We start from the raw sequence: 288,358 nt of genomic DNA on the forward strand, positions 1-288,358 counted from the left end.
GTGGGGTGGATAGGGTGAGGTTTGTCAACCAAGTTCTCATAGCAGAGCCCTTGCTACCTCCCAAGAACAAGACTGTTCATTGCCAGGATTGAAATTTATCCCTCAGCTCAAGCTTCTTGGACCTTTTTTCACCAGTGACTTTTCAATTGTCTCAAAACATCTTCCTAATAGGCCCCCACCATCATTTTCTGTCCTTCAATAAAATCTATCAAGATTATTCCACTGTAATCCCCAGGGGCAACCACCATGACCTTCTTGGCTGGCCTTTCTTCCTTGAATTTAACTGACCCAACAGATCCCCCTCAGAAGCTATTGTTTTGATTACATGGTTTTTTAAGGGACCCTAGCAGGACTAAGACAAAGTGTACTATTGAGAGAGCTTGTCTGCAGACATCCGCTGGTGGAAGAGTCGTTTGACAAACCCATTGTTTGGAAGAAAGCCATGCATGTATGAATGGAAACCTAGAAGCGATACTTTCTCAACTCATCCTCATAACACTGATAATTGAATGTGCATCAGCTTTTAGAATAATAAACTTGAGGAAAACTCAAAAAAATACGATTTCGTTGATTCCACATTTTTCCAATGCTTACGTGGCTATGGGGCCATGACTATTTATTTACATTAAGCAAACTTGTCTAGGCATGTGTGACTTTGCAGATTAGATATGTTGAATATTTTATGGAATAATCATTCTAAGCCTTTTTGGATTTTGCAAAAAAAAAAGCTATTGTTCAATGACCTGTTTGCAAAGAAGCAAAAAACAAAACCCAGCACATCAGTGTCCTTATGGAGAGAGAAGACTGTCTTCACTTTCACCTTAAAATGCTATTTATAGACTAATCATGTAAATTTCAAATTTCTCTCTATGAGTGTCCAAATTGCTCACAATTATTTAAAACATTGCCCTGCCATGCTTTAGTACTTACCACTTGTTTCAAGTATGTCAAGTGTATTATTGTCCATGGAAATCTCATTAAAGACAGATATTAGGCATCCATCAGTGTATTTTGTTCTGAGGCAGGATGGAAGGATTTGGGGTAAATCAAGTCTGGGAAGTGTTTTAAAAGACCATTATCATGATTTCTTTTAGCCCTATGAGATTTTAATATCTTAATTTATAGATATTTCCCAGTGTTTGTTGAACATTTTTACTTTCTAGTCAGTTAATCTCCTAATCTGACTGGCTTGAGTTACAATGGTCACTGCCGGATGGGGGACTCCTTGCCTTTAACTGATTGGATGCATTTTGAAATAAATAATAAAATACAGCCTTAACTACTTTTGAGAAAACATCCTATGTAAACTACTCAATATTTTCTTATCATATTAAAAAAGTATGAATTACAGTATAATGGGAAACTAGTATCTGTAGTTATTCCAAATGTGGCAAGTCGTCACCAGTGCATAACATTTCTCAGTGACTGTGAAAAAAATCGGAGCAGTTTGAGCCTTGAAGCTTTTCCCCAACAACCAAAAAAGGCCCCAAACAAGCAAGCACAGCTAAGCATTTCATCCCGGCAGCAGCTTATTGAATTAATAAGACAAGTCAATTAATGTAATGCTCTGTTGCTTTGGGATAACACATGAACATGGAACCTGTGGAACAGATTACCATATTGGAATCAAGCGACCAAGAAGACTGAACAAAGCAGCCTTCCTTCTTTCAATCTGAAAGAAGGAACCGCTGGGGGCGCTGGTGGTCTCCCATATAGTGCCCTTGAACTGAGGCGTGGTGGAGACTGGCTGCATACTCATCAATCATACCTCTTCTCCTTCTTGGGAACACACCTGCTCTGCCCTAGCCCACCTCACAGCTGTTAGTTGTCATGGAGTAGGCTCTGATGCATGACGACTCCATGCATGTACCCCAGGAAACATTGCCTATCTTCACCATGGCAGCTAAGTATGAGGCCATTGCAGCCATCCGTGTGTATTCTGAGCAACTTTCATGCTGATTTGGCAGTATGATACCAGCCTGTAAAATAATTGAGCAAATAATCTGAGAAGCTGGATAAGAGGAAGAATTCAGTATTCAGAAGGGAAGAAGTCATATTACCAACCTGCGATATGCAGATGGAGCAATCTTGCTTGTTGAACGTGAGGAGAACTTGAAGCACTTGCGGATGGAGACCAAAGATTGCAGCCTTCAGTGCGGATGGCAACTCAGTGAAAAAAGGTCTTCCTCTTTTGTGCTGCTTCAGCAAGACAGATTGACACAGTGGCTCCAACAATGGGCTCAACCATAAGGACAATTGTGAGTATGGCACAAAGCCAGGTGGTGTTACATTCTGTTGTGCATAAGGTCGCTTTGGGTCAAAACCAATGATATGGCACATAACAACCACAACAACCATAACATATCAGCCAATGTTCTCCTTGCCATGTTCCTGAAGGTTTCCTGTGGTTTATTTTCAGAAGTAGATGATTGGTCCTTTCTTTTAGTCTCTGAGTCTGAAGAAACCTGTCCACCATGGGAGGCCCTGATGATATTTGAAATACCAGTGACCCAGTTTCTAGTATCACAGTAGCACACCCACCACTACAGTCTGACAAACTGACAGGCGGGTGATGGCCTCTTCTGTTAGGGGACCATTAGCTGAAGTTCCGCTTAACAAAGTATGGGCGGTTGTATTTTATGCCACTTTCAGGTCCACCCTCAACACTTGCAGAAGGGTCCTCTACCACTGTCTGCTGGCTAAAGGAGAAGGTTCCGACGGAGGAGCCCCTGGCTCAGAAGAGGCAGAGCCTCTTAGACATTCTAGCCTAGAGGCCATGGACTTCTTGGCTGATGGATCTAAGCTCCATGTGACTAGGAGTTGGGTTCTAAAGGACATGTTTGTTTTCATAACATTCTAACTTAAATTTAGCATTTGCTTCATTTATGAATGCTGCAAACCACCACAGTGATATTAGCACTACTGCGACTTTGTCACCCAGAGAAATCATATCACAGTGGTTCCAGATACTTCAAAATATTTTTATACTCTGCATTCTTCTAAAATGATGGTAGTGATTAAACCTGCAGCTAGAGCTTGTTATTTAATGCTTTAATAAAGAAGCAAATATGATATTTATCTCTATTTGTTTTAATATTTTGAAGGCTGAATTTCAGTATAATTTCCTGTAAGTGTTTCATATTTTATTTTGTGCATTTTAAAGCTATTATCCTGAAAAAAGGGTGGGCAGATTTGAGCTGACTGCATGAAGGGCCCTAGACACAACAAAGTTACGGGCTTTAGTGTCCAGTGGAAGGAGCCTACATCAATGGGACAAGAGGGAGAAAATACTTTTGATGGACTGAACTACAGAGATTTAAAATTTGTTTGTATTATTTTTCAGTGATTTGAAATAAAAAAGTATGCACTCTTTAAGAGAGGGGCTGGTGACATTTTTTAAAAGGGCCAGCAACATTTTTTCCTGGAAGGGGCTCACTGCCATCCGGTCTGCTCCTCCTCATAGTGAGTAGGACTGCGTAGAAGTGCCCCCTGTGGGTTTCTGAGACTGTAACTCATTATGGAAAGCCTCATCTTTCTCCCCCAGCATTTGTTGATGGTCAGTCTCTGTCCTTTCGTAGCAGCCCCAGGCCTGACCCACTGTGCCAGCGAGCTTCCTCTTAGAGGGCCAGAGAGCAAACATTTTGAGCTTTCCATGTCCCAGATTCCTGTTGGGTCTACTTAACTCCATCATGCTAGCTCGAAATCAGCCACAGACAATATGTAAAGGAGTGGACAGCCATTTATCTATAGACACTTACATTTGAATGTCATGCAATTTTCACAACATAAAATTTTTTCTTCAACATTATTTGATCTACTTAAAATCTATTTTTTAAAAAAATGACTTTTAGTTCATGGGTTGCACAAACCTGGGAGGGAATCATAGTTTGCTCACTGTTGACAGAAGGACATCATGCATCAAGAGGTACTTGGGGAAGGAATAGGAGATGTAACCACCTTGAAAGAGGGCAATAACGGTTCAGTGTTTTATTTCTTATCTTCATGTAGGGCAGCTGAGTTCAACCCCTGGCCAATACACCTCATGGGCGTTCCCACCCAGCTGTCAGCAGCAGCTTGAATGGTACTGGAATCTGAGCAAGTTTCAGGAACCTTCTAGACTAGGAGGAAAGCCATCCTCGTCTACTTTTTTCTCCTTTGTTTCCCAGACTCTGCGCCCATGTGTGTGTGTGTGTGTGTGTGTGTGTGTGTGTGTGTGTGTGTGTGTGTGTGTGTGTGTGAGAGAGAGAGAGAGAGAGAGAGAGAGAGAGAGAGAGAGAGAGAGAGAAAGAGAGAGAGAGAAAGAGAACTGGGGGAAAGTTAAGGAGATTATGAGTTGTTCATTCAGCAACTCATATATAGGCCATTACATTGATCCCACTTCCTCACATTGTCTCCATGAGGTTTCACCTCCTCCTTCTTTCCCAACTCTTCTGAATTCTGTCCTTGGGCAGAAGCTGCCATTTGGCTCTCAAATGCTAGATTGTTCTAAGGTGTTTATATGTCACCAAGGTTATTGTCCCTTTATACATCTGCCGATTGCCAGGCTGAAAATAGGGCCGTGGGGTGAGTCCATCTGGTCTGAAGAGTGACTATCAGTCATTGTCCTGGGGCTTCCACCAGGCCTTATCTGAGCAGTATACCTGAAGTTTTAAAATGATTTTCAGGCCCTCCCCCCAACCCCCACCCCACATTTTCTCCAACTCTGTCTGGGCCTTCTAATGCAATCCCGGTCAGAACCCTGGGCGGTGATGGCCAGGCGCCATATGGTTTGGGGTCACATGGTGGTGGGGGCTGATGAGTGTGCGGTCCATTACTCCATTGAGCTCATGTTTCCATGTGTCTTCAGTTTTCTTTACTCAGTGACCTGCTTCTGAGAACCAACACGTGAACATCCTTTGGGTCACAATGGCCCCATTGCTTGTGTCTGGAGTCACCACGAGCCAGGGCTAAGTCCATGACACTTAGCCACAACGGCAGCAGCACAGCTGCGATCACTGTGCGGACGGCTGAACTTCAGGGACTGAATTCAGTTGAACTTTACGTACCTCAGTGAAGGCATTCCTGAGTGCCAATCTGAAGCAATCCTAGATTGTATATCCTTCCAAAATACAAATGTTAGTCTGATATCAAAATATATCCTCATTGTTTCAATGAGTGGGTCTCTGTTCTAGTGGCCCTTCACAGTATCATGGAGAATTTTATGAAAAAATATCCAAACTTTGGACTCACACAAGATGATCAAATCAATCACACCTTCTGGGGCTGGCAATGGAATAGTTGTTTGTGTGTGTGTGTTTTTATGCTGGAAAAAGGGTTTGTGCATTTTATTTATTTAAACTTATCTGTGTAATTATGTTATGAATTTGGGTGACAGTTTGCAGAGCAGATCGATTTGATGCTCGATGAATAATGCATGTTTTGGGGTTCTGTGGGAGCTGAGTGTTTCTGTAAAGCTCCCAGACACCAGCAAGCCGCGAGGAAGAGCCGCTGTGTGCCCCAGGGGAAGGATGGGCAGTGAAGGAACGCGAGATGTCTCTGTGCAGGGCCCTACTTTTAACTCCATTTCATTTCCATTTGTTAGAAAATAGGCATATCATTTCGGCTAAATAAACATCAAGCCCCTTCTCTCTTCTAACATCAAGCCAGAGTTCCTGCCAGAGCTCTGAAGGACTGGGATGGAGCCTCTTGCCCAGAGTTTGAAAGCTGATGTCTGAAGCAGTGGTGTAAGAAGACCTCATGTTTTTAAAAGACCTAGTGGTTTAAGAAGAACTTGGCTGCTAACCACAAAGTTGGCGGATCAAACCCACCAGGTGGCTCCACATTGAATGGAATCTCTGGATCAAATTTGTCCCTCCAAAATATGTGTGGGAATTTTAACCCTTCTATTGCAGAAGAGCCCCAGTGGGTGAGGCCTGGCCCTGTTCACCCAAAGGCTGGCAGTTTACGCCCCCCCCCCAGCTGCTCTGTGGGGGAGCGCTGAGGCTGTGTGCTCCCATAAACACGTCTCATCGTCAGAAGCGTAGGCAGTGTTGCCCTCAGTCAGGACGGACTCGGGCCGTGGTTTTCTATTTTGCCGGCTTCGAGTTTCAGTGTTTTGGATGTAATTGTGTATGGCTCTAGATTTGTTTACTCTGTTAATGGGGCCATGTCTGGATAGTCCTTATCATGTCTGAGTTATAGAAAGAGCAGAAACGAGCACCTACCACGTGCCACTTCCACACAATGACAACAATCTACAGCTGAGTGACAGCGTCCCTTTACACAGGGAGCGCATCTCTTCTCTGCTTAAATCCAAATGCACCTGGTCGAGTGGAGACGGAGTCACAGTGACTCCCTAGGGTGGATTGGAATGGTCCCACAGGGTTTCAGGGCTGCAACTCTTATTGATTTTATTTAAAATTAATCATTTTACTGGGGGCTCTTCCAACTCAAAACAATCAATATATCAATTGTATCAAGCACATCACTTTCAAAACATTTTCTTTCTACTTGAGCCCTTGGTATCAGCTCCTCTTTTTTCCCTCCCTCTCACACCTTCCCTCCATCATGAAACCCTAGATAAATTATTATTTTCATATCTTACACCATCCACTCTCTCCCTTCACCCACATTTCTGTTGTTCATTCCCCTGGGGGTGGGGTGGGGAATATGTGGATCATTGCAATCCATTTCCTCTTTCTCCCTCTTCCCTCACCCCCTTCCCCCTACCCTCTTGGTATGGCTACTTCCATTACTGTTCCTGTGGGCTTTCTATGTCCTGGATTCTGTGTGTCCAGAGCTCTTATCTGTACTAGTGCACATCCTCTGATTCAGGTGGATTTGTAAGGTAGAACTGAGGTCATGATAGTGGGGCGGGGATGAGGGGAGGAAACCTTAAAGAACTAGAGGAATGTTGTGTGTTTCGTCAGTGCTATACTCCACCCTGGCTGGTCATCCCTTCCTTGTGACCCTTCTGTGAGGGGATGTCCAATTATCTACAGATGGACTTTGGGTCTCCACTATGAACCCCTTCTTTGCATTTATATGATTGTTTTGGGTCTTCTGTTGCTGATACCTGATCCCATCAACACCATGTGATCATACATGCTGGTGTGCTTCTTTCATGTGGGGTTTGTTGCTTCCCTGCTAGATGGAAGTTTTTTTTAACTTCAAACTTTAAGACCCCAGACACTATATCTTGTAGTAGCTGGGAACCATCTGCTTTCTTCACATTTGCTTATGCACCCATTTTTATTTCCGTGATCCTGTTAGGAAGATGAGCATCACAGAATGCCATATTATTAGAACAAAATATTCTTGAGTTGAGGGAGGACTTGAATAGAGGCCCAATGTCTGCTCTACCTTAATACTTAACATACAAATATATGTACATAGACCTATATCCCTATAGTTATCTGTTAATATATTTGCATATATACATGACTATTTTGATCTCTATAAATGTCTTTTTCTTCCTAGTTATTTCCTCCATTTCCTTTTCCTTCACTCCTGTCCAACTATCTTGTTCGAACTTCATTCAGTTCTCAGCAATTTCTGCCGGCTGCATTGCTCTTGATCAAACCTGACCAAGCATTCTTCGTCCTCCTCACCATCGATTTTAGATCTCTTGTTGTTCCCTGATTTGGGGGGTTTTTGGATCCCCCTATCATTTCTCCCCATTTCCTCTCCCGTGCTCCCCCCCCCCAGAACTGTTGGTCTCATTATTTTCTCCTTAAAGTTGTAAACAATCCTGCCTATCATGTATAGAAAGACATGAAGAAGAAGAAGAAAAAGGAAGCAAGCAAGAAAAAAAAAAAAGCATCTATAAATAGTTCCAGGTCTGTCAGCTGACCCTTATGGATGCTTTCTGATTAGGTCTGATGAGGTGCCAAGCCCTGCCCCCTGATTCAGAAGTCTATGCTCATGATTCCTCAGGGTCTTCATTGCTTTGTCCCCTGGCTGCTCCTCTGCACTCCCTTTGTGGTTCGCCCTGTTGTAGGGGAGTCAGATGGAGCAAAATCCCTGCACCATGTCTCCAATATTGTCCCCAGTAGCGCTGTGGGTAGGTGAGGGGACACGGTGTGTGGGAGGTGCTGGCCCTCCTGTCCTCTCTGTCATTGGCTGCTCTGAGTAGAAATGTTGTCCTTGAGGTTTGGTGGGCCAGGATGCTTGTCCCTCTCTCTCTCTCTCCCTCTTAGTTTGCTCCCATGTGGTCTGGGCAGACCCGCCACTCTACCAGGCTGTATCTTCAATGCTGTCCTCTGTAGTGCAGTCCTCTGAGGAGAGGGCTCAACATAGCTCAGATTCGGGCTGACTCTGCTGTCCTCTGTTAGTTCACTGCCCTCAGGTTGGGTAAGCTGGTATCAGGTCTGGTCCCCCTCTCCCTCGCCTGTGCAGACATAAACAATACCCTCCCCAAGGGTGGGTTAGTGCCCTATTCCTGCACTGCCATTGTCTTTGTTTTCTCCTCCTTTTCAGTTGTCTGCCATATGCATCCCTGGGTTGGGTCTGACCCTGCCAGAACACCTAGACCTCACCCTGGGAATGTTTTCACTTAGAAGCTTTCCCCCATGCCCCCTTGTGCTTTGAAAATTACCTTAGTGGACCAATGCTGTACTTGTCCTTTTGTGCCTGGCTTTATTCACTTAGCATAATTTCCTCCAACTCTTCCCATAAGGCAATGTGCTCCATGTGGCCATCACTGCTTTTTGGTTTGGGATGCATAGTACTCCACTGTATGTATATACCACAGTTTTTTAATCCATTCACCCATTGAGGGAAATTTAGGTTGTTTCCAACACTGCGGTTTGTGAACTGCGCTGGGATGAACATTGGAGCACAGATGTTTGGTCTTGGTTTTTTCTTACTTCTTTTGGGTGTATGCCCAGTAGGGGGATTGCTGGGTCATAGGGTAGCTCAATTTCCATTTGTTTTAGGTATCACCAAATTGATTTCCATAACATACCCACAGGTCCCCCATCAGTGGATGAGAGTTCCTATCTCACCACACCCCCCACAACACTTGTTCCTTTCTGGGTTTTTGAATTGGGCTATGTTTGAGGGTGTTAGGTGGTATCTCATAGTTGTCTAAATTTGCATTTCCCTTATGGCTAATGATCTGGAACATTTTCTCATATGTTTATTGGCCATTTGGATAGCTGCCATTATGAAACTTCTATTCAGGCCTTTTGCCCACCTCCTCAGTGGGTTGTTCCCCCCCCCCCCCGCCCGCTTATTGTAGGCTAATAGATAAACATACATCCTTTTTTCATGCAGCTCAAAGTTTCTACCTTTTGAAATTTGAACTGTGACTTATACCTGAGCTACTTTAGAGAAAAATTTCTAAAACCTGTAACTTTTTTCTTCTTCTTAAAAACTGTTTGATACTAGTCCATGTACTAGAGGATTCCAGTCAGTTTCAATGATCCTCTCCCACCTTTTGTACATACTCACACCTGCATTGTCACAATGCAAATAAAACACTGCAGTATCATCTCTATCAGAGGTTTGTAGACTATATTAATATGGCCAAACCTAGCTTGCTGTTTGTTTTAATAAACATTAGAATACAGTCCTGCCCATTTGTTTACATATTGTCTCTGGCTGGTCTCAAGCCATGTGTTGTCTTGTAAGGCCTAAACTATTTACTATCTGGCCTTTTTACAGAAAAAAAAAGTGCTGACTCCTGATTTACATGATTTGGTATAAAACACATGCATGGAGAGACATTACTAAACTTGGCGGATTCCACTGTCAGCTCTTCGTTCGGAGATTCCATGCTGTTACCGCACCCGTCTACTTCCATGTGCCCACTAACAACCCAGAGCATTCGTCCCTGTTTATTAGGCGAATACAGCTTTCATCATGGTGAATGAACATGGAGAGCTGTTATCGGGAAATGTTATTCTTTGGCTGAATTACCTTTGCCTTTATGTTAATTTGAATTATAGTATTTTTCCCCCCAGTCAATAGTTTATTTCAAGAGTCATTAGGAGAATTTTTTTACATCACCTTATTATGTAAATGTTACTATCTTGCACAGAGAACAAATTCATTGCTTGGTTTTCCAGCAAATTCCCACTTGCTTCCAACCTCATTGAACCACACACTATGTAATAGGAACTGCGATGGAGTCAAACACCTAATGGCTGAAGAGCATTAGACCATTTTAAACACTACGATTGTGGTTAATCTACTTGAAACATGCATAAGATACTAAACTCAGTTCCTCTTTCCAGCCAACAGGAAAAAGACCCAGTTTATTGGGTTAGAGCAAGTGTTACCTAGCAGATGTTGGGCAGAGGCAAGATTTCCATTACAGGACTGATCTTTTCTCAGAAAAAGTTGTCTGCCCTGAAACAAGAACAACAAAACAAAGAAACAAACAAAATGTCTTCTGTTTCATTTCTACCATTGCCTGTCCCACTTGAACTAAATGGGGATTGTTCATGCTTTTTTAAAATAATGATTTATCTTTTTAGTGGAGCTCTTACATAGATCATAATATTCCATAGTTTAACCACATCAAGCATGTGCTAGTCTGGGTACTTTAGAGAAACAAATCCACAGAAACTCATGTAGAAGAGAGAGTTTTATATAAAGGTTAAGTGCACATCAAGAAAACATCCCAACCCATTGGTGCCCAAGCCCACAAGTCCAACACTAGCCCATTAACCCATATGACCAACACCAATCCACAAAGTCCTCCTCCATCTCACAAAACAGATGCAATGACGCCAACTGCAGGAGGACAACTGAGTCTGTGAATGTGTAAACACATCAGCACTGGCAGGGGTCTCCACACAAGTGCTCCAGCACCCAGGGCTGCATCGGAGTAGGTCTATGTGGCTCCTCCTCAGGGATGGCTTGCAAGAAGTGATCCTTGCCAGCTGAATCAGGAACTGGCTAAGGCACCTGCACGTGGGTACAATCAGAAAGCAAGAGACCCTGGAACTCAAAAGGTGAGGCTCACTGAGCCATTTATACCCTCTGCCCTTCAATTAGCCCCACATGTGTTTATCGGCCAGGTTGGCATAATAAACTAACTACCTCAAAGCCGGATTTTATATTTGATGTCACAATCAGTTTCAAAACACATTCTTTATTCTTAAACTCCTTGATAACAGCTCTCCTCTCTCCAGGGTCCCTTATTTTATTTTCCTATAATAGTTTTCCCCCATATCTTACACAGTCCAATATATCCATTAACAGACAATTCTGTTGTTCAATCCCAACAAGTGGGATTATACAGTCATCAGTGCTATTAGTTCCCTATCCATCCCCCACCCCCGAACTATATTCCTGTACCCTCAGGGAACCATTACCCCTGTTTCCATTTCTGAAGGGTTATCTATCTTGGTTTTCATGTATCCAACAGTTTTAAATATACAAATGAACATATGCAAGTCTAACATGATTAAATGAGGTAAAAGAAATAAAAACTATAATAGTAAGAGGAGGAAATATTAAAGAACTAGATGATGGTTATATGGTTCATCAGTGCTACACCACCCCTTGGATTTATCATCCCCTCTAGGTGGCACTTCTTGGAGGGTTTGTCCATTATGTTGTAGGTGGGTTTGGGCCCTTCACAGCACTTTTGTTGCTTGTTTTTGAACTTCTGATACCTCTTCCCACTTGTTTAACTACAAACCTTTAAGACCCCAGATGCTACATCTTTTAATAGTTGGGCACCATCAGCTTCCTTTACCACATTTGCTTATGCACACATTTTGTCTTCAGCGATCACGTCAGGGAGGTGAGTATCACACAGTACCCCATTACTAGAACAAACTGTTCTTGCACTAAAATAAGATTTAAGTAGAAGCCCAAAGTCCATCTGCTTCCTTGTTTCATTTGCATACATGTACATGTATAAACAAGTACACATATTTACATATTCACATATATATTTTCCTTCTTTCCACTTGCTCTTTTTCCTCCTGCCCCACCATCGTGTTTACTCATGGTTTACAACTCCTTAATTCCTCTCCTATTCAATTTGCTTGATCAAACATGACCAGAAAATCGCCACCCTCCTCACCATCAATTTTAGAATACTTGTTATTTCTCTGTATCTGTCGTCATTGGCTCACCGCTCACCTCCTCCCACCTCCTTCTCTCCTGTGTCCCCCAGGAATTATTGATCCAGTTGCTATCTCAGTAAGGTTGCCTATCCTGCCTATCTTGTATAGATAAACACAAAAAAGAAAGAAAGAAAGAAAAAGGAAGATACAGACAGTCACAAGTCTAACAGGGACCCTGGCATTGAGCAGATGTGTATCTCTCTGTCATACATAGAGACAGACATGCTATACACCATCAGCCCCGTCCCCATTTCTTTCAGTGTTCCATATCCCAGGTCCCACTTATCTAACAACCTATCCCCCCTTTAGTCTGAAAGGCATGCATCCTAAAAGTCCGCGATGCTATTCCTGCAGTCAGGGATGGAGCAGTCTAGTTCCCGTCCCCCATTAATGAGGGTTGTTAAGATTTGTGCTGTCTCTATTGCAGCTGCTCAGTTGTTCTCCTTCTTGGTGAATAAGGATGACCATCATTGGCTGTAGTTCTAATTAAGGAAAGTTATAAACCATTTGTTCCCTAAGTGGTACAAATGATTAAAGTTCTTGGCTGGGAAATGAAAGTGTTGAAGTTCAAGACTACTCAGTGGTGCTTGGAAAAACAGGACTAGCAATGTACTTTTGAAAAAGCAGCCATTGAAAACACTGTGGGGCACAGCCTCCAACATACATGAGATCTCCTTGTGTTGGAATCAACTTGATGACAATTGGCGGTAAGACACTATGGAGGCCCATTTTGAGAAATGGTTCCATGTGGGTGTTGTTCAGTTCTGATTCTCCCCACCCAAGGCCGTGAGAGTAAGAACAATAAGAAGAATATCTTTAATGTTTTTAAGATACATTATTACAAGCCTGGAAGCCAGAAGACTTGGTGTCTCCCCACAACTCTACGATCAAGAAGCTTGTTGACATTAGGGGGTCACATAGCTTATCTGGGCTCTGTGTCCTCTCCCGTACACTGTGGACACTACATTTTGGAGCTGACCTTCAAAGTCATTATGGCATTCTGATGACATGAAAGAGTGACATCCCTTTGAAAAGGTCCTACAAAGGAAAGGAATTAAGATTTCCTAGGAGACCCTTGACAATTTCACTGCTGTCCTTTTCCTGGTTTGTTTGAACAGGTCCTGGCAAGACCTCAATGAGCTTTAATTGCCCAAAGTAGGACAATTTGCATATTAATAAGGACAATACACCCCGAGGATTGAAACATGCCAAATATGTTTACTTCCAAAAAGTGAAACATATACTACAAAACCAATTGACTTCTTTGGAACACCTGGATATTTGGAGAACCAATGATGAGAACCAAACATTCATCATCATCCCTTTCCTATCACATCTGTACCTCTGGATAGCCAGCAGTTGATGAGGGAAACGTGCTCCTTAGAAACTTATTCCAGTTGTTAATATAAAAAAGGAATGATCAAGGACAACTTCCATTTCTGGTTGGGCTCTGGATGGAGTATTAATTTTGAAAAGCCAGAGAGGTCAGATTGCCTTTAGTCTCTCTTCATAGAGACAGGGCTCCTGGACATTGCCATGGCCATGAACAAATGGAACTGTGGGACAATGAACAGTGGGAATAGAAGGAACAACATTACAAGTTATCCAGGAGAAGCGGTCCGCACAGTGGTCAAGGGATCCATTGGGCCTGCAATGAAGCTCAGAGGTACATGGGTGGATCTTCAGCGCTTCCTTACCTGGTGCAATAGAATAAGGATTCAAATGGGGATTTCTGGCCTTCATGATAGCTGCAAGAGATATATGTTAACTTGAGTCCCACAATAAAGGTAGCAGCTGGTCCCTAGAAATAGCTTAGTTTTTCTTCAAAAATCTCTTTTGGAAATAAAACTTATAATGTACTTCTTTATGTAGGTTTCCATTAAGTAATGCTAGTAAGATGGAATAAAATTAGAAAATATAAAAAATAGAAGAGGTGATAGAATTAATGGTGTCATCATTTGTAACTGCTTAGAAATTAATGGATTTTTACAGTGATCAACTGATAACATCATAGGAAGGGACATACAGGCATGATAGGCCTGATGTGAGAATGCACTCCTATCTAAGAAGTCATGCCCCAAAAGAATATATATATATATATATCCTTATTCTGATCAAGTCACTAGATCTGACTACTAATTTGTAGAAAATGCAAAAGACAGCGGAGCATTTTAAGTATTCCCTTGGAGATGCAATTCACAGCATACAGACTTTGGGAAAACTCTACAGGACAGAAAACCACTTGCTCAACAAAAAAATTCAAAGAAAGGAAAAAGAGAAATTGGAAGGACACCTATTAAATGGAAAGAGTCTTCAGCAGATGGGGAGGTATGGGACTTATTTGGACTCTGGCTCTCACATTGTTTACTGAAAAGTGAGTTGGTCATAATATCTCGAGTATCATTGACTTGATATTTGATGCTACTAGGACCTTAACTGTCAATGGCTTATTAGGTTGGTTAATAGTACTTTGGTTATGTTTAAAAAACAAAAAATAGTGAGCCTTTATTTTTTTTACAAATAATTTCTAATATAATTATAATATATATGGTTGTTTTTGAAATAATTTAGGGTAGGAGAGTGGGTGAGGTTATAGATTATAGGTTCTCAGACTTATTTGATTTATTGCCTATTTTTCAGGGAAAAAAATTATTGCTGACACCCTTCTTCCCCATAATGAAGGACTTTTGTGCTATAGCCTAAGTTCTGGGGCAAAGTGTTGTTAGATGCCATGGAGTCTGTTGTGACCCACAGCAACCTTAGCGCAACCCAACAAAGCACCGCACAGGCCTGTGGCATCCTCACAATTATTCCTGTTCCCGAGCTTATTGGCACAGCCACTGTGTCCATCCATCTGCTTGAGGGCCCTTTTCCTTTTTGCTGCATTCCACTTTACCAAATATGATGTCCTTCTTGACGGGCTGATCTTTTCTGACACTTCCAAAATTTGTAAGACAGAGTCTTGTCATCCTTGCATCTAAGGAGCACTGAGACATTATTCTTTCCAACGTAGATCCATTTATCATTTAGCAGTCCATGTATTTTTAAAATTCTTTGCCAGGACCACAATTCAAATGCATCAATTCTTCCAGGGTTTTCCCTATTCGATGTCCAAGTTTCACATGCACATAAAGCATGGAGACTTTGGCATGAGGACACCTTTGTTCTCAAAGTAACATACTTGCCCTTCAATACTCCAGAGGTCTTCTGCAGCAGATTTACCTAATGCCATACATCTTTTGATGTCCTGACTGCTGCTTCCTTGAACATTGATTGTGGATCCAAGAAAGACAAAATCCTCGACAACTTTAACCTTTTCTCCATACATCATGATGTTACCTATTGATCCAGTTTTGAGGATTTTTGTTTTCCTGAGTGGTAATTCATATGGAAAGGCTACAAGTTTTTTTCTTCATCAGCAAGTCCTTCAAGTCTGCCTCACTTTCAGCAAGCAAGGTTGTGTCATCTGCAATTCTCATGTCATTTAACCAGCTTTCCTCCAATCAGCATGCCACAATCTTCTTCATAATCCAGCAGGTCTGAGAATGTGCTCAGCAAAAGTAGGGTGAAAGTATACAACCCCGAGAGCCAGCTTTTAAATTTTTAAACCATGAACTATTCCCTGATTCTGTTCTCACAACTGCCTCTTGATCCATGTACACGTTCTGACGGAGCGCAACGAAATGTTCTGGAATTCTCATTCTTCTTGAGGTTATCCACAGTTTATTACGGTCCACATAGCTGAATGCTTTTGCTTAGTCAATGAAACACAAGTAAACATCGGTCAGGCTTTCTCTGCATTGAGCCAAGATCCATCTGACATCAGAAATGACACCCCTTGCTCCACGTCCTCTTCTGCATTCAGCCTGAGTTTCTGGCATGTCCCTGTAAATGTACTGCTGCAACCAGTTTTGGATGATCATTAGCAAAATTTAACTTGTGTGTGGTATCAATGATAACATTCTATAGTTTGAGCATTCTGTTGGGTCATCTATCCAGGACCTTCCTATGCAATCTGCTTTCTGAGGCAATGGTAGTGATAGTCAGACACTCTCTAGTTCTGGTGCCTTCAGGTCATGGAGACTGATGTTCACGTGATCCATTAGTCCATTAGATAATTTTTTCCATGTCTTTTTGATTTTCCACATTATTCCTTTATCTGGTCAGGGACAGACCAGTAGTTGCACCACTGATGGCTACTCATAAAATTTTAAAACCCCATTCACCACCCACCAAAGCAGGATTTAGAAAATCACCTTTGTAGATTATCATATACCAATTGACCTTGGTGTTACCCCAAACCACGATTGTGAACCTCCTATAATCTTGTCCAAATGTGAAATGTGACTGATAAATTTAAAAATAAGATCTAACTTGTTCAAACAAAATAATTAATGGTATATTCTGATTAAAATTAGTTGATAAAAAGAGTTTTTATTTTAAATGTGTTCATGCTTATTATATTGGGAGACAAAAATGGAATTATAGAATAATACAAGTCATGTCTTTCATCCTACATAAAATACACTGAGATTTAGAAAGAGGATACTATTTAAAGATACATTACCTGAATTTTCCTCTCCTTGGAACTGTAAGTCAGTGCTTAAATGGAATAATCATTTCTCCAAACCCCACCCTTCAAAAGGAAATAATTCACACTCCCAGTAATGCTGGCCTATGACACGCATGCTGGGATACCACCTTTGGAAATTCTGTGTATCCTTACCCCATATTCCTAGTTAATCTGGGAGGCATATTTTGTTTTGAAAAAGACAAAACAAAACACAAATGCAGATATTGTGTCGTGAGAGCTTCAGACTGTCCTTGAAACCCCTGGAGTTGTCCCTATGTGCGCTGAGATGCTTGGGGCATTGGCTGCTGATGTTGAATCGTCAGCACTTGAAGGCAGGCAGTCCGTTCATGAAAAGCAACATTGAAAAGATTCTTTGGGTCACAAGGAAGAGACAAGCCAGTCAGAGTGCAGAATAGAACCAATGAAACATACAACTTTCCTCTAGTTCTTTAATGCTTCTCCCCCTTCCCCATCATGACCTCAATTCTATCTTACAAATCTAACTAGACCAGGACATGTTCACTGCAACAGATAAGATCCTGAAACACAGGGAATCCAGGACAGATAAATCCCTCAGGACCAATAATGAGAATAGATATACTGGGAGGGGAAGGAAAAGTGGGGGAGAAAAGGAGAATCGATCACAACGATTGATATATAACCCCCTCCCAGGGGGAAGAACAACAGAAAAATGAAGGGACACAGCAGACAATGTAAGATATGAAAATAATAATTTAAAATTTATGAAGGGTTCATAAGGGAGCGAGGGAAAAATGAGGAGCTGATATCAAGTGCTCAAGTAGAAAGAAACTGCTTTGAAAATAATGATGGCAACATATGTACAAATGTGCTTGACACAATGGATGAATGTATGGATTGTGATAAGAGCTACAAGAGCCCCCAATAAAAGTATTTAATTAAAAAAATTAATTTAAAAGAAGAATTTGTTTTTGGTTTCTCTGTTACCAAACTTTCTACTGACTCATCCTTGAAGTTCTAGTTATATCTGACTGAATGCTCTTGAATTACTCTTTAGAATTTAGAAATTTATAGAATCTAATATTAAAATCATATCTCGAATTCCATTTTAATTACACCAATGAGAAAACCAGCTCAGAATATTGTAAGTTCTAAGAAGTATAAGGTTCTTTAGGCATGAATTATTCTATCGTACCCATTCTAAGAGTTCTTCTGGCCTATATGTGAACAACATTAACAATAGAATACTTGCTAGATCCTGAAAAAATATGATGAAATTAGTTTTTATACCAAACTGAAATATTATCCAGGTATAAATTTCATGCACAGTTGAGAAACTAATTTTATTCTTCTTCTAAATGACATCTATCCCAGTGTTGAATGCAGCTCTCAGCCTTGACCCTGATTATTTTTCCCCACTTAGCTAAATGACCTTGCGACCTCTAACTGATTCTAATCATCATGTCTTCTCCCCTGACTGTTGATTTGCTTGAACTTGATTCAACCAGGAAAAGTAGTCAATGACGACTTGGATTTTAAATCATCTACAAAACTGGTCTGCATGCAAGTCAACGCACACTTTCACATGTGTGATAAGACATCATTGTGTAGAATGTTATTAGAATTCAGGATTCTGCTACTAGAAATTTTTCTCCAGGATACTATGACTTTACACATTAGAAACATTAAAATATGTACATTCAATGTGGTTATGATACCACATCCATCTTCTCCATAATAGATCGGGGGTTGGAAAACTCTCTTTCTAAAGGGACAGTTGGTAAACGTTTTAGACTCTTTAAACCATATGGTTTAAGATAAGTTTTAACTACTCAACTACTGCTCTAGTATAAAAGCAGCCACAGCCAATACGTGAACAAGTGGCTGCGTTAAAACAAAATTTCATTTACCCAAACCAGAAGCAAGCTCGATGTGCCAAGAGGACCTTAGTTTGACAATCGCTGGTCTAAACTTATACTTTATTAATTTAGAAATAAATTGTGCTCATCACTTAAAACATCTTCCAGAGTCATTGAAGAAAACAGTAAGACCAAATGTAAACGGTCTCTGGCAGGACTTTTTCTCAGGCAACTAAAATTGCCTCCTGGTAATCACCTGGTAATTAGTTCTCTAATTATTCACACAAAAGAATCCCTAAATGAGCACATTTTCCAGGATCCAATAATTACTTTAATACTTGGCAAATAAAAATATTAGGAATATGAGCTGAATTTACAAACTTTTGGTTAGTAAATTAAGCTAGAACTTTATTTACAGATCATCAGGTTATATGTCTTCAGGAACAGACAGAATCAGAAAGAACTAAAGCTTTCTAGCTACACACCTTTAAGAGATACCGGACAGGTGTGTGCATAGCCTTGGTGCTGGGGGCCCTCCGCTGAACAGCAATCAGCTAGTGTGGGTGAGAACTGAATCTGAGCTACCATGCAATGCTCTGTCCTCTGGCTCTGACAAGGCAAGTACCCACAAAGCTTACTAAGTACATCAGGATGAAAACCTGCTTACTATTTCCTTCAGTTTCATGTATATGCCCTTACATTCCCTTCTCTTATCTTGGAAACTGGGTGGCCATCTTAAAACATTACCTGAGGTTGGTTTTAGTTATAGGAAGACCATAGCACAATGATTTCACTAAAACTAGTTAATTTGACAGGTTAACCAAGCCGACCCCCCCCACACTAAAAAGGAAGTAGGGATATAATTCAGGTAATGGAAAGAAACCAATAAAAGCTACAAAATTGTTGGGCAACTGAGGCTCAGATTTACTTGGGATCTCTCTGGAAAGCTAACTAGAATTTTACTGTGCTATATGGTTTCCACAAGTCTCGTGTGTCTCTCCTAAATTTGATATAGTTCAAATTAAACAAAAGTAAATACCTAAATTATATATATTAATCTAAGAACATATATCAAAAATTTGTCAGGTGTTCAGCTGCCCCATGGGTACTAGCTGTTGTCATACTGGGTAGCTCAGATATGGAACATTTTCTCGCTGTAGAACATTCTGCTAGAAAACGTTGGTATAAAACAGGGCTCAGCATTCTCCAACATGAGAGCAAGGAAGATGGATAATTAACAAACCAAGTCCTAACTGACAATGGTTGTTGGTTGCTCCCTTAGTTTGTTAGCACATCTGGTCTGCCCTGTACATAGATGGGAACAGTGGAAAGGTCAGGATGAATGACTACCGTTTCTGCCATAAGCCTATGCCAGATAGTCATTATTTAATTGAGAAACTTTTTGATGCCTTCCTCCTGCAATACAGAGAGATTCCTAACTTTTTGCAATAATCCACAGACTCTATGATTTGGCTTTAAGGTTAGGTCCCAAATCTCATGCCACTTTGCTTCCAATTTCTCTGCTTGGCCATCATATTGAAAACAATTAACTTTCAATTTTGTGAACATATCATTTTCTTCCTTGGCCAAGGCCTTGCACATACTAATATGTCCACTTACAACACCCTCTTCGTCAATTCATTTCCATCCTCCCCTGGCTCTCTGCCTGACTGTTTCTTTTATACCTCATTCTCAGCCCAAACACTCCCTCCTTTAAAGGGTCTTCTGTGACTAGCCTATCCAAAGTCAGTGTTTTCTAAGAAGCCAAACTATGCATAAAAGTATAAACATAGGTGTGCACATAAGTAAATATATTAATTCATAAAAATAGAGGTATTGGCCTATGTTCATATATTTATATGGCAATACACTGAGGAAGTGGGTGGACTTTGGGCCTCTGCTCAAGCCCTCCCTCAATGCAAGAAAAGTTTTTTCTAAAAACCCGGCATTCTGTGATGCTCACCCTCCCGGCAAGATCGCTGAAGACAAAATGGGTGCACAAGCAAATGTGGTGAAGAAAGTTTATAGTGCCTGACTATAAAAAGATATAGTATCTGGGGGTCTTAAAAGCTTCAAGTTAAACAAGCATCCATGTAGCAGAGAAGCAACAGCCCGTATGGAAGAAGCACACCAACCTGTGCAATCATGAGGAGTTGATGGGATCAGGTAACAGGCATCAGAACACCCCAAACAATAAAACAAACAGTAAAACATATTGTTGAGAATGAGGTGGAGCAGAGACCCCAAACCCATCTGTAGACAATGTAACAATCCCTCACAGAAGGGTCACAAAGAAGGGATGAGTCAATCAGGGTGAAGTATAGCACTGATGAAACACACTATTCCTCTTGTTCCTTGAGGCTTCCTCAGCCCCACTATCATGACCCCAGTACTGTCTTTCACTCCGGGCTAGGCTGGAGCATGTGCACAGGTACAGATAGGCACTCAGGCCACCTGGAATCTAGGTCAGATAAACCCCGCCAGGCCATAAATGGGAGTAGTGATACCAGGAGGGTAGGGGGCTGGTAGGGAGAGGAGGGCAGAAGAACCCGTGGGGGAATGGAGACAGAGGTCAATGTAAGATGCTAAAATAATAACAATATATAATTTATCAAGGGATGGGAGGGGGGGGATGGAAGGTAAAAAGAGGAGCTGATACCGAGGGCTCAAATAGAATGTAAATATTTATAAAATAATGATGACAAGATATGTACAGATATGCTTGATACAACTGATGCATGGGTTGTTATAAGAGCTGTGAGAGCCCCCAATAAAACGATCTTAAAAATAAATAAATGAATAAAGTCAGTGATTCCTTATGTACTTATTATTTACTTTCTTGGCTTTTTTTGAGTTTCTTTCAGCACATCTATCATGATCTATAATTCTAAGTTTGCTTTGGTTTTTGTCCACTTCCCCAAGAAGGAAGGTCTGAAGTGCCCAGCAAATGAGAAAAGGCTGCTTCTACTCTGTCTGTGTGAGTGAAGTGGGTATGATAGAGGGCATAAAAAAATCACACCTCTGCAGAATCAGGTTAGGTGTGAATTTGCTTGAACTATTAACCTGAATGACAAGAGAGTGGAGTGTGGGCAGTGGCCTCACCATAATGTTGATAACCATCTTGAACTCCAGGTGGCTCTGGCCCTTAGCAATTCAAGGCTTGGATGAACATTCTGGACACCAGCAGGGTGCCTTCTCACATATGCGGCAATTTGCTTGTGTGAATGGCATTCCTCAGAGATGGGTTATGCTTTCATTTAGTGGGCCTAGAAGTTGGGGAAACCTCTGAAGCTGAGCAAAGATGTCTAGGCTCCTCGCTCACTAGAACAGGGGTGTAATGTCATATTTTGACTTGTTTTGCAAGGTTTTTGATGTTATTTATTTCAGCCTGCTGGGGAATCTAGCAGGAGCTCTGGTGGTGTCACGGATTTGGGCTGCTAATTGCAAGGCCAGCAGTTCAAACCTCTTAGCTGCTCCATGTGGAAAAATCGAGGCTTTCTGTTCCTGCGAAGATTTGCAACTTTGGAAAGCCAAAGGGGCAGTTCTGTTTTGTCCTAAGGTTGCTATGCACTGGAATCCACTTGAAGGGAATACGTATGGTTTTTTTGGTTTGGGGAGCTAACACTGTCAGAGGGTGATTTGACAGCATATGCTGTTGTACATCAGGTAACCAGGAGCCAGCCCTGAATCACTTTTAATTAAAAATAGATGAAACACAATAACAGTAATCTGAGAATCATAATAGTTCACCTACGTACCATATATACTCGTGTTTAAGCCGAGTTTTTCAGCGCATTTCTAATGTAGTTTGTGGTAAAATTAGGTGCCTCGGTTGATATTCGGGTCAGCTTATACTTGAGTATATACGGTATTTACATTTGTAAAACATTTATATTATCCCTAGTTTTCTCAGGACCTTTAAAGTTTGTGTAACAGTCTCCACTAAACAAACATATTTTCTAATAGAGAAGTCTCAAGTTTTCCCTAGGTTGCAGGGGCATAGCAAATAGCTGGTCCTTTGGGGGCTCTTTGCAATGCATACAGTGACTTTAGTCCTGAGTTGTCGAGGGGCAGAGACAAGAGGAAGTGCTGTGGTTGGAACTGAAGTGAGAAGTAGGAGTGCGAAAAGGAAGAGGATGAGATCCTTATCCTGACAGTATCTCTAGATGGTCACCATGACGAGGATCCAGAGGGACAGCAAACCCACGCACGTGGATGTGCACTGAGTTACATGGATTATGGATGTATATGGTGGCCGTTTGTTCCAGGGAGAGTCACAACACAATGCCGTGTGTGAATTGTGGCAGCAGAGGTGCAAGGACATTTTTACTGAGCAACCAGTGTCTGGGATGAGCTTTCCAGACTTTTAGCACCAGCTGGTAAGACCCACCACCCTTAGACTGCATCTCTTCAGTCCTAAGTTATGCTCCTATGGTAGAGTGGCCACGCCCAAACTGAACGCCATAGACACTTAATCTATTTATTCTATAGAAGTACAGTGGTTGGCCCCTTTGTGTCCTTGACATGGGTTCAGTAGAGGGAAAATTATGTCCACTGCAGTGCCCACAGCCTCCTCAGCGGCACACAGAAGATTGGTTGTGTGTAATTTATGTGGAGGGCATGTGCCATTGCCTGAAAATGAACTCTGCCTCCATCACATTTTATTCCTCCAGAGGAAGTGCATCAAAATGCAAATATGTAAGAATCATGTCATTTTCAGCTAGATTTACAAAGTGGGGCCATACAGGCAGAAGAGAGTTTTCAGGCATGATTTTAACCAAGTTTTAGGGGATTGCAAACCCACTAATTATTAGAGAATGTATAAAAGCATTTGCTTTTCTGGATTCTTCTAAATCAGACAACCTGGTTACCTGGCCCACTATGGCCACAATAGAGGGAATCCTCATCATGTACTTGGGCATTAACAAGAGATCTTCTTGGACTTGTATTGCTTGGCTAGCCCCTGATATGCCTTTATGTCCTGTTGGAGAACTACACTTGAATCAATTATAAGGCCTTAAGAAACTCAAGTGCAGACACTATTAAGTGTAAGGAGCCACTTCCATCCTAGCCCACAGTGTAAATCGCACGGCCAGACTTATGGCCTAATGGTTGAGAAGATTTTCTGCTTTGGTTTTTTTTGTTTGTTTGAACTTCTAATTATATCTCAAGTTCTTTCCAAGAGAACACTCTCAGGCTAAGTGTGTCCCTGAACTTGGTCCACTGTTGCGGGGGTCCTGGAGAACCTCATCACATGCTGATTTCTGGGAGTGCCATGGGGAAACCACTGGGATTTCTCTTTCGGATATGAGAGGGGTCTGCTGACTACACTGTCCACTGTCTCCTCCCCTCTAGTTTCTGAAGACCAAGAAGTGGAATCTCTTTGAAGACATTTGATGACCATTCAGAACACAGAGATACAAACCTCCATGAATGTGCTTTCAGATATTGGGTCTAGTTAAGCTCCCAGATAGCTGAATGATGCCTTCACCATGATATGCAGGCCACCCTATCTCCTACTTTATTTTTGGTAGTGTGATGGGCCACAAAGAGATGGAAAGGGTACAAGAACTGAGAGACAACCTAGAAATGCTTCCCTGGGAAAGCAATGTCACGAATGAGATTTCCTAAGGAAATGACACCAAACGTCCCCAGGTGCTCCTCAATCAACAAGGTGGTCTTGTTCTTGATCTTAGCTTGCCCATTTTCCAGGCTGAGTTGCTGGGCAGACTTCGGGTTTGGAAATCCCCAGGTCATAGAAGGTTCCCCCATGGGTAGTATTTTTAGGGTCAAAAGACACCCCTGAATATCTTAAGCCTCATGACAATGGTCTTCTTCACCAGAGAACTCACCCCGCCTACCCTTTGGATGCATACAGCACACGCCAAGGAACCTTCACTGGGCCTTTCCAAGACATGAGGTTCTACTTCTGACTGTTTGATGCAAACTCTGCCACGTTGCTGTAGCTGTGAACCAGCCAGGAATTACTTGAGTTGCTTAACCCGGAGCCTTTTCTCTTTCCTCAGTTGCTTCTTTCCCCAAAATAGCTGCTTTGCCTGGGTGCCTTCAAGAGCCTGATTAGCCTTCCCTTTCCCCCCCAGGACATTTGCTGGAGCCAACGGGGGTTTTTTCCGTGGCTTTTCCTCAAACATCTTTCCTGTAGAGGCTGAGAACGTCTGTATGATGGGTAGTCTGGCCTGAGTTTTCCCTCACGACACACCTGCGTATCTACTCTTGAGTTATAGCCAGCATGCGGAGATGGGGTTGGGGCTGGGAAAACATTGCTTAGACAAATAGGATCCATTACAGCTAGTGATCTATTCACTAGCTACGAAAACAAACATATTAAAAAAAAAACGACGAATGTAATGAACTACCTTAATAGATAAAAAACAAACCAAAAAAAACCAAAAACAAAACCCAAACAAAGAACCACTCATTGATCAAAGATGAGAAGGTGTTTTGACAGCCAGGTAATATGTTTTGCCAAGGGAGCCCTGATGGTGTGTAGTGGTTATGTGTTTGGCTGTGATCCGCATGGCTGGCAGTTCGAAACCACCAGCAGCTCAGTGGAACAAAGACTGGGTGTCCTATTCCAGGAAACAGTTATAGTCTCCGAAGCCCACAGAGGGTCACTGGGAGTGAGCGTTGCATTTGGTTTGGTTTGTGGCTCGTCCTGAGCTGCCGCATGCTGCGCCGAACTGGTTACACCACAAGGTTCCTTTCATCCTCTTTTCTTACCTGTATAAACAAGCTTCAGGGGGATTTGCACCCCAGAAATTGCCACCACTAAGACTTTCATCTAGGAGGTGACAATTCTTGAAAAGATACAATGACATTTCATCCAGAAAACTCATTTGGAATGGAACTGCCAAGCTTAATTAAAGAGAAACTCACATTGTGACATGATACCTAACCTCCCATGAACGAATGCAGAACCTAGGCAGGGAAGAATTGTGGTGGATCTCCTCAAATAAACAATGTTTATGTCCCCGATAACTTATGATACCAGTGACAATGGCAGGCTGACATAATATACTGCAGTATAAAATCGCTATATTGCTTTGTGAGAGGTACATTGGATTTGATCAAAAAAGACGTTACATTGTGGTGAAAATATTCTTCATCACTCTGTAATGGAAAAAAAGCCAAGTAGTAAACTTTTCAATGTGCTTGCCAAATCCATTCATCGATAAATCTAATTGCACCAAAATGTCAACACACAGACACACTCTCATGCTGATAAGCATTTTCTGACGAAATATGCCATAATTCTACCATTACTATGAGGTCACCAAATGCAATCTTTTGCATTTGCTCTAAGAATCACACAATTCACTATACTTTTGCACAAGCTTAAAATCAACAGTAATCATACCACAGTGGGCTCTTTGTTACCAAAAATATGTAATACAGTTGTTATACCATAAATGTTCCGAATCAATAGGCAGATGGTAGCTACTGAATTCCAAACATTGGCACACTTTGAAGTTCACACAATTTGGATAAATGTGAATTGAGTTTGATGACATTTACAAATATTTTCAATGTCCTATTAGATCATTACCTGATTCTAACGTGCATTTTCTTCCTTGTTACATTCTCCAGGTCTTATAAAGAGCAGCTATTGAACCCACTGACTAAAAAGAAACTAGCACTCTCTTATTGACTGATGCACTCAGATACTCAGCCCCTTCTAGTCTTTCTCCTTGAAAATGCCCAGTGCCTTCTGGTGTATCAGAATCTCTGGAAAATTCCCTCACAAAAGATTTTGGCTGGTTTTTAAAAAATTTAATATTTCCTACTAAATATATTTGAGCATACAATTCTCCTTCCACATTTTATGGTAACGTATTTTCGATGTTTCTTTGGGTTTATGATTTCAGTTTTACTCCAAAGTTTATGGATAATGGAACTGGATGATGAACTCCAGAAATGGGGATTTGCTATTATATATTTCATAATTTTATACTACCATCTGGCAAATGTTCCTGAATGTGTTCAGGAAGCCTCACCCGGAAATCTGTGATGATGAGGGCTCTGTTTCCATCTCTGGATGCTTTTATAGGCTTCGCAGTGTAGAGCCAATCAACTGGATAGACTGCCTTTATGTTCAATGAGATTTCAGGCTGTCTTGGTATATATAAAGAACACCTGGATTTTATCTGAACGTTAACATTAAGGAGTTGAGATAGGAGAATCTGCTGTGTTGTCAAGTAATAATGTGCCCTAATGATTGATATTCCAGAGAAAAGGTTTTGAGGAAAAATAGAAATATTTGAGATATGTGAGGAAAGGTGATAGGAATATAGAGTAAACGTACTCTATTCCCAGGAAAAGTAGAATCTAAGCAGATGTTTCATAAGTAGAACTATCCGCGAACTCATTCTGAAAAAGGGAAGATGAGCCATCTGTGTTTTGAGGAATGCTGTCCTGTCCATAGTATCCAAGAAATCACTATGGAAACTCAGCATTGGGACTTGGAATTTCCTCTTGGAGCCTGAGGGTTAAGCAGTTAGAGAAAGGATTATGGTTTTCAAAACACTGGGTTTGGAAACAGGGTCTGTGAAGGAGCCCTTGTGGAAGGAATGCTGGCAGACTAGAAGTTTCCAAGTTATATCTTCTGGATTTAGTTAAAGTTGAGCTGGGGGAAATGCATGATAAAAAAACGAGGACAGACAGGTTGAAAAAGGAGTTAGTTACCACTTTAATAGGGCTGTCCAACATTTGGTCACACAGATCATTCTGAAAGTCCATCGCTTTCACAGCCTTCCCCTCTCACCAGAAGAGATTGGAACACTCTCAGCAAAAAGTAAAGCAAACACAGAAAGGGATGTCATGGTCAGACTTGTTGCTACAGCACTATGCAGTTAACGATAACTGGAGAGAACCCGAGGATGTTTCTGCAGCAAAGGACAGCTATACAAAGCCTTAAGACATTGTATTTACAGGGCTTATTATTAATTAATAGAGGGACCCAGATTCTGCCAAAACTCTGCCAGTCTTAATAGCATGGTTGAGCAGCTCTCTCAAGAATCCTCACGTTCCTATCTGTGGAAAAGCTAGTAGTTCTAAAATTATTTTCCTGGAAGAGGTTAGACCGGCTATTATATATCAATTGAATACAAAGAATGGTTAATGTAAGCCAAGCTTGCATGCTAGTATTGCACAAGGTAGAAAGCAATAAAACAGGTTGATACGCTTCCTTGGAGCATCCGGTAGAAACAGAAGGAAGCTCTTGATTTAGTAATGCCATGATGCCTCAGATTCCAGGAGTCCACGGGTGGTTGGTCTTCCGGGGTAAGCGCCATGTGGAATTCTCCAAAGAGCACATCTCTTCCTTGCTTATAGTAAAACAAATGATCAAAAAACCAAAAAACCCCACAAAACCAAAATTCAGAGAGGTACACCAGCCGCTCAACCTGTGGTACTGTTCATTTCTTGAAGAGAATATATAATATTGCAAAATATTATATATACATATATTTAAAGTGGTACAAAGTAATTATAGATCCAAATTAGGAGATCGTTGATCGTTCTTCATAATCCCAAGTAATTCCACTGCGAAGCCCCCTGCCCCCTTTTTGAACCCACTTTCCATGGTGTTGCCAAGAATTCCAAGTCCTCTCATCCAGGATATTTTGTTACGCCCAGTCAAAGCTCTGTAATTATCTGGTAACCAGTCAAAGTGCAAATAAGAAATCCATTTGGCTTGTAAATGTGTAAGATGTTTTGAATTCTTAAAATGTAGTATTTTCTGCAGGGTTTATTTCCTTCACTACAACAAATGTTTCCATTAGGTTCTTGGGTGAATCTGAAAACAAAGAGAGAAAGAATTTTCAGGGTGCAAGCTACAAAATGAAGACATACGCACACACACACACACACACACACACACAGACATGATGAGACAGAAGATGAGGGCATCTTGACGTTTTAGACTGTTGCTTCTTTCGAATGATCTGAAGGAAAAAACAAAACAAAACAAAACCCACCAAAACTTTCGCCCAGTGCTTCTCAAATGAAGAGCAAAGGTTATTGACAGACTAGCATATTTTTATTGGCATATTCTTCATATATCATATAATTCAATAGCTTAATCATATTAGGAAGAGTTGTGCAATTATCTCTATAATCAATTTTTAGAACATTTTCTTTTTTCTTGTAGATATTGTTGTTAGCTCTCCATTTCCAACAGGCCACCATATTTTAACCAATGTATTAATTTTCACAACTGAAGATATTGATTCTTGGAGTAGTGTCTCTGCAGGTTTGCCTCTGTGGAGATAGGATTTGTTCAATTGCACAAGACTCTGATTTTTGAAAAGCTTTATACTTAGGTTAATGAGACGCATCATCATATTCATATTCTTGATAATTCTGGAATAGGGGCCTTGCATTTTCCTTTTGCCCTGGTCCCTGTAAATTATATAGCCAGTCCTTACTCTCTCTGATGAAAATTTGAACTGATTAGGTCATTCTAAGTGGAGTATAGTTTGTTGTAAGAGGTAAGAGACATGGCATCAGATGAAGCAGTGCCAAGATTAGACCACATAACTTTCAGAAGAAGGGAGGCCTTTTTGGGTGAGGAAGTGGTCTACTCGAGGAAGGACAAGTATTCAAGAGTGATGAAGAGCAGAGTGCTATAATTGTAGGTGTGATTTTCTCCATTTCAACATGGCCCTCCAATGCCAGCAATCAAAAGGACACTGCAAAGAGGTGCCCTGACTGAGAACACAAACCATGGGTCTGCCCGGCTCGAGGGCTCTAGAGTTGTGGGAAACACAGCCTTTTCCTTCATCATCTCCTAATCCTTCCATAGATCACAGAAATAGTGTTTTAGTCCAGGGTCTGGGAGTCTGTTTTAAGCATCTAGGGTGATGCAGGGCAATGATAAAAAGTTTACATTCAAAATGTGTTTGGACTAGGCTCAGAGGGTAAAAGAAATCTCTACACGTGCCATTTTCTTTTCCTCTACTTGCAACTAACTGATCCTTCCAATGGATTCCTACATCCTAATGGTTTTAATCACCGTCTGTTTTCACTGTCCTCCCTTTTTACCCAAAGGAGGGAGAATATGACATTTATAAAACGCAACCTGATGGTCTTTCTCTTAGCGATACCCTTCTAACTAGGCTTTGTTCCAGGGAAGACGGCCTGTGTCATGCCTACTGTGATGGGGCCAAGACCTTCGCATACTATCTTTACGTAGCAGTGACACATATATGTCTGCTCGGACCCAGGAGCCATTAGGATAATATAAGTGGGTTTATCCCTATTTCTTTTCATTTCCAAGCCTCTCTTCTTTAAAACAGCAGAATTAGAGGTCAGAACTGTAAAGAGCCTACTCCCACCACCTGTCAGACGTGGTGGGATTTTGAGAGACAGAATAACTGGAAGACGTGAGTTTGGACACTTACCATTTCAGTAATAACACAAAATCTTCTGGGCGATTAGAATGAGTGGCTATATGTAAATTAAGAGTGGCCAAAGGGGAAGGGGTTCCAGTCACAAAAACGTCCATTCTATATCATGACCATGCAGTAGGCAAGCTGAGGTCCCACTAGCTCTCATCATTTCATAGAATATCTTGATTTTCTTAACATTGTATGAAACTATTGATTTTCCAGTTAGTCTGGTAGACATTTGTATATGTAGTTAGATGGAATTCTAGTTATTCGATTCTTCCCAAGCTGTTATACTAGCTTATGGTTTCCTAATTTTCTGCTGTTTATTTCTTTTCAAGTGCCCATTCCCCCACCCCCAGTTTCATCCACATTCTTTTCTTTTCCTTAAACAACTCTTGTTCTGTTTTTAGCTATGAATTATTACAACATTGTCAAATGATTCATTTCCTCTATGGAAAATTCTGTCATTCTAAATTAAGTTATTGTTCCTCACTGCACAGGTATAGATTTGTTCCCGAGTATATGAGAATTGCCTTATAACCTTATGCTCTTGATATATATGCATAAAGAAAATAAATCAATTAACAGGTCTCAAAAGCAGACGAAAAGATTTTCTGGGGAAACCTCTGCCTAGTTACCCTTATATTTTCATTCCCGCTACTGTGAGCTATGTCTATTGTCACCCAGATCCAATCTCCCCAAAGTTCTTATTTTGATTGAGATTTTATACCCAGGCTATATCAAATTCTAGGAATATTTGGTCATTTAGAAGAAACACTGAATTCCTACCTTATATCATCTTTTAAAAATGAACATTATAAAAATGTTTAAATTAGGTCACATTTCAAAGCCCTCTTTGTTTAACTATATTTCTTTATTAGATTAAAAAAACTTTAAAAATTATTTAAGCAAATATTTACCTTTCAAAGACTGAGAATTAAAGCTTATGATTTCTCTTTTAGGAAGGTTCTTTTGGGGGGGACTTTTTTTAATCACAAAGAAGAAAAAAAAACGAAGCCCCAAGATTCTTGTAAATATCTTTAGAGTGGAGTCACTTTCCCCAACAGTCTGGGTGCCTTCAGTTCTGTCAAGTTCAATGAACATGTTTTTTTCTGTGAGGGCCATGTATCAACCAACCTTCCTTGCAGGACGAAAGAAGTACTTTTCTTTCTTCTCCGTTCTACTTCAGTAATTAAACATCCAATGCGTCCTCAAGTAGGAGCGTTGGTGGTCTAGGGGTTTTATGTCGGGCTGTTAACTGTGAGGTGGGCAGGGAGAAAGCACCAGCCCCCCTCTGAAGAAAGCTTCCCTGAAGCGCTCTAAACCCATAAAGAGTCAGCGTCTCTGAAGCCTAGAGGGCAGTTCTACCCTGTGCTGTCCTGTCGCTGTGTGTTAGCATCGACTTGATGGCACTGAGTTTGCCTTTTTAACCCTCACAAGGAGCTCTCTTAGATGAGAACAGAACAACGAAGTCAAGAGACTCACAGTTAAACTACCTCTGAGTGGCTCAAGCCCCCAGCTGCTCCTGGGGAGAAAGCTTAGGCTGTCTCTGCTTCTCGGAGTTACAGTCCCAGGAACCCGGAGCGGTTCTATGCTGTCCGACCGGCTGTCTTGGAGCCCCACTGGCTGGATGGCCGTGGTTTAGTTTAGTTGTGTGTGTTGTGTTTTTTATTTCTCCAAATTAAACTAAGCATTTTAAGAGGTTAATGATTAGAGTAAATATTTGAAAGATACAGGTAGATGTGTGCTTTGATGGTGAAAATGCAGAAGGCATCTAATTAAAATGCATATGCAGCCTATTTTCAGTGCATATGCGATACGGGACAGTGTTGACAGGACACTGAGACAGCTCCTGTATCTGTCATCGGGCTATAATTGGTACTTTGCATGCTTCAGGTGCTTATTTCATTGGGAATTTCCTGGAAGACTGGTAGGAGAGAGAACATGTGCTACAGGAAGTGTTTGAATTCTTTCTAGGCATAAAAAGTAGCTTTCTACAGTGTTTTTTTCCTTCGCGGAAGATAGACTTGGGGATTGTCGGGTGAGTAATGTTCAGCTCACATGACTGAAGAGCAGGCTCTTTTCCCCTGCTTGAAATTAATGTGCACATCAGAACAGGCCCTGCCTGTGCTTTCCATCCCCTCTCTCCCCCCAGGAATAGCTCTTCATTTCCCCTCTACAATTGGTTGTCTGGATGGAACTCAGCCTGCCCAAGGAGGTAGCAACCGCAGTGTGCACTGGCCTCTAATACCATGATCAGATTCATGGCCCGGTACGCTAGACAATGTCTACAGTGCATTTACAATATGCCCAATGGGTTTCACTCTACTGAGGCCAAATAAAAGAGAAATATATAGTTCACCAAAAAGGAGGCAGCAATAACAATTTCTTACTTCTGTGACCTTATATTTTATCTTTCCAAGAGTTTTCCAGTTGATATTCTTGGAATTACATATCTTTAAACCATGACATAATTTGACTTGTGTTCTTTTTCTTCGCTGAGATTCAGTTGCTTTAGACACCACATGAGCAAGGCCCACTGCCCGTCAACAATGTTCAATTAGGGATAGGCAATGGAGATTTGATACAAAATGTACCACCCAAGTGTTTAGACCAAAGGTGGTTTTATTGCAATTTTCCTGACCATAATTTAGAGTAGCGTAAACTAACTTGTGAGGGCATCTTCAAATTATTTAACAAACTTGTTTTTAAGTAAAACATCATTAAAGGGAAAAGTGACTTCTATACTCCACCAACTAATTCAAATGCTTCCTGTGGGCAAGTGGCACAGACACGACTCATTTTTGGATATTCTTTTTTGTAAGCCTTTCCTCAAAGTGAAATATAATCATCCACACTGAGGTTCGTGGGAGCATGCAGCTGCGTGTTAACTAGCCAGGCTGGCTCAGAAAGCAGCCCTGGCTGCAGCCGAAAGGTCCAGGCACTTACTGGGCATTGTGGCTAATGCTGGCAATCAAGTTTGACACATAATCTCTCTTCTCCTACATTTTACACAGAAAAGTGTCTTAGACGCTATTATGAAGCTTACTTTTGAGTTCTGTATCACAAAGCAGAAAACATCTTTGTATAACAAAAAATATTTGTAAGAACAAGTATTTTCTGGGAAGATAAGGTTGAGAAACAGGATCGAATGAACGTTCATCATCTAAAAGCCACATCAGAGACGACCCTTGATATTTGCGCCACCCTTTTGGTCGCCAAAATCTTTCACGGACTAGGATTTATAACAGGTGGAGATGTTTTTTTAAAAAAATACATAGTAATATATTAAAATACATGTGTATGTATATATATATATATATATATATATATATATATATATATATATATATATATATATATATACCAGCTGATCTATCTATCATCTGTCATCTGTCTATCTGCCATAGTTGTGGTAATAGTGGTGATTTATATTAGGGGGTAAATAGTTACCCTTTTAAGTAAAGCAAGACAACACCCCTAATTAGAACATTTTCAGACCATCACCACTTCCTGTGATCCAGCGTATATAGGGTAAATAGTGCTCTAATCAAGCCAAGCTACCTGCTCTAGGATCATGACATCATGAGACCAAATCTAATGAGTTGGGTAGTTTCACCATAAAATTGTTATGTGTGAACATACATACTTACATATACACACACACACACGCACACACACACGGGGGATTCAAAACTATGTGGAAAGATTGCATTATCATCTAGTTTCTTACATGAACTTTTTGAAGTTCTCTGTGATTGTATATGGAGAAAGACGAGGCTTGCCACCCCCATAAAGAGTTACAGTCTCAGAAACTCACACGGGCTTACAGGGTCACTATGAGTCAGAATCAGCTTAATAGCAGTGAGTGAGGGTGAGTGTGTGTATATTTCCCCTGACACAGAACTCATTTTTAAAACTGTAGTAAATACAGATGTAAAACACATTTGCAGTTTCAATAATCCTCACACATACAATTCGACGACATTGAATATGTTCCTCATATCTGGAGATATCATCCTAGTTCATTCTTAACTCTGTTCATCATCCTTAACTAAAAACCTCAATGGTTGCTAAGCATTATGTCCCCGTTTCCTCTTTTGTCTTACCTGCCCTGGAACTAATGCATTTTGGTCCCTATGCACTGCCTGCGAGAGACTTGCTTGTGTACTGGCTGCTAAACAAAAAGCAGGTGGTTTGAATTCACCCACTTCTCTCCAGGAGACAATTTTGGCAGTCTGCTACAGTAAAGATTTTCAGACTTGGAAGCTCCCTTGGGGTAGTTCTCCTGTATCCTACACAAAAGGGTTGCTATGATTTGGTATTGACTTGGTCATAATGGGTACATACTGAACTAAGGCTACTAACTGAAAGGTTGGTGGTTCAAACCCACTCAGCAACTCCATAGGGTAAACGATGTGACAATCCAGTCATTCCTATAAAGATTTCAGCCTACAAAACGTCGAGAGTGGAAGTTAGACTCTGTCACATGGGGTAACTATGCTTTGAAAACCTACTGGATGATACCCAACAACCACCACACACCTAGTGTAGGTGTTTTATGTAACAGATATGTAGATATGTAGTATTTATCTTTTACTGACGTACTTATTTTACTTAACCTATATTTTCAAAGTTCGTCCATATTTTAGCATGTGGAAGAACTTCCTTTCCTCTTATGCAAGACTCCACTAGCTTGTGTTACATTTTATTTACCCAGTCATCTGCTGATGGACATTTAGGCTGCTTCTTCCTTTTGTTCATGGCACATAGTGTTGCTATGAACATTGAATTTTATATTTCTGTTTGAAGTCTTTGCGGTATACATACATTAGGATAGCAATTATTGGATCACATAGTAATTATCTTTCCAACTTTCAGATAGGTAAATATTTACAACAATCTCAAATATTTTGAAGATCATTCCTGATATAATCCAAGAACATAAGGAATTATTATTCACTATATTAAAAACTTTTTCATTCCCCCCAAAGCACACCAAACTATTTCCTTAAAGAACCGTTTGAAAATGGCTCTTCTTAGATGCCAATCTTTTCAGCTAGCCATTGGAATGAATTAAGCTCCTTATTTTATTTTCTATTCTGAGCATATTAGAATTTCTCCGAATAAATAAGTTGGTTGAATTATCGAAATAATTATCTCACTGCTTTTCTTCCTTTGGGCTCTTGTGGCCTAACTTTACTTATAAGCCAGTAACAGAAACACTAAACTGCTCAATATGGGAAAGCCAAGTTCAATTTCCATTTTTTCCTTGATGGATAAACACTAATCTGCATAGTTAAGAATGTCTGCTGTCAGAACAATGGCTTCCTGCTCAGGGCTCCCTGCACAGAGTTCACACCACGCAAAGGTAAATAGTAGCATTTGTAACATGCATTAGACATTTGAAATAGATGAACTTACCCTTGTGGTCTTAATTTTATTGCCTGTAGCGCACATCCATCCAGAATTATCAGGTAGAGTCTTACATTCTTCGCCTTCTAGGCAAGGCTCCATTTCACACCACCATTTCCCAATCACTATGGATGCTGTGCACACACAAAAAACAAGAAACAACTGTGTTTGTGATTCATACAAAGTGGATCCTGGCCTTTTCCCCTCTGAAAACATGAATACTTGTCAAGTATACAAAAACCTATTAAAACTTCCATGTCCGGGGAAACATTGGATTAGGAACTCATAGTCTATGAGGATGCATCCCCTCCAAACCAGATGTGATGTGAAGGGACATTTGGAGTTCATTTCACCAGGTCAGACTGTTAACCAAGCTTTCTATTTAGAGGTTCTGAAAAGATTGCACAACAGTGTGCAACAAAAAAGGCCTGATTTGTGGCAGATGGGGGTGGAGGGGACTGGTTTTGCCACCACGACAATGCACCTGCTCACACAGCCATCTCAGTGCCCCAGTTTGGGGCAAAATCAGCATGCCTCTCTTGCCCCACGTACTTTACTCACCTGACCTCACTGTGTGAGTTCTTTTTTGTTTCCGTGAATGAAGAGGGACATGAAAGGATTTGAAGTAGATGAAGGATTTGATGAAGTAGAAAAGGTGAAGGAAAAAAACGAGGGAGGTGCTGTCAGCCATCCAAACAGATGAGTTTGAAAAATGTTTTCAAGAACGGAATCGCAGATTGGACAAATGTATTAAGTGTCATGGAGAGTACTTTGAAGGTGACAAGGTTGAGGTTATTTGTGTCAGTCAAATGTACATTGTATATGGGCTGTGGTCTCCTTTTAGGGCGACCAAGTAGTGCAGCAGGGGTTACAAATAGGGCTACTATCTGAAAGGTCAGCAGTTCAAAACCACCAGCTGCTCCTCAGGAGAATGATGAGGCTTTTTACTTCTGTGGAAACTTACAGTGTCAGAAATCCACAAAGGTAGTTCTACCCTGTCCTATAGCATCATGATGAGCCGGAATCTGGTCCTTGGCAGTGAGCTTGAGTGGGGCTGTGGTTTGGCACTGGGCCTAACCCAATTAGAATGTAACTGCAAGGTTCGTGGTTAAAACTTAACAAAGACCAGGCTGTCTGCTTCCATGAAGAATCACCGTCTGGGAAACCCCGGGAGGATGGCTTGGACGTGGCATGGGCTCAATGGCAGGGGGTTTGATGTCGGTTGGTTTGGGTGCTCTCCTTTCAATGTGATGCAGATGGAACTTCCAAAACTCGAGTCTCTGACACAATCACCTTTTTGGAGTGGTATTACGGATTAACATAATGGGAAGCTGGCAGTGAATGTAGTATTTATATTTATAGTTTAGTGTTTTTTGAAATGGCATTTTCTAAAACCATTCAGTAGACTCCCTCCTTAAAAACCACAAAGCCCCATATCTCCCTCAATGTGCTGCTCAAAAAGTGAATTTTGCAAAAGGTTCAACAATTCCTGGGGCTCCCCAAGGCGATGGTGCGTCATAAGCCTACCTGGCCTTTCCCATTAACACACCTCACCATATCTGCTACTGCTTCCTTTGTGATATTATTCCAGCTGACCACATCTCCAGAGCAGGACTGGAGGTCTCTATTCAGCTGCCACCACACCCTGCAAATCCGTCTCAGCCCTGATGTGCATTTCTCCCCACAACAAAGAAGCCAAATGACATCTGTTAATGTCACAGAGGATTAATATTAAAATGACATGTAGTAAACCCTGCAGCAAAGTAGAAGCCCATTGAAATTCCCGATCTACCCAGAGTTCTCGAGAGGGATTAGATTGCTAGTTTAAAAGCAAAATGGTTCAAACATTCATACATCTGTATTTAGTTATCCATCTACTCTTTCCTGCCTCCAGTGTTTCTCTTCTCTGAGGTTCTGGGAGCCTCAAACAAATTGTTATGCAGGATAATATATGCAAATGAATGTGTGCTCTACTGTATTGTACTGTCAACTCATGGGATTTTTTTTTCAGAGGCTAATTTTCCTGTTCTGGTGTTTAGATTTTGCTTTATATGAGTACCTGGACCAGGCTCAGCTATGTAAATGGCAACCTCATTGCATTTGTTCAGTAGTATAGGAAGTAAGATTTTTAAACTCGATTCTACATGCGAGACAACGTAGTATCTATGTGAAACACAGAGTGCTGACAGAAGATAGAAATCCTCCACTCAGTAGAAAATAATTATGAGGGCTTTTCCTAGAAACAAGTTCTTTTATTTTTCAAAAATTTAACAGTTTTAGTAACATACAATTCACATATCATGCAATTCAATAGTTTAGACATTAAAAAGTTGTACAATAATTACCACAATCAATTTTAGAATAGTTTCTTCTTCTCATTATTATTAAATTTGTACTTCCTCCCAACCTCTCCTGCCATAACCCCAAGAAACTATTAATCCAGTTACTGTCTTTATAGATTTACTTATCCTGGATTCACATAAGGAAAAATATGTAGACAAAAACAAAAAGCAAAGCAACAACAACAAGAAAAACTCCAACAACAATACTGACTGACTCCCTGACATTGAGTCAGTTCTCACTCACAGCAACTCGCCAGGACCAGGACCAGGACCAGGACCAGGACCAGGTAGAACCGCCCCTGGGTAGTTGCTGGAAACCAGAACAAATTTACAACAGGTCAAAGGGAAAACAAATAAAACTGTGTTAAGTTTTTACCGAATTACTTCTGTTTTCTGTCTATTCATGTCCATGGTCAGCGGGAAGTCACTAGAAGTGGTGACCCTGAAAAAGGATTTTGGGCTGCCGCTGCCCCAAATCTGTGAAGTGGGTGCTCACCCCACCTGCCCTTTAGAATAGCAGGGAGTGGAGAAAAGTTCGTTTTTGGTCAGCTGCCCTCTAGTAAAGGCTGCCACACGTACAATGACCTGAGGGTCACCCTCAGGAGAGCCAGTATGTTCACATCCAGCTCCCGCATGTGGAAGACAGGACACTTGACATGAATGGATTTACATCATGGGGTTTTATGCATGGCAGGGGGATGGTATCACGTGTCAAGAACACGTGTGTTGGCAGCGAGAACAACAAACGGTGTTGGAAGAGAAGGGAAAAGGACAAGAACAAAGCAAAACTCAGAGTAGCAGAAGATAAAATTCCCCGTGGCTGGCCCTCCGTGAGAAACAGGCCAGTCTCCTTTTGTGCTTCATTCTCCAGGGAGACTTAGCAGGGGGGGTACTGTTCCATCCTGTTTCACAAGGGATGAAACAGATCCCAAAGCGCAGACTACCTTTCCCAAGCTCACATAGTCACGACATCTAGGATGCAGACTCCTTAAGAGTAATTTCATGTTTTTCACTGTGACAGTACTAACCCATTCTAGTCCTACCCTCAGTATTCACATAATTCTAAAAAAATTTATTAACTGCTGAGGTAGGAATGAATTCTCTCTGTTGTATTACTATTCAAAGGAAATTTCAGGGCAACCACGAATATTTATAGACAAAAAGAGACGTTTAATTTCCCATGAAATTTCAGTTGCCATTTGCTTGGTTCCAACCCGTGGTGAGCCCAGAGGACACAGTAGAATGGCCCCCGGGTGCCCAGGGAGAGAATATGTGCAGAAGTAGACTGCTGCTCCTTTCTCCCACAGGGTAGCTGGTGGGTTTGAACTGCCAACCCTTCTGTTAGCAGCGAGTGCTTAACCACCAGGCCACCACATGTCCTCTCTTGAGAAATTAGCTTAAAAAAACAAGTGAGAGACCTGTCAGTTTATCACACACCTCTCTTCCTTGTCTGAGTTATACATTCTTGATGTTCACTATTTATAGCATTTTAGCAGAAATGCCACAACGGATCATTTTTGGCAGTTTTGAGGTAGAATAGAAGAGGACATGACTGTCCCAGTGATTTCTCAGTTCATTAACAATCATCTGTAAAAGCCAACCTTCACTCAACAGGGATGATTATGAAAGATCTTTAAAGGCCCTTTCGACTCGGGGTTCTGGGATTTTGGTCCATGAGTGCGCTACGTTCAGGAAAATACCCAGTTTTTCCAGAGAGTGCATTTCCCTTGATTCTTACAACCACCAGAGCCGCGGTAGCCGGGAGGGTTCACGTTTCCTTACAGCAGGCCACACTGCTGAAGAACCGAGGAAAACTCAAAGGACAAGCAACCCATCTTGCAATGATAAAGCCTACACAGAGTGGAAATGTCTTTTTCTCCTGTCATGGTTTGGTGAGGAGACATGTTCCTAGGGAAATAGATAAGAACACTACTAAGCAATGGGTTCAGTAATTATGGTAAATGAATACTTCTGCATCTAAGAACTGAAGTTCCTTTTCATTATTTCAATAATGTTTGACTATTGATACAGCCAATGTTTCCTGGAAAATTACGGTAGCCAAAGCATTTCCTGATTTATGTAGACAGGTAAACCAGTGAACATGTGATAGACAATCCCTGCTTGCAAGGAGCTTACAATTCAGTTCAGGTTTGCTCAGGGTGGGAAGTATTTGGGGCAGAGCGGTTTTATGCGCATGGGGAATGGCATGCATCGCAGTAATTGGTTATAAATTAGCGGTGTGCTCCTTCCCCCAGTGAGTGCATGGTTGTGTTAACAGGTTCACATTGGGCAGTAGAAACAGAACATCTTAGTAAGACCAGGGAAGGCCTGGAGGGCAAGGAGATGAGTTTTTCCTGAGATAGTAATGGGAAACCATTGACGATTCTGGATCTAGAAGCTATGAACAAAGAGAAGACACGAGCAAAGAGATAGTTGCCCAAGGTTAGTAAGATAGTGGTGTGCAAAGGACTTGCAGGAGGAAGAGGCAAACTTCAGACATTTCACTTAAGCACGATCTCATGAAACCTGACAAGGGAACCATCTTGATTCTGAATATCTATAGTAGCATTGTGAGGAAGATCAGAGATGAAAGCAATGTTAGCAAGAACTGATAAAATACACTAGCTAGCCACTCCACCACATTAATGGCGATCCTTCCCACACCCACGCAAACAGCTCCCTGTCATGGAGTCCCTTCTGACTCACAGAGACCCTACAGGACAAGGTAGACCTGCCCTGTGGATTTCCAGACTGTCCTCATTTCCAGGGGTGGAGAATCTCATTTTCCCTCTAGGGACAAAGTCGAACTGCTGACTTGGTGGTTAGCAGCCCCATGTAGAAACACCCTATTTATTAGCTCACGTGCGTGCCTGCCCATTATACAGCAAGCTCCTTGAGGACAGGATGATATGCTCATCCATCTCGGAAGGGCATGGAGCAGCTCAAGACAGATTTGCAAGTTATGAATGAACAAAAAAATGAAACAATGAGAGAGAGAGAAAACTATGCCTACCTCAAAAAGCTGTCAGGAGCACATGAGCTACTGCACTGAAAGCATTTAGCTGAGTGTCTGACATTTAGTTAATGTTCGAGAAATATCATCTGTCAGCATCCTCTTATTTTTTATTCTTCTAAGTAATAAAATTAGTCCAACTAGAAGAGGCAACACTTCACAAATTAGGCAGTAAACCACTGTTCTTCAGTTTTATATCAAACTCAGTTTGCTTCTCTGACTTATGAAAGTTTGAGCAAAAATCCACTGGTGTAGCATAGGACTGTACTGATGTTTCCAGAAGTAGGTTCTAAGCCCATCAGTCAATACACATTTCCAGGCTTCTTTTTGGGCAACCTGTCAAACAACGTAACGCAAAGGCGGAGCTTCTTTAAGGAAATGGGACTACTCTCCATTTGGGGGATTATATAGGTTGTAAATCAGCTATGCTTCTGTCCTGCTATGACTCCCCGAGTATTCATTCTCAAAGCAGAGAAAAATGAAAAGTATCAAATACCCTTTCACAGGCTTTCAAAGTGCCCTCAAGCTTCCCTTAACCTACGAGCATACATCGAAAGATAGAATGCAAAGTCTCCAATCACTCTTGGCCAAGTTTGTCCACTATGGTGGCCTGTATGTTGCTGGGATGCTGGAAGTTAGCTACTGGGAGGTGTCCCAGAATACACGGGTTTCAGCAGAGCTTCCAGACTAAGATAGACTAGCAGAACAGGATCTAGCTCACTTGTTTTGGGATGGTCTCAGGAGCTGGCCAAATACTGAAGTAGAACATTGTGTTTGATGAAGGAGAGGATCAGTGAAACCGTTGGTGAGATCAACATGTAGCTACAGCAATGGATTCAAACATGCAAACAATTATGAGGATGACACTGGAGCAGGTGCAGTTTTGTTCTCTTGTACAGAAAGTCACCGTGAGTTGAAATCGGTCACCTACGCTTCTCCAAAAAAGCAAATTCAATGCCATTGAGTCCATGCTGACTACAAGCAATCCTATGGGACAGGGTAGAACTAGCCCTGTGAGCTTCTGAGACTTTATTTTTTAATCATTTTATTGGGGGCTCATACAACTCTTATCACAATCCATACATACATCAATTGTGTAAAGCACATTTGTACATTCATTGCCCTCATCGTTTCCAAAACATTTTCTTTCCACTTAAGCCCCTGGCATCAGGTCCTCATTTCCCCCCTCCCTCCCCACTCCCCCTCCCTCTTGAACCCTTGATAATTTATAAATTATTGTTTTGTCAGATATTACACTGTCCAACATCTCCCTTCATCCGCTTTTCTGTTGTCCGTCCCCCAGGGAGGGGGTTATGTGTAGATAGATCCTTGTAATTGGTTCCGTGTTTCTACCCCACCCTCTCTCCACACTCTCAGTATCGCCACTCTCAGCACTAGTCCTGAAGGGATTATCTGCCCTGGATTCCCTGTGTTTCCAGTTGCTATCTGTACCAATGTACATCCTCTGTTCTAGCCAGATTTGTAAGGTAGAATTGGGATCATGATAGGGAGTGGGGAGGGGAGAAGCATTTAGGAACTAGAGGAAAGTTGTGTGCTTCATTGTTGCTACACTGCACCCTGACTGGCTCCTCTTCTCCCCGCGACTCTTCTGTAAGGGGATGTCCAGTTGCCTACAGATGGGCTTTGGGTCTCCACTCCGCACTCCCCCTCATTCACAATTATATGATTTTTTTGTTCTGATGATGCCTGATCGCACAGGCTGGTGTGCTTCTTCCTTGTGGGCTTTGTTGCTTCTTAGCTAGATGGCTGCTTGTTTACCTTCAAGCCTTTGAGACCCCAGACGCTATATCTTTTGATAGCCAGGCACCATCAGTTTTCTTCACCATATTTTCTTATGCACCCATTTGTCCTCAGTGATTGTAATGGGGAGGTGAGCACACAATGATATGATTTTTTGTTCTTTGATGCCTGATAATTGATCCCTTCAGTACCTTGTGATCACGCAGGCTTGTGTGTTTCTTTCATATGGGCTTTGTTGCTTTTGAACTAGATGGCCGCTTGTTTACCTTCAAGCCTTTAAAACCCCGGATGCTATATCTTTTGATAGCCGGGCACCATCAGCTTTCTTCACCACGTTTACTTATGCAGCCACTTTGTCTTTAGTGATTGTGTTGGGAAGGTGAGCATCATGGTATGCCAGTTTAATAGAACAAAGTATTCTTGCATTGAGGGAGTACTTGAGTGGACGCCCAATGTTCATCTACTACCTTAATACTGAACCTCTAAATATATGGACATAGATCTATTTCCACATCCTCATATATAAATATATTTACATATGTACATGTCTTTATTTAGATCTCTATAAATGCCCTTTGCCTCCTAGCTATTTCCTCTATTTCCTTTTACTTTCTTCTTGTCCCACTATCCTGTTCAGCCTTCATTTGTGTTTCAGTAATTCCTCTTGGTTATATTACTCTTGATCATGCCCTACCAGGACTCCTACACCCTCCTCACCACCAATTTGTATCAGTTGTTGTTCCCTTGTCCCTGGGTTTGTTAACATCACTTCCTCCCCCCCCACCTCCTCCTCTCCCATATCCCCCCAGAATTGTTGGTGCCGCTGTTTTCTCCCCCATATTGTTCATCCAGATTATCATATTTAGAGAGACCTGCGGAGATAATAACACGCACAAAAACAAGACAGAACAAAACCAAGCAACAAAACAAAACAACAACAACAAGCCAATGACAAAAACCAAAGTACAACAACAAGAAAGACAAGCTTGTAGTTAGTTCAAAGACTGTTTGTTGGCCTTTAGGAGTGTTTTCCAGTTGAGTATGATGGGGCACCAAACCCTGACCCCAAAGTCTATTTTTGGTATTCCCCGGGGACTTCATCGCTCTGTTCCCCTTGCTGTTCTATTGCATGCCCTTAGTGTTTTGCCTCAGTGTGGTGGGATAAGATTGGGTGGAATTCCCACACTGTGAGGCTTTAAATTTTTACTGGAGTAGAAATCCCCATATTTCTCTTGCAGAGCAGCTGGTGGTTTTGAACTTTGGGCTTTGTGGTTAGCAGCCAAAATTGTAACCACTACAATACCAGAGTTCCTCTTCACTGTCTAGCTATGTCTATAATAACCAAGAATACCGTCTTGTGGATGTATGCCAGAGGGACCTTGTACTTGGATATGAACTCTACCACTTACTACTGGTATAGTTTGAGAAGTCATTTTGTTCAAGTCTCATGTTCATTAATTATAAGAGAATTAATAAAAGCCACAGCAAAAAATTATAAGATCATGCGATTAAGGCACATAATATAATACTGAGTGAACTTTATAGTTAAGCACATGGGCATTATTATTTAAGTATCTGTCATCTATGTAACTGTGTGCATGAAACCAATGAGCTTCATGATAATTAAGATCTTGTGTTTAATGGAATTGTACACTCATTCTGGGATGTATATATTCAGTTTTTTACTAGTTTAAATTGAATTCATTCCCAGGCTATAAAATACATTTCAAAAGCATATGTGGAATTAATGGTTAATGATAGACCTGATTAGCATTTTAATCCTTCTATAAATTCTATTCTAGTCCTATTTTCAAGCCATTGTGGTGTTTTGTCTTATTGAGGGTAGAGGTGAGGGTGTGGCTTGTAGAATGACTGGGTTTATAGTCACACTGTAACTGTGGTCCAATTTATTTTTCAAGTGACACTTTTCCTTGAAGATATTTGTGTACAAAGTTATCTTTGATTCATTCAAACATTGTATATTGAATGCTGTGTTCAGCATAAAGCAAAGAGTATCAGTTCTTACCCCAAAGTAGCACACAGTCTAATTTGGAAGCTACACCCTAAGCATAAACACAAGATTAAATATATCAATCAATCAATCAATAGTATGTGACTCTAATGTAAATTACCAAAGTGGTGTGGTAAGAAAAGTTTTACTTGATGAAGTTTAACAATGATGTAATTAAAATCATGTATTTATAGTAAAATAAGTGTGTATGTATCATGAAGTAAAAGGGTAGAATGGACCCTGAAATCTATGATAATATAAAAAATATTAAGAAACATTTTATTTGTCATGGGCTCCTCCAAACTGCCACTGAAGTAGGGACTGTGTTCCTACTTCTCCAAAAATAAAAAAGGCTGTCTGTACTGCTAAGGGGCAATTTTCAGAGACTTATTTTGCCAACTCTTTTTTTTTTTTTTTTTTAAGAATAATACCCTCTTTCTTGGGCTGGACATGAAGTTACTTCCAGACTCAGTCTGCATTTTCATTGTATGATCATGATATGATACCTGAGCTGACTTATAAACTAAACACTGGGTTTTGCTATTGTCTACACTACAGAAATGGCTTTATCTTAGAATTAAACTTAGCCATGCGTTTTGCGTATTTGAGTAAATACATGCTTTGGGGTACGTGGTTAAGAAAGAACACACAGGACTGCAATTATGAAATATTTCTTACTATACATGTCTTGGTTTTGGAAACTTAACATCTCGGTTTTTAATATTGCAGTGGCCTTGATGTCCACAGGAAGGCCCCGAGTTGCAGAAATAGAGTGTGGTTTGCTGCTCACTGAAAGGTTGATGGTTCACCCCATCCTGCTGTGCTACACAAGAGAAGCCTGGCAACTTGCCTCCATGGAGATGACAACCCAGAAATCCCTTGAAGCAGGTCCAGTCTGTGACACACGTGAGTTGGAGTCTGTTCATTGGTTTGAAAATCCATAGCAGCTTGTAGTTTTACAGACGTTTCAGTGTTTTGTTGTATCAACTATCAGCTCCTCATGTTCCCCCTTCTGAATTATAAAAGCCATTCATAAACTTTGGTATAAATCAAAGCACCTAGAGAATGATTACAAAGACAGCATACAGCACTCACAATCCCCTCCTCCACGAGGTTGAAGCATGCTGTTGCTTACCTAGGCTGTCAGTTTGTTGTATTAAGGTGACTTGTGAGTTGTCTTAAGTAATAGTCTCTGGGTTCTAATATCCATTGCAATGGCTACGCAGACGCAGAGTCAAAATTCATGATTAAAGGGTTTACTCAGGAAATTAACAAATTGTAATGCCAGTGAGTAAAGCTCAGGAGTCTGGCAAGACTGCTAATATATGCCAAGGGGCATACCTCTCAAGCAGTAAACCTCCACCCTAAAGCATTCTGTTTAAGCTCCTTGGGTTAGCAAATCCAGCTCCTTGAATCAAGTGCCCAGAGGCACCTCACTCCAGTCAGTCTCAGCTCAAAGGAAGGGCTCCACTTTTGTGGGTTAGCAATCCATTTTTCCCAATTAAGTGCCGAGAGGCATCCTACTCTGCAAGGCAGCCTCCTGCACAAAAGTACTCAGACTCGACTTGCTCTGTGGGTTGGGAAATCCATCACTTCGTTAGGTGCGCTGGATCTGGATCCCGCTCCAGTTCCTGTTCCTCTGATGTAGCTGTCATCCGATCCCAGAGGTTTTCTGCATGGGAATCTTGGGTTTAGGGGATACACTTCACGTATGGCTCAGACACCGCTATCAGTGTATGGAATCATGTTTCGAGCTCTAACCAAAACCTTATGGTTGGAATTCCTTCTTCACCAGTGGTTTCAAGAGGATGTGGTCAAAGTAGCAACTCTTTTCCTAGGAATTTAAGCTATACTTTTGTAGTCAAAGGTAAAAAAATGCTTATTGCTACCTTTATCTTTATTTTTATCTATAGTATTGCTCTTGGCTGCCATCAAGTAGACCTCAATTCATGCCAACCTTATAAAAACGGAACAAAACACTATCTGGTGCTGTATTGTCCCTATGAGAAGGGGCAGATTGGACTGTTCTATAGGATTTTTGATGGTTGATTTTTGGAAGTAATTGGATCTTTCTTCCTAATCTCTATTATTGTGGAAATTCTGGTGCTTAGGCCTATAGCAATATAAACAGCTGTGGTGATATCTCTACCAAAAGGCATCATGCAAAAAAAAAGATATAAGTGTGTGTATGTATGTGTATATATGTGTATCTGTATATATGTATGTATATATATGTATATATATATCATATTAAATGAAGGGGGAAGTGCAGAGTGGAGACCCAAGGCCCAAGTGTCGACCAATGGAGATCCCCTCATAGAGGGGTTTAGGAGAGGAGATGGGTTAATTAGGGTGTGAGGTAGTATCGATGAAGAACACAGCTTTCCCCCAGATCCTGGATGCTTCCTCCCCCCAACTACCATGATCCGAATTCTACCTTGCAGGGCTGGATAGGACAGAGGCTGTACACTGGTGCATATGAGGGTTGGAGGTACAGGGAATCCAGGGTGGATGATACCTTCAGGACCAAGGGTGTGAGGGACGATGCTGTGAGAGTGGAGGGTGAGTGGGTTGCAAAGGGGGAACTGATTACAAGGATCCACATGTGACCTCTTCCTGGGAGAGGGACAGCAGAGAAGGGGGGAAGGGAGACTCCGGATAGGGCAAGATATGACAAAATAACGATGTATAAATTACTAAGGGCACATGAGGGAGGGGGGAATGGGGAGGGAGGGGAAAAAAAAGAGGACCTGATGCAAGGGGCTTAAGTGGAGAGCAAATGCCTTGAGAATGATTGGGGCAGGGAATGTATGAATGTGCTTTATACAATTGATGTATGTATATGTATGGATTGTGGTAAGAGTTGTATGAGTCCCTAATAAAATGTAAAAGAAGAAAAGAGAAAAAAATGATTAGGGCAAAGACTGTACAGATGTGCTTTATACAATTGATGTATGTATATGTATGAACTGTGAAAAGAACTGTATGAGCCCCAATAAATTGTTAAAATAAATTTTAAAAAAACAACAACAACAAAAAAAAAACCTAAGGATCAGTTCCCCTTGGCTCAGTCCTGGCCAATGAAATGAAACTCGAACAAATGCAAATTTGTGAAATGTGGGTATACTGGAATGATAGAAATGGAATATCCCACTTGGAAAGCAAGGGCAAAATGTGTGTTTTGTAGCAACCAAGTCTCTTTATCCACATAGTCATAAACAATGGCAGACATGCTCGGAGATTTGAATGGACCACAATGCTTTGGATGTACATCACGTTCCACCGACTTAGGGATAATGGAGTCTGATCTCCGGTATGGGATTCCTGAAAGTATTTACTATCTCATCTATTTCTAGTCTCCTATTCAAGGACTTTGACCTGTAATTTTCTCATTAGGGTTATTGTTTTACTTTGCCTGTGTTTTAAAACTCAGGTCCATTCTGATTTTGCTGTGTGGCCTTGACAGCAGATTTGAACTTGTCTAAAGTCCTGATCTATAGCTATATATTTTATTTTGACATCTGCACCTATACTGCTTCTGTGGATATCTATAAATAGTTCTACAGAAAGAAGACTGTGTAAGATATGGCAAAATAATAATTTATAAATTAGCAATGGTTCATGAGGGAGGGGGGAGCAGGGAGGGAGGGGGAAAATGAGGAGCTGATGCCAAGGGCTTAAGTGGAGAGCAAATGTTTTGAGAATGACGAGGGCAACAAATGCACAAATGTGCTTTACACAATTGATGTATGCATGGATTGTGATAAGAGTTGTATGAGCCCCTAATAAAATGAAAAAAAAGAAAGAAAAGAAGACACAAACTGCCGTTTTCCATCAATGGACCCATTTCTCTAGACACCTTCACTAGCTCTGGTTAGCAGATCTTATCGGCTGTAGGGGGGCCTGGGTTTTGTCTTCTGGGGTGCAGAGACATGTTCCATAGCTAGCTAGTGCACCTAGCCAACTGTCAGCGTGCATGTTTCATTTCGACTATGCACAGAGTAGATCTGATAAAGCAATAAAACTTCAATGTCTCTGAATCATTCCTACTCTCAGAAAGCCACGGAGGGGTTTGTGGCAGAATGAAGATAGCGCAGCGAAGACATTCTTGTAGATGTGATAGCCTGATGCCCACAGAGACCGGTGCTATGGAATGCAGAGCCGATTCCTCAGTGTACCTTGGTGTTTCTTGGAGGTCTCTGATGAGCAATGATTGTTAGGTTGAGCTCACCAAGGTAGAAAACCTTGTTATTACAATGTAGAAAATACACTTATAAGAGCAGGCTTCCCAAAAGGCGGTGGAAAAGCTGAGTCAAAAGATGATGAGATTTTTTCCACCACTTTTTCAATGACCAACTGTTTTTCATTCTGAAGTCCCACGTCCCTGTGAATCCCACTTCTATTGGATCCGTTTGCAACCATGGCAATAAAGTAGGAGGGTGGATTGTGCCCAGATGGGGATGTAGAAAAAAATTTAAAAATGGCTCTAAATTTTATACCAAAGGGGAAATTAAAATGATTAAAAATGATGCTTACAAGCAGGTTTTAAGTGTATTTATATATTCTTTGAGTGACAGATCTCTGTGTTCTTGTAACCTTAGGAATGGCTCCTGCGAGGAATATATTTGTATACAAGTGTTCCCAATTAAAAAAAATAAGTACTTAACAAGGTAGTTATTAGATTCTATAATGTGAGTATTGCTGGGATTGCTACAAATTTACCATAATTAAATAATGCTGGTTAAATACTTTTTCTTCCTATCATATGTAAAATAATCACTTTTATTGGTATTGATATTTTGAAGTATTACTTTTAGTTGATTCCACTTTGCAACTGATCCCAAATATTAAATTATGTCCAGAAAATTCTTGGTTGGTACTGAGTTGGTTTGTGAAACTAGTGTTCACAATTTTGGCAGTAATGGGAAAGTTGTACCCCGATTATAAGGTCTTTCATTTTAATCTCACGCCCACTAGAGAAGATTGATATAAATAAAATTTAAATAGAGAACGCATTTCAGATGCCAGGAGTGAAAAGGACTTTGTCAGCCTAATGAAAAGATATCAATTTTCTCTACATTATTCAATAAATTGTGAGTCATTTTCTAAATGGATTAGATTAAAGGAAAGTTCAGACTCCCAGTGAGATGCTCTTGGCACCGATGGAGACTTTAGACAGGGGAGCAAGAACCAGGCATGGAAAACCTCACAGGCTACTTTAGATCAATAAAAACGGATGCCAACCAGGAGAAAAGCATCATCTCTAACCCCAAACTCATGTATTGTCTCAGAAGCTAAATCTGGTGAAATTGAATGAGTCACATTGTCTCTCTTAGTTTATTAGGATGTCATGGGTGGCTGAGTGAATTACAATGGGGAATGGGGAAGTGTTGGCAGGGGATAGCCTGGATGAAGTCTGTGGTTACATTAATGTACTTAAGTGCTACCCAAAGATTGGTGGTTCAAATCCACACAGATGCTCCTCAAAAGGTCTGGAAATCTACTTCAAAACAGATAAACAAAAAATGAAATAAAATCAAACGAGCACAGTAACCCTAGCAATTAGAAACCCCAAGGAGCATAGTTCTGTAGTTCTACTCTGGTACACACTGGGTCACTGTGTTCGTCTGGGTAGACTAGAGAAACAAGTTTATAGACACTCATAGGTGTATAAGAATGAGCTTTACATAGGGAAGCAATTGAATTTTGAGAAAACATCCCAGCCCAGTCCACATCAAGTCCATAAGTCTGATATTAGCTCATATGTCTGATACCAATCTATAAAGTCTCACAAAACACATGCAATGATGCTGAATGCAGGACATCCACAGGCCAGTGGGTGGGAAGTCTTGTGGATCCAGTGGTGGTGGAAGCATCTCGCTGCTGGCAGGGGTCTCCATGTGGCTCCTCCGGCTCCAGAGCTCTGGCTGCATCAGCATAGCTCTATCAGGCTTGTCGTCAATATTGTCTCCAGAGAGCTATTGATCTCCTTAGCCCCTCTAAATGAGGTCATCAAGCTGTGACCTGATTGATAGGCTAAACTCCACCCCTTCACTCTTACGTCTCAAATTAACAACAGATTATGTAACTACCATAATCACCATGGATTGAACTGACTTAATGACAACCATTGTTTTCCTCTTCAGTGCTTGAGATACTTAAGTTTATTGTGCTAACCTGGCCTATAAACACATATGGGGTTACTTGAAGGGTGGAGAGATAAATGGTTCGGTGGGCCTCGCCTTTCTAGTTCTCGGGTCTCTTGCTTTCTGATGATTGGACCAGGGTGCAAGTGCCTTAGCCAGTTCCCTCCTTCAGCTTGCAAGGCTCACTTCCTGTAAGATATCCCTGAGGAGAAGCCATGTGGACCTACCCAGGTGCAGCCCTGAGTGCTGGAGCAGCCGTGTGGAGAGCCCTGCCAGCACTGAGATGCTGACATGCTCATTGATTCGGCTCTCCTCCTGCAGTCGGTGTCATTGTGTGTGTTTTGTGAGATTGAGGGGGACTTTGTAGATTGGTGTTGGACATATGGGCTAATGTTGGACGTATGGGCTTGGGCAGCACTGGGTTGGGATGCTTTTTTAATGTACACTTACCCTTTATATAACTCTCTTATACATATGTTTCTGTGGATTTGTTTCTCTAATGTACCCAGCCATACACAGTGCTTGTATGCTTTTCTGACAGACACTGGGTATGTGTTCAGCAGGTGTTTGATAGGATAAGAGAGCAACGGACTGTGGTGCTGTTTCACTGATGCCATCTCCAGGGGCACTTCGATGGCATCAGGTTTATTGTAAGTAATTTAACTTCAGAAAACACATCTTGACTTTCATATGAAATGTGCACACCTTGATCACAGAGCACTCTTGGATCTAATTTCATGTGTGCGCGCTATGTGTGTTTGAAATGGCAAAACATTTTTATAATTTCAAATGTTCAATTTGGCAAGAAAGCCTCGGCATGTGTTGGGCATCTATCTTTACCAGTCCTTCGAGAAGAAAATATTAAGCAAATACTTGAGCTCTCCAAACCTAAAGCCACAAAATTAACATGATTACATTTTGTGGAATTGACTGATTTGGTAGCATTTAGCATAATATATAAGAAAATATTTATAGACAATTTTCTTTATGCTCCAAACAAGCAAACTCACTCATTCACTCACTCACTCACTCACTCACTCACTCACTCACTCACTCACTCACTCACTGACATGGAGTCAATTCCAATCCATAGTGACCTTAAGACAGAGTCTGTCCCTGTAGGTTTTAAAGACAGACGACACATCTTTCTTAATGGGAGTAGTTACCCTCATCTTTCTCCTCTGTAGCAGCTGGTCGATTCAACTGCCAACCTTGCAGTTGGCAGCCCGACATGTAACACCCTGTGCCACCAAGGCACCTATGATCTCTGAGTAGTATTACATATTACAGGCAGCCTGAGCTAGATACACTACACCAGAGTTTTTACTTATGTATCTTAAAGTAGAAGAAGAAATCAGAGATGCTATAAAGTCCTCATTTTAATATTTAATTATAATTACACCAAACACCTTAGCTAAAGACCAGGGTAAATCTTCAGAAAGTACCAATACATGTGGGCAAAGAAAAATCACAATTTTGGCAACCTGCAATTTATTTTGTTGATATCAGTGATGGCGTTTGAGAAGCTAGAAAGTCAAAAGGAGACCACAACAGGTGCCATACTGTTGCAGATGGGTCTCAGCAAGAAGTGCAGACTCAGAGCCCTACTACTTTGACACATAGGTCTCTATCTTTTACCTGCAGATTGTCAGGGCTGAAAGCTCAGCTAAATTGGAAATAGGATGCAGTGCATTCCCATGTTAAACAGCAAGATTAAGACCTAACACTGGAACTACATAAAGGAGAAAGGGAGAGTTGAGGTTGTCATGTTAATTTTGAAAATGCTTATTCTAGTATCCATAGTGATTTCATTCACTATCCATCTGTCTATTTTTCATATTGTGGAGGCTTGTGTCTTGCTATGATGCTTGAAGTTTTGCCACTAGTCTTTTAAATATCAGCAATTAACACAGACTAGGAAGAAATCCCTGTTGATCTCCCTCCGAAAGTTCCATGGATCACATAATATCACCCAAGAATTGGACTCTCTCACCTTGGCTGTGTCATCAGCAGGAACCGTTCACTAGAGAACACGGTCATGTTGGTAAGGAAGAGGAGCAGAGAAGGTGAGGGGCATCCCCCATGAGTGGGATTGGCTTGATGGCTACGACAGTGAACTCAAGCTTGCCACGATCCTGATGATGGCACAGGACCAGGTCTGGCTTTGATCTTTGATTCTTGGGGTCACTTGAGTGGGGTCCATCTGAGTGGCAACAAAGGATTTAGTGATGCTGGTTGATTTTTATTGATACTCCTTTTTCTTTTTATGATTACGGAAACATTTATAAATCCTTCCCGTATTTGTATCACAACCCTTGGCAGTGTGATTTCATTTCTTTCTCTACCAAGAGGTGGTTTACTTCACTACTCTTTTTAGCTGGCTTTAGCCGTAGGGTTGTGTGGGCCAGTCAAACTTTAGCTAACATGATGACAAGTTCTAGTCCTGGGCATTTTCCTCTCTTGCTGCTCTTTAGTACCCTGGATCTTCCAGCTTGAAGGATTGTGAGGAGCAGAAAGAAGCTATCCAAGCAGAGAATCTCTTAAGATTAATAAACTTGCAAACTCCAAATCTGTGAGGGAAGCCTCCTGGGCTCCCATTCCACCTAATGTAGCCTGCACCATACACCTGCCAGTCAACAGAGTCTGAGAAAGGATAGCGTGTCTGATGCTTACAGCCATTAAATGTAAGCTTTGTGACGTAGTAAGAGATAGTTGACACAGCAGTGAAAAATTAATATCTTTCAGTAAATTCAGAGACAAATACCAAGCACATAGTGTACAGATAGAACAAACAATATGGAAATGGTCTGAAAATGATAGGGAGATATTGATAGAGAGAGATTGGTTGTACTTCACCAGAGTGCAAAACAATGGGTTCTAATCTATGTACATGTTTTCTCTGTTTACATAGTAGGAACTCAGAATTGTATCAGAGTAAGGGAACTGTGCATGGAGAGCCTAAGCCTTTAAATAGGAAAATAAAACCCAAAGCAAACATTCCTAGCTACAGTGGACTTAAATAGCAAAAAACAAAAACAAAAACCAAAAACGAAGACAAAGAAACTGGATGAGAATAAACTCATATACAGGGTCACGGATGATGCTATTTTGATAACATTTCAATAAAATTTAGCAATTATGTTTTTAAATGTTGACTTATACAAGCACACTTTGGACTTGATCTGGTTTTCAATACTTTGTGTGTGTGTGTGTGTTTTCATTTTGAGTTTATCTCTGATGTATTTTGACATTGTAGGTAGCTCTCTTGAAATGTTGTTATATGATTTTCAGTTTTTCAGACTAGTAAACCAGGGATTGATTAACCTATAGAGACAAGAAGTCAAATAAGGGTTCCTGGGGGACATAAAGGGGAAGGGGAGTAAAGGAGTTCACAAAGGAAGAAAATGTTTCGAAACTGCTTGCAGTAGCAATTGTATAATATTGCTTGATGTGATTGAATTATAGAATGGCATGGTATCTGTAAGAGCTCCCAATAAAATGGTTTTGGAAAAAACAAAAACAACAAACAAGAAGTAAGGAATTAATGGATGGGCACTGTCTCGTCTTGTCTTCATCACTGGGTACTGTTAGCAGGTGAAAGATGCCTGCTTCTCAGTTCGATTGTAAGCGAGTCTCACAAGTTAAAAAAAAAAATCCTGTCTTCATTTAACTCAACAGCCAGGAATAGATCTTTAATCATTAGAGCTAATTGTAAAGCCTTAAAAACCAGATTTTACATTAATATTCAGATTTATGCTTCACCAGAAAAATTGAAGGAAACGTTCCCATTGGACGTTCATGTCCACAATAATCCCTAAGCAGTGATTTGGATGTAGCTCATGCTTGGGTTCCCCATGGTTTCTGCTTCTCCCTACTGTTCCTGGTACCTACCCATCCTGCAAACACACATATACTTTTTATAAGTGTGTTTGATTTGCCTGCATCCTGACTGAGGAGCTGTCTCTGAAGTACGATTCCAATTGACTAAAGAAAGAGCTGGCAGCCTTTCATTTTCTGCTCCAACAAATCAGAATGGCTTCTTATTTCCTTAGCGCTTCTCTGTCCTTCCTCTGCTCTCTGACATTTGTCACTTTCTGAGCTCAGATCTCCTTCCTTCCATCTGCCCATCTAAAATAAATTCTTACTTTTGGAAAACCCTAACCCAAAGTTTGTAGTAAGGGAAATGATTGAGACCTAAATTTCCAAATTAGATGGAAGGACATTGGCAAACATAAGACAAAGTTGGCATTCCATGCAAATTCTATTATGACCAACTTCTCAAGGTTTTCTGGAAAATATATAAATAACTTAGACATCTTTGACACTACTAGTTGACTTCTTCAAAGACAGAAATCTCAGGCTCACCTTTCTGTTTTTTGGCTGTTGTGGATTAAAGGTTGAATTCGACACTTTACCCCAGCTGAAAATGGTCTTAAATTCTAACATGTGGTACTTCTGAATGTGACCTTGCTTGGAAGTTGGGTCTTGGTAGATGTAATCAAGTTAACACATGGTCATATAGGAGTAGACAATGACTGCCTTGGAGTCAATTCTTATTCATAGCAGCCCTATAGAGCTGCCTGTTTGGGTTTTCAAGACTTAACTATTGAGAGAGTAGAAAGATTTATCCTTCTCCTGGAACAGAGTGGGTTTCTAAATCTAATATGACTGGTGTTCTTATAAGAAAAGGAGAGACACAGATGTCGGGGGAAGATGACCGTGGCAGTTACATTATCTACAGTCAACTTGAGGAAGGGGTGGAGTCTAGACTGTCAATTAGGACATAGCCAATGAGGCCTCTGTGTGGGCATGGCCTTCTCCTGAGTATTCTGTGAACTCTTGTCTTCCTCTCTGGAGGCAGGACACACACTCTCTCTGTTTTGTCCTCCTCCTGAGAAGACACATGGAGCTATGCTGATGGAGTCAGAGATCTGGAGGTGGAGGGGCCACGTGGAGACCCACACCAACACTTCCAACACCACCAGATCCACAAGATTTTCCAACTACTGGCTTGTGATCTTCCTGCATTTGGCATCATTGCATGTGTTGCATGAGTCTGAAGAGGAATTTATAGACTGGTATCAGGCATAAGGGCTAATATTGGACTTGATCTGGACAAGGCGGGGATGTTTTCTTAATATAAAATTACTCTTTATATAAAGCTCTTTTAAAAATTGTTTTTATATATATTTTAAAAGTTCTTTTAAAAATAATTTTATTAGGGGTTCATACAACTCTTACACAATCCATACATACATCAATTGTGTAAAACACATTTGTACATTCGTTGCCCTCAGCCTTCTCAGAACATTTGCTCTCCACTTAATTCCCTGGCATCAACTTCTCATTTTTCTCCTCCCTCCTTGCTTCCCAAAGCTCTTTCTTATACACACGAGTATTTATGAATTTGTCCCTCTAGTCAACTCAAACTAACACAATGACCATGTGAGGACTTGGTCAGAGATTAGAGAAAGTCTACCACAAGCCCAGGAGCCTCTTCCTCTAGAGCAGTGATTGGCAACCTTCCTAATGTCGCAACCCTTTAATACAGTGCCTCATGATGTGGTGACCCCCAACCATCAAATTAGTTTAATTGCTACTTCATAACTGTAATTTTGCTACTGTTATGGATCAGGTGACCCCTGGGAAAGGGTCATTTGATCCCAAAAGGGGTCACGACCCACAGGTTGAGAACCGCTGCTCTAGAGGCTTCAGAAGGAGAATTTTTCAGCCTACATGGGAATTTAGTAATTGGAATTAATTTAATCAATGGAATCTATTCAGATTACAGGCTTATCTGTGAAAAATGGAGAACAATAATTTTGCACCCAGTATTCATATCAGATTGATTTCAAAAGAATAAAGCTCAGTTATTTGAAGCTCCCCAAGTGTGTGGTAATTTATTATGAAATGAATAACCAAACCAGTTGCCACCAAGGCATCTCTGACTCCTGATGACTCCTGTTGATGTCAGAGTAGAACCATGCTTCATAGGGATTCAACTCCTGGGCCATCGATTGCTCAGGTTTCTTCTGAGTTGTCTTTCGGTGGGCGTGAACCTCCAAGATTACTGTGAGAAGCCGAGTGCTTGAATAACTGGTCCCATCCATGGACTCCCAGGAAACTAAGATGCCCCTCAAAGTGAGCAAACACATCTCACTATTCCAAAACTGTATGCACGTTCTTCTCTCTTATGATGCCTATTTGTGTCTTCTTTTCATTGGCTCAGTTTACCATGGACACAAAAACAACTTGCAAAGCAAACAACTGAACAATACATGCCAAACAGCTACATGTCTCCGAGTCCTTAGACCCTGTGTGGAATCTTTCTTGGTGACTTCTAACCTCTACCAATCGTAAGTCTTTCTTCATTCAGGCTCCTGGTATATTATGTTCTTGCTTCTTCATAGATTTTAAGTATTTGTTTGTCTGTCTTCTTCTAAGTTGTGTACTTTCTAAGGACTGGATTGCATGTTTCCAGTTGTGTATGTGAAGCACCAAGTAGGCTCTCTGACATATCTAATACAGCATTGTGGGTTGGCTACCAACGCTGTGGGTTGGCCCCAGAACAGTCAATCCCAAGGCCCTATCCTCTTGCTGCTCCCTTGAGGCTCAGCATTCAAGTATTGCTTTATTTGGTTTTTCTTGTAGCTGGAGTTGGGCATAGGATCCACTATTGGTCTGGGAAATGTAACCAAAGGTCTCCTGAGGAGCGTGTTCTGGAAAGGCATCTGATTTCCCGATAGAGTCACTACTGGCTTGGCACTCCACCTTCCCGGTTCCAGTCTTCAGCACTTCCTTGACACCTGCAGCTGCAGGAGCCACCTTGAAGGAAAAGTCAACAAAACTGCTGCGTTGTTGGTGCTTCAGCCATTGACAATTTTAATAACCAATACTTCTTAACTCTGCCTTGCTTGAGAATGCTCCGTTACATGCCACTGAAAACAATCCTTAGGAACACAGAAAGGGCTCGATACACTTTTGCGGAATAACTGAATGAATTAATAAATACAGATGTTTCACCACTTACTGCGAGGCCCGACAACTGCCATTTCCCCTCTGCTTAGTATCAAATCTTCACAATACTAGGAAATGGTTGTGCTTTGTAGTTATTTTTATTATTTTTTGCATTCAAATTCAGAAATTCACTTGACCTATGGACACTTCTGAACATGGCTTTCTGTGCTCATTACACGTCTCTCTGCTTTGCACACTCCCTCACAGGGGCCTTTCAACCCATCAGATGCAGAGGACAGAGAACAGCCCTCGCTGCATGCAAATCAGGCATTTCCCCCAGCCCTTCCGTGTCCACAGTAATGTTGAGTGTTCTTAATTACATACAGATATGCTCACATTGGAGTAATACTAACTGTTATGATCCACAGGAGCTAAATTCAATTTTACTACACTATTAAGATTCATTTGCATGTCCCCAGTCTGATTTGGGGGGAAGAGGAGGAGAGCTCAGAGGAATCGCTCTCATGGTGAAGTACTGTCTGAGGCTTGCTGGAGCACAAGGATGAAACTGGAAAAGGACTGAGAGTCAGTCATCAAAAGATAAAAAAAGCCGTGAAGGGAAAGGCTTCTAATATTTATTTTCCATTTAAAATCACACTCCCCCCCCCCCCCCGCACATGCCTCAGCTAGCTGAAATCTCTCTCTACCTATTTCTGAGCCACAGGGAAAGTCTGAAGATCTTCTGAATTGATATGATTTGGCAAGAAGGGAAATGTAGAGAATTTTTTTTTCCCTCCCTGTGCTCTGAGTTTTCAAGTTGGCTCTAGCCCAACTGCCAAGGTAAAAACCATTTTCATTTCATGTTCTGAGATGACAACTTTTCTCAAAGTGGGAGGGGGCGTGGGGCGGGGGTGGGAAACACAACAGACAAAAATCACCTGTGGAACAGGGCTTTATAGGAAAATTCTGAATGAAGGTGAACTGAATTATATGAGGGGGTTTTAAAAAGTGTGTGGGAAAATTCCATTATCTAGTAATTATATTTCCCAACAAATGTTTTAAAACCCCTTCATATATTGAGACTCTTTCAGATCCCTAAGCCTCCTCGCTCTAAGGGGGAATACACTAAAATGACTTTCTCACACTTACAAAGCTTATGCAGTAGTCCTTTGTGAGTTATGTCCCCTCCATTCATATGTGAAATAATATATAATATGTAAATCCACATTACACACACGTGCTGACTTCAATTCCTTTCTGAAACGCAACATGCCAGGCATTGCCAAAAAATAAAACAACCTCACTTCCATCGAGTTGAAGTCAATTCATAGTGATCCTATAGGACAGGGTCTTAAAGCTGACCCCGTGGGTTTCCGAGATTGTAACCCTTTATTGGAGCAGAAAGCCCAATCTTTATCCTTTGGAGTGACTGGTAGTTTTGAACTGCTGACTTTGAGGTTAGCAGTTTAAATCCTAACCACTACGCCACCTAGGCTAGGCACTAGATGATAAAAATATGCGTCAGTCCTCAGAAATCTTCCTAATTAGCCCCTTCCTAGGTTGTATTTTTCTAGGGGAGGGCAGAATTGATGGTACAAAGTCTTGACTTACATGCTAGAACCCTGGGAAAATTTCTAACAAATGTATGTCATAGCATTCTGTCAGTGGAAGTATGCAAAGTTGCTTCTCTAGTGCTCTGTGGGAGAAAGATGAGGCTGTTTGCTCCTAGAAAGATTTATAGCCTCAGAAGCTCTGTGTAGGGTTGCTATAAGGCAGAATTGATTTCATGGCAGTGAATATATAATATCTATATAAATATATAGACATATAGGTATATAGATATACTGAACATTTTTAGCTGAGCTAAGGTGGACCATGGCGGAAGGCCTGGTAATCTACTTCCAAAAATTAGCTAATGGAAATTTCATGGACGCCAATGACTTGCACGGTGTCATGGTTAGAGCACAGGTATGGGCAGTGCTTTGCTCTTGTGTATGAGTACATGCTCCCTTGCCATGAGTCAGGCCAATTCAATGGCAGCCAATAGCAACCCCAGACAACCACACATTGTAACTCATAGACACGTATGTGAACTCATATTATGGGTATGTATACTTCACTTAACGTCCATTCGGGGAACACCTGACTGCACGCATGCCTGCCTTCCATAGGGAGTTCTAAGGGAGAGCAGCAGCTCTTGCTCTTCCTTTTAATTCTTTCCCTCCTATGGTTTTAGTGATTCCAAACCTCCAGAGCTGGGCTCCAAGGCGCATCCTACCCACACAGCGCCTCCTCCTGGGCATCCTGCCTTTCCCCCTGGCTTCCTTCACTGGCTCAGCAGCTGTGTAGCATTTAATGTGGTGCAGGATCACAAGGTCACAGGGTCACAGCTCCTCTGCTCTTGCTGTGGACACCTGTAGCACAGGCTGGGCCTGGGGCACTGACAGGCTCCTGGCTCTGGGGACAGCAGCTTGGTGTGTCCATGATCAGGGCAACCGGGGCCTCTGCTGCTAGCTTCTCACTCCTCTGCCCTGTGTCCCTTGGGATTCAAACCTGCACAAAAATGAGACCATCTACCTTTTAAAAGTTGTACAGTCTTAAAAACCCTATATCGGATCTCCATAAGAAGTGAGAAGAAACTTCATGGTAGTGGGTTTGGCGTTTTGAATTTGTATCATGTTTATTAGCTGAGAACATTTTTGCCATGCAAAGATCCTAGAGGCAGACTTTATAGAAAAGTAAACTCAATCAGTAATTAGTGTTGTTCTTATCTGTATTTTTTGCCTCCCCATGAATGCTTCTACCCCACCCTGCATCAGTAGTGGTACTTAGGGAGATACTCCCTTTGGGAAACAGTTTGCCCTGTTTTAATTCCATGTGGTTCGGGCCCGTCTTCCTGACTTTTCATATTTCTTCAGTGATTGGTTCAGAAGCAAGCCCATCAACCAAGCCAACCAATGGGTCAATTCTGTGATGTTGGCTTGCTCTTGTGGAGCAAAGAGGCTCTCTTGCTCTTGAGGTTACTCCACTGGTTAATGATAAGCCGGAAGCTTACATACAATGGTCCTGCTTGAATAAAGCCCAGACAAAAGATGGTATTTATGAGAGTAAGTCTGGAATTCTGCTTGTTCACCTTATTTTAGGTGTGTCTGATCCTGTCGGATCAGGTAGGTACGCTTTTCTGTAGGAAGCCACTGCGTTTCCTATTTTGCTAACTCAGTGTGACCGGTGTCTCTAACCTACAAAGGAGATAATATAGCTGGAAGAGTATATAATTAGCACATGGCTTTGATGCAACTATTGGTATCATTATGAGCTGTCTGAAAAAGCTGATCAGTGATAAATAGACAATGATCCTGTTAGATATACCCATACCAATCTATTATGTGGATTTCTCAAGTAGCACATCAGTAAGGTTTGGCTGTTTTGGGGGTTGGGTTATCTGGCTTCTAATCTTGTCTTGGTTGTGTTTTTGAGGAATGGATCTTCTTTCTGACTCAGTTTTCTTATCTCTAAGATGGGGGTAATAATTCCTGGTGGCACAAAGGATAAGCATTTGGTTGCTAGTTGACCAAAAGGCTGGTGGCCCGGACCCACCCGATGGCCTTGTGGGAGGAAGTCCTGGTGACCATCTTCTCTAGAGATTCCAGCCTAGAAAACCCTCTGAGGCATTGAAATTGGTTCTACAACCCCAGGGAGTAATAGTAGAACCGCCCTGAAAGGGTTGCAAAATTGAAAGGGTTCATGCTCATATGACCTCATATCAATAAGTACTAAATGAAATTATCTTTTGCTATGATTATTATACCAGTAATCATCAGCTGACCCCATTCAATGCAAGTCAATGTAGTTCAAGCCAACAGAAACACCTGGCACAATGCCTCAGCTGAGGGCATCTTGAATGAATTTCAGTTCACGTCTTTAAGGAACTGCCAGTATAATAGAAGGTATTACATCTTAATTATAATCACAGGGGCCAGTGTAATGACAAAATAAATCATAACAATTTAAAATCATACCATTTATGGAGCACTTATTGTAGGCTGCCAAAGGAATAAACAAATCAGTTTTGGAAGAAATACAACCAGAAGATGCCCGAGAAATGAGTGTAGGGAGTCATTGGCCTGCTTACTGTGGAACTCTGGGCATACCAGCGGGAAAGGTCAAAATCAAAAAGACAAACTCACTAGCCATCAACTCAATGCCATCTCATAGCAACCCTGATGGGCGGGTAGAAGTGCCCTTGTGAGTTTTCTAGTCTGTACCTTTACAGGAGTAGAAAGCCTTAGCTTTCTCCCTCAGAGTAGCTGGTGAGTTCTGTTAACCTTTTGGCTAGCAGCCTGGTACCATTACTCTACCAGGGCTCCTTCCAATCACTATAAAAAGATACAGTTCTGTTAAAGTAGGCGGTCAGTGGACAAAGTGGAGCCCTCAATCCGATGGATTGACAAGATAGCCTCAATGTTGTTTATTAGGTGTTGTCTGGTACGGTCTGACTCATAGTGACACGCCGTGCAACAGCACAAAACACAGCCTGGTCCTGCACCATCTTCACAATCATTGTTAAGTTTGAGACCATTGCTGCAGGCACTGTGTCAATCCATCTCATTGGGGGGGTTTCTTCTTTTTCACTTACCCCCTACTTTACCAAGCATGGCATCCTTTTCTCGGGACAGGTCGCTCTTGTTAAGATGGACAAAGTCTTGCTAACCATACTTCAAAGGAACATTTTAGCTGTAGTTCTTCCAAGACAGATTTTTGGTTTACCTGGCCATGCGTGGTATATTTACTATTCTTTGCTAACACTGTGATTCAAAGTCACAATAATGAAACTCTGGTACACCAATGATCATGAAGACAGTGCAGGATGGTGCAGAATTCCATTCTGTTATAGATAAGATGATTGTGAGTTGAAACCAGCTCATCACAACTAACATTAATATTGTGGCCAGCCCAGGCCCTGTGCTAAGTGAAGTACATTGATTATATCACTTACTCCTCATGACTATTCTGTGATATGGACATTACTATTAACTTATTTTTAGAGAGGTAGAAACTAGAGGCAAGAAGAGGACACCACTTACTCAGGGCCGTGCAGTCAGCTAGGTGCAATGTCAGGCATTCAAGAAGCCAGTGTGTTCCAGAGCTAAACAGAGGCTCGGCACTGCGTGCCTGCGATACATGTTGACAAACAGATGGACAGGGATTCACTAAGTAAGACAAGCAGAGTCATCTCTTGGGCGGGGGTGGAGGATGTGGTAAACATGTGTGCCATCCACAGGTATGAAATCCAATACTGCTGGATTCCAGGAACTGCTGGGAGCTCAGCATTTCTGTAGCAAAGGTGTGTATGCTTGTGTGTGAGTGGGACACTTGAGGCTGAATATATTTTGGGTCTTGGAGAATTGACCAGTCTTCTTAATTAAGGAGACTTTACCCGACTGCAATTGCTGTGGAAAATCTCAGGTGCCACGAGGATGATGGAGATGTTCACTTTTGATCCTGAGCAGGCTCGTTCTCAGCTCAGGCAATAACGTTTCTCCAGCAGATAAATTTCCCCACCTGGGCCCCAGCTCTGAATTTGGAAAGTGCAATTTAGCAGATGGTACTGGGGATGAAGAAATTCATTTGACAGGAGCAAGCCGTCTGTCCTCACAAAATATTTCCTTCCGAGCAGCTCTCCACCAGAAGAAGCCTGGTGGGTGCTTGCTCAGCCCTTATCTCGCCCCCCTGGTAATGGGACCACTTGACCATCGGCTCTGCACACAGTCCGGCAGAACAAAACGGACCTTACTGGGTTCTAAATGAGAGAGTGACGGCAGGGGAAACTGCCTGGTCCACCGGAGTTTTGAAGTAAGGTGTCATCTTTAGGAATGGCTTCTTTGACTTAAAAGAATACACATGTAAGGGAAACCTTTATTTCTTATTATATGTGGAAAATCGTTATTATTTATAGCAAAGATAAGATACACATAAAAACAAATACAGTAAAAGAAACCCCATAATAACAAAACCACTGATTCTAGCTAGCCACTGGTGTCCTCATAAGCGGAAGAGCCTGAGTTTGCTAGCCTCGTGGAATTGGCATTGGACACATGGCAATTTCATGCCCAACGAAGCTAAATGCTACCTGGTCATGCACCTGTCCTCCCAGCTCAGACCATGGTGATCCATCGGGTTGGCAGCAACTGGATTTTTGAAGCAGATCACCAGGACTTTGTAGTCCATTTGTGCTTGGAAGCTCCGCTGAAACCTGTCCAGGATCATAGCCACACAAACCTCCACTGGCAGACGGCTGGGGGCTGTGAAACAGTGCACTGACCGAGACTGAAATGCGGTCTTTGTCGTGGGTGGCGATAATGCTATCAGGAACCCACTCAAGTGCTCTGAAACATGCCCCAAACCAAACTCACTGCCATCGAGGCAATTCTGACCATAGTGACCCTATGGGACTGGTGGAACTGCCTCGCATGGGCTTTTGAGACTGTAACTCCTAATGGGAGTAGAACGCTTCATCTTTCTCCTGCTTTTAAACATTAGGATCAACAAATTTTACCTTGGTTTCAAAAACATGATAGTACCAAACTGAGATTTTCTCCTTAAAGTTACCATTCATTGTTACTTAGTACCGTATCTGTTATGGCCTTGCTCATTTACTACCAATCCTGAGCCCATGAACTGAACACAAGGAAGCAATCTCTCTCTCTCTCTCTCTCTCATGCTGACTTGTTCTCATTTCTCACTGCTACTAGTTTTGTCGTCAGATGTCACACGGGATTCTGACTGCTTTAAATCTCAAGATCACGGTAGTTTGGATCACGTCCTAGAAATATGCATATATCCATTGCAGGGACAAATATAATTTAGAATACGGGAAAGATACAATGTAAGCAGCTCTGCCGCTGTCATTGGCATCACAGATGTAGCATCCAAGGCTAACATTTCCCAGGGAGAGCCCAGCTGCAGGCATGTGTCCATGATGAAAAGCACTAGACTGAGAAGCTATCAGTCTGGTGTTTTAAGACACCTTTAACTGCTGCATTTTGAAGACAGCTTCCAGTACCTGAATGTCCTGGGAAAAATATTAAGCAATCAAGTTTTGTCAGTGATGACCAATAAAAGAGAAAAGCTAAATTCAGCCCCGAGTCTCATCATTGAGAGAGGTGGAATGACCTCCAATATTTCCTAAAAACCAATGGCCTTGACCGGTTTGGGATTCTCAGAAAGATGAATGTTGAAGATTAAATAGAAAATAGCATGTCTCTGCAAAATGCATTGAGATACTCTTTAATGTGACGAGGGGTCACGCTATACCAGTTTTAACTGGTCCAAGTGAAGGGTGTGAATTACATTTGGGAACGAAGTCGTGATCATGCAGTGTGCAAGCAATGCTGATTTTCCTCTCATTCCAAACTACTTTGACTCCTGTATCCAGGCCAGCTCAGCTGGGGTACTATTTTAAGAGTAGATGAGAAGTCTACAGCTTAAGATGTGGCAGCAGGCAGGAAACAGAGTGGACAGTTTGTTGAGCAAGTCCTAACTGCTATATACACATTTAATCTTTCATTTAACTGCTTCATTTAATCCTGGTGGCAACTCTTGGGAGATTATTATTATTAACCTTTTATAGACAAGGAAGCTCAGGTTCAAATTTTTGGTAATTTTCCCAAGCTAGTGAATTGCCAGTTATAGGTTCAAACTAAAGCCCCTATGCATCTCATATTGGAATTCTTCTTCTTTCTTTTTTATTCCATGATATCTGTTGGGATCACAGGGTTTGCTGCTGCCAACATCAATTTGGAATGAAGCGGTTGATTCTATACAGCTAAGACTGTTCCCTCATCTTTTGGTAACCACACCTTAAATAATTCACTTTGGGGAACGACAACTTTTGTAACATTATTCAGGTGCTTACGATACAGCTGATCTCACTCCCTGGATGTAGGCCTGATCACATGACCGGTCTTGTCCAATCACATCGCTCCATTCCTTTGGTACCCTAGAGATGGCTACAAATTCTTTGCTATCCCACCTATTGAGAGGTGAAGTGTAATTCTTACCTGTTGAATGAAGCTTGGTCCCAGTGACTTACTTGACTAATAGAATAGAGCATAACTGACAATATGGGATATCTAATCATAAATTTTCCCAGTGTCTCTTGGAATCCTGAACCATTGTATAGAAAACTCAATCATCCTGACACTACAAATCTGACAAGAGCACAGGTAGATGCCATAATCAATAATCCCAGCTGAACCTAGCCTTCTAGCCATTGTCCTCAAGCCAAAGAGAGTGAAATCCTCTTGGACGTCTCAGGATGAGCACAGATGAATGCTATGGACAAACCTCTGTAAAGACCTTGTGCAACAGAAGAATAACCCAAATGACCTTGTCCAAAATACTGAGACAAAAACCATGTGATGTAATAACATGGCTTTTGTTTTAAAGCACTGTTTGGGGGGTATTGTATAGCAATTTAAAGCTGGACGAATCTCTTTGGCCACCATGTTTGGTTTAAAGATAGGATTGTGACTTGAGCCAACCAATAAGATTCAAACCCAAGATTTTTGCTAGTGCTCTGGTGGTGTGGTGGTTATGTATTGGCCTGCGAAATGCAAGGCCTGTAGTTCCAAGCCCCCAGTTGCTCCACAAGAGAAAGACAAGGTTTTCTACACCCGTAGAGAGTTATTGTCTTGTAAATCCACAGAAGCAGTTCTACCCTCTCTTTTAGAGTCTCTCTGAATGGGGACCGATTCAATGGCAGTAAGTTTAGCTGTTTTGGGTTATTGGCTAAAAGATGATCTCTTTTCATTGATGGGTGGTGACCTGGTACAATATAGACCCAAGACTTTCGGTAATATCTTCGTTATTACATGGGCATAGCTTGTTTGGAATTGAAATCATATAGAAGAAAACAGAGCAGAGAGAGGTAGACACAAAGACAATTGGATACAGCCATAAATTTGGCCTTTTGAATTTTGATGTTTGCTATTGCAGGAATTCCAACCAAGAAAATTACAGAGGATGAGGTACACTACTGGGAGAAAGATGAAACTAGAGGTAAATGGATTTCAAACAATGGAATAAGACTCACTGTGTAAGTACATTTGTATATTTATTTCAAACAATGAAATGAAGGCTTGTAATATGCATATATTTGTACATATGTGTATATTTGAAATTAGGATCAAAAGCACCTCTTCTAAATTAGAGTTATACATTTTTTAAAAAGAAACAGAAGGACGTTTCTTTAAGTGTTTTCCTAGAATTGCATAGAATGACTCAGTTCAAAGTACCATTTCGATCTTTCAAATTGTGCGGCTAAACAGAAAAGAACTACTGACATGCAGTTTAATCAAAAGTTATGGGGGGAAAGTGGAAATAGCTCTGTAGTATAATCGTCAAAGTCATTCATCTCCGTCTCTGTGGACAAGTTACTTGGCTGACCCGAGTCATCTGACTTTGCTCATTTGTAACAATGAGAATACCACCTATCCATCTCTGTCGGAGGTTTTGTAAGTACCAAATTAGAGCTTCTCTAAAGGTAACTCAAAGTTTACCACCACGGAGTCAATTCTGACTCAGAGCGACCCTATTGGACAACAGAAAGCTGCCGCTGTGGGTTTCCGAGACCACAAATCTTTGCGGGAGTAGAACCCCCCTTCTTTCTCCATTAGAGCAGCGGGTGGCTTTGAATAGCTGACCTCATCATTAGAAGTCCAAAGCATAACCCATTGCACCAGACTGCATATCTTCCCTCTTCTTTTTATGTTTCCTGTGCTCTTCAGTATTTTTCCACGACATCCTTCAACTTTGCAACTTGAAAGTTTTTTCTTCAGTCCTTTCAGCTTGAGAAATGCCTGTATGTTCTTCCCTTTTGGTTTTCGAACTCCAGGTCTGGGTATGTGTCATTAGTACACTTTATTTTGCCTTCTATCAACTCATTTACTTTTTTAAAAAAAATTGGCTTTAGCTATTGTGTTCAAGAGCAAGTTTCAGAATCTTGTCTGATATTCATTTTGGTTGTTTTTTTTTTCTTTTCTGTCTTTTCAATGTGGAGCCCTGGTGGTGCCGTGATGACATACAAAGGAGGGGATCCCCACCTGGTAATGATGTCGTGAAAAACAAATGAGATGACACGGTCCTGGCCCAGTCGAGGCTGTCTGCTCATGTGGTGGTGACCCCCAACCACAACATTATTTTTGTTGCTACTTCATGACTGTAATTTTGCTACTGTTATGAATTGGGTGACCCCTGTGACCCCAAAGGGGTCACGACCTACAGGTTGAGAACCACTGCTACATGGGGTCACAATGTGCTCAAAAGTTCCCTATGGCAGTGGGCTTCAGGTGTCTTTGGCTAGTTATTTGGCAGATAAAATAGATTAAATATTCACTGGGCCTTAGCCCTTCTGCAGGCTTGGTAAAAATGCAAGATGGGATAGGGGCTGCAGTTTTGGTGATGGGCACTGGAAGTTTCAGAGAGCTGATTATGATCTTAGCATCTATTTAATTTTTAAATGCTTTTTATTAAGCTGACTGCTCCTTAGTCTTTTCTTTGATTAAACAGCAACTATTTTTAAGGCATTGAACAATGTTTTCTAAACACCAAGTTTCTTGGAAGCGTTTCAGTTCCATATTGTGGGACAGAAAATGAAGTCCACTCAGTGATAAGAGAACCAGAACGGACACAGGCGGGCTCAGCAATCTAGAGAAGAAAATGACTGGACCCACATTTCCAGGGAACACAGAAGGAAAGGAAGTGGGCATTAGCCAACTCGGGGACAAGGGAACAACAAGTGACCTGAGGGTGTAGGATGCCTGGTAGGGCGTGATCAAGGTCAATTCAACTGAGAGGAGTTACTACAACCCAAATGAAGGCTGAACATGATAGTGGGACAAGAGTACAGTAAAAGGAAATAGAAGAAAGAACTAGGAGGGCATTTATAGAGGTCTAAAAAACAGGCATGTACATATGTAAATCTATTTATATATAATGATAGGGAGATAGATCAATGCACCTATATGTATAGGTTTAGTATTAAGGTAGCAGATGGACATTGAGCCTCTACTCAAGCATTCCTTCAACACAAGAACACGTTGTTCTAACAACCTGGCATTCTGTGATGCTCAGTTTCCCTACACAATCGTTGAAGACAAAATGGGTGTATAAGCAAATGTGGTGAAGAAAGGTGATGGTGCCCAGCTATCAAAATATATAGCATCTGGGATCTTAAAGGCTTGAAGATAAACAAGCAGCCATCTAGCTAGGAAGCAACAAAGTCCACATGGAGGAAGCACACCAGCCTGGGTGATCATGAGGTGTTGATGGGATCAGGTATCAGGCATCAAAGACCCAGAACAAAAAATCACATCAATCTGAATGAGGAGGAGTATACATGGAGACCCAAAGCCCATTTGTAGACAATCTTACAGAAGGGTCATAAGGAAGAGACAAGCCAGTCAGGTACAGCATAGCACCATTGAAACATACAACTTTCCTCTAGTTCTTTAGTGCTTCCTCCCCCAAACTATCATGACTACAATTTTACCTTATAAATCCAGACAGACCAAAGTATGTACACTGGTACAGATAAAAGCTGGAAACACAGGGAACCCAGGACAGATAAACTGATATTGAGAGTAATGATACCAGGAGGATAAGGGGAAGGTGGGAGGAAGAAGGGGGAACCAATCACAATGATCTACAAAAAAATACCCTTCCCAGGGTGATAGACAACAGAAAAGTGGGTGAAGGGAGACATCGATCTGGATAAGACATGAAAAAATAATAATTTATAAATTATCAAGGGTTCATGAGGGAGGGACGATTGGAGGAGGGGGGGGGTAAATGAGGAGCTGATACCAAAGGCTCAAGTAGAAAAAATGTTTCAAAAATGATAATGGCAACAAATGTACTTGACACAATGGATGTATGTATGGATTGTGATAAGAGTTGGGCTCATACAACTCATACAAGAATTGGTCTGCAGCAGCAGGTGAAGTGATTAAGAATTTCAGTGCACCAAGGTTTATGTAACCTTGGACCAGTCATTCAATTTCTACAAATTTCAGTATCCCTTTTCAGCAAATAGAAGTAACAATAGGGTTCCTGTCTTGAAGGACTGCTGAGATGATTACATAGTAAATGAGTTCTTACAGGAAGCATTCAGAAGAGGGCATGTCAGAGAGACAAGTGAGCCATATATTGCTGCGGCTGCTGCTGAGCATGGTCATTTACCCCATTAGGAAAAAAAATCCCGGTCCAAAATAAGTGCTCAGTGAACTAAGAAGCATCATGTATAGTATTATCACCTGCTTTAATACTAAAATGCCCTGGTGGTGCAATGGCTAATGTGCTGGCCTGCTGCACAAAAGGTCAGCTGCTTGTGCAGACCCAGTAGCTGTGCAGGAGCGAAGCCCTGGTGATTCCCCCCTATAAAAATTACATCCTAGGAAACGCTCCATTTTAACCTTTCATCTACAGTCACTATGAGTTGGAATGGATTCTAGAGTGCACAAAAACAGTCACCATAAATCTAAAAGCAAAGATTTGTCTTTCCTTTGAAAAAAGAAAGTGATATTAAGAGTTGTAGTACGACAGACAGGAGACTTCAGTGAAGTTGGGTTCATGTATGTTACCACAGACTCCCAGAAAAACTTTGAAAGATCAGCACTCCAGCAAATCTTACTCTGTATTTAACTAAATAATACTTAAAAAAAAGGTGACCCTATTATTTTCAAATGACTTTTAATATTTCCTTAGTTATGTAAGCTCATCCTTTGAGTTGATGTACAACCCAGAACAGTCATATTTACCCATGTCATACCCCATTGTCTCTATTCAATTAAATGAAAGTTTTTATTGTATTGATATAAGAAGGATAGTTACCTTTCCAGTGTATTTCCAACCAAAGGCTACAATGAATAACTTATTTCAATTTGCCTGTCAGAAAAATATATGATCTGAAAAACCCATTGAAGCTATGGAGATAATTAAGTTAATAACATTTATGGCCACTGCATTGGCTAATAGTATTATTTTCACATTTGTTTTCAAAATCTTACTTCATGTTTAAATTTATCATAGCAAGAGGGTGAGCCTTATTTCCATATTTATTGCCAACCAGATATTTTTACTATATGTTTATTTAAAAATAGCAGTAGGTGCAATCTTGAATGTGCAAAGAAATGAAGTATGATTGCAAAAGGCCTAATGAGTTTTTTTGCCCTTTCAGGGGCAAGAGAAGAGCTCACATAGAGGAGAGCTGCATTCGCAATCGAGCTTTCTTAATATACAGACTGGGAAATCAGTGCAATACACAGCTGAACTTCCTCTTGTTCTTCTGAATTAGCAAGAAGAGACTGATATCAAAAGGCAAAAAACCTTGAGGATTGTAATAAGCTGGTTTACATCAAGGAGAAAATTTTAAACTCATATGTTACTTGGTGGCTGAAGAACTTGCCAGATTCTCCCTGTCATTCTTTTGAAGAGTTGGATATGCCTTTCACCTTCCGGCATTTTTATCTTTGTTTTATTCATTTTTTTTATTTCTATGCAAAAAATGATACCGTGGAGAGAACATTGTCCCTGGAATGAAAATCCCCCAATGCAAGTCTGCTGACTGTTGTTAATTAGTTGTGTTACCTTATTTGACTTACTCAACCTTTGGGAAATTTTAGTTTTTGTATCTTAAAAAGTATGAAAGCGATAAATTTTAGATGCTCTATTGTGGTAGTAACATAATCACATGTCAACATGAGGATATTATGAGTGAAGGGGTGGAGTCTAGTTTGTCAATCAGGTCATAGCCAACGATGCCTCTGTATGGGCATGGCCTTCTCATGAGGATTCTAGGAACTTCCCCTGATTTCGCCCTGTGGGGGGCGTTAGGGGGGGTACACATTCTCTCTTTGCTTCACATTCCTGTTGACAAGCCATACTGATGGCAGCCAGAGTCCTGGAGTTGCTCCCACTGCCATTGTATCCACAAGATTTCTCACCCACCAGCCTGTGAGCTTCCTGTACTTGGCATCTTTGTGAGTGGCTATATGAGTCTGAAAAGGAATTTATGAACTAGTATTGGACTTATGGGCTAATAGTAGACTTGTGGATTTGATTTGTACTGTGGTGGGATGTTTTCTTAATATACAATTATTCTTTGATATAAAACTCTCTCTTAGACACATATGAGTGTCTCTGAATTTGTTCCTCTAGTCAATCCGGCCTAACACAACTAAGTATACACTCGAATAAAGTCTTATGGAGAGTGTGGAGACTCAGCATGAGTGGCTGAGGCTCTTGACCTGAGACACATAACTGGGAAACATGATGCTGCATCCAGTCAAACACAGCTGGATCACTGGCTCAGCAGGGATGTAAGCCGCTCTTCAGGGAAAGCATGAGGTGGTGTGACTGGGCTGCATTTCGCACATCTGAATTCATCACTTCTTAGGTGGAATAAAAAATACCAAAGAGAGCTTTGTATATGTACATATGCCTCTGCATACATGTACATGTGTATATAACTGTTCATGTATGTATGTATATGAATGAGTGTGAACATATTCAATCATTTGTTCACTTGAAATCTACAAGTATTGGCAAACTGCTAGACATTGTGGTGATAAGTACGATCAAAGCAATATCCTTTCTCTCCAGTCAAGTTATTCACAGTCTGCAATGGATGGTAGGATTGAGGCTCCAGATTAGGTTTTGGGGAGACCAAGGAAGATTGGTTAGGTCGTTTTAATGCAAGTAGGGACATAAAGGAGTACTGTGGCCCGAGGGACCAGCCTTGAAAATGCCTAAATGAGAGAGCAAGCATGGAGCTAGGGGATGGAAATGGATCCTTAAGGATCTTCTAGGAAAACAAAACCCCTCACAGTGGAAACAATCAACAGGATCCTGATAACTGGTAAAAAGGTGAACATAATCAAGGATTTGACTTTACATGGATCCACAATCACGGAAACAGTTGTCAAGAAATAAAATAATGTGTTACATTGGGCAAAGCTCTTTTTCAGCTTATGCCTGTTCATCGTTGCTTCATGCATGCTACGGGGTTATGCACTGGAGTATCTTCATTGCCATTCTGCAGATGGAGAAATGGGTTCAGGGTGGTTAAGAGTTTCACATAAGTCACTCACTGAGCTGTGATAACAATACAGTGTCTGCCCCACAGATACCTTTACCATGCCACAATGCTTCTCCAGGACAAATCTACCTAACCTTACTGAAAATGTAATATAGTTCAAGTTTAAAATTCGAAAGCCCCATAATCACTTAGTAGGACAGTATCCATTTCTTATTACAGATATAGCTAAGTTGAATGGTAAAGAGTTAGAAGGTATGTCAATGAAGGGAAGAGCAATGGAATTGCAGTTATGAATTTTGATCAAACTTGATATATAAAATGAAAATAAACAAGAAATATAATAACTGGATATAGCACAGTTTTCTTTATAAAATTTCAAAGAAACATCTTCCTACTTTGTTTCAGCAGCACTTGTAGTAGGGCTCTCTTCCCCGTCCCACTGTTATCCATAAACCTATATTTGTGTTTGACTTTGAGGTCATCTCTTTGGCTTATTTTACCCAAAGGTGGCTCTCTGGTAACACTAGTGAGCTGGCTCTTTGGAGACAAAGGATGTTGGTGGTAGTTACATAATCTCAAGTCAATTTGGCAATATTAAGAGTGAAAGGCTGGGGTCCAGCCTCTCAATCAAGCCTGATGATGCCTCCTTGTGGGCATGGCCTTCTCATGAGGACCCTGGGGATTTCCTCTCTCTCTCTCTGCCTTTGTCTTCCTGGGAACAAGCCACGGGGAGACTTGCTGAGACCTGCGAGGAGTCTCTCTCTCTGCTTCACCTTCCTGTTGAGGAGCCATACTCAGTGAAAGGGGGAGCCACATCTAGACCCGTGCCAGCACTGAGATGCTTCCACTGCCACTGGACCCACAAGAATTTCCACCCACTGGCCTGTGATCTTCCTACATTTGCATCATTGTATGTGGCTACATGAGTCTGAAGGGGGACTTATGGACTTGATCGGGACTGAGCTGGGCTGTTTTCTCAATTTACATTTGCTCTTTGATATGAAGCTCTCTTACACACATACGAGTGTCTCTGGATTCACTGTGGTTTTAACTCCTGTCAGTATTAAAGGTCACCTGGGGTACAATGTTTAAGTTGAGACTGATTCAAGGGGAAAATGTTTTGCCATTGATTATTCGTGTCCCCAGTGAGTGAGACAGGCATCGTTATTATTGCCGGGTGCTGTCCAGCTGGTCCCCACTCACAGGAATAAGAGGGTGCCCAGTCCTGTGTCACCCTCACAGTTGTCATGTTTGGGCCCATTCTTCCAGCCACTGCTTCCAGCCATCCCTCCTGGGTGGGCCTCTTTTTACCTGACCTTCACTTTGCCAAGCATAAAATCATTTTCCATGGACTGGTCTCTTCTGAGAACTGGTCCAAAGTAAATGAGGCGACATCCTGCCATCTTTGCCTATAAGGAACATTCTGGCTATACTTCTTTCAAGGCAGATTTATTTTTCTTGTGGAAGTCCAGGGGACTTTCAATATTCCTCAGCAGCACAGAATTCAAATGCATGGTTCTTCTTCAGTCTTCCTTAGTCAATGTTCGTGTTTCACACGCTTATGAGACGATTGACGATACCCTGGCTCAGGTCAGGCACACTTTACTCTTCACAGTGACAGCTTGCTCTTCAACAACTTAAAACACCCACGTGCAGATTCACTCAATGCAACATGCCTTTTCTTCTCTTGAGCGCTGCTCCCATGAGCACAGGTTGTGGATCTCAGCCTGTCTGCATATGTGGAGAAAACGTCCAGCTCAAATATCAAGGAGCCTTCCTGGATTTACAGGGCTTGCATGAGATTGTAATAAAGATCACTCATGTTTGGTACTATAACGTGGAGGACTTGATTGCAATGTTTTTGATACATTTGCAATATGGCTGCTTTGAGAAATAATTCAACGGAAATGAATGTATCTCTTCTGTCGTTTTAAAAAGAAGGACCAAAGAAGGACCTTTTAAAAAAATATCAACATAAAATTTAGCAATTTTTTTGAAATGGTCACCCCAAAGCCCAAATGCACTGTCACCAAGTCAATTCTGATTCACAGTTACCCTATAGGACAGGGTAAAAGTGCACCCTGGGTTTTCCAAGACTGTAAATCTTTATGGAAGCAGGCAGTCTCCTCTTTATCCTGTGAGAACTGGTAGATTTGAACCACCCACCTTGCAGATAGCAGCCTACTATGCCTCCAGGGCTCCTTAAATGATCATTGTCTAGGGATTACATGAAAGCAATTTTAAATGTCAACTTTTATAAAAAAAAGATTAAAGATGTACAGCATTTTTTTCATGTAAAGTAGTTCTTACAATCTGAATTATTAGGTGTCAATGACTAGTGTTATTTGGACCAATTGGATCACAAATAAGTACAATGAAATTCAACATTGCCTTGATTAACTTACACAGTATTTATATTAGATTTCATATTATATCAATGAAGAATATTATAGATAGTCCTGGCTTACAACAGGGTTCTGTTTCTGTGACTCCATGGTAAGTCAATATGGGCAAAAATCAAATGCCTCGAATATAATTAGAACTATATATAGGATTAGTGTCTTTATCATCAGTATTTTTATAAATCTGATCTTTATCTTTGGTGGTTGGCATGAGAACAATAACATCAACAAATTCTGCACTGTAACACTGCATATAGTTCATATTACTAAGGATAAAAAACAACAATACAGGATAGTTGTTAGGTACAGTTTGTTGTAGATAGAATGCGCCATTAGTCGGGGATTACATGAATAGGAAGGACACACCCTAAGGTGATCACTAATGATCTACTCCGTTATGTAATCTTCTGCTTGAAGGTGGACAGTGTCTGTGGCTTGGTTCGAATCAATTGCATATGGCGCAGTTGATGGACAAGTCCCTCCATGATTATGTTTCATTTTATATAAGACTTTGTTTGAGCTAAAGGGGGAAAGAATCTCATGTTAGCTTTGGGGTAAAACAAACAAAAATGTTCCCTGTTGCATTTGTCTATGGATGGGACCATGCGGCAAAAAGCTCTAGGCTGCTTTTAGGACCTGAGAGCTACCTCTATCCAATAACCAAAAAGAAGGTAGGGTCCTTGGTCAACAGCTAAAAGGAAATAAATTGCTCAACAAGCTGTATGAGTTTGGAAATGGATTATTTTCTAGCCACATATCAAGATGAGCATGCACCCCAGCTGATACCTTGGTTGCAGCCTGGTAAGATATTAACAGAGGATGCAGTGAAGTGGTTCCTTCAGTGCAGTGAATTATTTATATAGTTAGTTTAGCCATATTTTCTGTGATGCTTACCAACCTTTTCCTGATGAGTCTAGCTAAGAGACAGTGGGGGGATAGACTGAGAGGATTCAGTCATAAATGCCATCCAGCTGGGCATAAAATGTTATCTCAAAACAGGAAAAGGGGATCTCACTACTAGCCAGAGAGAAAACCCAGGAGTGAAATGCATCCTTTTCACCCTGAGGTCCCTGTGCATCTAACCTCTTTGATCCAGAGACAGCTGTGAGAATAGAGCAGTGGCAGAGAAGCAGAAGTAGCAAAGCCTGGGGCCAGAACATGAACCAGAGTGATAGATTCTATAGCTCTTGGAGTAAATGCGGTTCAAGCAGGAGGCTGGCTTTTGGAGTGGGGGTGCTGCCACACACTTAATTAGAGGAACTGGGTTTACTGACCCAAAAGAGAGAGAGAGCTGAGCACCTTCAGACTGAGGCATATAGCAGATTGTTGTACCCCTTAGGTATTTATTGGCAAACCTTTTAAAAGCTTTGTAAAATTGTCTGAGCAGGGCAGAGACCAGGCCAAGGGACTGAGGGTCAGAGAGAGGATCTGCCTGTTGGCATAGCAGATGAGGTCGCCGAAAATGAACAACTGCATACTGGGCATTTCTTACCTGAATTGTAACCTTTTAACTTCACTAATAAGTCCTATAATCCTCCTGAGTCTTCATCTGTGAGGTCTATGTGGCCATTGCAATGCATTATGCAACCCAGTTGAGGAGTAGAAGCGTGCTGTGGGCAGGATGGTTAGTATCAGAATTGGTAAGAAAGACTAGAGGGTGGGGCATGTCTGTGTGCAACCTCATTGGCATCATTCTTGGGCAGCTGATGTGGATGATGGTGACAATTTCTTTCCTCCCCTTATCTAGCTATAGGAAGACAGATGTGGTACCTGTGTCATTTTTTTTCTGCAGTGTCCAAACTCCTGCCACACAGAAACTTAGAAAATAGATGTGTGCTGTGTTAAGCCACTCGATGTGTTTAATTTATTACCCAGCAACAGAAATCAAATACATTTCTGTCGGAAGGAATTTAGAGTGACTCTTGAACTGGAACTAATAGTGTGTCCTTCAAAAGAGGACTTCAAAACAGTGCCCACTGGTTCTGTCATGGCTAACCCAGAAGATAAACAAAGAGAACAGATTAGAGCTTATAAAATGTAGGTGTTTCAGTACAATAACCAGGTGGGGAAAATTATAGATCAAAGCCTGGGGTGGGACCTGTGGAAGAGGCACAGTGAAGCCTTCAGGAGCCTGACAGGGGTGACTGGATTATTGCCAGGACTATAGAGAACGACACGCACATTCCAAGAGGAGTAATTGCTATCATCTTTGAGCTGAACATCATTGTTTCTATATCAGCTGATCGAGTTTTTTTTTAAAATACAAGGTGCACAATGCCTTTGTGTTTTTAATAAGGAGATTAAGTTTCCAGCAGGGTTTCAAGCTATAATTTTTACCATTTTAGACAGCATTCCATGGTACCCACATTTTAAAAATTCATAGCCATTTCAGTTTTGCTTTGTAAGTCAAGCCTGAACTAGAAAGAGTGGATTCTCAGTGTTACTTTACAATGTCAGGAGTGTGCAAGAGGCTGTCAAAGGACAACAGCCAGAGTCTGGAAGAACACAGCTGGCTTCATCTATCACCACCACCAGGGCAGTGGCTCTGAAGTTGTCTTTGCTGAACACTTATAAATGCTAGAAATTATGGTTGATTATGGTTCAAGGGCTTAAACCTCTTCCACAGCTTTCTTGGACATCCTCTAACTGAAATCTTGCTACTATTTGAGTAGAACTTGCTTCCACTCTTCCTCCTTAACTTGGAAGATAGTTCTCCCAGGTTTCATTTACTTTACTTGCTGCTTTGCTGGCTGCTTAACAGAATGCCATATTTCCTACCTCGGTTATTATCATGTCACATGACCCATCAGTTTAGCAATCAGAGGAGCTTATCTTGAAGGATGTCTTTGGTAGGTAGCCTCTGTTTCCATTTCTCTATATATTGATCATGATTTGATTCCTTGGAGGGGATCATAGTATAATCCTGCTATGAGTTAATTCTCACTGATAACAACCCTGTACCAAGGGCGGAGCTGCCAAAAAGAGTTCCAAGGCTCTCATGATCTTTCTGGAAGCAAACTGCCATTCCTCCCTGGGAGCAGCTGATGTGTTTGAACTCCCGACCTTCCAGGGAGCACCGGGGCACGTCATCTTTCAGTGCGCCACCAGAGCTCTTTCCAAGAAAATGACAGTCTCAGAAATCCTATGGAGAGGTAAGTTCTATTCTCTCCTGTAGGGTTACTATGAATCAGCATCGACTGGCTCCCCATGGGGTTAGTCTGATGTGATGCTACTTGATCTAAGGTGACAGGACAGACACAGCGGCTGGTCCCTTCTGATCATGCTCTTGTGTGGGTCAGGTGAATCTGATCAAGTCTGCCCGAAGTCCCAGTGGCAGACACTGCAGGGACAATGTGTTTGTCACGCTTGGACCATGGTTACAAACCTCATTAAGATGTTCTGGGAATGCATGCTGGAGCCGGGGGAGGCCCCGCACAGCACCATGGCGGCCAGCAAAGACTGCTGCTTGCTGGGGAACAAGGTGTGCTCCCAGCAATTCAGGTGATGATGGCACCTCAGGAGCCCAGCTGCTTTTCAAAACAAAAGCTAAGCAAGTCGTTTCTCCCGGGCTCAACCTGGTGAGCTGTCAAGTGGAAACTTGGTTTCTACCTAGAAAAGATCGTTATGAGCACATGCTTTTGACTGAAGGAGAGAATACATGACCCCCATGGTTGGAAAGATCACATCTACATTCTGCTTTCTATGTGGTGGTGCTTAAATTGGATGAAAATGTGGCCATACATTTTTTCCCCTTGTTCATTCCCCATGAATTTATGGTTGAATATACAGAACCCTCCAAAGTAATCCATGAAGTCTGTTCTAAAATGCAGTTTAGTGAACATTGGATTAATTTTTCCTATGGTTATAAATTTATTAAAATTATGTGATGCTGATATTAATGATAGTACCATCATCATCGTGATTCTCAGCTTTAGGCTTATCCTCCTCCCAGCACTAGGGATTTCATTCAAGCACAAAAACAATCAGTGCATGTTATTTCACTGATGCCCTTTCCGGAATATGTTTATTCAGAAAGCGACACTTCGGGGTTTTTTCCAGAGTGGGCTCCACACCAAGAATGATTTTGGGAATAATTTATTTTTTTGGAGGAAACCTTGGCCTAACGTCCACCATTTCAGCTATTTTAAAGCCTACAATTAGGTGACAATTCTGTGCGATCAACACCACTGCCTAGTGCAACAGCAGCATCATCCTGAAACGACACCTTGTCCTCATTAGGCTCTCACATCACTCCCCTTTTCCTGCATCCCGACCCCTGGCAACCACAGTTTTGCTTTGTGTCCTGATGGCATTGCCTCGTCAGACTATTAAATAGCATCACGTGTCGTGTGCCCATTTGTGTCCGGCTTCTTTTAGACCACAGTAATTTCAGGGTTCATCCGTGTGATAGAACACACCGGCATGCCATTCCTTCTTATGGCCGAATACTGCTGTGTTGGTGTACATGCTGTGTTTTGGTTTAGACAGTCACCCACTGATGAACATTTGGGTTGTTTCCCTCGGGCTACTCTGAATGGTACTGGGTAAACATGTGTACAAGTTGTCTGAAGATCGGCTTTCCATTCTTGTAAGTCTCGAAAAGCTTTGCTGAAATCTGTCCGCCGTGGATGACCCTGCTAGAATTGGAAATCGGGGGACCCGTCCCCAGGAAAGGCCACCATGCTTCATAAAGTAGAGCAGTGCTTCTCAACTTTCCTAATGCTGCGGCCCTTTAATACAGCTCCTTATGTGGTGGTGACCCACACCCCGAACCATAGCATGTTCATTGCTACTTCATCGCTGTACTTTTGCTACTGTTATGAATCGGGCAACCCCTGTGAAAGGGTCATTCGACACCCAAAGGGGTCGTGACCCACAGGTTGAGAACTGCTTAAGTAGAGGGCCAGTGAAAAGTCTCTCAATGAGATGGACTGATCCAAGGAGATTGTTGGACTTGCAACAGTGAGCTCCACCCTGGCAACAATGGTGAGACTGGCGCAGGGCTGTCCAGTGTCTCACTGTGTCATACGTAGACTTGCTATGAGCCGAAACCTGACAACAATATCAACAGTCTCAAAATGACTTCTGAGGCTTGCCTTTGAATGTTGTACAAGGAAAATTAGGTGACAAAGATCAGTTTGATAGCTCCACAGCTTTTTGTGCCAGTGATATTTCTAAAGGCATCAAGAAGGAGCTGCCCCATTTGAGATGGGGGAAGGAGTGTAAACCTGAGGTCCGTCAGAGCGAGAGGAGAATGCTGGAAAGGAGCCTGGTTCTCTGTGAAGCAAGGACTGTTTTTCACGATCTGCTGGACCAACCTTGTTTGATTTACTTACCTATTATTATTTTTCGGACAGACTCCATGTAGCCATGTTCCAGGAATAGGTTCACTTTCTTTCTAGATAATCAGTGTCTAGAGTAACACATCCATCCCCCCAAACAACTAGGACTAACCATAGCAAATAAGGACAGTTAGCCATGCAAGTAAGTATTAACGAGTTTATGTTTAATGGTAGTTTTTGTTTCTTGAGACACTTTTTAAACTGTGGGCCGAGGTCCCATGTGGGGTCGCATAACGGAATGTGGGAGTTGCAGGAAATTTGGCAACAGTAAAAGGTTTCTGAACATACAACAACCAAACACTAATTAAAAATCAAGTGTGGAATGCACATGAGGTGTTTCTGGCAGCCATTTGCCCGTGTGGCAAATTTCTCGGGCAAAAAGGGTCACAAGTGGAAAAAGTTTCAGAAGCTCTGCCCACACTCAAATCTACTCTTCCTGGCAGACAATAGGAGTACTTACAATCCTCAGTCGAAACTGGAGTTACTAACAGGGTTCTGGAGAGGATTAAATAACCTGGTATAGTTAAAAGTGAAACAAACGATGACATCCACTAATTTCAAAACCTCCAATGCCTTTCCATTTTCATGAACGAGGAAAGAGAAGTGAGACATACTAGTGGCCTGCCTGAATGGGTCGGCCTCTAATGCCTCCGACGTTTTAGAACTCATCTCCCTTTTGCTCACTCTTGCTCCAACCATGCTGGCTGTGCTTTCTAGAGTAAGTCAAGCTTCTCCTGCCACAGGGACTTCGCACAGGTTTTTCCCTATGTGCTTGGAAGGCTTGTAGTCTGTTTCCCTGGACGGCTTGCTCTTGTTCTGACAGAATTTGCTTCAATGCCATTTTATCATAGGCTACCTATGGATTTTTTTTTTTTTTGCTGAAGCTTTGTGTAAAGCTGCCTTGACTTCTTTTAGCACAGTCAAGGCGCTAGTTATAATTTATCGTGATTTGATTTCATTTTCTGACTACAATTTTGTCTGTCCTTTTAAATTGCTTGAAAGGACCTACTCATGCTATTCACTCCTGTGGTTCTAGCATCCAGCATGGTGTTTGGGCATTCCAAGGAGACAGACAGTTCTTAAGTATATGCTAAGCAAATATTATCCCTGAATGGACTCAGCTTCTAATAAAGAAAATAGGGTTAAAATAGCGTGTTGAGATGTTATTCTTATAAGATATTTCGTACACTATAAAGTAATTTCTAAAGAATGCCTTCTATTTTAATCAATTTTCTGTGAGATAATTGATTGACAGGGGAAAACAGGTGTCCCTTTTTGTCTTAATTTTCTCAACCCTAGAAATAAGGGAGTTTCTCAAAAGCTTAGATCCACTAAAATTGAAAAAATATTGTTATGCTTGAATTGTTAAGTGTTTATGGTCTTTGTGCTTTAAATTCAGAATGTAGATTCAGGACTAGTAGTTTGTTTTCTATAAAAGAAGGGAGAAATTTTTTAACTCAAAATTTAAAATAAGAGACAAAACAAAAAGCAAAATATCCTCTTTCCTAATTCAAGATTCAGTCATATCACTGCTAGAATATATTATGATTCAAATGTTATCAATAAACAGTAGTTTTCAAAGGAAACATTAACATTTAAAGATTTTTACATGAAAAAAACACCTCAAGATCTATTATTCCTAGCAGTGTGACTCTGATAAATGAGTTGCTCAGGATGATAAGTGGAAATCTCACTTTGCTTGCACACAGATACGTTACCGCCCAGCCATTTTTAGAGAGCTGGGAGCAAACATACTTGCTGTTTTGTGAAGTTCCGTTTCAGTACCATGGAGAATACTACTTTGGCACCTACCAGGAAAACGGGGAAAGATGGTTGTGAATGAAGGAGGGAGAAAATTTACTTCTGGTCTCCAGCCAATACATGTCAAAACCCCCGTTTGTTTGGAGACAGCCTTTCCAGGCTCTCTTTCCCGAGAAGTGTTAAAATTTTCTTCTGTAATCATGAAAGGCCATGGAGAGCATTTCAAAGGCCATCACCCTGACAGCGGACCCTCCTTCCACCAGCACAACCTCCAATGTGTCCTTCTCTATGGTCCATGCTCTACAAACAAAACAAAACAAAACAAAAAGCCTCAAAACGTTTGCAGACATTTTGATGAATCCAAATAGGCTTTTTCTAACCCTCCCCTGGAATCAGCTCTAGAAAGAAAGCTTTCTTTGCAGGCTCCAGCTGTCTGCAGTGTCCAGGGAGAGAACGCTTCAGCTCTGTAAGGACCATATTTTCAGCTGGAGGTGGGCTGGGCAGGTTTTGGTTCTTAAAAAATAAGCTTCTTTGCTCTAAGCAGAAGCAGTCAATTGGACCCAGTTAGCCATACTATGCTTTTCTAATTCTGCCCAGACCCTACACAGCTGAAGCACTGTTCCGAATCCACAGTTCCCACTAATTTGGGATTTATAAAAGAACACGTGTAGATTATAAGCATCACTGACAGTAGAGATTGAAGGAATACCTCCTTGAATCCCCAGTGTCGGGCGCAATCAATCAATGTGCTGAGTGATTACCAAGTAATAATGTTTATTTAGGACACCCTGTGTCCCAGTTGCTCTTCCAAACACTTTCAATCACTCCAGCCCTAAGAAGTCGGCTTTATCCTCATTCCCATTTTATCACTAGGACATCAAAGCACCGAGATAGTCTCCTTAAGGTCTGGAACAAGGAGGCACCCTGGAGCCACTGTTGGGTAAGCATTGGATTATTAACGGTGGACAATCAAACACACGAGCTGCTCTCAGGGAAAACGATGAGGCTGTCTATTCCCATAGAGATTTACAGTCTCAGAAACCGTATACAGAGTTGCTATGAGTCACAATTGACTGGGTGGCTGTGTGTTTGGGGTAGGTTAGTTGCCAAGTGAGGATTCAAATGCTGACCAAATACCTATCAATTATATCATGCAACTGGAGACTAACCTCAAACCACTGCTACTATCAAGTAAAAGGTTATTAGTTACTTGCTGTATCCAGGAGTCTTATTGATACAGTGGTTAAGCATTGGCCTGTGCATTAAAGAGTGAGTGGCTCAAGATCACTTCGAGGAGAAAACTGTGGAGCTCTGCTTCTGTGAAGACTGCATACAGAATTGCCCTACAGATACTTCTACTTGGTCCTGTAGGGCAATTCCACAAGGGGGAATTGACGACAGCAATGAATTTGGGGTTTTTACTCTCCCCAAAGTAGTAAAATAGAATTGGTTAAATATCAATTCCAGATAGAAATGATAGAATTTTGGAGGAATAAAAATTAGTCAAATATCAATTCAGGATATTTATCCCAAAGCAAGTGATTCCTCTCCACCCTTGCTGTCACCTCCCAAGTCCAAGCTGTTATTCTCTCTCTCCTGTGACATGTTAGTTTCTTCTAATACAGAAGATTTTTCGCTGCACAGCAGTCAGAACCATTAACAACAACAAAGCCCATGAGAAAGGCTTCCATGTACGCCACATAGCTCGCAGAGGAAGCCCAAATCCTCCTGAGAGTGAAAAATCCTGTGTGAGTGCCCTGCATACCTTTCCGACCTCCTCCCAAGTCCTTTCCTTATGTGAAGCCACATTCTCATTTCCTGGAAGAAGCATGCTCTTCCCTAGCTCACAGCACATTTGTTCCGGCTGACTCTGTAGTCGGGCACGTTGCCATCCTATTCAGTCACATCGCCTTGACCTCCTGGCATAGTCTTATGCATTCTTCCTTCCAATCTCAGACCACATTAGATTCTTCTAATTCATACAGCCATAACCTTGCTGGTTCTTCTCATTGTGAGACTCTCATTACCCTTATGATTACTTACTGATTCAATATCTGCCTGTCTTCCTGGCCACGTCCCAGCATTGATCACAAGGTCTGCCATGTTGCAGATGCGCAGTAATTACTTGGTGGAACGAATGGACGCATGCTAAAGAATTAAAATGATGCTGTTGGAAAATGGCCTGGAGGCCACTTCTGACTTATTTTGGCTGCACCAGGGAAAAGGAGACCCCGACTCTTCCCCAGCCCAAGGCCTATTGACATGGACAGAGGCCAGTCGTGCCTCCACCCTCCATCCTTCTTGAGTCTATTCTGACACCAGCCGTTCCTCATCGACCACTCCTTCTCTACAGGGTTTGACCATCCTTTTTGGTGGCCACACAGAGCTCACAGACAGTGCTAACAATAAAGAGCGTTTATTAGGGAAGCCAGGGTCAGAAAACATTAAGGATATTGTCACTGGCCCAAGCCACACCTCTCTTCTCAGCCAGTAGCCAAGTCTCTCTCCAGTCCTGAGTCTCTCAGCCTTGAGGTTCCTTGTCTTTTGCCTCTGTGTTAGCCTGGGGCAAAACAAATCCATGGACACACATATGTGGATAAGAAAGAGATTTATATACAAGAGCAATTGAACATTGAGAAGACATCCTAACCCAGTCCAGATCAGGTCCATAAGTCTGATATTATCCCATATGTCCGATACCAATCTATAAAGTCTTCTTCAGACTCATGAAACACATGCAATGATACCAAATGCAGGAGAATCACAGGCCAGTGGGTAGAAAAAAGTGTTTGGAATCCAGTGTCATTGGAAACAGCTCGGCACTGGCAGCGCTCTCTGCATCAGGGTGGGTCCATGTGTCTCAGCTGTAATGTCTCTCAGGGTGTGTATAGAAAGTCTCCCACCGGAAATACGGGTTGGGGCCACTCTCAGTCCTTGAGGCTTGAGACTGCTTGAGAAAGATAACCCAAACCTAGAAGCACTTGCCTTTCCCCCCCACAACACCGAATGAAGAAGACATAGGGTACACAGAGATCAGCTTTTTAAAGCTACTCCCGTCCAGCTGGGCCTTCGTGTTAGGCAACATAGTATATTTAATTAAATGGAAAAAAAAAAAAAAGAAAGTCTCCCACCTCCAAGGAGGCAGTACTGGATTTCCCAGAATTCTCAGAAGGCCAGGCCCACACAGAGGCCTCATTGGCTATGATCTGATTGACAAGCTAGACTCCACCCCTATACTCTTCATCTTCAACTTGACAAACAATTATATATCTACCACAGCCCTTGTGGTCCAGGGAATCAGCGTGGCACTCTGTCTCAAAGAATCAGTCTGACTATGCTACCCTGTTTTATCTCCTGCTCTCTTTACCTCAGTCGCTGGTCTCAGAATGTAGCAGTCTCTCACATTTTGCTGGTCAAGCAAACAGTCAAGACAGTCCAAGTAAAGGAGAGATTATTGGTGCAGTCATGCAAGGGAGGAGTGGCATATATGAACACAGAAGGAAAGACGGGATGGTGGCCATCGGAGAGGCCAACTCCCACAACACTTGATCCTTGTCCCTAGTGGAGCATACTTGGGATCGATTCACAAGATTTGCAGGTGATTCAGTTTGCATTCCCCCTGGGGCTCTGGTGAAACTGTAGGTTCTAAGGCACTATATCTGGGGTGGTGAGGCAAATTCTCAGTGGGGAGTTGAAAGGGAACAAATCCACCCAAAGCCCTGGGAACAACCTCATGTATTATTTAGGCAAACTGTGCCCAAATCCCAGGGCCATCCAGCTGCTTCTGACTTTTAGTGACCCTGTTTCCAAGACCCTCCAGGAGCAGATCGCCTCATCGTTCTCCCATAGGGCTGTAGTGGATTTGAACTGCTGAGCATGAGGTTAGCAGTCCGAGTCTTCTCTGACAGTGCCACCAGGACAAGCCACAGATGCAATGATGTTTGATTTTACAGAGTCCATTGTTATTATTTGCGCCCGTCCACCTTTTTTTTGGCCTGGGGGAAAGATGGCTCACCATTTTGCTATTTCAAGAGAGCCAAGGGAAACTGCCACAGCACAGACAGACAGACAGTCTTGCATCAGTTTACACAGTTTACACAGCGGTCACTTGCCCTTTAAGCAGAGGAAGGAAGCTACCATAGTTTGGAATTGTCTAAGTTGCTTTGATGTAAACTCTGTCTTTGGTTTCCTTACTTTCTTAATCCGAATGTGAGCCTGGGGAAGAGGTGTCTCTGCACGCTCACAATCCAACCTGAGGCACTTTACGTATCTGTCCTTGGGCAGCTGGGTGTACTATGGGATGGGATCTAACACTTCACTGTGGGAGCTCATCAGGAATGAGAAGGGTAGTTGGTGAAGTAGTTGAAAAATGCCGTTAAAGCAAGAAATCAGATTGATATATACAGCCTCATATGTATTTCATTGTCATTAAGACAAACCTAAAATTATATGCCATTTTAAAAATAATATAAGCCTCCCCCAAATTGTCACTTGGAGACCAGAGATTAAGTCGTTAAGTTTTGCATTTATTATGTATCATTTTTATGATCACTTTTTAAAAATTAAAATAAGGAGACGGATTATTTTCAATTTTTTATAAAATAATTTTTCCTACAAAAGGGGTATATTATTTTAGCTAACTTTTCCAGAGAATTGAACTTTTTCTTTTCCAAATTGTATTTTGTCAGTTTATAGATCATTAAATTATATACAACTGCACATACACCAGGCAGGAGCCTTGTTTAGTGGCAATAGAAGTGCTAAGATAAATGACAAAGGAGCCTACTAGCCAACAGTCTACACTGTTCTGCATCAGGATTTTCATACTAGGAATGGAGATCACCAGTTAATCTGGCATCTGGCTAACTGCTTTCTGTCAAGACATTGTCTTCTCACGGGCAGCCTCTAGGACAGAGTAGAATTGCCCTTTACAGCTTCTAAGATTGCAATCCTTATAGGAGCAAGTCACCACATCTTTCCTTCTGATGAGTGAGGGGAGGGCTCGATTTGCCCACCTTTAGATTAACAGGTGAGCACTCAATCTCTGCACTACTTGAGGTCACTTAGTAAATTGCTGTGATATTCCCTTGTTATTTACCCTCTTGGCCACTCAATCTCATGGAAAATCACAACACCCACAGTCCACAGGAAAGCCAGGACTTTCACTATGATCCTTTAGTAAAGTCTGCTGGGATCTGAGTCCAATGTAAACATTTACTAAGCATATTCTAAGTGCTAATCCTGTGAAAACTGCTTTACATGCTTTCCCCAATTTTCCCTTAGTAAGAACTCTATTGGGTGCTCAATATTTTGAACAATGCAGCGAACATCAAAAAAAGATGGATGTGGTAAAGAAAGCTGTTGGTGCCTGGCTATCAAAAGATAGAGCATCTGGGGGTCTTAAAGGCTTTCAGGTAAACAAGCAGCCATCTAGCTTAGAAGCAAGAAAGCCCACATGGAAGAAGCACACCAGTCTATGTGACCATGAGGTGCAGAAGGCACCAAGTATCAGGCATCAAAGAACAAAAAATCATATCATTGTAAATTAGGGTAAGCACAGAGTGGAGACACAAATCCCATCTGTAGGCAACTGGACACCCCCTTACAGAAGGGTCACGGGGAGAAGAGCCAGTCAGGGTGCAGTGTAGCAATGATGAAACATACTACTTTCATCTAGTTCTTAAATACCACCCCCCTTACTATCATGATCCCAATTCTACCTTACAAATCTGGATGTACACTGGTACAGATAGGAACTGGAAACACAGGAAATCCAGGGCGGATGATCCCTTCAGGACCAGTGGTGAAAGTGGTGATACCAGCAGGGTGGAAGGAAGGTGAGGTAGAAAGGGGGAACCAATGACAAGGATCTACATATAACCTCCTCCCTCGGGAATGGAAAACAGAAAAGTGGGTGAAGGGAGACGTCGGACAGTGTAAGATATGACAAAATAATAATAATTTATAAATTATCAAGGGTTCATGAAGGAGGTGGTAATGGGGAGGGAGGGGCTGGTATCAAGGGCTCAAGTAGAAAGCAAATGTTTTGAGAATGATAATGGCAACAAATGTACAAATATGTTTGACACAATGGATATATGTATGGATTGTGATAAGAGTTGTACAAGCCCCCAATAAATTGATTTAAAAAATAAAATAAAGAAAAGAAGTTCATAATTGTTGAATTGGAAGATAAAAGAAGATGGAAGAGATACACAGAGTCACTGTACCAAAAGGAATTTGTTGGCCTTCATTATTCATAGCATATGATCATGAAGCTTTAGTGCCGAAGGAAGAAGTTAAGCTGCCCTAAAGGCATGTGTTAGTATGGGTAGACTAGAGAAACAAATTCATAGTCAAACTCATATGTGTATAAAAAAGAGCTTTATATACAAGAGCAATTGAATATTGAGAAAACATCCCAGCCCACTGCAGATCAAGTCCATAAGTTCGATATTAGTCCATATGTCTGACACCAATCTATAAAGTCCTTTTCAGACTCATGAAACACATGCAATGATGCCCAATGCAGGAAGATCACATTTCACTGGGTGTGAAGTCTTGTGGATCTAGGGGGGTGTAAGCATCTAAGTACTGGCAGGCTTCTCAATGTGGCTTCTCTAGCTTCCAGGGCTTCAGCTGCATCAGGGTAGGTCCTTGAGGCTTCTACTTCTGCTCAGGGATGTCTTGCAAGGAAGTGAGGAGAGAGGGGAGAGAGAGAGAGGGAGAGGGAAAGGGAGAGGGACAGGGAGAGAGAGAGAGAGAGAGAGAGAGAGAGAGAGAGAGAGAGAGAGAGAGAGAGAGAGAGAGAGAGAGAGAGAGACTCCCTTCTCCAAGGAGGAATACAGGAGTTTCTAGCATCCTCAGGCCCACACAGAGGCCTCATTAGCGATATCCTGATTGACAGGCTAGACGCCACCCCTATACTCTTAATCCTCAAATCAACACCAGATGATGTAACTACCACAAGGCATTTATGGAAAACAAGGCTACTATAATTGAAAGAATATCAACTGAACTGTTTCAACAAGCAGGGGCAATGATGGAAGTGCTCATTTGTCTATGCTAAGAAATTAGAAAGAGAGCTACCTGGCCAATTGACTGGAAGATATCCATATGTGTTCACATTCCAATGAAACGTAGCCTAATGAAATCTGGAAGCTATAGAATATCATTTATATCATGCACAAGTAAACTTTTGCTGAAAATAATTTTAAAACATTGACAGCAACTGCCAGAAATTCAAGCTGGATTCAGAAGACAACATGAAAAGAGGGCTATTAATGGAGTTAACAGATGGATCTGAGCTGAAAGCAGAGAGTACCAGAAAGATGCATACCTATGTTTTCTTGACTATCCAGACTTTGGACTGTGGAGATCATTACAAATGATAGAATATTATCATTATCATAGACATAATACAGACATTATTCAGAGTAGAATCAAGAATGCCTAATAGTGCTCTTAAGAAACCAGTCTATAAACAGAAAAGCCAGCAGAGTTGTATTTTTCCACCATACTTATTCAATCTTATGCTGAGAATCTGATTATATGAAGAACATTGCATTAAGATTGGAGGAAGACCCATTAAGCACTCCCCACATGCAGATGACAGAGCAAGAGCTTGCTGAAAGAGAAGAGCCATTGATGAACTTCCTGATGAAGACCAAAGACTTCCGCTTTCAGTGTGAATTACACTGTACTGTAAAGAAAACAAAAATTCTCACGGGACCAATAAACAACAACATGATCAACAGCAAAGGACTGAAGTTGTCAAAGAATTCATTTTATGTTTCCATAATTAATGCCCCTCCCCAACTCCAGAGACAGCTGTCATAAAATCAAATGACATACGAATTGATTGCACAAGTTCTCTTTTAAGTGTTAAAAAAAATTGAATATGTCACTTTGAGGACTAAGGTGTGCCTGACTCAAACTGTGGGATTTTCATTCCCCTCATGTAAGTGAAAGTTGAACAACGAATAAAGAAGATTGAAGAATAACTGATACATCTGAATTATGGTGTCAGCAGAGAGTGGTTAATATAGCATGGACAGCCAGAAGAACAAACAAATACAGAATACAGAAATACAGCCATAATAGAATGTTCTTCACAAGTGAGGAGAGGGAGATTTCCTGTTGTGTTCTTTGGACATATTACCAGAAAGGACAAGTCCCTGGCGAAGGACATCTATCACTTTGGGTAAAGTCGATGGTCAGCAAAAAGAAGACCTTCCGTGGATGGATTGACACAGTAGCTACAACAATGGCCTCAAATACAGCAAGGATTGTGAGGATGGTACTGGCCTGGTCGTGTTTCATTCTGTTATCCACAGGGTCACGGCGAGTTAGAGCTATCTCACTGCCACCTAATCACAGTGATGACAATGACCGCCACCCTTTAAGAATTATTGTCCATTAGGAGTTGCATTAAGCTGCGAGTGTAGGAATCACTGGTGCATAAAAAAGCTATTTGGTATATTTTCATAGTGTATAACTTCTATTTTCAAGTTCACTACATGGTCCAAGGTAACTATTTGCGTCTTCCTTTCATATATGTTTCTGGCAGTAATTTAAGGAAGATGTTTTCTAGAATTCAACTGCAAAGGCCATATGTGTTTGTGAAGGCTGCCGGGCTATATACTATTCAGCTGTGCACTGTGTTCCCAAGATCAAGAGCTGGGTTCTCTTAGAAGATGGAAAGAGGACACTGGATTTGGGACATTAACTGACAGGTTGAGAACCAGATAGATCTTATTTCTCCAGGAAGCTAAACTGAGGTTTCTCAAGGTGAAGATCTGGTCCCCTGAGATGGTAAGCAACATGTGTGGTATAATGAAGTTTTGATAGTATTGGCCTTAATTTCCCAAAAACTCAAGTTACAGGTGTTATATCCAAAATTACAGAGAAAATGAGCTCAGAGAATGGAACTGAGTCCTGGCTAGTCAGAATCCAAAGTAGGAACTTGGAACGAAAGCAGACCAACCCCATCTGCTGTTTGGGGGCAGGCCACACAGCATTCCAACGCTCTTTCCTGCCTCGGAGCATGACGCTTTCAAGGAATGTTGTTTAGTGCAGAAAATGGTCTTCCATTCAGAAAAGTAATAACTTTCAATAAATCAGTGGCCAGTATTTTCCTGGTCATAAAAATCACCTAGAGTACTTGTGAAAAATTCAAATTCCCACTCTTTGGGGAAAAATAGAGATTGTATTTAGTAGATCTGAGGGGAAGGTGCAGAAACCCGTGCTTTCAACTCACTGGTCCAGAGAATCCAGTCAGGTTGGAAATACGTGTGTGCTTTTTACACGGCTCCATCAAGGGCTTTCTCTTTGCTGCAGGGTTTCCAGAGCACTTGAAGGTGAGAATCTTCTCACAATATTTGGGGGTAGAAAAAAAGAGCTTTTTTTCTGCCCCAAAGAAAAAAAATGGTTATGCTTGATCTTCTCCTGTTTTCTTTACAAAATAAATATGGAAACATCACAAGCAAACTATCACTCAAACTCCAAAGGCACTTATGTTGAAACTTTCTGATTACAAATTCACCCATGAACAAAGTAAAAAATGAAAGACTACAGTAAATCAACAGAGAACTTTAGCCAGCACTTTCTGATTCATTCATTGCCTCTTCTTTCATTCTCTGAGAGATCAGATGGATTCAAAGAGAAACACGGCGAATGCAGAGTATCAGAGAAGCAGCTCACTCACCGATTCTCTCTGTAGTCTAGCTTCCCTGGGGTTTGCAGCCTTCACTCTTAAAAAGAAACTCATTGATACAGAAGCTTCCATTGAGTGTCTTGGAAAAAGCTTGACGTGAAAAGCAAACAAAACAAACCTAAAACACTTGTTGAAACAGAACAGAGCTACAAGGAGACAGTGCCTCTTAATTCATCAAGGCCCAATCACAGCCTTTATAGCCTTTAACCGGGTCACCCTTTGGATCAGTCTCTAGACAGGGGTACAAAATATAAAACAGACCCCAGGTGCTATATCTTTTGATAGCCGGGCACCATCAGCTTTCTTTACCACGTTTACTTATGCACACGCCTGTCTTCAGCGATCATGTCGGGAAGGTGGGTATCACAGAATAACCGTTTAGCTGAGCAAGGTGCTATTGTATTGAGGGAGTGTGCACGAGGAGGCCCAATGTCCACCTGCTATCCTACTACTGAACCTGTAAATATATGCACATAGGTCTATTTCCTCCATAGTCATAAATATAGTTACATATGTACATGTCTGTATTTAGGCTTCTATGTATGCCCTTTGCCTCCTACTCTTTCCCTCTATTTCCCTATGCTTTCTTTTTGTCCCACTACCATGTTCAGCCTTCATTCTGGTTTCAGTAATTCCTCTTGGTTACCTTGCCCTTGGTCACTCCCTACCAGTCCTCCCATCCCCTTCCACTGGTTTTGAACCACTCATTGTTCCCTTGTCCCTGGGTTGGCCAACACCTCCTCCTTCCCCTACCTCCCACATTCTCATGTCCCTCCAGGAACATCGGTCCTGTTATTTTCTTCTCACATTGTTTGTCCAGCCTATCTTATATAGGTGGACCAGCAGCTCTATTAATATGTGCATAAAAGTGCGGATGGCTTTGACAGCACCAAAGTGGCACATAAGAACATGGCATCAACGGCAGCAACACTGACACGCTAACAAACAAAAAAGTCACTGACATACAAAATTTGAAAGAAGAGAGAGAGAAAAAAAGACAGCAAAAAACAAACAAAACCTGTTAGTAGTTCGAGGTCTGTTTGTTGACCTTTAGGAGTGTTTTCCAGACCAGTCTGATGGGGTGCCTTGTCCTGGCCATCTAGCTCAGAAGCAACAAACCCACAGAAAAGAAGCACACAAGCCTAAGTGAACACGGGTTGTTGAAGGGATCTGGTAGCAGACACCAAAGAACAAAAACCATCATTGTGTGATCACCTTCCTCACATAAACACTGAAGACGAATGTGTGCATAAGTAAGTGTGGTGAAGTAGGCTGATGGTTCCCGGCTATCAAGAGATATAGCGTCTGGGGTATTAAAGGCTTGAAAGTAAACAAGCGGCCATCTAGCCCAGAAGCAACAAAGTCCACATGGAAGCAGCACACCAACATGTGTGATCATGAAGGGCCGAGGGGACCAGGTTTCAAGCAACAAAGTTGGGGGGGGGGGAGATCATATCATTGTGAATGAGGCGAATGCATGATGGGTCCCAATGCCCTTCTGTAGACAACTGGACATGCCTTGCAGAGGGGTAGTGGGGAGGAAATGAGTCAGTGAGGGATCAGTGTTAGCAACAATGAAACTCACATCCTTCCTATAGTTCTTAAATGCGTCCTCCCTCACAACTATCATGATCCCAATTCTACCTTGCAAACCTTGTTAGACCAGAGGATGCACAGCAGTACAGTTGAGATCTGAAAATACAGGGAATCTCAGACAGATGAATCCCTCAGGACCAACGGTGAGAGTAGCAATACTGGGAGGGAAGGGGGTGTAGAAAGGGGGAACCGATCTCAGGGATCTACATATAACCTCCTCTCTGGGGGATGGGCAACAGGAAAGTGGGTGAAGGGAGATGCCGGGCAGTGTAAGAGAAGATAAAATACTAATTTATAAATTATTAAGGATTCATGAGGGAGGGGGGAGGAGGGAGGGAGGGGGAGGGAACAAAGGAAAAGGAGCTGATTCCAGGAATCCAAGCGGAAGGTGAATTTTGAGAATGAGGGCAACGAATGTACAAGGATGCTTTACACAATTGATGTATGTATGGATTGTGATAAAAGGTGTATGAGCTCCAATAAAATGATTTAAAAATATAAAACAGGAATCATCTCCTCTAATTTTTGTGTACATGATTTAATTTTTTATGTGTTTCTCATGAGTAAAGAGGTGGTTCTATGTAAGCTAAATAAATAAATATAAAAATTGAGGGCAAGCTCTTGAATGTTCTTTGTTAATATGGTATGTGAATAGGGTCATTATGAAGTGGAATCCACACAAGTGCAGGGGATGGGTAACGAGGAAGGTGATTGCTATGAATTGAATTGGGTTTCTTACTAAAAGATATGTGGAAGTCATAAACCTCCATACCTGTGAACATGGCCTTATTTGGAAATATGAGATTTGAAGATGTTTTCAGTTAATATAAAGTCATACTCGAGAAGGGCAGGTACTAATCTAATCATCTAGTCAAGAGGAGAAGTACAGAAAGACAGACAAGGGGAGGATAACCTTGCGACTATCTATCTGTAAGTCAAGGAACATCCGGGGCTACTAGAAGTTGAAAGAAACACGACTTCTGCTGGATGATGAACTGGCTAAAAACTTTGATTTGGACTTCTATGCACCAGAATCATAAGAAAACAAGTTTCTGTTCACGTACACCACTCAGCTTGTATTCCTTTGTTGTAGTAACCCTAAGAAACTAATGCAGTGACCAAGAGTTTGATCTAGAGCAGTGGGCACCAGAGTCACCTGGAGGGATCAGAAAAGTACAGATATCTGGATCTAACATTCAGAGATTCTGATTTACTCCTCTTGAGTGCTTCCAATAGACTGCATTTTAAACCATTTCTCAGGTGGTCTGGAGACTGGCCATCCACAAACGACCATAAACAACACTTAGAATAGCACGATTCTAGTCATTTTAGTCTTAAGACCCCTTTCCAGGCATATACATTGTTATAAATTGTCTTAAAGAACTGTTGATGTTCATCTGGATATTATCTATTGATATCTAACTGATTTATAAATCTACAATGAGAATTTTAAAAATTAAAATTTGTAAAAATATAATAGTGAACCCCCCTCATTCATTATTATATTTTTATAAATGTTTAACCCAAATAAAATATCAGCAAAATTAAAAAGTTAGCAAGAAGAATATCATTGTTGCTTAGTTTGCCTTTACTTTCTGGCTATTAAGCATTTTACAAATGCTTTCACATTTGTAAAATATTGTTTCAACTGAAAGGAGGAAGGAAATTAGACTGCACATAGTTACATGGTAGGAAAATTCTGTAGAAAATAAATTATTTTGTTAGACTAAGGTAGTGTGGTAATTGCATAATTTCATGTCAACTTGAAGATAGGGGTGTAGGGGTGGTAGTCAACCTGTCATTCAGGTCAGTCTGAGGGTGTCTCCTTGTGGGTGTGGCCTTCTCATCAGGAGGGTCCAGAGAACCTCCCCGACTCTCTCTGCCTTTACCTTTCTGCTTGCTGGCCACCCTGAGAGCTGATGGAGGCCTGCCATATTTTCCACCAACCTCAGATTGACATGATTTTGCATACACTGGCCTGAGATCTTCCTGCTTTCTGCACCCTTGCATGTGGTTTTGTGAGTCCGAAGAGGGATTTGTGGTAGTATCAGACTTATGGACTTGAGTTGGACTGGGCTGGGATGTTTGCTTGATATATAATTACTTCCTGATGGAAAGCTACTTCTTACACATAGATGAGGGTCACTGGATTTGTTTCTCTAATCAACCTGCCTAACATAGATAGCATTATAATAACCTTTTTAGATAACCGTAGATTATTATTTTTTGATATTCAAAACTCAAAAGAGAGTGGTTATATAAAAGTTTCAGGGTTACTTTGAAACCATATTGATGAGCTTTTTTGTTGTACACTGATATGTAATCTTTTCAGAACCTCTCAACAGAAAGCTTGATTAACAGTCTGACCTGGTGGAACAAACTCTAAATGCAATACCGAGTTGACATTTTCATGTTTGGGAAGGTGACGGATATCGACATTTCACCTTTTTTGAAATGAGAAAACCACTTGTACCCTTGAGTTTTCCCCACAGTGCTGTCCTTGTGAGCTGTGTTCAACATCACAACAATTTCTGTGACATGTTTCATGAGCAGGAAACAAAATTTCACAGCTATGCGCTGTTCTCCTAAATTGGCCATCACAAAAACGAGGTTCGAACAAACTGCTTTTATGGGAAAATTCACTGTGATCAGGGAAAACCTTCCCAGGCAATGGCACTGGGTGCACTAACTCAGAACAAGTTGCTTGATACTTGCCTAGCGGGAAAAAAATGCACACTATGAAAGCTCCATTCCACCCAGCACAATTACATTTTTTTAGTGTGCGTACCCCTTGCATCCCCATTGGAAAATACATTCACTCCCTCAGTCCTGGCATGGAATGAGGAGCTCCTGTGTGGCCCACTGTCTGCCTGTCTATATTTAATATTTTCCACAATCACGAAGTTGCTCCTGAGGTCCCATTCGAGTATTGGGGAACCCTTTTCCCCATACCCCAATAACTCACCTTCATAAAATGATCACTGAAGGTAAGGGCGCTATAGAAAAACATGGCGAAGAAAGTCGATGGCGCCTAACAATCAATTGGAATAGTATCTGGGGTTTAAAGTCTTATAATCAAAGAAGCAACCATCTAAGTGAGAAGTCAAGTAAGTCCACATGGAAGAAGCGCACCAGCTTGTGTGATCCAAAGATGACAATTACAAAATTTTAATATGGCGGAGGGGAAAGTATCCGTGCTAAAGTTATGAACATCCAATGTGTAGAAGGCGATGGAGGACAGTGGGAGCCAACAATCCATCTGCAGAGTAGCTAGCAAGGCCAGGCTGCTGGCAAAGATCCTCCAAGCACAGGAAAGAGTCTAACAGCCTTACCGTCAGGCAGAGATCACTGTAATCCTGATGATGCTGGATTGAACTTGTTACTTGGCCAGTTGATCTCCCAATAGATGCAACCTGAATTTGTTCTAGGCATAAGTATCTTTTGTTTCATAACAAAAATCTCTTCCCTGACTTTTTCAATACTGATGGGGTCTTTTCTTTCTTACTCATTCTTTGTATTTTTATCTCTATATTATTATTATTTTATCCTTACCACCTAATTTTGATTTTGTTTTTATTGTTTGTGGTTTTCCTAGTTTGCGAAGCATTGGACAAGTGGATCCATAGTGATAATAACTGATAGAAGGGTTTATAGGGGAATTTAGAGGTAGAGTGTGGGTGATAGAGAAAGAAAGAAAATTTGGAGATTAAACAATGAAGGGGGAGGGGGAGAGCGCATTAGAACGGATTGTGATTACTCAACTAATTTGAGAGGCAATTTAACCATGGAAAGAGGGTGGGGGCGTGTTCTAAAATCAATGTGGTAATGGTTGTACAATTTTTCTTGACATGATTGAATAATTGTACTATTGAATTGTTTGATATGTAAAGAATGTGGCAATAAAACTATGCTGTCTCATAGGGTCAGTATGAGTCAGAACTGACTTGATAGTAGTTAGTGAATGAGTGTAAGGACCACAAAGTCTGTGTTAAACAGTATCAAGTTCTGCCTTTCATTCACACTACTTGTATTCACTGAATTATGCTTATACCCATTTCTACTACTTACTTAATTTTGGGATGGGTGGTATCCCTAAGAAGGAAATCTGCTACTTTCTACAAGTCTTTGGATGTCAAATCACATTGATGTTTTTTTCTGTGAAAACTATCCAATAGATGTCAACAAGCAGAACTAGCAGACATATCTCACAACATGAAATGTTTTAATAGAATTAATTTAATCACATCACCTTTTTGGTATAGAGAACAGTTTGACAGTGACAGAATTTTCAACATTTATAGAATCAAACACACACTTCTACCATCACAAATATGTCAAAATTTGTGAATCATATAATGAAGCATAATTAACTGGCTGTGAAAAATTAAAAGGTCAACGAACATAGTTATATTTCTCTTTTGTCAAATCTAGAGGTTTTAAATAATGAAAGAATTCTCAGTACAAAAAAATTCACCCAAACTCTTGCTGGTTTCTGTCTGTAATTAGAATTATTTGAACTTTGCTGCAGACTACTACCAAGTTTCTCAAAACCTTCCTGACATTGTAATATTTTGAATTTAGGTCACATTTCTGGGCAATTGACATTCTCTCTTATTTGCAATTAAATTCTGAAGTTTTCAAACACTCGATGACCCATCAGAGCATTCCCATCTTTTTATAAGTTTCAGAATGACCTTGCTTGGGTTAATTGGCTCCCAAAGGGTCTGTAATTTCTGGGGTTATTTTGGTCCATTTTGTCCTTGGTTTATTAAAAAACTTACTTGAAATAAAACAGCACAATAAACTCATATTTTATTTCTAATAGTAACAAAAATGTACACATCAAAAGCACACAGAGTAACACCAAACCACCTAAAAGATGCTGCCTTAAACATCGTTTCTGATGACAGAATGCCAAGCATTCAGATGAGAAGCAACTCAGCTATGCAAAAGCTGAAATGTCAATGACAGCCGAGTAAGGAACTTTATTCTCACCTCCTTTGTAAGGATGATTAGTGAGTTGATAATATGAACCAAGAGACTGTTTCTCAGATTAGGATAGTTCATCATTCCTAAATGTTTTGCTGGGTACCAAGTGTTAGAATAAGTACGATGTATTAGCCCTCATAACTACCTTTAATAGTTACCAACAGATCAACTTCAATCTCAGTGCTGGCTTTTAGTAGTTTCTTTCTTCCAGGGTGCTACTTAGCGGACTAGGACATCCAATCTTTCAGTTAGCAGTCAAAAACTTTAACAATATGTACCACCCCGAGACTCAAGTCAGCTCCTGGATGGGTAAGTTATTGTCCTGGATAGCTAGGCATCAAATGGCACAGGGAGAAGAGCAGATGAGGGAAAGGAACTGGCAGGAATCTTAAACACAAAGGATGAGACATGCTTCCTCATATACCTCTCCAGCAGGAAGGGAAGTAAAGGGCAGATAGGACATATTTCATTATCAATTAAAAAAAAAAACCCAAAACAACAACCAGATAATTGGATCAGAGGCAAGCTTGAAGTCTGAGAATAGAAGGAATAATACGGAGGACCAGCCAATAGCAGAAGGCCCACCAGCAAGCCAATCTTTGATGGGAAGTCCGCCATTAGCCATTGTAGGTCTCACATGTTTTTCTTGCCTTTTACAGTAGCTAAGGGCCCTTTGGACTTCTTTTCCAACGTACCCTCCTTCAACACATTCACTCTTGCTGCTCATACCTTTCCTGACTCTTATCTGAATTTTGTCCCTCACAGAAATCTTTCTTGTGAGTGGGACAAGATTCAAGGAGCAGAGGCCTTAACACTCTGAGCCTCTTTCAAGTAAAAGCCCCCATTTCCCCAGCTTTGGACATGTTAGCCAAAGGGGCCAGTCCCTAGAGATCATGCTTGGTGAAGAGGGTCAGTGAAAAAGAGGGAAACCTTCAAAGGTATGGAGTGACAGTGCCTACATCAATGAACACAAACATGCCAATGACTGAAGACGGTGCAGGACTGGACAGTGTTTTTTCTGTTATCCATAGGATTGCAATGAGTCAAAACTGACTCAACAGTACCTAACAATATAGATGCGAAAACTAAGGCACACGAAAACAGCAAAAAAAAAACGAGAGCAAGACAGGCTTAAGAAATCTGTTCCGAATCACAGCATCAATCAATAGTATAGCTAAGGTTTGAACCCCCGTCAGATTTACCTCACAGACCATCACACCATCAGACTCCAAGATCAGCATTCAATTGGGTCTCCCGAACAATGTAGCAGTGTGTCTGTCTCAAGCTTACCGTCCACCATTACTCCCTTTGCTACATCTTAAACACCACTTCTTCAACTGGGGTCCATTTTATATTTAGGTAAGGAAGTCAAGGATCAAATAGTTTCTTCCATATAACATTATCCTATTGGTACCAAAAATTAGACAATGTCATAATGATGATCAATGAATTTAAATTGGGATTCATAGCCAGAGGAGGGGGAGAGGTATTCCTGTCTCTGAGAATATGATTTCCATTTAGTTGGTGGTTAAATCAAGGAGGGGCACCTTCCTCTAGAGCAGTGGGTCTCAACCTGTGGGTCGTGGCCCCTAGGGGAGGGCCCGAACGACCCTTTCATAGGGGTCATCTAAGGTCATCGGAAAACATATTTCCGATGGCCTTAGGAACTGAGACACACTTCGTCTGTCTCCAGGTGGGTCCGCCCACATGCAGACATGCCCACATATGAGTACCCGGGACGAAGACTGTGACCCATGCTACACCGTGCTTCAAGACAAGATTTCATTATTTGTCATTAGAAATAAATATTTCACAATATATAATGGCATATTGTTTTTGGGATTAATCACTATACTTAAATTATGTTCAATTTGTAACGATGAAAATACATCCTACATATCAGATATTTACATTATTATTCATAACAGTAGCAAAATTACAGTTATGAAGTAGCAACAAAAATAATTTTATGGTTGGGGGTCACCACAACATGAGGAACTGTATTGAAGGGTCCTGTCATTAGGAAAGTGGAGAAGTACTGCTCTCCAGGAAAGTGCTTAGCATTCCTTATGTAGACTCCCAATGGGAACATTCACCCAGTATTATCTTGCATTTAAACCAAGTTTTTATTCAGCAGTCTGTGACCATGACGGCATGCTACAGGCTACCAAGATTCTAGATTTTGTCTCTTTGAGCGTTCTTCATAGACCATATCGGAATGAAGTGATTGGGAAACCTGTTAGAGACCCAGACTTTACCTTAGACACATATGTTGCATACTGAAGCAACCGACATACCCACTTACACAGGAAACACCGTAACATAAGAACAAGCAGAGGACTGATATCCCCAGGTCACGGATTTGGAAGTCTGTGGACTGTGGTTCCAATCCCTTGCTTTTGAGGTTGCCCAATACTTTGCAGTTTAAGACGACCACATCTGTGTTATTTTCATACTCTCTGTGCTTTTTATGACATATCCAAGTCCTGCAGACTGATACATAGTTTGGCCTTGGTGAATAAGCATTATTGAACATTTTGCCTTGTATTTAACCCTCATCCTTTTCTTAAACAATGTACAGGTACATAAATTTAAATGAACACCTCATGTGTTTTAGTCTAAAAGGCTTTCCTACATATATATTTTTTTCTTTTCTCAACAGTCCTTTAAATTTGATACCATTGGCTAGACTACCATTCTTCCTGAAAAAGATGAGGTTTTTCTACTTCCGGAAATAGAGTCTCAGGAAACCCACCGGGGGAGTTGCACCCTGTCCTACAGGTTCGGATGGGTCCGAATCAACTTTATGACAGTGTGGTTGGTTGTCGGCTTTATTTTTAGAATCACCAAAAGTTTCCCAAAAGTTACTTAAATTATTTCTCAAGATTGCATAGTGCTGCCTTTAGATGTACAAGTGGACCTAATTTAAGAACGATTCAGTCTGCAGTTATGGCCCTGCTCAGTACCTGTCCTCATGAAGGGCTCACTGAAGGTATAGGTGCCATAGCAAAGTGTGGCGAAGAAATCGAGGGTGCTCTGCTATCTGAAAGAAGAGCACCTGGGATTTTTAAGGGTTGTCTGCCAACAAGCAGCCATCAGAGTGAAGTGTTAGCTAATTCTGCTAGGGAGCCAGAAGAGGGACCAAGGGGGGCTTGGTTGTCTCTCCAGGGTCTTCACAGGGCCATCCAAAGGGGTTGGAAGGAAATCAAGCACCATTAGACACCTATGGAAACAAATCCAAACTGTTCAGACACAAGTCCTCTAGGTCCGAGGAAGCCAAATTGGGCTCACATTCTGGACACATGATATTACACGGGTGTGCCTAAACTCAGCCAATAAGGCCAGCCAATACCCTCAATCACGCCTCCCCAGCCAGTGGGGTAAACGCAGTCTGCAGGCAGACTGATTGCCCCTCCCTTTCCGGCTTGCTTGGCAGGCAGAGGGTGGGAATGTCTTCCAAGTGTGGACTCACTTGTGCTGCTCAGACCCTGCGGACCCTACATCCCTCTCAGGCCTCTCTCGACCCCTGGGATCTCCTGGTTCCACAAGTGTGCGTTGTGCTCTTGTCCCTGTATTCTTTCCATGTGGTTTTTCACTTTCAGTGAGAACGCCCGTATGGCTGCGTGCGGCTTTGTAAGCTTTCCAGACACAGTGTGTACTTTTGGAGACTGTAATTCCTGAGACTTCCCTTTTCCTCGTAAAAATCACTGGACTCACAAACATGCTTCTGTTGTGTGAATTCTTTCAGCGCCACAAAGCAAGGACCGAGGTGTCCCAGACAGAAACCTAACAATTCCACATGGAAAGTGTAGATCAGCTCATGTAATCCAAGGATTGTAACTAATGAAATCAAAAAATCAGAAGAGGATTATATTAAAGCTTAAATTCTGAGCACTTTGTAGAAATGTATGGATGACAGTGAAAGGCCTCATCTTATATGCGGAGTCCCCACACAGGTCGTCTCCACTCAATTCCCTCAAGCCAGTGGCTGGGGATGTGAATAGTCATGCCCTTACAGCAGCATCTCACTGCCATCAAGTCGATTCCAATTCATGGTGAGCCCGTAGGGTAAGCTCGAACTGTTCTTGTGGGTTTCCTCGACTGTGGCTCTTTACAGAAGTAGCAAGTCGTGGAGTGGCTGGTCATCCAGAACTGCTGGCCTTACTGAGAGCAGCCCAATGCATAACCTGCCATGCCATTGGGGCTCTATTGCACATGTAATAGGCTAAACTTTAATATATATATATATTTTTTTTTCTCTTTTGACCCATTTTTAATTTATTCTAGTTCCTATTATCCTGTGCTTTCTCTTGGATTGAGTTTTTGCGTGCTTTATTTTGGTGTCATTATAGAGTTGGCTTTGTGGTATGATTTTCTTTATATGAAATCCAGGATAGATAATACATAGAGACAGTAACTAAATGAACAGTTCCCTCAGGGTGATGGCAGAAGATGTTGGCGGGTAATAATAATGGGTGTCGGGATGAAGAAAATGTTCTGAAATAGATTGTGGTGATGATTGCACAACTCTGTTTTAATATACTTAAACCACTGAATTATATGGTATATAAATTATATACCAATGAAACTGTTTAAAAAAACCATCAATGTAAACTACCATAACAATAGCCTAAAGAATAAAAGAGCTTATCTTCTCAATAAATACAGAAAAATAATTTGACAAAAAGAAAAATCACTGCGGAACACAACTGTCCTTTGCAGACATGGGGTCACATGCACTGCATGACTCAAGGACAACCAACAACAAAAAGGCAGACCAAACAGAACCACCTAGTTTTCCAAGTTCTTTAGTTTGCTGCTCTCAGGTAGACAAGACAAACCAAACATAAGTCTATAAATATTAATGTCCATTTTCATTCAATGTTTTGGCAGCTGAAACATGTTTGAATAAGACCTTAGTAATGAAGGATTCATTCATTTTAATTCATTATATTGAATGAAAAATATACTGAATGAAAAACATGCCAAATTGTTAAAAGTAGTGACTGAAGTGGAGTGTTGTGTTTCCAAACTTTTTAAATCCTTACACTAGTCAAAAGACTGTATCAAAATGTGTATTTCAGTATTTCAAGTTTTGTATAATTTACTAGTTTCCATGTCTAATGAGTGGTGAATTCACCACAAGCAAGTCTCCAGGGAATATGCCTGAATAATCTATTGAATGAATAACTGGGCATTCATATTTAATTGTCTTAATGTAGTGTTTCACAATAACTATAATTTACTTGCATTTATTAGAGTGCCGAGAAAAATGATTGTTGTTCTTAGATGCTGTTCAGTCAGTTCTAACTCACAGTGATCCCAAGTCAAAGAGAAAAAGCACTGTCTGTCCCTGCACCACCCTCACAATTGTCCTTATCTGTGTGGACCTGGTCGCAGCACTGTGTCACCCCGGCTCCTCAGGGTCTTCCTACATTTTGCTGACCCCCGACTCTACCAAGCATGATGCCCTTCCCCAAGGACTGGTCTCTCTTGATAACATGTCCAAAGCATATGAGATGGCATCTCACCTTCCTTGCCTCTAAGGAGCATTCTGACAATATTTATTTCAAGACTGATGTTTGTTCTTTTGGCAGTCCATAGTACTTTCAATGTTCTTCTCTAGCATGATAGTTCAAATGGATTGATCTTTCATCAGTCTTCCATATAAAACAATTGAAAATATCATGGCTAGAGTCAGGCACACCTTAGCCCTTAAAGTCACATTGTTGCTTTTCAATACTCTAACGAAGTCTTCTGCAGCAGATTCAGCCAATGCAGTGTGCCACTTGATCTCTTTACTGCTCCTTCCATGAGCATTGACAGTGGGTCCAACCAAGAGTAAATCCTTGAGGGCTTCAACCTGTTCTCTTTTTATCATGATATTACTTAACTGCTCCAGTTATGAAAATTTTGGTTTTCTTTAAATTGAGAAGTATCATTACTGAAGAGTATTGTCCTTGGTCTTCATCACCAATTGAATCAAGTCCTTCTCACTTTCAGTACGAAGGTTGTGTCATCTGTTTCTATTCTTTAAGTTTTCAGTAACTGACAATGTTTCAATGCTATTCATGTGGTTTTCAGTGGCTCATTCCCCTGCAATGTAGTCTATTCCTTTTTGGTTATCTTTTCTTACCCTGGGAACTCTGTTGAAATTTGTTCACTTTTGGTGATGTGGTAGTTACATTATTTCATGTCAACTTGATAAAAAAAATAAGGAGGTGGAGTCTAGCCTGTTCATCAGGTCACAGCCTGATGATCCCTCCTTGTGGGTGTGGCCTTCACATGAGGATTCTGGGAACGTCCTCTCTCTTGATTCTGCCATCAGAAGAGGTGGGCTGTGCTCTCTCTCTGATTCACCTTCTTGTCTTCCTGCATTCAGCATCATTGCTTGTGCTGCATGAGTCTGAAGAGGAATTTATAGACTAGTATTGAACATATGGGGTAGTATCAGACTTATGGACTTGATCTGGGCTGGGCTAAGATGTTTCCTCCATATGCAATTGCTCTATGATATAAGGCTCTCTCCTACACATATATAAGTGTCTCTGGATTTGTTTCTCTAGTCACCCCAGGGTAACACAGGCGACTCAGCTTGTATTCAAAATGCCAGTGACATAGATTCCAGCATCATAGCAACACATAAGCCACCACAGTGTGACAAACTGGCAGACAAGTGATGGCCAAGATAAAGAAAAGAATTAAGATATCTCAGTTGTTCCCTGTTGAGTATGGTTAGTATAGATTGAGTTTGGAAATTATGCCAAATGGTTCAATACATTTCCATCAAGGAGCTCAGTGTCAGAATCTAAATCCTGCCTTTGTCAAAAAGGGGAGGAAATAGACAGACCTTTCTTAATTCTCGAGGGAAATTAGTGGTAAGAAAGGGGGGGGTGCGAAATTCAGATTCAGATATGCTGCTTGCGTGGTTGGGCTAGACAAACGTAAGTCAAAGAAGTGGTTATTTTGAAAACAACTGGCTGACATCAGTTAGACATCTGACAAACCAGCTGGTGAGTTGATAACACTTACCTTTCTCCCCCAGCTGGCTGGTGGGTGAATAACGTGCTCAGTAGCCATATAAGATAAAAGATAATTCATTTTTCTGGGTAGATTTGAAAGCACTAGAGGCTGAAGGTTGGAACCAATAGATTCTTTAATGGCTTTGCCCTCTGTGGAGGTGCAGGCCCATCTCCAAGTTACCAAACTCATTGCCATTTAATAGATTCCAACTTGTCACAACAGTATTGAAACCATTTCTATGGGCTTCTAAGCCTGCAAACCTTTGTGGGAGCAGAAAGCCTCATCTTTCTAATTGGGGGTGGCTGGTGGTTTCAAACTGCTGAACTTGCAGTTAACAATTCAATGTATAGCCCAGTCCTCCACCAGGGCTCCTACATTCCCATTCACTCCTTTGAAATTCCAATAACCTCCCTACTTTGGCAGTGCACATATAACCATTGAGGTAATCAAGAGATGGGTTAAAATAGCTCTGCTTATGATTCATGCCTTGATATTAAACCCCAGAAAGCCAAGGGTGTCCCTTTTCCCTGAGAAGATTTTAAATCTAATTTATTTGAGTTTTCTATTTAAATTGAAAATACCATAGCATCCCATGCAAAGTGAAATCAATCTCTTTCAAGACAGGGAGGGGGAGTAGGGAGAAGCGGAGATGAGGGCCAAGCATATGTAGATTAAAACTCGCTTTTCAAATGATTTTGAAATATTAGAACCTACCTCTGACTATAAGATTAATGATAGCTCTATGGGACAGAACCATTCTGTTTAACTGCTTCCCCGGATGCCTAATAGGCATCTCAGACTTAGTAATAGATCTAAACCCAAACTCCTCATGCTGCCTTTATCCAGCTTCTTCCTCCCTATGCTGTGCTCATTCAGAAAATGGAACCAGTAACAACCAAGTGATGTTTGCCAATCCCTAGTAATCAACCTTGATTCTTCTCCCTAGCTCATCTCCCATATCCAATTCATCTGACCCGATTTCCACAAAACCAACAAGCCAATTGCCGTTGAGTTAATTCCAGCTTGCAGTCACCCCACATATGTCAGGCTAGAACTGCATTTCTTTTTTTTTTTTTGTTAGTTCAAGGATCATTTGTTGGCCTTTAGGAGTGTTTTCCAGTCCAGTCTGTTGGGGCACCACGCCCTGACGCCAAAGTCCACTTTCAGCATTCCCTGGGGACCTTACCGGTCCATTCCCTTGCTGTTCTACTGCACTCCCCCAGTGCTTTGCCTTGGTGTGGTGGGATCAGGTCGGGCGCAATTCCCACACTGGGTCTCCGGTGCTGTCCCCTGTAGCGCCATGGGTCAGTGTAGAACTGCATTTCATAAAGATTTCAAGAGCTGATTTTTCCAGAAGTGGGTCTCCAGGACTTTCTTCCAAGGTGCCTCTGAGTAAACTCTAATCTCCAAATTTTTGGTTGGCAGCTGAGTGCAGTAATCATTTGCCACGCACACACCCCACTGCCCCGGGCTGATTCCATTATTCCCACCACACAATGCACAATGATTTCTTTTTGCTACTTTTACCCTGAGCCCTGAGGGTATAATTAGTTATGTGTCGCAAGGTCACAGGCTGCTCCAAGGGAGAAAGATGAAGCTCTTTGCCCTACAGATTTTCCAGTCTTGGAACCCACAGGCATTTGACTGTTCAGGTCAGGTTTACCCTTTTGTTCTTCTTCACTTCTCTCTCCAGTGTTGAGTAACCATTTTCCTTCCATCCCACAATTATGGATAGCGGGAGATCACCAGAGGTTTATTTCCTAAGCAGTTCTCCCAAATGTATCTTGGGCTCCCACTCTCATTGATGCAGACCGGATTCTCATAATTTAGGCTCTGATACTACTCCTGCCTTTGACTTTGGATGATATCATTTACAGTCCCTCAGTGACTCATGATGGTGTGCTTCTTCCATGTGGCCTTAGTCGGCATCTCACTTAAATGGCTGCTTGTTTGGAGACAAGCCTTTAAGGCTCCAGATGCTATTTTATCTGATAGCTGGTCACCATCCAATTTTCTTGCCACATTTTGCTTTAGCACCCATATTTCTGTGTTCCCTTCCTGAGGGCGAGTATTGAGCAGGGCCATCATGTAGAATCTAAATGCTCTTAAGTTGGGGCTAGGATTCAGTGAGACCTTACAGCTCATTCCTGGACCCAGGAGGTTTTTTTGTTTGTTGTTGTTTTGTATCTACCTTTGTCTCCCTTTCAAAACCTTCTTGTGAATTTATGGTTGAGAGTCTTATCAATCATCCCCTTGTGGCATAATGATCCCTTAATATTGTCTTCGATTAGCTTTTGGTACAAATTTTTTAAAGCCCTGTTGAAAGAGGCATATTGAGCCAATGTAGGCTAATTCCATATCACAGTACCTGAATTACTCACTTGTACAGAATCAATCATTTTGTGGCTGGAAGCTTGTTACACAAACAATGGGGGTTAATTGTCAGGGAAAATTACAATAATAATCACTGAGAATGTCAGTGACAGGTTTGCTGGAATTATACATATCTTAATGCAGCATATAGGCCATTGATGTTACAAGACCATGTTTGTCGGCCTTCCAAAGTTCAACAATCTGGGTACAGCTGTCTTCCCCTTCCTCAGACACCATGTATTTTCCTACTTAAGTCCTCAGGTTACAAGTGTTTCCAGCTCACCCAATGGAGTTTCCACTTTGGATCTCACTGATGGGGTCATTGGAGCACGCTGCACATACACCCTGAAGGCCCAGGAGTCAGTGTCCCAGCATTCCATGGCACCAGGATGTACCCAGAGGCCTGGGTCAATGTGGCCAATTTGGTGCATACCACCAAAGACACTATCCCTCTAGGTCCATCCAAAGTATTTCCAATCATTCTTTTCCTCAATTGGAGGTTGGTCGTCCCTCTTTCCTACCAATAGACATGCATTTGTGTTCCCCCAGATGTGTTTGCTCCCTTTGCACTTGCCTGACTTGCTTTCCCCAACAGTATGCCTCATTCCTCTGATAGGGCTGTTTGCCTGTTCAGTGAACTCCTCATAGACTTACACTCAGTAGACGACATCCCCTCCTCTCCCCTCCCCTCCCTTGATCATTTGATCCTAGCTGATGTGAAGCGCAAAAGTGACCTTCAAAATACTTACCTAGAGTGGATGGCTCTTTGGCACCTGACAGGCTCTGCACCAGGATGTCTGGCCCCGCTGGCCAGCAGACTGGATGCCCCACAAGCCTGAGTTTGTGCCTGCTCTGCTGCTTGTTTCTACAGCACTGCCCTCATACAGTATTTGTCCTTTTGTGATGGACTCTCTTCTCAGCATAAGTTCTTCCAGATCCCTCCACGTCTTGAGGTGCTTCATAGATTCTTCACGGCTTTTAGGGATGAATAGTATTCCAATGTGTGTATATACGAGTTTTTTATCCAATATTCTACTGATGAGAATTTAGGCTGTTTCCAACGTCTCAAGATTGTGAACTCCACTGCAATGGACATAAGGGAGCACACACCTGTACATAATCTGTTCCTTATTTCTTTTAGGTCTATGCCCAGTAATGGTATTGCTGGGTCATAAGGTATTTCAATTGCCATCTGTTTTAGGCACCATCATGACACCTGCCACCTTTCTTCCCCTTTTATGGGCTGATGTGTGTACGAGGCACTGACTCGTGTCTTTGTCTCTCCACTAGATCTGTAATCATTCAGGTACTGTGTCAGTGTGGTGGCGTCTGGGTGGTGTTGCAAACTTGGTGCTGCAATTGTTGACTTTCTGACACAATTAATTGGATAGTATTTATTGTAATGCTGATTTCCTTTGTACGGATTCACTACATGTCTGCTTGTTTGAGAACACCTTTATTTCTCCTTCAAATTTGATGGCAAACTATGCTGGATAAATGATTCTCAACTGCTGTTTTTGTCTTTCAACTTTTGGGAATATGTTGGTCCGATTTCTTCTTTCCTTCATGGTCTCTGCAAAAGGGTTTGATCTGTTTACCTCTGTTTCTTCTTGCTCAGGCACCCCAATGATTTGAATATTATTTCACCTCGTGGTATCCCGCATCTTCAGGCTTTCTTCAAAGTCTTTTGCTCTTTTGTTGACTGTTTCTCTCGTTTTCTGAATTCTGCTTATCCGTCTTTGAGTTGGCTAATTAGATTTTTCATTCCTTCCATTCTATTGGCCAGACATTTTAAATTTGTTTTTTATTTCTGCTAAGTCATTTCTCAGTTCCTTAATTTTCTTTGGGAATGATGTTTCTAGTAGGTCCATTTTTTTCTTCTATTTTCAGGATTGAACCCCTAGCCTCTTATAAGCCCCTAAGCATTATTTTCTTATATTCTCTAGCTGGCAGTTCCAAGACTTCTCCTTCTGTGTATCCATTGGGTTTGGGTAATCTTTAGTTGCTGACTTTTGTATCACTTGAATTTTTTGTGTGTGTGGTAGCTGCTGATAGCTGTTTGTGCAGCATAGTGGTCAAGCTGTAGATGAAGCACAGGCTTCTGGGTTGTGTGTGTGTGTGTGTGTGTTTCATTAGGTTAGAGGAGGATCAGACTGTGGAGATAAAGAATGAGTGATTGTTGAATGGGTAGGAGGCATAGCCTAGAGGAGCTTGGGAGTAGGTTTTAAGTGGTGGTATTAATCACAGGAAGTCTTCCTGTTAAGATTAGCAATTTGTGATGGGTTGGAGAAGAGGGTTATAGGAGACGTGTTGTTATTTGGTAGGTTATAAAAGAGTGTTGCTGATCTGGAGCAAGTGGGTTTGAGGTAATTATAATTGGGGTAGGTGAGAGGTATATTAAGAAACATGCCAGAGGGCTTATGGATCCTGAATATTATATATGGAAAGGGCAGCCCTTCTGTTATTGGTTTATAACAGATGGTCTTTTATTGTGAGTTTCTGCATAAGTCAATAATATCCACTTTTTTGCATGTGATCCCAGAGTGGAAATAGGCCTTTGGAGTGGGGGCCCAAGGTGGGGGGGGGGGAAAGGGTGACTTTCAATCAGGAGACAGTCCTGCTAAGACCAGGTGTCAGCCATATACTTAGATGGAAGAGGAGGAGCCCCTGAGACACGGGGGAATGCACGGTTCTAGTTCCTCTAGTTCCTCTGGTAGGAAAAGAGTTTTGTGGTGGTTTTATTTTTCAAAAGAAAATAGGAAAAAATCTGAGATATTCTTGAAGCCCCTAGAGCAGTGGTTCTCCACCTGTGAGTCGTGACTCCTTTGGGGGTCGAACAACCCTTTCACTGGGGTCACCTGATTCAAAGCAGTAGCAAAGTTACAGTGATGAAGTAGCAACAGAAATAATTTTATGGTTGGGGCTCACCACAACATGAGGAACTATATTAAAGGGTCATGGCATTAGGAAGGTTGAGAATGATTGAAATAGAAGATTCAAATTGTTTTCTTGTCTTACTGGGGCCAGATTCCTTTCAAGTTAGCCGAGAGTTAGAGGTGTCCCCTTGTAAGAAGAGGAGGAGAGGGGGTCCAGTAGGGAGTGTAAGGGTAAGGGCTCTGTTCTGTGGGCCGTGGTAAGCTCCAGCATCCAGGGTTCTCAGTCATCTGCAAGGGCGTAGGGTCATGGGCTCCCCTTGGGAGACAGTCTCAGTTGGCCTATTCCCTGCACTGGGGATCTGCAGAGCTAGGGGAGAATGGAAGAGGTTGGCAGGGAAAGGGGAGACAACAGCAGCATTCTTCATGGGTGGAAATTGGAGAGGGAGGTCTAAAACAATCCTGGAGTGCCAAGAGTCTGGATCCCATGTCTAAATTCTCATGATTTGGCCTCTTCACCTTTTGATCTCTGGGTCATGCAAGGGGAGTTCTAGGCAGGGGACTCTATCTTGGTGCCATCTTCCTGGAACTCCAATAGGACTTAATGTTTAATACTGGGTACTGAAATCGTCCTCAAGTGAGGACTAGGTTAAAAAGTTACATAGGAACGTTTGTAGATGTCTTCTACTTTTCCTCTTTGGAAGTCTTCACATAGCTCCATATCACTGTGGTTTGTACCTATTCTGTCATTCATGGGCCATAAGTTTTCCTTGAGTTCAGCCCTGTTCAGACTATACTGTAATAATTGTTTAATTTGTCTCTCTCCTGCAGGGGCTTTAAGTTTTTTTTAATAGGGATTTTGGGCTTCCTTTCTGTATCCAAAGTATCCATACACACTGGATGGTGTATAGAAAAAAGTCCAACTAACACTGAACAAATGTTTATGAAAGTGTGTTAGAGTCACTCTTTTCCTGGGCAAGAAATAACTTTACAGAATATAAGTATAGTTACAAGTTAGGAGGATCACTCTGAAATTGATTTACCAGGGTCATTTTGTAATTGGTTAGAAGGCCATTCTTGTGTTCTGGGGTGTAATGAAACGCTACTGGAGGAGGGGTGGGTCATGACAATTAGGAAAAGAAGTAACTTGATGTACTACAATGCTCTTTTTGTATAATTGACCCAGAAACAAGTTCCCAAATTAATTATTGATCAAAAGGTAGGCTTAATTTACAAACCACATATTGTGTATCTTCTTCAATGATTCTCTGAGCTAATAGACTGGATAAGTATGGGAAAAGGTTATAACCATGCAGACCTCTCTTGATTTTAAACTATGCAGTATCTCCTCTTATTTGAAAGGCTGCTTCTTGGTCTATGTACATGTTCACCAGGAAGTGTTCTGGAATTCTCATTATTTTCAATGTTCTCCATAGTTTGTTATGTTTCACACAGTCAAATGCCTTTGAATAGCAAATACAATGTAGACAAACCAATGTCTAGTGTTTTCTACTTTTGGCCAAGAAACATCTGATGTCACTATTGATATCTCCTCATATCTAGCAGAATCCAGCTTCAATTTCAGGTAACTTCCTGGCAATGTACTGTTAAAATCCTTTTGAAAGTATTTTCAGCGAGGTTTTACTTGTGTGAAAGATTGATAGTGTTAGACAATTTTCACAATCTGCTGGATCATCTTTCTTTGGAATGGGAGCATATGTGAATCTCTGGCAGTTGGGCAGGTATTTCTCTCCCAGATTCCTTGGCATAGACAATTGAGTATTTCCAGCACTGTGTCCATTTTCAGAAACATTTGGATTGGTCTTCCGTCAATTCCTGGTGCCTTGTTTTAGCTCATGCCTTCAGTGAAGCTGAAAGTCTTCCTTCAGTACAAGGTTGATGGTCATATGCAACCACTTGGGACATCAAACGATTTGATATAGCGATTCTGTATAATCCTTCCATGCTTCCTATTTCTTGTGTCAGTCAATTTCTTGGCCACAGATTCCTATAATCTAGCAATTTAAGACTTTAATATTGTCTTCAATCTTTTCAATTAAGAAATGCTGAATGTATCTTTCATGTCATTACTCCTCACAATTGGACCAACAGGTGACATCATGGTAAACGGACCAAGGATTGTCAAAGATTTTGTCTTGCTTAGTCCCCAATCCATGCTCATGAAAGCAGCAGTCAATAAATCAAAGGTTGCACTGGGTAAATCTGCTGCACAAGACCTCTTTGGAGTATTGAAAAGCAAGGTCTAAGATGTGCCTGATCCTAAGAAAAATAACAGTTAAAATAAACAGAAGAAAATAGCATTTCAAAACACATTTTTATTTTAGGACTTGAGTCTTCATGAAGGAGAACATTTGACAAGATTACTAATCTTCATAAAAAATTAAAGCAACTTCTTTATTTGTAAAAAAATGTGCCTGATCAAAGCCATGGTATTTTCAAATACTTCATATGTATATGAAACTTGGACATTGAATCAGGAGGACTGAAGATTGATGCATTTGGATTGTGCTGCTGGAGAAGAATATTGAAAGTTCCTAGGACTGCTAAAAAGACAAACAAATCTGTCTTGGAAGAAGTACAGCCAGAATGTGAATGCTCCCTGCAGGAAAGATGGAAAGACTTATCTTGCATTCTTTAGGCAGGTTGTCAGGAGAGACCAGCCACTGGAAACGTCTTTGGTGGAGTAGAGGGGCAGCAAAAGAGAAGGCCCTCAATGTGCATCATAAACAATGGGCTCAAGTATAGAACCGGTTGTGAGAATGACCTAAGACCAGGTAGTGATTTACTCTGTTGTGCATAGGGCCAATATGGGCTGGAACTGACTCAATGGCACCTAACAACTACAACAACAACAACAGCAACCATTGTTATGGAGCTTATTTCTGCTAAAGTTTGATTCTGCTGAAGCTTGATTTATGGGTTTTGGGACTCTTACATTGGGTGTGCAGTTATTGATTATGGTTGTGTTCTCTTGTCCAATTGAATCTTTAACCAATGTATAATGATTGTCCTTCTTGGTTTATTATACTGGCTTTTACTATAAAGTCTATTTAATAAGAAATTGATATGGCCACTTCTGATCTTTTTAATTATTGTTGGCTTCCTAATTGTTGTTCTATACTTACTCTCATCTTTATATCTAAGCTGTGTCTTTGTCGATAGTGCATTGATGGGTCATGGTTTTAATTCATACTTTCTGTTTCTTGTGGTGAATTTAATCCATTTCTATTCAGCATAATTAATAACAGGCATGAATTTATTGCTGTAACTTTGTTGCATTTTTTCTTCTTTCGTTCTGTCGCTTATTTCTCTTTTTCTACGTGTTTTTACATTCTGACTTCATTTTGCTGATCATTTTTCTTATTTGCTTTTAAAATTGTTCCCAAAATTGTTACAATTATCCGCCTTTTTAAAAAAAGATAGTGCTGTTTTTTCTTTGAAGCTACTCTATAATTTCTTATTTTCTTGCCAAGTTTACTACAGCCATTCTGTCTTGAATTTCTCTTTATTTCCTTTCCAACCTGATGCTCTGCAGGTGCACTATTTATATCCCTTTGGGGCTTTGTAGTTGGCCCCATTTACAAATTCAAGTCCCTGGTTCTCTGTTTTTAGTCCTTTAGTTTATTTTAGTTTGGCTACATCTATACCTTGGTGAGTGTCTGGATGATGTTATCATGTACGTTAATCTCAGATTATTATGTTTCATTTTGGGTTAATGTCTAAGAACTCTCTTTAGAAGTTACCTTTCATAATTAAAGGCACATATATAAAACCAATAGCCAACATTAATCTCAATGGAGAGAGACTGAAAGCATTATCTCTGGTTAATAGGAACCAGACAATACCATTTCTCACTATTCCTGTTAAATATTGTATGATAAGTGCAAGCCAGAGCAAGAAAGTGAAAAGAAAGCACCCTAGCTTTTAAAAAGAAGTAAAATGATTGCTATTTGTAAATGTGGTGGTTACATAATCTCCTGTCCACTTGAGTGAAGGGCTGGACTCTAGCCTGTCAATCAGGTCATAGTCAATCATGCCTCTGTGTCAGGACACAAACTCTCTCTGCTGCACATTCCTGATGACAAGTCAGATAGAGCTACGCTGATGGAGCTCGAGTCCTGGAGGATCCACATGGAGAACTATGTTAGCACGTAGATGCTTACACTGCCATTGATCCACAGACTTTCCATCCACTGGCCTGTGGGCTTCCTGCATTTGGCATCATTGCATGTGTTGTGTGAGTCTGAAGTGGAATTTATAGACTGGTATCAGACATATGGGCTAATATTCAGACTAATGGATTTGCTCTGGACTGGGCTGGGATGTTTTTTCCCCAATATACAATTTCTCTTTTGGATGAAACTCTTTCTTATACACATATAAGTATCTATGAATGTGTTTCTCTAGTTGTGATAATTAGGTTTATCTTGCCAACTCAGCCAATAGGAACACGTGGGGTTAATCAGGTTGCAATTTGATTGGAGGGCTCTGCAAGGCCCGCCCCCCATCTCTCTTGCTCTCTGGTGATGGAAGCAGCATGCTGCTGTTTTAGCTAGTTCTCTGCCTCAATCTGTTTTACACTACCTGTGGGCCCAGCCAACTTGTGGATTGTGTTGCTAGAGTTTGAGGCTTCTTTAAGACCTGCTTCACCATGCAGCTGGTGCATACATCACGTGAGCTTGAGGCTGGTGAATCCTGTTGCCATGCATTACTTGAGTTCAATATCCCATCTGAACCTGCTTTTGCTGACCCACCCTGCTGTTTGCTGTCTATGGACAGGCACTGCCTCCCTTGTCTGAGGGAAGACTCCACTGTCTGCTTCCTTGACCTTGGACTCAACAGCTCACATGAGTTGAAGGACTTCCTGCCTAACACACTAGTTAACCTGAACTAACACATAAATGATATGATACTATATATAGAAAATCCAAAAACCTACTAGGAAAAACTGGAAGTCTTTGAAAGATTCAGATCCCAGCAGGGTATAAGATTAATACACCAAACTTGGATATCTTCACACTAACAAAGAGAACTTTGAAAGATAAATCAGGAAAATAATACCATTTACAGTAGTTATCCAAATGTGAAATGCTTTGGGAAAATAGTTCTACATGAATGAAGAATATATTATGTTGGAGAATAGGAAAACATAACCTTGTGAAAATAACAATACTGCCCAAAGAAATCTATAGGTATAATGCTACCCACATCTAGATTCCATGATTATTATTTAATTAAACAAAAGCGACCAGGATAAGCAAAGTACTACTGAAGAAGAACAAAGAAATAGATCTCTCATTTTCCTAACTCAAAACCTACTACACTGCCGCAATAGTCAGAGCAGCCTGGAACCAGTCCAATGATAGCTACATAGTTCAATGGAACAGAATTGAGAACTCAAAGTAAATATATCCATCTACAGCCATCAGATCTCTAACAAAGGGTCAAACTCCATCAAACTGGAAATGGGTACTGTCATTAACAAATGGCAAATCAAACCAAGCAAAACACAATTCCCTGCCATGGAGTCCATTCTGACACATCGCCATCTTATACAACAGAGTATAACTCTTACTGGATTCCATTATCATACATGTTAATCTCAGAATATTGAGTGCCATTTTTAGATCCCTGTCAACAGAATTCACTTTAGAGATTTCTTATCATAATTAAAAAGATAAAAGGTTCCTAGTCTGTGACGCTTTACGGCAACAGAAAGCCTTACTTTTCTCCCATGGAGTGACCGTCAGTTTCAAAGTGCTTACCTTGTGGTTAACAACCCTATCCATAACCCACTGTGCCACCAGCGCTCCACCAGGAATCATGGTGCTAGCACACCTGGCTATCCAGTTATAGAAAAACGTACCTGGACTCACACCTCACGTGTGCAAAAATGAGCGCAAGATGAAGAAAAGATCTAAATGTAAACCCTAGACCTATAAAGCTCATCAAAGAAAATAAAATGTATGGCATGAAACACTATCAAATATAACTCAAAACACACAAACATCAGCTGACAAATTAAAGGACGGGACATCCTAACCACTAAATACTTTTGTTGTTTAAAAGATTTCACCCAAAGAATAAAAAGGAAATTCTCAGATTGCTACAACATATCAGCCAAGGGACTAATCTCTACAATTTATAGAAAAACTCAGAGGACATGTCCTCACTGAAGAAGACACTCAGGCTCCTGGCAAACACATAAAGAAATACTTATAGTCACTACATGTGAAAAAAATACAAACCAAACAGCAATGATCAATCATCTCACATCAGCATAATAGCAAAGTTCAGAAAACAGAAACCAACAAACACTTGAGCACATGTGGAGAGACTGGACTCTCATCCACTGCTAGTGGGATGGCGAACTAGGTCAAGCATGGTAGAAAGCAGTGTGGAACTTCCTTACAAAGTGGGAAAGAGAAATAGCGTATGATCCAGCAATCTATGACTAACTGTAGATCTTATTTATCTAAGGCTTGTGACATAAATAGCTATCTGCACACCTGTGTTCTCCACAGCACTTTTAACAATAGCAACAAAATGGAAAAGCCCCAGATGGCCATCAGTAGATGAATGGATACTAAGCTGAGTGAAATTATTCAATTATAAAAAGACAAATATTATTTGAGATTACTATTATAAAATAACAAGAAAAGACTGCACAGCAAAACACATTCTCTGATGGTTTCCAGGCTGGGATGGCAGAGAGGGTAAACCACTGATTAAAGGTAAATACATATTATGTTGGGTGAAGGTGGAAGCAATATCGACTAAGAGGAAGATCAGCAAAGAATGATGAAGGAAAAAAGGAAATCCTGAGAGGAACACAAGAGTAAATAGGTAAAAAAGGGAAATACATGTATATACCCAATCCTATAATAACACTAATGACAATGTCTGAGTTGATATTGTCGATCCAACCAGTCAAGAGATGAAGAGGTGCATTGCATTGGGTAAATGTGCTGCACAAGACCTCTGTGGAGTGTTGAAAAACAGGAAAGTTACTTTGAGTACTAAGGTGCACCTCATTCAAGAAATTGATTTTCAATTGCCTCATATGCATGTGAAAGTTGGACATTGAAGAAGAAAGACAGAAAACGAATCAATGTGTATGAATATTGAAAAGACCATTGACTGCCAAAAGAACAAACAAATCTGTCTTGGAAGAAGTCTGACCAGAGTGCTGCTTGGAGGTAAAATTCATCTTCTGTATGTTCATGCTTGGTAAGGGACAGGGACAGCAAAAAAGAAGACTCTCACTGAGATGAATTGACCTAATGACTGCAACAGTGGGCTTAAACATAGCGACAATTGTGAGGATGAAGCAGGACTGGACAGTGTTTTGTTCTATTGCACATAGGATTCTATGGGTTGTAACTGATTCAAGAAACCCAAAAGCAACAACAACAACATGAGTAGATATATAGATGGACACACACGCTGAATAGGCATGGAAAGGTGAATGGGTCTATTCTCAAGGTTGACAGAGGCTATTTCTACCTTTGTATTTACATATATAGCAAATATATCCACCAATATAGCAGAGCATGACCAAACAACTTGAGGGAATGATGCACTGGGTATGGGAACTTGGGACCATGGCTTCAGAGGACATCACAGTTGACTGACACACATAGTCACAGAGAAAATGTGGTGAGTAGCATTTGGGGTCTTAAAAGTGTGTGAGTGCCAGTCTAAGGTATAACTATGGCCCCCTTGGAGGAAGAAAAGTGAAGAAAATGAGACACGTGGAATCAGTCTGTCCGAAGGACTAATAATGGACCAGATGAACCTCAGCCTCCACGACCTGACACCAGAACTAGACAGTCCCTAGCTGCCACTCACTGCCACCATTCTGAAAGGAGTCACATTGGAAAGTCTTGGATAGAGTGGGAGAAAAATGTGACTCAAAACTCAAAATCATGAAAAAGGCCAGGTTGCCTAGTGACTGGGAGAATCTCTGAAACAATCATCCTCAATCCCTCACCAAGCCCCAAACTACACTCCTCCATTTCAGCCAAACAATAGACAGTTCTATAAGGTGAGTCATAACACTGGGGGGCATGTACACCTTAAAACCACCAGTCATTTGTGTGAGAGGGCAGTATTTGCCCAGGGATAAAATCCTGAAGGCCAGAAAGAAGAAGGCATGGAAAGACAGGTGGGCAGTGGGATGGGCGGTGTCACACTGTGGAAGCAGCAATGAATGGCATGTAACAAAATAAATGTGAAATGTTGAGTAGAAAACGGAATAGCTCTGTATCCTCCAAGTCACAGTGAAAATTAGAAATAAGTTGATTATTTATACACTTAGATGTTATAGTTCAGGTTGTCATTTTGCTAATGAATAAATGGGTTATTTATTATATTAATGCATAAAAGTGGAACATAATCTGAGAACCACTAGTAATAACATCTTACTTTTCATTTTCATAGCTATGTCTCATAGTTTATAAATTACCCTAGAATAGAGAGTGTTCCAGAATTTGAGGGAAGAAAATTATTTTAGCTCTTAGAATCTTAAAAAAAGGTGAATAAATATGCATTCACAAGAGCTGTATGCTCAGCAGGCTCTCAGTCTTACTGAACATAATTTTCACTTATTCTTTTCTCCCCCTCTCTGCCATAGAAGCTTCTAGGCAGCTCATCTCAAGCAGCCTGCTGAAAGTCTTAGAGAGTGCTCATTTAGACTTCTCTTGCTGAGGAGGGTGCGCATACCAAATGAATAAGCACAGATGTCTTGGGAACATTGTAAGTAGCATGGAGAATTCTCTTCAACTTGGATGTCAGCTCACCTCACCGGGTTCTGATTTGCAAAACAATGAGAACAACAAGGTTGGGAGGACTTCCGGGAGACAGCACATTCTCTGCTGTCACCGAAAAGAGTCAAGGGTCCACGGGAGTTATCTTACATAGAATGGAAAACCTCCAGGCACTGACTTGAGTCTTTATCTCGGTGAGCCCTTCCAACTCTACCATTTCATGTTTCTATGATTCTCCACCCTTCCTCTGGTGAATACACCTCGAAATCCAAAACTCTCACGAGTAGACAAATAGTCCCCAGGTCATTGATAGAATTGCTGCTCCGTCACTGATGGTCATACCCTTCATTTTAACTCGATTCGAAATGACACAAGGCTCCTCTTGAAATATGATTGACAAACAAAGAAGCAAGCAGGCTCACAAGGAAGGGAGGAGCCAGCCAGGGTGCAGGATAGCACCAACGAAACACACAACATTTCTTTAGTTCTTTAATGCTCTCCTCCCTCCCCCACTCCACAACCATCTTGACCCCAGTTCTACTTTACAAATCTGGCTAGACCAGAGCATGTACACAGGTACAAATAAGAGCTATCAAGACAGAGAATCCAAGACAGAAAAACCCCTCAGGACCAATAATGAGAGTAGCAATACCATGAGAGTAGGGGGAAAGAGGTGGGGAGAAGGGAGAGAAAGGGGAATCATAATGATCAACGTATAACACCCCACCCCACCCCCAGGGTAGGAACAAAGAAATGTGGGTGAAAGGAGACAGCGAATGGTGTAAAATACAAAAATTTAAATAATTTATAAATTAAAACAAAACAAACAAACCGTAAAATATCATGAATTGGCAAATATATGGAGCAACTCAAACTCTCATTCATTGCTTGTATGAAGGTAAATTGTTAGAACTCTTTGGAAAATTGCCTGGCAGTACCTTATAAAGTAGAATATATGCATATTTTTGACCCAGAATTCCAACAGAAATACTTATGCCTGCTTGACAAAAGATATATACAAGAGTCTCACAGACTACTATTCCTTGTAATCAGGAGAGACCGGTACCCAGGGAAGGATATTATGCTCGGGAAAGAGGAGGAGCAGCAGATAGAGGAAAGCCCTTGACACGATGGATTGACCCAGTGGCTGTAACAATGAGCTCAGACATAAGGACCACTGTGTGATAGCACAGGATCGGGCAGGCTTCTCTTCTGTCCTATACACGTTTGGCATGAGTCGGACTCAACTCAATGGCACCTTAACAATATAACTGGAAGACACTCAAATGCCCTTCAAAGGTAAAATAGATCCACAAATTGTAGTATATACATTCAGTGGGATACTATATAACAACAAAAATGAAGAAATGACTACATTAATATGGATGCATTTCAATAAGTATAATAGACTTAAAAGAAATCTAAACACACACATAAATAATAATTTCATTTGTTCAAAGTTCAAAATGAGGTAAAACTAATATGTAGTTTTAAAAGTTCAGGGTAATAGATATGCTAGGGGAAGATAGACTTATAAGGAGGCACAAAGGGGTTTCTAGGAGGCTAATAATCTGATTCTTTATCTTGATGGTAAATATAGAGATCTGTTCACTTTGTCTACATTAAAGCACATTTTTAGTATGCATATTATTGATAAAATAATAAAAATGACAGCTATTACAAAATAATTTACTTGTTTAACCTTGTTACTAATATTGAAAATGTTAAGGATTATGATTAGTAATGGTATACATTTTTCAGGTAAAAATGTGTTTTATAGCTTCTTATAAATGTCTATGCTGACAGAAAATCCTTGGAAAGAATGGATATTAGGAAACAATCCACTCAAGGATAATTTAGGCAAGATGTCAAGTCATAGTATATATTGAAGTCACAAAGGTTGATCAAGAGACAGGGATTTGAAAAGTCATCCATTATGGGTTGGATTATGTCCTCCCCCAAAATCTATGAGGTCATCCCTGACTAGGGTGGTCCCTATGTCCATATGACTGGTGTTTTTATAAAAAGAGAAAACCACAATGACATAGAGATACACAGGAATGATGGCCATGTAAAAGCAGAGACAGGAGATGGAGGTTTTGTGCAGAAGTCAAGGAGTAGCTGAGTCTCTTAGCTAGAGGCAGTAACAACCTTCCACTATAGATCTCAGAGAGAGTATGACCTTGCCAGCACCTTGGTTTTGGTCTATAACCTTCAGAATATTTTTCTGATGTTTGCAGCCACCAAGCTTTGGTACTTTGTTACAGAAGCCCTAAGAAACTAATGTAGAATCCTAAGGCAATTCAGAAAAATAGGATTTACTGCCTTTTATACAAATAACACACCCATGTAATTAACATACCCACACATATAGCACATAGTGTGCACATTATTTGGATAAAACTGCAATGATGGCCTTTCTTAATCCTGTGAAGCTCTTCAGTAAAACTCCAGACTTACAACTGTCCAGAAACTGGGGAATATATGTAAAATTTTAAGTGGTGAGGTAGTTAGTTAATTGTGCCCACCTTGCTGATAAACACGTGTGGGATTAATTGAAGGATGGAGAGATAAATGGCTCAGTGAGCCTTACCTTTCTTGTCTCTTGCTCTTTGATCATTGGACCAGTGTGTTTGTTCAGTGCCTCAATTTGCAAGCTACACTACCTGTGGGACACCTAACCCGTGGACTTTGTCGCTGTAATTTCAGGTTTCTTTAAGACCTGCTTCACCACAAAATTGGAATTTACATCTCTCAAGCTGTGGACTGTCAGACCCTGTCATCTGGCTGACTGTTGCTGACCTGCCTTGCTTGCTGTTTGCTGCCTGTGCCTGGATAGCCTGAATTGCACTATAGAGGACTACCTGGCGGCCTTCAAGACTTGCAGGACTGCCAGTGTCTCACAATTGTCTCATGAGAGTGAGTTGCATTGAGCCATTTGTATTGCTTTATAATTTAACTGTTTATATCTTGTGTTATCTATCTATCTATCTATCTATCTATCTATCTATCTATCTATCTAATGATTAGCAATCTGGGTTTGTCTCTGTAGAGAACCCTGTGTGACACAAATGTTTATATAATAGAATTCTTCACATCTTCATGTATCAGCTCACATTTCTCTAGAATTCTGAGCTTAAATTTTAAAAGACGGGTTGAATTCCATGCCTCTCTTTCATAACCTTTGAGCCCAACAAGATAGGCTCCAACTACATTTCTCACATTGCTGAATGGATGCTGATTTCTGAAGACCTGAGCTATCTCAGACTTAACAACTTAAGGGTCAGGCCCTTTAAAATGAGAGGACAGATCTTAAAATGTTGCTCCAGAGGGTGGCACCAGAATCTTTTCACATCTGAACCTGAACAAGAGGGATTTTCAATTCCAACATCAATGGTACACCTAAGGGAATAGAGCCTTTTGGTAAGGAAGTAGGACCTTGACTAATCAGTTCAGATCTCATCTCAGCTGGGAGGCACTCTCCACATTTCTAGGAAAACCACAGTCAGAACTGGGGCACATACATAACCGAAGTCACACTAATGTGATAAACAAGAACTTTGTCCAGAGAGTCAAAGTTGTCTTTGCCACTTTCACTGTTCCTCTTTCTTTCTTTTTTAAAAAAAATACTTTTATTGGGGGCTCTTACATCTTTTATCACAATCCATACATTCTTCCAGTGTGTCAAGCACATTTGCACACATGCTGCCATTATCATTTTCAAAGCATCCTCTTCCCACTTGAGCCCCTGATACCAGCTCCCCATTTCTTCCCTCTCCCTCCCTCACCCTTCCTCATGAACCCTTGATAAGTTATAGATTGTTATTTCCATATTTTACATTATCCCCTGTCAGCCCTCACCCACATTTCTGTTATTCATCCCCCTGGAAGGGGGTGCTAGATAGATCCTTGTGATCAATTCCCCCTTTCTCCCCCTATCATCCCCTGGTCCTACTGGATTCCCTGTGTTGTGGGCTCTTATCTGTAGCAGCGTGCATGCGCTGGTCTAATCCAATTTGTGTGGCAGAATTGAGGTCATGATAGTGGGGGGAAGGAGGCACCAAAGAACTAGAGAAAGTTGTGTGTTTCATCGGTGCTATACTGAACCCTGACTGGCTCACCGCTTCCCTGTGACCCCTCTTTGAGGGACTGTCCAATTGTCTCTCTACAGCTGGCGTGGGGTCTTCACTTCATGCCTTCCACACCCATTATTCACCTTGGGTATGTTTTATTTCTGGGTCTTACATGCCTGATACTTGATCCTATGGACACCGCATGATCACACAGGTGGGTGTGCTTCTTTCATGTGGGCTTTGCTGCTTCTCAGCTAGATGGCTGCTTGCTTATGTTCAAGCCTTTAAGACTCCAGATTCTATATCTTTTGATAACCATGCACCATTAGCTTTCTTCACCACATTTGCGTATGCACGCATTTTGTCTTCAGCAATTGTGTTGGGAAGGTGATCATTACTGAATGTTGGATTATTAGAAGAAAGCGTTCTTGTGTTGAGGGAGTACTTGAATCGAGGCCAAATGTCTATCTGCAACCTCAATTTTTAACATATAGATATGAGCACATAGTTCTATTCCTCTCTTGTTATATATGTATTTATATCATATTGACATGCCTGCATGTAGGCCTCTATAAATGTCCTTTGCCTCCTGGTTCTTTCTTCTATTTCCTTTTCCTTTCCTCTTGTCCTACCATCATGTTTGGCCTTCATTTGGGTTTAGTAATTCTTCGCTGCTACATTGCCCTTGATTAAGCCCCATTAGGCATCTATGAACTTCCTTCAATTGATTATATACATACATCCCTGGGGTAAAGTCCAGCTACTATGACAGGGGCCAAACCCAATCCAGGGACACATATGACAGCCAACTAAATAAGAGAGGGGAGGGGACGGGAACAAAAGACATGGGTAGGTGGGAGCAGGCCACTAATCCACCCAAGGGACGTGGGTAATTTTATATCTCCACAGGAGAGGGAGAGAGAGACCAAGCTTCAACCTGATGCACCAAAATGTGAATACAGTATACCATCTTGTACCAGGGAACCAATAGATAGGTCTGCAGGCCAGCACCAACCCCAACTATGTGGGCAACCTCCCCCTGCCTCAGAAGAATGCACTTCAGAGGACAGCTCTGGGGCTAAAGCTTGAGGAAAAAGGCACGTCGGATTAGAGCACATGGGAGAAATGAAAAGGGATGGGAAGCTAGGAGATGACATCCTGGCCCACCAAGCCCTGAGGACGATGTTCTGCTTGGAACAGACAATGCACGGGGAGGATCATAGGGCCAGTCCCACCATAAGACACGGTGTCCCTCACTGAACCATGGCGCTGTGGAGGACAGCACTGAAGACAGAGTGGGGAATAGTGCATGGTCTGGCCCCATCATGTTGCGGCAAGGCACTGAGAGCATGCAGCAGCGCAGCAGGGGGAACAGAGTGATGAACCCCCTGGGGAATATCAAAAATAGACTTTGGAGACAGAGTGTGGCACCCCATCAGACGCAACTGGAAAACACTTGTAAAGGCCAACAAACAGACCTTGAACTATTTATAGACTTTTCCATTTTTTTCACTGGCTTTCTTTTTGTTATTGTTATTTTGGTTTTGGTTGTTGTTATTGTTTTGACTTACTTTGTTGTTTTATTTGGCTTTGCCTGTTTTTTTGCACTTATTAATGGATCTTCATGTCTATCTAGATAAGATAGGTGGGATACATAATTCGGAGATGAAAAGAATGGGACGAATGATTCTCGGGGAACAGGGGAGAAGGGGAGGTGGGAGAAAGGAAAGGGTGGGGGACCAATCCAGGGACAAGGGAACAACAAGTGAACCAAAATCAATGGAAAGAAGGTCATAGGGTGTTTCTCTTTCTTGTGCCATGTTTCCCTGTCTAGAGAGGTTAAATCTCAGCGATAGTTAATTTGATTCACTTTATCTTAATCTCTTGAATGCCTTTCCATGGATGACCCAGGCTGAAATTAGCCTTCCAAGGCAAAGTCATAGAAATGACGGGGAAGAAAATGGTTGGGACGATAATTTTCATGAAGTGATGAAGAAAAGAAACTAACACCCTGCAATATTCCCATGTACACTTGTTCCACTTGGTAACCTCTGCTTCCTGGAAGCTCCATTCAGTCATGTCATCAGAGATCCAGTTTGTTCACCGGGCCTAGGTCTTAATGAGCATGACTCTGGCATTTTTTCTGCAACAACTTCTAAAGTTATTGGACATGTATGCTTTTTGAACAGCTGGATTTCTCTGGTTTGCTCCTAGAGATGGTTTGTCAAGGCATTGTCATTTTTAGTAATGGGGGACAGGTGTGTAAATCAACCCTGTAAAAAAACCTTCAGATTCTTAAAAGGATGAGTGGGTAAGTGTTTCATTCCTAGTGTAACTCCTGTTTCTAGCCCTTTGTGGAAACGGGAGTCGGCTGTTTCAGTAATGACTATTGAAGTTCTAGGAACATCCAGCCTTAGGTTTATATTCTGAATAATTCTAGTAACCTTGGCATAGTCACTTAATATCTCTAACTTTTGTGTCTTTGTCTACACTGAGATAACTAATACCTGTATAAAGTCCTTGTAAAGAGAAATCTAGGCAACCAGAATTGCATGGGATATCCTTGTTTTTTCCAGGCCAAGTAAGTTTGCTGATTTTTATAGAGTACAGTATTTTCTTTCTAATGTTCATTTTAATGGAACATATTTGAATTTTTCTTCTCAAAAGGTTTCTGACTTACACAGGCCTGGGTTTTATAAGTTGCATCATACTAGAAAACCTCTATGTAAAGTATACAGGAAATGGTTTTGAATTTCCTAAATTATTTTCTTTTTTTGTCTTCTTTATTTTACCTAAATTATTTTCAATAATAATAATATTAGTTTTTAATTTTGCGTCTTTAGGAGGATCCATTTTCTCATAAATGCATTGTTCAACACAAGGCTCTCAGCTAATGTATGTTACAAGCTTCAACCTGATTGACAGACTGAACACCACCCATATCTTCTTACAGGTGCCATGTTGGCACAAAAAAACCCAACTATGACATTTTGGTTATATTCCTCTAAAGTCTTTCTTCATTCAGCAAATATTTGTCCAGCACCTTCCATGCTCCATGTCCTGGAGAAAAGAATGTAGAACAAATTAGAGAGGCTTCTATTCCACATGAGGTTTATATACTTGGGGGGGTGGTGGTGGCAGAGGATAGATAAATAGCTAACAAATACATAAGATGATTACAGATCATGATGAGTACAAAGGAAGAAAGAAAACAAAAATGATTAAAGTACTGGGAATGGGGAATTGGTGTGCTAGTTTAAATAGTTTTGGGGAAGGGGACACCTACCATTGGCCAACTCCAATTGTAAGGAGAGGGCCAAACAGGTAAGGCTATTGTGCTTATTGTACATTTCATGAGGGAAACAATGCACCCACTAACAAGACCATTAGGTATTCCATGCATGATCACAAATGCTAAAGTAGAAAAAAAATAGAAAGTTTTTTCCAACTAGATTTCACAATTTAAGCAAGCAGAGACATGATAGAGATGGCTTTATTTTTTATTTTGGGTGGATTTTTGTTATCAACCCACATTACAAACATTATCACCGTCATCATCCCTTCCTACATTTTCTCTTTATTGCTGGGGATAAGTTTGGAATTATGTAGAATCCCATTCACTATGTTTTTGTGTTATATACAGTCAATGATAAGCAGGCAAGTGAGGTAAGATTGGTGGTGAAAGGTAGTCATACCCATGATTCTCTGGTGGATGATTTAAGCAGGCAGTTAAGATCAACCACCACTCAGAATTCTCAGGTGGCTGAGATCAGGATCACCGGTCTGCTTTCTTCTCTGTGGGTTTTTCTGAAAATCAGTCATGTTGGTGTCATTCGTTTCAACTTGTTTGTGATTACTTTCTGCAAGATTTCTGAGAATGACTGCCCTCACCATTTCCTCCATCACTCTTTTCTTCTTAATCTAATTCATAACCTAAGTGATCCCCATAACTCATTTCTTCTTCATTTCACCCCTCCACCCTTAGCTCCCTATCATTTATGTAAGGCTAGAAATCTTGCATTAGATGCTGAACCAATCAAAATGTGTAGAGGGATCTTCATTTTTCTGTCTCAAGTCTGACTGCTATGCTATGTCTTATTTTTAAGTGTTGTGTACCATACAACAAGAAAATTTTATTAGCAAAAGTAATTTAGTGGAAGATACTAGTTATTTATAAAAAAATTATAAACCTACCACCACTGAGTTGATTTGGATGCATTTTGAATTTAAATAGGGTTTCTGAAGCTGTAAATCTCTAGAGGAACAATCAATTCATCTTTTTCCTGTGGAGCTGGCTGATGGATTTGAACTGCCAAAACTTGAGATTAGCAGCCCAATACCGAAACCACAGCACCACCATGGATCCTTTACCTGTAAACTAACTATCACTTATAGGGAACTATAGAATGTTCCAAGAATTGTGATAAATGTATTATATAAACTTTACAAAATTTTATTGAGATAATTGTAGTCATAAACAATTATAAAAAATAATATAGAGAGATCCCGTATACCTTTTATCTAGCTTCACCCAATAAAAACATTTTACAAAACCACAATACGATGTCAGCATCAAGATATCAACATTAATACAATCCACTGATCTTATTCTTCCCCCAGTTTTATATGTGCTTGTGCATGTGTGTGTGCTTATTTCTAGACAGAGTTATCACATGATACAGGGTTGTATATCCACCAGCACAGTCAAGTTACTTCACAGTTGCTTCAAGCATTTTATATGCTTCATATTTTTCAAAGTTCAATCCTTAATGTGTTCCTGTAGATGTAATAATCATTCCCATTTTCCAGACAGGAAAACTGATACATAGGATGAGTCACTAGTCCAAGGAAATATGGATAAAAAATACCAGAACCAAATTTTAAATCCAAGTTATTTAACATTATGGTCAGCAGTTTGTTCTAGTATGAGGGAAGAATTAATGAAGACAACTACTATAGATCCCAAAGTTTCATTGAACATTCCATGATAAAAATGCCACTTTTTCATTGCATAGCAATTGTCTTCTGACTATTCCTTGTCAGATTCCCTTTTCAAATATTGTACAATACTAAAATAAAATAGGACATAAAAATGCCACCAATTCATTCTTCTCTCCACCCTATTAAGTCTTTGCCAGCTCTGCTCTTAGCAACTGCTTAGAAAGGAGTTCCAATTTGAATCCCTGTGGGGTAGAACTCATTTCTTCTTCACCTCGATTTTTTTTCCTTTCTGTGACTTTCCAGTGAACTAACCACTCTGACAAAGAATAATTTGACACCTGGTGAAATCCATTCCTTACTAGAAATGATATAGCTATTGATGAGTCGGCAGATTTTAAAGTCACAAAGGCAGCAAACATATGTCTTTCTTAGAAATGAGATTTGAAGATAATAGAAAAGTGCTGATAATGTGGGCCCCAAGTTGGATGCTGCTAATCAGAGAAAAAGCATCATAAATCTCACCTATATAGCCAACTCTCAGCTACTGATGGTGATAGGGGTCTAGAAGAGCACAAATACTGTAATTGAAATCCACTGATAACCTAAAAACTTCATTTTATCCAATAGTTTCAGTGACCTCTTGGGCCAAACTCTTGACAGGAATGGATAACAAGAAGTCAACATGGCTGATTTGAGTTTCATATCCTTTTTCCTCTCATGGCACGATCTAGCAGAGAAGGTACTCAGCCTGGGGAAATGTAAACTGCAGAGAACAGAGCCTGTCATTGAGGAGTTGGTGTCTCACAAACACACAGAACCTTAACATAGACTCTTGGTAGTGTGTCTAAATCAAGTTGTGTACAGTCACTGAGGCACACTATGGAATTGAAAGAAAAGTTCTTCATACATATTTAGACCCTGTTGCAAGTGGGGATGTTTGGGGCAATTCCATTAGGGCACATGGAATACACATAGAAATGGTTGTTCTTAAAAATAAAAAATCATTGTATGCTCACCTTCCTGATATGATCACTGAAGACAAATGGGTGCATAAACAAACGTAGTGAAGAAAGCTGATGGTGCCTGGTTATCAAAAGATATAGCGTCTGGGGTCTTAAAGGATTGAAGGTAAACAAACGGCCATCTAGCTGAGAAGCAATAAAGCCCACATGGAAGAAGCACACCAGCCTGTGTGATCACAAGGTGTTGAAGGGATCGGGAATCAAAGAACAAAAAAATAAAATCATTGTGCATGAGGGAGAGTGCAGATTGGGGACTCAAGACCCATCTGTAGGCAGCTGGACATCCCCTTACAGAAGGGTCATGGGGAGGAGATGAGCCAGTCAGGGTACAGTGCAGTAGTGATGAGACATACAACTTTCTTCTAGTTCCTAAATATTTCCTCTCTCCCACCATCATGATCCCAATCCTATCTTACAAATCTGGCTAGACCAGAGGATGTACACTGGTATAGATAGAAACTGCAAACACAGGGAATCCAGGACAGATAAACTCTTCAGGACCAGTGCTGAGAGTGGCAATACTGGGAGGGTGGCAGGAGGGTGGGTTGGAAAGGGGGAACCTATTAAAAGGATCTACATATAATCTCCTCCTTGAGGGATGGACAAAAGAAAGGTGGGTGACGGGAGATGTCTGATAGTGTAAGATATGACAAAATAATAGTTTATACATCGTCAAGGGTTCATGAGCAAGGGGGGAACTGGGAGGGAGGGGAAACAATGAAGAGCTGATACCAGGGGCCCAAGCAGAAAGCAAATGTTTTGAGAATGATGATGTCAACAAATGTGGTTGCCGCGGGGATTGCAATGGATGAGTTGAAGCAAAATTTTTGAATTGTAAATGTATAACTAAGGATCTTCTTTGTAAACTTTCACCTAATTCACAATAAAAATATGTAAAAATTTTATTGTGATGAATTACATATAATATTTAGCATTTTAAGTGTATAATTCAATATTAATTATTTTCAGAATGTTGTATTACCATCACCATTATAAATTTCTAAAAGTTTTACATCAATCCCAACAGAAACTTGGCACTAAATATATAAACTTTTTCTAAATATATAAACTACACATGGAGGGTAACCTTCAAGGATACCTTGTTACTTCCCTGCCTTTCATCTTCCTTTGACCTTCACGCCATTATCAGCAGCTGATACCAGTTGCTCATGTCCTCACAGATCTTATCGTGTTATTATACTTCCTTAGGACCCATCAAATATGCCCTACTGCAGGTATTAAGATAGCCAAGCATCTAATGTGTGTACAAGGCCCTACACTGTCAGCAGACCCTGGCTTCCTCCAGGTCGGTCTTTCACGCATCTACCATTTTTCTTCAGGAATACAATAATAACCCATCCCTGTCCCCCAGGCCCTACCCCAAGTTTGATAACCACCAATCTTCTGTCTCTACGCAGGTGTCTCTTCTAGATATTTCATATATGTGAGATCATGTAATGTGTTTCTTTCTGGATCTGACTTATTCCTCTCAGCATGGCCTTTGAAAAGCTTATTGTGCCATAACACGTGTCAAAACTTCTCTTAATAATTAATATTCTGTTGTATAGATATATGATGTTTTGTTTATTCACACACCTATGGTGAACACTTGAGCTATTTTTACTTCTTAGCTTTTGTGAATAATGGTGCAATAAACATTTGTGTACAAATATGTTCTAGAGCCCCTCATTTCAATTCTTTTAGTTATAAACCTAGCAGTGGAATTGCTGGACCATGAAGTAATTCTATGTTAAACTTTTTGAGGAGTCACCAAACTTTCCATAGTGACTACACCATTTTACATTCACATCAGCAATTACGGTTCCAATTACTCCATAGCCTGATTAATACTTGTTAGAATTCCTTCTCTTGGTCTGCAGGGCCAGCCCCAATTCAAACTATGTGGACAACCCACCCTCTCCCTACAGAAGAATTCACTTCAGCAGACAGCACTGAAGCTACAGCTCAGGGAGAGGGGCATGTCTGATCAGAGCACACGGGAGCAAAGGAAGAGGGAAGGGGAAAGTGGAAAACATCCTGGTCCACCAAGCCCTGAAGATGATATTCCTCCTCAGAGCAGCCAATGCACAGAGAGGACCATAGGGCAGGCCCCACCATGAGACAAGACTTCCTCATTGGTATGAGGGACAACACAGGAGGCTCAGTGTGGGAATAGTGCCTGTTCTGACCCTACCAGACTGGGCCAAAACACTCAGGGCGTGCAACAGAGCAGCAAGGGGAGCAAAGCAATGAAGTTCCTGGGGGATGCCCAAAAATAAGCTGATGGTGCCTGGCTATCAAAAGATATAGCATCTGGGGTCTTAAAGGACTGAAGGGAAACAAGTGGCCATCTAGCTTGGAGGCAGCAGAGCCCACATGGAAGAACACCAGCCGTGTGATCACGAGCTGTCGAAGGGATCAGGTATCAGGCATCAACAGAACAAAAAAAGTTACCATAGTGAATGAGGTGGGGAATGCGGAGTGGAGACCCAAAGCCCATTTGTAGGCCACTGGAAATCCCCTTGCAGAGGGGTCTAGGGGAGGAAATGAACGAGTCAGGGTGCGATGTAGCAATGATGAACAATACAACTTTCCTCTAGTTCTTAAACATTTCCTCCTCCTCCACTATCATGATCCCAATTCTACCTTCCAAGTCTGGCTAGACCAGAGGCTGTACACTGGTACAGATAGGAACTGGAAACACAGGGAATCCAGGGAGGATGATCCCTTCGGGACCAGTGGTGTGAGTTGCAATACTGGGAGGGTAGAGGGAGGGTGGGTTGGAAAGGGGAACTGATTATAAGGATCTACACGTGACTTCCTCCCTGCGGATGGACAACAGAAAAGTGGGTGAAGGGAGAGGTCGGTCAGGGCAAATATGACAAAATAATAATTTATAAATTATCAAGGGTTCATTGGCGGGGGGGGGGGGCGGGCGGGGGAGCAGGGAGGGAGGGGAAAAATGAGGACCTGAGGCCAGGAGCTTATGTGAAAGGCAAATGTTTTGAGAATGATGAGGGCAATGAATGTACAAATGTGCTTTACACAATTGATGTATTATGGATTATGATAAGCATTGCATAAGCCCCTAATAAAGCAATTAAAAAAATGGACTTTGGGGCCAGGTTGTGGCACCCCATCAGACTTTGGGGCAGGGTATAGCACCCCATCAGACTTTACTGGAAAACACTCCTAAAGGTCAACAAACAGACCTTGAACTACTTATAGGCTTTTCTTTTTTGTCTTTTTAAAAAATTGATGTTTTGTTTTCTTTTGTTCTTTGGTTTTACTCTGTCTTGTTTTGTGCTTATTATTGTCTCGGCATGTCTATCTAGATAAAATAGGCAGGATAAACAATCTGGAGGAGAAAACAATGACCTACGGTTCTAGGGGGGACATGGGAGAGTGGGAGATGGGGGAAAGGAAGTGGGTGTTAACAACCTCAGGGCCAAGGGAAAAGCAAGTGATCTAAAATTGATTGTGAGAAGGGCTTAGAATGCCTACTAGGGCTTGATCAAAGGCAATGTAACCGAGAGGAATTACTGAAACCCGAATGAAGGCAGAACATGATAGTGGGACAAGAGGAAAGTAAAAGTAAATAGAAAATAGAACTAGGAGGCAAATGGCCATTTATAGATGTCTAAATACAGGCATGTACATATGCAAATATATTTATATATAATGATAGGGAAATAGATCTATGTACATGTATATGTTAAGTATTAAGGTAGCAGATAGTCATTGGGTCTCTACTCAAGTACTCCCTCAATGCAAGAATATTTGTTCCAATAACCTGGCATTCAATGATGCTCAGCTTCCCAATACAATCACTGAAGACAAAATGGGTGTATAAGCAAATGTAGTGAAGAAAGCTGATGGTTCTCGGCTTTCAAAAGCTGTAGCATCTGGGGTCTTAAAGGCTTGAAGGTAAATAAGCGGCCATCTAGCTGATAAGCAATAAAGCCCACATGTATGAAGCACACCAGCCTGTGTGATCATGAGGTGTTGATGGGATCAGGTGTCAGGCATCAAAGACCCAGAACAAAAAATCATATCAATGTGAATAAGGGGGAGTGTAGAGTGGAAACTCAAAGCCCATCTGCAGACAACTGAACATCTTACAGAAGGGTCACAAGGAAGGAATGAGCCAGTCAGGGTGAAGTATAGCACCAATGAAACACACAACTTTCCTCTAGGTCTTTAATGCTTCCTTCCCTCTACGATCATGACCCCAATTCTACCTTACAAATACAGCTAGACTAGAGGATGTACACGGGTACAGATAAGAGCTAGAAACACAGGGAAACCAGGACAGATAAACTCCTCAGGACCAATAATGAAAGCAGCAACACCAGGAGGGTAAGGAGAAGGTGGGACAAGAGAGGGGCAACTGATCACAATGATCTACATATAACCCCCTCCCAGGTGGACAGACAACAGAAAAGTGGGTGGAGGGACACATTGGTCATTGTAAGACATGAAAAACTAATAATAATTTATAAATTTATAAATTATCAAGGGTTCACTAGGGAAAAATGAGGAGCCAATATCAAGGGCTCAAGTATAAAGAAAATGTTTTGTAAATGATGATGCAACAAATGTACAAATGTGCTCGACACAATGGACGTCCATATGGATTGTGATAAGAGCTGTACAAGCACCCAATAAAATGATTAAAAATTTTTTTGTCCTTCTCTTCCTCTCCCTCTTCCCCCATGAGTATGAGGTTGGTTTTGAGTTGTATTTCCCTAGTGACCAACAAGGGAGATCTGGTAGTGCTGTAGGTTAGGTAGTGGAGTGCAGACCTGGGAGAAAGATGAGTCTGTTCTGTAAAGATTTGTGGTCTTGGAAACCTTGATGGCATAATGGGTTTGGGGTTGGGCTGCTAATCACATCTTGGTGGTTTAAACCCACAAGCTGCTCTGAGGGACAAAGATGAGCCTTGTGGGGGGTGGTCAGATGATTACAGACTTCTTCCCAAGACAGTCAGTCACTAGGGAGTAGACCTGCTCCCTGCTGTTAAGGACAATGGACAGGCCTGCAGTCACTGATTTGGTTCCTGTAGGTGGAGTTCACACCCTACTGATAAAGGTTCCTATGGAGATCCAGAGAACAGGTCAAAGTTAAGCTGCCATTTTAAATATAGGATCCGCCCATCTTGTCACATGTATACCTCAACCCCTCCTTTTCCTATTGGGTGTATATCCCTAGATTGTCCCCCTCTCATTGCTCTATAACTTATAGTACAATCCCTTCCTGTGATGTATGTCTTTACCTGTAATTAGTGGGCTTGCATGCTCTCAAAGGTATATAGGCCTGGGTTAGCAATAAAAATCTCTCTATCTCTCTCTCCTCCCTTGACCTCTCCTGGACTCCCTCTCCTCCCCTGTTTCCCTTTCCCCTTGTCATCCTTCCCTTCCCCCTCTCTCCATGGTGGACCATCAAGTGGGTCTGAGGTCAGCATTGTTGCTATGAAATGTGTCTGACCCCATTATTTGACTCTCCTATCTCTCATGCTCTCGGTGACTTTAATATACATCTCAACTGTACAATTGTGCTTACTAAACCTGTGATTAGGGGAGGGGGGCAGGCCTCCCCCACCTCCAACCACAGAGCCTTTCTGCTTTTAAAAATTTAGGGTCTGAAAACACATAGGGAACTTCAACTCTGTCCTATAGAGTCATGATTAAATCAGAATTGACTTGATGGCAGTTGGTCTTTGGGTTGAATTACCAGCAACATTGAACATGTGCTGATTGGTCATTTGTAGATCTTCATTTAAATATCTCTTGAGGTCCCTTGTCTATTTTTAAATTGGGTTGGTTTTAAATTTATTACTTTTTATTTTTTGGGGGGGTGTTGTCTTTTTCATTTTGAAAATTAATTCTTCATATAGTCTGATTAATAATCCTTTAACATATATTATGCTTCCCAAATATTTTTCTCTCATTCTGTAGGTTGACTCTTTATTTTGTTGTTAAAAGCCTTTGATGCACAAAAATATTTCACTGTAAGTTCAAGCTATCTATTTTGTTTATTGTGCTGTTGATATTACATCGTAGAATCTATTGTCAAAAACTAGTTTTTAGAGTTTTACCCTACATTTTCTTCCATGAGTGTAATCATTTTATATTTATGACATTTATTCATTTTTGTATATGGTGTGAGGCGTGGACCCAACTTTATTCTTCTACATATTGAGATCCATATTGAGATCCAGTTGAGATCCATTCTGTAAAGAGACTATATATGATAACCTTCCTGAAATCCATTGACTATGAACATCCAGATTTAGCACTGGGCTTTCATATGATTCCAGTGGCTGGATGTCTATTATAGACAGAACAGTACCACACTGCTTTGATTACTTTATTTTGAAATTGGGAAGTATGATTCCTCCTCTGTTGTTCTTTTCAAGAGAGATTTGATTATTTGGGGAGGCCCTATAAATTTCCATATACATTTGAAGATCAGCTGTTTTGTTTATACAAAAAATCCTGTTGAAATTTTGATAGGACTTGTATTGAATCTGTAGATTGCTTAAAATCTGTAGATTTTAAGGTATCAAAATCGGAAAATATTGGCTCCAAAGAGTGGATATATACCATATCTCTTTTATTTAAATACAACAAACTAAACTACGTAATGCCGTTGAGTTGATTTTGATTCATTGTGACCTAGCAGTAGGGAGTAAAACTGCCCCTGAGGATTTCCTAGGATGTTAAATCTTTCTCTCACAGGGCAGGAGGTGAGTTTGAACCACTCACTGTTCAGTTACCAGGCAATCACTTAACCAGTGCACCACCAAGGCTCCTTCCATTTATTTAGACTGTCTGTAATGATTTATATTTTTCATGGAACAAGTCTTTTACTTTCCAGAGTTTTTATTTTTGAAATATAGTTGAAAGTAAAACTATCCATTCATTTAATAATTAATGCGGCTTTTAATCCATGTAGCTAGTTGGGTTTACAGAATTTTTCTTAAATTCAATATTCTTTTTACTCAGCAACTCTAGTCGTTTGATTTTAATGTGGACTGTTCAAGAGACTGGAAAATTGCCAGTTACGTCATTCTTCAGAAAAGGCACAGGAAAATAAAACCGACAGTCTTCATATGACCCCTAAAAAGAACTATCATCAGAGTTTGACTTCATCAAAGATTAGAAACCAACACAAACTATTGGAGTTTGTCCTTGAGTATGTGGACTTGCTCAGTATTTTGTAATGAGGTATTCTTTTCAATGTAAATCTGAGATATGGACACGTCAATTTTAGCATGGAGAGGCAAGTGGGTTCTCAGTGAAAACAGTAGAGAAGATAAAGCAATGGAATTTATCAGACAATCAGAGCTGTGGGGGATGAGGACAGAGGCTCCAGTAAAAGAGTCAAGCTGATTGTACAATGAAATTTCCCATTTGCTTGTGGGGAAAAAAAAGGAATGATAAAAAAACCTACTAAAATGAAACCTTTTGATAAAAACCTTGTAAATGACAGCATTTGAGTTACAAGTTGTTTGCCTTAACTCTGAGATGAAACAGTGGTTTTCCATTATGCTCCAGGAAATAAAGGCTCGCCAAAGAACTCCTTTAACTTTCCTCTGGCATCTATTGATTATATCCATAGAAATTAAGAGGCGACAGCAATTAAGTTTAAGATTTAATGGTGTTCTGCTGCTGTTAATTTACTGGCTGACTCGATCAATGCGTCACCCAGGATAGAAATCTATGCCCCCCATGTGATCGAAAACTCTATGATGGCCTTTCAGCTAAAATTATAATAATCACAAGCAACCCAAACCTCAGAATAGGTACCATGCAAAGAAATGAAAGCGTGACTATGGTTGTGTATGACAGTTAAATCAATATATTTAATGAGGCCTCAGAAATGGAAAACAGCACAGCTTTTGAGCTGTTTTGTTTACCTAAATTCTTGCCAATTTTGGAATTCACTAAATGGTACAAAAACCACACTCAGAATAATAGGTACATCTTCCGCACCAATGAGAGCCAAATTATATATGGATGCACTGGAAATCGGTTTTGCCTTCCAGGAAATGAAATACAATTTTGGATAAATGTAATGAGTTATTCTAGAAAATGTATGGTAATGTGTAAAAGAGATTATTCTGTTTAATATAAGCTATTAGCATACAAGAGGGGATACAATGCTTAATCAATTTACTTTTTGACAATAAAATCTCCTCATTTTACAATAGAAGCCAAAAGAGAAATAATTAGGCATAATTAGAAATAACTTGTATATTGTACATATATATATATATATCTTGAATCTCATCAATTAGGCTGACCCAATTTCTCTTTACTTTGAATTTTTAAAATTAAGTGTATAATATATATATGTGTGTGTATATTTATGTATGTTATATATACACACTCACATATATTATATTTACATAGATAACAAAAAATACAGAAAAGTATTAAAAAAGAGCAAAAATATTCTGTCCTCCCAAGTTCATTCTGTCTTTGTTACCTACCAATATTTTGTGTAGTTTTTCCACTCAAAGTCTACAAAAGTTATTTAACAGCCAAGATGGATTCTGTCATAGCAGACCCACAGTCACTAATTGCCCTACTGTTAAATGGCCCGTTTTAAAATAATTTTCCTATCATGACTATCCTTACAATCCAGATGTGACCACTGTTCTTATAATATATTAATCCATTTTGCATTAACATGAAAACGTGATCCCAGGACCCTATCTCTCAAAGAAGAAAATCAGTCGAGACTACCAGGCTACTGTCCAGATTCGAGTCAAAGTACAATGCCTGGAATTGTTCACCAGGAACAGAAGGCAAGGGGGAGCCACAAGCTCAACTATATTTTGCTGGAAAATGGTGACCATCCTAACTGGGATAGGTTTTCCTCCCTGCTGACTGTTTTAGGCTGGGTTCTCCAGAGAAGCAAAACCAGTGGTGGTTATACATATATACACAGAGAGAAATTTAGATCAAGAAAATGGCTCATACATTTGTAGATGCAAGCAAGTCCTGTCCAAATCCCAACAGGTGTGGCTGCAGATTAGTCCAAGGTCAGCAAGGAAGGCTTGTGACTGGAGAGACTAATCAATCCAAGCTTTGCAGGTCATATGGCAGGCCCATGATGGCAATTGGCCCATGATTAGCAAAGAACTGGAGGACAGTAAACCAGATTCAGGATCCAGACCCAGCCAAGATCAAGTAAACTTTTCCATCCCATCTTTCCAGTGGAAGTAGGCCACAGCCCAGAGGAAATTTCTTTTCAATTGCATCAGGGCTGTGACCAGAGTCAGGGGTTTGAAGTCCACCCTAATCTTACAACTGCTTGGCTACTCACAGGAGATCCCATTATGGGGTTGATTACACTATGTTACAGCACATCTTGGGGGACGACGGGTCTTTAACTGCCAAACCACTGAGAATAGTGGCCGAGTCAAGTTGACACAAAACCTAGAGATCACACGTTCATTATGAGGATATGGTGTAAGAGGATTGTGTTCTGTCTAGCACTAGAGTTCTCACAAAAACTATAGAGGCTGTTTTTATGGAGGGGATATGGGCATAAGATGAATAAGGTATAATAATGAAGGCTCCAGCCCATTTTTAGGCTGTCATTCTCTGCCAAGGTTCAGGAATCTAGTAATAATGATCAGAGGAGGTGAGAACAGATTATACTGGGGACCGAACCAAACTTACTGTCATGAAATAAACTCTAACTCCATGAATAGGGACGACTGCAGAAGGATTGATGCACTTGAATTATACTGCTGGGGAAGAATAAATATCCCATGAATTGCCAGAAGAACAAACAAATCTATCTTGGAAGAAGTCCAGCAAGAATGCTTCTTAGAAATGTGGATGGTGGGACTGTCTCATACATGTTGGACATGATATCAGGAAAGATGCACACACATGAGAAGTGCACATCACGCTTGATAAATTAAAACAAAAAACAATGCAAACCCACTACCATCAAGTTGATAGCAACCCTATAGGACAGGGTCGAACAGCTCCTGTAGGATTTCACTACAATTCCTCTTTATGGGAGTAGAAAGTCCTGTCTTTCTCACTGGAGTGACGGGTAGCTTCAAACTACCGACCTTGTGTTTAGTCGCACAACCAGTCACCGGTGCTCCACTAGGGCTCCTGATAAAGTAAAGGGCCAGCAAACCAGAGGAAGGTCCTCGATGAGATAGATTGATGCACCGGCTTCGATAATGGACCCCGGCATAACAACTATTGTGATGAATGATGGCACGGGGCAGGGCAGTGTTTCTTTCTGTTGAGCATCATGTAGCTACGAGTTGGAATCAATCAAAAGCATCTAACACAAGCGCATGATTTATAAATATAAACTCAATTTCTTTTATTGGTAAGCTTCTTTCATCTTCTCCATGTTTTAATATGTTAGTTAAACAAAGAAACATAAAATAATCCCCAAACAAAACAACCAACCTAATTCTTTTTTCCCTGGACTTGAGTAAATGTATTTAAATACACACACATACACACACACACAAGAGGTCCTCCGAAGTAGGTGGTCAGGGGAATATAAAACACCCTGCCATCCTGCCATCAACTTCTACCACCAAGTAAGAAGGGAGCATGCATTGAATGGAACAGGATGGGGGAAAATACTTTGAAGGTTCTTTGCACATACATAATTCTGTGTCTCATTTCTTTCTTAGCTTTACTTACACCACCTATAACCAATTTTCAGCTTTCGGAAGAGAAAGCATAGAAAAAAGTTCTATTCCCTCTATTCGTTTGAGATCTAAAATAGCTTGTTTCTTAAACCCACCTTGAGATTGCAGGAACAATTTAAAAGGTATTCCTTCAGAAACATTTAGGTAATTGTCCCTTTCTCAAGCCCCAATAAAGGGTCCTTGTGTATTTACCTTGTGGCCTATTTAAATCACAAAGAGATGGTTAATTATTGTGTGAATCAGAAAATCAAAAATAAACAATATTGATAGCACAGGCCAACTTGAAAGAAAATTAGCGGAACATCTTCGTTATGTTTTCCAGAGCTTCAAGTCTCTCTGGTTACACATGAGAAGTTTACCTTTATTTATCAATTTCTTTTATTTCATGAGAATTTGACTGGGGCACCTCAAAATGAAAGTTCAGTATGGGCAAATAGGATGTTAGTGAAAAAGTGGGAATGAGATTTTTTGGTATTGATCTTATCACTCATTTCAAAGATGAGATAATACTTTCTATCAATTGCAAACACTTTCATTAAGCTCCCAGAAAACTAGTATTAGTTCCATTTATTTTGTCTTCAGAACCAGGATTTAGTTATATTTATTCAATTTCAGAACTTGTATTTTGCAAAGTGAACATTCAAGCTTGAATCACTGCTTACTTCTAATGCATTAAAAGATAAAGAACAAGAGAATGGTGTCTTTGAAATTAGCCACAGCTTAAACTTCTTCTCTTTCTCTCCAATATACAGATTCTTAAACAAAGATTAAAGTATAACAATGCAAAATTTTCCTCCTCAATAATTTCAGGGACTCTTAATATTAAAAAATATTTTACTATATTTTGGCTTACTATTTTTCTTTTAGGAACAAAGGTATGACAATCTCCAAAAATTAGCCAGTGAGGATTTTATAGATCATAACAAATCATAGTCTCCTTTGGACATGTCTTCAGGAGAGATTAATTGCTGGTGGAGAACATAGTGTTTAATGAAGTAGCGTGACAACCAAGGTGAGGAAGACCCTCAGTGTGAAGGGCAATGGCTGTAAAAATAGATTTGAGTAAGGAAGCAGTCTTGTACCAGTGGCAGGCAAACTTTCATTCTCTTGTAGATATATTGCCTTGAGTTGGAATCAACTCTATGTAATGAATCTCTATCTATCTATCTATCTATCTATCTATCTATCTATCTATCTATCTATCTATCTATCTATCTATCTATCTCTCTATCTATCATCTATCACATATGTTAGCAAATTATTTCTTATAGTGGATGCTGTGGTGTGCCATCTAGCATCTCTTGGTCCTCATCAGGAAAGACATTTATTCTCACAGTTCTTGGGATGGTGGATGATTCCCTGGAGACTTGCCAGCCTGCACCTGATAGCTGCTAAATATGACAAAGAAAGGGCTGCTTCCTGACTAAAGAAGAACATTCTAAATTCGATACCAGCTCCTTGGCTTCCCCTGGGATCATCGGAAGCTGGGCTGTGACTCTCTCACAGCCAACTTGTCTTCTGGCCATCCTGGGTTCTTTGCCCTGTGCCTCCTATAAGTATTGATACTGATGATGTTGCTCAATAAACTGCCTGCAAGCAGAACTCTTTCTTAGAATCTGCTTCCTAGAGAAGAAATGATGCATCATGAAATAGATCTAGATTTACCTGCAGGTGTTCCCCGTCCTAGAAGAGTAGTGATATGGTTCTAAAAGAATGGGCAACACTGTTCAAAAATGTCTCTACTCAAATTATATGAGACTCTTACCTAAGCAGCTCCAAGTGACCTACATGTGGGATGTTTACACAAAAGACACCTAGACTGTCACAAAGGTGGACTCCACCTTGCTAGTTATCCCCCATGGAGAAATGACAATGCCTCTTGGGAAGAGGAAGGATACTGAATGGTAAACTCAGAATTAGAATCCGGAGTCCTAGTATTGGATTCACAGTTGGTGGCTTTGGGCTGATCACCTAACCTATTTGAGCTCTTAGATAACTGAAAGAGTGACCAGGCAAGCATCTGTCCTGGTAAACTGAGCTGTAATTGTAGTTTATCAAGGGTCCATCTCCTAATTCAGAGAAGATGCTGCCATTCAAGAGCAAGACCCACTTGTGCGACTGCTTCATGGACGCACCTCCTCCCTCACGAGTGATAGGGCGAAATATGGCCAAGTGTGCTCCATTGAACAAGCATGTCAGAATCAGCATCACCTGGGATGCTTGTTAAAAAGAGATTTTGGGACCCAACACCCAGCCTACTGAATCGGAGCTTCTGAGGGTTGGCACTAGGATGCAGCATTGTGAATAAAAACTTGGCAATTCTCTTGCAGTGTGCACTGAGGTGAGGGGTGGGGGGGGGGGCAGAAGAAGGATAAGTGTGGGGTTCATGAGAAAAGTGAAAGTCTGAAACAGCAGCTATTTTGGACTAGTACCAACAATAACAAAGATTTGCCAAATGCCACTGGAGATGGATCCAATGATATTAGAGTGTGTCCAACTAACCCAAGATATCCAGCCACTCTTAGAAGCTCAGGAATAGACTTGGGCATAATGAACACCATTATTATTCAAAAGGTGGTACGAATAGTTAACACACTCAGCTAATAACCAAAAAGTCGGCGGTGTGAATCACCCAAGTTGCCCCTTAGCAGAAAAGGCCTGCCAATGTATTTTTGAAAAACCAGCTAAGGAAAACACTACAAAACACAGCGTTACTCTGACACACATCCGATCATCACTCATTGTAGTATGCTCTATGACAATTGGTTTCTTAGTCCATGGGTGAGGATTGTATCACATAGGATACAGCACGGGAATTCAAATAACTATAGGCTACCAAGTTAGCAATTCTGGTGTAAGGCTTCTTGAAACAAGTTGAGAGCTGTGATTGGGGAAGAATTGTGAAGCAGTGGGCATGTAATGGACCAGGGATATGGAGAGAGCGAAGGGCTATGCTGAAACAAAATAAACACACAAAAGCAAACCAGACTTGCTGTCATCAAGTCAATCCCCACTCCCAGTGAGCCTATTGGACAGAATAGGATAGAATTACTCCTGTGGGTTTCCAAGACCATAGCTCTTTGTGAGAGTAGAAAGCCTTGTTTTGTTCCTCAGGAGTGGTTGGTAGTTTTGAACTGTTGAATGTGTGGTTAGCAGCACCATGTGCCACCCACTGTGCCGAATAGGATATAGCAAGGACATCTACGTATCCAAATCAGCCTTAGAAACAGCAGAATAGAAATGGGGAAATGTAAGTGCTAAAGACAGAAAAGAACCTTAAATGCATATGGTGGCCCCATTTCTGCTCTGTCTTAGAGAAAAACAAGACAAAGACCAACTTGAGAGCCTGGAAAAGCTGCCATACTTGTTTACAATTCACGAGTTGGCTGCAGTAAGGCTCAGCTCTGAAGTCACAGAAGTCTCATTTACAAACACCATTGCCGTCCCTGCTATAAATTTACAATTTTCCATAGGTGCCCCACTGGTACAGAACATCTGTTAACCTGCATTGGCTTCCATGGAATGTGCTAAGAATTAATTGATCATTTCTGCTCTTTTCCTTAAGTCTTTATTTACTCAGATGTAACTGAGTGAAGTTCAAATTTCCAGCAGAGTGTCAAGGCGAGCTTGTTACTGTACATGTTACTGTACCTCTGTCAGCCTAGAGGATGCTTGCAGAGGACCATGGGCAAAGTGAACCCCTCAACTGCCATGCAAGGCTCGAGCTAATTGTCATTTCAATCATGAGGTTGACGAATAACATCCTGGGAATAATGTGTAGTCAGGCTGACAAATAGTTCTTTAAAAATTATCGAACACAATTTTGGCATATTGCTGTTTGTCACATTATTCTTATGCCAGATGCTTACACAAAATCTGTTGCCCATTGCCAAATGGCCTAGCTACATATTTCCCCCATCAGACAACATTGATATTCTATGCAGAGAATGTATCAAATATAATTAGGAACAAAGAGATTCTTATTTGCATTCTTCATGTACAATGCCTGTACCGTTCTCCACCTCCACTCACCTGCTGGTTCAAGCCTACATGTACCTCGTCCGTCTCACCCTGGGCATCAGAGTGTGCCAGAGGGGCTGGAGGAGGGCTACAGCTTGAATTCTGATCAGCACGGTAGGGCAAAGTGGCATGGGGAAGGCTTGCTCTTACAACACACACCATTTCTGTCACTTTTGAAGCATGCTGTATTTTCTGATTGGAGACATTTTCACGTCCTAATATAGGGCCTGTCACTTCCCAGCACAAATTACATGAGGGTGAGCAGCACCAGCAATGGCTCTTGTGTCAAGATGGAGGGGTTTGGGCACCACCTCTGACCCACTCAATCCCCTGTCATTCTTAAAAAGCATCCAGAAATCAGGACTTGGGCAACTCTCAAGGTTAGCAAGTGCTTCTGCCTCCAGAGATTAATCCGGTATTTCAATCTTTGTCTCATAAAGTCCTGCCATAGCAGTGAGCAATACCCTGCAGAGCTGGCTACACACAGTGTTGTAAATGAATTTATATTATTATTCAAAGAGTTGTGTCGATGAGCCCTGGATTGACAACTACAGTATTCAACATTCACAATTCCCTCTTCAGGGATATTTGGAATCGATTGAAAAAGAATGCAGTGTTTAGGAACTACTCAGAGGCACTTTCAGTAAAATGCTTTAAATAATGATTGTCCAAAGCTCGATAGACACTTTGTAAATGTCAGAAACACATTAAATATGTTAAATGGGCATGCTCAATACCCAGAAAACAACATGAGTGATTTACAATCAATTTCACACATGCTCAGGACCGTCTCACTGATGGAATACAAAATCGCCCCCTTGACTGGAGCATAACCTTCCCACATCTTCTTTCCAGACAGGATTTAAATTCATACAGTCCATCAGTCCCAAGGCAAGTCATTATCTGGAGGGGAAGATGTACTCCTATGTGCTGGGGCTAGGGACAGAAAGACAGTTCTGTACATCTCCCCTGGCTGAGTAATGATATTAGTAAACACATCCCACTGAAAAAGAGGTGAGATAGAAGGGAGCATGGCCCCGTAAAGTCAAATTCCTATTCTCCAAGCTCTTATTTTTGGCTTACTTAAACCCCTACTCTTACCATCTCACTTATTCACAGCTTCTGGGCAAATTCAGGTGCTTGGTGCTTTGATGTTTATACCAGCCCATCATCCCCTTTCCTGTCTTCTCATGTTCTCTTGAGCCATCACTGCATGATCATACATGCATCTCAAAGGGGGTGATACTGCTCCCTTGGGGTGGGGGGGATGCTGTACCCTTTGGGGGGAATGCTGGAAAGATCCAGGGTGGGGGCTGTACAAGCAGATACCCACACTTTTTCCCCCTGGATTATGGGCAATTGTACAAAGTCTTCTATTGCCAGAGGGACCACTGAGAAATTGTTTTTCTGAAAACAGGGCTGTAATAATAAAATAAGTTTGGGAACCTATGCTCCAAACTCTCCCCTGTAAGATCTTCACATCAGTACCTCTATCTTTCAGAGTCCTAATGCAGAAACACCGCTAGAGCTTTGCCGCATGACATGCCGTGTGAACTCCAGCCTAGGGCTGGCCATTAGAATTGTCCTTCACTCCTATTTGTCCTTGGTCAGTTCCCTCTTATGTCCATTCTAGTCTCTTCCCATTTTCCTCCAGTCTGTGGAAGTAGCACCTGGACTCATCGGAGGGTCTTCAGCAGCTTTCAACAAAGTTTCTTTTTAAGCCCTTAGATGTGGGTCCATCCTCGCCTCTGTCGTCCCTGATTTGGAGACATGGTTTTGCTCCTTTTGTTGTTTAAAGCCAATCCCTCTACCAGCATCTTCAACACCATCTTCTTTGTCCATCACCGAATCAGTCATTTACTTTTGCTGTAATTCTTAACTTCTTTTTTATTAAAAGGTTCAGTTCAGTCTTATTAGTATATTCCTCTTTATCATGCTAGGTGCCAGGTTCTCTTTCCCCCTGATCCACTTAGCAATATTCATGGAGCTATTATGTAAGACATTGTAATACAATGAACTTTCTTTCTTTTTTTCCAATCATTCAATGCATGATTTGGAAGATCGAATATAATTTATCATCTAATTCCATGGTTACTGATTAGGAAGTTGCAGCAGGAGGCATGAACAAGGTCACCCTATGCTTTACAGCCTATAATGGGAGTAGATCATCTCTAGACTCATCGGGAACCCCCATTGCATCATGGTTATGTGTCAGGCTATAATAGGAAAGGTCCGCAGTTCAAAACCACCGTCTGCTCCTTGGGACAAAGATAGGTAAACAGCGACAGTCTCAGAAGTTCTCAGGATCATTCAACCCTTTCCTTTAGGCTCACTATGAGTTGGCATCGACTCAATGGCAGTGAGTTTGGTTGTTGTTGTGTGTATGTGTATATATATATATTCTCGAGTTAGACTATCTGGGTTTAAAATTTCCCCTCTATCAGTTGCTTGCTCTGTTTTATTGGGGAAGTGATGTAAACCCTCTGCTTACACAAGAGAAAATGGGGTAAACCGTGGTATCCACGTCTTCAACTTGTTATTTTAGAATATATAATGCACTTGGGATCCTGGCTGGAACAATGAGGCATGTGCTGCATATGGGGATACCATGGCTCCTGTGATCTGACTTTGTTTCTCTTAGTTCTATTGAAATTGCTTATACTGAGGTCAAAACGGAAGCCCAAATTTCCAAACTACGGCCTTCTCATCACCTCTCATGCATTAAGTGCTTCTTAAAAACCTCTTTACTTGACCTTCACCACATATTCACCTTCATATCATTCCTGTATGGCTGTTTTTACCCAGGGTTCCCTTTGTGGGATCTACTAATACTCTACTGCCCTGCGATCGACCTACAAGCAATTCTTCGTTCTTAGGCACTCCCTGAGTGATTGGCATTCAATCTTCTGCCATCAACTATCAACCACACGCTGTTGCGTAAGTTCACACTTATAATCCAGACCCCTTCTCTGATTTCATGCTCATATATCCAACTTTCTGCTACTCATTGTTATTACGTGCCCCAACTTTACCACCAATTCAACATATCCAAAATGGATTCCATCTCCGCCACCCTAACTGTGACCCTACCTTCCCCTATTCCTTTCTCAAATTGATTTCAAGTCTCCAGGCGCTGAACAGAAATGGGGAGGTCATCCTTCCTTTCTCTCACCTTCAAAGTCAATGGCTCATGAAGTCTGTGACTATGGCTTCCGGGGATTGGTTGAATCCACACCCCCTTTGCATTCTAAGGACCATCATCACCCGCACTCTTACTACTCATTGCCTGAGTCATGGCAAACACTCCACTGGCCTTCCCGTCTCTGGCTTTCCCTCCGTCAAATATGTCTTCCACAATGACATCGGTTACGGATGTCAGAGGCCCACTGTCCAAAAAGGTCCTGCAAACAAATGGCAAGTCCACGATAGGTAACATGAAGGTGCAAAGAAGGCTAGACTAAAGAAAGAACATTCATCTCTCCAGTTCTTCTTAAAACACGTGGTCCTCTTAGACTGTTATCCACATTTCCACTTTTATTTATTTTACTTAGAAAAATACAGCCTTTAATGACAGTTGTCTTATGTTGTAGACATGCCTTCAAGTGAAGACCAGGCAAGGTTCTCCCCTGTCCTTGTCTTCTTCTTCTTCTGCTTTATCAACCTATCATTCACATATTATACAGTTCAATAGTTCAATTGCATTAAGAAGAGTTATAAAATCATCACCAAAATCAGTTTTAGAAAAATTTCTTCATTCTTGTCTTCATGATTATTAGCTCCTCATTTCCCCCTAACCTCCTCTACCACACCCACAAAGAGCCATTAATCCAGTTACCTTCTCTATAGCGTTACATATTCTGGATATGTATTACATATTTCATATACAGAAAAATATTTAACAAACAAAACTAACAAGAATAGCAAAATAAAGGGGCTAAAAGCCTCAATTTTAAAAGAAGCAGAAAATATTAAAAACGCGAGCAAATTAAAATGGGCTCATAAAAGTAATAAAAACGATAGGGTGGTAAATTTTAACCTAACAGCATCTCGACAATCCACTTTCCAATCAATGTTTTCTAAAATGTTAGCAAGGCTGTTCACATCCCTGGCCCACGATCAGAGTGGATTCACTAGGGGTTAATCCATGTGCTTTTCCCCTTCCCCTTTTTCCTTTTTGGAAACTGAAGTAGCTTTATAATGGGCCAAAAGGGAGATCAAATTATATTGCATTTTGACTTTACTACATCTGTCATAATCGACTTTACAATGTTCTCTTTCTGATAACAGGGCTATTCCCATCCCTCCACTAGGATCACAAGGGGCTCAGCAGAGGCTAATCCAGGTATGGATCAGAAAATGGATTTTGGGTTTCCATTGTCACCCAGACCCTTCTGCAAAATGGATGTTCACAACTAAAGGTCCGATGTCATCCCCTCCTTTAGATTTGGATTATATTATTGACAATCCTTGGGTCACACATTCTGGTGTGCTTCTTCTTTTTGGACTTAGTTAACACCTCACTTAGATGGCCCCTAGTTTGAAAACCAGCTTTTTAAGACCCCAGACACTTTCTTTTTATTTTATTTTATTAATTTTAACAATTTATTAGGGGCTCATACAATTCTTATCACAGTTCATACATATACATACATCAATTGTATAAAGCACATCTGTACAGTCTTTGCCCTAATCATTATTTTCTCCTCTTTTTTTTTTTTACATTTTATTAGGGACTCATACAACTCTTATCACCATCCATACATATACATACATCAATTGTATAAAGCACATCCATACATTCCATGCCCCAATCATTCTCAAGGCATTTGCTCTCCACTTAAGCCCTTCGCATCAGGTCCTCTTTTTTTCCCCCTCCCTCCCCTTTCCCCCCTCCCTCATGTGCCCTTGGTAATTTATACCTCGTTATTTTGTCATATCTTGCCCTATCTGGAGTCTCCCTTCCCCCCTTCTCTGCTGTCCCTCTCCCAGGGAAGAGGTCACATGTGGATCCTTGTAATCAGTTCCCCCTTTCCAACCCACTCACCCTCCACTCTCCCAGCATCGTCCCTCACACCCTTGGTCCTGAAGGTATCATCCACCCTGGATTCCCTGTACCTCCAGCCCTCATATGTACCAGAGTACAGCCTCTGTCCTATCCAGCCCTGCAAGGTAGAATTCGGATCATGGTAGTTGGGGGGAGGAAGCATCCAGGATCTGGGGGAAAGCTGTGTTCTTCATCGGTACTACCTCGCACCCTAAATATAGCCAGGCACCAACTAGTTTTTCCACAACATTTTGAAATAGCACTCATATCTTCAGTGATCTCTTCATGAGGGTGAGCATGCAGCAGGGCCATGTCCTAAGAACCAATTGTCCTTAGACTGGGGCTAGAATTAAGTGCAAGATCAAAATCCATTCATGTGTTTTACTTTATATCTGTCTCTGCTTCACCTTAGAGACATCATTGTCCGTTTATGTTAGAGAACATTATCACTCACCCCCCACACCCCCCGGGGCATCACATCCACTGCCATCAAGTCAATACTGACATCAGTCTACAGGGCAGGGTAGAACTGCCCCTCTGAGTGTCAGAGCCTGCAAACCTTCACCGGAGTGTAAAGCCGTGTCCTACCCCAGTGGAGCTGCCCGATGGTTTCAAACTGAAAATTTTGTGGGTAGGAGCCCAATGCATAATCACTACTCATTTATAGTGTCAGTAGTTTAGCCAATGGTACAGAATTTAAAACACTGCTGAAAAATATTTTCCACTTTTTACACAAACATGATAGACAATTTTTTTCACTCTCAGCCTGATAACAAATGGACATATTGACTTAGGTTGGCAAGGAAACATGTCCAGTCTAAATAAGGAGTCACTGTTTAACTCCAGTCAATAGACGCCATGTGGAGCATGGACTCAGAGATTTCAGGCCTTTTGATTTATTATTATTATGTGTGGATGTGTGATAGCCTTCTAATTTTTAAGCATGGGAAGGCTTTTAAAAATTGTTTTCCTGGTCAAACACATCTTCTGTGGTTTCATGAGAGCTACTTATCTGACCTAGAAGCCCTGGTGGTATAGTAGGTTATGCACGGGGCTGCGAACTTCCAGGGTCATCAGTTCAAAGCCACCAGTTGCTCCATGGGAAACAGATGAGACTTTTCAATGTCCACACAAACTTACAACAGCGGAAACCTGCAGGGCAATTCGACTTTGTCCTGCAGGGTTCTTATGATCGTAACTGACTTGATGGCTGTGAGCATAGTTTGTTTTTGAGTTTATTTATTTAACTTATTACTTCTTAAATCGAGGTGCTGCCGACTTCACTGTCTGCCTCAGGCTGGTGTTGTGAGGGTGGGAAGCAGGATAGAATGAGAAAGGCACATTCCTTCATACCATTCTTCTTGAAACCTGTAGTCCTCTTGGTCTACCTTCCGCTTTCCCACATTTGATACAGACATGTATACAGGGACATACTTCTCCACTCTAAGGGAGTAAGACTGTAAGCCTGACAGGGCACAGATGTTGACTTAGCTCAGGGTTTGCAAGGAAACAAGCAGTGTTGGGAAGATGACAAGCTGCAACGCGTCGGTCCAATCTGAAGGAAGAGCCACTTTTGAGCTCTGGCCAATCCACACAGGTCACGAAAAATAGGAACTCAGGTATGGCAGGCATTTTTATTTATTGTTGTTTGTATGTAGGGGGCAATCTATTTATTTTTAGGCATGGGAAGGATTCTAAAAAGTTATATACTGGCCACATATATAGAAGGGGGCAAGGACAGAAGTATTGCTACCATGATCCTAGTCCATATATGCCCGGGTTTACTCCAAACAAAATATGTTTCAAAATGTCTCTGAAATCAGTGGATGGGTGAGACAAGTTCTGTCCATAACATTGTTATCCTGGTCTCATGAGGATGCCTTCAAAAAAAAGGATCACACAGTAGCTGTGAGATGATCTTCCAGGTGGTTCAGTACAAAGAGCAAGGTCATTTCCAAAGGTTATGGCAACTGTTTGTAGACATACAGAAGGGGTAATCTTGATTAATTTTCTCAAAGGACATGGGTCAATTATGGGGACACAAAAGGAAGACGTTTAATAAAATTAAACATCTCACTGGGGAGGAAGAGGACAGAAAAGTTGTGCCCAGGATGTTCCTTCTCTGAGGCTGGCAAGGGCTCTCCTGGGAGGATTTCATCGGGAAACCTCCCTCCAGCCACCGCACAGCCCCGATCTTGTCCTTGGAGGCTTTCTCTCCTCTCCCAAACTCAAGAAACCCTTTACCCCTTTGACATGATGCAAACGGAAGAGCTAAGAATCCCCAGGAAAAGGTTAAAGAGATGGAAACACTGCCCTCAGAAGTACCTCGCCCTAAATGGAGGATGTGTTGGGAAACAGTAACTTCTTCACAATTTGATATTATTTAATGAAGGTTATTATGATAGTGTGGCAATATATTTTGGCTTACCCTCTTCTAATCTATGTATTTTCAGAGTGTCACCAATGTGTAGTCTCTGTCTATTGAGAGTCCAGATTCTAGATCATATACTTAACAGCATAAATCACTATTGCTCCGCAGAATATTCTGCAAGATCATTGCTACAGCAGGCAGGGCCTCTACTTCTCCCTCTCATCTCTCAAAAATATCTTTTCTTCAGCTCTTCATGTTCTGGCAAGAATGGAACGAGTCTCGGTTTATGATGATGTGTACATTGAGTCTCGGTTTATGATGATGTGTACATTGAGTCTCGGTTTATGATGATGTATACATTGAGTCTCGGTTTATGATGATGTGTACATTGAGTCTCGGTTTATGATGATGTGTACATCATCTAATTTTCTATGCTATTTGTTATTGCTTTCCCCTTTCCTTGTTAGTCCAATACCTCTTTCTTTGCCTGATTCACTTTTACTCAACCATAAGACTTGGCGCATCAACTCTTCCAGGAAGCTCTCCTGCCTCCTTCTTTGAATGTCTCTCTCACTGCACTTCCCTCACTATTTTGTAGAGATGTACTCTCTCCCACAGAAGAGGACAACGCCTAGAAGGTAAGTCCCGATTTAATCAATGCCTTGGCCTAGAACACAGAGTAGACCACCAAGGTATTTTTTAAATTAATAAATCTTTTTATTGGGGCTCATACAACTTTTATCACAATCCGTACATACATCTATTGAGCAAAGCACCCTCATACATTCGTTGCACTCGTCATTCTCAAAATTCACCTTCCACTTGGGTTCCTGGAATCAGGTCGGTTTTGAGTATTATTTTTTAGTTAAAAAAATATAAATGCGAAAGAATTATGTGCAACACCAATTCTTATGCTATGATTGGATACTTCTTTAATGAAATGATCATCTCTTAGAATTATTGAAAGTTTTTATATTTTCCAACTTCCTTATTTTTCCCTTCCAATCCCCAGCAGTCTTCCAAGAGTGGTTTATTCTATTTTACAGGTAGAAAATGAAAACTCAAGAGAAGTTAGGTGACATTCCAATTATACAATTACAAGGAAACGATTATGTTCCATTTTTACCTTTCATGTCCCATTTTCTTTTAAAACACCAGGGCAACAACATAGTTCAAGCTTCAGTAGACTGAATTCAGAAGGCCTATGACGTTGCATGAGGGGTAAAAACATCATATCTTTCATTAATCTATAACTGAAATATACCATCTCCTGCCCTTATGAGATGGAGCCCTAGTGGCATAAGTGTTGGAGGGCTAATTGAATGGTCACTGGTTCCAACCTACCAGCTGCTCCTTGGGAGACAGGCCAGACTTTCTGCTCCCGCATAGATGTATGGCCTCAGAAACCCAGATGGCCACTTCTGTTCCCTCAAGGACTTCTTGCTTGGATCCCCAATCCATGCACACAGAAGCAGCAAAGATATCAAATGATGGTGAATTGTTGGGTAACTCTGCGCACAAGAATCCTTTAAGGTGTTGAAAGGCAAGGGTATTACTTTAAGGGTTAAAATGTGCTTGCCTTTAGCTGTGATATGTTTAGCTCATAGGCTTTGAAAGCTGGACAGTGAATAAGGAAAACCATGGAAGAGTTGGTACATTTGAAGTGAGGTGCCAGCAAAGACTATTTATTGACAGCACCATGGACTACCCGAAGAACAAGCAGAGCTGTTCGGGAGGAAGTGTAGCCAGACTGCTCCTTAGAAGCAAGGATCGTGAGACTTCATCTCACTTACTTTGCACTTGTTATCAGGAGAGACCAATCAAGAAGAAGGTCCTCAGACACAGTGGCTACAACAATGGGCCCAAATGTAGAATAATTGTGAGGTGGTGCCGGACTAGGCGGTGTGTCAGTCTGTTGTACACTGCGTCACTCTGAGTCAGACCTGACTTTACAGAACTCAACAACAACTCTGCCCCACAGGGTTCCTATGAGCCAGAATCAACTCAATGGCAGTCATTTTTCTCAAATCCATTATGAAGCAAAGAAAAAAATATATACTAAAATCAGCAGCATCAGCCACCAACTAGAAATCACACGGATTTCCATACACAATACTTTGTTTTCTGATTGACTGAAATATTGTTGATAGCTTTCATTACTTCAAAGTTATGATTGTTATTAGGCTCACCGATAGATTTTATTATTTACTGCATTAATAAGAAGCATGCATACATTTTTACAAAGTAGTCTGAAAACTGTGTTTCCATAGAATTGATTTTCTTAGTTACTCTAGGATGTTTTATATCAAGCATTCAAGATATTATCCTCAGCAGGGGTCCACAGGGCTCCCCAAGACTGTTCAAGGAACCATGGCACAAATCAGATGAAGAAACTCCCTCGGAGTTTCTACTTCCCTGGGCGCTTACCCTGCAGATGCTAATGTGTGGCATACATACCGCTGCTCTCTCTCCCCAGGCTCTCGTCCCCGCCCTGCCACTCAGTAATACTGAAGATGCGAATTTGGACAAGTCCTTTAACCTTGGAGCATTTGCTTCTTCTTGATTCTTACCATAGAGAATAATTTCATGACCCCCTAGAGTCATATAATTGGAATGGCTCAATCCACGCCTGGCCAATCATGCTGCATGTGTTGGTTCTCCTGCTCTTTATTTACAGCAGTCTTTCCTATGAAGCCAGAATATGACTTCAGAATCCTCCCCCCAGCCCTGCAGCAGCTCCTAACAAATGGCCAGTTGACTCAAAAAAGAGGAATTAATTGCCAGTGTTGGTGTTCTTCAGCTAATGGGGCTGTTTTCAGGTTACACTAGTCTATTAAAAAGACATATAATTTTCTCATTCTAACTCTTATCTACACTCTTGTCTTATTGTCTATATGTCTGGAATGAACTTTCTGTTTGTTTGTGAGCAGACCACAAGTTGGACTCTAACTGTGAGCGCATTGAGCAGTCGTTGCCACAGATGTATCTCCTACGGAGAGGATGACTGAGGGGAACTGGACCCAGAGAAAGGGGTGCAGAGCAGAGGAATCTAATGACCAAACCCTGAAAATCAAACTGAGGAGCCTGGAGGGTGCCATGCATTTGTAATCAACTGCCAATCGAAATGTGAACGGTTTGAATCCACCCAATGGCTCAGTGGAATAAAACCTGGTGAACTACTTCTATCAATATTACTCCCAAGAAAACTCTGTGGAGAAGTTCTGTTCCATAGCACGTGGAGTTGACACCATCAGAGCGCTAACTGACCAGCAGCTAACAGCAGGAAAATGAAGGGGTGTGCACACACAGTGTGGGGAGTAGAGTACTCAACACGTGGCTATTAGACAAGCATGGTTTATTCTGGAAGTTGAGGGTATCCTTTCTGATCTCTAAATAGTCCTTCTATCTGGACCAGAACACTATCACAATTAAGGAATTTCCCGTGGCCGCCATAATGTACATTAGAAGTAGTCAGCACAAACATGTACTATCAACACTATCGAAGGGAGTGGGGATCCTCTACCGCTCCTGTTGGATAAATTCACAAATGTAGTGCAGAGATCATTGGTGCACCAGGGAATCTGGTAACTCTCCTTGCAGGTCACCCAAACGATCTCACTCCTTGTTCTCTAATATGCCATTATAAGCTGGAATCAACGGCAATGGTGAAGTTTCAGCCCTGTGCCCAGAGCCAAGCAGTCACTAGGATTGACTAGGGGAGTTTTACAACTTGACTTTCCATGGAAATTTAGCATATCTCTCCAGAATGAAAGAAGGCAGGAAACTCCACGAACACCACCAATACTACGACATTATCATGAGATAGGAATCACAAAGTGTTTTCTGCACAGTAAGGTTGTTTTCGTTTAGACACACGGATATGGTGTTTAGACCCTGCAAGGCACGTTGGGGGTGCAGCGATGCTGTTCTCAGCTGCTAACTGAAAGCCAGTGGCTTGAATCCATCAGTCTCTCCACAGGAGAGAGACATGGCCATCTGCTTCTGGGAAGATCTAGAACCTTGGAAGCCCGATGGGGGCAGCTCTGTGCTCCCCTAGAGCAGCGGTTCTCAACCTGTGGGTCATGACCCCATTTGGGGGTCAAACTAAGGCCATCAGAAAACACATATTTCTGCTGGTTTTAGGAACCCAGACACCACTCCTCTATCCATCTCCAGGCGGGTCCGCCCACATGCAGACATGCCCATATCCGAGTACCCGGCGTGAAGACTGACCCATGCTACACCATGCTTCCAGACAAAATTTCTTTTGTTTGTCATTAGAAATTAGTGTTTCACAATATATATTTACATATTGTTTTTGTGATTAATCATGATGCTTTAATTATGTTCAATTTTTAAAAATGAAAATGCATCCTGCATATCAGGCATTTACATGACAATTCATAAAGTAGCAAAATTACAGTTATGAAGTAGCAATGAAAATAATTTTATGGTTGGGGGTTTACAACCACACGAGAAACTGTATGAAAGGGTCACAGCATTAAGAAGGTTGAGAATTACTGCCCTATAGGGTCGCTTTGAATCAGAAGCTACTCAATGGTAGTGGGGGGGGGGGGTTAGTATGCTTGTTAGTAGGCTCATTGATAGAATGCATTATTTACTGCAGTAATAGTGGATCGTGCATGCAAATGTACTGTACTGGGACAATCGCATTCAGATTATCTAGTTTGTGCACTGGGAACCTTGTTTTACTTCTTGTGCTTGCAATCCAAATGGGTGTGTGTTTCTAATTACTGTAACTGGACAGGGCAAGGAGCCATTTGTCACATTGATGGAGGCTGCTCGTGGCCTCACAAGAGAAAGCAAACTGCCATGTCTTGTCCACAAGTGACAGGTTTTAGATGAAAGCTGACTCTGATTCTTTCCAGACATATGTCTTCTAGCCTTCAAGTAAGAAATTGGGTACTGAAGTGTATAATTCAATTTCCTTTAATTTTCATTCTTTAATGACAGGCATATATAAATGATTTGTCCTTATAATTGACTGTGCTGCTGGTGAGCTGGTAGCTGATCCCTAACTCAAGGCACCAAGGGAACTTGTATGAGCTGCAGATAGAAGGCAGAGAGGCCTGCCCTTTCCCAACTGCACTCTTCTCTGTTTTAGCTTCATCCATTTCTTTAGCCAGGTATCAACAGATGTTTTCACAAAAGGAACAAACAAGTATGACACCTTTCAGGCACCACAGGACTTTCAGTCTCTGGTGCAGCAATTCAACTCTGCTGTTACATAGCAGGAAAACAGTCGTAGACAATATACAAACGAGTAGGCAGAGCTGTGTTTAAAACAAACTAAATTTATTTCTAGACTAGGTAGCCGGCTGAATTGCCATGCTGAGTGTCGTTTGCTCATGTCTACCTCACTTTTTCATTCACTCACTACCGTCAAATTGATGCCGACACATAGCTACCCTACAGAACAGGGTAGAATGTCCTGGTGGGTTTCTGAGACTTTAACTCTTTAAGGAGTAGAAAGCTCTGTCTTTCTCCCTTAGAGTAGCTGGTGGTTTTGAACTGCTGACCTTGAAGTTAGCAGCCAAACATGTAACTAACCCTTGCCACCAGGGCTCCTTAAGCTAGTGGTTTCCAGAATGCGGTCCCAATAGCAGCAAACAGCAGCGGCAGTTATCGACTTGGACAATTTTTAGAAATGCATCTTTTGGGGTCCTGCCTTAGATGTACTGAATCAGACATCTTGGAGATGAGACCCCACAATGTGTATGGTTTTTAAAATTATTATTATTTACAATCTGTATTTTAAGAAGCCCTCTAACTTACTCTGAGGCATGCTAATATGTGAGAACCACTACATTAGGTTAATTGGATATACACTTGATCCAAATGGGAGACTCTCTTTCTACCACGTTTACAGCTAAAGATCATTTCAAATACTTTCTCTGCTGACATTAACTGAATGTTAATATCAGTTTATATAATTACATCATATTTAGATATTTGTCCAATAAAAATTATCCATGGAGAAATCCTCTGAGAAAATTAGCTTGCCCATTCTTCATTGCCTAGATCATTTGCTCATGTGTTGACTGATTAAAATAATAATCTTGCAAAGCTGATAATCCTTCTGTGGTAAATTCTACAAAGGTGCACATCCCAGATCCACCCAAATTCATATCAAGCAGTGCCCAACTGGGAGACAATTGTAAATATCAGGATTCTGAGTTCTGTCTAACTGCCATTGGGATATGACAAGGAATAAACACAGAGATGGTCTATAAGATGTGCTAGATATGACAAAATAACGATGTATAAATTACCAAGGGCACATGAGGGAGGGGGAAGGGGAGGGAGGGAAAAAAAAAAAGAGGACCTGATGCAAGGGGCTTAAGTGGAGAGCAAATGCTTTGAGAATGATTGGGGCAGGGAATGTATGGATGTGCTTTACACAATTGATGTATGTATGGATTGGGATAAGAGTTGCATGAGTCCCTAATAAAATGTAAGAAAAGAAAAGAGGAGAAAAAATGATTAGGTCAAAGACTGTACAGATGTGCTTTATACAATTGATGTATGTATATGTATGAACTGTGATAAGAATTGTTATGAGCCCCAATAAATTGTTTAAAAAAAAAGAGAAGCCACCACCATGACCAAAGCACATTTAAAAAAAAAATGTGCTCCACTCATTTTAAAGCACTGAAAAGTTATTGATAAATTGAGATCTTGCATAAAGCTCTCTATAAAGTAGGAATTTCTATAAATATTTTAGAGATAACAAAATGGGATATTTAGCAGGAGTACAGAAATGCCCAAGGTGGTAGAAACATGTGTTTGTGTATGTGTGTGTGTATGTTTGTGTGGTGAAAGGAGTTCCTAGGTGGTACAGACAGAAAATGTGCTTGGCTGCCGATGGAAAGTTTGGAGACTCAGGCCATGCAAGTGGCTGTGGAATAAAGGTCTAGGCCTCTACTTCTGAGAGCTCCGCCTTTAGCATGTTATGGAGCACAGGCCTATTGTGACACATATGTGTCACCATGAGTCAGAGTCAACTCAAGAGAAATTATTGCTTTTTCATAAACAGTTTTATTGGGATATAATCCAAATATCATAAAATTCAATAGTTCAATCATATGAAGAAGCGTTGTACAATCATTACCAGAATCAATTTTCAAACGTTTTCTTCTTTCTTGTACTCCTTGAATTAGCTCGCTATTTCCCTAAAACCTCCTGTGCCATGCCCCAAGAAACCAAAAGCCAGTTACTGTCCCTAAGGATCCACCATCTTGGATTTCATATACCAAAACCATACAAAAACAAGAAACAAAGAGTGAGAAAAAATCTCTCAATAATAACAAGATTAGAGAAAATCTCCAGCTGAGAGGAAAACAGAAAATAAATGAGAACAACTTTCATATGGATCAAAAGGGAGATGCAACACTAAGATGTAGATTTTAACCGAACTGCAGCTGCCATAATCCAGTTTCCAGGGCACTTTGCGTGGTAGTGAGGCTCTTCACACACCTGGTCTATGTAGAACAACTGGCTGGTGAGTGGTGAAGGTTTGAACCAGAGGCAGCTATGTGCTGAGGAAAGTCAGCAGCACTGGCATCCGATGTACAAAGTGGGCGATCCAGCGCCTAATACACAGCCTTGGCGGTTATCGCACGAAGGCCTGCTCATCTCTCAAGGGCTACATTCCCTTCTAGCACATTTCCTGTGTCCTGAGACCCTAACGAGGCCGGCATTTCCCAGGCTTCCATCATTTAAGTACGGTCTTATGACGTCCTCTGGCCTGTGGCCTGTGGATGAAAATCATGTGTGTCACATGAAGGCAAAAGCAAACCAAACCAAACCAAAACTCACTTCCATTGAGCCAATTCTGACTCATAACGTCCCTCCAGGGCAGGCTATAACTGCCCTTGTAGGTTTCTGAGTGTGGTTTATGGGAGAAGAAATTTGAATAGCAAAAATAAATAAGTAAAACCGACGTGAGCTAGCTTTCTAGGGTCTAACCCCCACCAGAGTTCTGCTCTTTAAAGCTTACAATCTGGGCCATATGGGGTCTTAATGAGTCAAAAACAACGTGAAGGTATCAGGAGGTTGGGTTTTTGTTTGGGCATCACTGATAGAGGGAAGAGGTGGGAGAATGTAGTCAGCAGCCTTGGGCCTTGCATTGCCCAAACAACCACTAGCTTAAACGATCGCCACAAATATAAAAGCAGTAATCTACTGTTGGCGCCTAAAACACTGCACCTTTGGCTGATCAAGAAGTGGTCTGTAACAGCCGGAGGGCCCCACGGGGGCAGGGGGGTGGTGGTGGATACCACCTGGCTTTCCCCCCAGATGAGGTCTGGAGGATGACAGGCACGTGTCCTAGTTATCTGGTGTCGCTGTAACTGAAGTCACACGAGTGAATGGCATTAACAAACAGAAGTTTATTTTCTCAGAGGTCAAGAGGCTACAAATGTGAATTTGGGGTCCACTTCGAGTGTTAGGCCTTTTCTCTCTGTTGACGAGGGTGAAGGAGAGGCTGTGTCTCTTTTGAGCTTCTGCTCCTGGGCAGTCGTTAGGGAGCCTGGCCTCTCTTTCCCATTTCTGCTTGCTTGTTTAATACAGATCATAAGGTAGATTGACCCACGGCGCCACTCCCACCTTATTAACATGACAAAGACAGCCTATTCTCAAATCAGATCATAAACACAGGCAATGAGGTGAGAATGTGCACCACATATGTTTGGAAAATATACTTTAATCCATAAGAACAAAGAGAACCTATGGGGAAGCTGAACTAGGGGTGGTCCTCCTCAAGGTCGGATCTTTACAATAGTTGCCAGGGAGGATTCCGATTTCTGAAAGTTGGGGGCTGGGTGTATTTCCCTATCTTTCATGCTCTGAGGGGGACTTTTTATAGGAGTTATTCTGTCCCTGCTCCAATGACTATATTGCATGGGGCAAGGCGGGGGGTCGGGAACTGATAATTCATAATATGGTTCATGAGAAGGCATCCCATCTAGACCCAATCCCTCTGAGTTATTTGGAGAATCTGGACCTGGACCAGGTGCGTTAAGGGTAGCACTCTGCACTGCCTGCTCTGGTGAGAGGAGGGATGTGGCTTGTGTAGGGGCACAAGGAGGAACACAGGTGTTTTGTGGCCATAGATGAGTAATGGGGAAGAGAGAGACAGATCTGGGCTCATAAAGGAAGGATGTTGGTGGAAGGGTTTACCAACCAACTCCCTTGCCAATTCGGGTGGACCAGTGAAATGTAATTGTAAGTGATGTGGGACATTTCTGGCCCTCGGGGTGAAGTAACGAGACCTTCTTCACGGTCTGGCACTGGATGACCTTAGAAATCATATGCTACAAAGCTACAATATGGAAACATCAAGGCTTTCCGAGTTTCCACACGGGGGAGAGCTCTGTCTCATTCTGCTACGCCTGAATGCCTTCACTGCGGGGGCGAGGGGTACATTGCTAGTGTGTTAGCCATTGTATCGCGCAGTGGGTGTTATCCTGGCGTATAACATCAAAAGACTGCATTTCAATATTATCAGATAGCTGGTGAAATGCAACAGTCTTTAGAAAAGCCTTTGGGATAGTTAATCTATTCCTTTAATACTAAAATCTATTTCTGGTTTTAGTCGGACTAACAGCGCTATTGCCCATGCTGGGCTATTTTGTGTACACAAGCTGCAGAATTGCCTTTATTGACTTGTGGGAGGCCGCCACTCACACTGCGGAACGTTGTCCAAGCATCCCATGCATCTTGCGAATGCACAGTACGGAGTCCTCCTTCCTATCCCTCCGCCCTGCCTCTCACTCCGCATTTATTAGCAGACCCGATGTGTCACGCACTCTGTCAAGGAGCTGGGGATGGCATGAAGGGATTGCTCACTATTTCGCACACCATCCTGTTGTGATGGCTAATGTTAGGTTTCAGCTTGGATAGGTCATGGTTTTTAACTACTTGTTTGGACAAACATTAGGCTAGATGTTGCTATGAAAGCATTTAGATATGATTCACACTGATAGTTGACTTTAAGTAAGATGGATTGACCTCTATTTTGTGCGTAGTCTTCACTGGAGGCCTTAAGAGTACCAAAATACTTAGGTTTCCTGGAGGGACAAAGAAGACTCATGACTTGAAGTTTATAGCTTGTCACTTGGTTTTCAGATTTGGACTTGCCACCTCCCATGACTGTGCATCATTTCTTAAAATTAACCTCTCTCTCTCTCTCTCTGTCTCTCTCTCCCTCCCTCCCTCCCTCTCTCCACACACACACACACACGCACGCTCTGTATATAACACAATATAAATACACACACACATACCTATGCTTCAAGATGCTCATGGAAAAATTCCATCATCTTTCAATTCCATTTTTCTACAGACTCTCTGAAGACCTCTCACATATACTGTTGGTTTTGTCTCTGTGGAGACCCCTAGTTTACCTGTGCATTTAAAACTGGAGCTATTTATTTCTGGACTTGTGCTAAGCATAGCCGTTTTGCTCTTAACCACTTGCCTGGAGTTAGCTGAAAATGCCCTCAAGTTGGCGACCAGTCTGCCTCTTTGGAAATGCCTGTTTGAACGCCCCAAGTCTAACTTGCAGCCCCACCTGGCTCACTCCCTCGTGGGCCCCATCAGCGTTCCTGGAGTGTGCTGGCTGCCCCCAGCTCCCTCCACAGTCTCCTGCCCTCATTTTCCTTGTGTCCTCACTTCCTTTCATGTTTGTATTATATTTCATCTTTATCTTTTACTTTTGATGCTTCTATATAAACCAACTGTAGTACTTTGGGGAATATCTATAACTTGAAGATGAAAACAACATTAATACCTTCAGCCTGACGTCAAGTGTGTATCAGTGTGCGGAACCTGGAAAGCAGCAGCGGGTGTCTCCGGTTGCCAGGGAGAACCCAGGTGTGCCTAGGCTGAGCATCTGCCTTGCAGAGCATCGGGGCTTATTAGTGCCCAGTGACACACTGCTCATCTTTGAAGGCCTGGGCTGATTTAATCTCCACTTTTCATAGAGACATCTGTTGGTTCCACATTCGAGTTAAATTCAAATCAGAGTTCAGCATTTGGCATGGACTCGGAACGCGCTTTTAATTTGCTCTGTTTTGTCCAGTATACACCTGCTTGCTTCACATTTGGGGACTCTGATATTAGATGATCAATTAGTGAACACTTGCTCAAATTGAAACACTGGCCTGGAACTCAAAAGCAATTTGGCCCCAAACTGCCTTTCTAAGTGTCCTCCCCTGTTACTCTCCCAGCATCAGCCGAACTAAACGAACTGGTGTCTTCAGAACACACCCTGTGATTTCCACTCCTGCTGTCCTTCCTGCTATTAACTTTACCGAAGTTGAGAACAATAATGTACTATCATCCAGTCCATTGTGAGTCAGAGTGACCCTATAGGACAGAGTAGAACCGCTCCTCGGGGTTTCCAAGACTGTCCATCTTTACAGAAGTTGACAGCCCCATCTGCCTCCTAAAGAACTGTTGGTTTGAACTGCCTAACTTATAGCTAGCAAATTAAAGATGAACACACCATGTCACCAGGGATCAACTTGCATTTATTTATTGAGAACTTAAATGTCAGGTATTTTGTAAATCACTTTAATTGTTCCTTCCTTTAATTCTCCTGTGGACACTATAACGTAAGTATTATTACCATCATCCCATTCATTTCACAGGTGAAGAACTGAGAGCCGAAGCGTCAGTGATAGAGCTGGATCTGACCAAGACTGCTCTAGCCCATTCTACTATGCGTTGGGTTCTACATGTTGGCTACATCTTAGTACCACTTATAGAATGTTAAAATATGTATAATGACCCTGGATCCAATTAAATGAAATTATTGATATTGAAAAATATTCTTCCTGGGAAATTCCAGTGGGGAGCTGTGAATGAGATTTATTGTATTATTCAAATTTTCTAGCATGGGATATTTCCTTTTAGTCATGGGGACCCATAGAACAGGCCCTGTGGATTTCTGAGGTCATAAATCTTGACAGGAACAGAAAGTCTCATCTTCCTCTCTTGGAGCAAGTGGTGAGTTTGAACTGCTACCTGGCAGCCAGTCAGCAGCCCAACATGCAGCCCACTGTGCCACCAGGGCTCCTTATAGACATAGATGGGGCATTTATTGGAAAGGGATGGGTTTATACCAGCATGGAGGCTGGCAAGTCCCAAATCTGTGGACCAGCAGTAATCTGGAGCCTTCTCCTACATCACATAACAAAATATGCAGGTTAGATGACAGGCTGCTGGCTCACATTCCAAGAATGGAGTCCGGAGGATGACAAGGCACATGCTGGATCACGAGTGAGCTTTGCCAGAGCATTCATATACATGAGGTCATGTTTCCAGGAAACTCTTCTTTAATGTGATTGGCTGCTCACATAAGATCACAGCACCGAGGATGATGATATACGATCTGCCAAACCACGGAGAATCAGGATCTACTCAGTTTGACACATAAACTTAACCACCACAAGCCTCACAATAATTAGAATAGGGATCATGGCCTCTGGGTCACTCTATCTCAGATGCTCTGATTAGTTCATTGATTATAGACTATGTGGAATCAAAGAACCGTAACATAAAAGCTTAAGTTTATTTATGAGCGGTTATATCAAGTGCTTTAAAACATTTCCAATAGATTTTTTCCATGTAAGTATTCTTTTTTAATTGTGGAAAAACATATACAACGCATTCCCCAATTCAACAACTTCTAAATCTATAATTTGGTGCCTTCATTATATTCTTCGTTTTATATAATCATTGATACCCTTTTCCAAATTATTCCACCACCATTAACACAAACACAATTCTCCCTAAGCAAAAACTCTTCCACCTTCACCCATGGCCCAATTGATTTTTGTTAATAGAAATTATTTTGCGCTTTATGGAGCTTTAAAAATACCTGGATTTTGATTGGCTCTACCCAATAAAATTACTTAAGCTTTCCTCTGCTTTCCCCAGGGAGATTAATTAAGAGATGCAGCGGTGCATTGGCAAGGAACTGCCAGAGGGTCATGCTGGATACAGTAAAGGACAAGGAGAAACTGAGATCATTTCTAATGTCAGGTGGATCTTAGCCCAAAACACAGACTACCAAAATTATGCTTTGATGATGCCAAGACATTTGACTGTGTGGATCACAACAAACCATGGGAAGAGTGGGAGTTCCAGACCAGTTCATCATGCTCAGGCAGAGTGGTAGCTGTGTGAACAGAACAAGGCAATTACATGATTTAAAATCAGGAAAGGTGTGTATCAGGGTTGCATCCTCTCACCATACTTAAATTCAATTTCTATGCGGAACAAATAATCAAAAACACTGGATCATATGAAGAGGAATGTGACATCAGGATTGGAGGAGGCTTATGACCAAGCTATGATACGCAGCTGATATACATCCTTGCTTGCTGAAAGTGAGGAGGACTTGAAGCAGTTGTTAATGAAGATCAAGGATTTTCGTCTTCAGTGTGGATTGCAACTCAGCGTAAAGCAATCCTTCAGTCCTCACAATTGGACCATCATGACAGACAGAGAAAATATCGAAGTTGTCAAGGATTTTGTTTTGCTTGGATCCATAATCAATGCTCATGGGAGCAGCAATCAAGACGTCAAAAGATATATTGCATTTGAAAAATCTGTGGGACAAGACTGCTTTAATGTGTTGAAAGGCAAAGAGGTTACTTTGAGGATTTGGATGTGGCCGACCCAAGCCGTGGAATTTTCAGTCGCCTCGTATGAATGTGTAACTTGGACATCGACTAGAGAAGACTGCAGGAAAATGGATGCATGTGAATTGCAGTGCTGGCAAAGGACAAGGAAAACATCACGGATTGCCAAAACAACAAAGATCGGTTTTCGAAGAAGGACAGTCAGAGAGCTCCTTAGAGGCAAGGAGGCGAGACTTCTTTCACATACTTTGGCCACATTGCTGGAGAGACAGTTCCCTGGAGAGGGACAGCGTGCTTGGAAAAGTAGCAGAGCAGCGATGGCGAGAAAGACCTGCAACAAGACGGACTGCCACAGTGGCTGCCTCAATGGGCTCAACTACAAGGACAATTGTGAGGATGGCGCAGGGCCAGGCCTTCTTTCTCCAGTTGTATGTAGGATCGCTCCGGGGTGGAACCAACGCAATCTCGATGCAACTCACACCACCAGTGCTCCCCGCCTTACACACGTGTCCTCACATAATCCTCACAATCCCACTGTCGTGCCGTCTCCTTATAATCACTGTTTACAGATGTGGAAATGGAGGTGTGAGATCATAGAGTCAGAATGTACACAATCCGTCTGAGCCCACTACACAATTACAAAAGGCAAGAATTATTTCAGCTTTAGTGCTGATGTCGCACCGGACCCTGGGGTACATCGGTGAAGAAACATCCCGTTGTTGTCTAAGCAAAGAGAAGCAGCGTGGTCAGCAGTTTGAAACCACCAGCATCTCCTCGGGATTAAAACGGGGCTTTCTGCTCCAGTAAACAGTGACAGAATGAAGAATGAATGAAGAAGGCCAAAGAAGAATGAAGAGGGTTTGGTGCATTTAAATTATGGCCTTGGCAAAAAATTTTAAATATACCATGGATTTAAAGAATAAACAAAAACGTACACCTAGACTGTTTCTTAGAAGTGAGGATGGTGGGACTTCACTCGTGTATTTCATACATGTTATCAGGAGGGACCAGTGCTGGAGAAGGCAAATCGGCGTGTCAGTGAAAAAAAGGAAGAACCGTAAGGACATGGATTGGCCTTGTGGCTGCAGCAATGGGCTACGTTGAAATAGAGCTGCAAGTGAGAGACGATGTAGCACCAGGCAGTGTCATTGCACTGTGCATGGACTTGCCAGGGGTCAGAGGCAATGTGGCAGCATCGATCAACATCAGATGGTCACGAAAAGCACAAAACATGATGCGCCACACACAGGGCCTGGCACACAGCAACCCCTAAGGAATCACAAGCTTGCGACGTTAGCAGTTTTAAACCAGGACCCAAACTAGCGTTTCTTGTAGTTTAGAGACTACTGGCAGCTTGAGTGAAGGCTCAACCCCTCTAGTTTAGAGAAAGCAAACAAGGCAGACCAGAGAGAGTTTAGGACGAAGGACATAGCGTCCTTGAGGCGCAGCTGTGGTGAAAACACAAGTCCTCGGCTCCTGATGCTCCATGAGGCCAGTTGTCGGGAAATGTCTGCTCTTGGCTCCTGTGATCTCACTCTATCCTCACAGTCGCTTCTCTTTTTCTTTGAATGACTGTTGAGAAGGTTCAGGGTTCGTTTTCCCCAAAGAGCTGTGATGGGTACGGCTACTCAGCATAACATAAATCCGGGAGTAGGTACCCAAGGGGATCATCATTGGCTGTTTCTAAGTGGGCACACAGCTATTTCAAATGCCATGGAATGTCACCTTTCTTTGAATAGGTGGCTGATTAAACCACCCAATCGTTTTACTAGCTTAAGCAACCGGAGTTAGCCATCCATAAAATTTTATTCTTAATTTTTAAAATTATACCATAATAAAAACAGCAAATAAAAATGAGGACTATGGAAATTACTATCCATTTCATAAGTGAAATGGGTGGGTTGGGGCAACATCCTAGCTTGTTAGAGATCTTTTAGATATATGAGATTTCTTTACTATAATTACTTCTTATCTTTAGGAGCCCGTGACCTTCCTTTCAATTGTTGGAGTTTTTAAAGTATCATTGGGGTCATCTTTGTAGGGTGGAAGGCTAAGTACACCTCAAGATGTTGGGTTCTTGTTATTCCTGTGGAATAATTATGAATAATAAACATGCAGTGTGTTAATTACTGTTAATGAGGTTTTCTTTGGAAGGCAGCCAAAAGGACATAGGCAGAATGGGTTATGGCACAATGTACATAAAATGCTCTCTTGGATGGAGACTGGAAATATGGGTTGGCAGGTGGTGACATATCTTTCTGACATTAGTGGAAGATAAATAGTTGTTGCTCTAATGGGCCACCTTCCTCCCATTCATATTGTCCTTCCTTTCTCTCTTCCCCACGTCCCCTCCAGCTCACAGAATCTACATAGCTGGGGGAAGGGACAAAAACAAAAAAAATCAACTTTACATCTGAATCTGTGGATCAATTTTGAAGTTTAACATCAAATAATTTAGCCTACTTGAAGTCAAACAATCCATCATCTAGTATAGAAGCAACAAGCCCACATGGGAGAAGCACACCAGCCTGTGTGATCATGAGGTGTCAACAGGATTGGGTAATAGGCATTGGAAGACCCAACTAAGCAGACAAAAAAAACATATTGTTGAAAATGAGGCAGGTGGGAAGAGAGACCCCCAAACTCACCTGTAGACCATGGGACATCCCCTCACAGAAGGGTCACAAGGAAGGGACGAGTCAACCAGGGCGCAGTGTAGCACCTATGAAACACTCAACATTCCTCTGGTTCATTGAGGCTTCCTTAGCCCCCACTATCATGATCCCAGTCCTGCCTTTCACTGCAGGGTAGACTGGAGTATGTGCACAGGTACAGATAAGATATAGAGCTCACAACACATGGAATCCAGAACAGGAATGGGAGTAGTGATACCAGGAGGAAAGGGGGAAGGTGAGGAGAGCAGGGGAGGAAGGGGGAACTGATCTCAATGATTGACACATAACCATCAGCTCTCACTGAACAACAGAAACCTGGGAGAAGGGAGACAGCAGTCGGTGTAAGATATGAAAATTATAATAATTTATAATTTATCAAGGGGTCACCAGGGTCGGGGTAGGAGAGAGAGGTGGAAAAGAGGAACTGACACCAAGGGCTCAATAGAAAGTAAATGCTTAGAAAATGATGATGGCAACATATGTACAAATATGCTAGATACAACTGATGTATGGATTGTTATAAGAGCTGTAATTGCCCCCAAGAAAATGATTTTTTAATAATAACAATAAATAGAATTTGGTCTATGTTCTCTGGTTAGCAACTGATACTAGGATGCTTGGAGTAGAGATAGCTCTCTGGAATTTAAAAGAAACCATGAGTGGTTGGAGGAACATATTATTATTTTCAAAATCTTCTTTATCTCTATAAGTTTCTATACATGCCCTGACGGGAATGGATAGAAGCTGGAGTGCTCCTTTAGATGAAGTTATCAGACTCTTCTACACAGAACTATACTCATATGTTCAGCAGATTCAAGTGCTGGTGTAGAAGGAGAGGGCTATCGATTTTCCTGGAAGTGCAAAATAATTCACAAGCTTCACTCATTATTCATATGGACAAAACATTAATAACACAGGACCGTGAAACGCATTTTATCTAGGCTGGAGCTTGGCTAGAGGGATGAGGAACTGACTTCTTAGATTTAGAACAACATTTTTTGTTGTTTTCTTTCTCTCTCTCTCTTTTTTTTAAAGTAAGAATTGATTAAAAGTGTGCTTCTGTCAGACAAGAACCGATCTCTGAGAACACCTGAGCTTTTTAGAGATAATTAAAAACCAATGATGCTGAGGCTACTTAGAGAAATTCCTTGTTGCTAAATTCAGAGTTATGTGTGACCAAGTTCATGACAGCTAGAAAACTGATACAAATTTGGGGTGTGCCACAAATCTCTCTTACACACACACACACACACACATGCACACACACACACACACAGGTATTTCAATAGCTCCAAGTATGTAAAACATGAGGGGCAGTAGTGACACACTGGTTGGAGGGCTAGACTGTGAACACAAAGGTTAGGGACCTTGGAAATGAAGGGGCTGTTCTATTTGGTCCTTCAAGGTTGCTATGAGTCAGATCCTACTATGGCAATGAATGGCTTTTGGAATTGTGTACTAAATATGAGGGGACTGCACAAATTTCTGGAAAATGGAATTGAAAGATAACGGAATTTTTCCATGAACTTTTTGAAGTGCCCTCATCTGCTTTCATATATAATTTTCCCCACTGCAGTGGTTTAGATATTGGAATATTTCTTAGAGGATAACTAGATTCCTGAACTGCAAATGTGTTAGAAAGGTATGTCTAAGAATAGTGTCTGAATAAGATTGCTGCTTGCAGTTACAATCCACTCATAATTTGTATTCTGTCCCAAACATCATTACAAAAGTTTGTTTTTGCCTTCCCCTTTTGGTGAGATAATTAGAGAAAAGTAAAGAAAAACTAATCAGTTTGTAAGCTGCTTATCATTGAGTTGACATAAGTGTAATTTTTCTCTCCTCCCTTTTTATTGCTGGCCATCATTGAACTTTCCATCTCTGCCTTGTTGATGGGTAAAGCATTGAGTGTTCAATTTACGTATCCTCAACTGAGTGATGGGGAGCGTTTTTGGTCTATGGTCAATAGCCCTTTTTTGCTATCTTTCAGTGAACTGTTTACTTACCATATCTATATATATTTAAAATATATATAAGTTCAGACTATTTATGTAATATCACACTGTTTCACTTCCAGTGTTTTAGAGGCTTGTTTGTGCATAGATGTTTGTGCATAGATATTTTCTGGGAAGATACATAGAAATCTGATAACAGTTGCTCTTTTTGGCATTTGGGATATGGAGAGGATTGAACAAAACAGGAGGAAAGGGGGAATTATTTTGATTTTTATCTTTCATTGTTGTTGGAGTGTATATGGATTTCTATTTTTCATCAAGTGGTACATATTAGCTTTAAGATAAAAACACCTTTTCCAACAAATTAATTTGCTAACAAACTTGAGCGTTGTAAGGCAGTGACTATGGAAGGTAGGTGTTAACATTTTCATCTTAAGGATTAGGCAGAGAACTGCAATCTGTCCCACCCACCGGAAGTCCTACGGAGTACTTCGGTGCTATACATGGTTAACAGGCTCAGCTGCCAGCTTAAAGGCAAGAGGTTCAAGTCCACCCAGTGGCACTTCAAAAGAAGGCCTGATGATTTAATTCAAACAACAACAAATCCCAGACATTAAAATCCTATAGAGCCTAGTTCTATACTGACACACTTGGAAGTCGCCATGTGTCAGAAGCAAGTCAACAGTAACTGAGGTAGTGAGTGGCTCCTACAAGAACTAAGGAGTAGCTGTCCTACGCACAGGCTCCTAAAGGTCACTGGTCCCACACTCCACCAACCTGCAGACCAGGTCTGAGGATGGTTTCTGCTAGTGAACTGCCCATTTGAAACTGCTGCTCTACACTAAATAATAATAATAATAATAACTTCCATTCTTAAAGATACCTGAAGGGGTCTCTAAATACTAATTCCTCTTTTCTTTATTCTGAGACAGATAAACGTGCCTCCCATCCCATTTGTACTTCTTTCCTGTCCTTTCTCTGACAAAGGCATGACTTGCCTACCCAGGCAGGTATAGGTGCCCAGAAAGGAAACATGGTGTTTCAAAGGGAAATTTATATACAATCCGAAATTATGGCTGAAAAAAGGCCACAGTTTTACCATGGCTCGCTAGAAGATTCTTTTAAAATGAGAACAGTTGCAATTGTGACTCAGAGCTCTCCCTCAGAAAAACCCTAATGAAGCCAAACGAGTTCGGATCCCATTAACCAAGCTGAAGCCCATAAACCAAGTCTCAAACAGCGTTGTTAATGAAGGGACCACAGACCACTGCTGCAGCGAGCATCCCTGACCCACCACGGCAATTCATTATCTTGGTCCTTCATTGTGTGGGGCTGACAAGTAATAAATGGTGGAACCAAAGTAGGTCATCTTTTCCATCCCCCAAACCGTTTATATTTGTGAATAAAAATAAGGGCTTTGGCTTTTTCATTATTGTTTGCTCACGAAGGTCTCTAGATGATTTCCACACTAGACCTGTCACTGAGGTAATATAGATCTCATCGTTACTGGAACACGCTGGGTAGTGTTTGGTCAGCTTTGGTATCGGAATTTTTAGTGAACTTAGTAGAACTAAAAGCCATTCCTGGGAGCAGGGAGGGGATGGAATAGAAGCCATCAAATCAATAGTAGTTTGATCAACACTCTGTCTCCTGGAATATTGGGGCTGCAGAATGTGAATCACATATGCACTAAAGGAGACCATGACCAAAAGGCTTCAGGAAGCCTGGCTTAAAGTTCGAGGACTTTGTACAAAGGACAGCTCGGCTCCTCTGTGGTGTTATATTTCGAAAGTCTACAAAGGGTCAATTATTTCTGGTATTTTCCCTACTTATTTCACTTGATTCCTTGGACAACTATTGGAGAGTTCAAATTTCCTTCCATTTTCAGATATTTTCAATACCAGGACTTTCTTTGGAGAATATGATGGTATATGATCCAAAAAATTATTACGTGTTTTCTAATGGAGGAAGCTGTAGAAGAAATTTTTGCTGAGATTGTGCTTCTGCAATTTTAAATCAGGCAATTTGAAAAATGACTGTTAATTTTTAATTCTGTCAAATAAATGTTATTTTATACTTTTTGTAACATGTAACAAAAGCAAAACTATAAACTTCAAGATTGAAAATAAGCAGTAATTTGGAAAAAATGAATCAAATCGATACCTTTTGTTTTAATATCTCTCCTAAGTGTCAATTGATTTTTTTCCTCTTTCTTTCTCTCTGATTCTCTCCTTCCCACATCCTCTTTGTGTGTCTCCTTCCCTGTCAGTCTGACTGTCTCTCTGTAAATCTCTTTTCTGTCCCTTTATTCTCATCTTGGAAGCACATTATAATAAGCCAGAAGCAACGCGTTCTGTTATAGTGTGATTTTTCTTCTTTCACAGCTATTACTGAGAGTGTATGTCTATTTTGTCATTATATTAATTGTGTACTAGCAGTTTAAAAACAATGAGATTTCCATAGCTAGGAGAGCTAGCAAGGTCTGTGATGTAATCAGGCCTCTCCTTGTTTCCTCCAATTGGTGATCTGGTTTGAGAAAAATGAGAGTATTGAGTCAAAATTACTAATAATTGCAGCCATTGAAATGGTCATGTTTATATTGAGTCACAATGAAGGGCATATGAACTTATCATAGATTTTTTTCTAAATGGGCCATGCTAAAAACCCAGTCCATTTAAGAATTCCTGTCCACAAACTAACTAGTAGTTTAAACAATTTATCCCCCAACATTTCTACCACCCTCCTGCGCAGGGAACCTTGAGCTGCTAACTGCAAGGTTATTGGTTCAAACCCATCAGCTGCTCCTCAGAGAAAATGAAGAGGCTATGTGCTCCCTGAATAAATGTATATCCTCGGAACCCTGTGGAGGGTCGCTTTGTGCCCCAATCCACTCGTCGCAGTGAGCTCAGTTTAAACTCACTGCCATCAAGCAGATTAGGACACACAGTGACAGTACAGGGCAGAGTAGAACTGCCCTTTCGGGTTTCTGATGCTAGAAATCTTTAGGGGGGCCGGAAATCCTCATGTTTCTCCTACAAAGCAGCTGGTAGATTTGAACTGCTCACTTTGTGGGTAGCAATGCAACAGCATCACCAGGACTCCTAAGACATAAATTACATGAGAATAAAAGTGGAGCACAATGCGTGCACGTTTTTCCAGGAGACAGGCGTTTGGTCCCCCTCATGCCTTCATCGATGAAGTTTCAATCATTCTGTACAACCGAACGCATTGCTTATATAATAGTTTCTACTTTCTGACAGGGATAACCAATCATCTCTCAGGGTGAGTGGGGGTGGGGTGGGCGTGTACTGCCTGCCCCACTGGATCCTTCCTGAAGGATCCACGTAAGTGCGCTTTCTAGGCTGTAGCGTATGACCTGTGTCTGTGCCACATACTTGATCGCATATGTTTACTGAATGGTGAGACAGACAGCCTACACTGGCTTCCTGGCTGCCACTCACAGGCTGCACGATGTTGAACCTATCAAATTACTTTGCTTCCATTTCCTGATCAGTTCAATCGAAAACAATTAAGGATTCAGGATTAAAAACAGGAGAACCCCGGTACTCGACCGCATCAGCGCTCGACATAATCGAATTTTGACCCGAAATGTCTGGAAACTTTTGCATCGGAGCTCAAACAAAGCATCAGAATCAGCCCCAACGCACAGATTTTTGTCAACTAAAGCAGCTCTTGTTCGCACGGGTTATTTGTCAACAAAAGCAGTTCGTGTTTCAGTCACTCCGCGTTAGTTGGCGTTGTTAGTACGTGTCGTTTAAACTTTTTGTGGCTGTGTGCCAAACATTTTGCTTTAATTTTCTTAGTTTTTGTGGCTCTTTGTACTGCTTTTAGATTATAAACATGTATCCTAAAAAAGTGCTTTTCGATAAGAATCTTCATGATAAGGAACTGGTTAACCATATAATTGATATTCTTGATGATAATTTAGTAAACCCTTTTATAAAACAGTTAAGGAAACACCAAAAGCAGACCACATTTGACAGATTTATTTTTTAGTTTTTTATTTTTTCAGAGAAAGCCAGCCAGGTCCTAGTGGAAAAAGGCAAAATTGGAAAACACTGAAAAGCAGCTGCCATTTGATTTTATGGACGGGAATTCCCCTTCCAAACACCGACACTCAGCGCATCCCTCCTCTCCACATTCGTGCCCACAGATCCAGATCCCCATCAAGCTCAAGGTAGGGGCCAGACTGTAGTTGCTAAAAACTTTTTAAATGTTGTATTTCTTATTTAAATTATATTATTTTACTCTGAATTATTTACTTTGAAATTTCTGTGTGATGCTTTGTAAAAGACGGCATGGCTATGGTAAAAACTTGATGGTCAAGAACGGATTAATCCGTTTTCAGTTATTTATTATCAGAAAAAATTAATTTGGGACTCAGCCACATCGCATCTCAACACACATTCTAGAATGGATTAGTGTTGAGGTCTAGGGTTCTACTGTAAATGAAAAGTTATAAAATATTTACATGAATATCTCGTATATGGCAAGCCTTCAAAATGTCATCAATCATATTTTAACATTAATTGTATTACATTATTCTTAAACCGGTGAGACTGGGATTAATTTTTATGCTACACAGGTCACAACACTCAAAACCCAAGTTCGTTGCCATTGAGTGAAGTCTGACACGCAGCCACACCAGAGGAAAGAGGAGCACTGCCCCATGGGTCTCCCAGACTGTCACTCTTTTGGGGAGTAGAAAGCCCAGTCTTTCTCCCATTAAGTGGTTGGTTAGGTCACACTGTAACCTTGTAGTTAGCGGCCCCATGCATAACCACTATGTTACCAGGGCTCCTCAAGCCTCCTGTAAATTTAATTTTGTTTGATTTATGTCACCTGCTTAGAACAATTCTCCCTTAAATAATCAATTGTGTTTTGAATCATCATCCTCTTTTTTATGAATCTTTATTTGACTTTAACTTTCATCCCTGAAAAGTAATTTGAAATTACTGTATGTTTGCTTATTATGTAGTTTTAGTTCATCTCAACCAAACATATTGAATAGGATGGCCTCCCATTTTAGGCAGTAGAATAAGCAATAAAACACACAGGATGCACATTGTAAATTGAACAACTTATACACACTCCTAAATAGTGCTAGGCACGAGTTCAAGGGTATAATCATCTACTAAAATAAATTCCAAGCATTTGAAAACGGTACCACATACTATATGAGACATTATACTTCTGAGGAAGTTGATAAAATTATACCCACAAATGGTCACATTTTGAATAATTTGGCCTCCTATTTGAACCACGGAACAATGCAATATGTGCTTCCTTTTAAAACGCATTGCTGTTCGTCTGTTTTTGAAAACACTGGAGAAGGCAACTGACCTGCAATTTTAAAGGTGAACAAATGACAGCAATCCGAGCAGCTGCCATGGGAAAGGCATCATTTGTTTAGGACAGATGCAGTGTGTGCATTGTCGGCAGCTGCTGGGCGAAGGAAAGATGGTTTCTCTGCACTCGGGGAACTGCAGGGAAATGCACAAGACTTTGTAAAGGTTTTCAAGTGGATATATTAGCTAAATAAAATAAAAAAGAAAAATATGGACAAATGAGCTAACTATATAGAGATTCTCTAAAATCATATGAAGCTATCAACAATGGTGTTGTTGGAAGAATACATGTTAACTTGGGAGATGTATATCATATCAGGCAAAAAAGTCACAAGGCAATAGTGAAGCATTTTCTTCAAGAAAAGACCTTTGGGATGCATGTGCTAATTAACTCTGGAAAAAAACGAGAGGAAGGAGTACTGGTGGCATAGAGGTCACGCGTTGAGCTACTAACTGCGAGGGCAGCAGTGAAACAACCAGCCGGCTCTCCTCACAGGGGCAGTTCTACTCTGTCCCACAGGGTCTCTCTGAGTTGGCATTAAAGTGCTATCTTAAAAGGAATAATAATTTCTGAGAGATGTTATGGATGTTTAAGATGTAGATGTATGTTTGTAGTTTTCAAAATTCCCATAATGAGCGTACATTCCTGATGATGATTTATCTGTATAAGTGAGATCCAGTATCATTAGTTGGAAGTGGTTCCAAGAAAAGAAATTGGCACGATGGAGCAAGATGGTGGCCAAGGAGCACACACAGAAGGGACTCAGCAGTGCAGAAGGGACTCAGGCCAGTGCAGAGGGGCCATGGAGAGGGATATCCACACTTCTGGACCACAGGTATCTCAGTAGAAAGCATTCACCCTTCTGACCAGTTTGCAGTCATCATAGGAGCAGGAGCAGACCACACACCAGGACCTCGCGCAAACACCACAGAGGCAGTAGACTCGAACCCGAGGCACTGCCTGCTGCATGTGCACAATTCCATAAGTGATGACAGCCTACCCAGAAGCCTTTACCTCAGACTCCATGTTTGAACACCTGCTGTACCTGCAACCAGTCACCATCACCCTAATTGATGGAATGCTCCACGTCTGTTCATGAATGGGAGAGCGGAGGGTGAGTGGGTTGGAAAGGGGGAACTGATTACAAGGATCCACATGTGACCTCCTCCCTGCGAGATGGACGGCAGAGAAGGGGGGGAAGGGAGACTCTGGATAGGGCAAGATATGACAAAATAACAATCTGTGGATTATCAAGGGCTCATGAGGGAGGGGGAAGCGGGGAGGGAGGGGAAAAAAAAGAGGACCTGATGCAGAGTGCTTAAGTGGAGAGCAAATGCTTTGAGAATGATTGGGGCAGGGAATATGCGGATGTGCTTTATACAATTGATGTATGTATATGTATGGATTGTGATAAGAGTTGTATGAGCCCCTAGTAAAATGTAAAAAAAGAAAGAAAATGATTAGGGCAAAGAATGTACACATGTGCTTTATACAATTGATATATGTATATGCATGGGTTGTGATAAGAGTTGTATGAGCCCCTAATAAAATGTTTTTAAAAAATTAAGAAGAGAAAAGAAGGTGGCTAGGATGTTATGTCATTAATTAACAGGAAGCAAGACTGTGCCACAATCTATCTCTTTAAATATTATCAAGCTTTTTATAAGCTAGGAAACAGCATCATTTAGTAAGCACTTGATGGGAACAAGACTCTGTGAAAACACATTATACACACGAGTTCCTTAATTCTCACCATGGGTTTATAAAATTGAAACAATTATTATTCCCATTTTACAGATGAGGAAATAAGTTCAGCAAGCAATTATGTCCAAGGTCATTGTATTGGTAATTGGTCCAGCTCAGAATGAACTCCAGTCTAAAGGATTTCATCATAAACAACTGTAACACGTACACTGGTGTGGTTCATATCTATCTACACTCCAGGTTTACTTTGTATCTAGAGACCTAGGCCTCATCAACAATTTGGATAACAGCAACGCACAGGATTACACACACATGCCAACGGATTCAGGATTCTGAACAAGTGAAATGCCAAGAAAAAGATGAACTAACGTCTTCAGACTAAAGAATACTCTATATACAGAGTTGACTTTTTCTTGGAAGGTTTGTAATCCTCTCATCTGCAAACCTTAAAGTGTTCAGATTTCCCAAAGTCAAACAACTTTGTTCCGAGTGACAAAATACTACCATTATGTGGTTTAACTTCTCAGAAACACTAGGGGCCAGAAGCCATTTCCACCTCTGCCTGTGTGCCTTGCATCCAAATCCCGAAGGCAGTTCTACTTCTAGATCATTAGACATAATAAAAATCAACTGGAAACAAAATGGAGATTTATCGTTAATAACCTCAATGCTCTCGTTGGCAAAGAACATGAGAAACCATCATGGTTTTATAATGGTTATTTGCTTCTAGAGCCAACAGTTTCCTCCTATAAGAAGGGCAAAACAAAACAACTTTATTAGTCTAGCCTCTGGCCTTTCCCTGCGCAGAGAGTGCAGACTGCCATGTAGAACAGGCACACCAGGTAGGGGGCTTCAGCAGCCACACTGTTGACATTCGTTATAACCAAGTTCGGCTGGGGGAGCTGTCCTGAGCAAGGCAGGCTGCTTAGCCGCCGCATCCCTGGCTGCACACACAAGATACTCGCAGTATTTCCCAGTGTGACAACTGAAAATCCTCTCGGACACTGCCAGATACAGCCCAGGGGTGTGCAACAGAAACTGCCCCATTTGAGCACCACTGACCAGAGTGCATTCTCTTACTGGCTTCTCTTTCAAATCCTTTTCAAAATCGGCCACCTTCCCATTGTGTAGAATGGAGAGCTGATCCACGTGCTCTTGCCCTACTGGATGAGTTTCATTTGCAGAAACAAAAATGTCACACGGGCAAGAGAGGCATGCTGGGTTTTGCCAAAAACTGGTGCACTGAGATGCTTGCGAGAGCAGGTGCTTTGTCATGGTAGCAAAAGTAGTCCCCATGTGCCACCAATCAGGCCTTTTTTTGTCGCCCGCTCTTACACAATCTTTTCAGAATCTCTAGATAGAAAGCTTGATTCACAGTCGGACCTGGTGGAAGAAACTCCACATGCATTACAAGGCAACATTTTCATCCGTTCAGGAAGTTGACAAATGTCCGGAATGAGGTTTGTCATCAATCGACGTTTCACCTTTTTTGCAATGAGAAAGCCACTTGCACATGTGTGTGTTTCCCATAGCGCTGCCTTTGCAAGCCCCCAGGCAGGAGACACATGTCATAGCCAAATGCAGTTCTCTTAAATTAACCATCACAAAAAACGAGGTTTGAGTGAAATGGCTTTTACCTAAAATTTCACTGTGAATTTTAGAGAACCTTCCCCGGTGACGCCACTGGGTGCATTAACTCAGAGTGAGTTGTTTCATGCGTGCTTAGTGGGAAAAATGCTTACTACAAAAGCTCCCCTCTGCCCAGGGCAATTCCAGTTGTTTGGGGGTAGCCCCTTGTATGTAATCCTTTTAAAACTTACTCACTCTTACAGAGTAGCACATGAAAATTTTTTCAAAAGATGGGAACCAACAGGTGGTTTTAGAGCAAATGAAACTGGGTTTAATAGTCAAGTTTTTAGTAAAGAGCCACAGGAATATGGGAAAATTACTTTCTTATTCTAAGCATCAATTTCTTCATTTTGAAAATGGAGATGAGAGTCCATTTACCTGTGAAAATGACCCTTAATGATCCCTGCCTCCTTACATTCCAACCCTTGTAGTCCCCTGACATAATGACTGACTAATTTGCATAACCAATAGGATGTTGTGGAATAATAAAGTGTAACTTGGAGAATAGGTCACACAAGACACCATGTCTTCTGGATTCCTCCTTTGGATCACTAGGGGAGATAGCTGTCCTGTGGTGAGGACAGCATGGTCCTATGGAGAGGTCCACTTAGTAAGGAACTGAGGTCACCAGCCAATAGCCATGTGAGTGAGTCACCTTAAAACAACCTTGTAGCACAGTTATGCAGGACAAATTAGGCCCTCCCACCATTTATCTCTGAGCTTTTTATACTGTAGAAGCAGGTCGTGTGCTGCTGTGACACCAGAAGTGATACCACTGGGATCTCAAAGACCTGTAAGATCACGATGATAGGCAGGTGACAGAGGGATAGTCAAGACGTAGTAGGAAAAATGGCCTGGCAATCAACTTCCCAATATAACCCACTACAGATCTTATGGATTGCAAGAGAAGCCTGTCTGATACACTGCTGACAGACAAACCCTCTCGATTGGAAGGTTCTACCCACGACCTGCAACATACAATAATGCCATTATACCAGTGACCATGGAGATGAAGCAGGCCTGGACAATACAACATGTCATTTTGCTCCATGGAACACCTCTAGGAATCAAAGGTGATAGCCGCTAACAGAGGCTAAGCCTTCAGATCTTAACCAGAACCACATGAAATATCCCCGGACCAGTTAAGCTACATTTCTGCAATTGCAAGACTATGTTTGTTGCTTTAAGCAGCTAAATTTTGAGGTGTTATGCAGCCATAGATAACTGATGCATTGCCTTCTAGGGTTTCAGGAGCCTTAAATGGAGTATTTAATGAGAATGGTTTACATAGTTTACTTGGCATATGGCAAGTACTCTAGGCAATTCTATTTGTTCCTGAATATAGGAGTATCTCAAGGATCTAGAACAGTGCTTGGCATATATTGTGCTTAAAGGTTAGAACATAAGCTGTTGTCTCCTTTACTATCATCATCATCATCATCATCATCATCATCATCATCATCATCACATACAGTCTGCCTAATGGAACGTGAGCCCTCCAGGTCAGAAGGCAGTAGACAAGGACAGCATCAATGGACCAGTCATACCAATGACCATGACGACAAAGCAGAAGGGCAACCTCTCATTGCTGTGTACACGATTTCCCTGAGTCGAAGCGGACAGCAACTAAACAAGCATTAAACCTTCAGGTCTTGGCCATGGCCATATGAGAGGTCCTGAACCAGGCCAGGTAAATGTCTCACCCACAAACCCTGCATATTTATGCTTACCGCTTTGTAACTATTTTAATAAACTATGCAAGGGATTGGAAACCTCTCATTTCTTGATTTGATAAAGTAAACCAAAAGCACTTTGGCTTAATCTTTTCTAAAAAGACAGCGAGAAAAATAGGCAAAATTGAGCTGATCTGACAATCCATGCGCAGAGAATAAAGAATCCAAGCTCTTTACTGACAGTAACATAGCCGTCCGCTATCTTGAGCCATATTTAGATGAAACGAGAAAGCGTATCAAGCATGGTGAATATCACATGGACACCTACAGAGAGAGTCCCGACGAGCCCCTTACCGTCAACACAGGAAGGTCGGTTTCTGGTTGTTCCGGCCACTTTCCCGGGTAAACAGGAGCACTTTACTGTTTGCGACCGCTCCTCAATGCGATTCTTATTACAACATCTGTGTGCGGCTATCACTTCACACGTCCCTCCTTCTGGTGAGAGAGAAAGAGAAGGGACATGGTTGAGAACTCACTCGGCAACCATTCCAAATATCAGAGCAGGCCTGTGGGAGTTGGGGCGGCCGTGGAGCAAGGGGAAGGGACAGAAATGACCATTTGTTTCTGTAGAGGAAAGTTACTAAGAGCTTCTCTCGCCCACTGATGGATAATCTTGAGAAAGATCGGCATTACAGTACTAGACTTTAAATGCCACCAGAAAACCACCCAGGAAGAGCCCTCAAGAGGCGACAGATGTGGGATGGCTGTATCGAGACACAGGAGAGCACAGAATGAAGAAGCTTCATGATTTAGGTGCATTCTATTTGGGGAGCTCTGGCCTATATTATCTTTGCATTTAAGATGCTCTGCGCTCCCACTCATGATAAGGAAGATGCTCGGGTGACGGGGAATTTCCGGAGCAGAGAAAAATTGCCTGATGCAGCGTTTCTGCTGCTGCCCACTCTCCAGGGCCCGAATCATAAATCTGGCCTGGGAGTTCTTTTCCAGAGTGGCTTTCCCCAAACCCAGATCTTAGCCACATAACCATAACGGGGTCACCAGAGAAAATGGGTATGGGCTTTAAAGGGGGCCTGAAATGGCAGCTTTCGGCACCCATCTGGCTTCATCGACTGGTTCTAGCATGTCCCTGCATCCAGCAAGGTTCGTTGGCAACCTAGTGCATAGCACACGCTGCTAGGATCTGAACAAGGGCCCCTGGACTGTCTAAAGTACCATCGGTGAACTACCAGGTCTTGTGGACCTGCAGGGTATCAGTTAAGTGTGCTCTCCAGGGACACAAAAGACACCCTCACGTGACCAGCAAATGGGGGTGGGGATTAACTCTCCCATCATCAAGGTTTGAGTTCAGGAAGAACCTTTGCATTTCACAGGACTAGGCCCATAACATTTAGGGTTCTAGGCATTTAACATCCAATTGGCAGAGAAACAGCAAACATTTGTTAAGCAGACAGACATAAAACTTATTGTGCTATAAACTTTAAGGAATATGTTAATATCCTGTATGTGGTAGACACTTCAAACAATAGGGGAAGGAAAAAAAGAAGGAGGATGCAGATAGCTGGGGAAGTGGGCACTAACCCACACATGGTGTGGGGAGGGGGCATTGTCCATGTCTCCACAGGAAAGCAAGAAAAGGAACAGACCTCAACCTGGGATGCCAAAGTAACACACCAGTATGAAGCAGCGAACTAACAGAAAGGTCTGCGGGCTGGCCCCAGTCCCAGCTAGGTCTGCCCTGCCCCAGAAGACTGCACTACAGAGGAAAGCGCTGAAGATACTGCCCAGGTGAGTGGTCTGCCCAGACATGTGAGCAAAATAAGAGGGAAGGAGGGAGGAAGGGAGGGAGGGAGGGAGGGAGGGAGGGAGAGAGAGAGAGAGAGAGAGAGAGAGAGAGAGAGAGAGAGAGAGAGAGAGAGAGAACTGCATCCTGGCCCACCAAGCCCTGTGCTTGGAGCAGCCAATGCACAGAGAGGACTGTGGGGCTGGCCCCACCACCACACATGATGCCCCCTCACTGACCCACAGTGCTATGGGGGAGAGTATCAGAGACACAGTGCAGGTATTGTGCCCAGTCTGACCACCCCCACTCCCACTGGATCAAAACAAGAAGGGAGCACAACAGAGCAGCAAGGGGAGCAAAGCAATGAAATCCCAGAGGAATCCTGAAAATAGACTTCAACATCAGTGGGCATGGCATGGTACTTCACCAGATGTGATTGGAAAACATTCAGAAGGGTCAGCAGACAGACCTGGAACTCTTCAGAGGGTTGTCTTCTCCTTCTTCGTCTTCGTTTTTCTCATATCTATCCATATAAGATAGGCAGGATAACCAATCCCAATGGCTCTGGTGGGGGCGGGGGCATGGGATAGGAGGAGGGGGGAGAAAGGGAAGGGGAAGCCAACAAACCCAAGGGCAGGGGAAAGATGAGAGATCTAACTGTGATGGGGAGGAGGACGTAGGTGGGCTTGGATCAAGTGCAGTGTAGTGGAGAGAAAGTCCTGAACGCCGAATGAAGGCCCAGCATGATAGTGAGACAGGAAGAGAATAAAAAGAAACAGAAGGAACTAGGAGGCAAAGACATGTATAGAGGTATGAATATAGGCATACACACATGTAAATATATTAATAGGGATATAAGTCTATGTACATATATTTAAATGTTAAGTATTAAGGTAACAGACAGCATTGGGTCTCTATTTAAGTCAGTGGTTCTCAACCTTCCTAATGCCTTGACCCTTTAATACAGTTCCTCATGTTTTCGTGACCCCCCAACCATAAAATTATTTTTGTTGCTACTTCATAACTGTAATTTTGCTACTGTTATGAATCAGGTGACCCCTGTGAAAGGGTTGTTCAACCCCCAGAGAGGTTGCAACCCACAGATTGAGAACCACTGATTTAAGTGCTCCCTCAATACAAAAACACTTTGTTTTAATAACCTGGCATTTTGTGACGCTCATCTTCCTGACATGATTGCTAAAGTCAAAATGGGTGCATAAGCTAATGTGGTAAAGAAAGCTGATGGTTCCTGGCTATTAAAAGATATAGCACCTGGGGTCTTAAAGGCCTGATGTTAAATAAGCGACCATCTAGCAGAGAAGCAACAAGCCCACATGGAAGAAGCACACCAGCCTGTGTGGTCAGAAAACCCAATACAAATAAATATATCGATGCAAATGATCGGGGTCAGAGAGGAGACCCAAAGCTCAACTGTAGATAATTGGAAATTCCCTCACAGAAGGTCACAAGGAAGGAATGAGCCAGCCAGGGAGCAGCATAGCACTAACGGATCACACGACATTCCTCTGGTTCTTTAATGTTCCTCCTCCCACTATCATGACCCCAGTTCTACCTCACAAATCTGTCTAGACTGGAGCATGTACACTGGTACAGATAAGAGCTCTCGGCACATGAATCCATGACAGATAAATCCCTCAGGAACAGTAATGCGAGTTGCAATATCATGAGGGTAGGGGGAAGTGTGGGGGAGAAATGGGGACCCAGGTACAATGATCAACGTATACCCCTTCACTATCAGGGGGATAAACAACAGACATGTGGGCAAAGGGAGACAGCAGATAGTGTAAGCTTTGAAAATAATAATCATTTATAATTTAACAGGGGTCCAAGAAGTTTGGAGGGGGAGGGAGGGAGGGAAAAAAGAGGAACTAATCCCAAGGATTCAAGCAGAAAGAATATATTTGAAAATGACGATGGCAACATATGTACAAAGGTCTTTGATACAATTGATGCATGGATTGTTGTAAGAGCTGTAAGAGCCCCCAATAAAATGATTTATTAATAGTAAACAAAAAGATAAGGGGAGGAGAGTGGGGGAGGAAGAGAAATGTAAGATTCACTCCAAAGCTGTCCCTTGCCCGTCCACACTGGACTGTGTGGGAGAAAGCCACTGTGGACGGTGCACCTTCGTGAGGACAGAGAGTCTGCTTAAATGATGTAGAAGTCCCCTGCATGGGAGATGAATCCATTTCCCCTTATTTCTTTATGCAGTCAATCATTTATTTCTGTCTATATGAAATCGTGGATGTTTATTTCACTCGGGATTAAAATCCCACACAATATCATAGAGTGTGTGGCTCTTATTCCAGCTTTGCCCATTGGGTGGGAGCTCTTTCAGTTGATGCCACTTTTCCTTAGATACTCCCTCACCACCGTAGTGCAGAGTTTGGGTTGTTTTGTTTTTACTTTGTTGTACTATACTGTCCTTATTACCATGTATGTTTCCCTCCTCTGTCCTAAATCACTAGACTGCACTTCTATCAAGTTAATTCCAACTCATAGTGACCCGATATAGAGAGTTTGGGAGGTTATAGATCTTTATGAGAACAGATAACCTCATTTTTCTTCTGTGGAGCAGCTGGTGGATTTGAACCACTGACCTTGCAGTTAGTAATATAATGCTTACCCAATATAGCCACCAGGACTGATTTCTAGAATCAGCTATTTTTCCAAGGAGCTGGTCAGGGCATTTAGGAAACTGTATCAAAATAGCGAGGACTGGGCTTTGTACATCTGAGCTAGGGCTGTCCTGGAAGAGGGCACCCCAGCCCAGTCTGGGGATTCAGGATGACCTCTGTGTGGGAAGGCTTGGAGCTGGCCTGTGGAGCTGAATACTGGTGGCAGCCTGTGGGTGCTTTGTGAAAACAGCCTGATCACCCCAAAGTCTCTGTGTAGGAGGGGCTGGACAAGGGAAAGGTGCAAAACAGAAACACGGCGTCCGCTGCAAACTCCTCAGGAGGAAGTAGGAGGCTTACACTTGGATCATGGGAAAGCACTTTCCTCCCACCACACACCCATCACTGGGATGAGAGGTATTGGCACGACAGGGTTACTCACACACTACAGCCTTTAGCGCACACATCTCTAATCAGGTCCTTCATCATGCAATTGTCAGTCAGGTTTGTCCTCAGTCAATAATCGCTTGCTACATGCCACGGAAATACCACTAATTTTTACGTCACCGCGTGTGTTTCATACAAGGCTAGAGAAATATTTATGATGAAAAACAGCAGAAGGAATATGAGAGTTCCCAGGATATACTTTGAATCTCGTTTGTTTTACACTCCAGTCAGCAGGCACAAGGCCAGATCCTGTAAGCTACTGCACTGAGTTAAATGATAGGATAACAGGGCAGAGCCTGAGACTCAAAGCTGTCCCTCACAGCACTGCTGCCCGTGAGCGAAGGGAACAGGGACAAATGCACGTCAGTAGTCGCACATCTCACTGCTATCACCTGAGCTCTTCCTTGGGCACTGTTCTTGGCAACTCATCAAAATAATTCAAAAAATCATTGATCCCATTTCACAGACGGAAAGCTGAGACTTAGCGAGCTGAATAACTAGCCTGGATTCACAAAGGAACAGTGAGGTCTGTTAGAATCCAAAACTTAGGTTATTTACATCTTCTCAGGAGTAGTTATTCCTTGCTGATGCAAGACTTCCTAAAGGACACCTGAGACTTTGCTTAGGAAAGTTAACAAGTTTATATCACCCCTCTATCTTTGATCACATTACCGTCTACATTACCATTACCGTCTACTCCAAGAACTCTGCCTTCTTTGTAGCACTAGAGGGAAGCAACCATGACCCCTTCACCTTTGCACCTCCCAGAGTGCGCTTCTGCTGGGTCTATAACTCAGTCTGTCTCCTGCACATCCCTGGCCACATGCTACTAGATAAGAAGCACAGTGTACCACTATTTAAACTTGAACACTCATGGCCTCTCTGGACTGTTTCTGCTCTTGTTGTTTCTGACTTATAGCCACCCTACCTACAACAGAGCCAAGCACTGCCTCGCCCTACACCAGCTTCCCATTTATGCTGTGGGGGCCCCTGCTAAAGACCAGGTGTCAAGTCGTCTTCTTGAGGACTTTTCCCTTTTTGGCTGACCCTTATTCGACCAAGGAAGACATCCTTTCCCAGGGATTTGTTTCTCCTAACAACATTTGTTTCTCCAAAGTACATGGGATGAATGAAGTCCTGCCATCCTCACTTCAAAGGAGTATTGTGTCTGTACTTCTTTGAAGACTAATGCGTTTGCTATTCTGGCAGTCCATTGTAATTTCAGTGTTCTTCATCAACACTAAATTCAATTGTATCACTTCTTCTGTGCTCTCCCTTATTCCTTGCCCACCCACCTCCCACCCATAGCACCTGTAACTAAAAAAAACTCAATATATAATTGGCTTATTTATTATATTTATTGCCTGCATGCCCCCCATTAGAATATAATTTCCTCGTAGACAGGATTCCAATCTGTTTAATTTATTGAACAACGCCTGGTGCATTCTTGGAGTACTTTTAATACACATTCCATCTAACCTTCAAAATAGCTCCATGAGGGGGCTGGCGTTATTTTATTTTATATATTCATAAGGATGTAGATTTAGAATAGTCAAATGACAGCCATGTAGCTAATGATTACACTAATAGTATGACAGCAGTTAACAATTTATTGAATATTTATAATACTTGATACATGGCAGATATAAACTTTTAGCTCTTTTATGCTTACAAAACCTCAGAGAGGTTATAATTAATCACTACATATGAAGAAACTGAGATACAGGGTACTTTAGAAACTTACCAATGATTTGCCTATCAAGTACCAAACAGGATCTGGGCTAATCCCTAGTCTGTTGGTCCCATCTCATTCCCAGTCCCTCCCAGTCACCCAGGCTGGCACGTCTCTGAAAAGGGGATGAGGGCTCAGTGACTGGGAAATGATGTGGGTTCTAGTTTCATTAAGCCCCTATGTATAAATTCAATGACCCAGGCCATATCTCCCTCAGGCTCATGGATGATGGATTTGCTGCTGCAAACCAAGGAGGTGTAGCTTTAAATAACAGGCTGGGCTGGTCTTGACAAGTTGAACTATGGCTTCAATTATACCTAGAGCTCAGGTTCACAGAGGCAGAGCCCAGAATCAGGTCTCGGTGGACATAATGGAGACCCACGGGACCTTCATATTTAGAAGGTCTGATTGACTCCATCGAACCCAAATCTCCAGGTTCCCAAAGTTTACATATGCGACTGACCTAGCCACATCAGAGCACCTAGTCAGTCAGAGCAATCCAACCTTTCGATCTCCTCCTGCTCCTATAACTCTGGCCTACCAGTTAAAGGAGACAAAAATCAAACTATTCAAATGTCTGACAGGAAAAGGCTCACGCCTTCTGTCGTTCACACAGAGATTCTCAGATTACGGAGTCTGGAGTTCTAGGTACTTTCCAATGGGACTCAGTTCCCTCCACTCGATAAAAGAAGAAAGCAATTCTAGTTACTGTATTTTTAAACTTTAGTTCGATGATCTATTTATCAGAGGGATCCCTCTACTTAGGAGATTGTGAAAGCAGCTCTACTGAGCTGATGATTAGCTCTCTAAAGGTAATTTTGAGTGATAAGTATTGGACGTATGCTTGGAGAGCTGTTAGCACAAGCTGGAACACGAGTAACAAATCGATTGTGGTTTTTTGCGCTCTCAAATACTATGGAGCTTAAGTTGTCTTGAGAAGCTTGGCTGTCATTTTTATAGTGGCGGACAGTAAGCTAGTAAAATCACCATCCACCTTAACCCCAGAACTCCAGTTTCCATGTGTCTTTGACTTCAGGGCTATGTTAGGAACCTATCTTTACTTTGGTGCATCAAAGACACAGTGACAACCTTGTCAAATCTGGAGATAGGATTAAAATCCTGGACATTCATTACAGCCACAGTATTTTTCAAGGATTTCTGCATCTGACATCAGCTGTCTCCTTGGGAAAGAAGAACTTGAAATTAAAATGTTTCTTAGATTTGCTGCTAACAAATGGGAAGAGTTCGGATCATTATTACCTTTTATGAGAACTAAATAGTTGTTTCTTTAAAGCTACTTAAAACATTTCATTTTTTAGGGATCAGCTAACTAATGATCCTGTGACATCTAATAAGCCAAGTTACTTCAAAATCATAATGATAAGATTTGCCATGTAAACGTCTCTCACGACTTTTTGCTGGTGCTAATGCTAACCCAGTCCTCAATTTTATTTCAGTCCAAGTCAAAATGATTTCAAGTTGATACACAGTCTCTCAAAGCAAGTCCTTTAAGTGCTCAGTCAATTGAGATTCCTGCTTCCCATTTCTACTTATGGATTATCTGGGAAACAGCCTCTTTTCAGAATTGTGCCCAGCATCTGTAGATGCAACACACAAGAGGTGAAGTCATCCATTAGCCAGTGGCAGAAGATAAGACATAAGGAACACGTCGGTGTGAAGGTTGTCTATTTTAACTAAGTGCTCCAGATTATTGTTCTTGTGATCACTTTGCTGTAGAAAACATATCTAAGGTAAAATATGAACTAGATATTAGACTCATACCATAAATCCAGTCTTATTTGGGCTCTCATTCTTTCAAGTTAATGGTGGTCAAATTGCTTATTTAAAATTATCTGGCTGATTCAGGCCAATCTGAAAATTGGGTTAGAGGCACATTGACTTTCGGATCCTTTTCCCATGACAAATCTTCAAAGCTGGCCTTCTGGAGGACCAGGACCAAAGTCTGAAGGGCCAACACCAAGGCTACATGGCATGATATAGCTTACAAAGACGATGCTCTACATGCCACTTCGATGGGCAGTGATTGGAGTCTTAAGCCAATGAGCAGCAACTCAAGGTGCACCTACTGGTCTTTCCCAATCTAGAGGAAATAAGAGTGATGAAAATGAAAAGGCACATGGAAATCACTAACCCAACGGACCATAAAAATATCCTCTACAACCCTGAGACCAGGAGAACCAGAGGGTGCTACTCCTACCAGCTGCTCTGAAAGGAACCATAGTAGTAGTTCCTGGGTGGAGTGGGGCAGGATACAAAACCATGAAGGAGACCAGTCTTACTGATCCAACAGAGATCAATGGGGCCACCAAGACTCTGGCCCTTAGTCACCCTTCAGATCTGGAATTGAGCTCACCTGATGTTAAAGTGATGCCAGATAAAAATGGCAGCATTTTCTCCAAAACAAAGTTCAGAGAATGAGGAAAGAAAAAAATAGAAACAGAAAACATGGGGAAGAAGCTGGGCGCGTTGATGGTGCGTTGAAGGGATTGCAAAGATGAGTTGAAACAAAATGTGTCTGAAATGTTGAATGTAACACCAACGATCTTCTCTGTAAAACTCCACCTAATTCATCACGACACATTTTTAAAACAAACAACAACAAAACTATACCCTTGCTTCTCACCCCCCTGTGTGCCCCGCTGGTGTTGGAAGAGTCCACTTCATGGAGGCTCCCAGTGACAGCTCTCCAGTAACCCTTCTGTTCCATCTCTATTGGGTTTGTCAGAGCTCTGAGTACATTTTCAAAGCTCATTTTTAATGGGAAGATAAATTGTTTCTAACATATAAGGAGGTGGGGGCAGCATTTTAAGATTATTTCTGGCAGCAGCAAGTTGCTATGAGCTAGAAAATTAGGAAAAAAAAAAGCCAAGCCCAATATGATCCTTCCTTCGCAGCTTAATGCATCACCATGTGGTTCTGTATTAATGAAGAAATACTCAGAAGATACATGACTAAGAAGAACATTACTTTCTAAAAAAATAGAAGAGTCCCCACTAATGACACTTACATGTCATGATAGAAAAACCAGAGGTCAGAAATGACTGGCAAGTAACAAAAAGTACAAAGGTTGGCATCATAAACCAGGATTAGTTTCCTAGGACCTAATTGAAATATGAAGGTGTACTCTCCCCAAAATGGATTTTTTTCAAAGCTATGGTTTTAATTAATTAATTTATTTTTTCACAAAACAACCTTATTACCTTCAAAGTACTCTCCATTACACTTAATATATCTGTCAAATCTGTGATTCCATTCTTGGAAACATTTTTCAAACTCTTCTGTTTGGATGGCTGATAGCACCTCCCTTGTTTTTTCCTTCACCTTTTCTACTTCATCAAATTGCTGTCCTTTTAAGTCACTCTTCATTCATGGAAACAAAAAGAATTCACATGGAGTGAGGTCATATGAGTAAGATGCAAGAGAGGCATGCTGTTTTTTGCCCAAAATTGGTGCACTGAGATGGCTGCATTAGCAGGTGCATTGTCATGGTGGCAGAACCATGCCCCCATCTGCCATAAATCAGGCCTTTTTGGACACACCTTTACTCAATCTTTTCAGAACCTCTAAATAGAAAGCTTGATTAACAGTCTGACCTGGTGGAACGAACTCCAAATGCACTATTCCCCACTCACATAAAAAAAGCAAAACCAAATGAGCATTGTCTTGATCTTTGATTTCACTTGATGAGCTCTTGGGGTGATGACGGTATCTTCCACTGGCTTGATTGATGTTTGCTTTCATGGCATAATTATAGCGGCAAGTCTCGTCACCGGTAACGACGATGACTTGGTGCTATACTTATGCTATATAATTTGGGTCACTTTGGAGCTGTTCTTTCAAAGTGAGACATGTTTCCACTTGACACTCTTTCTCCTGGTCAGTCAGAATCAGATACACATTTCCCAGCTACCTTTCTCATTCCCAAATCTTCCATTAACATTCACTGAACCGAGCTCTAAGACAGTCTAGATAACTTCACCATCTCTTCAATTATCTATCATCAGTCTTCGAGCACAAGTGCATGCATTTTGTCAACATTTTGGTCTGTTTGAGGAGTTGACAGACGTTCAGAATGAAGTTTGTAATCAATCGACATTTCACCTTTTTCGAAATGAGAAAAATTCTTGTACACTTAAGATTTCCCCCCATTGGGTTGTCCTTGCAAGCTGTGTGCAACATCACAACAGTTTCAGCAGCATTTTTCTGGAGCAGGAAACAAAATTTGACAGCTGTACGCTGTTCTCTTAAGTCAGTCAACACAAAAAATGAGGATCAAGTGAATATCCTTTGACCTAAAATTCACTGTGGCCAGAGAGAACCTTCCCAAGTGTCACCACAGGGTGCACTAACTCTGAACTAGTTGCTGGATGCTCACATAGTGTGGAGAATGCACACTACGAAAGCTCTGCCCAGTGCAACTTTTTCTGTGTTTTTTTTGGAGGGGGGGTAACCCCCTTGTAGCTCATATCAACTATCTCAGTTACCTGGAGCTGCCATCACAGAAACACTACAAGTAGGTGCCATACAACAACGCTCAGAGCTACGACAAACCCACAGGTACTCCTGAGGAATGAGAGGAACCCCTTACTGGGAAATCGAGCTAAGAGCAGGGGAGGAGGTATTTAAATTTCTGTTGGTGGGTAAGATCAGTGAAATGGGGGAGGAACAACCTCACATTGGGAAGAGATGCTAAGCATTAATTGTAGGGAACCTAAGGGAAGAACAAACCAGGTTCCGTGTTCTTGGTAGATGCTTTTGAATAAGTTTCTACCCAATTCTTGGCGAACCACACCATGGAGTAAAAACTATGATGACTTTAGATGCTAGTCTTACAAGGAGCATGACATACCTGAAGGGCCACACCAGAAGGACTAGACATGAAAGCCCGACTAAATGCACTGGGCCCTATCTCAGAACTACCTGTAGCCCTTGGACTTAGGAGTGAAATTCCCCGATAGGAAAGGAATCAAATGATGATCACCCCAAGACTGTGACATGGTGGTCATTGGAACTAGGGTGGGATTGGTGGTTTAATGGACATCCAAAGAAAGCAGACACAGAACCACATTTGATTTACTATCTCAATGTTCCCTTAGCATTATGACGACAGGTATTAGTTAATCTGATAGTCAAGGATCTGCCCTTATACAGGTTACAGAAATTGTCCCCCAAGCACCAACCTCCATGCTCAATGCAAACAGAACTCAATCAATTCACAAATCAATCTCTACAAAGCAACAACTTACTCAAATAAACTCTTTTCGCAACAGTACTTCAAATTCTATGTCATTGGATAAATTATTGATGTTATCAATGCCTGATAACTTAAGGGGATGATTGGCAATTTTTTGTTTGTTTTTGTCATGAAATGATAACGTGACTGCTAAAGTAAATCGGAATTGTTTATAACCCATGGACAAACAGATGTATTCTGGGATCCCATATAATTCTAGCTCCAATCCAAGAACAGTTAGTTCTTAAAACACAGCCCTGCTCAATACTTGTCTTCATGAAGTGATAACTGAAGACAAGGGTGCTACAGCAAAGTGTGGTGACGAAAGCAGATGGTGCCTGGCTATCAATTGGAATTGTGTCTTGGGTTTTAAAGGCTTGTATTCAAACGAGCAGCCAGGTTAGATGTGAACTAAATCCACGTGGAAGAAGCACACCAGACTGTGTGATTCAAAGATGACAATAACCTAATCTAAATATGATGAAGGGGAAAGAATCAGAGCTAAAATTGTGAACATTCAATTAGTAGAAGCTCTGGAGGGCAGTGGGAGCCCAAAACCCATCTGCAGAGTGCCTCGCTGGATTAAGCCTCTCGCAGGTCCTCCCTGGCCACAGTTGAGGAAAATGAGCAGCGTTGCTATCAGACAGATTACTGTAAGCTTGAGAATGGTGGATGAAACTACAGTATAATATGACACCTGGTCAGTTGACCTCCCTCTCAACTCAACTTGAATTTGCTTTACGTTTAAATATTTCTCATTCTTCCATAATGAAAATTTTCTCTCTGGCTAATTTGAATATTGCTAGGGATCTTTTCTTTCTTACTCTTTATTATCATCTTTATGTTATTATTATTCTTTCTGTTTCATTTTGTTTTTTATTGATTTCTGTTAGGCTTCCCTGTTTATGAAGCACAGAACCAGAGGATGCATAGAGACAATACTGATGCAATGGTTGATCAGGTATGCGATCGAGGTAGGGGGTGTGAGGTGGGAGGCTGAAGGGAATTGGTGAGCAAATTATGAATGTTGGAGGGGGAAAGGAGCACTAGAATGGATTCTGACCTAACTATGGAAGTGTATGATATCTAAATTTTATATTAATAAAAAATACTACAAGTTACAAACAATTTTTTCTCAATGTACGAAGCTAGACGTTTCATTTCTTCATGTAGGAAGCTGGACGTTTAAAGTACTAGTTTCCAGAGAAGGCTTTCTCTTTCTCAACTGTGGAGAGAGGTCCTGGTTGCGTTGTATCTTCTGTTCTGGCAATCTTCCTATGCTTTTGCAATCTCAGTTTCCTCATCGCTGTTTCTTTGGCTTGCTTGCTTAACCTTGTTTATATCTCAAAAGAGGGAATCAAGATATGTTAGGACTTACAATGCAGCTGAGTTTTTGGAGTCTACAAGTCATTCCATAACTTTATACCATTTTGCTCCCCCAAAGTCACGCCCCTGCCTAATGTAAACTGCATTTACCCTATCACATCATCCCCAAAATCTTAAATCAACTTCAAGCCCACAATCTCATCTTGTGACTCATGTAAATGAAATACAGATGAGTCTTTGCGCTTCTTCCATCCTGGGGCAAAATCCCTCTTGCTCTGTGACTCTATGAAATATAGCTTACAGCTTAGCAGTGTGGTGGGGAGTCAGGTACAGGCTAGACGTTACCCCATTTTGTGTTTCTGCTGATTTCTGAGCTGCATGCAGTCATTCCTTTTTGTAGAAGACAGCAAATGTAACTCCTTTGGCATGTGTCTTGTCTGTTGAATTCCCAGATTCATACTGTATTCTTTCATTTCAGTCTCTCTCTCCCTCAGTTTCAGTTGGTGGGTGATGGATAAATCTAATCAGCTATAAAAACTTCAGGTCAGGTGACAGGCTGTTGTCTCGCATCCCAAGAACTGGAGGTCAGGAGACGACAAGTATGATGCAGGATCAAGAGAACATGAGCCTTGCCAGGGCATCCAGCTAGGTTGGTTGCAGGTTAGACTCCTCAAGCAACCCCTCTTTCAATGGATTTTCTTGCTGACATGCAAACCACATGATCTCAAACTGGAGGATGCCTACATAAGATGTGCCATACCACTGACAATTCTGTGCCAGCCAAGTTGACAGAGACTCATCACATTAGCTACGAGGCTCATTCTGAGCTATGAACTTGATCAGCCATTTAAAAATGGGCATTGTTGGACCTTGCTGATGTCTAATCCCATTCATCAATCACGTTCCTTGACAGAGAATATATATGGCACCACCAACAGAATGCTGCTAGACATGTGGATGTTAAATGTGCTTCTGGTGAGGCTTTAAAAGAAAATGATAAACAGGCTACCGGACAATGGAGGGAGGGGCATTCTTTTTTATGCACTGATAAAGAATCTGTCTGAATTATGTTCATGGTTCCCTTCCTATGAGTCAATTATGAATTGATTTGGCGGAGACAGATCTTTATCCCTACTGCCTGGTATAACGCACCGTAGGCACTCACATTTTCTAGATGGCTAAGGTGTAAGAGAGCTGAAGAGTAGAAGGAAGGAGGGGATGAGAGAAAGACAAGGTAAGAGGGGGAGAGAGAAATTAAAGAGAAGAAAAAGTGAATGTAAATTAGCTTCCTTTGGGAATGTATACTAACTATTCAAATGTTCATTATGTACTCCTTTCACAGAAGAGACTTGAATGATCAATGTGGCTTTTGCAAAGAAGTGACCTTCTGATATACCTTGTAGATAAATCAGCATGTAACTTTGGTTTGGGGCAGAGCCAAAATGTACAGAAGAACAGCACTTTTATTCTAAGTGAAATGGCTTAAAATGAAATAGCAATTAAGTATAACCATAGGAAACCCCATCCCTCAGTAATAGTCGGGACAGGATATTATCTGCTTACAGTTGAGGGTAAGTTTTGGAGGAAATGAATAAAATGCGGTAAAAGAATGTAAAGACTGAGGTAATTTTTTGTATTCTTGCCTTTGCTGTTACACTTTATCACAAATTATTCTTTCCATTACAAGTTTCAATGTGAAGAGAGAGCACAGATTATTCATTTGTTTGATATTTACTTTTGTAGGATTATTTGACCCCTGTGTTATAAATAGCTCTCTTGGAGTCTGTTGTAGAGAATGTCAGACATGCATATTTAAGGCTCTTTTAAAAATGCTTTATTGACTCAATGGACTGGAAACAGGCTGCAAGCGTCTCTGTCTGTAAATCACTGACAAGAGAGACACTAATGGACCGTTAAGTAAGTTTCGGTGGAGGAGTAGCAAATGGCTCCTTGATTTGTTCATGTTCAAGATCAAACAAATGATCACCTCCTCCTCCCCAGCCACATGTAAACAAGAGACACAGTTAGTCAAAAAAGGACCCAATTCTGGCCAGGGCAGCCATGTTTGAAACAGTTTAGACTAATGAGTGAGATCACAGGCACAAGAGCCAGACTGCCACGATGCAAACCATGGATCTGCTGCTTTCTCTTACTGACCATTCTGCATCTCTGTCTTCTCACTGTACGATGTAGGGAGTCGTGGCATCCACTGCGCAGAGATGTTTTGAGATATAAATGAGTATAAGAATTAAATAAGTATGTGTAAAGATAACATCCAAATCAGAAGAGATACTAAGAAGTATTCTGATGTTACTAATACTATCATCATCATTATCTTTAAGGAGAGCAGGTCTTCTGGTGGGGACAAACATGACTTTTCTCAATTTTTTCCACTTCTCACCACCAGAGGCCATTCCACACACATACCTCCCTACTCTTACCCCTGGTCAATGAGTAGAAAACTATATTTAACCTAAAATAAGTTTGCCTTAAGTAAGGTAATAACATACTAAGTCAAAAATCCATGCCCTTCACGTCTTTCTTTTCAATTTATTCATCTAACAAAATGGCTTATACATTGGATATACTAAAATTCGACTGTAAAAATCACTATTAATAAATGCTCGGTTGTTGTGTGAAGTCATATTAAATTTCCCAGTTAGCACAAATGGCTAAGCATTATCCCAGCCAAAAAGATGACTGTTCAAACACACTCAGGGCCACCCCAGACGAGAGATCTGGGCATCTTAGAACAGGTGACAGCCAATGAAACCCCTATGAAGCATGATTCTATTCGGAAACACAGATGGTCACGGAGTCAGAATTAACTCCATAGGATTTCTCTCGCTCTTGCTCTCGTGGTTAAGACTACAGTTGAAGTAAAACTGAGGAACGTAGCTATGGTTACTAGGGTACAGCATCATCAGCTTAAGCATGTCTTGGATTTCTCCCACTTTAGTTGGGTGATAGTTTCTCAGGCTTTCCTTTTCCATCCCTGACCTTCAAGGTTGGAAACTGTAGGGAAACAGTTCCTAGGAAAGAAACAGGCAGCTCTATTTTATTTAAGGGTCTTTTCTGGCTATCTTAATTTCCCTACACTTATATGAAACACAGAAATGAATGTTGAAGTTACTAGTCAAATGATATTTCAAATGATATTCCCCGGGGTTCCTCGTTAAGAAGATGTGGTGGGGCTGAGGCTGTGTGGTTGACTGTTATCCGAAAGGTTGGCAGTTCGAGCTCACCATCCACTTCTGTAGAGATGTGGCAATCTGATCCCGTAAAGATTACAGCCTTGAAAACCCTGTGAGCAGTTCTTCTCTGTCCTCCTGGATCTCTGTGCCTCTCACTTGACTCAATGGCAGTGAGTTTGGATTTCTGATTTTGGATTACTAGTTGGGTGACTTGGGAAAGGTGTAACCCCTCTAAGCCCAGCTCCCTTGTAATTAAAATGGGGAATAATAATATGTAAGTTCAAAAGCTATTGTATTAGATATTATGTATAAAAAGTAATTCATACACGGACTAACCTACAGTGGAGGCACTATATATAAGAGTTGTCATTTTCTTAATATTTTTAATGCAAAGGAAAATAAAACCCAGTTTCAAAGACAACTCCGAAGGAGATTACATTTTGATATGAGTGTTGATGGAAGTATAGAATTCTGGAAGGTCGGAAAATTGGGCCATTCACCTTTCAGATCCTGTAACACGCCTGTCCAGGGTTTCAAAGAGCCACACTAAGAATCCCATGGCTGGTGATCTAATGGGTTCTTTACATTGCATCGGGCCTTATCTATTCTCATCTCTTTCTGCATCGTTGCTCCCATGTTTCTTTGTGACATTTACTTAATGACATACAAGCAGGAATGCACTCTGAAAAGTCAGTCCAACAATAATGAGGACCTCTTTTATCCTCGTAAAACGAGATTCTTCTATTTTCTTCCAGTGCTCAGTTTAATGGAAGTTCAAAGGAACATGGGTGGTGACGGTATACCAGCGCCTTTATGAAAACACGAAAGCATAGCTAGCAAAATTAAGGAGGCAACACGCTGACTCCAAACCCACCATCTCTAAAAACCACAACTGTTTCATGACCTCTTCCCTTCAGCACAACAAAAACATGCCAATGGGACATTATCTCTCGGTTGGCTTCGAAACAAAGATGAAAAGACTAAGATAAATTCTAAGACACTCTGGGAAGAAGCGCCTTGGAAAGGAAGTGGCATTCTCCCTTGAGGACCCGAGGCCTACCATGGGGTCTTCGTGCTCAGTCACACCACGATCTTAAATCACAGTCATTCCTTTGCTCTCTGTAGGAAGACAGCACAAAAATCCACCTGTGTCAGCGTTTACTTCTATTTATAGGCTCATTATTAGGAGCTAGCTAAATGAATGACTAAGCATTAAGTAAAGTTGTTATACAAACAGTGTATAACGAGTTGTCTATGAATTGCCTAAAAATTCTGTAAGGCAGTGGTCTTTACAGTATCAGTAGATGGAGGAGGTTTAAATCCCGGAAGGTCATGAATGGAAGGATGGTTAATTGCATAGTATTCCAGAACCACTCTGAATAAGTGTATCACCCTGTTCCTTTATTACTGATGTTGAATGATTTAAGGAAACATTCAGGAAAACCCTGTTAAGATTTGGATTCTCAGTTTTCTCATCCATAAGGGAGGGAACATAGCGTCTTCCTCATAATGTTTTAAAACTCACGACGGAGCGAGCACAGGCACTTGGAACAGTGTATGACAGTGTCGTCAGCCCTCTTACTGTTAACATGGCTGCTTGTGGCAGCCGTTGCTGTGGCTCCGGGCCACGGAGTTGACTTCCACTCAGCACAGCCTTAGGTTGTGTTACAACTGTGTGTAGGGTTTTCTTGGTGGTTTTATTGATGTATTTTTATGATTAGTTGGGATTTAATACATAGATCATTCCAAATTTCAATCCTATCAAGTAGAATGTCCAAGTGCAACAGCAATCAGTTTCCAGGTTGTTTTCTTTACAGAAGCACAACACAAGTGGCGCTCCTGCAGAACAGGACCTTGGATTCAGCAGTCCAGCCCGTAACAGTTGGTGCCACCAGACTTCTCTCATGGCCACCATTAAGGGCTGCTAAGTGTCCCTGCCTTTCTGCTCTGGGGTTTATGGGGGCTCCTAGTCTCCTAGTGTGATGTGGGATCCTGCTACGATGTCTACTCAGCTGGGTATGAATTAAAGTGCACCACTTCCATCCTAACTTTTAATTCAGTCTGTGCAAGATCCTTCGCTCTTCCTACTGATGTGGCAACCAGCAACTTTTCAGATCAGGTGTTAGCCAACTTTTTCTGTAAATATCCAAATAATAAATGTTTTCAGTAGACTATATGTAGACAATATGTAAATAAATGAGGGTGGCCAGGTTCCAATAAAAATTTATTTAGAGACTTGGAAGCTTCTATTACATTTGTATGCACCACAAATGCTAGTAAATTTTCTCCTCCTCCATGTTTTCCTCACCATTTGTAATTACAAAAATAATTCTTAACGCCTGAACTTCACTAAAACAGGTAGAGAGCCCAAGTAGACCGCTGGGCCATATTTGTGACCCTGTTTCAGATGATGGCTTCTCCCGTGACCCAGAGTGCTGAATAACTGTTATAGCCAGAGCCCCACTGATGAATCACTTGGGGATGCTGCATAATTAAAGAAATAAACCTGGCTGTTTTAAGCCAATGAAATGAGAGGTTGTTTGTTGCTACCACCTAACATGGATTAATTTAATAGATTATTCTTTAAAATGGTGAAGGTAAGAGAAACTTTATTGCCTTCAGAGTGTTCAAGTAACTTTGATAAAAATGTTTAATGGTAACGACTGAGTGGAACCGCCTCTCGAGTTTTCATCACATGGCATACAGTCTTTGAAAACTCTTCCTCCCTGAAGAACTAGGACGAACAACTTCCTAGCTTTAGCTCTGCATCCCGCTTTATCCAACTCACAGTCTGGTCCTCGTCACCTGGATGTTGTATTCATTTAGCTGAGTAGTAATAATAAATGTCTCTATATTGTGAGATTGTGCTTCAGAGCCACAGCCAGAGAGATTAAAAAAATACACATTTAGGGAAAGAGAAAGCAAACAGAAACTCTGATTTGTGTTACATATAGAAGTCATTAACTATGACTCGGGTAGAAAAACTTATAAACTTCTCCTTTTGACAGTGATGGCAATTGAATATTTGACTCAACTGAGTTACATAGAGCACCCTGGGGCACTGAAAGGGCTGGTTTATCAAGATGATAAACAAGGCTTCATTTTCTGTCTGTCTGCACAGATGCAATCAGAAGTCTATGGCCATCTGAATTCACTTTGTCTGGTCACCAAAAGGCGATGCAGTTTTCCAAGACCATCTGCGCTTGGAACAAGCTTCACTTAACGGGCCTGCACCAACAGTGGCAGTTATTTCCACTCTGTATTACATTCCTGTTCTTTCTGCCTGGCTATTGATGGCTAATTTTTTATTTTATTTTTCTTATTATCAGTTCACGGCGTTGCTCTAGAGAAAGTCACAAACATCAGGACTCACTATGTGGATTATGTCATCTCGATTGACCAAGAGATCATCCCGAGGATTGGTACCTGATCCCGCCATACCCATCAGAGCTGACGGTAAAACACTTATTATTGTTGATGCAAAGATGGATTTCTAGAGCTTGCTGTTAGATCCTGGCATCAGGATAGAAAAGTCTTCAGGTGAATGGAGTCAACAGAAAAGGAAGTCCAGAAGAAAAGTGAAACATTCTCTGAAACCATCGTTACTGCTACTTGATGCAGCTGTTCCTGAAGCTGGAAAATGTGGTTTAGTAAATAGATACCGTTTTATCATGATAGAGATCAAATTAGATTACCTGTAACTCACAATATTAAGAATCATGAATACAGGTGTCATGGTTTGAATTGTGTCCTCCAGCTCTGTGTTTCTCTAGTCAACCTGGCCAAACACAGGGTACAGATATGAAACTCTTCCTGTCAGTGGCCACGTAGGTCTCTTCAAATTTTCCTGGTATAGACAAGGAAGTTCTTCCAGGGATTCAATGGCTTGATGAAACATTTCAGTTGGTATCCCATCAATGTCTGGGACCACCACTGTCTGTCAATTTGTCTTATTGCAAGTTGCTCTGAAGCTGGAAGCGATGTCACTGGTATTTCAATCCCCAGCAGGGTCACCTGAAGGGAACAGGTTTTAGCAGAGCTTCCAGACTAAGGACAGAGAAAGAAGGACTTGGCACCCTGCTTTGGAGAAGGTGACCTCTGAAACCACGTGCATAGTTAGGCTAGGACCGGAATGGAATCAGACATGGCCCCCAGTGACATGGCACTTCCTCCAGTTCTACTACTAATAATCCATGTAAAATGAATATATTTCTTAAACTCTTTGAGCTTTGTAAAATGGTATAAGTTTTATAATTTCAAAGAATAAATACAATAATAAATATGAATTGCTGAGCAAATCTGGCTCAGAATGTAAAAGTTTAAGTTATTATTGCTATTTGGTTTTAATTACTTTTCCAATGAATAAAATAATTCAACTCTATAGAAATATAAATCACATCCTAAAATGTTTGTGGTAAAAATAGACTTTTGTGTAATTAAGTCTCTAAATTGATTAAATGAGATTCTCAACTTATCTAAAAGAGTACAATCTTTAAAATATTAAAACAATACCTTCAGATTATTCATAAATACAAGATGAGTAGACCTCAGTGAGAGCCAGTAATAAATTTCCCATTCTTGTTTGATTAGGCGTCAGTTTTTCAGAAAACATTCTGTGAGTCATGATAGTAAGAACAGAATGATTGCAGAAGGTCTGAGTTTCCTGAAGAAACATTCACGTGAGGTAATGATTGCAATCAAATAACAATAAGGACAAAAGCCCATACATTTCAACCCAAGGCTAAAGTTTTCCTCTTCAGAGCCAATTATATTCAGGCTAATAGGGGGTCATGGGAACCGAGGCTATTGAGGAGAGCCAGCTTGGACATGCCAAACATGCACCAGAGCCAAAGTCATTAAAGCCGTTGAAAGGATGCTATTTCCCAGTGTGGAAAGGAAGGTCTTCATGAGAGGATATGATGGAAAGAAAACCTTTCTCTTTTTTTGACTCTGAAGTTTTCTAATCATAGTGTCCTGCTTCCTACTCAGTCATCTTTTTCTCACTTTCCAATCTCCCACCTCGAAAATAAGCATTTTTCCTCTTTTCAGGGTGTCCTTAAAAAAAAAGAAGTTTAGAGAAGCATATCAAATAGAAATCAAGAGAACAGATGCTAGGAAGAGATAAGTTGGGAAAAATTCATAATGGACATGGTAAATTATTCTCAGTTTAGCCTAAGGAGTAGCTCTTATAAGATTTTGGGGGGCAAGATGACATGATAGAGGTAATGCTTAAAAAGAATTAGCCACAAAATGCTATTAGAAACAAAGTAACCAAACTAATAAAAATAAAAGTGTTTAAAATACAGAAGGAAAACTTAAAAAATAAGCTTATTGTACTAAAATTTTAATTTTTAATAAATAAACAGTAATAAAACACATAAATGTCTATGAGATGTGATAAAAACACTACAAGGAAAAATGATCCCACTTTTGCTATCTACTTTGAAAAAAAGAAATATCAGTAATTGTATATGACAAGAATGTTGAAATAAAGACTGCTGAATTACACACATAATTCACACAATAAAAAATAAGGATTAAAAGAAGCTTAGAGTCATGATCCATTAGAAGCATACATTTATTTTCATAATGGTGCTATTATCATAAATCTCACATTTCATTTATAATTTTTAAGAACATACATTTATGCATGACATTCAATTAAAAAAAAAGATTTCCAGGTATACTCAACGATTAAAACTAAGAGTGAAAGAAAGTACTAAAATTAAACCTACAGTAGATCAAGATATTGGAGTAATCAGACACAGAAGGTTTTAAAACTGTGACTTATATATTCAAGAAACTAGAGACACAAATTAATGGAGAAAAGAGGAAATAAATCTGTTACAAAAATCATATGACTATTTTAATAAAATAATAATATTTGAATGTATGATTTCAATGGATGGACTAGAGAGCAAATAGACATGACTGAAAGAGGATTAATAAGACATAGGTCCATATGAAATATCCAGTTAATGAATGAAGAGGAGACTTGAATATGATAAAATGCACAGAAATGAGTCTAAGAGACATAGAGAGCTTGGTAAAAAGTCAAATATATGTGTAATTTAATATATAACACAGGGAAAAATAGGGGAATAAACCACAAAAATAATAAATCTGAGAATTTATTAGCCCAGAGATTCAAGAAGCTCTTTAAACTGTAAGAATATTAAGATCAAGAAGATCAAATGTAGGCACAACTTGGTCAAATTTATTGGTAAAATGTTAAAATGGTATATGTTTACACATACCATCCCTCCACACACATATGTGAGGAGATACTTAAAGTCAGAGAAAATAGACACATTGCCCTTAAGTGAGTGATAGAAAGATGGTTAACTTCACAACAGAAGAGTACAAACTAGAAGATAATGGAATACTATTTTCATCAGAGCTAGAATTCTTTATCTAGAAAAGATATTGTCCCAAAGTGGAGGTGTACAACATATATTTCTAGGAAGAAAAAACAAGAATGACAAGCTAATATTAGTGGACTTACATGAATGAAAACTCCAAGGAGAGGTTTTCCAGCGAAAGGAAAATGATTATAGGAACATGAGGCATGGAGGGCGGTGCAAAGACAAACGTGACGCTATGTACACTAGATCTTGAAAGTAAGGGTTCATCACGACGACAGTTATACATATGACAACAAAGGCAAAGACAGCAGAAAGGATAGATGGTTGAGATCGTCTGAGTCATTAAGTTATCTGCAACATGGCAAATTTACTGCCGTTTATTTATTCCACCTTAATAAACTAAGGAGCATTTTGTAATCTAGAAAAACTATCATAAGAATGGTGAAAGAACATATTATTTAATTTAATATAGAATACTCTTGCCACCAAACTATAAAAAGAATTCGACAACTGAACAACAAACACAGACAACTCAATTTAATTGCAAAATTAAAATATGAGCAGAACTCGGATAGACATTTAAATGAGAGAAAATAAATCGTCAACACAAGTCTCTCAAAACCACAAAGAAATACCATTTTTCACTAAGATAGCTATTACCAGAAATATAATGTTGGCCACAAATATAAATGTTGGCCACATGTGAAGACATTGCAACTCTCCTGCACTGCTGTTTGAACATACCCACAGGTGCCTTGGAAGAAAGGCCTGGGGATTGGCTTTGAATGGTCATGGCCTTGAAAATCCTCCAGAGTGCAGTCCTACCCTGTACACAGCAGGTGGGGGGGGGGGGCGTTGCCCTGAGCCATGGCTCTGGGCCGTGACCCTACATGAGAATCCTTCACCAAAATGAAATACTGTGTCTCTCAAGTGTTATCTTTAGTGCGAAGAGAAAAACAACACCCTGAAAGAGAAAGAAAATCTAGGAATGGGAATCAACTTAATACATCTCCATGCTTCATTTCCCCAGCACCCATCACTACGCCAGGTGCAAAGTTACCAGGGGGCTTCAAAATATTTGTGGACAAATAGAATGAAAAGATAATGGATTTTTTCCACAAACATTTTAAATACCCCTTCATAATTCTCAGTAAATATTTGTTAATGGTTGAACACAAAGGGAAACCATGCCCTGCCTCCCCTGGAGAAAGGAAACGTCCACAGTACATTCAGGCAAATGGCCATGCAAACATTGCTCAAATATCATGATGTCGTTCAAGCTAAGAGTATAAATTATATACCTATGACATGTGCATACATTTTATATATCTCAACAACTCCCCTGTGCTGCTATGTGTAGAAATGCCCCTTAAGGTTCCCTAGGTCTTAATCTTTTTTTTTTCTTAAAAAAATCTTTTCTTTTGCTATATCATTTTACTGGGAGCTCTTACAGATATTATAACCACCCCTAATTCAATTAGATCAAACATAATTATACAAATGCTGCCACCATCAATTTCAAAACCTTTTCTTTCTTCTTTAACTCTTTGATATCAGCTCCCTTTTATCCCTTTCCTCCCCACCTTACCCCCCAGGAACCCTTATTATTATACTATATAATCTTATTTCGACTATTTTGCCATGTCTTACACCATCGAATATATCCATTCACCTGCAATTCTGTTATTTGTTCCTCTGGAGTGGGGTCTACAGCCATCATTGCTATCGGTTCCCCCATCCTCCCCTCCCTGTCCTGTACCCTCAGGGAATCATTACTCCCATTACTATTTCTGCAGAGCTTATCTATCTTGGATTTCATTCAATGAATGATCTTGATTATACAAATGAACATACAGAGGTCTCAAAAGATTAAAGAGGTAAAATGAAGACCATAATAGTAATGGGATGAAATATTAAGGAACTAGATGATATTTATATGTTTCATCAGTGCTATATTGCACCCTGGATATATCATCTCTTCTGTGTGACCTTTCTGTGGGGGACTGTCCAATTATCTTGCAGGTGGGTTTTGGGTCTCCAGTTTGTCTACTCTATTTTACATCAATCTGATTGCTTCCTTTGGAATTACTGATGCCTATTCCTGCCTACACCTTATGATCACATAGGCTGGTATGCATGCTTCGTCCATGTGGGCTTTGCTGCTTCCCTGCTAGATGGCTACTTGTTTAATTTAAACTTTTATGACCCCAATTGCTATATCTTTTAATACCCAGGCACCATCAGCGTTCTTCACCATATTTTCTATTGGGGCTCATACAACTCTTATCACAATCCATACATACATCAATTGAGTAAAGCACCCTTATACATTCATTGCCATCATCATTCTCAAAATTTGCCTTCCACTTGGGTTCCTGGAATCAGCTCTTTTTCTTTTTTTCCCACCCCCCCTCCCTGCTCCCCCATCCCTCATGAATCCTTAATAACTTATAAATTATTACTCTATCCTACCTTATACTGCCCAGCGTCTCCCCTCACCCACTTTCCTGTTACCCATCCCCCACAGAGGAGGGTACATGTAGATCCCGAGATCGGTTCTCCCTTTCTACACCCCCGTCCCTCCCGGTGTCGTCACTCTCACCGCTGGTCCTGAAGGGTTCATCTGTCCTAGGTTCCCTGTGTTTCCAGATCCCTACTGCACCACTGTGCATCCTCTGGTCTAACCAGGTCTGCAAGGTAGAATTGGGATTATGATGATTGAGGGGGAGGAAGCATTCAAGGACTAGAGGAAGGTTTTGAGTTTCATTGTTGCTACACTGAACCCTGAGTGACTCATCTCCTCCCCACTACCCCTCTGCAAGGGATGTCCAGCTGTCTACAGATGGACATTGGGTCCCCATCATGCACTCCCTTTATTCACAGTGATGTGATTCCCCACTCGCCCCCGCCTTCGTTGTCTGAAACCTGGTCCCCTCGGCCCTTCATGATCATACATGTTGGTGTGCTGCTTCCATATGGGCTTTGTTGCTTCTGGGCCAGATGGCTGCTTGTTTACTTTCAAGCCTTTAAGTCCCCAGACACTATATCTCTCAATAGCCGGGCACCATCAGCCTTCTTCACCACACTTACTTATGTACACATTCATCTTCAGCATTTATGTGGGGAAGGTGATCAAACAATGATGGTTTTTGTACTTTGATGTCTGCTACCTGATCCCTTCAACACCTCATATTCACTTAGGCTGTGTGCTTCTTCTCTGTGGGCTTTGCTGCTTCTGATCTAAATGGCCACTTGTTTGCCTTTTTTTAGAATTAGTTTCTTTTCTGGGTCATTCGTTTTCTTTTTGTTGTTATCGTTGTGATCTTGTTAGTTGCTTTGTCTTGCTATGCCTTTTTTGGTGCATATTATTTTCTCTGCAGATCTATCTAGATAAGATGGGCTGGATAAATAGTCTGGAGGAGAAAACAATGGGACCGATGATTCCCCGGGCACAAGGGAGAGAGGGAGGGAAGCAGGGGGAAGAGGTGGTGTTGACCAACACAAGGACAAAGGAGCAACAAGTGATCCAAAATTAGTGGCAAGGAGGGTGTGAGAGGCCTGGTAGGGATTCAGTAAGGGCAATGTAACTGAGAGAAATTACTGAAACCCAAATGAAGGTTGATCATGATATTGGGACAAGAGGAAAGTAACGGGAAATAGAGGAAAGAACTAGGAGACAAAGGACATTTTTTTAGAGGTCTAAGTACAGGTATGTACATATGTAAATATATTTATAGGATGGTGGGGAAATAGACCCATGTGCATATATTTATGGGTTTAGTATTAAGGCAGCAGATGGGCATTGGACCTTCACTCAAGTATTTATTCAATGTAAGAACACTGTGTTCGATCAAATTGACATTCCATGATGCATTCCTTCCCGACATGATAGCTGAAAACAAATGTGTGCATAAGCAAATGTGGTGAAGAAAGCTGATGGTGCCCGACTATCAAGAGATATAATGTCTGGGTTCTTAAAGACTTGCAGGTAAACAAGCAGCCATCTATCTGAGTAGCAACAAAGCCCACATGGGAGAAGCACACCAGGCTATGTGACCATGAGCTGTAGAAGGGACCAGGTATCAGGCATCATAGAACAAAAAAGCATATCAGTGGGTGCCCACCTTCCTGATATGATCACTGAAGAAAAATGTGTGCATAAGCAAATGTGGTTAAGAAAGCTGATGGTGCCCTGCTATCAAAAGATATAGCATCTGGGGTCTTAAAGGCTTGAAGATAAACAAGCGGCCATCTAGCTGAGAACCAACAAAGCCCACATGGAAGAAGCACCCAGCCTGTGTGATTATGAGGTGTAAAAGGGACCAGGTACCAGGCATCAAAGAACAAAAAATCATATCATTGTAAATGAGGGTGAGTGCAACATGGAGACACAAAGCTCATCTGTAGGGAACTGGACAGCCCCTTACAGAAGGGTTGCGGGGAGGAGATGAGCCAGTCAGGGTGCAGTGTAGCAACTATGAAACATACAACTTTCATCTAGTTCTTAAATGCGTCCTTCCCCCACTATCATGATCCTAATCCTACCTTAACAAATCTGGCTAAATCAGAAGATATATACTGGTACAGATAGGAACTGGAAACACAGGGAACCCAGGACAAATGATCCCTTTAGGATCAGTGGTGAGAGTGGCCATACCGGGAGGGTAGAGGGATGGTAGGATAGAAAGAGGGAACTGATTACAGGATCTGCATATAACCTCCTCCCTGGGGGATGGACAACAGAAAAGTGGGTGAATGGAGATGTTGGACAATGTAAGATTATCTTCATTTATAATAATAATTTAATAAATAATAATTTATAAATTATCAATGGTTCATGAGGGAGGTGAAATGAGGAGCTGATATCAAGGGCTCGAGTAGCGAGCAAATGTTTTGAGAATGATGATGGCAACAAATGTGCTTTACACAATGTATGTATGTATGTATGGCTTGTGATAAGAATTGTATGAACCCCCAATAAAATGATTTTAAAAACCTCTGTCTTTTAATTGGTTAAAAAAATGGAATACTGTGCACCACTAAAAAACAGTGGTGAAATGATGAAGCACCTCATTTCGTGGAAAGAGTTGGAGGATATTATGCTGATACAAGTTAGCCAAGCACAAAAGGACAAGTACAACATGAAGTTAAGTTCAAATAACAGATAGGCATAGGGGGGAATGTACATAGTGTACAGCTCCTGGGTGAAAACCAGATACTCTGACAAGAGTGCAGAAAGGCATCTTCCACTCTCCCCTCCTATGTCTTTATAGCCCACAGATGGGTGGGGGAAGAAAAAAGATGACAATTGGAGGAGGGAACAAATCTACCCCAGGGGAGGGTATTGTTTATGTCTCCACAGGAAAGGGAGAGAGAGTGTATACCTCATTCTGGCACACTTAGCCTTGAGGATGATGTTCCTGCTCAGAGCAGCTCATTCACAAAGAGGAATGTAAGGCTTGGCCTCAGCTCAAGGCATGACATCCCCTCCCTAGACAACAGTGCTACAGAGGACAGCACTGAAGATACAGTTCCGGGAGTGGGTCAGTCTGACCCATCCACGTGGGGGCAAGCCAAGAGAGGAGTGTAACAGATTAGCAATGGGAGCAAAGCCACGAAGTCCCTGAGGAAGCTCGATTATAGCCTTCTGACTCAGGGGCAGTGCTTAACACCTCATCTGAAGTGGTTGGGGGATATGCTGAGGGGGCCACACTGATAAAGTCTAAAGGTGTAATAGGGTGAGGGGTGGAGTACTAGGCCATTTCCTGCCTGACTGCAGGCAGAGCAATGGGGTTTGTAGAAGGTGCGCCCCTCAGACAAGAATGCTGAGGTCTAAAAGGGTATAAGTGCAGTTCGGCAAACGATCCTGGGTTGTGGATTCCTGAAAGAAAAGGGGATTGGACAGATGGATTGTAACAGGGCCTACTCACTGTTTAATAGATGGATAGGCATCTACTGTGGGTCAGGAGAGCAGTTAGACTTGGAACTATTTGTATGATCTCTCTCTCTGTTTCCCCTGGGTCTCTATCTATGTAAGAGAGGCAACATAAGCAATCCCAGAGAGACAGCAATGGGACTGACAGTTCCAGGGATTGGGCATGAGAGATGGGAGAGGAGGAAGAGGGGAGAGGGGAGCAAGAAACTACAGGGACAAGGATCTAAAGCTGAGAGTAAGGAGGGTGTAGCATTTCTGGTCGCGTTTGATTAATTGTCATGTATCGGAGACATGGACGATGGGTAAACATGATTGTGGGGCAGGAGGGAAACAAAAGAAAAAGAAGAAAGAACAAGAAAGTAAAAATTATACATATAGGTATATAAAGATGTATATACTATATAAATATGTACACTTGTGTGTGCATGTGTGTGCGTACAGTAAGGAAGCAGATGGACATTGGGCCTCTACTTGAAGCTGACCTCAGTACAAGAAAGGTTTGTTCAACTAAGGCTGCAATCTCTATGGGAGTAGGTCAGCAAGAACTGCTGACCTTTCTATTAACAGTGAGGTGCTTAGCCAGTCTTTAAATACAAATAATACTCCCCAAATATTAGATTTAATAGCTGATTTTTAAGGACTTGCTCTTCTGTAAATGGAGAAACTCAAAGATAGCTTCGAGTCCAACAATATTTTCCTTTTTTGTCTTGAAATAGTTTCCTCCTGCAAACAGAATGGTGTGCTGCTATTTTGACTCCAGCACAGAGAATGTCAGATGTGTAAGAAAGCTCATTATCACTGGAAGTACAATGCCAGATTTCCAGGTCCAAGAATTTTTAGTCCTGCTTTCAGCCAACAACAAAGACAGCTTTTTGAAGCTGTGGATTTGAGATTCATTCCATCACACTCTTCTCTTGCTTAAAGGTTTCATCCTTAAGGACATGTCTATATACAGACTCCAAAAAGGGAATGTGAAGCACGGAGTCTATGGGTTTAATTTTTGACTTTACAAAGGAAATTTTTAATACACTAGCAATCTAGATGTAGGGCAAGTGTATGCATTTCCACATCAAACCAACTTACCTACCAGAGAATGATCTTTCTTTCTCAATGAAAGGGTCTAGCAAATTGATCCCATGGGAGAGTTTTCCTAAGACCTAATTTACATGCATATACTATATTTAAAAAATGAATCAAAGGGAAGTAGTTCCATCTCAAACAAAATAAGGCTCCAGGAGCCAAAGCTGCAGACACACTGCGCTTCAGCTGTCTCCACACCTGCCAGCCAGGCACAGGGATCGAAGAGGCCAGTGGAAAAGAGCGCGCCTGGCCCATGAAGCTAATTGGTCACCGCACAGCAGGCCTTCTGAAGGCAGCACTGTTTGTGAAGGCGAAGTGTGTCCTCCGGGAAATGAAAGAAGAACGAAAGCACAAAACCGAACCTGTTGTTGACAAGTTGTGTGGGGAGTAGGGTTGCTCCATAGGGTCTCAGGGTTGGACATTTGAGAGGCACATCATCAGGCCTTTTTTATGAGGCACCCTGGTGGGTTCAATCCAACAACCTACTGGCTCGTCATCATCCGCTTAATTTTCTGTGCATGTCCCGACACTTAAAGGAAGGATACCCAAAATCCATTGTCTGTGTTTATTCTAACTCACAGCAACTCTATGCAACAGAATAGCATGGCCCAGAGGGTTTCCATGGCTGTAACTCTTTACAGAAGCAAACTGCCATATCTTTTTCCAACAGAGTGGCTGTGGGAAGGTCAAAATGCTGACCTTTCAGTTAAGAGTTGAGTGCTTAATTACCGCGCTACCAGGGACCCTAAGGGAAGAATCAACCAAAGCTTAGAGCAACCCTATAGCGGGCTTTAGAGTCTGTAAATTTTTACAAGAGCAGACAGCTTTTGCCCCAGAGTAGCTGATGGATTTGAACCACTGACTTTGTAGTTAGCAGTCCAATGCTTAACCCACAATTCTACCACCACCTGTGCTCCTTACCGCACCCAAACCACACTCACTGCCATGAAGTCAATGCCAACTCATAGTGACTCTATGGGACAAGGTGGGCCTCCCCCTGTGAGTTTCTGAGACTGTAACTGTTTATGGGAGTAGACAGCCCTGCCTTCCTCTAGCAGAGAAGCTGGTGGTTTCAAACTGGGGAAGGATAAGTCCCTTGTCATCAAGTCCATTCTGACTCATAGCAAGCCTATACAGGGTGTGTTAATCAAGGTTGACTAGAGAAACAAATCCAGGGAGACACTCATAAAGAAAGAGCCTTATATACAAGAGCAATTGAATATTGAGAAAACATCCCAGCCCAGTCCAGATCAAGTCCATAAGTCCAATATTAGCCCATATGTCTGATACCAATCTATAAATTTCTCTTCAGACTCACGAAACATAAGCAATGATGCTGAAAGCAGGGAGATCAAAGGCAGTTTGTGGAGAGTCTTATGGATCCAGTGGCAGTGTAAGCATCTCAGTGCTGGTGTAGGTTTCCACATGGTTCCTCTAGATCCATGTTCTATTGTACCTCCAAGTGTCTTAGCAGCTGCAATGTCTCTCAGGGAGTGAGTGTTATCCCAATTTCAGAGAGCTATGTGTCTCCCTAGCGCCTCCAAATGAGATTATCAAGCTGCGACCCGATTAACAGGCTAGACTCCACCCCCTTCGCAAGTTGACAAGAGATTATGAAACTGCCACCCAGTTTCTGAGGCTCCAGATACTTATAGGAACAGATAGCCTCATCGTTCTCCCTTAGAACATTTGGTAAGTTTGAAGCACTGACCTTGGGGTAAGCAGTTCAATGCATATCTGACAGGATCTTCAAGGGGGGGTAGATAACCACCCCCCCACCCCCAAACCTACTGCCATTGAGTTTATTCTGGGTTTCTGAGGCTGTAAATTATTTATAGGAGCAGAGAGCCTCAACTTTCAACTTTCTCACGTTGAGTGTTTGATGGGTTTGAAGCATCCTCTTTGTGGGCAGCAATCCAATGCTAATCTAATGGTGGTAGGAAATACCTCTACAGCCTAGCCAGTCTCAGCTAAACTCACCAGGCTAGCTCATATTTATAGCACCCCTCCTCAATCTCTGTACGGGTGAACTGCAATGTAATGCTACGAAGAAAGTCAACTTTTACAAATGAGATGAGAAAGGATGTAAAACAATTCACTGGTCACTACCACAGCTACCAGACACACACACCAAGAACTACCTGATCTCATGTGGAAACTATGACTCAGAGGTGGATTTCCAGAGTCGGTCCAGCACTGCTCATTTCCAGCTTTGCCATTTATTTTGGTTGTGAGCCCTGGTGGAGCAGTGGTTGTGCATTGGGCTGCTAATTACAAGGTCTGTGGTTTGAAACCACCAGCAGCTCATTAGGAAAAAGACAGAGGTTCCCACCCCTCTAAAGAGTGACAGTCAAGGTGACTCACTGGAACAGTTCTACCCTGTCCTAGAGGCCACCATGAGGCAGCATCAACTCGATGGCAGTGAGTTAGGCGAGATTTTGAGCATTTTACAGAATAACTCTTGAGTGTTTGCCTCTTCACATGAAAGCGGAGAGCAATAGTGCCTGTGTAGAAGGGCTACGGGTAGAAAATACCCTTTCTGCTTTAGGATGTCGATTTTGTACAAACCCAAACAACTCTGGCTGCCAAGGTGGTTCCAAGCAATGGCCTTGAGGTTAGCAGTGGAGCATACACTAGACTAAACTCAACAGCCTTGTGTATAAAGGTGAGCTGCGGTTTCTCTGTTGGGCTAAAGCCAACGGTTCAGGCCGTCTGAGCCATGTGGGCTATTTGGAGGCCTACTCACGGGGCTGTGGTAGCTCAAAAATAGCCATGTATAAAAGGTAAACAAATCATCAGGGGATTTGCCAAGATAATTTTATTTACAAAGAGAAGCTAGATCCGATCCATGAATCATTGCCTAGCTTATACAATCCAAACCCAACCCTCTGCCATCAAGTTGATCCCAACTCATAGCAACCCTATAGGACAGACTAGAACTGCATGAAAGGGTTTGCTTCTAGGACTGAAATATTTATAGGAGGAGATCACAGCATCTTTCTCCTCAAGCCAAGCCAGTGGATGTCAATCAATGACTTTTGGGTGAGCAGGCAAGTACTTTAACCTCAGTGGTGTTGTCAGGTGCTGTCAAGTTCATTCAGATTCCTGATCATCCCACACGTGCAGAGTAAGACAGCTCCTTGGGTTTTTTAAGGCTGGGGCCATCCAGAAGCCGGTCACTAAGCCTATATCTCCAGATGTCTCATGGTGGGGTTAGACCAGCAGCCTTTGGCTAGCAGTAAGATACCTGTCTGTGTTAACAGAGATTCTCTTGCAGATCACAACAGTCTCAAATTCAACTACACCTTCATATCCTCTACACGTATAGAACGTGTTTTGCTCAGAATCTAATACCAACAGCACACTCAAAAATACATTAGTAATTGTTAGTTGAAAATATGGAGAATGATAAAACAGCCTTCATAATGGTTTGGCAATTTTAGTTAAACACTAAGAAATGATTCATCGTGGTCCTTGGAAATGGTCTATACGTTAATCTGATATTGCCTTTACCTGGATGTGTGGGGAGTTGATTGCTTTAGACACAGGACATATAGTTTGTGATTTTTATAAAATCAGGGACATCTGATTTATTTTCATTCTTTTTAGCTCAATGAATTATATAAGCTCATAATACATACTTGTTGAATGCATCCAAATGTGCCAAAACTGATGATTTCAAGTCATGATATTTTAGCAAAATAGGTTTAAAAATTAGTTGCAAGGTGATAGAAAGTCCTGACAGACACTATAATATAATAATCTCACGGTCCAGCATAGGATACACAGTACAAACCAGTCCTGTTAAGAACAAAAGCAAGCTCCCATCTTTGTTGACAAGGGCTGATCAGCAAGCTGAGTGAAAAGGGGACACAAGAAGATTCTTTATGCCTAAAGGTTTAGAGATCCGATGAGAACAAGGCAAGGGGGTGGGGGTGGGACCTGGGAGGGTCATGTCAAAAGAGGATCTTCTTCTTAAAAGATTCTGTTCTGATAAGATCAGCACCGGATAAATGTATCCCAAATGCAATTATTCTGAAATGTGATTAGCCTATGGGAAGTCCATGATGCCATCACCTTAGGATAAAGGTGGTTGGAGATGATGCGTGTCTGTTACTTTTACACTGGAGAATGGTTTTGCAGGCAGAGAGATAAGAGGTGTGGAAAGTAATGTGACCCATAAAGAATATCTAGAGATGGAGTGTCTGAGATCAACAAGATAATGTGAAGATGCTGAGCAGGAGCTCCTAGCAGAGATGGGAGCATTTATCTCACAAGAAAGCACAGATAGCTTAATAACTAGGATATGTGGAAATAAGTGTCTTTCATCAATACAGTACAGAAGGTGCATGCTTAATGTGGTGCTGGCATATTGGAAGAACTTTAGAAACACACAGGTGGGGCTCTCTAATATGGAAAAGTGGGGTTTGCAATAGTCATTCCATCAAGGCATACTGAATTCCAGAGTGCACAAAGAGTCAAATTTTTGCGGTGCACATTAATCTGTTAAAGTATGGACAGTCAGTAAGTTCTCCCTCCAAATTCCAGCTTTGCATGGGATTGTACACAGTGGATACATTTTTCTTTTGAATGGGCCAAACAGTATGCGCTCGACAACTAACCAGCAGATCGGTAGTTCAATCCCTCTGCCTCTTTAGCAGCACTGCGGAAGAAAGTCTTAGTGACCTGCATCAGCCAAGAAAATCTTGTGGAACTCAGTTCTGCTTTGTCCACATCCAGTTGTTATGACTTGAAACAGACTCATGGGCAATGGGTTTGAAATTTTTGGTTTTTTATCTGTATTGATGTGGGTAACGATGGAGTTCCTGAAGGGTGTATAAAGCTGATGGTTTTAACTGCTAAACAAGTGCATGGAAGTGTGTACCCAGCGGTGACTCAGAAGAAAAGCTGGTGATTTTATTTCTGACAAATCAGCCATTGAAAATTCTCAGAGTACACCTGTATCCGATATGTGCAGGACCGCCATTATCTGGAATCAACTCTGGACACAGAGGGCAATACAGAGGACAACTGAGACTAGTTTAAGTTGTTTGGGACCAAGTCCCCTTCACACTTGAACTTCCTCAATTGCAGAGACTGCTTTATCCATATCCAATACAAGCACCATGTTCTTAAAATATGAGCCTTCTCTAACCAACGGGAATTTGAAATTTCTGCTTCCATCTGGCTGGCCTCTGGAAAGAGTAGGCTTAATCACAGTGATGTGGGTGGGCTTGAGAAAGCTAATCTGCAGGACAGATGAGCGACTTTATCTTTGGCCTCTTCTTGAGCCGCCTTCTTTCCCGGAGGTTCCATGAGACATAATCCATTTCCTTCTTGTGTTTCAGTTTTGCTCAGTGGTTTTCTCCTCCTGTCCAACACGCATCTGAACAGATGCAGCGGTGGGCTTTACCTGTTTGCAGAATCCATTTGTTTTTATTCATGAGAGACGCCCTAACGAAACGAATGTTTGCTGGGCAGAGTGACCTGGGTTTTCAGTCTGAATGCTGATAAGCATTTCCCTCTCATCGGAGTCTGATTTGAAAATCTGGCCTCAAATTAAGATTGGCAGATGTGGTCTTCCAGATGGCGACTTGTGTCTTGATGTAAAATGAGATGACTTCTGTCTATTCTGGTAGGTTTGACATCAACATTTATTACACAGCCAGAGGTGTGCTGGTGGGTGCTGCGTAAAACATGCTTGAAAGGTAGCCTTTGTCTGGGCTTCTGTGAGGAATGCAAAGCAGATGTGGGACTGTGGCATGATAAAAAGGGCCAAGGCTTTGAGTAGCCTCGGCGAGTCTCCCTGAGCTTGTTCGGTCGAAGCTGAATTGAAAGGTAGAGAGAAAGAACGGTGGTTTTTTCATTTATTAGACTGGCGTGCAATTCTCATTTTTGCAATTGCTAATCACATGCCTTTAGTTCAGTCACTCACACATTGAGTCTCCATTTCCTTAGCTATAAAGTGAACATCATCCATCTTCCTTTATAGAAGTAGACTAGGCATCATAGGAGTCGGCATGTTGTTAGGCCTTCATTACTCAGTAGCTACCATTATTAGGCTTATGATTGGGCTTCATTCATTTACTGATTCATTCATTCTTCAAATATTTCCTCTGCATAGTGTGTGCCAAGTACTGGGTAAGGGGGCCAGGAATAAATCATTAGATAAAAAAGCCTCCCATTCCATCATGGTGCTTGTGATAGGTGGGCCGTGGATGTCTGGCTGGAGCACTGGTGGCGTAGTGGGTTACAAGGTGAGCCGCTGACTGCATGGTCAGCAGTTGGAAACCATTTTTCCCATGGGGAAAAGCTGAGGCTTTTTACTCCTGTGAGACTTACCAACTCAGCAATACACAGGGGCAGTTCTACTCTGCCCTTTGGGGTCACTGAGACCTGGGAATGACTCAATAGCAGGGATAGGTGGTATAAATTATTTCTTCTCAATGACAACCATAACGATTTACAGTCTCCGGAACCATATGCAGCAGTTTGACTGTGTCCTGGGCCTGTAGGATCACAATGCGTCAGAATTAACTATGCTGGATTGCAGTGGGTAGGTGGGAATGGTGACAACGCTGAAGGGGCCCAGGTGACACAGGAGTTAAGCCATCAGCTGCTAATTAAAAAGTCAGCAATTTGAAAACCACCAGCCACTCTGGAGGAGCAAGATGTGGCCGTCTCCTTCCGTAAAAACACACAGCCTTAGAACTTTTCTGAGCAGGCCTCTCTGTGCCCTAGGGTCACTGTGAGTCAGAATAAACCCAACAGCAATAGGTTGGTACTCCATACCTGGGCAGGGTTATGTGCCACTTAAAATGGAAAGGATATACCAACTGTAAACTTTACACATCGATGGACCGATATTTCCCCACTGAGACTGAAGTCAAACAAATCCATTTCCAACACCAGTGGGGGATTTGCCTGAGGAAAGTCCGGGGCTTTGCACACGCGCTTCCTTTATAAACCTAGACCACCTTTCAAATACGCTTGTCTTCTCCCTCGAGTGTCCCTGGGTGTAGCTCCTGCTGAGGCTGTTCTTCTGTGTCTTCCACTTTTTTTTCCACCCCACTCCAATCCTTGATTTCATCCGTGCGGCATCTGTTTGTTTGCATTTGATCGGTTGTGCCATTCCATTGTATGAATCCACCCTATGTTGTAGGCAGGGCTTTCCGGTGGCTTCCCTGAACTGTGCTTTTCCAATTCAGTTTGCCTCTGCCCAACAAGTCTACACTGTATTATGCCCTGAAATCTCCTTCCCCTCCAATTTTGTAGCAGCTGCCAGTTTCATACTGGGCAATTTGTCATGAGATTATCCACGAGTAAAGGTGGCCCTTTGAGTACACACACCCTGAGGAACACCACACGTTGTTGGCAGTCCTGCTCTAAACCCACCCGGATCTCTTCATCAGAGCTCATTACTCTGAGGTTGGGCATGGCAGACTATTCTCTGTTTGTCTAGATCAGAGTCCACGGCAATCTTGCTCTTACTGGCTTGCACGTTTTCAATTGTCTAGGTACCATCATGCCACCACCAGCGTCTAGAGGTGCCCTGAATTGCACGAGGTTATTCTCTGCAGGGATGCCTGGTGCTTGGCCAGACCGTTGGTGACCTTGCTGGTATTTCAGAAATGGATGAATACTCACCCACTTCCTGCTTCTTTGATCACGTATATTAACCTGTCCTAAACCTGTGTGGGCCTCTTAAATGACTTAAATTTGATGAATTTTTATTCCATATTTGGTGAAAGTGGGAGAAATAAGGAGGCACTTTTACGACATGCCTTGTGTGATAGTTAGGTTTTCTGTGCAGACACGGCTCCCGTAGGAACATGTGGACAGAGTCTAGCCTGTCAGTCAGGCCGCAGCTTGAGTAGAGGGCAACTGAGATAAAGGACTCCCTGGAGGCTGGCCTCCATCTCTCTCTCTGCTTCACCTTTCTGCTGGTGAGCCACTTGAAGACTTGCTCCAGCCCTGGAATGCGGCCACAGCCTTTGGACCTACACAACCTGGCACCCACCCGTCCATAATCTTTTAGCATCCTGCAACATTGCACGTGGCTGTATGAGTCTGAAGAGGGACTAAGGGACTTGTGGACTGGTCTTTGACTTATAGACTTGATCTGGATTGGGCTGGGATACTTAATTGATAGAGAATCACTCAATGACATAAAGCTCTTTCCTATACACACAGGAATGCCACTGGATTTGTTTATCTAGTTCCCCAGCCTTATACACCTGATATGGATCAGTCCAACTCTAAGTGCCTCAGAAGAAAGGCCTAGTGATCTACTTGCAAAGAGGAGCCATGGACAATTCCGTGCAGCAGTTTTTCGGTCACCATGAAGTGGAATCAGTTCCCTGACCATTCTTATGTGTCTTAAACCACAAGCTCGGAAGCTGTCTGGCGGGCTAGCCCCACTACATGGTTCTCCAGCATTTCCATTAGTCACAGGCTAAACACACAGAAACATCCAGATTTCCAGTTTCTCTGGAGGCAAGATAAATTCAGAAGGATTTGCAGCACTGGAACGGCATGCCTTCCTGGGAGTCCTTAGCTGCTGGTGAGTAGTCGGCCCCACTCCAATCCAAAATAGCTCATGTTCTTCACTTGACCTCAGCCCCTGCCACTCTCTGCTGTCTCCACTTTGACAACTTTAGCTTTTGAATTTATTTTTTAATATCCTGAATCTCATATGCACTCAGAGGGACTCTGGTGTTTCAGTGGGTGAGCATTGGGTCGTGAACCAGAAAGTTGGTGGCGTAAACTCACCAGTCACTCTATGGAAGGAAGATGAGACTGTCTGTCCCCATAAAGATTAGAGTCTCCAGACCCCACGGAGAAGTTGTACTCTGTCTTCTGCTGTCAGAATGAGTCACAATCAACTCATCAATAGATGGTATCCGCTTGAGGGTGCGACATCTGGATTAGGTCATTCTGACCTTTTAGCTGTACATTGTTCCTGAGAATAAATGTAATCATCTGCAGTTCACCAGCGAGGAAACAGAGGCTCGGGTTCTAACAACCGCAGCGGGCTCATTTGTATTGCATCAAAGGTTAGAGAAGATGAAATCATACCATTGGAAAGTGGATTATTGTAGGTGCAGTAAGGTTGACATTTAACACCTTATCATTTCATCTCCTTTCTGACCCATTTTAAAGTTGCCCTACTTTTCACTCTTTTCTGCTTTCTTTTCTATTGAAGTTTTTGTGTTTTACTTTGTTATTATTGTTGTTTTGTTTTTTAGAAACTGTTTTCCTGCATTTGAAATCCAGGATTGGTAAATCTGCAGAGAAGGTGATTGGATGAACGGTTCCTCAGGGGATGGCAGGGGTGTAGGAAGGGGAGCTAATAGTGATGAGTATAAGAGTGAAGAAGAGACTCTGAACTTTCTTTTGATGATAATTGTACAGCACATCTTGATGTGGTTGAACTATTGAACTCTATGATCTGTGAATTATATGCCACTAAAACTGTTCAAAACAGAATCAATAGGAAAAATAAAGGGTTCTTGACTTACTTGGCTGACTGGTATCTACCCTCTACTGATGATATCTAGATGACTAAATTTGGTGGTACCGTTAGAACCAAACCAGTAACCAACTAATCAAAAGTAGTTACAGGGGAAATGAGGAAATGCAATGTTATGGAAGATTATTCTCAAAAGCAGCTACTCTGAATCAAAAGATTATACAACACAGGACAGTCATTTAAGCAGGTAGATTTGCTTTTGTACCCCTTCCCAGGACTGGGATAGGATGTGTTTTGTTCTTTCATTGGCTATAAATGAGAATTGACTGGTGGGAGTCCTAGCACGGTGTAAGGAAAATTGAGGGCTTGCAATAAAGCGAAGGTGGGGTAGAAAGGGGGAATCAATTATAAGGATTTACATACAACCCTCCTCCCTGGGGGATGGGCAACAGAAAAGTGGGTGAAGGAAGACATCAGACAGTGTAAGACATGACAAAATAATAATAATTTACAAATTATCAAGGATTCATGAGGAAGGGGGGATCAGGGAGGGAGGGGGAAAAGGGAGAGGAGATGATACTAAGGGCTTAAGTGGAGAGCGAATATTTTGAGAATGACGAGGGCAATGAATGTACAAATGTGCTCGACACAATTGATGTATGTATGGATTGTGATAAGAGTTGTATGAGCCCCAATACAGTGATTTTAAAAAATCATAAGCATTCTCAGGCTGCTCCTGGGCACTCTGAAGACATATTCAGTGGTTACGTATTTCACAAAAACAAACAAACACATGCATGTGTGCACATGGGCACAGATACAATTAAAAAAACATTGAAAAGAAAACAAATGAAAAGATGTTTAAAAGAGAGAACAATTATTCCACAAATTATCCTAAGAGTATATTTTGGGGCCTTAAATATGGTCTCATGAAAACAAGTAAGTTGTAGTTCTTGCAAGGTTTTGGACATCACTTTTCTACACACTGACAAAAATAACTCTGCCATCAAAGTTGCTCCATTAATTTCTGTAAGCGATCCACTCTTCACTTTGCTGTTTTGCCACAAAAGTTCAGATACTTCTCTTAATTTGGTTAAACTCAGGCCACAATCAACGTTTGAAAATGTGTTCCATTGTTTAAAACAAATACTTATTCACCCGTGAGATCTTTGAGTGTCTCAGAGGTGCATGGGTACTCCTCGGTTCTTTGCTCTTATCTGAAGGAAGGACTCCCCTCGCCTTTGGAAGGGGTCATGCTTGCAAATATTCTGAGCAGGAACTTGGATTTGTTTGTAATGATGATGTGCAAAAACCTGCATGCAATTCCAGAAGTGACAGCTCTTGTTTACCAACAAGTGCATTCAGAGGAGCAATGAAAAAGGCAGTGTTAATTGAGATCTGATGGAAACCAATGTGAGAGGGACTGTTGGCAAATCCCCCCAAAATTGAGGATTTAAATGGAATAAGAGCTGTCAATAATAGAATCAGCTGAGGGATGAACGATCACTGAGAAACCAGGCAGGACAAATTGGCCTTAAACTGTGACTATATTGGTTAATAGCCAATGGTCCCCAGTGACTGATCACAGCAATTAAAAAAATTTGTACCATAAATATTTTATCATCAATCATAATGATTTATTCAAATATACATGAAATTCTTTCTTACAGACAGGACTCATTTGCAAGGAATAAAAGCTTGCTTTAATACTTTACAAATATGTTGAACTTCAGCAAGTATGTATTGACATGAAATAGGAACTGTTCCATAACCTTTCATTCCTAGTCATTCATTATAAGAGAGACAGATGCTAGAATTTTTCAAAACCGCCTCTTAATTATACAAGAACTGTTGATCGTTATGAACTATTCCTTCACAAAGCTGTGCAAATTAGACTCTTTCGTTCTCTATTTGTTGGGGGTGGGGGTAGAGTGTGCAAGACTGATATCCCAGGCCATCTTTTTCTTGAAATTGGAGTTACAAAGCCCACGTAAAAGAAGTGACTTCTCTGCCACAATAGAAGATAGGCTATATATTCTCATAAAACTTGAAGTTCATATGCTTTAATAAAAGTTATGCATCTCAAAGTCAAACTCACTGCTTTCAAGCTGATTCTGACTCATAGCAGCCCTATAGAACAAGGGAGAGCTGCGAGTTTCTGAGACTGTAACATTTCATGAGAACAGGTTGCCTCATCTTTCTTCCAAGGAGCAGTTAGTTGTTTTGAACTACTGACCTTGTGGTTAGCAGCCTTCAAAATGTTTGTGGAAAATCCCATGTTTTAATTCCATTTTTTCCCACATCTCTGAACTTTCTGAAACTCCCTCATGTGTGTCTGTGTGTGTATATATATGAATGCATGTGTATATATATGCATATACATAAACTTAAATTCTATATCATCTTACATAATAAATCAGATTATTATCAGATGCTTTTCTTAAGTGAATTCATAACCTCTGCCTTATCAATACTTATTCTGAAGAGAAGAGGAAGTTATTCACAGGAAATAGCAGGATAAAGAAATAGGCATAAGTGATAAATCAAGAATATATTTATATATGCTAATATCTTGCTTTTAAATACTAACTCCACAGATTTTGTATTCCCTCAGATTTCCTTTTGGCTGGGTGGCGGGTGGTAACTTATTAGAAAGAAATATGGAATATGTTGTTCTTGAACATGCTCCCTTCCCATTTCAACAGGTGCCAATAAGAGAATCTAAAAATAATGCCGATGAATTGGAGGAGGGTATAGTGGAAGCGTTCTAGAAGGCCTTTTGCTTTTGTTTGCTTACTTGTCTGAATTTTATTTGTATAAAATTAAAGCCTGGCATTCAAGCTGTGCTTCTGAAATGGGTTCTTATTTTTCTATTTTGGGTTTCTTTCTTTAACTTATATCATCTTTTATTTTTTGCCATTTATGTTTTTAAAATCATTTTATTGGGGGTTCATACAACTCTTGTCACAATCCATAAAATCCATATATACATCAATTGTGTCAAGCACATTTGTACATTTGTTGCCATCATCATTCTCAAAATATTTGCTTTCTACTTGAGCCCTTGGTGTCAGCTACTCATTCCCCCCCTCCCCGCCCCCCTTCATGAACCCTTGATTATTTGTAAATTATTATTTTGTCATGTCTTACACTGTCTGATGTCTCCCTTCACCCACTTTTCTGTTGTCCATCCCCCAGGGAGGGGCGCATATGTAGATCCTTTTAATCGCTTCCAGTTTCTACCCTCACCTTCCCTCCACCCTCCGGTATCACCACTCTCACCACTGGTCCTAAGGGGTTCATGTGTCCTGGATTCCCTGTGTTTCCAGTTCCCATCTGTACCAGTGTACATGCTCTGGTCTAGCCAGATTTGTAAGGTAGAATTGGGATCATGATAGTGGGGTGGGGGAGAGTGTCAAAGGAAGCATTAAAGAACTAGAGGAAAGTTGTGTGTGTCATCATTGCTACACTGTACCCTGAGTGGCTTGTCTCCTCCCGGTGACCCTTCCATAAGGGGATGTCCAGTTGCCTACAGATGGACTTTGGGTTCCTACTTCACACTCCCCCTCATTCACAATGATATGATTTTTTTGTTCTTTGATGCGTGATACCTGTTTCATTTGACACCTTGTGATCACACAGGCTGGTGTGCTTCTTCCATGTGGGCATTGTTGCTTCTCAGCTAGATGGCCACTTGTTTATCTTCAAACCTTTAAGACCCCAGATGCTATAACATTTGATATCCAGGCACCATCAGCTTTCTTTACTACATTTGCTTATATACCCACTTTGTCTTCAGTGATCGTGTCGGGAAGGTGAGCATCATGGAATGGCAGTTTAATAGAACAAAGTGTTCTTGGATTGAGGGAGTACTTGAGTGGAGGCCCAATGTTTATCTGCTACCTTAATACTAAACCTATAAATATAATCACATAGATCTATTTCTTTGGACCATACAGGTGGAAGGACTTGAAGCCCTTGCAGAAATAGCTTTATTGTCTAATTATGAGGTCATTGGCACTTATGACTTCAAATATTACCTCTCTTTGGAGATTGAGAAACACCTCTTCTCTTTATTAGGCCTTGGTAAAAGCTAGAATGCCCAGCACCTCCATTATTTATACAACCCAAGACCGAATGCTTGGTGACCAGAGAACATCTGTATTAACTTAATATTCATTAATTAGTGTGATTGGGATATTATCAAAGGCAATGATGAAGCTGCACACATTTTCAAATGCTCTGCAGGTTGGTACTTTGAGGGAAAAATCATCTTTTCACATGGGATGTGGACAACTGAGAATTTCCAGCAATTAACTGGCAGGATTGCATGTGTATTTACATGTAGGATGGCTTATATTTCATTTTAATTCCCTTTTACAACATCGCCTGGGATACTAATAAATGTGTGGGAACATGTGTATATAAATAAACTGTCTACATCTGAGCTAATTTGCATCACCATTAGATACAGGCAGCAGCTAAGCGAGCCATTAATGCTGGGCATCAGTTTTATAGACAATGGAGCCAACCCTTCCACGCAAGTCATCCTTTCCTTTTCTGCTTCTATCCCAGACTCCACTGCTGATCTGTAAGGGCTTTTCATGAGGATGACTGCGCAGTGGAATCACACTCGGAGCATCAAAACGAACCAAACCACGAGCGAGCTAGCTAACTCTGGCATGGATCCTAATTCACAATGCCTGCGGTCGTGTGTGAGGTCTGGTGGGACCTCACAATGTTTAAGCACCTTCCCAGATGATTCTAATGTATTGTCAAGATGGTGGACCACTGAATCGCGAATGTGTCTCCTCATATTCTAGGACCGTCAACTTGAGGAATGCAGGTCTCCCATTCCTGTCCCTCATTCCCAGATGACTTGAGTAGCTGTAGCTAAGGCCTGTGGCTGTTTGCCTCCCGGCAGAGAAGCCTGGCGGCCTACGACTGTCAATGGACGCTGAAAATGATAAGCACAACAAAGGGCAGAACGTTTATTTGATTTAACTTTTCTTTCCTTTGACTTATTCATAATCACCCCTGTTACCAACAGGACCAAGTTAAACCAGGTACCAAGTGGCCTCTAAATGGATTGAGATGATTTCAGAATAACAATTATAAAAATACCTCACTGCCACTGAACCAATTCCACCTCACAGGGACCCTCTAGGACAGAGCAGAACCGACACCCTGGGTGTCCAAGGCTCGCAGTCTTTGTAGAAGCAGAAAACCTCATCTTTCACCTACAGAGAAGCTCATTGGTTTGAGCTACCAACCTTTCTGTCAGCAGTCCACCGAGCCACCTGTCACACCACCAAAGCGTCTTTCATTTACGAACAATCCCGATAATTTATAAGAAGTCATATTTTCAATGGGTGAAAAGGATAGTTTAGACCCCAAGAGAGTTCTGTGCCAGAAACAGCCCACTTAAAGCTTCAGATGAGACTTAAAACACACATGACAGTTTATGGGCTTACACTGTCTGAAATGCTTTCACAAGATAGCTCATTACATCTTTTGGGCCACTTTGTGAGGCAGATACTATTGCTCTCTCTGGGGAAGAGATGAGGAAAGCAAGGTGCAAATGGAATTGGTGACGAGTAGTTCTAGAGGCTTTGCGTGGGTCCTGGACCGTGCCCAGGTAGAACGGACCAAGAAGTCGGGAGAGAAGCACGTTGTGAGACATTGGGCTTTAGACAGCATTTGTTCTGCTAGTGAGCCCTGGTGGTGGGATAGTCAGGCACTTGGCTGCTACCTGAAAGGTCTGCGATTTGAACCCATAGGAGCAAGGACAGACGAGCTGTTCCCATAGATTTCAGGCCAGGAAACCCTCTGGGGTGGCTTGAGTGGGAACCAATTTGGTGACAGAAAACAGCAGCATGCCTCCTGGTTTTTCATCCTAAATTGGGCCTCTAATAGAAGCAATCGGTATAATTTTTCTTCCTTTGGCACTGTTAAACACGTCATCACTTCATTCAACCCCACAAACCTAGAAACATACTCTTATTATTCTCAAGTTACAGAGGAGGAAAGTTAGGTTTAAAGAAGTTAAATAACTTGCCCAAAGTCACCGAGCTGGGCTTCAACTGTCTGGCCTTCAGTCCTGTATTCCAGAACTCCGCCATATGCTGCCTTTCTGCAAGAGAAGAGAGGAAATGCATTCACACCAACTATATGGCACTGCATCCTGCTTCCTGACATTTCCACCCCAGGAAGACGCTGCCTGTATCCAAAACATTTCTCCTTACGAAATGCCCGCGCTGTCTTTGTAATAGCTTGCAACCTGGGACTTGGTGTAGGGATGTGAGGGCAGACCGTAGGTTGAATCACAGTGCCATCTGCCCTTTCTGGTTCTCAGATTTTAATCCATATCATTTAATACTCACCACGCCCACAATCCCCTGGCAAGCTCAGCTCCAGGAGAGGATCACCAGGGTCCTCTCTCAACAAGTAAAGCCTGGGGTCATCGAGTCAATGCTGACTGACACTCACACTCTAAGACAGAAGATAACAGCTCCTTAGACTGTAAAAGCTTATGGAAGCAGACTTCCAAGCCTTTCTCCCAAGGAATGCTGGATAGGTTCCAACACCAACCTGGAAATGAGCAGCACAGTGCCCCATCAGGACTCCTTCGAGGATGCTGACCCATCTTTCTTTGACGTGGCCTGCACATGCACAGCCACACAGAGCTTTGCTTTTCGGGGTCAGTGTCTCTCTCCCTTTCTGTTCCCCATTCCCATACTTTTTTTTTAAGCAAAAGGGAAGAAATTTTTTGGAGCCCACACAGGAAACCCTAGGGGGGGCCCAGCATACCTTACTGTGTAGGCATGCCCAGCAAAGAGTCATGCCATTCACTGTACCCCCATGTCCCAGAGGGACTCCCCTTGAGCCAAGTCCCAAAGCCCCAGGACTAGCTGGGGTGGGGATATCCCATACGTTTTTATGTTTTAGCTTTCCTCTGCGATTTGGAAGTTCCGTGGTCTCTTTAAATGTAGACATTGCAGCTTACTTTTGGTAGCCATGGCCCTTGCGAGAAAGGCCCTTGAGCCTCAACTCCAGTTACTATCAATACTGGTCCCATAAGAAATGAACGCAGCAAGGTCAGAGAAAGGGATTGTAGTCAGACAGACCTATAGTCTACCATTGGCTATCTGTAGGAAGATAGGGAAATCACTAAGTATCTCAAGAAAGAGCTTCCGTTTCCCCGTCTTCAAACTGCACCCAAGCATACACACTTTCCCGGGCAATTCACAAGACATGCTACGTGCAGCACTGTGGTGTCTGCTTAGCCTATGAGAACATCTATACCAAGTCAACCACAAGTAATATTCTTTCCCTACACAATAAGAGACGTTGGCCTTATCATTGCAGCTAAGGGCATTATGTGGTTTGTGGACAAGCTGATTGCCATGCAAAATCAGAATTTTAGGGAGCAGGGACTCCATGGGCAGATGTGTTTGTCCAAGTCCCTGCTACACCACTTTCTTAGCTGCGTGATCTTTGAGGCGTTACTCAACATCTCTGCGCCTCAATTTTCTCAACTGAAGATGAGGATGAAAATAGTATCTACATGAGAGGACTTTCATGAAAATTTAAAAGCTAACATGAGAGTTGACAAATGTGGAAACCTTTGGACATCATCTACTACATATTAAGCCAGATGCCAGTATTAATTATTTCAGTTAAATTCTCTCTGAAGTCACAATAGCAAAATAAAACTGAAGAATATATAGTCTATTATCTTCTTAGATATATACATAAGTTTCCCCAGGAACTTATATATCCAGAGTTATAAATGTGTATGTCTAGAACTTTATAAGATTTACATGCTCCCCTGGAAATATGTTCCCCTTGAAATGCATTCTTCTCTTTAGTACCTTTACCTCCTTAATTAAGTCTTTGCTCCAAATTTCTCACTAAGGTGATCTTCTTTTACTTTGTAATGTCTTTTCTGAAATGTTATAAATGCACCTCATAAATCAACTCTGTTCCTATGGCTAGGGAATGTCTATCAAGAGCCATGGATCAGAGTTTTTCAAAATTCCCTGCTAGAAATTACCAAAAGCACTTAATTAATGTCCAGGTTACCAGGCCGTGACCTAAATCAGCAAGTCGGGTTTGGGTTGGCGCTCAGGAACATGTGTGTGAAACAAGTAGCCTGCACAGGCCATTCAGAGAGATGGTCCCTTTGGCCCTTTGGTGATCCCTCAGTGCTGACATAAAGCTGAGGAGGGAGAGACCACGAGGCGACCGGTTACATTTTATTCTGATTTTACTCCTCCCAGCCCCAGGGGGCAAATTTCTCAGCTTTCTTTCTGTGAGAAATTACTCTCAAACACACTGTGCTATCTTCATTTCTGAGATTTCTAACCTCTAGTAGCTCATGCTTTCCAGTCGCCCAAATCCATCAGCTGGAAACACTTTTCATGGCATGTTGAACAAGACAGAGGCAATGTGACCCCAGGGACCCAGCAGAGAGTAGGGAAATGGGGAAAAAAATCTGAAGCTGGCATCTTTGTAGCCTTGAGAAATCCACCAGTTTGGGTATCTGTAAAGACAGAAGCTAGCCTTTGCCTTTCAGTCCGGCTGCTTGACCGATTTCACAGGTTATTCCTGGCTAGAAAGTGGGAATGAGTAATGGCTTCGTTCTTTAAAAGAACCAGGATAGAACTTTTCAAGAAAACCAGGCAGAAGGCATTTCAAAGATGGCTTAGGGTATTTTTGTTTGTTTCTTACATATGGTGTTTTCTCACTCAGTGATCGGAAGAGTTCAGTATTCCCCGCCCTCACTCTAGCTGAGGCGATGTATTCGGGTGCTACAGAGTATAGATTTGAATCCCCCAAAGTCTCTGGGACTCTGAGTTCCATTTTCCATCCACTCACTGAGGCCACATCCCTCAGGGCCTCCGGAGACTGGTTTTCTTCCCTCTCAAATGAGGCTGTGTTGGCAGGTGCCCGTGATCGAAGTTCTACCCCATCGCCCCTGTGCCCAACAGAACAGAAAATGGCCCGGTTCTGTCCCAGCCTCACTGCTGTTATATTTAAGCCCATAACTGCAGCCATGGGGTCCATCTAGTTTACCAAGAGTCTTACCCTTTTTCATTGTCCCTCCACGATACAAAGAATGATATCCTCTCCAAGCACTGGTCTGCCCCTGATAGGAATGATATTGACCACCTAATACTTGGTCCAAAGACTAAATGAGATACAGGTTTTCTCTGCTATCCAAAAGTAGAGCTATGAAAATGCTCATGAGCTGAAATGGTGCCAAGCGGAAAGGCAGGTACCATTCATTAATGCGGGCAACATGGCTGGGCATCCACAGAACCAAGTCACACATAAGACCAAAGTTACCACCTGCATTTGGTGTTCAAAGCCAGGTGGCTTGATGCTGAGATTCTGATATAATTGCCAGGGGGCAACTCATCAATCCAAACTTACTGCCGTCAAGTCGATACTGATTTTTTGTGACTCTTTAGGACAGAGTAGAACTGCCCCTGTGAGTTTCCAAGGCTGTAACTCTTCATGGGAACAGAAAACGCCTGTGTGTCTCTTGTGGCGCAGAGGGCGATTTCCACCTGCCGATCTCGTGGCTGGCAGCCCCCCTCGCAAGCACTATGCCGCCAGGACTCCCCTTCCTGGAGAAGGAGCAGGGGGTTCACTTTGCTGCTCGGATGCTCACAGGCTGCTGTAGAAGAAACCCTGAACCCTTGTTTTACTTTCTACCCACTTTCTGATAACAAAAATCTTGTTAGAAATTTCATCTGTTAGCTAAAGCTGGCACTAAAGTAGATGATGCATAAAAGGAAATTGGCATAAAGCAAACAAGGGAGACGGTGCCTTCTGTAATGCACTGAGCACGGGTGCTGGCACAGGGGATGCCCTGAGGATGCTGCCTGTGTTGTTGCACATGCTCCTAAACGTGGGTCATGGGTATAACCAACCCAAGCTCACGGTCACCTCCTCTCTATTTCCATGTGTGTTCTTCTTACTTATGGCTCATTGTGCAACTCAGATGTCCATTCCTTCACACTGCTCCCAAACTCACAAAGACGGAGCACCAACTCAGTGCCTGGCCAAGGCTCTCTGGTGCTTAGTAGGTTGCGTGTTGGATTGGTAACCACAAGGTCAAGTTTGACTCTACCAGTAGTTCCATGGGAAGAAGAGGAGGCTTTCTAATCCCATAAAGCCTTATGGCTTCAAAACCCCAAAGGGGCAGTTCTACTTCATCCGACAGGGTCTCTGTGAGTTAGAATAGAGTCCATGCCACGAGTTAGGGAGGTGTGTGCCTGTCAGGATTACCCCCCCCCCCATTATCCCCACTGTCATGGAGCTAAATTCTGGCTCACAGTAAACTGATAACACGGTGTAGAGCTGACTCTGGGTTTTCGAGACTGTAACTCTTTATGGGAGTAGAAACCTCCATCTGTCTCCTGAGAGTAAGATGGCCATTGAAACTGATCTAGTGGTTAAGATCCTGTGTTGGTCTAGGCACTTTAGAGAAACAAATCCACAGAAAGAGTCATGTAAAAGAGAGAGTTTTATATAAAGGTTAAGTGCACATCAAGAAAACATCCCAATCCAGTGCTGCCCAAGCCCACAAGTCCACCATTAACCCATTAACCATATGTCCAACACCAATCCACAAAGTCCTCCTCCATCTCACAAAACAGATGCAATGATACCGACTGCAGGAGGAAAGTTGAGTCAGTGAATGTGTAAGCATCTCAGCGCTGGCAGGGGTCTCCACATGGGTGCTGCAGCACCCAGGGCTGCATCGGGGTAGGTCCATGTGGCTTCTCCTTGGGGAATGTCTTGCAGGAAGTGAGCCTTGCCAGCTGAAGCAGGGAACGGGCTAAGGCAGCTACACCCTGGTCCGACCATCACAAAGCAAGAGACCCAAAAACTAGAAAGCCGAGGATCACCGAGCCATTTATCTTTCTCTCTGCCCTTCAATTAACCCCACGTGTGCTTATTGGCCAGGTTGCCACAATAAACTAACTACCTCAGATCCCAACTCCTAACCCAATGTACTATTTGGGCCTCTGGCAGAGTCCCCAGGTGGGTCAAATGATCAATATATTTGATTGCGAAGCAGACGTATCTTGGAAGATTCTGCTTCTAAAAAGTCAGCTTTTAAATACCCAATGGAGCAGAGTCCTAATCTGACACACTCGGGGACATCATGAGTTGGCAGTGGCTCCCGAGCAACTAGTATATACCTGGGTATATTCTAATCTGCATATTCAGGTTTTGAAGCGGTGTGAGGCAGGGATTGAGGGGAAATCATCCACAATGGGATCCAAGTAACACCAGAAATTCTCCATCAGAGAATTAGAGGGCCTATTCATGCTATTTGAAACCAGAACCTCTGAGCTGTAGTAGACACACAGAGGCCAGCTTTACGTCATTAAAACAAGAGAAAAACAAATGTGCCATTAAGTTGTTTTAAAACAAATAATATTCTCTTCCAACTCCTCATCACATACTGATACACAACCTATATTTGAGTTAGAAATAAAGTGTGTGCTCAGAACTACCTCTTCCTTTAGACTCTCTTCCTGGTCCGTGGGCTCTCCTTTGCTAGATGATTGGCGTTGCTGCTCGACTCAGACTTTTGGCCGTTTTCATCCAGCAAAATTCTCAGACTTAAATTTGTTGAAGCCGTATGATGTAAGCCCTTCTTAAAAAGCCCTTTACAGCTTCACGTTTCCTCCAGAGATGATCGAAACTACTTTTCCAGCCCTTCCTGGAAGTAACCGAAACACCTGCTGTTCTGAAGCTCTGCTCTTTTGAGCTCCGTCTGTCTTGCTGGAATTTAACCCTGCTTCTTCCTGCTCACCCCTTCGTGGAGGTTGCCACTGAGCGCGGGGGGCGGACGCATGGAGTAACTGTTTAAATACTTGGGAACTGCTGTGAAGTCACCCCCCTTAGATGGTTGTAAAAAACATGAATTTTCTGGGAAAAGTGCGTTTTGCCTCATTAACTTCTTCAGGGTAAAATGTATCACGCTTTTATCCCTCGTCATGATAGAAAAGGCTGGGAATATAAAAAAAAAATTCTTGTGAACATTAAACTTACTGATTTAAAAGCCTCTCAACAGTCCTTTCTAATACTTCATGAATAATAACTGATGTTGATAAATTTCAGTTTTCATTAGTGCCTCATAAAACTTTTTTGTGGCTGTATGATGCTGTCAACATGTTAACATATAGCACCGAGATTTCTACTTCAGCATAAAATGTGAGCATTTCCGTATGAATCAGTGAGTGGAACATTGCTGTGTCTTCCTATGAGACTGTGAATTTAACCAGCAGCATATGCCATGCTTGTGTGTGCAAATAGCACTGCAAATGACTAACTACTAGATACTAGTGATACTAATTTGAAAATTTCAACTTGCTGATTGAGCATATGTGGCTTCAAAAATCTACACTGAATGGCAGCTCCCACTGAGCAGTTAGCAAGGTAACATTTCCCCTTTTCTTTCAACCACACCCCTTTGGCAGTGTTTGTTGGTGACAAGCAGAATTGGCATTTTCCTTAGAGAACAATATCTGCATGCATTGTGCCCACAGTAGTGCTTGGACAGTAACGGTGTGCATCAGTCACATATTCTGGCTGCACAAGACCAACACCCTTGGAGGTAAGATGAGCACATATGTTATACTCTTTACATTGTTAACCATGAAAAACCTTATATTTGGTCAAGTGGTTCCTCGACAGAGGTACGTTTTAGGATCCCCAAGTGGGAGGTTTCTGTGAGAACCTGTCCAATAATAAAGATATCAATCTTTATGTATACCATTTCATTTTTGAAGACTTAAAAATTTCTAAATTAAATTCATACATTGTACATCCTAAGTTGCAATTATTAATCGATATTTGCAGGTGTTTCTTCTTTTGAGCTGTGCCCCATCAGTAAATGAAGGTCTCTAAGTCTGTACTCCATCCAGGTCACTATAGTGGACTGTACTTTGAGAATAGTTTTTCCTTTGTTATATTTTGAGAGCACTGGTGGTGTAGTGGGTACTGTGGGGGGTTGCTCTCTATGGGGTCAGCAGCTCATGCCTCCCCACTATTGGGTGGGACAAGATGAACTTTTCCACTCCTCCTGTAGAAAGCCATCACTTGTCTGTCAGTTTGCCATGCTGGGTGGCTTGTGTGTTGCTGTGATGCTGGAAGCTATGTCACTGGTGTTTCAAATGCCAGGAGGATCACCCAACATGAAATGGATTCAGCAGCGCTACTACACGAAGTGCACATAACGAACAAGGAATTGGCTGCCCACAATGAAGAAAATACCTGCTGAAAACCCTATGCATAGTTTCAAAATGCTCAGATACTGAAAGCCTAATGAATAGCAGATGATGGTTGGAGATAGTGCCGAAGAAGGGCTCTCAAGGGCACTCAAAGTGTGACTGAAGGGGAACTGATTTCTCGGAGTTGGTGATGGAATAGAGTTAAGATTTTAAGAGTAGAGTCTTTGTGATCTTCATTCGCTGATAGGGCATGATTCAAGCTAAGAAACAGCTGCAAAAATCTGTTAAATATCAGAACTTGGGATCTGTGAAATATGAATTTAGGAAAATCCGAGGTGATAAAGAAGGAAACAATATACAAAGATCAATATCCTAAGCATTATTGAGCGAAATGGACAGGTCGTGACCATTTTGAATCAGAAAATTGTATGAGTTACTATGCCAGGAATACCACAATCAAAAAGACTGGCATTGTATCCATTGTAAAATAGGATATTCCAAAATCACTCTTGAAGTACAATACTTGTCTGTGATAGGATTATGAAGAAGAACCCATAAAAACTAGAATATTTTTTCAAAACCATGGATCTAATTTTTTTAAACAAAAAAAACCTATCACTTTCAAAGTATTCTCCATTATGCTTAATTTCTCAAATTTGTGATTCCATTTTTGGAAACAGTTTTTCAAACTCATCTGTTTGGATGTCTGACAGCACCTTGTTTTTTTTCTTCATCCTTTCTATGTCATCAAATCACTGTCCTTTCAAGTCCCTCTTCATTTTTGGAAACAAAAAGAAATCACACAGGATGAAGTCAGGTGAGTAAGGTGCATGGAGCAAGAGAGGCCTTCTGTTTTTGACAAAAACTGGCACACTAAGGTGGCTTTGTGAGCAGGTGCATTGTCATGGTGGCAAAACCAGTCCCAAGTCTGCCACAAATCAGGCCTTTTTTGTTATACACTGTAACTCAACCTTTTCAGAACCTCTAAATAGAAAGCTTGATTAACACTCTGCCCTGGTGGAAACGAACTCCAAATTCACTATCGTCCTCACATCAAAAAAGCAAATGAACATCATCTTGCTCTTTGATTTCACATGACAAGCTTTTTTGGGTGAAGCGATAATCCATCACGTCTTCCACTGGCTTGATTTGCTGTTTGCTTTGGGGGTCTTCACAAGAGCACCATGTCTCATCACCAGTAATGACCTTAGAAAAACAGTCTCAGTTGCTTCAGAGCTGTTTTTTCAAAGCACTCTTTTCTTCTGGTCAGTCGGAACCCAAGGCAAAAATTTTGCATCAACCCTTCTCGCCCCCTGAGCTCCAAGATAGTCCAGATAATTTCCCCATCTCTTCAGTGGTTCATTGATGATGTTTGAGCACAAGTGCACACGTTTTATGGACATTTTCATCCATTTGGGAAGTTGACAGACATTCCAGAATGAGGTTTGTCATCAATCGACATTTCACCTTTTTTGAAATGAGAAAACCATTTGTACCCTTGAGTTTTTCTCATATCGCTGTCCTTGTAAGCTGTGCTCAACATCACAACAGTGTATGTGACATTTTTCCTGAGCAGGAAACCAAATTCCATGGCTGTTCTCTTGAATTGACCATCACAAAAAAAGAGGTTCAAGCAAAACTGCTTTTAGACAAAAAAAAAAAATTCACTCTAACCAAAGAGATCCTTCCCAGGTAATGCCACTGGGTGCACTAACTCAGAGCGAGTTGCTAGATGCTCACCTAGTGGGGAAAATGCGTACTATGAAAGCTCCGCCCAGCAGAGCTTTTACCTAATTTTAGGGGGTGCCCTCCTGCATATCTCTCAACCTTTAAGGAAATCCAATAATACATCTATTATTCAAAATTATACACCAACCATACAATCTAGTGATGAAGAATTTCAAGAATTCTACCAATAAATTCAATCGGAAATTGACTGATACCTATTGGTGATTAGAATGCAAAAGCTGGAAACAAAGAGAAAGGAACCATAGTTGGAAATATGAGCTTGGTAATAGAAACAAAGCTGGATATTGAATGACAGAATTTTGCAAAACCAATTTGTTCATAGCAAATACCTTTTTCAGCAACACTAAGGGTGACTATAGTCATGGACTTCTCCAGATGGAATTCACAGAAATAAAATTAACCATAACTGTGGGAAGAGAAGATGGAGCTGCTCAATACTAGCAGCTTAAACCAAGCCAGGAATGATTGTGGAACAGATCATCAATTTTTCATATCTAAATTCAAGTGAAAGCTGAAGAAAATTAAATGAAGCCCATGAGGGCCAAAATGCAGACTTGAATCCCATCTGAATTTTGAGATCATCTCAAGACCACATGTGACACATTACACAATAATGACGGGAGACTTGAAGGACTGTGGGAGAACAGCAAGATGATCATTCATGGAGAGGGCAGGGGCCATTAAAAAGACAGGAAAGAAAGAAAGATCAACGTGTAGGTGAGAAGAGACTCTGAAACTTGCTTTTAACTATAGTGTAGATAAATGGAAGAAAGGATGAAGTCAAGAAACTGAACAGAAAATACCAACCGGCAGCTTGAAAAGACAAAGTTCAATATTACAATGAAATGTGCAAAGATCTAAAGGTAGAAATCCAGAAACGAATAACACGCTCAGCATATCTTAAAGTGAAATAACTCAAGAAAATATTCAAACTTTAGGTTGCAACATTGAAAGTTTCTATGGGAAAAATATGGAACGATGCAGGAAGCATCAATAGAAGATGGAAAGAATCCAGTCATTTTACCAAAAGGAACTAGTCAACATCCCATTATTTCAGGAGGCAACATATAAGCAAGAACCACAATTGTGCTGAAGGAAGAAAGTCTAGCTTTATTGAAAGCATTAGCCAAAGCTAAGTCTTCAGGAATTAAAGAATACACAGTGAAATGTTACAACAAACTAATGAAACACTGAAAGCACTTACTCATCTAGGCCAAGAACTTTGGAAGACAGAGACTTGGCCAACTGACTGGAAGCGATCCATATTTGGACCAGTTCCAATCAAAGGTGGCCCAACAGAATGTTCAAACTATAAAGTAATACCACTGCTTTCATATGTAAGTAAAATTTTGCTGAAGATCATCCAACTTCAGTTGTAGCAGCTCCTCAACAGTGAGCTGCCTGAAGTTCAGGCTGGATTCAGAAGAGGACTCAGAACAAGGGACATCATTGCTGACGTCAGATGGATCTTGGTTCAAAGCAGAGAATATTAGAAAGATGTTTACTTGTGTTTTATTGAGTATGCCAAGGCATTCAACTGTATGGATCATAACAAACTATGGATAACCTTGAAAAGAGTGGAAATTCCAGAATATTCCACTGTGCGTCTAAGGAACCTGGACGTGGATCAAGAAGCAGTTGTGTAAACAGAACAAGCGAATGCTGCACGGGTTAAAATAAGGAAATTTGTGCATCAGAGTTCTATCCCCTCACCATATTTATTCAATCTGTGTGCTGAAGAAATCGTTGGAGAAGCTGTATTCCTTCAGGAAGCACGCACTAACAGGACTGGAGGAAGTCGTACTAACAATCTGCGCGGTGCAGATGACACAGCCTTGAGGCTGAAGGTGAGAACTTGCAGCACTTGTTGAGGACGATCAGAATTGCAGCCTTTGTCAAGACCACCCAAATCCTCCCACCACGACCAATCCATAGCACGCGATAAACGGAGAACCGGCTGGGTTCGTCAAGGATTTCGCCTTGGTTAGCTCTACAACCAACGCTCCTGTAAGCCCTAGTCAAGAGGGTCGAACAACTTGTTGCATTGGCTAAATAAGCAGCACATGATCTCTTTTGAGCAGGGGTCCTCAAACTTTTTTTACAGGTGGCCAGTTCACTGCCCCTCAGACCCGTTGGAGGGCCAGACTATAGTTAAAAAACAAAACAAAAACTATGAACAAATTCCTATGCACACTGAACATATCTTATTTTAAAGTAAAAAAAACAAATGGGGCAAAAACACCCAGCGGGCCGGATAAATGTCCTTGGGGGGTCACATGTGGCCCGCGGGTCATAGTTTGAGGACGCCTGCTTTAGGCTATGGAAAAGGAAGAATGTTGCTTTGAGGACTAAGGTACACCTGCCCCAAGCCATGATATTTCTAATTGCTTCAGATGCATGTGAAACTTGGGCATTGATTAAGGAAGACTAAGGAAGAATCAATGCATTTGAATAAAAGGACAAACCAATTTGTCTTAAATGAAATAGGGCCAGAATGCTCCTTAGAGGCAAAGAGATTTAGACTTAGTGTTACACACGTTGGCCATGTCCCCAGAGAAGACCCTCATGCTTGGTAAAGTGGAGGGCAAAGAAAAAGAGGAAGGCCCGCAGTGAGATGGATGGATAGTAGCTGTAAAAATGGACATAGGAGCAATTGTGGGCATTACAGAAGTCTGGGCAGTGTTTGTTCTGTGGGCATAGGGTCACTATGGTCAGAGCTGACTAGCTGGCACCTACGACCACCACCACCATCACCACCACCACCGTCACCACCACCACCGTCACCACCACCACCGTCACCACCACCACCGTCACCACCACCACCGTCACCACCACCACCATCACCACCACCACCATCACCACCACCACCATCACCACCACCACCATCACCACCACCACCATCACCACCACCACCATCACCACCATCACCACAACCTCCACCACCATCACCGTCACCACCACCACCGTCACCACCACCACCGTCACCACCACCACCGTCACCACCACCACCGTCACCACCACCACCGTCACCACCACCACCGTCACCACCACCACCGTCACCACCACCACTGTCACCAGCACCACCATCACCAGCACCACCAAAGATTTATAGTATCAGAAACTCACAGGGGTGGATTTACCTAGTTCTATGGGTCAGAATTGGTAGTGAACTGGGAGAGAGAGAGAGAGAGAGAGAGAGAGAGAGAGAGAGAGAGAGAGAGAGAGAGAGAGAGAGAGAGAGAGAGAGAGAGAGAGAGAGATATTCCTGAGGGTCAGGGACGATCCCTGACAATGGTCTGTTCCTAGTCATGAGAGTAGCAGTATCTGACAAGCTTTGGCTGCTATCGATAGAGTTTCCAGTCGTTAATTCCTCTCATGGACAGCCTCTGCCTCCTTCGTCGTCTGTTCTTAGTCTGGAAACTCTGGGGAAACCTGTTCATGTGGGGTTAGCCTGTTGATATTTAAAATATCCATGCCATTGCTTCCAGCGTCCCAGCAACATGCAAGCCACCACAGTAAGACACACTGACAGACAGATGGGGGTGTCAAATAACCTACTTCCCCCAGTTCTCATGATATCTAGCATTGGGAGGCAACGGTTTGAGGAATAGTTTGAAAGTTAGTTGTTTATTTAATTTTATCATTCAATGAGGGTAAATCTGGACCAATATTAAAATCTTAGTGGCAGGTAATAGAGTGTCATGGATTGAATCCTGATACATATAAATTGGGATCGAACAACAACAAAAAAGGCAATTACCAACCAAAATGGTGAACACATGAGTCCGCTAAAGATCTTGCAGGTGCAAAGATTTGAATTCTCTTTGTTCAGTGTATGTACATATCTGCATATCATTTCCCCAGTGTATTTTACAGAATGGGTTCCCTTTCGCAGCTCAAGTCCTCTGCTTTGACATTGAAGTGAACCTGAGCTTCAGCCATGCTTTAATCTATGAAGGGATTTCAGGTGGTTGTCTCAAACAGTTTCCTTATGCTACTTTGAAGAAGAAGAAAAAAAGAATTCAAATTTGGTAGCTTAAAACACAAACATTCATTATCTAGAGTCGTGTAGTGCAGAAGTTGGACATGGGTCTCCTGGGCTACAATTAAGGTGTTAGCAGCACTGTGTCCCTTTCCTGAGGTCCTGGAGGACCGTTTGTCTCCTTGCCATTCCCAGCTTCCAAAGACTATGCTGTCGTATTCTTGGCTCCTGGCTCCCTCCCTCCATCTTCAAAGACAGCAACAGCAGACTGCATCCTTCTCATATGGCATCACTCAGGCCTTTTTCTCTGCCACCCTTTGACATTCAATAATCCTTGTGATTATGTTGGTCCCTCCAAAATAATCTGGGATATCCTTCCAGTTTTAAGGTCAGGTAATCTCACCTTAATGCTATCAGCAACCTTAATTACCCTCTGACATGTAAGGTGACATATTCGTAGGTTCAGGGAATAGGCAACTGACAAGCAGGCTGTGATTTTACCTACTACAGAGGCAGCCCACCAGGTACTGGGTTTTTTTTCTGCTGTTTCTGAACATTTAAACTTTTAGGCATCTTTTCTTTTTGCAACAGAGTATATGGGAAGAATGTCGTATACATCAAAAAGGAAGTGTTCCCATGGAGAAGAGTGCCATCGTCCATATGGCGTGAGACCCGAGAGTAGACAAATGAGGGTTCTCTCTCCAAGTTTATGATGCCATCTAGATTTGTGGATAAAAAAGATGTCTGTCAAAGTGGTGAGATGGGCGATGTTCTAGTGGGGAGTAAGCCAGGCCCTGCCACAAGAGCGTACACCATTCATTCTATACATTCACAGAAACTTCTGCCTTAGGCAAGATTAAGGTAGTTTGAGATCCAGAAGAAGAAAATCATTTCAGACCACTCAGTAGATGTGATAGTTTAAAACAACAGTTGTGACAGGATTATTGTCTTCTCTGTGGGGTTGCTGCATGCGTTCTATGTCTATGCCTAAGAACAAGAACACTGCGCCTATCATATACCTCAGGGTCTGCGATTCTTAAGGATGTAAACAAACAAACAAACAAGCAAGCAAACTAACAGGCAGCATTCATTTACCAGAAGTCACCCTAGCTGAGGGCAGCTGGTGTAGTGGTGGGGAAGGAGAGCACAGGAGATATTTGGGGAGTGGGATGGCGAGGGCAAATCCCACAGAAATGGAATCATATTATCATGTCCTATTATATTATTATATAATATTATATGGTGCTTGAAGGAGTCCACTAGTTTCTAGCTTCACACCTTGGGCAAGGTTTTTTACTTCGGTGGAGTTCAGTTTCCCTGCCTGTAAAATGGAGAGAATTGTAACTTTGATGATGTTGAGATTTATTTTGAAATGGTCATGAGCTAATACATGCACCTCTACTTACTACAGAGTCTGGCATATGGTGTGCCTGTAATAGTGAAGGGCTGTTTTGATATTATGGTTATGAATATTAATATTAGCTCAGTATGAAGACATTGGAAGATGTCCATGAGTGCCAGAAAAATATGAGCAAACTCACTCCGATTAAGTCAATGCCGACTCACCGTCACCCCACAGGACAGGGCAGAACTGCCTCCATGAGTTTCCAAAGCTGTAACTATTTAAGGGAGTAGAAAGCCTCGTCTTTCTCCTGCTGAGTGACTGGTGGTTTCAAACTGCCAATTCTGCAGTTAGCAGCCCAATGCATACAAAATAAGGAAAATGAAGTCTTGCAACTACAACAATTCCATTTCATTTGGGGCTAAAAACAAATCACAATAATGTACACAGAGTATTCATATAAATATGGAAAAATATCTGAAAATAGGCACACTTTGGAAATGTCATTCTGGAAGGAAAGATTGGATACAAATATCTTTGACCTCTAGCTTTGTTATTGTGAGAAGATAGATTAAAAAGTTCTGCTGAATGCTGCCTCCTTGAAAATATCACCCAAACAACCTGTGGACAAGATAGTCTTCTTAACCAATATGTAACCCTTGTGTGAAAAAGCCCATAAACAAACACTGAAAACGAGGCTATATACTTCTCTGTTAGTTTGAAACCTTCCAAAATCAGATATAATTTTACCATCTCCCAAAAAAACTCCCTGCCCTATTTCTAAGATTCACATTTTTTAAAAATAACATAACAAAACGCAAGAGATATTTTGTTCATCATTTCTTGGGGACCAGGCAAAAAAGAAAAGTGTGATTCCACAAGCATAAGGCACACTGACACTTCTGAACCCAATGCAAACCCACGGCCATCAAGGCGTTTCTGACCCATAGCAGCCCTTTACAGGGTTTCTGAGGCTATAAATTTTTATGGGAGCAGAGAGGCGCATCTTTATTTCCAGCAGAGTAGCTGGTGGGTTTGAACCACTGATTTTGAGGTTAACAGCCCAGTGCTTACCCCCCAAAAAACAGTAGGGTTTTATAGCTCTAGACCAGACATAAAAATGCCTGGTCATTCCACCTCTTGCCTTTTGCACACTGAACAAGAGTCAGAAAGATTTACAAAGCATGTGGTTGTCAAGAGCCATTCCCACCTCTATTAAGATGTCTCAGCAATTTTAAAAAATTGAGAAGTTGTTTATTTGGTTGACATTTTTGTACATCACTTCCTTAGGAGAGAACTAACTTATTGCTTAGCTCAGGGGAACCTATCTTCCAAATATAAAACTTACTCGTTGGTGCTACAGGAGTCAAGTGCTTTTTGCCATCGATATAGCCAGCATATATTTACACCGAAGGAGTCCTGGTGATGCCCTGGAATAAGCGCTGGGCTGCAAGGCAGAAGGCTCTCTGCTTCCATCAAAATGTACAATCTTCAAACCCTAGACCCTGGGTCTACTCCTTCCTACAGGGTTGTTACGCTTAGGGGTGGATATCGTTGCACTGGATTTGTGGTTTTGGTATCTTTTCAAACAGACCTCCTCCAAGCCAGCAGTAGGCACTTATCAATAATTAAAGTGATAAAAACTGAGTATGTGTGTGTGTGCATACACACCTGCTTTGCTTCATAAAGGTAGGTCAAGATCCTAGGGAAGCAAGCTGCTGAATATGAAACATTTTTGACCAATTTGTCTTTTTATAAAAATTGCCTTTATGCAAAATCTAAAGGTTTATTGAATCTTTCTGTGCCCTAGTGGCAGAGGTTAAGTTGCTGACCTGCTAACCAAAAGGTTTGTAGTTCAAGCTCACCATCTGCTCCACAGGAAAAAGATGTGGTAGTCTGTACATGTAAATCGTTATGTCCTCAGAAACCTGGTGGGCAGTTCTACTCTGTTGTAGAAGATCACCATTACTTGGTGTCAACTAAAGAGCTATGGGTTTTTTGTCTGTTTGTGCATGCATATGCTGCACAGTTCTAAAACACATAGAAGAACTGAGTGTTATAGATGTCGGTCTTGTTCCCCAAGAGCAGGGGGAACATTGGGAAGAGGAGATGTATCTGGTATCTTTACTTCTGTGTGACAAACATATGGATTCAAATGCTATTTCTACCCCTGTACAACCTTGGGGGAATGATGTAATCTCTTCGAATTTTAGTTCCCTCAGTACAAGGACATCATGGGTACCCACCACACAGTAGGAGACGGGAATAAGGTGCAATGATGTGTGCAAGGATGTTAGGTCTGTGCTGAGCACACGGTGGAGTGGTCACTGGGGGCAGTTACTGATTTGGGGAGATCTTGCTCTATGGAAGCTTGACACTATGTAGTGGTTGCTTTGCCCTACAGGAGATTCTGGGTTAACCTCTGCTCCCTTCCAATCACTGGAAAGAAGCATCCAAGTGTCTGTGGGCCCCATCTGCTGCCAGATACTGGACTTGGGTCTTCTTCATTTATACACCTCACTGCGCTTTGGAGAAAGTTTGAACGACAGAGATTGAAAAAAGGAGGCTCTGAACAGTCCTTTGCCTAGGAGCATGCACAATCCTGCCCTCCAGGTGTCTGTGGCCAACACATATGCTGCATATTACCTTAGCTTCTTTTCAATCCTGCCTCCGTGCTTTCAGGGCATGACATTTTCAAGTGACCAGATTCTAAACTCTGGTGCAGGCTATTCCTGTACCATGAGTGGGGTGCTACAGAAATATCTACAAGAATGGGAATTGTCTAGATCCCATTCAATATATCTGCCTTGTCGCTAGCCATGTGTGGCTACTAACCACTTGAAATGTGGTCTCTGTGATGGAGGAGCTAAGTATTTGATTTAACTATTAAATAACTTTAGCGTAAATAGCGTACAGCTGCCAATTTAGAACGCAGAGCACCAGGCTACCCTGGACGACCATCAGGCAGCCTTTTCTTGACCACCAAGCTGCCTTTCTTCTCTCAAGCAGCCACTTTGCTGTTGGTTTTTCTGCTCTCAATACGAGAAAGGTCTTCATTCTGATGACTCAAAACAAATGTTTCCTTCTAGTTTTTATTTTCGTAGACTTCATGTTTCTCTGTGCCATCCATAGGGAGGTCGGTTAAATTTTACAAAATAGTGTCCCCTAATACTCTTTGACTGCCACCTCTGTCACTTTGTTCCACGGTGGCAGCTTGCGTGTTGCTGTGATGTTGGAAGCTAGGCCATGGGTATTTCGAATACCAGCATGGACACACATGGTGAACAAGTTTCAGTGGGGCTTCCAGACTAAGGACAGTCCAGGAAGCAGGAATGGGGTATCCATTTCTGAGGGGTTTGTCTCTGAGAATTTTGTGAATAGCAGGCAAACATTGTCAGATGTCGTGCCTAAAGATGCACCTCTCAGGTGGAACGCACTCAAAATATGACTGGGTTTGTGTTGCCTCCTCAAAGTAAAATTGGCCTTAATGATGTGAATGGACTAAGGAGCTAGGAATCTTAATTTGTTGATAGGGCATGATTCAAAATGAGAAGAAACAGCTGCAGCCATTTATTAACAAGGGATGTAGGCAATGTAAAAGGCATGAATTTAGAGAAGTTGAAAATCATAAAAATGAAAGATTGATATCTTAGGTATTAAAGAGCTGACATGGCCTGGACAATTAAATAGTTTGCTCTGTTTGGAATGACAGATTAAAGAGGGATGGCATCACAATCATTGTCTGAAAGAGCATTTCAAAATCTTACTTGAAATATATTTCTCTCTGTAATAGGATATCTTTATACTTACAAGGAATTCCACTTAGCACAACTATTATTCAAAAGTAAGCATATGTTCTTATGGGCCACTTGGGTGCAGTCAAAGTCATATCCATTTGTATGCACATATTACTATGTCAGCAGGTCCACCTAGACAAGATAGGCTGGACAAATAATGAGAGAAGAAAACAACAGGACCAACGGTCCTGGAGGGACATGAGAGCGTGAGAGGTAGGGGAAGGGAGGAGGTGTCGCCCAACACAGGGACAAGGGAACAGTGAGTGGTTCAAAACCAGAGGAGGGAGGGGAGGGGAGGACTGGAAGGGAGTGACCAAGAGCAAGGTAACTGAGAGGAACTACTGAATCCAGAATGAAGGCCAAACATGGTAATGGGTAGGGAGGAAAGCGAAAGGAAATAGAGGAAAGGAGTAGGAGGCAAAGTGCATACAGAGAAGCCTAAATACAGACATGTACATATGTAAATATATTTATGATTATGGGGGCAATAGATTTATATGCATATATTTATAGGTTCAGTTGTAGGGTAGCAGATGGACATTGGGCCTCCTCATGCATAATCCCCCAATACAATAGCACCTCGCCCTGCTAAACAGCCATTGCAGGATACCCATCTTCCCGACATGATCACTGAAGACAGACGTGTGTGTAAGCAAATGTGGTGAAGAAAGCTGATGGTGCCCGGCTATCAAAAAGATATAGCATCTGGGGTCTTAAAGGCTTGAAGGCAAATAAGCGGCCATCTAGCTCAGAAGCAACAAAGCCCACAGAGAAGAAGCACACGACCTAAGCGAATATAAGGTGTTGAATGGACCATGTAGCAGATACAAAGGAACAAAAACAATCATTGTGTGATCACCTTCCTCACATAATTGCTGAAGACGAAAGTATGCATAAGCAAGTGTGGTGAAGAAGGCTGATGGTGCCCGGCTACTGAGAGATAGAGCATCTGGGGACTTAAAGGCTTGAAAGCAAACAAGCGGCCATCTAGCCCAGAAGCAACCGAGCCCACACGGAAGCAGCACACCAACATAGGTGACCATGAAGGACAGAGGAGACCAGGTCTCCAACATCAAAGGTGGGGTGGTGGTGAGAATCACATCACTGTGAAAGAGGGGGAGTGCATGATGGGGACCCAATACCCACCTGTAGAGAGCTGGACACCCCTTCCAGAGGGGTAGTGAGGAGGAGATGGGCCACTCAGGGTTCAGTGTAGCAACAATGAAACTCAAAACCTTCCTCTAGTTCCTGAACGCTTCCTCCCCTCCCAATCATCATGACCTCAATTCTACCTTGCCTTGCGGACCTGGTTATACCAGAGGATGTACAGCGGTGCAGTGGGGATCTGGAGGCACAGGGAATCTAGGACAGACGAACCCCTCAACACCAGCGGTGGGAGTGGTGACACCAGGAGGGAAGGGCGTGTAGAAAGGGAGAACCGATCTCGGAGATCTATGTGTAACCTCCTCTCTGGGAGATGGGCAATGGGGAGGCAGGTGAGGGGAGACGCCGGGGAGTGTAAGATAAGATATAATAATTATTTATAAACTATCAAGGGACCAGGGGTAGGATTGAGGAGGGAGGGGAATGGGGGGAAAAAAAGGGAAACCGAGCTGATTCCAGGACCCAAGCGGAAGGTGAAGTATGAGAGTGACGAGTGCAACGAATGTATAAGGGTGCTTTGCTCAATTGATGTATGTACAAATTGTGATAAGAGCCTTATGAGCCCCAATAAAAAGATTTTTAAAAAGTAAGCATAATCGCTAAAGCTACTGATGAAGAAATTGAAAAATTCTACCATTTTCTACAGTTTTAAATAGACTAAACACACAATCCTGGCACATTAATAATTACTGTCAATTACAATGTGAAAGCAGAAACAAAGAGGGAGGATCAGGGGTTGGAAAATATGGCCTTGCTGATAGGAACTAAGCTGGAAATTGCCTCATAGAATTTCACAAGTCCATGACTTCTTCATTGCAAACACATTTTCTGAAAAAATAATTGGTGATTGTACATGTGGACTGCACCAGCTGGCATGCATAGTAGCCCATATTACTGCTCTGTGAGAAGAGGTAATGGAGACGCTCAATATCATCAACTCAAATGAAGCCAGGAGCCAGTTGTAGACTAGACCACGAATTGCTCATATGCAAGTTTAAAGCTGGAGAAAATTAAAACAAATCTGACAGAATAAAAATCCAACCTTGCATATATCACACTTGAATCTCAAGAACAGATGTGATGCATCGAGCACTAATGCCTGAAGGGCTGAGAAGTTGTGGGAGGCCAGCAAGAACCAGGTGCACTAAGAAAGCACAAGATCATTCAGAAGACAAGAAAGAAAGAAACTACCAAAGTGAGTGGTGTCAGACAGACTTTGGAACTTGCTCTTGAATATAGAGTAGCTAAAGCAAATGAAAGAAGTGATGGAATGAAAGAGCACAGGTGTTCCACGGCGTGAGTTCAGGCTAATGCTCTTTATCATCTATAAATATTTACAAGTACGAACTATTTGGGGATCAGAGGTCTTATGAGACCACCATAGGGATTCTTCATCCATTATCTGATGGTGGTGATAAACAGTAATATGTACTAAATATTCTGCATAAGACATCTTTAAAGCATTGAAAAGCAAGAATGTTAATTGAGGATTACGGTGTGCCTGGTCCAAGCCAGGCTATTTCCAAAGGCCTCATGTACTTGTGAAAGTTACACACTGAATGAGGAAGACTGCGCTAGAAGTGATGCATTCGCTGGTGAAGAATCTGGAAAGCATCATGGGCTGCCAAAATTAAAAACAAACCAGGCCTGGAAAATGTACAGCCAGAATGCTCCTTTGAAGCAAGGATAGTGGGATTTCATCTCATGCACTTTGGACAGGTTGTGAAGCGAGACTGGTGCCTTGCAAAGGACCGTGCTTGGTAAGGGAGAGGGAGAGTGAAAAAGCAGAAGACCTTCAACAAGATGGAGTGACCCAGTGGCTGCGACAATGTGTTCAAGCAGAAGAACAATTGTGAAGATGTTTCACTTTGTTGTTCACTGGGTGTCAATGATACCAAACAATAACAACAACACGTACTAAACTCATGTGGCAAGTACTATTCTAAGCCCTCTACATATATAAGTATTATTTTAAGCCCTCTTATATTAATCACAACAATCCTGTGGACCATGACCCATTAGTCCAATTTTACACAAAGGGAAATAAGACAAGGGAAGTTAATGAACTTGATTAGAGTCAGACCACTCATTAAGTGGGGTTGCTAGATTTAAAATCAGGAAGTTGGAATCTAAAACCCATCCACATTCTTAAGCACTCCGCAAGCCTCCTTTCCCAGATCTGAGCTAAATCAGAAGTGAAACTAGAACTGCATGGATGGAAGTCCTTGTGCTCACAACTCCTCCTAAACTTGGTTAGACAGGGTGTATTAAGAAAGGAACATAGACTTAATCTGCATGAATGTTACCTTTCTCCCCAAACCTTGCCAGACTACCAAACAACCTTTCCCAAATGTCTCCAATGAAGACATTTGCAGTGGTGGAATCATCAGGGTCAAAGCTAGGGTAGAAGCCCAAACACGCACACCTAGGAGAGCATGTGAGTAAACGGCCTCAATGTCACTGCTGCTGTCACTTCAATTTGGGCTCCTGGTGACCCTATCACACAGAGTAGGCCTGCTCCATAGGGCTTCTGAGCGGGAGTCTTGCCAGAAGCAGACTGTAACACATTTCTCCTTCAGAGCAGCTGGTGGGTTTGAACTGTTGAACTAGCATCTTGACCACTCAGCTGCCAGGGTTTCTAAATAGATGAAGTGGGTTATTTAAACCTACTTAAATTGAACAACAACAAAAAAAGTCCTCATCTACTTTTCTTAAATATCTTTCCTTTTTAACCACCTTCTGAGCTCTCATTTTCACAGAGACACAGATACTACCACATGACTACAATACCACATTAGGAGTTGCCACATGCTGGCACAGGGGCTGTCCCTTGGTTGCATTGTCTGGGGTGCAATAGGGAGTAGTAAGATTGGAGAGAACTGGTATGCACACATTATGTTTATGGGGTAGCCATGACTCATTGTGGTGACAAAGTAGGCTTGATGTTGGGCTATGGTGGTAGTCACCTAAGCTGGTGTTAATTTAAGGAGTAAGAGTGTAGGGGTGGAGTCTAAGCTGTCAATCTGGAGAGAGCTAATGAGACTTCTGTGTGGGCATGGTCTTCTCCTGAGAATTCTGGGAAATCTGGAACTTCCTCCTTGGAAGCCGAAGACACCTCTCTCTCTGCCACTCCCTGGGAGACATTGCAGAAGAAAAGCCACATGGATGAAACCAGACCTAGGAAGTGAGAGAAGCCACAGAGAGACCCCTGCCAGCACTGAGATGCTTACACCACTGGACCCAAAGACTTTCTACCTACTGGCTTGTGATCGTCCTGCATTTGGCTTCATTGCATGTGTTTCATGAGTCTGAAGAGGGCTTTATAGACTGATATCAGAAATATGGGCTAATATCAGAGTATTGGACTTGATCTGGACTGGGCTGGGAAGTTTTCTCAGTGTTCAATTGTATATAATTCTCTTTCTTATACACATATCTGTGTCTATGTTGTTTCCCCAGTCCACCCGGACCAACACAGCTACTAACCACAAGATTAGCACTTTGAAACCACCAGCTGCTCTGCAGGAGAAAGATGAGGATTTTCTGTCTCAGAAACTCACAGGAGCAATTCTGTGCTATCCTACAGGGTTCTGTATGAGTCAGAGTCACCACCATGGCAGCGAATTTGGTTTTGGTTTGAATGTGAACACAAATCTCTTGTTGCCAGATCACCTGATGCTGCAAGAAATGTGTGAATTCCAGACCTTTTCATGTCAACTGGAGTTTGGGGGAGCGGGTGGGGGGTCAGGGAATAAAATCTCACTTCTTTGACACCAAACTGTATTATATTAGCACACTATACCCAATTCCAAACAACGTGCAGGAGGGAGCTTTAAAAGGTGCATGGAAAAAGTGAACTGAAAAGGTCATGGAATTGTGCATGTGTGTTTTGAAGCATGCGGTAGTACATCCTCCTCTGAACTGAGGCGCCCAGAGAGAGACCTGATTCACAGGTTGAAGGCACAGCTCTCCAACCTACTGATTCGGGCTGATTTAGCACCTGCTGATCACAAAATCTGGGGACCTCTGGTGACAGAGTGAGTTATCTGGTGGGCTGCTAAGTAATTGCAAAGTCACCGGTTCAAACCTAGTAGTCCCTGTGAGGAAGAAAGACAAGGCTTCCTCCTCCTGCGAAGATTTACAGCCTTAGAAATCAAAAGGGGCAGTTCTGCTCTGACCTATAGCGTCATTATGAATTTGAATTGACTCTCTGGCAGTGGGTCGGGTTAAAATTGAGGAGTTTCCTACTGTCATTTCATGATGCTGGTCCAAAGTTCAGGAGCGCCCGTGTCTGTTAGGTTCTACTAACTCTTAAATCCACTAATTTGATAGACCTACCCCAAGAACCCATAGAAAGCACTATACTTATGCTTATTTATAATTTTACTATGAAAAAAGACATAATGAGACACATAGGGTGAGATCTGAGAAGTTTTACAATGAGAAACTTCCATGCTTTAAAAAAAGGGATATACCACCTTTTCATGTTCAAGGATGTCTGTCATCGAACAGGAAGTCCATATAGCCTTTACTGGGGCTGCAGTATCTAATATTAACTCCAGCTCTTCTCCCCTGAGTAGGTGGCTATCAAGAGATGGCTCCCGGTGGCATACTGTGCTTCCACCTCACATGAGTCATAAACTCTTGTGTTAACCTGGGTACTTTAAAGAAACAAATCCACAGAAACTCATGTATAAGAGAGTTTTATATAAAGGTTAAGTGCACATCAAGAAAACATCCCAACCCAGTGCTGCCCAAGCCCAAAAGGGCAACAATAACCCATTAAGCCATATGTCCAACACCAGTCCACAAAGTCCTCCTCCATCTCCCAAAGCAGACGCAATGACGCCGACTGCAGGAGGAAAGCCGAGTCAGTGAATGTGTAAGCATCTCAGCGCTGGCAGGGGTCTCCACACGGCTGCTCCAGCACCCAGGGCTGCATCGGAGTAGGTCCATGTGGCTTTTCCTCGGGGATGTCTTGCAGGAAGTGAGCCTTGCCAGCTAAAGCAGGGAACGGGCTAAGGCAGCTGCACCCTGGTCTGACCATCACAAAGTAAGAGACCTCAGAACTAGAAAGGCGAGGGTTACCAAGTCATTTATCCCTCTGCCCTTCAATTAACCCCACGTGTGTTTATTAGCCAGGTTGGCACAATAAGCTTTAACTATATCAACCCTCAAGTCTGATCTGGACGCCTAGGGAAAGTCTCCTTAACCATCAGAGAAAGTTGAGGGTTTGAGAGGGCTACCCCTCAAGAGCCAAAGGCAAAAAACAATGAATTCTTGGAGCAAGTTAATCTCTGACCCCATACACTTGATCCTCACTTGCAGGGCTGTGCTTTCGAACGTGTCCACTTGATAGAATGTAGTGTTCGCTCCGACTACCAGTTCTTGCCGCACTTCCCCAATCTCTCCCGGCCCCATGCCTGGGGCTGGGGGATTTGAGTCCACTGGTGCAGCGATCCTTGCAGGAGCTTCAACAAGACAGGGTTCTGGCTGCTGGCCTTAGCTCTCATCCACAGAGTAAGTATTCTTGTCACTGTTGAATATCAGAGTTTTCTTATTCTTGTGCATTTTGTTGTTCAAAATACCCCCACCCCCAAACATAAACTGGAGTATTCTCTAATGTGTCTTATCACAAGAAGGCTGTGATATATCTTATGAAGAAAATATTGTAAGGTAAGCTTTGCCCAGGCATGAGTGATAGTGTCGTTGACTGTTCATTAAGGAATCCAGAATAAATTAGACATTGCATAAGATCTTGCATCTCATGCGTGTATAAGCCAGACAATGACAAAGGAAGGCAGAAGGGTTGATGTAGCTGGACAGAGAGAAAGGTAATGTATGTATTCCAGTTGGGGTGCTGGTACTGAACATTGAATGTACTCTGGGCTTCCAAGGAATCAACCAATCAGTCTTAGAAGAAATAGAATCAGAACGCTCTTTCAGCAGGAGAAAGAAGCATTTTCCAAGTGCAGTGGTTTGCTCCTAAGAGTGAGAGATTTTGGACTTGCTTTGCACACAACTGCCAGAAAAGGACATTAAGTTTTCTAAAGGAGAAGGTTGGGGAAAATGAGGGAAATCCTAACGGACATGGATTGACATAGCAACCGCAATGGACTGAAGCATGCCGGTCATCATGAAGACAGTCCAGGAATGAGGAATGTGTTCTCCTGCTAGAGGTAAGGTCTCCAGTTGTCAGAGTCAATTCTGGAGCAGAGAAACAGCCATCAGTAACACATCTAACCAGGGTAAGTATTGATCAGTGGGTGAAATGTTGGTACCAGAGGTTCACAGGAACATAGCCTGTATTTTTCCTTTAGATATTCATGATTTCAGTAATCGTGGTGACTTCATAGAACAACAACAAAAGAAATGCCTCAAACAAAGAGAATCCACTGTATTTAATTTAAAAAAAAGATGGGCAATGAGCTCAATAAAAACCACCCCCTTGTGTGAAATGTAATATGGTGTCTTGGTTTAGATCTTGGAACAAGAGCAACAACAAAAAGTAGCCTAAGTGGAAACACAGGAGAAACCCAAATAAATCTGAAGTGGAGTTAAAAAAAAAAAAGCCATGTTGGCACAACGTGACTGCTAGTTCATACACAGGGGCCCACAGGGGGCCAGAACACGCTCTCTGGCACAGTCTAGGCACCGCATTTAATCATGTGGATGTCGAGGTTCAGGGACCAAAAAGCTACATGAATTTGCCACAGTTTTTTTTTTGTTTGTTTAGAAACTCCATCTCAGACTGCTCAGGCCAGGGTTTATTAATTCTGGAATTGTAATAGGACTCTCGTTTTTCATCCATACTTAAAAGAAATCAAGCCTCATGACTTTCACTTGGGATGTTCATCGCACGGTTAAAGCCTTCCGTGACTGAAATGGGCGACCTTGCTCTGGATGACTATGCTTCATCTACCTTCCCCACTGGCCTTCCTCCCGTGGACTCTGCCTCAGGCTTGATTCTCTCCCCTTCCCTCCCTCCCTTTCCCGAATATTTAGCGTTTTCCTTATAGTGTTCTCCACTTCCCTGAAGCCATCGTACGAAAAGCCAGCTTATGCGCTAAATAGCGGCTGTGAATATAAGATGAGGTACTTATCCATAAACCTGGTTCAGAGGCACCAGCTCCATTAGAGCATCAAAAACTTTTCAAGCTCCCAAATAAGAATAATTCGCAGAGTGCTTATGCCACAGAGTCACATTATAGGCTGGTGTAACAGTGCGTGGAAACGAGAAGGTGAGCATCCTGCATTAATGGCTAACAGGAGAGATCTGTCCTTACTTAAGAAACAAAGAGACATTACAGGCAAACCCATCTTCACAATGTGACTCCCAGGGAACGGAGTGAACTTCAGAGAGGACAGCTAATGCCCAAAGAAGGACCGGAGTCTGGCAATGCTTAGATGAGTTGCAGATAGCAGGTGGGGGATTAACTGAGTGAAAAATCAAAGCCAGGGATAAAAATGACTTCATTGCCCTGGAAGAAAGCACAATTCCAGGATGGAAAGGGAGTAGCCTCATTTGTGGAAAGGCACCATTTCGGAAGGACAGAGAAGCATTTTCCAAGTGCACTCTTGGGTCAGTTTGGTTAGCCCATGTCAGTATTTTCCAGAATCTCCTTCTCCTTTTGATTCTGAGTCACAGTTGGCTAGAACAGAAGTTTGTGTGAGATTCTGAAGAAGATGGGACGCAGTTGTGTAAAGACTTCTGATAAAAGACAGATGCCAAGGTAACAGTGAGGTCTGCCTTGACCTAACTTGCCCCACCTCCACTTCCAGTTCATCTTCCTAACTTTGGATCCTGCTGACAGACCCAGACCCGGACCCGGACCCAGACCCAGACGCGCCACTAGAGAAACAACTGCCCTAGACTTCTCCATCACCTCTCTGTGGCCTTCCCACTGCGGCAGCCACCCTCTTTGCCTATTCACCTGTACCAGTGCTTCAGGAGGACTAGTTAGTAACATGTCTTAGATCTTTCAACTCCTTTGGCCTCTCATTTCCCAGATTCCCCGATTCCGAAGACACATCCAGTATTCTTCAATACTCTTAGGGTCAGCTTCCCACGTTGAATCCTCCCATCCAGTGGATTGTAGCTCATGATGACCCCTTCTGTGTCTGAGCAGCTCTGTGCTCCATAGGCTCTTGCAAAGTAGATCACCAGCCCTATCTTCTGCAGAGCCTCTGGGTGAACCCCAATCTCCAGCCTTTCCATTAGCAACTGAGTTCGTTACTCTTTGACAGAACCATGCATCAAGCAATTTTCCAGCAAGGCACTTCCCCCGACTGACCTGAATGCTGTAGTAACATAGGGTTCTTATTAAAATACAGATTCCCAGGACCCATCCTGAACTCAATGGATTAGAATGTTCAGGACTGGGTTGTGGGACACTGGATTTGGTTACACACATCGAGGTGTCTCTTTAATCAATTGATGTGGCCAACCATTGGCCTAGAGCAGTTCTTACCTTGACGGTACATTAGAACCCCCTGAAGAGCGTCAGCAATCAAGTCTGATGCCAGCGTCCTCAACTTGGCTGATCATATGATCATGAAAACTCCCCATATGGTGTCAACACAGAGCCTAGAGTGACAACTTCCGCTCTTCTGGAAAGAAGGCACCTGATCTATGAAGACCAATAGGACTGGCACTGGAGCCTCGGTCACAGGAATTCTTTCATAGAATTTTAAAGTCAATGTTCCACCAGCATGCTTTGCAAATAGCCCATTTTTCATCTAGATTTCACAGAATCCCAGATTAAGAGGATGTTTGCCCGAGGATGTAATGATATGCCTACAACTGCACACACGTTTGATTCAGATGGTTCCAAAGATGAGGTTTTGGAGCTGCCTGGAGTGGCAAGGACATAAACTGGGTGGGGACACAAAGAGTAGAATGTGATGGATTGACTCCCCAGTAGCCCCCTCCAAAATATGTATTGTAAACCATATCCTTCATGCCTGTAGTTATAATTCCATTTATGAATGGTTTGTAGTTATAAGTCCATTGGGGACTGCTTGCCTTCATTCTGTTAATGAGACAGAATAGGGTGTTCAGTTTAGTCGATCTGTGTGGGGATATAAAAGAGAGGAAAGTCCACGCTAGCAGCAGAGATGGGGTAAGGTAGATGCCAAGACATAAGGACCTCTCCAAGGGACTGAAACACAATGGAAGAACTGAGAGGACCTTCCTTCCAAACTGACACAGAGAAACAGCCTCTCCTTAGAGCTACGACCCTGATTTCAGACTTCCAGGCCCCTGAAGTGGGAAAACATAAGTTTCTTTTTGTGAAAGCCACCCACTTGGAGTATTTCTGCTAGAATAGCACAAGATGACCCCACAGTGGACTTTTAGCCACACCTTTGTTTCCAGGTCAAACACTGAGACCAGGGAAGTCAATGGCTGGCCCAAGACCACCGATTGTTATTAGAAGACCCAGCAGAGAGCTCTTTCAGATACAGACCGGGAACCTCCTCATTAATGTTTCCTTACATCCGGAATAAGTGCTCTCACATGCACTTGATTCTGCCCCCAAGATGCTTCCTGCTGCTTTTCTGTTTAAAAGGGATGTAAATTACCCTCAACAAACAAATAGTAAATAAATATATAATACAACACCTGTACTTGCTTTATAGAAGTGGTTTGCCAATTCTAGCGTGCATAGGAACCACATGGGGCCCTTTTAAAGTGTAATCTTGGGAGTCTGATTCAGGAAATCTATGATAGGCCTAAGAATCTACAGTGTGCATAAGTCAGTTCCCTCTCATAACCTTGCACCACCACCCCATACGCAGACACACAATTAAGAAGAAAATAGTCCAGAGGCCACATTTTGAGATATTCTGGTTTTTCATTTGATGCCAAACATAGGTACAAATCACCTAATTGAGAACAGCAGTATTATAGATTGAATATGTCCTCCCCCCCAAATATGTGTGGTAAATCCTAACTCCTCTGCTGCAGTTGAAACCCCTTTTAGGAATAATAGGGCTTCATGTTCATGAGCACACATTTGTGTAGTACGTGCTTTGAACCCATCATTGTCAAGTGTCAAGGCGCAGGATGGAAGATAGCCTGGAGGATGATGAGCACCATCTTGAGGTGAAGGCAGAGCATCACCACGCCCGGACCGACCCCTGATAGTTGTCAGCTGGACAAATGGAGACAGGACTTCTTCCAAGAGCAGACACACAGAGAGAGACTTTCCCAGGAGAAAGTGCTTGATGTTAGCCTTCTGAACTATGAGAACATAAATTTCTGTTCATTAAAGTCACATTAGAAGCAAGAAGAGTGAGACGTTTACTCACTTACTTTGAAGCTGCTATCAGGAGGAATTAGTCCTGGAGAAAGCCAGCGTGCCCGGTCAAGTACAAGGTCAACGAAAAAAAGGAAGTTCCTCAACAAGATGGACTGACACGGTGGCTGCACCGGTGGCTCAGACATCGCCATCTGGGGCTGACACAGGCCCCGGAAAGGCTTCACTCGGTTGCGTGCGCTATGATGCAAAACAAAGTTGACTGGATGGTACCTATGGGCAACCAAGTCTCCCATTTGTGGTATTTGTTACAGCAGCACATAACAAGTGAGACCAGCATCCAGCTCTCATTTTATCTCCCGGTAGATAACATAATGCTCAACATTTTGCTTTTCCAATTTAGGAGAGAACATTAAAATTTCAGTTCTTTCAGACCAGGATTATAGCCACAGCTTCCAAGTAATGCACTATCAAACAAAGCCAGTTTAATCCCTGACTGAATACATGCAAATTTCTTCCAAACTGCCAATTTTCCCTTCAGACTTTGGCTCGTCTGACATGTAATGTAATATCTTGCCTGTACTTTTCAAAGGCCCGGTTCAGTTGACGTTCTTTCAAACAGAGTCAGAATCTCTAATGCCTACGGAGGCTAGACATGTGTCACTGGGACTCCAACTGACTGGGCTGGGGCTTCATGGGGAGTAGTGAAGACTGGCTAGCTATACAGCTCATGCTGCGGTTGTGGGGCCACTTCCAACCTGAGCCACCCTGCAGGGCAGAGTAGAATGGTCCCATTGGGTTTGCTGGGTTGGGAATCTTTGTAAGAGCAGATCCTTAAGTCTTTGCTCCTGCAATAACTGGTGGGGCGCATGCTGGGTTTAAAAGGTAAAAGTCATTATTGTGATTTGGGAATATAGACCCAGAGACACAAAGCTTCTGCTCTTTCTTCTGATTTAATCTCTCCAAGAGAAGGTGCCAATCCAGATCAGGGTTCTGCTAAGTAAAGCTAGAAGGGCAAATCTAGCCCATCACCCATATTTACAAATAAAAAAGGTATTGATACATATTTTAATAGTCACATCCATTTGTCTATATATTGCATATGGCTTTTGCCCCCTGTCAAAAAAAAAAAGAATCAAATCCACTGACATAGCATTATTTTTGACTTGTAACTATCTTCAAGGCCAGGGTAGACTGCAAACCATTATGGAAGTTAGAAGCCTCGTCTTTTTCCAGGGAGCTACTGGTGGTTTTGAAGTGCTGACACTGTGGTTAGTAGGACAACCTGTTGCCTACTCTGCTTCCAGGGCTCCTTACAACAGCTGAACTAAGTCGTTTTCAAAGAGATCAAAGGCACTCAAAGCCAGAGATATTCAATCTCTGAACCCCTGTTGATCCAGTTTTCCATCCTGAATCTAAATTCTGGTGTGAAATTTCCTTTTATCCTTAAGACACCAGTGCGTGTTTTAAAATACTGCATGTCCAAATAAAACAATAGAAGCTGAAGTTCTAAACAACTGTCTGCCTCTCCTCAGACTCCCTCTTGTCTGCATGTGTGGACTATATATGAGCCCGGGGTAGAGCAGAGAGATAAGATATTGATGTATGTAATACCTTTTCATCAGAGAATGCCATGTTCAGAAGAACACCCAGGTTGTGAGCACTGAGGTATTAGGTGGAAATTTTAGGCACTTATAAGGCATGTTGTTTATTGAAGCAAAGAAGGCAACAGGCACAGAAGCTGTAAAATTTCAACACAGTAAAGTTGGATTTTAAAACTGCAAGGCCTACAGATAACAGATCCTATGGTAGAATTTGTCTCATCTTTTGTAATATACTTGAAAATTAGCAAAATTTCCTGAGTAAGAAGAAAGTGACTCAGGAGAAGCTTCTAGAAAAGTGGAAACAGAAACAGGCCCCTAAGGAGCAAAGAGAAGGCTAGCATTAACCATCTAAGAAGTGTTCATACCAAGAAGCACTTTGGTTTCAAAACAAAAGCCCTCTAGGAGTTTCATTAACCTTGTTATAAAATGATTAAAAGCCATTTCTATTGCTTCCCCCAGCCCTCCGGTTTCAGAGTCCTTGATCTTTTCAATCCTGTAGCTCACTCACCCCACTGCTGTTCATGAGGGCATGTGATCCCCGTGGCTGTAGAGGGATTGCAGTTATTCATTCGTACATCTCGTGTTGAGTTTTAAAAATTGCTTTCAGAGAGCTTTCGGAGAGAGGAGAAAGGATTGAAAACAAGGTTCATAAGGAAACCTGGGTTGAAATATTTCAAAACTCTACTCAGACGGAAGTCTTTACTGTTCACTGGTGGTTCAGGAGCCAAATGTAAATGTGATCAATCACTCAGAGGGGTGTGTGTGTGGATGGCTTAGCTCTTACAAACACCCCGTGCTCTGACATCTCAACCGTCCTCACAGGAAGATACTTCCAAGGTAGTTTGCAAATAGTGTTTCATCCCTCAAGTTTCTAGCTCAAGGAAGCACACCTGGAAAGTGAAATAAGCTGCTATTTAACTCTTCAGAGATATTTGTTGGTAGAAGACAAGATAAGTCCACCAGCAGGAAAAAAAATCAGACAAGAAAAAATTCACATTTGACATTTTGTCCAATCTGTCCTTCAGCTAGGAAGCACTTAATCATTATTGTTATTAATGCTAAAAATGAAAATAATCCTAGTTAGTAAAGACTTCCACAACTTCTCTTACAGTGGTGGCTTGCATGTAGCTATGGTGCTAGAAGATATGCCGCCAGTGTTATAAAAACCAGCAGGGTTACCCGTTGTGGATGATCTCCAGGAGAATTTCCATACGATGGCAGACTCAGAAGAAGGACCTGGTGATCAACTTCTAAAGATTTTGGCCAGTGAATCCCCTTATGAGTAGTGGCAGGATGGTGTCTGGTACAATGACAGAATATGAGATCCTCGGGTGGAAGGTACTCAGGTAATAACTGGGAAAATCTGTCTCCTCATAGTCGGTCACACCTTAAGGTCACACATGGAGAAAAGCTTTGGGCATCTTCATTTTCCTGTGTGGCAGGACACTGAATGAGAAGCAGCAACTGTGACCATAATGAATATATGGAATGTGCAAAGTATGAATCCAGAAAAATTAGAAGTTGTCATAAATGAAATTAAATGCATATATATATATATTAGGGATCAATGAACTGACATTGACTGGTATTGGCCATTTTGGATTGGAAAATATTATGCTCTACCATGCTGTAAATGACAAATGAAAAAGAATAGTATTACATTCATAATCAAAAAGAATAGTTTAAGCTCTATCCCAAAGTACAACACTGTCATGAGCCCATAGAAAGACCAGTTAATACGCTATTAATCAAACATGTCCATTAACCACTAATGCCAAAGTTAAAGCAATTGAAGACTTTTACCAACTTTTGCAGTTTGAAATTGACTAAACATATAATCAAGATGCATGGATAATTATGGGTGATTGGCATGCAAAAGTTGGAACTGAAAAACGAAGGAACAGTTGTTGGAAAATCAGGCCCTGGTGATACACGCAATCATGGATCATATGATAGAATTTTGCATCATCAATGACTTATTCATTATAAACACTTTTTTTTCAACAACATAAACATTGAGTACACCCATGAACCATGAACCTTGACACATGGACTACACAGGAAATGGACTGCATTTGTGAAAAAACGGCAATGGAGAATCTCAATCTTAGCAGTCAGAACAAAGCTCAGGGCTATGAAGACAAGGTGAAGAGAATTAAAGCTGGCTAGTGAGAGGCAAAGTACCACCTGGCATGCATTCCACCTGCATTCAGAGACCATCTCAAGAACATATTTGACTCCTAAACACTAATGGTCAGAGACCAGATGAGCTGTGAGGGGACAGCAAGAACATCATATATGAAGAAAGCAAAGGGTCATTAAAGAACTAGGAAAGAAAGAAAAGATCAAAATGGATGTCAGAAGAGACTCTGAAACTTGTTCTTAAACATAGAGTCGCTTAAGTGAACAGAGGAAATGCTGAAATAAAAGAGGTGCACAGGAGTTTTCAAAGGGTGACTTCAGAAGATAAAGTAATGTAATGAAATAGTTAAAGACCTGGAGTTAGGAAACTGAAGAACACACTCAGGATTTCTCAAGCTATAAGAACTGAAGAAAAATTTGAGCCTTTAATTGCAATATTGGAGGATTCTGTGGACAAAACGTTGAACAACATAGGAAGCACCAGCATTAAAAAAAACCCTGTACAAGAAAAGACGTAATGATGTCTGAACATTTCTGGAGTTAGCATATGATCAAGAGATGGTGGCGAGGAAGTCAGGAGTCGGTTGCAATTAGGAGAGTGTTGGTCTCTCGCCATATTTCTTGTCTGCCTGCTATGCAAATCATCTCAGAAGGCAGACTGTCTGAAGGAGAATGGGGCGTCAGGCTTGGAGGAAGGCTTCTTCTATCCTTCGACGTGCACATGAGACAATTTTTCTTGCTGACAGCAAAGAGGGTTTGAAGAATTTCTTGAGATTACATCTCAATATATTAAAAAGAAAATCCCTCCCAACTAGACCGATAAGAAATCGATTAACCAATGGAGAACATACTGATGTGGCCAATGATTTCATTTTAATCAGAGTGACCATCATCCCATGGAAGCAGCAGTCAGGAAATGAAATGGCATACTGCAGGGGGCAAATCTGCTGAAAAGACCGACTTAAAGTTTTCGAAGCAGAGATTTCACTTTGAGCACTAAAGGGGATGTACCTAAGCCATGATTTTTAATTTCCTTATATGCAGGTCAAAGATAGACAAGAAAAAAGAAAGCCAAGAAAGATTTGATACATTTGAATGCTCAATTATCAACAAAGAATATGAAAACTACCATGGAATATTAGAAGAACAAACAAATCTGTCTTGGAGGAAATACAGCCAGGCTGCTCCCTAGAAGCAAGGCTGGTGAGACTTTGTCTCACATACTTTAGACGTGTAATGAGGAGAAGTCAGTCTCTGAACAAGTACATCCTGCTTGTGAAAGTACAGGGTCATTGACAAGGAGGAAAGTACTTCACGAGACGTATTCACACAGTGGCTGCTATAGGGGCTGACACAGAGCAACAAGGTGAGGATGTGAAGGGAGAGCAAGGCTTTCTTCTTTTGAATTTGGCGTCACTGACTCAGAGCTGGTTCAAAAGCCTAGTGGATCAGTTGCCTCCCAACTCCACCTGGCTCACACAACAGGTGTAAGTCTCTGTATGCACACAACTCTACAAGGCACACTCTAATTGCATTGCTTCATTTGCATTGTTTCATGATTCCATTTTATAGTCAATGGCACTGAAGTGCAGAGATGTTAAGCATCTTGCTCTAAAGAACTCAGCTACCAATAAGCAGAGGTTGGAATAAAACAAACGCTGCCCTTAGAACTCCTGTCTTCCCAGTAGCTCCTTTAGCTGGGTCTGTTTTACAGATAAGACATGAAAAGGTTCTAAGTAATCCAGTCGTGGAGCTCGTAAGTGGTATTACCAGACTAGGACCTGATTTTGAAGACCTTTATATAATGGCACCTCATGCTCCATCTAAAAACTAGCAGCTATCCAGACATTCAAAACAGACTCCAAATAGCCAGGCAGCTATTTGGAAATGTAATCAATGAAATAACTGCAGAGATGCATAAAAGTGTGGATTCTAAAATGTAGAACATGATTGACATGTGCTAACATGAGACAGCTAAAAAGTTAGGGTCTGAACTCCACTCTTTCAACAAAGAACAACGCCAATGCTATCTTTTGGCAGGCAGAGGTCCGAGAAGGAATTCCTGTGGACCAAATCAATCCCCTTGGGCCAAATCCCTGTTCTGGAGAAAAATGCTATTGGCACGCTAACAGAGTCGGTTATTTACCCGGTGTTTGTGGCCTCTTTCACATTACAGTGATAGAGCTGAGTGGTTGTACCAGAGACTGCCTGGCCTGCAAACCCCCAAACAGTTAGCACCCGATTCATTACCAAAGAAAGTGGCCAATTCCTTCTCCAGAGAAATGCTGTTTCAGGCAGGAGATGCCATATTGAATTATTGGGCAACTATTTCCAGTCTGGATCTGAAGCAGGAAGTGAGGCTGCCTGCCAACAACAGCAGAACCCAGGCTTTTGCCCTAGTCCCAAAGCCGGGGGTCCAGTCAAACGCTGTAGACTGAGGGTGAGAGAACCAAGAGGGAGGATGCGTGCAGGTGTCGAGATCTAATATTTGCAGAGTATTGTCCGGGGAAGCACAGTTGGTTGCTGAGACTCAACAATGAAGACGTGCACTTTTTGGAAAAGAGTCAAAGCTTCCCAGACGAGCAGGATGTGTACATAAATGTAGGACTAAAGGCAGGGCATTGCAAGAGGGCATCGCAAGGCAGGTAGCCTGGGGCGAGAGCACATTCCCAGAACCTACTGTAGAGGGATCCTTTCTCAGTTAAAGGGGAGCCTCAGTTTGTGCCTGAGACAGATTGGGGCATTTTATCGGGATTTATTACATGCCTACTAATAGTTTTACAATTTATGTACATGAACGAAGAATATAGGCGGTTTCTAGTCCTTTGATGTGTTTGCTTGTTTTTAGGGAAGAGCTACAAAACTTGAACTCAGAACGTGGGAACTTGCACCCCTTAGATCTTAGGTCATAACACTGACTCCAGCAGCCCTCCGGTATTTATCAGTTCTTTATCCCAATGTGCGATTCACTTTATTTCCTCTTTCTTATAGCAGAAGGACATAATGGGAGGCACTGGCGTGTCTTATGTAGGTAAGATTATGAAACATTTTATTGGGGCTATTTCCATCTCGTCTCTATCTCTATCACTATTCTAGAATGTTGTGTGAGTTAGTTTGCCTCTGAAAGCTGATGAGACGTTTCAATGGATTAGCATACATAAAGCGCTGTGTATGACAGTGGTCAGAGCATAGGGCCTCCATGGATATTAGTTACTATCCACAAGAACATTTGCTATCTCCACAAGATCATGACTTTCATAGACTCTGCAAGTACTGGTTTTTGGAGCTAAGTGAGCTGGAAGGTGCTTTTGCGACGATGGTTCCAAGATGTTGGGTCTCAGGGAAGAAAACCACCAGGGAAACAGCATCTTCATCCATCTGGGTGGGCTACCGATTTCTCCAGCCTTTCTAAAATATCTTAGTTCCTCAATTACAGAATCCAATCCATGTGCAGTCAGTGAGATTCCAAGGAATTTGATTTAAAGCGGAGCAGCTAAATGGGCAGCCATCCCTTCTAAGAGAACTCTAAGCAGACTTTTAGTTGGTGTGGTTGTTACTCATTGCACTGCCAACCGAAAGGTAAGCCGACTGAAACCATTCGTTGCTCCTCAGGAGAAAGATGAGGCGTTCCACTCCCATAAAGGCTTACAGCCTGGGCCACCCAGAGACAGCGCTCTCTCTCCTACAGGGTCACTCTGAGTCAGCATCGACCCCACGGCAGTGAGTGAGTTTTGAATAGAGCCAAGCAAATAAATTAAATAGCTGTTTCTCTCAGAGCAATGTCGCCCATCTTTGTCTCCGAGAAAGAGAATATCCATTTCACTTCCCAGTATTCACCGTATCTTTTTGACCCAACCTTTTTCACACCAATGCCCCCCACAAAAAGCAAGATGAATTTCCAGTAGGATACCTCCAGTTTTCTAGACTTTTCATTAAGAATTAAATCCAGCATTATCAGCTTGTAAATACAGTGTTTTTTTATGCATGTTAAATTTTGGTTTATTTATCTAGCTATAAGAGTATTTTCCAGGCAAGAGCAAAAATGTGAATGAAATGTGATCTTTCTGCCTTAATGGAATGCTTGAACTTGATCTTCTGGATCTCCTTGCCAAGCTGAAATGTCACTCCATTGTCATGTCAATGTCGTGTTGATTTCTCACATTCTGCCCTGACTTCTTACACTCAGAGTGCTATTAATCCCTTTTCTATATTCATTGAATCAGAGAATTTTCCTTTGTAAAAGAGCAGTTCTATTTTGAAATCGGTTGGTTTTCTTTGGAGACTGTGTCCCAGGGTACAAGAAAGGGCTGCAGCAATGTGTATTATGGGCAAATGGGATGTAGAGAGCAGAAATGAACCGGTCCTTGACTCAGGTTTCTTATTCGAGACCTCATTGTTTGGACTAGATAGGAATTGTATTTGACCTTGCTTGCTATAGTTTGTTCCATTTCATTAGAACCTGTATGCATTTAACCGAAGGGACTTAGCAGGAAGCAGGAACCCTGGTGGCTCAATGGTTAAGTGCTTGACCACTAACAAAAGATCTGTCATCTGAACCATCAAAGTGAGAGAAAGGCCCATAGTTGGTCTCTTTCAAAGAGATTGTCTCTTCTAGGCCCTGGAGGTAGACTGTGAAGGAAGGCTGACATTTAAGAGACCTCATATGATACCAATCTCCTGAGATCGAAATGTGAACCAAGCACTCTATTTTCGTTCTTATTTGAAGGGCCATAAGGAAACTTCAATGTACCACTCTTGTAGTGTGTGATTAAGGGCTTAAGCTTGGGTGCTGCTCAGACCGTGTTACCTTTCTCTGCCTGTGTCTCAGTTTATACATCATGAAATGGGAATAATAAGAGAATCTAACCCAAGGTTTTTCAAAGATTAAATAAAACAATGATATAAAGTCCATAGAATGGTGTTTGACAGCTAAAGACTCTATAAATATTTATTACTATCTTCTTTCTTATCTCTTATTAGCCAGACTAAGCTCAATTAAAACTCAAACACGAAACCCCAAAATGACCTACTTCAAGTCACACAGCTAGTTAGGAACAAAGCCGGGGCTAGAATAAAGGTTACTTGATATCCAGGTCAATCTACCTATGGTATGATGAGGATAATTTTTTCTTAGCATAGAGACTCAGTCCTGAAAAGTAGCCAGAGTGGCCATCAGTAGCCAGAGTGGTACTCTGGCCCACCTTGCTGAGATTTCTAGGTAAACATTGCTAGAAACATATAGCATTCTAAGCCAGATAGATTTAGGGTCACTTCTTATTTCTGTAACTTGAAAAATTAAGCTAGAAGTTCCAACACTTTGTTAAGTTGTATTGACCCCTTAAATATTTCATAGTGCCTGCTTATCACATATATACAATTAATATTCCATTTATTATGTGGTTAGGTTCAAACAACATAATTGGTATGACCTATCAACTTGGTTACCACTTGAACATATAGGTAAGTAAAGAAGGCCTGCTACAGGATCGTAGTTCATTCACACACGTTTGTCCAAAACATGATGTATTCGCCTATGAAGAGAGGGCTCCAGTCAAGCGCTCTTAGTGATTAATGCACTTGTCTTAGTGTCGTTAGGGTGTCTTTCCCCAAAAAGGATACTAAAAAAAACACATAGTACAAGATAAGCCATCTTAAAGAGCTACTCTTTCCATCTGCCTTCTAAGCAAGATGAAAGCTAGTAAAAATGATTTTAAGAAATGAATAGTAACTCGGTTGGATATACCAATATGCTCCAGAGAGCATGAGCCAATCAAAACAAAGGGGACCTGCTGGGCCAGTTAAATTCAAGGCAGTAAGGTCAGCTCAGAACATGATGGCAAATGCTTTTTGAAACCTCACCATTATAATCTTGATAGATCTTCTCAAAGAACACAGAGACTTACTATGAAGAAATTTTAAGAAAATTGAAAACCGCATTGGTGAGAAGTGCACCCTACCCAAGCCATGGTGTTTTCAATCTCCTCATATGCATGTGAAAGCTGGGCATTGAATAAGGAAGAACGAAGGAGAATTGATGCATTTGAATTGTGGTGCTGAGGAAGACTCCGGAAAGTACCATGGACTGCTAAAGGATTCAACAAAGCTGTCTTGCAAGAAGTGCAACCAGAAGGCTCCTTAGAAACAAGGACGGAGATTGCTCTCGTACTCTGAACATGTTATCAGGAGAGAACATGCCTGTAGAAGGACACCACACTGGGTAGACTTCATGGGCAGCGAAAAAGAGGAAGACCCTTGACAAGATGGAGCGACACCGTGGCTGTAATACTGGGCTTGAAGGGAACCATTGTGACAATGGGGCAGGACCTGGCCTATTGCCTCCTGCTGTACATCAGGTCGCTATGAGACAGAACTGACTTGAGGGCACCTACCAAAAATCAAAAGTGTATTTAGCACTTTTAAAGGTTGAACGTGGATTATGTTGAGCTGGCAGTTGACCCCGTGTCAAATAGATATTGAGTATCACTGTATCACCTCGGAATACTTGGAATATCCTTTGGGAATCTGGGTGACTCAGCACACAGCTTGACAACTGTGAACGTAAGTCAGGCTCTGCCTTATTATCTTTATTTACAAACATTGGGACGCTATCGTTATGTATGAGGAAACCCTGGTGGCACAATGGGCAAACCTTCAGCTGTTAGCTGAAAAGTCCAGAGATGGAAGCCCCAGCCATTCTGAGGAGCTGCTGTGCTCGTCATGTCTTCAGGTTAGGGGGCGCTCTGAGCCAGTTCTACCCTGTCCCATGGGGTCACTGCGCATTGGAGTGGGTTTGATGATGCCCATCAGCAGCACAGGACAATGACCATTGTATCTATAGCATCGGTGAGGCGGAAATTTATAAATTATCAAGGATTCATGAGGGAGGAGGGGAGGGGATAGGGGGAGAGGAACTGATGCCAAGTACAAAGACAATGTTTTGAAAATGATGATGGCAACATAGGTACAACTTTGCATGACACAATAGATGGATGTATGGATTGTGATAAGAGCTGTATGAGCCCCCAATAAACTGATAAAAAAGCAACTGCCAAACACAGCTTCTCATGCCTGATACATGCTCAATAAATTCTTTTCTTTTCCAGTGGGCCTCAACCTTCAGTGTGCCTAAGAATCCTACAAAATTGTTCATTTTTAATCCAAATGACTGGTTCTCTATATCCAGAAATTCTGGCTCAATGGGGTTGAGGAATGCCCCCGGCAATCTGCAAGTTCATTCTCACCAGGAGACTGACCTGCACACGATTTGATGACTTCGCTTTGAGAAGTACCCATTTAAAATAAAACATTTGAGATGCATGAAAATGCCAGTAATTTTGAGAGTTGCCCTACAATAGTTTCTTCTTAATGGGTAATGAGAAACTGAAAATGATTGCAGTTGCTAGCTAAGTAAATTTCTTACCGTCTGTTCCCTAGGTAATCAATCCATAGATTCATTCTCTCTCTCTCTCTCTCTCTCTCTCTCTCTCTCTCTCTCTCTCTCTCTCTCTCTCTCTCTCTCTCTCTTTCGCACACACACACACACACACACACACATACACACACAAAGTCACCTGATAGCACTTTGTTAAATAACCTATAGGAAATTTGTTTAATCTTTTAATTAAAAAATTCTCTATTAAAGGAAAAATGATACTTTGAGTGTGTGAGAAATCTGCTGTTAAAATTTAAAGGCTACAGTGTACAAAGTGAAATTATTGTTATTAAATTCTCCCCAGATTACAAGGTAGAGGCGGCAATATTACAAAGGCCAGATTGGATCTTTGTGATCCCTAACTTGCTAAGCACAAGGGAAGCAGGCTTTGCCTCTTGAAGAATATTTGCCTACAGCATAATACCAATAATGGAAATAATATCAGATCATATAAAGTTGAGGCTTTTATTCTCTACAGAACTGAGAGATGAGGAGAGAAGCACTCTGGGAATTTTCCCTTTAGATTAAATATTTGTATCATGACTGTCTGAGACAATCATGTTCAGCTTGAAAATTACTTTGCTATCTCACACATGCTGAGACTAAAAGATGTCTCCAGTATCACAATTAAGACACGAAGATCCCATTTTCTATGAGATTTGCATAGTTAATTAAATAAGAAATATATGTGAATGGCACTTAATGTTTTAGCTAACTTTAACTAGTTCCATTGTTTTAGTGACACAAGGATAAATAAGTTCACAGCCCTTATTTATATACAGTCCTTATTTATACAAAAGTATAAATAAGTTCGCTGATTAAAGATATATTGATGCTCTCATCAGTTCTTAGTAGGATTGGGCAAGAGAAAGAAAACGAAAAAGCAACAAAACCACTTCTTCTTAGTTATGCGTCAAGGTGGTAAATCTTAGGTATTCTAGCATCTCCAAACTGGCTTGGATTAGAAATCCTGATGACACATTATCGAGCTCGTCGAGGGCGGGGACCAGAATGGTTTTGTCTGTCTTTCCCTGTTTGCCTTAATTTTGCCAGTGACCATAGTTATTTCTTATCCAGGCCATCTAGCTTTCAAAGAAAGTTACAAAGGGAGGAAACATTCCATCCTGCTCAACTAGTAGGCAAAGGTGGTAACCACTTGGCGACATAATTCCTCCCCCCCACCCCCCACCCCCGCCCCTAATTTCATTAGTAAAAGAAATGAACTCCTGCTAAGTGTACCCTCCCTCCAGCTGTAGTTAATTCCAAATGGCTTTGGTGCTCACTCACTCTCACTCACTCACCCACTTAGTCACTAACTCACCCAACAACTCACTCACTCACTCACCCACCCACCCATTCACTCACTCACCCACTCACTCACCCAATCACTCACTCACTCACTCACCCAACCACTAACTCACTCACCCACCCACCCACTCACTCACTCACCCACTCACTCACCCACTCACTCACTCACTCACCCTCCCACCCACTCACCCACCACTCACTCACCCACTCACCACTCACTCACTCACTCACCCACTCACTCACCCTCCCACTCACTCACTCACACACCCACTCACTCACCTACTCACTCACTCACCCACTCACTCACTCACTCACTCACTCACTCACTCACCCACTCCTCACTCATTCACCCTCCCACTCACGCACTCACTCACCTACTCACTCACCACTCACTCACCCTTTCACTCACACACTCACTCACTCACACACTCACTCACTCACCCACCCCCCATTCACTCACCCACTCACTCACTCACCACTCATTCATTAACTCACTCACTCACCCACCCACTCACCACTCACTCACTCACCCACCCACCCACTAACTGACCACTCACTCACTCACCAACTCATTCACTCACCCACCCACCCACTCACTCACCCACCCACTCACCCACCACTTACCCAACCACTCACCACTCACTCACTCACTACTCATTCACTAACCCACCCACCCACTCATTCACTCAACACTCACTCACCCACCTTCATTCACTCACCCACCACTCACCCACTCATTCATTTACCTACTCACGCATTCACCCACTCACTCACCCACCCACCCACTCACTCACTCACCCACTCACTCACTCACTCACCACTCATTCACTAACTCACCCACCCACCCACTCACACACTCACTCACCACTCATTCACTAACTCACCCACTCACCACTCACTCACTCACCCACCCACTCACTCACCACTCACTCACTCACTCACTCACCACTCATTCACTAACTCACCCACCCACTCACTCAGTCACTCACCACTCACTCACCCACCCACCCACACATTCACTCACTCACCACTCACTCACCCACCCACTCACTCACCACTCATTCACTAACTCACCCACCCACTCACTCAGTCACTCACCACTCACTCACCCACCCACTCACTCACCACTCACCCACCCACCCACCCTCACTCACCCACCCACCCACCCTCACTCACCCACCCAACCACTCACTCACCCACTCACTCACCACTCACTCAGTCACTCTCACACCCACCCACTCACCCACTCACTCACTCACCCATTCACCCACCCACTTACCCACTCACTCACTCACCCTCCCACCCACCCACCCACCTACTCACCACTCACTCACTCACCCACCACTCACCCAACCACTCATCCACTCACTCACTCACTCACTCACCCACCCACCCACCCACCCACCACTCAATCACCCACCCACCCAACCTCACTCACCCACCCTCACTCACCCACCCACCCACCCACTCACCGCTCACTCACTTACTCACCCACCACTCACTCACCCACTCACCCACTCACCACTCACTCACTCACTCACCCACCCACCCACCCACTCACCCACTCACCCACTCACTCACCCACCACTCATTCACTCATTCACCACTCACCCACCCACCCACCCACCCACCCACTCACCACTCATTCACTTACTCACCCACCACTCATTCACTCATTCACCACTCACTCACCCACCCACCCACCCACCCACTCACCCACTCACTCACCCACCCACCCACCCTCATTCACCCACCCAACCACCCACCCACTCACCACTCACTCACTCACCCACCACTCACCCACCCACTCACCCACTCATCCACTCACTCACCCATCCACCCACTCACTCACCCACCACTCATTCACCACTCACTCACCCACCCACCCTCACTCACCCACCCACCCAACCACTCACCCACTCGCTCACCACTCACTCGGTCACTCTCACACCCACCCACTCACTCACTTACTCACCCACTCACTTACCCACTCACCCACCCACCCAACCACTCACTCACCACTCACTCAGTCACTCTCACACCCACCCACTCACCCACTCACTCACTCACCCACTCACTCACCCACCCACCCACCCTCATTCACCCACCCAACCACCCACCCACTCACCACTCACTCACTCACCCACCACTCACCCACCCACTCACCCACTCATCCACTCACTCACCCATCCACCCACTCACTCACCCACCACTCATTCACCACTCACTCACCCACCCACCCTCACTCACCCACCCACCCAACCACTCACCCACTCGCTCACCACTCACTCAGTCACTCTCACACCCACCCACTCACTCACTCACTCACCCACTCACTTACCCACTCACCCACCCACCCAACCACTCACTCACCACTCACTCAGTCACTCTCACACCCACCCACTCACCCACTCACTCACTCACCCACTCACTCATCCACCCACCCACCCACTCACTCACCCACACACCCATCCACTCACTCACACACTTACCCACCCACTCACCACTCACTCACTTATTCACCCACCACTCACCCACCCACTCACCACTCATTCACCCACTCACTCATCCACCCACCCACTCACTCACTCACCCACTCACTCACTCACCATTCACTCATTCACCCACTCACTCACCACTCACTCACTCACCACTCACTCACCACTCGCTCATTCACCCACTCACTCACTTATTCACCCACTCACTCACCACTCACTCACTCACCACTCATTCATTAACTCACTCACTCACCCACCCACTCACCACTCACTCACTCACCCACCCACCCACTAACTGACCACTCACTCACTCACCAACTCATTCACTCACCCACCCACCCACTCACTCACCCACCCACTCACCCACCACTTACCCAACCACTCACCACTCACTCACTCACTACTCATTCACTAACCCACCCACCCACTCATTCACTCAACACTCACTCACCCACCTTCATTCACTCACCCACCACTCACCCACTCATTCATTTACCTACTCACGCATTCACCCACTCACTCACCCACCCACCCACTCACTCACTCACCCACTCACTCACTCACTCACCACTCATTCACTAACTCACCCACCCACCCACTCACACACTCACTCACCACTCATTCACTAACTCACCCACTCACCACTCACTCACTCACCCACCCACTCACTCACCACTCACTCACTCACTCACCACTCATTCACTAACTCACCCACCCACTCACTCAGTCACTCACCACTCACTCACCCACCCACCCACACATTCACTCACTCACCACTCACTCACCCACCCACTCACTCACCACTCATTCACTAACTCACCCACCCACTCACTCAGTCACTCACCACTCACCCACCCACCCACCCTCACTCACCCACCCACCCACCCTCACTCACCCACCCAACCACTCACTCACCCACTCACTCACCACTCACTCAGTCACTCTCACACCCACCCACTCACCCACTCACTCACTCACCCATTCACCCACCCACTTACCCACTCACTCACTCACCCTCCCACCCACCCACCCACCTACTCACCACTCACTCACTCACCCACCACTCACCCAACCACTCATCCACTCACTCACTCACTCACTCACCCACCCACCCACCCACCCACCACTCAATCACCCACCCACCCAACCTCACTCACCCACCCTCACTCACCCACCCACCCACCCACTCACCGCTCACTCACTTACTCACCCACCACTCACTCACCCACTCACCCACTCACCACTCACTCACTCACTCACCCACCCACCCACCCACTCACCCACTCACCCACTCACTCACCCACCACTCATTCACTCATTCACCACTCACCCACCCACCCACCCACCCACCCACTCACCACTCATTCACTTACTCACCCACCACTCATTCACTCATTCACCACTCACTCACCCACCCACCCACCCACCCACTCACCCACTCACTCACCCACCCACCCACCCTCATTCACCCACCCAACCACCCACCCACTCACCACTCACTCACTCACCCACCACTCACCCACCCACTCACCCACTCATCCACTCACTCACCCATCCACCCACTCACTCACCCACCACTCATTCACCACTCACTCACCCACCCACCCTCACTCACCCACCCACCCAACCACTCACCCACTCGCTCACCACTCACTCAGTCACTCTCACACCCACCCACTCACTCACTCACTCACCCACTCACTTACCCACTCACCCACCCACCCAACCACTCACTCACCACTCACTCAGTCACTCTCACACCCACCCACTCACCCACTCACTCACTCACCCACTCACTCACCCACCCACCCACCCTCATTCACCCACCCAACCACCCACCCACTCACCACTCACTCACTCACCCACCACTCACCCACTCATCCACTCACTCACCCATCCACCCACTCACTCACCCACCACTCATTCACCACTCACTCACCCACCCACCCTCACTCACCCACCCACCCAACCACTCACCCACTCGCTCACCACTCACTCAGTCACTCTCACACCCACCCACTCACTCACTCACTCACCCACTCACTTACCCACTCACCCACCCACCCAACCACTCACTCACCACTCACTCAGTCACTCTCACACCCACCCACTCACCTACTCACTCACTCACCCACTCACTCATCCACCCACCCACCCACTCACTCACCCACACACCCATCCACTCACTCACACACTTACCCACCCACTCACCACTCACTCACTTATTCACCCACCACTCACCCACCCACTCACCACTCACTCATTCACCCACTCACTCATCCACCCACCCACTCACTCACTCACCCACTCACTCACTCACCATTCACTCATTCACCCACTCACTCACCACTCACTCACTCACCACTCACTCACCACTCGCTCATTCACCCACTCACTCACTTATTCACCCACTCACTCACCACTCACTCACTCACCCACTCACTTACCACTCATTCACCCACTCACTCACTCATTCACCCACTCACTCACTCACCACTTGCTCATTCACCCACTCACTCACTCATTTACCCACTCACTTACCACTCACTCACTCACCACTCACTCATTCACCCACCCACCCACGCACTACCATTGCTTTGCTGCGCACTCATGCAGCCCCTAGAGGACAGGAGAACTGCCCCTGTGAGTTTCAGAGACTGTCATGTTACAGGAGTGGAAAGCCTCCGAGCAGCTGGTGGTTTTAAATTGCTGACCTTTAGCTGAAAGGTCACAGTTGGATGCTTAACCAATATGCCACCAGGGGTTTGCCTTGGTGCTCAAAGTGCTTCCTTCTGACCCAACCCCCACCCCAAACCATGTTCATAGAAGTTGATTCAGACATCACAGTGTTCTACAGTTCAATCATATCAAGGAATGTTGTACAATTCCTACCCAAACCAGTTTCAGAACATTTCCTTCCTTTTTGAACTCCTTGAGAGCAGGTCCCCACCTCCTCCACCATATCCCCAGAAACCCTTATTCTGGTTGTTGTCTCCAGAGATGCACCTATCCTGAATTTCGTATATTAAAAACAGAAAAGCACATAACAAAGAATATCACGATGTGTTCCTTTTCACCCCGTACAAGCCCTGGCGGCCCGACTTGACATCGACTCTATGGTAGTGTATTTTCACATTTCATTCCATTTCTTCCCTTTCTTTGAGTGCTCCAGCCAAACGGGATAACCAGGATTTCTCAGTGCAGGTGTGCCAGTTGTCTCTCTCTCGAACTTAACGCTAATGGCTTCCTCTCTCTTCAATGTCTATCTCATGCTTTCCTACATGTATCAACATTGACCTCTTCCCAGAATGCCTCTCGGATCCTTCCCCACTCTACCCACTGAAGAAGATTTAAATTCGATCTGATCTGGTTCAGGCGAACGGATCTCTAGGCCCCCATCACCTAGGACCATTTTCTGAGATGACAAAGTTGCGGGGCCAGACCAGCTTCCTGTTCTGTTCTATTAAATTGCAACTTTTCACACGATCTATAACGTCTTCATCGTTCACAACATCAAAGACGAGGCATGTAGCAGGCTTTCAATGAGTGTTAATGATTCTTTATTAACGAATGAGAAAAGAAGAGTGAGCATCTGGATGGTACTTAACATTTTTAGCTAATTGAACTAGCTTCTTCTTGCTGTCGGTGACACGGGCATCAACAAGGTCACCGCCGCACTTTCTGGGGCTCATTACAGATACTCTCACCAGTTCTTCGCAGAGTCAGGGCAGAGAAACAAAACAAAAGCCATAACAAGTCATTGACGTGCAGTTGCCACTAGAAATGCCTCCAAGATGCCAATGTGTTCCAGTTATCAACAACGGAGGCGAATACACAGAACATTGAACTCTGGGTTGGAGGGTGGGGATGAGAGGACCACAGAGAGACTATTTAAAGGTGAACTTCACTTTCTCTTTTTTTGTTTTTGTTTAACATCTGGCAAAGACGGGACTACAACCAACCTTTCCACTCTAACTATTTCCATTCACATGAATGAAAGAAGGCATAAACATCTTATTATATTGATCACCTCCCCATATTGACCACATCGCTCATCTCAGATACTCTTGGCAGGTAGTGAAGGAGATACCCGCCTCTGGTTGTACAGACACCTTGGTTATTAAGTTCAAAGGACCTTAGTTCTTTGCCTACAACCATGATGACTCAGATAGCTTGTGGTTCTATGCTGGTATGACAAAGAAGACACAATTTACATTTACATCAAAAACACAATGCCTTGTTTAAAAGCTTCAAGTACTATGTTTTCTAACTGGGCCTCGAAATCACTGGTGTGAGTCATGGTTTTGATGCCAAATCAGAACAAACTTAGAGGGTATGAGGGAAACAAAATGGAAGAAAGTAAGTGCTAAAAACTTCTCAGTGGAACAAAGAGTTATTGTTCTTGTTGTGAGTCAGTCATGACTCACAGCAACCCTCTGCTCAACAGAATAAAGCACGGCCCAGCCGTCTGCCACCCTCCCAGCTGTTCCTAGGTCTGAACCCACTATTGCAGCCCTTGGGTCAGTCCATCTCGTTGAAAGCCTTCCGTTGGTCGCCGTCCATTTTTCTACTTTACCAAGCATGACATTCTTCTTCAAGGAGCTGATCTCTCCTGACAACATGCCCAAGGTACAGAAGATGATGTCTTTCCATTCTTGCCTCTAAGGAGAATTCTTGGAGCTACTTCTTCCAGGACAGATCTGCTTGTCCGTTCAGCCGTCCATGGTGCTTTCAATAGTCTTCTCCAGCGCCACAATCTAAATGCATCAATTCTCCTTGCGTCTTCCTTATTCAATGTCTGACTATCACATGCATATGAGGCATGTGAAACTATCAGGGCCTGAGTCAGGTGCACTTTAGTCCTCAAAGTAACATCTTGGCTTTTTAACACTCTAAAGAGGTCTTGTGCAGCAGAGTTACCCAATGCAAAATGCCATTTGAACTCCTGACTATTGCTTCCATGAGCATCAACTGTGATCCAAGTGAAACACAATTCTTGACAATTTCAACCTTTTCTCCATTTATCAACGTTGTCACCTATTGGTTCAACCGGTCTTCTTTACAGGGAGTCATAATCCATACTTAAAGCTACCATCTTTGATCTTTACCAGAAAGTGGTTCAAATTCTCCTCACTTTCAGCAAGCAAGGTTGTGTCATCTGCATATCTCAGGTTATTAAATAGCCTTCCTCCAATCCTGATGCCACATGCGTCTTCATATGATCCAGCTTCTCTGAGGATTGACTCAGCATATGGACTGAGTCAGTATGGTGAGAGGAAACAGCCCCGATGCACATTTTCCCTGATCTAAACCCATACACGATTCTCTTGCTGTGTTTGCTCAGCTGCCTCTTGATCCATGTACAAGTGCCTCATGAGCACAATGAAGCGTTCTCAAATTCCCATTTTTCTCAAGGTCATCCATAGCTGGTTATGATAGTCAAATACTTGGGCATAATAAAAAAATAAGTGAACATTTTTGTGATGTTCTCTGCCTCCAGCCAAGTTCTACATGATACCAGCAATGGTAACTCTTGTTCTATGCCTGTTCCGAATCCAGCCTGAACCTCTGGCAGCTCCCTGTCACTGCACTGAAATAGTCATAATTTTTGTTTAAAATATAAAACAAACCTACTGTTATCAATTTGGTTCCTACACATGGAAACTCTATATAAGGTTTCCACAGTTGTAAATCTTTATGGTGGCTGCTAGCCTCATTATTATGCCTTGGAGAGACAAGTGGGTTTGAATTGCCAACCTTTCACTTATCAGTTGAACGCTTGCCCAAGAGTGGCGATAGGGTCTTTATTTTCATTAGGAGAGAGTTACAGGAGCTGACTCACAGAAGGATTTTGTAGCTGTGGTTAAACCATTGTCAAATTGAAATTAGCCATGGGAGAAAACATTTGCTCAGTGGAAGGAGGCCAAAGGTACAAGTCAATCTAGTTTAAAATTTTTCTTTATTTGGCTAACCTGACACCACTAATTAAGGCCCAGCATACTTAGAAGTTTACAAAGAAGAAGGAGAAAAAGTAGCCGGCAACCTTCAGGTTGACACCCGCCCCTCCTCCAGTAGTTACATTAAGAACAGTAGCAATCCAAATGTGGAGGAGGGGACAGTGCAGAGCTTAAATTCTGAACAACTGGTTTTGCAGAAGGCTAGAGATGATTGTGAAAATCTATTTTCAGGGCCCCACATGAAGTAAGCCCCCAGTGATTCCCCTCAGACTCACACGATAGCATGGATTACTGCAACCAGAGTTAGACTGAAATATGACAAGTTGTCAATTGATATCCCTTTTGATCTAATGTGTATTTGTTTCTGTGTTTAATATTTTCTGTTTTCTTTCCATTGAAGTTTTTCTCTGTTTTATTATGTCATTGCTGATTGTTTTTGCTTTCACATACTCTTCTGTATATAAAATTCAGGACATGTAAATCTATAGACAGTGATTAGGTTAATTGCTTCCTAAGGGCAGGGCAAGAAAGGTTGGAGAGAAATGGGACACACAAAGAGTACAAGGAAGAAATGTCCTAAAATTGATTGTGATGATGACTACATAACTCTTTTTACATATGACTGAATTATTGAAATGTATGCCGTGTGAATAAATGTCAATAACATTGTAAAAAAAAAGAAGTGTCAGGGACTATATATTCTAAATGATTATGTACTCTGAAACACTGACAATTTTAAAAAATTAAAATTGTGCAGATAGCAAAAAGTATTCTATTTGGGATGGAGACATAGCTCTAGCAATAGAATCACTTTTGTGAGCAGCTTCTGGGTCTCGAAAGCATGTGAGCATCCATCTAGGGGGCATTGTACGTCTCTCCCTGTGAAGAGGAAAGAAAGGGAAAGAAAAGCAAACACACAGGAAGCAATTCATCTGAAAGGGGAATGCATTACAGAAGCTACCCCGGCTTCCACAAGCACAAATATAGAGGAATGAGATGATGCTCAGCTATCACAGGTGATCATAATAGGAAGTCCTGGATAGAATGAGAGAGGAGTGTGGAACAAAATTCACAAAAATAAAAAGACCAGCTCGGATAGACAATGTTGGAAGCCCTAGTTACCTTCTAATCCTGGAACTGAACTCACCACCATGGCTCAACTTTCAGCCACATGTTGGGTAGGCCTGTCAGGCGACCAATAACATCCAGGAGATACACACCTCAGGACAATCACGAATATGAGATCCAAAGGGTAGCACTTGCTCAGGGAGGAAGCTCAGGAGGCAAAAAGAGTTGGAAAAAAAGAGATATGGAAATATGACACACGGGGAGGAAGTGGGGATTGCACCAAATGCCATGGAATAAAATGTGTATAAGTTGCTGAGCAGAAAAATATTTTGTGCTGGAAACTTTCACCCAACTTATACAAAATACTCAAAAGCATGTCTTAACACACACGTTTTCTCTGTTTCTTTTATAGGCAGGCAATATTTCAAAGAATACGTAAACCTTAAATTCATTTTTATATTTACTTATTTCAAATAAATAAAAAAATCCACTGTCATCAAGTCATCTCTGACTCATCTCAATACTACAGGAAAGGGCGGAACTGCTCCCTGGGTGTCTAAGTGTCACTTGGTGGGAATAAAAGTCTCTTCTTGCTCGCTAGTAGGGAGCGGCTGGTGGTTTTGAACTGCTGACCTGATGGGTTGTAGCTCAACACACAACCACTACACCCCAGGCCTCATTTCAAAGAATAATTAAATATTAAATGAACTTTTCTGTCAAATTTGGTTGTCCATTCTCCTCCATGTTGTTATCTTCTTCAAACAGTAATCATAGTATATAGAGCCTCCTCTAATAATACCAGCCTCTACATCTTTTTTAGCGATGTGTGTGATGTTAATGATATAAAATGATGATTCATAAGATAAAATCCCATATTGTTTATTCAGTAAGAACATTTTTTTGAATACTGTGCTGATAGGATCATCATGAATCAAAATAGACCTGATGGCAATGACCTTGGTGCTTATAGTTTTATCAGAATTCAATCACATTTCTTTAACAGTGATAAGACCATAAGAGGTTTCTTTGTTGAGTTGGTCTTTGCTAAAGTCCTTTGTGGAGCTCTGGTGGCATAATGGGATCCCTTTTGAGCTGCTAACCACAAAGTCAGCAGTTCTAATCTACCAGATGCTCTTTAGGAAAAAGATGAGGGTTTCTACTCATTTAAGTAGTTACAGTCTTGGAAACCCATAGGGGCAGTTCTACTCTGTCCTATAGAGTTGTAATGAGTTGAAATCAACTCTATGGCAGTGAGGGATTGAGACAGTGCCTAACACAGGCACCTCCATACACATACATAGCACACACGCCCCTTATTTACATACTATTCACCTCACTGATGTTGGTCTTGGCTTTGTGATTTGCTTTGACTGATGGGTTATAGGTGGAAATGACAGTGTTCTTGTTCAAGGGCAACTCCTCAAGAAGTAGTCTATGTTTCTCTTGGGTTCCTGTCAGTCACCATAAGATGCATATATCTAGAACTATAACCTTTCAGCTTGAGAATCACAATGCGATATATGGCAATCTTGAATCCAATCAACAACCTGGTGGCAGGCCAATCAAGCCTATCTGAAATTCCTCAAACACCAGGCCCATCACCAGCCTTTAGAAAACAATAAAAATGATTGGGCTTAGGGGTAACTTCTTTATGCACTAATATGGAAGCAATAGTGATTTATAGCGTTAACCAACATTAGAAAGAATTGGAAATTATTTGCACTTTTCTTCAAGGCAGCTTATATGAATGTCTTTTAGGTTGGCTAACAGTATTACTCCCTCCCTCACTGCCACAGAGTTGATTCTGACTCACAGTGACCCTATGGAATAGAGTAGAGCTGCCCCTGTGGGTGCCTAAGGCTGAGATTCTTTCAGGGAGTAAAAGCTTTCTTGTCTCCCATTGGTTTGAGCTGCTGACTGACTTTGTGGTTAACAGCCACTGGGGTCCTTTGATTAAGGTCATACCAAAACCCAAAACAAACTCACTGCCATTGAATCAATGCTGACTCATAGTGACCCCCCATGGGTTTCAGAGATAGTAACTGTTTAAGGGAGTAGAAAACCCAGTTTTTCTCCTGAGGAGCTGTTGGTGGGTTTGAACTGCCAACCATATGGATTGTAGCCCAACGCATAACCACTACACTACCAGGTTCAGGTCATAGGCTTTCTAATTAGAAAGCAAAAGTTTTACATCTTTGCTCAATTAATTAGAACCCTTCTAGCTTCACTTCTGTGAAAAGAGGACACATACTTATTTCACAAATGTCTGAGGTGGATGAACTGAGAATCCTCATCACAAAATGGTCATTGTGGAGAGTGTAGCAAAAAGTCTAGCACACAGTAAAAGCTTGAAAATTGGTAGCTATGTAAGCACTGTTTTTATTTATTAGACAGCACTCATTAAATTTTACTGCTAAGAAAAATACTAATACTAACTGAACTCTAGAAGAGAAATAATCCAACAAAATGCATTTTTGGTTTGGAATCAGAAATCCCTAATAAAGGAAAACCACCTGTGAGGGAACACAACCTGCTCAGCATTGACTGCACATCCGAGCCGGAGGCAATAGCTTTGGAATTAAACACAAGTTGAGAAAAGGAATGTAATTTTCAAACACCGGTAAGAACTAGCCCAACAAAAAAGAAAAGACTCTGTAAAGTTTGATGGATGAGTTCCATTATATAACTAAAAATTAAGGCCTGGCCTTATCCAGGAGTTGTTAACAACAGGCACTAAAGATCCATAACAGGCGGCCCAGAGGTCAGCAGGGAGAAGGGTTTTCAACAGACGCTCGTCCAGCAAAAACCAATACTCACATCACTAAGTGGACCCCAGGTCAGAGAACCTTGAGCTTTGCCCCTGAACACAGCCTAATCTAATTTGACCGAAACCTCAAAACTCAATTAGAAAATTAGAAAGCTCAATCATATGGCCATCAGTGAATGAATGATATTGGTTGGAGATTCGGTGTCTCAGACCTGCCAGACAGCTATTTTTCAGACAGAAGGGAGAAGATGGGGAAAGAGAAGAATATGCAAACTTTTCGAGGATGTGAGCCTCACTGGAGTAGGAATGATTCCCCTTGAAAGACACAGAGTGCAAAGAGTGCAGGGCCCTGTGACTTCCAGGCACGGGTCTGTGATCCTTTTAAAAACGTATGGTTACTCTCAGCTGGTCGAAGGAGTCCAGCATTAAGCCAGTTGTCGTCGAATTGATTCTGACGCATAGCAACCCTGCGTGCCAGAGCACATCTGGATTTTCAGTGGCTGGTTTTCAGCAGAAGATGCCTGGTCTTTCTTCTGAGGGCCCTCTGAGTGGACCCCACCCTCTAACGTTTGGCTGGCACTGAGTGTGTTAACTGCTGCCACCACTCTGGCATTCCGGTCAAATGCCGTTGATGCCAGTTGCCGCCATGTGGATTCCATCTCATGCCACCCCCTTGTGTCGGAGAAGAAGTGCTCTGCAGGAGTTTCAAGCAAATCCCGAGGCTGTCTTCTGAGACCCTTAGGTATGAGTTCAAAGTCATTCGTTGTTGGGTGCGTTTGAGCTGAGCCCCACTCTTACCAATCCCCTGTGGCAGAGAGCTGCCCAGAGGGCTTTCTTGGCTGTAATATTTATAGGAACAGATGCCTGAGTCTTTCTTCGGTAGGGTTGCCTATGGGGTTCCAACTGCCACCCTGTTGGTTAGCACCTATGTGCTTAACTGTTACACCATCAGGTCAACCTTTGCTGTTGTGTGTACCATCAAGTGGATTCCAACTCAGTGACCCAGCGTTCGACTCCGTCACATAGTTTTTCTGAGGGGCCTCAGACCCATTTGCGTCTCCTACTCAGCACCAAGCATTCTGATCCAGAAGTCTGGAAGGAAGACTTGTTCTGAAATCAAGAAAATGAGAGACCCAAACCACTGTGCTCTTGGGACAAGACACCAGGGCCAAGACTTGCCTGGTACAGCGCACCCCCCTGGCATTATAATCACAGGCAGCATTTAAAGAACACACATAATGAGCTGGACCCTCAGCTAGTTGCCTTACATATATTGTTTCAAATCTTCACAAGAACCCTGTAGATTGAACACTTGATTATGAGAATAGCAGTGAAGGATCAGCAAGATGGGCTGTTTTACCTGAGGCTCCAGCGCTGGCACGGAGTGGCACTTGGAGTCACGCCCAGGTCTTCCTGGCTTCCAGGTCCCAGCTGGCTAAGGGTTCTTTTCCAACTCAGCATATTAACAAGTAGGAAAAGTTCAGTCAACCGAGTCGCAACTTGACGAAGCAACTAAGAAATGGTTTCCGTGCCTAAACTTTCAATATTGTCAGCAATACCATGCTACATCCTTCCTTTCTCAGGGCATTTCTGTTTGAGAACACAACTCAAAGACAACTTGGCTTTCATTGTGACTAATTCTATCATTTACTAATTATGCTGTAATTTCAGAAATATTGCAATTGATTGACTTAATAACCTGCCAAATCTGGAATATGATTCTTTGTATGTTTGTACAAAATCTTTCATCCTAATTTTTTTAAGATATTCTCCAAATGGAAAAAAATATCAATCCCACTGTATCTCTCAACCAATGAAATGCCTTCAAACTTTCAGTTATTCTGCATATAAATTCCATTCTAGCTCAACTGGTTTAAAGTTAAAAGAAGCACCAGGGTCTTTATTAGACCATGGGTACTAACCCTTGCTGTTGTTAGTTGCCATTGAGTTGCTTCCAACTCACAGGAAATTATGTACAACAGTATACAATCCCACCTGATTCTCCTGTTTGAGCCCATTGTTGCAGCCACTGTGGCGATCCATCTTGGTGGAGTCTTCCTCTTTCCCCTGCACCACCCACATGTCTAGCACACTGGATAGTCGATTCTCAGAGCTGGGAGTGAGCAGTAGAGCCAGGGACAAAGAGCTAGCATAGAAACCCAAATAACGGAATTCTAGAGCAGATGTTCAAATTCTTAAAAAGCAATGCTATTGGCTATTTATGCTTCTCATTCCTCACTTGTTGTCGGAAATTGCTTTCACAACTCTGAAACTCTATACGTCTATAAGAATCATTAGCTCATCTTGAGAGGAAAAAGAAAAGTGATGTATCTGAGAAGAATTACCGAGAGCTGAGTGGAGGGGGAGTATGATAGTGGGACAGGAGGAAGGTGAAAGAAAATAGAGGAAAGAAGTAGGAAGCACAAACTATGTATAGAGGTATAGCTCTAGGCATGTATATAAATAAATATATTAAATTTTAATGAAAGGGATAGAGGACAATGTATATGTTAAGCCTTAAGATAGCTGATGAACTTTGGGCCTGTACTCAAGGCCTCCCAAACACAAGAAAACTTTGTTCTAATAACCTGGCAATCTTTAATACCCACTTTCCCAACACAATCACTGAAGACAAAATGGGTGTATAGGAAAATGTGGTGAAGAAAGTGGATGATGCCAGCTATCAAAAGATATAGCATCTGGGGTCTTAAAGGCTTGAAGTTAAACAAGCAACCATGTAACAGGGAAGCAAATAAACCCACATGGAAGAGGCACGACAGTCAGTGTGATCATGTGGTGTCAATGGGCTCAGGTAGTAAAAGATCCAAAACAAACAATTTATTGATATGAATGAGGGAGGTTGGAGTGGAGCTCCAATGCCCATTTATAGACAACTGGAAATCCCCCATGGAAGGGTTAAAAGGAAGGGATGATTCCACCAGGGTGGAGCAGAGCACCAAGGAAACACCCATCATTCCCCTAGTTCCTGAATTCTTCTTACCCCCTCTCCCACCCCACCCCACTACTATAACCCAGTTCTACTTTACAAATCCGGTGAGACTGGAGTACACACATTGATAACAGATAAGAGCTCTCAACACATGGAATTGAGGACAGATAAAACTCTTAGGAACGGCAGTGGGAGTAGGGATATCATGAGGGTAGGAGGATGGTGGATGTGGGGAGGGAGAAGGGGAAGAAAGGGGGACCCCTTCACAAGGTTGGAGATATAGCCCACCCCCGTGGGGGACAAATAACAGAAATGTGGGTGAAGGAGGACAATGGATAGTGTACGACATGAAATAAAAATAATATGTAATTGTTCAAGGATTCACGAGGGTGGAGGGGTTGGGGAGGGAAGGAGAAAAAAGGGGAGTCCATACCAAGGGCTCAAGTAGAAAGAAAATGGTTGGGAAATGTTGATGGCAACATATGTACAAGTGTGCTTAATACAACTGAATGATGGATTGTCATAATATTTCTAAGAGCCCCCAATAAAGTGATTAATAAAATAATAATAAATAAATAAAAGCACAATGATCTGAGCCCCCAAAAGAAAAGTGACTACTAAGTCTTGTAGCATAGAAAGCATGTAACTAAAGCCTTAAAACAAGTGGATTTCTTGTGAATTTTTTTTCTTTTTTTTTTTTCTTGTGAATTTTTGAACCTCAGAGATCGAAGCATTTAATTGCTAGGGTTTAACTTTCCACAGAGGGGCTGATGATTTCGAACTGCTGATCTTGTGGTTAGAAGCCCAATGCATAACTATGACACTACCAGGGTACCTAGTTATAAAGGTTATTTTATAGGACAATGGTGCCTTCAGTTTATTACAGTGAACACATAGGCGTAGATCCTGATGACCAACCCATACTATTGACAAAAGAGAGACTATTATCTCCATAGCATTATTTCATTTGTTCTTCATTTACTCAACAAATAGTGATTGAGTACCTACTGTGTGCTTGGAATTATTTTTAAAGTGTGAGGAAAAACTTGCATGCAATGCCTTGTCTTTATGGTTTACAAATATAATAAGGGCAGTAAAAATAGTTTACTACTGAAAATAGGAAATAACAAGGAAACTTGCACCAGGCCCATTAAATGAGCCTTTCAGTTAAATATCTCAGAGCTCAAAATCTCCAAGTTATACAAAAAAAAAAGAAATTAAGGTTGGGTGGTTTGTGGGTGCCTTTATGGGCTCTTGAGAGATCTGATGTACACCACAGTGAAACATTGCCTAGTTCTGGTCCATCTCACAAATAGTAGGTACTCCTCCTGAGTCCATTGTTACAGCAACTGTGTCAACGGGGGCTGAGAAGTCCCAAGCCCAGTTCTAGCATGCACTACGTATGTGACCCTGCAAAACTTAAGTATCTGAAGTCTTACATTCGTCCTTTATGCTTTTCAAATTGTAATATCACCTTCTGGTTCATAGGGTGGTTCTGAGCACTAAGTGTGATAATACACATTAAACACTGCAAAAATTCAACAAATGGTCATTATGATTATACTTATTCCAAAGTAATGTGGGGTATAATTTTCAAGGGAAAAACACACCCATATCATGTGGACATGGCGTATCAATCCCCCAAGAGCTTCCTTTTTTGCTTCAGGTGATTGAATTTTTTGTGGTCTGATGAGGCTGCCTTTCTTCTCCTGTCTCAGGAATGGGCAACTGAACCAGCTTGGCCACTCAGAGGGCTGGATCATCAGGCAGAGTGCTTGCTTCATAGAAAGGCATGTGACTTAAACGGAATTCAATGTTACGCTACAGGATCCCTGCAAGAGAAAGCTTTCTATCGCCTCTACAGCCACAAGGAGCATATAATCTGCAGCGGGGTGTATCATGTTTCCATGCTGCATGGACAAAGAATGGTATCAACACACACACAAACACACACACACACGTAAGCAACACACATGTAAGCAGAACTGACAGAGGCAGGGAGGGAGGGAGGGAGAGAGTGCATCTGTTGAAATACTTTAAATCCCTGCACACAGTTATGCCTGCAATTAGATCCTCAGGGATACATCTATTATGAGTATATATATATATATATATATATCTTCTTAAGTCATCTTGAATTGGAGTTCTGTTATATCTAACATAAAAAGCCAAGGCTAATACAAATGTAACACAGAGCTAGGTAAGTTAACTTGCATGTGTAATTCTAAATTAATGAGGTGTGAGAAACTTGCCATTTCTCCATCTCTCTGCAAAAATCTCATCATAAACATGACAGTCCAAAGAGGTTGCTCAGACTGTCTGTGGTTGCCCTGTCTTCACTTCACATGTGCTGAAGCCTTCCAGAGGGCAGCACTTACTCGCAGCTAGTACTGAAGATGTGTGTCTGCAGATTGTGGGCAACCAATAGTCAATATGGGAGAAGAAAGACAGTAAAGCAAAACAAAGTAGTCAGTACACTAGAGTTTTATTTAAGTAAAGGAAAAAGGCCCAATAATCAAGATCTGGGGTCTGTGATCATTACAGCCAGTCTCCAAGGAGTCAGAACCGGCACCACCCAGGTCCAACGTCTAATGTACTGTCTCACGCTTTGAATACATAGGCCGATGCAGGTTATCTATGACGACGGGTGTATGTGGAAAGCCTGGGCATCAAAAATGGCACCTTAGCTGGTAAGAGAGGCCACAGTAAGACAAAGGAGCCCTGGTGGCACAGGCTGTTCCCAATGGGGCAGTTAACCACAAGGGCTGCAGTTTGAAACTACCAGTCACTCCCTGGGAGAAAGGTCTAATTTTCTGTTTTCATAAAGATTTTCAGCCTCAGAAACCCACAGGGGCCATTCTTCTGTCTCCTACAGGATCGATCTGAGTCAGAATTGACTCCACTCAATGGCAGTGAGTTTGGTTTTCAGTTTATAGTAAAACAATATTCTACTTATCCGAGGAAGCTTGAGAGAGGTGACCAAGAGCATAGGGCTTAGAAACAGCGCTCGGGTGAGATATTTTATTCCATTTTGTCTTGGAACAAATCTGCAAGTTTGGTTTTATCTCCCTATTTGGTTTAGTTTAAGATTTCCCAGTTTGCACAGGGGGGTGGCTTGCATGCGACTATGACACTGATACTTGAAATGCCAGCCTGGCCACTCATGGTGGTCAGGCTGCAGTGAGAGTCCAGACTACAACTGACTAGGAAGAAAGGTGATCTGTCTTGAAATACTAGCCAATAAAAAGAGTATGGATCAGAACAGGATACTGTCTAACGTAGTGCTGGCTGGTGAGGCCCCTTGGTCTGAAGGCACGCAACACATCCAGTGACCTCAACCAGGGACTCAAGAGTACCAATGACTTGAAAATAGGGGAGGCCCACGCCACGTTTGTTATGTTCTGTTGAACATGGGGTCGCCATAGTCATTGACATGCTGGAAACTCACAACATCCTGACTTTAATGGCTTCACATTCAACACGTGTGTTGGTACAGCGCTACCTGTCTTCTTAATGTCCCTGTCATTGCTGCTTACCAGTAAGCTCTAATTTACAGTTTGCTGACATTTGTTCCTGCTCTTCAGGGCTGTAAGACTACACAGACATTCATTATATATAAAACGCTAGTTTTCAGATATGAAGGAATGAGGAATAAACAGAAATCCATGCTATCTGGGAGTCAGTGTCCAGGTACAGTGGACTCCAAAATAAACTGTGCAATAAAAACATGGTAATATATATCTATGCCTCAAGTTAGCCTGCTGGCTTATGCACACCCCTGGAAATACAATAAACAATTTGTTATAATCCTCCGAGGTGAAAATGTACACAGGGCACCCATACAGGTCTGTTAATGCCTCTTAGACAGGGCCTGAAAGGCTGAAACAGGCTCTCCAGCCCAGCAATGTCAGTGTAAGGGACCTCAAAACTGTGTAATAACTACTTCCCCAAACACAAATCTGAAACTAAGTAGGATCATCACGAGAAAGAGACTATCCTCCAGAAACTGGGGCAACAATTGCCGTGTTCAATAAAAATAGCATCTTTCCCAACATCAAAAGCACTTTTATGAAATTGGTAATTTCAACTCTCCACACAGCCCAGACCTGGACTGGGCATGTACTTCTGAAAGCAGCAGAGAATCCCAGTTTATCACCAACCAGCTGATTCATGGAAACCAGGCATGTAGAAAAGCCAGAAGTAGAGACTGGATTTCCACTTCAGCTGGATGTGGAAAATAAGATTCTAGCCAGTGTCACAAAGTAATGGCTTTCTGTGCTAACAGATTTATTAAAAAACAAGCCCAAACCAGTTTCCCAGGTGATCCATGTGTATGAGATGAGAATTATGCTCCATGGGGTTTTCTATGGATGATTTTTTGGAAGTAAACAGTGTGAAAGCAGTATGGATCGCCTCTGGGTAGACTTTAACCTAGAACTTTTGGGTCAGCAGTTGAGCACTCAGCTGTCTATGTCTCCAGCAGATGCACAGGTCAACCTTCACCAAGATGCTCAGTGGTTATGCCCTAGAAGGTATGTTATTAAAAGAGTAGCCAGGCAGCTGCATCAGAGCACAGATGTCTCCATTTAACATTCTGTGCACGTTATCTGATGCTTCTGTAATAATTCTAAACTATTTGTGATGATCTGGACTCATTTATTTCTCCTGATGCATACCGACGAGAAGTAAGGAAACTGCCCATCTTGCCCTAAACAATATGACTCGATTGAAAAGATGTCTTCGAGTGAGATGTCCCAGGGTCATGGGGGACTGGAGGTTTCTGTGCATGGCAGTTCACTATGATCCTGTGCATTTAGCAGTGATGATACTCTAAAATAACAATATCCAGTGTGGCTGAAGCTTTTTTCTTTTTGGACATGCATTATTTTTGGTTTGTGTTTGTTTGTTTGTTTGTTTGTTTGTTTTGGCCAAGCATTTAGATGAATGAACCCATAGAATCTTAACCAATTTTAGGGAGGTAGTGTTACTACCCCTACTCTGGTATTACGAGATGGACCGCTTAAAAATGCTCAGCTGTTTGCCCACGTTTTTTGTTGCCTGAAGCCAGAGCTTAAAGCACGGTTTATCTAACATCAAAGCTGTATTGACTTTTCTCCATTAGAGACCCACTTTAGTTTCAGTCTTTTTAATATTTATTTCTTAACTGGCAGACTGGTGGCCTGAAATTCCGGTAACAGTCTCCCTGTTAGTACCCAAATACCACTGGAGAAGTGGCCATTTTTGTCAATAGGCCAGAACTCGAGACTCTGTATTTGAAGTAAGATAACCAGGCTCCGTTGGCATTTTCTGTTCATCAAATAACACCACTCACCAAGTATTTCTTCACACATATTCTACACAATGGAGATGAAAATCATGTTCATAAGATATCTGACACCTTGTGCCTTAGGAATGGAATTTAACCTACAAGATAAATTCTTGTTTCATGTTCTTCTTCATCACCACTCTATTATACTTCTTGGTGAAAACGTGT

At 41.9% G+C, this 288,358-nt stretch overlaps 1 protein-coding gene and 1 pseudogene across 1 annotated transcript; both read right to left on the reverse strand.

The window, feature by feature from the left end:
* Positions 1 to 23,963: 23,963 nt before the first annotated feature.
* Positions 23,964 to 25,278, reverse strand: LOC142449260 (ribosomal protein uL30-like pseudogene; annotated as a pseudogene).
* Positions 25,279 to 28,272: 2,994 nt separating this feature from the next.
* Positions 28,273 to 226,605, reverse strand: TAFA1 (TAFA chemokine like family member 1). The gene is made up of 5 exons (XM_075550881.1): positions 226,593 to 226,605; positions 225,645 to 225,719; positions 180,699 to 180,839; positions 35,309 to 35,433; positions 28,273 to 28,290 (listed from the first exon to the last, which is right to left on the reverse strand). The coding sequence occupies exons 1-5, from the start codon at positions 226,603 to 226,605 to the stop codon at positions 28,273 to 28,275; spliced, it is 372 nt and encodes a 123-aa protein (XP_075406996.1).
* Between the last annotated feature and the right edge of the window lie 61,753 nt (positions 226,606 to 288,358).

This window comes from Tenrec ecaudatus, chromosome 5, assembly GCF_050624435.1.
Source record: "Tenrec ecaudatus isolate mTenEca1 chromosome 5, mTenEca1.hap1, whole genome shotgun sequence".
Classification (NCBI taxonomy): Eukaryota; Metazoa; Chordata; class Mammalia; order Afrosoricida; family Tenrecidae; genus Tenrec; species Tenrec ecaudatus.

What these genes read in the sequence shown, in the direction of transcription:
- TAFA1 (XM_075550881.1), bottom strand. An exon ending in GCCCAGCTCGGTGACTTTGG is followed by an intron (nt 180,840 to 225,644) that starts GCAAGTTATTTA and finishes CTCTCTCACCAG; the next exon opens with AAGGAGGGACGTGTGAAGTG. An exon ending in CCGACCTTCCTGTGTTGACG is followed by an intron (nt 35,434 to 180,698) that starts GTAAGGGGCTCG and finishes GTGTGTGCACAG; the next exon opens with CATCCATAGTGATTGGGAAA.